Genomic DNA, 270,709 nt, shown 5'->3' with positions numbered 1-270,709 from the left:
ACTAAACTTATTAGACACTAGATATGAGCATGTGTTCTCATGCCCACCCTCCAAATAATAACAGCAGCTGTTATCCTAATTCTCAGGGGTTTTTTCTCACCAGCTGTGTGTCTCAGCAAAATGTACAAGTCAAATTAATTTCATGAAATTTCTGTTAAACATTCTTTAATATTTTCTGATTTACAGTCCTTAGGATATACAGCTATACAGTATTATTTTTAAAATCATATACAAAGGTTATAATATTGAATAAATAACTGCATTAAAGAGGAGAAATGTATCCAGGAATCATACATGTGGACAGGATTGGGCTTTGCTGCAATGCTCTCCATGGAATATAGCCTGTCAGCTCTCAATCAAAGCTCGCATGTACTTTGTCCAAGTGGTGATTACTCATGAGAGAGATCAGTGAATCTGTAACCCAGCAAGGAGTCGTTGCTTTCAGAGGAGGGGAGAAAATTGGTGGGAAACAATATGAAACAAAATCACAGCATTGTAATCGCACCTTAACATTAATTTTTTTTGTTGGAATGAACTTTTATTTTATTTGTTGCGGGGTATGGGCATTGCTCGCAAGGCCAGCATTTATTGCCCATCCCTAATTGCCCTTCAGAAGGTGGTGGTGAGCTGCCGCCTTGAACTGTTGCAGTCCTTGTGGTGAAGGTACTCCACAGTGCTGTGAAGGAGGGAGTTCCAGGATTTTGACCCAGCGACAATGAAGGAATGGCGATATATTTCCAAGTCCGGTTGATGTGTAACTTGGAGGGAAACTTGCAGGTGATGGTGTTCCATGCGCCTGCTGCCTTTTTGCTTCTAGGTGGTAGAGCTCGCGGGTTTGGGAGGTGCTGCTGAAGAAGCCTTGGCGAGTTGCTGCAGTGCATCTTGTAGATGGTACACAATGCAGCCACGGTGTGCCGGTGATGGAGGGAGTGAATGTTTAAGGTGGTGGAAGGGGTGCCAATCAAGCAGGCTGCTTTGTCCCTGGATGGTGTCGAGCTTCTTGAGTGTTGGAGCTGCGCTCATCCAGGCAAGTGGAGAATATTCCATCACACTCCTGACTTGTGCCTTATAGATGGTGGAAAGGCTTTGGGGGAGTCAAGAGGTGAGACACTCGCCGCAGAATCATAATCATAGGCAGTCCCTCAAAATCGAGGAAGACTTGCTTCCACTCTAAAACTGAGTTCTGAGGTGACTGTACAGTCCAATACAGGAATTACAGTCTCTGTCACAGGTGGGACAGACAGTCATTGAAGAAAAGGGTGGGTGGGGAGCCTGGTTTGCCGCACGCTCCTTCCACTGCCTGCGCTTGTTTTCTGCATGCTCCCAGTGACGAGATTCAAGGTGCCCTCCTGGATGCACTTTCTCCACTTAGGGCGGTCTTTGTCCACAGATTCCCAGGTGTCGGTGGGGATGTTGCACTTTATCAAGACTTTGAGGGTGTCATTGAAACGTGTCCTTGAAACGTTTCCTCTGCCCACCTGGGACTCACTTGCCATGTAGTAGTTCCGAGTAGACTGTTTGCTTTGGGAGTTTTGTGTCGGGCATGTGGACAACATGGCCCGACCAACGGAGCTGGTCGGGCATGGTTAGATGGTGGGGATGTTGGCCTCATCGCGAACACTGTCATTTGGGTGTCTATCCTCCCAAGGGATTTGCAGGATCTTGCCGGGACATCGTTAGTGGTATTTTTCCAGTGATTTGTGGTGTCTACTGTTTATGGTCCACATCCCTGAGCCATATTGGAGGGCGGGTATCACTACAGCCCTGTAGACCACAAGCTTGGTGCCAGATTTGAGGCCTGATCTTCGAACACTCTTCTTCAGGCGACCGAAGGCTGCGCTGGCGCACTGGAGGCTGTGTTGAACTTTGTCGTCGATGTCTGCCCTTGCTGATAGTAGGTTCCTAAGGTATGGAAAGTGGCCCACGCTATCCAAGGCCATGCCGTGGATTTTGATGAATTGGGTGGGGGGGGGGGCAGTGCTGTGTGGCGGGGTCAGGTTGGTGGAGGATTTTTGTCTTACGAATGTTTAGTGTAAGGCCCATGCTTTTGTACGCCTCGGTGAAGATGTTGATGATGGCTTGGAGTTCAGCCTCTGCGCAGACGCAAGCGTCGTCCGCATACTGTAGTTCGACGACAGAGGATGGGACGGTCTTGGATCTAGCCTGGAGGCGACGAAGGTTGAACAGGTTCACACTGGTTCTATAGTTTAGTTCCACTCCAGTGGGGAGCTTGTTGAGCGTGAGATGGAGCATTGCAGCAAGGAAGATTGAGAAGAGAGTTGGCGCGATGATGCAGCCCTGCTTGACCCCGGTCCGGAAGTTGATTGGGTCTGTGGTGGATCCGTTGGTCAGGATCATGACTTGCATGTCATCGTGGAGCAGGTGGAGGATGGCGACAAACCTTTGGGGGCAGCCGAAACAGAGGAGGACGCTCTATTGTCTCTTGTGGTTAACAGTGTCAAAGGCATTTGTGAGGTCAAAGAAGGCCATGTATAAGAGTTGGTGCTGTTCCCTGCATTTCTTCTGCAGTTGTCACGCCATGAAGATCTGTCCATTGTACCCCGTAGTGGATGGAATCTACGCTGTGACTCCGGGGAGGAGCTCCTCAACCACAGGGAGAAGACGGTTGAGGAGGATTCTAGCGATGACTTTCCCAGTGGCTGACAACAGGGAGATTCCTCTGTAGCCACAATCGGACTTGTCCCCTTTTTTAAAGATGGTCACGATTACGGCATCTGAGATCTCCAGGCATGAACTCCTCCTTCCAGATGAGAGAGAGATGTCATGCATTCGAGCCAATAGTGCCACTCTGCCATACTTTAGTGCCTCGGCGGGGATTCCATCTGCTCCCGATGCCTTGTTCTTGAGCTGACGGATGGCCTTTTCTACCTCGTGCAGGGTTGGGGTTTTGCTGAGATTGTGATGGATAGCATGCAGAATACCCAGCCTCTGACTCGCTCTTGTTGCCACTGTATTTGTGGCTGGTCCAGTTAGGTATCTGGTCAATGATGACCTCAGAATGTTGATGGGGAATTCTGCGATGGTAACGGCAAGTGGAGGTGGTTAGGCTCTTGCTTCTTGGAGATAGTCCATTGTCTGCCACTTGTGTGGCATGAAGGTTACTTGCCACTTTTCAGCCCAAACCTGAATGTCACCCAGGTCTTGCTGCATGCGGGCAGGAACTGCTTCATTTTCTGAGGAGTTGCGAATGGAACTGAACACTTTGCAATCATCAGTGAACATCCCCACTTCTGACCTTATGATGAAGCAGCTGAAGATGGTTGAGCCTAGAACACTGCCCTGAGGTACTCCTGCAATGATGTCCTGGGGCTAAGTTAATTGGCCTCCAACAACTGTAACTATCTTCCTTTGTGCTAAGTGCCAGTGGAGATTTTCCCCACTGATTCCCATTGACTTCAATTTTACTAGAGCTCCTTGATGCCACACTCCGTCAAATGCTACTTTGATGTTCAGGGCAGTCACTCTCCCCTCGCCTCTAGAATTCAGCTCTTGTCCACGTTTGGACCAAGGCTGTAATGAGGTCTGAAGCCAAGTGGTCCTAGCGGAATCCAAACTGAGCATCGGTGAGCAGGTTATTGGTGAGTAAGTGCTGCTTGATAGCACTGTCTGTAGCATCTTCCATCACTTTCCTGATTGTTGTTAGACTGAGGGGGCAGTAATTGGCCAGATTGGATTTGTCCTTTTTGTGAACAGGACTAACCTGGGCAGTTTTCCACATTGTCGGGTAGATGTCAGTGTTGTAGCTGTATTGGAACAGCTTGGCTAGAGGCACGGCTAGTTCTGGAGCACACATCTTCAGCACAACAGTCGGGATGTTGTCAAGCCCCATAGCCGTTGCTGTTTCCACTGCGCTCAGCCATTTCTTTATCATGTGGAGTGGATCGAATTGGCTGAAGACTGGCGTCTGTGATGGAGACCTCGGGAGGAGGCCAATGCGGATCAGCCAGTCTGCACTTCTGCGAGCCTCAGGTGGGCAGAGAAAACGTTACTAGGACACCCTTAAAGCCTCCTTGATAAAGTGCAACATCTCCACCGGCACCTGGGAATCCCTAGCCCAAGACTGCCCTAAGTGGAGGGAGGGTACTGAGCACCTCGAGTCTCGTCGCCCAAGAGCATGCAGAAATCAAGCGGAAGGAGCGTGTGGCAAACCAGGCTCCCACCCACCCTTTCCTTCAACCCCTGTCTGCCCCATCTGTGACAGAGACTGTAATTCCTGCATTGGACTGCATAGCCACCTGACAACTAAGTTTTAGAGTGGAAGCAAGTCTTCCTCGATTTTCGAGGGACTGCCGATGAGGCTCTTCTACACTCATTGAACTGTCTCATGAACAAGTAGTTTGCAATTTCTATGTCTGTGTTGGAAACATTACCCAGAAAACCCAAACAATTTTACCACTGATGCATTACATGCATACAACACAGTAATCGCTTTTATCGTGTTTTTAAATTCAGAATCCAGTGTGATTCTAGAAATCTGCTACCAATCTACAGAATTTAACATAAAATACCAAGAACTAGCTCATCTATGCTGGTCTCCCAGAACCTGAATTAAAAACACAAAGTGAAAACCCTGGAATCATTTAACAACCAATTAAGTACAGCAGTGGGGGGGAGGGGTTCTGGATGAATGACTTAAAATGATCATAGTTATCTTTTTAACAATATAAAAGAAGCTACTTGGTTTAATCTGATTTGCATCATCGGGTTGTGTGCGACTTGGTAAACAAATGAAACTGTTTTTCTCAAACATCTTTTCACAAATGTCCTTTAATTGGAACCAGGTGTTTTTCCTTAAAGGGACAATGTGGAGACACCCTAAGGCCAATTAATTTCTCCCATGTCAGTGATTACACTCTCCTGTGTTAATTGATGACCAAACAATTTTCAATAGAGTGGGCAGACAATAGACAGAGACAATGAGTTACCTGATGTATTTTATTCAGGCAAATAACGCAATCAGTATTCAAAAGAAATTAGGCATCTCTGAAACAAAAAAGGGTTGCAGCCAAAACGTTGGCCTGCCTGTTCTTTCCACAGATGCTAACTGATCTGCTGAGTGCTAATAGCATTTCTGTTTTTGAGTTCCAGCATTTGCAGTTTTTTTGCGCTTTTTATTAGCATCTTTGAACTGCATGTGCACTGGTAGCAATATCATCATCATCATAGGCAGTCCCTCGGAATCAAGGAAGACTTGCTTCCACTCTTAGCATGAGTTCTTAAGTGGCTGTACAGTCCAATACGAGAACCATAGTCTCTGTCACAGGTGGGCAGATAGTCGTTGAGGGAAGGGGTGAGTGGGACTGGTTTGCCGCACGCTGTTTCCGCTGCCTGTGCTTGATTTCTGCACGCTCTCGCCAACGAGACTCTAGGTGCTCAGATGCGCTTCCTCCACTTAAGGCGGTCTTTGGCCAGGGTATCCCAGGTGTCAGTGGGGATGTGGGCAGGCCACATAGTCCGCATGCCAGACACGAGACTCCCAAAGCAAGTGCTCAACTCTGAGCTCCTTCACGGCAAACGAGCCAAAGGTGGGCAGCGGAAACGCTACAAGGACACCCTCAAAGCCTCCCTGATAAAGTGCAACATCCCCACTGACACCTGGGAGTCCCTGGCCCAAGACCGCCCTAAGTGGAGGAAGCGCATTTGGGAGGGCGCTAAGCTCCTCGAGTCTCGTCGTCGAGAGCATGCAGAAATCAAGCACAGGCAGCAGAAAGAGCGTGCGGCAAACCATCCCACCTACCCCTTCCCTCAACGACTATCTGTCCCACCTGTGACAGAGTCTGTGGCTCTTGTATTGGACTGTTCAGCCACCAAAGAACTCACTTCAAGAGTGGAAGCAAGTCTTCCTCGATTCCGAGGGATTGCCTATGATGATGCACTTTATCAGGGAGGCTTCGAGGGTGTCCTTGTAACATTTCCGCTGCCCACCTTTGACTCGTTTGCCGTGAAGGAGTTCCGAGAAGAGCGCTTGCTTTGGGAGTTTCTTGTCTGGCTTGCGAACTATGTGGCCTGCTCAGCGGAGCTGATCAAGTGTGATCAGTGCTTCGATGCTGGGGATGTTGGCCTGGTCGAGGACACTAATGTTGGTGCGTCTGTCCTCTCGGGATTTGTAGGATCTTGTGGGGACATCGTTGGTGGTATTTCTGCAGCGACTTGAGGTGTCTACTGTACATGGACCATGTCTCTGAGCCATACAGGAGGGCGGGTATTACTACAGCCCTGCAGAGCATGAGCTTGGTGGCAGATTTGAGGACCTGGTCGTCAAACATCCTTTTCCTCAGGCGGCCGAAGGCTACTACATTGCCACCAGCGGCAACCACAGCTTCAGTCGTGGTGTCGTATTGTAAATCAGGCAGCACTAAATATGCAAAGACTTTTTTTTCCCCACACATTACCAGAACCACAGCTAGGGTTGCCAACCTTCCTGGAATGACCCCTGAATCTCCAGGGCACTGCTGCTCACAGCCCGAGAGAACTTTACTCTTTAAAGTTCTCACGCAGCAGACATTCCTGCGCTCCGTAACATCACTAGTTGTGGCTGCAGAGAGGTTTCCACCTCGGTGATGTCACTGCTGCTACAGAGAGCTGGCCCCCACATAAGGGGGACTGGAAATGGGGGGGGATGGTGAAGAATCTGGGAAGGGAGGGGAGGTGGGGAGAGAAAGAGAGTGGGTGACGAGACCGGTTCGGGTAGGGGAGACAGTGTGACAGTGGACTGGGGATTGGAAAGCGGCAGATGGGTCAGAAGATGGAAGCTCAAGAGGGGGAAAGAGAAGGAAACTGGGGCCCAGCATTTCCTGCAGAACCAGTGAGCAACAGCAACATGCTAACAGGGAGCAGCAGCAAGAGAGGAGCAGCAGCCAGTAAAGGGGTGAGTGAAACCTGGGGATTTTCTTGTGGGTAAATATTCAAAAATCGTTTTCACTGGTGGGGAGAAAAACTGAAAATTCTTACTGGAAGAACCAAGGAAGGTTTTATTCTTCTGAGAGTTATTAGACCATGGGATGCTTCACCACATCAGGTCAGTCTGGGCAGGCCAGTTTCGACGTGTGAAGTCCAAGTACTGATCAGCTCTGATTGAGGTTCCCAGTTCTGAGTTTTCACCTTTAAACTGAACCGGAGTTCAAACCAGAGTCCAAGGAGATAGCGATCAAGCCAGTTAAAAGTGGCTCGACTGGGGAGCCTGACCACAGTTTGTGCAGTGCAGGGTGATTTCTGGCTGTAGTTATAGGAGGAATATCAGCTGGTTAGAGGAATACTATTAGTTACAGGTAGGATATTGGGGAATTACATGCATTACTTCCAGTCAAATGTAGGCTATCAGTGAGTTATTGTATTTACTATTGGTTATGAGGGGAATCTGTGCAATTTCAGTGTATTACTATTACTGGTGAAATCAAAGTTTCTACCATCTCTAGTTTCCCCTCTGTGAATTGTTTCCCTATCGTCGGTTTCCCCTGCTCAAGGGTGGTCTATTCTCTCAACTTCTCGCACTACAGCTGCTGGTGCAAAACCACGAGCAAAGATACTCAAACTACCATCAAATACCAACCTTTATAAGGTAAATTCAGATGTCACAAGCTCAAGCCTCAAGGAATTACCTCGAACCAGAGTTAGCAATCCTAACCACAGCACCACCAATATAACTGCCTTTGCTGGGTTAGCCATTCTGCTTTATGTTGCGAGCTGCTAGCACACAACAACTTGCGTTTATATAACACTATAACAGAAAAATATCTCGAGGCACTTTAGAGTTGTCATCAGATTAAAAATGAACAGCAAGTTATTGAAGGGTGCGTTTGAAGAGATGACCCAACAGCTTAGCCGAGTTGAATTTTAAGATCGTGAAGGAGGCGCAAGGATTCAACATTGAAGTCCCCCACCCAGAGCACATTCTATGCCCTTACTATCCTCAGTGCTGCTTCCAAGTGGTGTTCAACATGGACGAGTACTGATTCATCAGCTGAGGGAGGATAGTAGTAAGTAGTCATCAGCAGAAGATTTCCTTGCCCATGCTTGACCTGATACCTGGTGGGACAGGACATACCCAGGGGTGGTGATGGAGGAGCCTGGGACATTGGTTGAAAGGTTATGACTATTGCTTGACTAGTCTGTGGGACAGCTCTCCCAATTTTGTCACGTCCCCAGATATTAGTGAGGGGGACATTGCAGGATCGACTGCGCTGGGGGTGTGCCTTTGTCATGTCTTTTGCCTAGGTCGCTGCTGGGTGGTCCGTCTGGATTTATTCTTAGTATACTTCTTTGTAACGATTCGGTACAACTGAGTGGCTTGCTAGGCCATTTCAGAGGGCAGTTAAGAGTCAACCACAATGCTGTGGGTCTGGGGTCACACATAGGCCAGACCAGGTAAGGATGGCAGATTTCCTTCCCTAAAGAACATTAGTGAACCAGATGTATTTTTATGACAATCCAGTAGTTTTATGGTTACTATTACTGACACTAGCTTTTTAGTCAGATTTATTTAATTAACTTGAATTTAAATTCCCCAGCTGTTCCAATTCCGAAAGGGGATGGGATCCCGTTACCTGGATACTGATTGACAGGTACTTTTACACACGAGAGATGCATGGAACTCACTCACATGGCTTTCATCGATATTTAGCCCAGGAGCGAGCTATGAATGTTATTTCTCACCCATGAGATCGACTGTATTCCACTGTTTGCTGACTCTTTTTTAAATTCCAAACGCAGAAAGTTATATACGCAGCTTTGATACAAATTATTCCAGCCTTTATTAAAAAAAAAACAATGGATTAGCAATAAACAGCCTAGTTCCTAAAATCAATTAGAGATTGAAAACAGAAGTCCAAAAACAGCACATACATTTGGACGGCTGCAGAATAATCAAAAAAGGCAGGATTTTGCTTTGTGATGAATATATAGGGCGGGTAGTGGCTTTATCCAAAATTGTGAAATGTTGTTCAGCATATGATCTAGCCCAGCTGATGAAACAAAACTATTGGGCGTATGTGATTAAATCTTGACTTTTATTGCAAGTTTGAACTGCCAGCCTACTTTCTTCGTCAATAATATGTTAGATGACATTGCAAGGCATGGTTTTGGAATGTGTTGCATTTCTGAAAGACTCAGCACTCCTTTTCACAGCTATTTTGTTAACTAATTTTCCTGCAAATCTACTGTGCACAACTCACTCAACTTGAACAATGAGCTAACCAGTGCGAAAGGATGATGATTGGCCCCAAGTGCAGTTTATGGATTTTCACGGTGCAACAAGGGATCTTGAAAGTTTGGAACAAAAGTTAGAAAGGACGCCTCTACAAATTTAGTTTGCAGGTAATCAGGAAGGCGAATGGAATGTTGGCCTTCATTGCAAGAGGGATGGAGTACAAAAGCAGGGAGGTCCTGCTGCAACTGTACAGGGTATTGGTGAGGCCGCACCTGGAGTACTGCGTGCAGTTTTGGTCACCTTACTTAAGGAAGGATATACTAGTTTTGGAGGGGGTACAGAGACGATTCACTAGGCTGATTCCGGAGATGAGGGAGTTACCTTATGATGATAGATTGAGTGGACTGGGTCTTTACTCGGAGTTCAGAAGGATGAGGGGTGATCTTATAGAAACATTTAAAATAATGAAAGGGATAGACAAGATAAAGGCAGAGAGGTTGTTTCCACTAGTCGGGGAGACTAGAACTAGGGGGCACAGCCTCAAAATACGGGGGAGCCAATTTAAAACCGAGTTGAGAAGGAATTTCTTCTCCCAGAGGGTTGTGAATCTGTGAAATTCTCTGCCCAGGGAAGTAGTTGAGGCTAGCTCATTGAATGTATTCAAATCACAGATAGATAAATTTTTAACCAATAAGGTAATTAAGGGGTATGAGGAGCGGGCAGGTAAGTGGAGCTGAGTCCACGGCCAGATCAGCCATGATCTTTTTGAATGGCGGAGCAGGCTCGAGGGGCTAGATGGCCTACTCCTGTTCCTAATTCTTATGTTCTTAAATTGTTTATTAAGGTCAGCATTTATGGGACTGGGTGGTTACCAATTTTAGCTCAGATATTCAGGACTACACTGAAAAGGGGGCAAGAGGAGTTTTGATCTTTCTCACGTGATAGCAAATTTTCAATGCGGGTTATGTATGTGGCATGTAAGATGGGTGTCAAAACAGTTCTTTATGGTTCAAAACTATGAGGTGTGCAACAGAAGGCTTCCTTTAATCCATGTGTGAAATCCAGAAACTAAGCTGTGAGGGGAGTTGTAGTAAAAGGGGGAAACCGTTTATGAAGATAGGTATAGGAAATATGAACACTAAATTCTCCACAAAGGCAACAGTATAAAATAAATAGTGTATTAAAATTCTAAAGTGGGATCTATCATGTTCAGATATTAATTTTCTTAAATTGCCTTCACTTTATTTTGGCTAAAATTGCACATAGCATATTGAGCTGTTTTTTCAAGGTTGGGGGAGAGAAGCAAGAGGTGGAGGGGTTTAGACATGGAGTTCCAGAGAAAGAGACGAGGCAGCTAAAGGTTCTGCCACCAATGGTGAGGTGGAGACACTGGGTACACACAAAAGCCCAGAGTCAAAAGGCTAAAGAATGGGATGAAGTTGTGAAGGGATTTGAAGGTACCGACAAAGTTTCTAAATTTTAAAAAGTGTTGGGGGTCACACAGCCAAAGTTAGGTTGTGAAAATGGGTGAACAGAACTGAGTGCAGGAAAGAATAAGAGTGGCTAAGTTTTGGACAAGTCAGAAACTATGGAGGTTGGAGAGTCCGAGTCAGAAAGAGGGCATTGAAGAAGAATATTTTGATGGTGATCAAAGCATGGATAAAGGGTTTTAGCAGTGTAGGAGTTGAGGTAGGAGTAGAAACAGGCAGTGTTGCAGAGATGGAAACATGAAATTGTGGTGATGGATAGCATGTGGTGTTTGGATTTCAGGCTGGATCAAACCGAGGTCAAGGTCTGAGTGTCCGATTCAGCCTGAATGACTGGCAGTGACCAGGAGCAGAGTTTATGGTGGTGGCCAAAAACAACGATAAAATGTACACAGCAAGTATAATAGCGTAGGTTTTGGTTTTGGTTCATAAAAGAGTTGATTTTAACATCAGGCATCAAACAGGCAGGCAGTGGGTGAAATGCTTGCTATTATGGCAGGGGATGGGAACCTATGCAGGGAGGCAGAGGGAAGTAAAAAGGGGGCAGAAGCAAAAGGTAGGAAGGAGAAAAACAAGAGTGGAGGGCAGAGAAATCAAGGGCAAAAATCAACAAGGGCCACAATACAACATAATTCTAAAAGGACAAAGAGTGTTAAAAAAACAAGCCTGAAGGCTCTGTGTCTCAATGTGAGGAGCATTCGTAATATGATGGACGAATTAACTGCGCAGATAGCTGTTAACGGATATGATGTAATTGGCATTACGGAGACATGGCTCCAGGGTAACCAAGGCTGGGAACTCAACACCCAGGGGTATTCAATATTCAGGAAGGATAGACAAGAAGGAAAAGAAGGTGGGGTAGCGTTAATGGTTAAAGAGGAGGTTAAGGCAATAGTAAGGAAGGACATTAGCATGGATGATGTGGAATCTATATGGGTAGAGTTGCATAATACCAAAGGGCAGAAAACGTTAGTGGGAGTTGTGTACAGACCACCAAACAGTAGTAGGGAGGATGGGGAGGGTATAAAACAGGAAATTAGGGATGCGTGCAATAAGGGTACAGCAGTTATCATGGGTGACTGTAACCTACATATTGATTGGGCTAACCAAACTGGTAGCAATACTGTGGAGGAGGATTTCCTGGAGTGTATAAGGGATGGTTTTCTATACCAATATGTCGAGGAACTAACTAGAGAGCAGGCTATCCTAGACTGGGTTTTGTGTAACATGAGAGGATTAATTAGCAATCTGGTCATGCGTGGCCCCTTGAGGAAGAGTGACCATAATATGGTAGGATTCTTTAAGATGGAGAGCGACACAGTTAATTCAGAGACTAGGGTCCTGAACTTAAAGGAAACTCGATGGCATGAGACGTGATTTGGCTAGGATAGACTAGCGAATGATACTTAAAGGGTTGACGGTGAATAGGCAATGGCAGACATTTAAAGATCACATGGATGAATTGCAACTATTGTACATTCCTGTCTGGCGTAAAAATAAAACAGGAAAGGTGGCTCAACCATGGCTAACAAGGGAAATTAGGGATAATCCAAGGAAGAGGCATATAAATTGGCCAGAAAAAGCAGCAAACCTAAGGACTGGGAGAAATTTAGAATTCAGCAGAGGAGGACTAAGGGTTTAATTAGGAGGGGAAAATAGAGTATGAGAGTAAGCTTGCAGGTATCATAAAAACGGACTGCAAAAGCTTCTATAGATATGTGAAGAGAAAAAGATTAGTGAAAACTAATGTAGGTCCCTTGCAGTCAGAATCAGGTGAATTCATAATGGGGAACAAGGAAATGGCAGACCAATTGAACAAATATTTTGGTTCTGACTTCACAAAGGAAGACACGAATAACCTTCCGAAAATACTAGGGGTCCGAGGGTCTAGCGGGAAGGAGGAATGGAGGGAAATCCTTTATTAGTCAGGAAATGGTGTTAGGGAAACTGATGGGACTGAAGGCCGATAAATCCCCAGGGCCTGATAGTCTGCATTCCAGAGCACTTAAGGAAGTGGCCCTAGAAATAGTGGATGCATTGGTGGTCATTTTCCAACATTCTATAGACTCAGGATCAGTACCGATGGATTGGAGGGTAGCTAATGTAACCCCACTTTTTAAAAAAGGAGAGAGAAAACGGAATTACAAACCGGTTAGCCTGACATCAGTGGTGGGGAAAATGCTGGAATCAATTATTAAAGATGTAATAGCAGCGCATTTGGAAAGCAGTGACGGGATCGGTCCAAGTCAGCATGGATTTATGAAAGGGAAATCATGCTTGACAAATCTAGAGTTTTTTGAGAATGTAACTAGTAGAGTGGATAAGGGAGAACTAGAGGATGTGGTGTATTTGGACTTTCAAAAGGCTTTTGACAAGGTCCCACAAGAGATTAGTGTAAAAATTAAGGCACATGGTATTGGGGGTAATGTAGTGACGTGGATAGAGAACTGGTTGGCAGACAAGAAGCAAAGATTGGGAATAAACGGGTCCTTTTCAGAATGGCAGGCAGTGACTAGGAGGGTGCCGCAAGGTTCTGTGCTGGGGCCCCAGCTATTTACAATATACATTAATGATTTAAACAAAGGAATTGAATGTAATATCGCCAAGTTTGCAGATGACAATAAGCTGGGTGGCAGTGTGAGCTGTGAGGAGGATGCTAAGAGGCTGCAGGGTGACTTGGACAGGTTAGGTGAATGGGCAAATGCATGGCAGATGCAGTATAATGTGGATATATGTGAGATTATCCACTTTGGTGGCAAAAACAGGAAGGCAGATTATTATCTGAATGGTGACAGATTAGTAAAAGGGGAGGAGCAACGAGACCTGGGTGTCATGGTACATCAGTCATTGAAGGTAGGCATGCAGGTACAACAGGCAGTAAAGAAAGCAAATGGCATGCTGGCCTTCATTGCGAGAGGATTTGAGTATAGGAGCAGGGAGGTCTTACTGCAGTTGTACAGTGCCTTGGTGAGATCACACCTTGAGTATTGTGTGCAGTTTTGGTCTCCTAATCTGAGGAAGGATGTGCTTGCTATTGAGGAAGTGCAACGAAGGTTCACCAGACTAATTCCTGGGATGGCAGGACTGACATATGAAGAAAGACTGGATCGGCTAGGCTTATACTCACTGGAATTTAGAAGAATGAGAGGGGATCGCATAGAAATATATAAAATTTTGACGGGACTGGACAGGTTAGATGCAGGAAGAATGTTCTCAATGTTGGGGAAGTCCATAACCAGGGGTCACAATCTAAGGATAAGGGGTAAGCCATATAGGACTGAGATGAGGAGAAACTTTTTCACCCAGAGAGTGGTGAACCTTTGGAATTCTCTACCACAGAAAATTGTTGAGTCCAGTTCGTTGGATATATTGAAGAGAGAGTTAGATGTGGCCCTTATGGCTAAGGGGGATGGAGAGAAGGCGGGAGTGGGGTACTGAAGTTGCATGATCAGCCATGATCATATTGAATGGTGGTGCAGGCTCGAAGGGCTGAATAGCCTGCTCCTGCACCTATTTTCTATGTTTCCTGCTGGCAGCTGGCCCAAGCCATAAATATATGTGCTTAATTGTATAATTAATTCATATTAGCCATTGTAACCTTAAACTGAGATGCATGGTGATAATGGGTAGGATTTTTTTTAAAGTATTTTGTAAAGCATTTTCAGATGCAGTAATATAGTTTTTGTCAAGAGCTATGACCTGTTAAAGATTAAATAAAGCCACTAATGAGGTTTATAAATTGTGAATTTATGTTTGGGAAAAAAATAGTAACTCCTCATTTCTTACTGAATCTCATGATTTTTAAGAGTTTGTCTCATGATTTGAAACGGTAGGGTTGGCATTACTGTTAGTCACTGATTTAAAATGTAATTGTCAATTTCAATGATTAACACGGCAGGTCTGAAAGAATGTGGATGATAAAGGGTTAGCTTGGTGTAGGCGGATCCTGTGTGTGTGATGGCTGAATGAACACCCTGCATTGTTCCTCTATGTTTCCTGCAGCCAATTGGATCCATGGAAGAACTTATGTTTATAATAGTGTCTTATCACATCCTCGAAATATCTCAACATTTCAAACAATGAATTACTTTTGAAATGCAGTTACTGTACTGTTGTTATCTTCTTCTTAGGCCGTCCCTCGGATCAAGGATGACTTGTTTCCATGCCAAAAAGGAATGAGTTCAATGAGTTCACAGGTGTTTCAATGAAGGACCTAATATTCCAGTTCCTGAACTGCATATTGAAGATGCCTGTGCGTGGATTTGTTTTAACATGTGTTGGCCATTGCACACCAGCCACTAAACAGGCTTGACAGAGCTTGGTCTTGGTCCAGTGGCTAGGGTTAACCAAGACGACAAGACTAGCTCTGCTGCAAGGACCTAGTGCGCACACACATTGAAGTGTGGGCTGGTCTGTGCTGCTCTTGGGCCCTCGCCTCTCCTGGGCCCCGATCACAATGCTCTGCAATCTCTTGCCGCTCCTTCGCCCCGACCTCGCTGCTCCTGCTGTACTTGCCCACGCTCCAATCAGCGACCTGGGTTATGGGTTCAATGACTGATCTGCAGACACAGGAAAGTCTCTGCTGCTGACAGAACAAGGTAAATCAGACAATTTACTTTGGGGGTCGTGGTTGATTTAAATGTTCCTGTTAAACTGCACGGCTGCACAGCGGTCTGGAGGACCCGCTCGGGCTGCTCGCCGCCTTTGCAATGTAAATAACCATGCATGCGTGAAAAATTGAATGGAATACACAGCCAGTTAATTGGCCCACGCACCCAAAAGAATTTACAGGGAACATTGGATGATTAAGACTTGCATGTCAGCAGTTATGGTGCCACAGTAATATAGAATGATACAGCACAGAAAGACTTTAATTTATATGGCACCTTTCACAACCACCAGACGTCCCAAAGCACTTTACAGCTAATGAAGTATTTTTTGAAGTGTAGTCACTGTTGTAATTTAGGCAGCCATTCGGGCCATCATGCCTTTGTTAGAGCTATCCAATTTGTCACATACCCCTGCAATTTCCCTGTAGCCCTGTAATTTTATTCCCTTTTCCCTTTTGAAAGTTACTATTGAATCTGTTTCCACCACCCTCTCCAGCAGTGCATGCCAGAGGATAACAATTTGCTGCATAATTCCTTTCCTCATATTATCTCTGATTCTTTTGCTAATCACCTTAAATCTGTGTCCTCTGGTTCATCATCATGGGCAGTCCCTCGAAATCGAGGAAAACTTGCTTCCACTCTAAAACTGAGTTCTCAGGTGACTGAACAGTCCAATACAGTAATTACAGTCTCTGTCACGAGTGGGACAGACAGTCGTTGGAGGAAAGGGTGAGTGGGGAGTCTGGTTTGCCGCACGCTCCTTCCGCTGCCTGCGCTTGTTTTCTACAAGCTCTTGGCGACGAGACTCGAGGTGCTCAGCGCCCTCCTGGATGCTTTTCCTCCACTTAAGGTGGTCTTTGTCCACAGACTCCCAGATGTCGGTGGGGATGTTGCACTTTATCAAGTAGGCTTTGAGGGTTCCCATGAAATGTTTCCTCTGCCCACCTGGGGCTCGCTTGCCATGTAGGAGTTCTGAGTAGAGCACTTGCTTTGGGAGTCTTGTGTCAGGCATGCGAACATTGTGGCCCACCCTACAGAGCTGGTCGAGTGTGGTCAGTGCTGCGAAGCTGGGGATGTTGGCCTGATCAAGAACACGGATGTTGGTGCATCTGTCCTCCCAGGGGATTTGCAGGATCTTGCGGGGACATTGTTGGTGGTATTTCTCCAGTGATTTGAGATGTCTACTGTATATGGTCCATGTCTCTGAGCCATACAGGAGGGCGGGTATCACTACAGACCTGTAGACCATAAGCTTGGTGCCAGATTTGAGGGCCCGATCTTCGAACACTCTCTTCCTCAAGCGACCGAAGACTGCGCTGGCGCACTGGAGGCGGTGTTGAACCTTGTCAATGTCTGTCCTTGCTGATAATAGGCTCCCGAGGTATGAAAAGTGATCCACGTAGTCCAAGGCCACGCCCTGGATCTTGATGACTGGCGGGCAGTGCTGTGTGCTGGGGTCAGGTTGGTGGAGGACCTTTGTCTTATGGGTGTTTAGTGTAAGGCCCATGCTTTTGTACGCCTCGGTGAAGATGCTTGGAGTTCAGCCTCTCTGCGCAGACGCAAGCGTCGTCCGCGTACTGTAGTTCGACAACAGAGGATGGGACGGTCTTGGATCTAGCCTGGAGGCGACGAAGGTTGAACAGGTTCCCACTGTTTCTATAGTTTAGTTCCACTCCAGTGGGGAGCTTGTTGAGTGTGAGGTGGAACATTGCAGCGAGGAAGATTAAGAAGAGGGTTGGTGCGATGACGCAGCCCTGCTTGACCCCGGTCCGGACGTGGATTGGGTCTGTGGTGGATCCGTTGGTTAGGATCACGGCTTGCATGTCGTCGTGGAACAGGCGGAGGATAGCGACAAACTTTTGGGGGCAGCCGAAACGGAGGAGGACGCTCCATAGTTCCTCGCTGTTAACCATGTCAAAGACCTTTAAGGTCAAAGAAACCCATGTACAAGGGTTGGTGTTGTGTTGGTGTCCTCTGGTTACCGATCCTTCTGCCAGTGAAAACAGTTTCTCATTATTTACTCTATCAAAAGCATTCATGATTTTGAACACCTATATCAAATCTCCTTTCGACCTTCTCTGCTACAACCCCAGCTTCAGTCTCTCCACATAACTAAAGTCCTTCATCCCTGGTACCATTCTAGTAAATCTCTTCTGCACCCTCTAAGATAACCTACAGGGCTACGGACCAAGAGCTGGAAAGTAGGATTAGGCTGGATAGCTCTTGGTCGGCAGGTGTGGACACGATGGGCCCAAATGGCCTCCTTCCGTGCTGTAAATTTCTAAGATTCTATGGCCTTGACATCCTTGCTAAAATGTGGTGTCCCGAATTGAACACAATACTCCAGCTGCGACCTAAACAGTGCTTTATAAAGGTTTAGCATAACTTCCTTGCTTTTGTACTCTCTTCCTCTATTAATAAAGCCAAGAATCCCATGTGCTTTTTAGCTACCTTAACTTGTCCTGCCACCTTCACAGATTTGTGTACATACACCCCCAGGTCTCTCTGTTCCTGTACACATTTTAAAATTGCACCATTTAGTTTATAAGTAATGAAAATAGCACAAAGGGAAAACAGAAACAAAGTCTAATGAACAAACTAAACCCTAGCTCTTGAGCCTTGTATTCAGATCCTGACGACAACAGTCATGTTGTCAGGGTCAGTATTTTTTCTCTGGAGAAATGCCACTAACGAGATCCTACAAATCCCCTGGGACGACAGACGCACCAACATTAGCGTCTTCGACCAGGCCAACAACCCCAGCATTGAAGCACTGACCACACTTGATCAGCTCCACTGGGCAGGCCATGTTGTCCGCATGTCAGACATGAGACTCCCAAAGCAAGTGCTCTACTTGGAACTCCTTCATGGCAAACGAGCCAAAAGTGGGCAGAGGAAACGTTACAAGGACACCCTCAAAACCTCCCTGATAAAGTGCAACATCCCCACTGACACCTGGGAGTCCCTGGCCGAAGACCGCCTAAGTGGAGGAAGTGCATCAGAGAGGGCGCTGAGCACCTCGAGTCTCATCGCTGAGAGCATGCAGAAATCAAGCGCAGGCAGCGGAAAGAGCGTGCGGCAAATCTGTCCCACCCTCCTTTACCTTCAATGACTATCTGTCCCACCTGTGACAGAGACTGTGGTTCTTGTATTGGTTCAGTCACCTCAGGACTCCTTTTAAGAGTGGAAACAAGTCTTCCTCGATTCCGAGGGACTGCCTATGATGATGATTTGTTACTGTATATGACTAACAACTTGATTTGTGAAGCTGGGGAGTGGGGAGGGTGAAGCAATTCTTGAATCCTAATCTTTTCATGTACTAATTACATTGCAATCAGCATTTAAATCTGCTTCTTTGAACTGAAAATTCCCAGAGTCCAAGAGAAAACACTCAATTGGGAAAAACAACCCATTTCCTGGGTATGAAACCTTGAACTGAGGCCACATTGCTGTAAAAATGGAAGTGCAGTAAACTCAATTAAAATCTCCATCCCTATTTCACTTCAGCAGAAAGGGGGAAGCTGATTTCTGTGTAGTATCCAAGCCTGCACTCAAATCGTCTCACAATCTAGAATTCTCTATCTCTGCCCTGTTTCTTTTTTTTAAAAAACAGCTTGCATTTATATACCTTCCTCTTCAACAATATTTCAGCTATCTACACAAAATCCCCTCCAACTCCTGCTCGATTCCAACTCTAAATTGTGAAGCAAATTGAGACATTTTATTATATTAAAGGCAACATATGTGTGTTGTTCCTTCTCAATCTATCATCATCATCATCATAGGCAGTCCCTTGGAATCGAGGAAGACTTGCTTCCATTCTAAAAATGAGTCCTTAGGTGACTGAACCAATACAAGAACCACAGTCCCTGTCACAGGTGGGAGAGATAGTCGTCGAGGGTAAAGGGGCAGATTTGCCGTACGCTCTTTCCGCTGCCTATGCTTCATTTTTGCATGCTCTCACAGAAACATAGAAACATAGAAAATAGGTGCAGGAGTAGGCCATTCGGCCCTTCTAGCCTGCACCGCCATTCAATGAGTTCATGGCTGAACATGCAACTTCAGTACCCGCTTCCTGCTTTCTCGCCATACCCCTTGATCCCCCTAGTAGTAAGGACTTCATCTAACTCCTTTTTGAATATATTTAGTGAATTGGCCTCAACAACTTTCTGTGGTAGAGAATTCCACAGGTTCACCACTCTCTGGGTGAAGAAGTTTCTCCTCATCTCGGTCCTTAATGGCTTACCCCTTATCCTTAGACTGTGACCCCTGGTTCTGGACTTCCCCAATATTGGGAACATTCTTCCTGCATCTAACCTGCCTAAACCCATCAGAATTTTAAACGTTTCTATGAGGTCCCCTCTCATTCTTCTGAACTCCAGTGAATACAAGCCCAGATGATCCAGTCTTTCTTGATAGGTCAGTCCCACCATCCCGGGAATCAGTCTGGTGAACCTTTGCTGCACTCCCTCAATAGCAAGAATGTCCTTCCTCAGGTTAGGAGACCAAAACTGTACACAATACTCCAGGTGTGGCCTCACCAAGGCCCTGTACAACTGTAGCAACACCTCCCTGCCCCTGTACTCAAATCCCCTCGCTATGAAGGCCAACATGCCATTTGCTTTCTTAACCGCCTGCTGTACCTGCATGCCAACCTTCAATGGCTGATGTACCATGACACCCAGGTCTCGTTGCACCTCCCCTTTTCCTAATCTGTCACCATTCAGATAATAGTCTGTCTCTCTGTTTTTACCACCAAAGTGGATAACCTCACATTTATCCATAGAAACATAAAACATAGAAAATAGGTGCAGGAGTAGGCCATTCGGCCCTTCTAGCCTGCACCGCCATTCAATGAGTTCATGGCTGAACATTCAACTTCAGTACCCCATTCCTGCTTTCTCGCCATACCCCTTGATCCCCCTAGCAGTAAGGACCTCATCTAACTCCTTTTTGAATATATTTAGTGAATTGGCCTCAACAACTTTCTGTGGTAGAGAATTCCACAGGTTCACCACTCTCTGGGTGAAGAAGTTCCTCCGCATCTCGGTCCTAAATGGCTTACCCCTTATCCTTAGACTGTGACCCCTGGTTCTGGACTTCCCCAACATTGGGAACATTCTTCCTGCATCTAACCTGTCTAACCCCGTCAGAATTTTATATGTTTCTATGAGGTCCCCTCTCATTCTTCTGAACTCCAGTGAATACAAGCCCAGTTGATCCAGTCTTTCTTGATAGGTCAGTCCCACCATCCCGGGAATCAGTCTGGTGAACCTTCGCTGCACTCCCTCAATAGCAAGAATGTCCTTCCTCAGGTTAGGAGACCAAAACTGTACACAATACTCCAGGTGTGGCCTCACCAATGCCCTGTACAACTGTAGCAACACCTCCCTGCCCCTGTACTCAAATCCCCTTGCTATGAAGGCCAACATGCCATTTGCTTTCTTAACCGCCTGCTGCACCTGCATGCCAACCTTCAATGACTGATGTACCATGACACCCAGGTCTCTTTGCACCTCCCCTTTTCCTAATCTGTCACCATTCAGATAATAGTCTGTCTCTCTGTTTTTACCACTAAAGTGGATAACCTCACATTTATCCACATTATACTTCATCTGCCATGCATTTGCCCACTCACCTAACCTATCCAAGTCGCTCTGCAGCCTCATAGAATCCTCTTCGCAGCTCACACTGCCACCCAACTTAGTGTCATCCGCAAATTTGGAGATACTACATTTAATCCCCTCGTCTAAATCATTAATGTACAGTGTAAACAGCTGAGGCCCCAGCACAGAACCTTGCGGTACCCCACTAGTCACTGCCTGCCATTCTGAAAAGTACCCATTTACTCCTACTCTTTGCTTCCTGTCTGACAACCAGTTCTCAATCCATGTCAGCACACTATCCCCAATCCCATGTGCTTTAACTTTGCACATTAATCTCTTGTGTGGGACCTTGTCGAAAGCCTTCTGAAAGTCCAAATATACCACATCAACTGGTTCTCCCTTGTCCACTCTACTGGAAACATCCTCACAAAATTCCAGAAGATTTGTCAAGCATGATTACCCTTTCACAAATCCATGCTGACTTGGTCCTATCATGTCACCTCTTTCCAAATGCGCTGCTGTGACATCCTTAATAATTGATTCCATCATTTTACCCACTACCGATGTCAGGCTGACTGGTCTACAATTCCCTGTTTTCTCTCTCCCTTTTTTAAAAAGTGGGGTTACATTGGCTACCCTCCACTCGATAGGAACTGATCCAGAGTCAATGAAATGTTGGAAAATGACTGTCAATGCATCCGCTATTTCCAAGGCCACCTCCTTAAGTACTCTGGGATGCAGTCCATCAGGCCCTGGGGATTTATCGGCCTTCAATCCCATCAATTTCCCCAACACAATTTCCTGACTAATAAGGATTTCCCTCAGTTCCTCCTCCTTACTAGACCCTCTGACCCCTTTTATATCTCGGCAATGAGACTCGAGGTGCCCAGCGCCCTCCCGGATGCACTTCCTCCAATTAGGGCGGACTTTGACCAGGGACCCCCAGGTGTCAGTGGGGATGTTGCACTTTATCAGGGAGGCTTTGAGGGTGTACTTGCAACATTTCCTCTGCCAACCTTTTGATTTGTTTGCTCACGCTCCACCTACAATAAGATGTGGCACTATATAGCAAACTCTCTCACATTGATGCACAGGACTTTGACCAGATGATTGGAAGATGAGGTTAGAGGAGGTGACCTTGTTGAACAAGTTTGTTTTAAGGAGGCTGGACCTTAAAAGGGTTAAATTTAAAAAAAACACTAAAGCAAATGAAGTAGAGGAGGATGTTCAGCAGTATGCAATGGAACCAACCAGAGGGCAGGCTATCTTAGATCTGGTCCTGTGTAATGAGACAGGATTAATAAACAATCTCCTAGTAAAGGATCCCCTCGGAGTGAGTGATCATAGCATGGTTGAATTTCAAATTCAGATGGAGGGTGAGAAAGTTGGATCTCTAACCAGCGTACTAAGCTTAAATAAAGGAGACTGTGAAGGTATGAGGGTAGAGTTGGGTAAAGTGGACTGGGAAAATAGATTAAAGGGTAGGATGGTTGATGAACAGTGGTGTACATTTAAGGAGATATTTCACAACTCTCAGGAAAAATATATTCCAGTGAGGAGGAAAGGGTGTAAGAGAAAAGATAGCCATCCATGGCTAACTAAAGAAATAAAGGAAGGTATCCAATTAAAAACAAGGTCATACAAAGTGGCCAAAACTAGTGGGAGGACAGAAGACTGGGAAGCTTTTAACAGCCAGCAAAGAACGACTTTAAAAAAAAATGATTAAGAAAGGGAAGATAGACTATAAAAGTAAACTAGCACAAAATATAAAAACAAATATCAAGAGTTGCTATAGGTATATAAAAAGGAAAAGGGTGGATAAAGTAAATGTTGGTCCCTTAGAGGACGAGACTGGGGAATCAGTAATGGGGGAACATGGAGATGGCAGAAACTCTGAACAAATATTTTGTCTCAGTCTTTATGATAGAGGACACTAACAATAATCTGACAGTGGATAGTCGAGAGGGCTATGGGGGGGGGGGGGGGGAGGAACTTAACACAATCACAATCACAATCACAAAGGAGGTGGTATTCAGTAAGATGATGGGACTAAAGGCAGATAAATCCCCTGGACTTGATGGCTTGCATCCTAGGGTCTTAAGAGAAGTAGCGGCAGGGATTGTGGATGCATTGGTTGTAATTTACCAAAATTCCCTGGATTCTGGGGAGGTCCCAGCAGATTGGAAAACTGCAAATGTAACGCCCCTATTTAAAAAAGAAGGCAGACAAAAAGCAGGAAACTATAGACCAGTTAGCCTAACATTTGTGGTTGGGAAAATGTTGGAGTCCATTATTAAAGAAGCAGTAACAGGACATTTGAAAAACAAAATTCGGTCAGGCAGAGTCAGCATGGATTTATGAAGGGGAAGTCATGTTTGACAAATTTGCTGGAGTTCTTTGAGGATGTAACGAACAGGGTGGATAAAGGGGAACCAATGGATGTGGTGTATTTTGACTTCCAGAAGGCATTTGACGAGGTGCCACATAAAAGGTTACTGCACAAGATAAAAGTTCACGGGGTTGGGGGTAATATATTAGTATGGATAGAAGATTGGCTAACAGAGAACAGAGCGTCGGGATAAATGGTTCATTCTCTGGTTGGCAACCAGTAACTAGTGGGGTGCCCTAGGGATTAGTGCTGGGACCCCAACTACTTACAATCTATATTAATGACTTGGAAGAAGGGACTGTGTGTAACATAGTCAAGTTTGCTGACGATACAAAGATGGGAGGAAAAGCAATGAGTAAGGACACAAACATCTGCAAAAGGACATAGACAAGCTAAGTGAGTGGGCAAAAATTTGGCAGATGGAGTATAATTTTGGAAAGTATGAGGTCATGCACTTTGGCAGAAAAAAATCAAACAGCAAGTTATTATTTAAATGGAGAACGATTGCAAAGTGCCGCAGTACAGGGCCTGGGGGTACTTGTGCAAGAAACACAAAAGGATAGTATGCAGGTACAGCAAGTGATCAGGAAGGCCAATGGTATCTTGGCCTTTATTGTAAAGGGGATGGAGTATAAAAGCAGGGAAGTCTTACTACAACGATATAAGGTATTGGTGAGGCCACACCTGGACTACTGTGTGCAGTTTTTGAATAAGAAGTCTGAGTACATACTGTGAGCTCAAAGTAAAGTGTGACCTTAGTCTTTTATTGCAGGTCTCCAGAATGCCTCTCCAGCCTGTGAGGCCTCCTTAAGTACAGGTACTCCTAAGGGATTGTGGGATCCCTTGGAACTCCGGGGGATGAGCCCTCTTGTGGCTACACAACATAGAAACATAGAAAATAGGTGCAGGAGTAGGCCATTCGGCCCTTCTAGCCTACACCGCCATTCAATGAGTTCATGGCTGAACATGCAACTTCAGTACCCACTTCCTGCTTTCTTGCCATACCCCTTGATCTCCCTAGTAGTAAGGACTTCATCTAACTCCCTTTTGAATATATTTAGTGAATTGGCCTCAACAACTTTCTGTGGTAGAGAATTCCACAGGTTCACCACTCTCTGGGTGAAGAAGTTTCTCCTCATCTCGGTCCTAAATGGCTTACCCCTTATCCTTAGACTGTGACCCCTGGTTCTGGACTTCCCCAACATTGGGAACATTCTTCCTGCATCTAACCTGTCTAAACCCGTCAGAATTTTAAATGTTTCTATGAGGTCCCCTCTCATTCTTCTGAACTCCAGTGAATACAAGCCCAGATGATCCAGTCTTTCTTGATAGGTCAGTCCCACCATCCCGGGAATCAGTCTGGTGAACCTTTGCTGCACTCCCTCAATAGCAAGAATGTCCTTCCTCAGGTTAGGAGACCAAAACTGTACACAATACTCCAGGTGTGGCCTCACCAAGGCCCTGTACAACTGTAGCAATACCTCCCTGCCCCTGTACTCAAATCCCCTCGCTATGAAGGCCAACATGCCATTTGCTTTCTTAACCGCCTGCTGTACCTGCATGCCAACCTTCAATGACTGATGTACCATGACACCCAGGTCTCGTTGCACCTCCCCTTTTCCTAATCTGTCACCATTCAGATAATAGTCTGTCTCTCTGTTTTTACCACCAAAGTGGATAACCTCACATTTATCCACATTATACTTCATCTGCCATGCATTTGCCCACTCACCTAACCTATCCAAGTCGCTCTGCAGCCTCATAGCATCCTCTTCGCAGCTCACACTGCCACCCAACTTAGTGTCATCCGCAAATTTGGAGATACTACATTTAATCCCCTCGTCTAAATCATTAATGTACAGTGTAAACAGCTGGGGCCCCAGCACGGAACCTTGCGGTACCCCACTAGTCACTGCCTGCCATTCTGAAAAGTACCCATTTACTCCTACTCTTTGCTTCCTGTCTGACAACCAGTTCTCAATCCATGTCAGCACACTACCCCCAATCCCATGTGCTTTAACTTTGCACATTAATCTCTTGTGTGGGACCTTGTTGAAAGCCTTCTGAAAGTCCAAATATACCACATCAACTGGTTCTCCCTTGTCCACTCTACTGGAAACATCCTCAAACAATTCCAGAAGACTTGTCAAGCATGATTTCCCTTTCACAACTCCATGCTGACTTGGACCTATCATGTCACCTCTTTCCAAATGCGCTGCAATGACATCCTTAATAATTGATTCCATCATTTTACCCACTGCTGAGGTCTATAATTCCCTGTTTTCTCTCTCCCTCCTTTTTTAAAAAAGGTATATACAGGTTTATATATATAACAGTTTCGGTTTCCATACTTATGAAAGGATATACTTGCTTTGGAGGCAGTTCAGAGAAGATTCACTAGGTTGATTCCGGGGTTGAGGGGGTTGACTTATGAGCAAAGGTTGAGTAGGTTGGGCCTCTACTCATTGGAATTCAGAAGAGTGAGAGGTGATCTTATCGAGACGTATAAGATTGTGAGGGGGCTTGACAGGGTGGATGCAGAGAGGATGTTTCCACTGACGGGGGAGACTAGAACTAGAGATCTTAGAATAAGGGGCCGTCCATTTAAAACAGAGATGAGGAGAAATTTCTTCTCAGAGGGTTGTGAATCTGTGGAATACGCTGCCTCAGAGAGCTGTGGAAGCTGGGACATTGAATAAATTTAAGACAGAAATTGACTATTTCTTAATCAATAAGTGGTTATGTGGAGCGGGCAGGGAAGTGGAGCTGAGTCCATGATCACATCAGCCATGATCTTATTGAATGGCGGAGTAGGCTCGAGGGGTCGTATGGCCTCCTATTCCTATTTCTTATGTTCTTTCAGTAAACAACAACAACTTGCCTTTATATAGCAACTTTAACTTAGTAAAAGATCCCAAGGCGCTTCACAGGAGCATTATCAAACAACAAACACAGAGCCACAGCAGGAGATATTAGGACAGGGTCAAAGAGGCAGGTTTTGAGGAGCCTCTTAAAGGAGGAGAGCCCGGTAGAGAGGCTTCAAGGGGGAAGTTCAGAGTTTAGGGCCCAAGCTATCGGGCGGAGCGATTAAAATCGGGGATGCATAAGAGGCCAGAATTGGAGGAGCACAGAGATCTGAGGGCTGTAGGACTGGTGAAGATTAGAGATAGGGAGGGGCAAGACCATGGAGGGATTTGAAAATGAGGATGAGAATTTTAAGAGAGAAGACAAATGACAAGCCTTTAATGGATCACCTTTAAAGCAATGGTGAGCACATAGAATTAAGTGTATATAAAATCAGCAGGCTCAGAATAAAGAAGCATGACCCTAAATAGATTAATACTCCTGTGATATTTATGGATTGATGTGTACTTTCAAAAGGTGTTTGATAAAATACCACATATTAGACTGTTAGCAAAATTAAAGCCCATGGGATAAAAGTGGCAGTAGCAGCATGGATGCAATATTGGCTAAAAGATAGAAAAGAGAGTTGTGGTGAGTGGCTCTTTTTCGGACTGGAGGGAGGTATACAGTGGTGTTCCCCAAGGTTCAGGACTAGGACCACTGCTGCTTTGATCTACATTAATGACTTGGACTTGGGGGTACAGGGCACAATTTCAAAATTTGCAGATGACATGAAACTTGGAAGTGTAGTAAACAGTGAGGAAGATAGTAATCGACTTCAACAGGATGTAGACAGGCTGGTGGAATGGGTGGACACATGGCAGACTAAATCCAACGTAGAAAAGTGTGAGGTGACACGTTTTGGTAAGAAGACTGAGGAGAGACAATGCATGCTAACTGGTATAATTTTAAATGTAGTCCCTGGCCAAAGACCGCCCTCAGTGGAGGAAGTGCATCGGGGAGGGCGCCGAGCAACTCGAGTCTCATCGCCAAGAGCATGCAGAAATCAAGCACAGCTGCAGAAAGAGCATGCGGCAAACTAGCCCCACCCCCCTTTCTCTCAATGACTATCTGTCCCACCTGTGACAGGGACTGTGGTTCTCATATTGGACTTTCAGCCACCTAAGGACTCATTTTTTTCAAGAGTGGAAGCAAGTCTCCCTTCATTCTGAGGGACTGCCTCCCTCCATTCTGTGGATGCTTGTACACAAATCTTTGAAAGTGGCAGGCCAGGTTAAAAAAGCCAGGAAGTTATGATCAACCTACATAAAAACACTAATTCAGCCCCAGCTGGGATACTGTGTCCAATTCTGGGCATCACACTTTAGGAAGTACATGAAGACTTTGGAGAGGGTACAGAAGAGATTTACTAGAATGGTTCCAGGGAGGAGGGATTATAGTTATGTGGATAGACTGGAGAAGCTGGGGTGGTTCTCCTTCGAGCAGAGAAGGCTAAGAGGAGATTTGATAGAGGTGTTCAAAATCATGAAGAGTTTAGATAGAGTAAGTAAAGAGAAATTTCTAATGCTGAAGACTGGAAAACGAGAGGGCACAGATTTAAGGTGATGGCAAAAGAACCTGAGGCGACATGAGGAAAAACTTTTTAAACGAGTGGTTAGGATTTGGAATGCACTGCCTGATAGGGTGGTGGATACACATTCTCAACAATAGCCTTCAAAAGGAAACTGGATAAATTGCAAGGATATGGGGAAAGATCGGGGGAGTGGGACTAATTGGATTGCTCTTCGAAAGAGCTGGTGCAGACCAAAGTTCCCTGTAAGCTGTGCTTTGTTCTGCACAATCTGTTTCTTTTAAGGAACTAACTATTTGTACAGCACTTTTTTTTTTTGACAGACGGGTGTCTGTCCAGTAGCCCACCCTCCCCACCCATACTGCACTGTTTTGACCAACCACCCTCCCGGCTGGCCTGGGGGGGGGGGGGGGGGAAGGATGCATGCATACCTACATACATACATACATGCATTGGTGGGGGGGAAGAAGAGAGAAAGAGAGGCTTGGGGGGGGGGGGGGGGAGAGAGAAAGAGAGGCTGTGGGGGGGGGGGAGAGAAAGAGAGGCTGGGGGGGGGGAGAGAGAAAGAGAGGCTGGGGGGGGAGGGGGAAGAGAGAAAGAGAGGCTCGGGGGGGGGGTGGGGAGGGAGAGAGAAAGAGAGGCTCGGGGGGGGGGGAGAGAAAGAGAGGCTCGGGGGGGAGGGGAGAGAAAGAGAGGCTTGGGGGGGTGGGCGGGGGGGGAGAGAAAGAGAGGCTCGGGGGGGCGGGGGGGGAGAGAAAGAGAGGGCTCGGGCGGGGGGGGGGAGAGAAAGAGAGGCTCAGGGGGGTGAGGGGGGAGAGAAAGAGAGGCTCGGGGGGTGGGGGGCGAGAGGCTCGGGGGGGTAGAGAAAGAGAGGCTCAGGGGCGGGGGGGTAGATAAAGAGAGGCTCTGGGGGGGTGGGGGAGAGAAAGAGAGGCTCTGGGGGGGGTGGGGGAGAGAAAGAGAGGCTCGGGCGGGGGGGGGGGGGGAGAGAAAGAGAGGCTCGGGCGGGGGGGGAGGGGGAGAGAAAGAGAGGCTCGGGCGGGGGGGGGAGAGAAAGAGAAGCTCGGGCGGGGGAGAGAGAAAGAGAGGCTCGGGGGGATGGGTGGGGGGGGAGAGAAAGAGAGGCTCGGGGGGATGGGTGGGGGGGGAGAGAAAGAGAGGCTCGGGGGGATGGGTGGGGGGGGAGAGAAAGAGAGGCTCGGGGGGATGGGTGGGGGGGGAGAGAAAGAGAGGCTCGGGCGGGGGGGGGAGAGAAAGAGAAGCTCGGGCGGGGGAGAGAGAAAGAGAGGCTCGGGGGGATGGGTGGGGGGGAGAGAAAGAGAGGCTCGGGGGGTGGGGTGGGGGGGAGAGAAAGAGAGGCTCGGGGAGTGGGGGGGGGGGAGAGAAAGAGAGGCTCGGGGAGTGGGGGGGGGGGAGAGAAAGAGAGGCTCGGGGAGTGGGGGGGGGGGGAGAGAAAGAGAGGCTCGGGGAGTGGGGGGAGAGAGAAAGTGAGGCTCGGGGAGTGGGGGGGGGGGGAGAGAAAGAGAGGCTCGGGGAGTGGGGGGAGAGAGAAAGTGAGGCTCGGGGGGTGGGGGGGGAAGAGAGAAAGAGAGGCTCGGGGGATTGGGGGGGAGAGAGAAAGAGAGGCTCGGGGGGTTGGGGGGGGAGAGAGAAAGAGAGGCTCGGGGGGTGGGAGAGAAAGAGAGGCTCGGGGTGGGGGGGGGAGAGAAAGAGAGGCTCGGGGGGGAGGGGAGAGAAAGAGAGGCTCGGGCGGGGGGGGGGAGAGAAAGAGAGGCTCGGGCGGGGGGGGAGAGAAAGAGAGGCTCGGGCGGGGGAGAGAGAAAGAGAGGCTCGGGGGGATGGGTGGGGGGGGAGAGAAAGAGAGGCTCGGGGGGTGGGGTGGGGGGGAGAGAAAGAGAGGCTCGGGGAGTGGGGGGGGGGGAAGAGAAAGAGAGGCTCGGGGAGTGGGGGGAGAGAGAAAGTGAGGCTCGGGGGGTGGGGGGGGAAGAGAGAAAGAGAGGCTCGGGGGGTTGGGGGGGGAGAGAGAAAGAGAGGCTCGGGGGGTTGGGAGGGGAGAGAGAAAGAGAGGCTCGGGGGGTGGGAGAGAAAGAGAGGCTCGGGGGGTGGGAGAGAAAGCGAGGCTCGGGGGGGGGGGGGGGAAGAAAGATAGGCTCGGGGGGTTGGGGGGGGAGAGAGAAAGAGAGGCTCGGGGGGGTGGGGGAGAGAAAGAGAGGCTCGGGGGGGTGGGGGAGAGAAAGAGAGGCTCGGGGGGGGGGGAGAGAGAAAGAGAGGCTCGGTGGGGGGGGGGGGAGAGAAAGAGAGGCTCGGGGGGGGAGAGAAAGAGAGGCTCGGGGGAGGGGGGGAGAGAAAGAGAGGCTCGGGGGGTGGAGAGAAAGAGAGGCTCGGGGTGGGGGGGGGGAAAAAGAGAGAGAAGAGAGGCTGGGGGTAGAGTGAGAGGCTGGGAGGAGGAGAGGCTGTGGGTAGAGGGGGGGAGGAGGAGGAGAGGCTAGGGGTAGAGCGAGGGGGTGGGGGGGGGGAACTCGGAGAAGATGGATCATGTTCTTCCAATCCCCTACAAGGGTCATCGTTGGTGGATGATATCCAGAAGTCACGACACTGTCACTATTCACTTCATACCCAATAAACCTGTTAACAATCCGTACACATTGCACCATCTATGGTGGGGGGGATGCACTGGGTGAAGGCACTTCGGCTGGGGGAGGGATGCACTTTGGCTGATGGGTGGGTGGAGTGGGATGATGTACTTGGACTGAGGTAAGACACTTTTGATTGACCGTTGCTGTCTTCTGGGGAGCTCTGTCCTCTCGCTTCAGGAAGTCAAAGTGGATCGAGTTACAATTTGCAAAGTCAGTGAGACCGTGGGATGGGTGGTTCCAGTGACACATTACTGTGAAACTTCAGGGTGTGGCTTATCTTCCAAGGGGACCAATCAGAAACAAAGGATGGGGCATGTTGGCCATTTGGCAGTACAAATAAACGCGTCCTTTTAATGTGCGGTCCCTTTAAATTTCTGCATATGCGCAGTATTCACGATGTAAAAGCCAATGTGTGGCCTGCGCGGGACCTTTCAGATTACTGCGCGGCTGCGTGAGCACACACGTTAGCAGGAACATTGGTGTGGCCTCAATAGACCGAATGGACTCCTTGTGTGCTGTAATATTCTAGGATTCTATAAAATTAAAAGTGAAATAAAAAGGGAAAACTACTTGTATAAATCTTGCAGAAAAAAGTGGGTAAGGTTTACTGGTTTGAATATAGAAACCTGCAGTAACATGCCAAAAGGGATATCAAAGGTGCAAAGAGAGGCCTAGAAAAAAAACACAGCTGCAAAACATAACTGTAAAAAATTTCAGTACTACAGTAACAAAAGGGCTATCCGAGAAGATGTGAAACATTAAAAGATGCAAACAGGCTTGAAACTGAGGTTGAGCATGAAATAGTAAATATTCTGGATGATTACTTCTACCAAGCATTCACAAGGGCAGACACAAACCTGCCCTTATTTTAAAAAAAAAACACCACTCCAAAATTCACAGCTTTGTTATACTGTAAATGAAATAAAAGTTCTAGTTAAGCTAAACGAGCTTAAAACAAATCTCAGTAGGGGAAGGGAGCCAGGAAACACTGATCAGTGAAGGAAAACTGTCACAGCTATTTTTAATCCCTAGTCTCCACTGTGGTACTGGGGTAGTTACAATTGGCCTCAGTGCCTGAAGAAAAACAAACAGCCAGCTTCCTACTTCACTGCTTTCCAGTGTCCCCTGCTGCAAGAAGTGCATGTGTGGACAAGCTGAAGAAAGCAATAGGTAATGGTGTGATGCTTCCCTATTGTGAACAGCTTGTCAATAATCACAAGAAGAGTGGCCATTTGAGCAAGGTACTAGAGAGATGCGCCAGTACCAGTGGAGGTGCACCCCAACACAAATCATTGCCTTTGGAAGAGAATGGACTGCTTTGCTCTGATAGTTTTTTCTCTAGTTCCCTTAAATTCCACACTTCCCCTCTGTTCAGTGCTGTAACAGATTCTCTGACTGAGATAAAGAACTTGCCCATGAGATGAATTTTAGGCATGTAAATCAGCATAACGTGAAATTCAAATTTATCTCCCTATATCTGTTGCACAGTGCATTAATGCACTAAGAAACAACAAAAGCTTTGTTCTTTTTGAAGCTTCCATTTGTTCAGGAAAAGTGGAAAGCTGATTTCTACATGCATATATAATTAACATAACAAGATCCCACAATGTCTCAATAAGTGACCAGGTAGATCCAAGGTTCAATCTATGGTTTGTACTGAATAAGTTAGACTTGGCCGAGGTGCCATTAGGAGCAATAGAATTGGTCTATGTGTTTTTGGCCTGGAAAGGGGGGGGAATCAGCCAAAGTTCTCACAACTGACTGCTATCTGGTGAGCCCTGCAGGGAGGTACACAATCAGGCACCAGGTGAAAATAGGATCAGTTTTGGCTGTGATGCTCTCCACAGTTGAATAGTTTGCGAGCTGCCTGGGCACACATGAATGCTAGCCAGGTGAGGTATTGGGAGTGCTGTTGGAACCAGTGAAAGTGTGGAACCCCAGCAAGATACAGGACAGGAACTGGGAAAACTGGGTGTGGGTGAAGGAAGTAAATAAAATATAACTGAAACAAGTGAGATTGAAACATTGGAAGTTTAAATAAATCATATTTTGAATACCATAAGATAACATTTGTAACAATGGACTTTCAGTTCATGGGTAACTTTTTCTGCTACGGAAAATGAGTTATCTACTTTTGTATCATTAAAATATTTTGGAACCAAATAGCTACCAAATTCATAGATAAGTTCTTTCTTCACTGGGATCACAGATTAAATCAATTTCTATCCATCAGTTTAAGAAAAAAATATTGTGTAATGTTAGCAAGTTGCAGCATGTCCAAAAGTCACTGTATAAATTGAGAAGTACATGAACGGTCATTCTTGGCAGCATTTGCAGCAATTTACTGCTGGCTGCATTATAAAGAAGCATGTCACAGATCAGCTGCACTGCCAACTCACATGGAGATTATAGATTACACCAGAGCTGAGTAATTAAAAAGCCTTTCCTTATCCTTGTTTAAGTTTCAATTTCCCTGTTTTAGCTACATCAGATACAAGTTAAATAATGCAATGTTACATCATTTTCATACATTTTTTTACCCTATTATTTGAACATCGCAATGCTGTTTTTTCACGAACAGTTGACACTCTCCATAATTTTGGTAGAAGAACCACAGAAACCCTGGAAAAACTGCATCAGAGCTTCCATTGAACTTACGGAGGGAGAACAGGAGAACCTATGGGGAAATTCACCCCTGAAATGGAAATCGTTCACATCAACATATAGATGAAAACAAGCACAACTCACTTTATTTTTATCTAAACTAAACTATAAATGAAATTATATACATAATAAATGTCTAACTTAACATCTACAAAATATGTCTTGATATTACTCAGTCTTTTAATATACTGTTATTTTGTAGTAATCAGTTACAGATTATTATTTGATAAACTTGTACAAGCTATGTTAGTTGCTCCATACCAATTTCATCTGACCAGACAGCCTCAGATTTTAACTTTGGACTGTTTCTCCATCATCATCATCATCATCATCATCATAGGCAGTCCCTCGGAATCGAGGAAGACTTGCTTCCACTCCTGAAGTGCGTTCTTTGGTGGCTGAACAGTCCAATACGAGAGCCACAGGTGGGACAGATAGTTGCTGAGGGAAGGGGTGGGTGGGACTGGTTTGCCGCACGCTCTTTCCGCTGTCTGCGCTTGATTTCTGCATGCTCTTGGCGTTGAGACTTGAGATGCTCAGCGCCCTCTCTGATGCACTTCCTCCACTTAGGGCAGTCTTGGGCCAGGGATTCCCAGGTGTCAGTAGGGATGTTGCACCTTATCAGGGAGGCTTTGAGGGTGTCCTTGAAGCGTTTCCGCTGCCCACCTTTGGCTCGTTTGCCATGAAGGAGCTCCGAGTAGAGCAGTTGTTTTGGGAATCTCATGTTTGGCATGCGGACAATGTGGCCTGCCCAGCAGAGCTGATCAAGTGTGGTCAGTGCTTCAATGATGGGGATGTTGGTCTGCTTGAGGATGCTAATGTTGGTGCGTCTGTCCTCCCAGGGGTTTTGCGGAGACTTCGTTGGTGGTGTTTCTCCAGCGACTTGAGGTGTTTACTGCACATGGTCCATGTCTCTGAGCCATACAGGAGGGCGGGTATTACTACAGCCCTGTAGACCATGAGCTCGGTGGTAGATTTGAGGGCCTGGTCTTTGAATACTCTTTTCCTTCGGCGGCCGAAGGCTGCACTGGTGGTGTTGAGTCTCGTCATCAATGTCTGCTCTTGTTGATAAGAGGCTCCCAAGGTATGGGAAATGGTCCATGTTGTCCAGGGCCACGCCGTGGATCTTGATGACTGGGGGGGACATTGCTGTGGGGTGAGGACCTAGGCTAGTGGAGGACCTTTGTCTTACGGATGTTTAGTGTTAGGCCCATGCTTTCATACGCCTCAGTAAATACATCGATTAAGTCCTGGAGTTCAGCCTCTGTATGTGTGCAGATGCAGGTTTCGTCTATGTACTGCAGCTCGACGACAGAGGTTGGGGTGGTCTTGGACCTGGCCTGGTGATGGCGATGGTTGAACAGCTTCCCACTGGTTCTGTAGTTTAGTTCCATTCCAGCGGGAACTTGTTGACTGTGAGGTGGAGCATGGCAGCGAGGAAGATTAAGAAGAGGGTTGGGACGATGACGCAGCCCTGTTTGGCCCCAGTCCAGACATGGATTGGGTCTGCAATGGATCCGTTGATAAGGATCACGGCCTGCATGTTGTCGTGGAGCAGGTGGAGGATGTTGATGAACTTTTGGGGGCATCCGAAATGGAGGAGGACACTCCAAAGATCTCCGTGGTTAACAGTGTCAAAGGCCTTTGTAAGGTTGAAGAAGGCCATGTTTCAGGGTTGGTGCTGCTCCCTGCATTTTTCCTGCAATTGTCGCGCTGCAAAAATCATGTCCGTTGTGCCACGTAGGGGACGAAATCTGCACTGTGACTCCGGGAGGAGCTCCTCGTCCACATGGAGAAGACGGTTGAGGAGGACTCTAGCGACAACTTTCCCAGTGGCTGATAGCAGGGAGATTCCTCTATAGTTGCCGCAGTTAGACTTGTCCCCTTTTTTAAAGATGGTCATGATCACTGCATCTCTGAGATCTCCCAGCATGCTCTTCTCCCTCCAGAAAAGAGAGATGAGGTCATGTATTCGCGTCAACAGTGCCTCTCTGCCATACTTCAGTGCCTCAGCAGGGATTCCATCCGCTCCCTTAGCCTTTTTGTTCTTAAGCTGTCTTATGGCTTTTTCTACCTCGTGCAGTATTGGGGTTTTACTGAGGTGGTGGCGGGTAGCATGCTGCGGGATGGAGTCGAGAACACTCCAGGCCTCTTCTCCTCCAGTGGCGACAGCTGTGCCTCTCCTCCACGATGGCGTTTGGGCTTCCTCCTCTTCCACAATGGTAGCTGGCCTTTCTCCCTCCTTCAAAGACGACTGGGCCTCTACTTTCCCACTGGTGACCTGACCTCTTCTGACTGGTGAGCATCATGACTGTGATCTCCCACTCGGAACTCCAGTGGGCCACTGACCCTCCCAATGCCTGCCCCCAACCATACCTTATATAATTCCCACATTACAGCAGTCACTACACTCCAAAAGTACTTCATTGGCTGTAAAGCGCTTTGAGAGGTCCGGTGGTCGTGAAAGGCACTATATAAATTTACGTCTTTCTTTTCTTTTTATAGCATCATCCCTCAGATGCCTCCTTTCCAGGCTGAAAAGCCCTGATTTCTCTAATCTTTCCTCATTACTCAGAACCCTGACACAAGGGATAAGCCTCATGGCTGCACTGCCTCCAGCACTTGAACATCTTTCTTGTTTATTAGTGAACAGAACTAAACACAGTATTCAAGGTGTTATCTGACCAAAGCATTATAATGTTTGGTCATTACCTCCTTCGACTTATATCTGTTTGGCTACATGGTTTATTGGCTTTGTTGACTGCTGCTGTACATTGGATGGACATGATGTTCTACCAGAAATATCGGGGCTCTTTCAACCACATGCTTAGCTATTTCAACACCATTCATAGAGAATGAGTGCTTCTCACCTCTATGTGCAATACTTTATACTTTTCTGCATTAAATGTCATCTCCCCATCCTCTTTATGATTCACAATATATCTCGACCTAATTTCTGTCATGCACATGTAACCTGAATTCCATGTGTCCATTTGCAATTGTTGAACCCGAGCTCATTACTTCTAGCTCCCATTTTTTTTCCTCTCAGGCCTTTTCTCCTCTCCATCCTGTCATTCGGCCATGCCACTTTCGCTCCTTAAAGGCCAAGGGGAACAGACTTAAGCCTATTTAACCATGCATTGTCAGATCTGGTTGGGCCACATCAAGCACTATCAGGACTCCTTCTCCTCTGTCAAAATTGCTCACTACTCCATGGTAATCCCGGAGGTAAAAGATATCACCTGGCTTCTTTCTCCACTTTCTTGCCACCAACTATAGCCGTGAGGGTGCGCAGGTGACCCACTCCCATCCCTCCATTAGCTACAGCCAAAAGAGCAGGCAGGTCACCCCACCCGTCTCTCCATCACTGAATGATACGTTAAACCAAGGCTCCCTCTGACCCCTGAGGTGCATGTAAAAGATCCCATGGTACATAGAAACATAGAAACATAGAAAATAGGTGCAGGGGTAGGCCATTTGGCCCTTCTAGCCTGCACCGCCATTCAATGAGTTCATGGCTGAACATTCAACTTCAGTACCCCAATCCTGCTTTCTCGCCATACCCCTTGATCCCCCTAGTAGTAAGGACCTCATCTAACTCCTTTTTGAATATATTTAGTGAATTGGCCTCAACAACTTTCTGTGGTAGAGAATTCCACAGGTTCACCACTCTCTGGGTGAAGAAGTTCCTCCGCATCTCGGTCCTAAATGGCTTACCCCTTATCCTTAGACTGTGACCTCTGGTTCTGGACTTCCCCAACATTGGGAACATTCTTCCTGCATCTAACCTGTCTAACCCCGTCAGAATTTTAAATGTTTCTATGAGGTCCCCTCTCATTCTTCTGAACTCCAGTGAATACAAGCCCAGTTGATCCAGTCTTTCTTGATAGGTCAGTCCCGCCATCCCGGGAATCAGTCTGGTGAACCTTTGCTGCACTCCCTCAATAGCAAGAATGTCCTTCCTCAGGTTAGGAGACCAAAATTGTACACAATACTCCAGGTGTGGCCTCACCAATGCCCTGTACAACTGTAGCAACACCTCCCTGCCCCTGTACTCAAATCCCCTTGCTATGAAGGCCAACATGCCATTTGCTTTCTTAACCGCCTACTGCACCTGCATGCCAACCTTCAATGACTGATGTACCACGACACCCAGGTCTCTTTGCACCTCCCCTTTTCCTAATCTGTCACCATTCAGATAATAGTCTGTCTCTCTGTTTTTACCACCAAAGTGGATAACCTCACATTTATCCACATTATACTTCATCTGCCATGCATTTGCCCACTCACCTAACCTATCCAAGTCGCTCTGCAGCCTCACAGCATCCTCCTCGCAGCTCACACTGCCACCCAACTTAGTGTCATCCGCAAATTTGGAGATACTACATTTAATCCCCTCATCTAAATCATTAATGTACAGTGTAAACAGCTGGGGCCCCAGCACAGAACCTTGCGGTACCCCACTAGTCACTGCCTGCCATTCTGAAAAGTACCCATTTACTCCTACTCTTTGCTTCCTGTCTGACAACCAGTTCTCAATCCATGTCAGCACACTACCCGCAATCCCATGTGCTCTAACTTTGCACATCAATCTCTTGTGTGGGACCTTGTCGAACGCCTTCTGAAAGTCCAAATATACCACATCAACTGGTTCTTCCTTGTCCACTCTACTGGAAACATCCTCAAAAAATTCCAGAAGATTTGTCAAGCATGATTTCCCTTTCACAAATCCATGCTGACTTGGACCTATCATGTCACCTCTTTCCAAATGCACTGCTATGACATCCTTAATAATTGATTCCATCATTTTACCCACTACCGATGTCAGGCTAACCGGTCTATAATTCCCTGTTTTCTCTCTCCCTCCTTTTTTAAAAAGTGGGGTTACATTGGCTACCCTCCACTCCATAGGAACTGATCCAGAGTCAATGGAATGTTGGAAAATGACTGTCAATGCATCCACTATTTCCAAGGCCATCTCCTTAAGTACTCTGGGATGCAGTCCATCAGGCCCTGGGGATATATCGGCCTTCAATCCCATCAATTTCCCCAACACAATTTCCCGGCTAACAATTCAAAGATGAGCATGGCATTATCCTGGCCAATATTTAGCCCTCAACAAACATCAGAAATAAATATCCAGCCCTGCTCTGCAATTCCCTGAAAGCCTGCAATGGAAGGATTTGAAAACAAGGATGAAAATTCATTAAATCAAGGCGTTGCCAGACCGAGAGTTAATGTGAGTCAGCGAGCACAGGAGTGATGGGTGAATGGGATTTAATATGAGTTGGATCGTCAGCAGAGTTTTGGGTGCCAGGTGGAAGGATGGCAGGAGAGCTTTGGAAAGGTCTAGTCTAGAGGGTGTAATTTCACTTAACTTGTATCAACTTAAACTTTAACTGGCACCAAGGTGATGCCCACCATTGATGTCTGAGCTGCACACACACAGCAGTGTGTCAGCTTTGTCAATAACAGCAATGTTCTTTCAGGCAAATCGCTCATTTATGAGCTGTTGGCGTAAGAGTCTTGCAGCTATGTAGCCACCATGGGCCCTTTCCTGCGGTCTGGAGGAATGCGTGGACATGGCTGCATAGTCAGCCTGATTGCCTGGCCCAAGGTCAGCGTCCAGCCCCTCGTCCTCCTCTTCCTCTCTCTCCTGAGGTGGACCATCAGTCCCTTCTGGCAATTCTTGTCCCCTCCTGATAGCCAGGTTGTGCAGCATGGAATACACAACCACGAATTGAGTTACCTGATTTTGGTTGTATTGTAGCTCCCTGCCTGAGTGCTCCAGGCATCTAAAGCGCTGCTTAAGCACACTAATTGTTTTCTGGACCACATTGCGTGTGGCTCTGTGGCTCTCGTATCGCTTCTTGGCCTCGGTGTGGGTGTCACGCAGGGGGGTCATCAGCCAGGTGGCTAGGCCATTTCGTTTGTCACCAAGCATCCAGCATTGACCTTGTGGCTGACTGGTAAACATGTCAGAGACAGTGCTCTCACGCAGGATGTGAGCCTCATCGAAGCTGCCCGGATATTTGGCATTCACTGCCATAATTATCTGGTTGTGGTCGACAACCTAGTTGGACCTTCAGGGAGTGAAATCCTTTTCTGTTGCGAAAAACCTCTGGGTGCTGAGAAGGCGCCCGCATGCCGATGTGCATACAGTGTATTGCTCCCTGCATCTTGGGAACTTAGCAATGCGGTCGAATGCTCCAGCCCTGTCAGTCTGAGCCTCCGTGGTCATAGGGAAGCTGATAAAGTCCATACTATGCGCGTCCAGGGCCTCCGTGACCTGTCTAATGCAGCAATGTATGGCATGATGAGACAGAGGGGAAATGTCTACCACGGAGGCCTGAAAGGAACCGGACACGTAGAACGACAGTGCCGCGATGATCTTGGCCTCGATGGACACTGATGTGCTGAAGGTTCTGGCAGGCTGCAGATCTGTCCTGATGAGCTGGCATATTTCACTGATAACCACTTTGTGGAAGCGCAGTCTCTGAAGGCAGGTGGTCTCGGATAAGTCAAGGTAAGACCACTTCTCCTGCAAGTGTGGGGTTGTGTATCATCTGGACCTCCTCCTCAGTCTGTCACTTCTTAGATTGGGCACATACTGCTGTGGATTAGACGTTGTGCCATTTGCACTCTGCAGCATCTTCATTGTAATCGATGCAGGTTGAGAAATGGCTGGCCCCATTCCAATAAAAATATAATGCCGATTGTTCATAAGCAATAAATTTCCACACTAAATGACACCTACAGTAAAACCCAATCGTCCACAGTATGAAAAGATGTCTGTTGAGATGGTCACATCACCTGAGAAGAACTCCAGATTCAATCCAAACTCCCCCGAAGTTGAAGCTGCCTTTTCAATGAAGCAACCTGCGATTTACAAAATGGCGTCCACACCACTGTGATTAGTTCAGAACAGTTCAACTTTTTCAGAACGGTGTTTTCAGTGAGCGATATTGTGGGCGAGATGTGTGCAAGGTGCTGAAAGTGATGCTGGGCGATATACTGGGCGCTAGTTTCGGCTTTTGTGATCTTTACGACAAAAAAAAGTGGGCGGTCGGTGTTATTGAATCTCGGCGTTAATTACGTGTCAAAAGCAATGCTGATCGATATTATGGACGTTGGGTTCGTCCATTCTTATGATTCCGCCTCAAAAAAGTGGGAGGAAAGTATTATTTTTTTCCCGGCGTTACTTGCATGGTGAAAGTAACGCTTGGTGATAAGTGTCCGAAAAATGGGCATCAGTTTCCATTTTGTGGCTAAATGGGCGATATCTGGGCGTTACACCTCATTTCAGCATTTAAGTGGGCGTTATGCATGCAAAAATAACGGAAAATCCAGCGCTATGTGTTAATGCAAGGACAGGAAGGTTTGGCTGTGATACCCCCATGCTTCAGTTTCCTACCAATATTTACTGTCTTGCGGCTCTGGTCTGAAATCATCATCATCGGTAGTCCCTCGGGATCGAGGAAGATTTGCTGCCACTCTTAGCATGAGTACTTAGGTGGCTGTACAGTCCAATACGCTTTTTCTGTCACAGGTGGGACAGATAGTCGTTGAGGGAAAGGGTGGGCAGGGAGCCTGGTTTGCCCCATTCTCCTTCCGCTGCCTGCACTTGATTTCTGCATGCTCTTGGCAGCGATACTCGAGGTGCTCAGCGCCCTCCCGAATGCATTTCCTCCACTTAGGGCGGTCTATGGCCAAGGACTCCCAGGTGTCAGTGGGGATGCCGCACTTATCAGGGAGGCTTAGAGGGTGTCCAGAATACCTTTGAAACCCTGTCCCTACCTTCACATGACAAATAAGCTGGAAAAACAGAACAAGTGCATAGTTTAAAACTTTTTGAGTTACTTATTAATTTAATTTACGTTTTACGCTTAATCAGCATGTACACTCATTCTCACAGTTTCCCCACTCCGGAACAATGTTGATACTGCTCCCACATATAAGGAGCGGCGGGATAGGATTGTCATGTGAATCGACAGCACACTCTGAGCACTGCATCTCGTGACTGGGTGTGGTCCGTGCCTGGATGGGCCAGCCAATCAGTGCTGAAAATGTATCAATGCGGGGATGACGCGATCCATAAAAGCAGGTGGCGCTCGCGAGTACGATAGATTGTAGCCCGGGAGCGGCAGAGAGAGAAGAAGAAAGGTACGAGTAAACAGCCTGGCTCCCGGCTTGAAACTGCAGTTGTGTTTACAATATTTTCTTGAAGGTGAGGCTGTCCTGATCTGCTTCCCCCTGCTGCAATGGTGCAATTTAGTCATGTACTAGATGCTTTCAAATCAGTAACATTCAAAGCGCTGAAATTGCGGAATTAGTGTGTTGTGATAAAACTGTTTACTTATAAATGCCTCTTGTCATTAGGCCTTTCTCCTCGGAACAGATTTAATCCATTGTTTTACAACCTCCTCCCCCGAAGCTCCGGTTCCGTGGGCATGATGACCATTTTTATGTCAGATGATTGACCGACTGCGTTGCGGGCAGATTTCCAGCAATCCTTGTGAAACGTTGGCTCTTCAGTTTCCAGTCATGAGCTTCCATTTGCCATGCTCCTGACTCATAGGCAATGTTCAGTCCTGTGATCCGGGATGAGGCAAACCCGGGCCGGGAATGGGTTTTCCTAGTCGTAATGAAAATTTAACCGATTGAATTCCTTGAATAAAATGTGGTAGCTTTCTATTACTGGATGTATAAATCTTTCAGTTTTTTTTTAATCGGTCCATTGAGCAATCTTAAATTGTGTGCATTTCTTTTTTTTTTAAGGAGTGTATGTAGGTTGTAAATCTTGCTGTCCGACATCCCACAGTGTTACGTGCTGCGTTTTTAAAGTTTTTAAAAAATAAATTAGAGTGAGCGTTGATTTTATTTTTGGGTGGCGGAGAGAATGCAACGCTGTGAATTAATCGCATCCGCCCAAGATTTCGATTGATGTAAATGTTGTCCCTCATTGGTTCCCTAGGATGAAGATCTACTGTGTACTTTCTTTGTGCCTGGTTGGAGTCTTTGCAGCCCCAAGATTAGATCCTGAATTGGATGAACCCTGGCTGCAGTGGAAGGGTTGGCATCACAAGAGCTATGAGCAGGTAATGTGGCTATGATAAATTCTTGACAAATTTTATACTTGTTGGATAAGTGTCCATTCGTAGATGAAATGCACAGATTTTTTTAATGGCTCTTCTTTCAGAAAGAGGAAGGTTGGAGGCGAATGGTATGGGAAAAGAATCTTAGAAAAATTGAACTTCACAACTTGGAACACTCTCTTGGAGAACATTCATTCAGATTGGGAATGAATCACTTTGGAGACATGGTAGGCAGTTAGATATGCTGTTAGAATTGTTCATAGTGATCTGATTCCAACTTGTGCATGTTGGAAGAAACCAGATAGTTGCTGTATAATAAAGCTAATCTCAAAACATTGTTAGAAAAATGCAACTATTCTGTATCAAACTTTTGACATTACTTTTTAAGTGAAATGTGCTCTTAAAATCTATGCACTTTAGAAACTAAACTTTAATAGTGCATATGATGCTTTCCCATTTAATACTGCAGAACAATTAATGTAATGAAATTTCTTAATTAATGACACTATTTGCACTTGCAGACAAATGAAGAATTTAGACAGCTTATGAATGGATACAAGCCGAAACAAACTGTGAAGAAGGCTCGAGGTTCTCTCTTCTTGGAGCCAAACTTCTTTGAGGTGCCCAAGAAGGTAGATTGGCGTGAACATGGATATGTCACTCCAGTTAAAGACCAGGTACATGTTTGTGAATAATACATTCTCATACAATTATTGTTGCAAACTGAAAGCAATATAACAATACATCACTTATTTTTACAGGGACAATGTGGCTCATGTTGGGCTTTTAGTACCACTGGTGCCCTTGAAGGTCAACACTTTAGAAAGACTGGCAAGCTTGTCTCTCTCAGTGAACAGAATCTTGTAGATTGCTCTAAACCGGAGGGAAATGAAGGATGTAACGGTGGACTGATGGACCAGGCATTCCAGTATGTGCAAGATAATGGTGGGATTGACTCTGAGGAATCATATCCTTATCTTGGAACGGTAATTTAAAACTAGCAATTCACTGACTTGTTTCCATATTTTCTTTCTATGTGTTCTTTAGTGTATTTACATCTTCCTTTGCCCTCCCCTGTTTTTACTCTCTTTGTACTGTGTGGCCAACAGACTCCACCACTTATTTCTGATTGGTCCCCTTGGAGGATAAGCCACACCCTGAAGTTTCACAGGAATGTCATTGGATCCACCCATCCCAAAGGTCACTGACTTTGCAAATTGTAACTCGATCCACTTTGACTTCCTGGTGACAACGGACAAAGCTCCCCAGAAGACAGCAAGGGCCAGCCAAAGTCCCATACCCCAGTCCAAGTGCATGCATCCCCCCCAGCCGAAGTGCTTTACCCCAGTCCAAGTACTTCCCTTCCCCAGCTGAAGTGCCGCCTTTTTTTTGGCTCTCATGTTCGCACTCTTTTACTCACGGTCTTCGCCCCCGCCCCCAGCCGTCTGTCAAAAAAAAGTGCAGTACAAGTAGTTAGTCCCTTTAAATAAATAACTTAATTTTTTTTTGTCTTTTAAAAACCGATTGATTTTGTGCAGTATTGCTAAATCCATAGTTATTTGTATGCATCACAAAGCCTGAGGATCAGCACCCAGTGAGATGGTTTTCACACTTTTTAAACAAAATCACTCACCACATTCATTCCCAAAAAGTACTTAAGCCCTTACATCTGTTGAGGTAAAAATGACAAACATCTGTGCTTAATATATTCAAACATTTGCAGATTATTTAAATGTTTTAATTTAAAAGAGAAAAGATTGGAAAAGGATTTGTGCATGGTGATTTTATTCCCTTACAATTAAACTTTGTATTTGTTTATCAGATTCATTTAGTGGGTTTGCCTATTGAGTATCAGTGAACATTATTATAGCGACCATCCTAGGAAACCCTTCTGGTTTAAATATTTTTTTTTTCACCTATAAGTGTGTCAGCCATGGCTTGGGTGATAGCACTCTTGTCTTCTGAGTCAGAAGGTTGTGAGTTTGAGTCCCACTCCAGGGACTTGAGCACAAAAATCTAGGCTTGCAGTGCTGAGGGAGTACTGCATTGTTGGAGGTGCTGTCTTTTTGAATGAGATGTTAAATGGGGACCCCATGTGCTCTGCTCTTTCAGGTGGATGTAAAAGATCCCATGGCACTATTTTGAAGAAGGATAGGGGAGTTATCCTGGTGCACTGGCCAATATTTATCCCTCGATCAACATCACTTATTTTTAAAAAGCAGATTACCTGGTCATTATCAGCTTGCTGTGTGCAAATTGGCTGCCGTGTTTCCTACATTACAACCGTGACTACATTTCAAAAGTACTTCATTGGCTATAAAGTGTTTTGGACAGAATCACAGAAGGAGGCCAATTGGCCCATCGAGCCATTGCCCGCTCTCCAAGAGCACTCGGCTAGCCCCACTCCCCTGCCCTTTCCCTGTACCCCTGCAAATGTTTTTAGTTGAGGTACTTATCCAACTCTCTTTTGAGTCTGCCTCCACCACCTTTTCAGGCAATGCATTCCAGATCCTAACCACTTGCTGTGTTTTAGTTTTAGTTCTTGTGTTGCCTTTGTTTCTTTTGCCAATCACCTTAAATCTGTGTCCTCTGGTTCTCGATCCTTCTGCCAATAGAAACAGTTTCTCTCTATCTACTCTGTCCAGAACCCTCTTGATTTTGAACACCTCTTTCAAATCTCTGCTCCAAGGAGAACCACTCCAGTGTATCCAGGTAACTGAAGTCCCTCATCCCTGGAATCATTCTTGCAAATCTTTACTGCACTCTCTCTAAGGCCTTCACATCCTTCCTGGTGCCCAGAATCGGACACAATACTCCAATTGAGGCCGAACCAGTGTTTTATACAGATTCATCATCATTTCCACGCTTTTGTACTCTTATTTATGAAGCCCAGGATTCCATAAGCTTTTTTTTAACTGCTTTTTCAACGTGCCCTGCCACCTTCAATGATTTGTGCACGTATACCCCTCGGTCACTCTGTTCATGCACCGACTTTAGGATTGTACCTGTTAGAAACATAGAAAATAGGTGCAGGAGTAGGCCCTTCGAGCCTAGTTCCTCTCATCGTTATTTCTACCAAAATGTACCTCATCATACTTTTCTGCATTAAATTTCATTTGCCACCTGTCTGCCCATTCCACCACGTCCTGAGGTCACGAAAGGCGCTTTATAAATGCAAGTCTGTCTTTCTATTAATGGAGTGATAAAGAATTGCATTTATATAGCGCTTTTCACGACTACTGCACGTCACAAATGCTTTACAGTCAACAAAATCCATTTGGCGTGTAGTCACTCTTGTAATTTGGTGTTGCTTCTTGTTGAAATTCTTGTGCACAGCATTTGTTTTAATGCACTCTTGAAACCTTGGGGGGAGGCGGAGGCGGAGAAACCACAATCATTCAGTAAGATAATGGGACTAAAGGTGGATAAATCCCCTGGACCTGATGGCTTGCATCCTAGGGTCTTGAGAGAAGTAACAGCAGGGATAGTGGATGCATTGGCTGTAATTTACCAAAATTCCCTGGATTCTGGGGAGGTCCCAGCAGATTGGAAAACTGCAAATGTAATGCCCCTATTTTTTTTAAAAAAAAGGAGGCAGACAAAAAGCAGAAAACTATAGACCAGTTAGCCTAACATCTGTGGTTGGGGAAAATGTTGGAGTCGATTTTATTAAAGAAGCAGTAGCAAGACATTTGGGAAAAGCATAATTCAGTCAGGTGGAGTCAGCATGGATTTATGAAGGGGAAGTCATGTTTACAAATTTGTTGGAGTTCTTTGAGGATGTAATGAACAGGGTGGATGAAGAGGAACCAGTGGATGTGGTGTATTTGGACTTCCAAAAGGCATTTGACATGGTGCCACATAAAAGGTTACTGCATAGGATAAAAGTTCATGGGGTTGGGGGTAAGATATTAGTTAGCCAATCCTCTATCCATACTAACGGAAAACAGAGTCGGGATAAATGGTTCATTGCCAACCCGAGAATCAGTAACTAGTGGGGGTGCTGCAGGGATCAGTGCTGGGACCCCAATTATTTACAATCTATATACGACTTGGAGGAAGGGACTGAGGGTAATGTAGCCAAGTTTGCTGATGATACAAAGATGGGAGAAAAAACGTGTGAGGAGGACACAAAAAACCTGCAAAAGGACATAGACAGGCTAAGTGAGTGGGCAAAAATTTGACAGTTGGAGGAAAATGTTGGAAAGTGTGAGGTTATGCACTTTGGCAGAAAAAAAATTGAAGAGCAAGTTATTATTTAAATGGAGAAAAATTGCAAAGTGCTGCAATACAGTGGGACCTGGGGGTCCTGGTACATGAAACACACAAGATTAGTATGCAGATACAGCAAGTGATCAGGAAGACCAATGGAATCTTGGCCTTTATTGCAAAAATGATGGAGTATAAAGCTGGGAAGTCTTGCTATAGTTAAACAGGGTATTGGTGAGGCCACACCTAGAATACTGCATACAGTATTAGTTTCCATATTTAAGAAAGGATATACTTGCTTTTGAGGCAGTTCAGAGAAGGTTCACTAGGTTGATTCCAGAGATGAGGGGGTTGACTTATGAGGAAAGGTTGAGTAGGTTGGGCCTTTACTCACTGGATTTCAGAAAAATGAGAGGTGATTTTATCGAAACGTATAAGATTTGTATAAGTACTAATTCAGGAACTTAAGGAAAGGTAACTTCGATGGTTTGAGGTGTGAGTTGGCTAGAATAGATAGTTAATTGATAGTTAACGTGTTGACGGTGGATAGGCAATGGCAAACATTTAAAGATCACATGGATGAACTTCAGCAATTGTACATTCCTGTCTGGAGTAAAAATAAAACTGGGAAGGTGGCTCAACCGTGGCTAACAAGAGGAATTAAGGATAGTGTTAAATCCAAGGAAGAGGCATATAAATTGGCCAGAAAAAGCAACAAACCTGAGGACTGGGAGAAATTTAGAATTCAGCAGAGGAGGACTAAGGGTTTAATTAAGAAGGGGAAAATAGAGTATGAGAAGAAGCTTGCCGGGAACATAAAAACTGACTGCAAAAGCTTCTATAGATAAGTGAAGAGAAAAAGATTAGTGAAGACAAGCGTAGGTCCCTTGCAGTCGGATTCAGGTGAATTTATAATGGGGAACAAAGAAATGGCAGACCAATTGAACAAATACTTTGGTTCTGTCTTTGCGAAGGAAGACATAAATAACCTTCCGGAAGGAGTAGGGGACCGAGGGTCTAGTGAGAAGGAGGCACTGAAGGATATCCTTATTCGGCAAGAAATTGTGTTAGCGAAATTGATGGGATTGAATCCCTGGGGCCTGATAGTCTGCATCCCAGAGTACTTAAGGAAGTGGCCTTAGAAATAGTGGATTCATTGGTGATCATTTTCCAACAGTCTATCGACTCGGGATCAGTTCCTATGGACTGGAGGGTAGCTAATGTAACACCACTTTTTAAAGAGGGAGAGTGAAAGCGGGTAATTATAGACCGGTTAGCCTGACATCAGTAGTGGGGAAAATGTTGGAATAATTATTAAGGATGAAATAGCAGCGCATTTGGAAAGCAGTGACCGGATCGTTCCAAGTCAGCATGGATTTATGAAAGGGAAATCATGCTTGACAAATCTTCTGGAATTTTTTGAGGATGTAACTAGTAGAGTGGACAAGGGAGAACCAGTGGATGTGGTGTATTTGTACTTTCAAAAGGCTTTTGACAAGGTCCCGCACAAGTGATTGGTGTACAAAATCAATGCACGTGGTATTGGGGGTAATATACAGACGTGGATAGAGAACTGGTTGGCAGATAGGAAGCAGAGAGTCGGGATAAACGGGTCCTTTTCAGAATGGCAGGCGGTGACTAGTGGAGTGCCGCAGGGCTCAGTGCTGGGACCCCAGCTCTTTACAATATATATAAATGATTTGGATGAAGACATTGAGTGTAATATCTCCAAGTTTGCAGATGACACTAAACTGGGTGGCGGTGTGAGGGGGACGCTAGGAGGCTGCAGGGTGACTTAGACAGGTTAGGTGAGTGGGCAAATGCATAGCAGATGCAGTATAATGCGGATAAATGTGAGATTATCCACTTTGGGGGCAAAAACACAAAGACAGAATATTATCTGAATGGCGGCAGATTAGGAAAAGGGGAGGTGCATCGAGACCTAGGTGTCATGGTACATCAGTCATTGAAGGTTGGCATACAGGTGCAGCAGGCGGTGAAGGAAGTAAATGGCATGTTGGCCTTCATAGCGAGAGAAGATTAGAGTATAGGAGCAGGGAGGTCTTACTACAGTTGTACAGGGCCTTGGAAAAGCCACACCTTGAATATTGTGTACAGTTTTGGTCTCCTAATCTGAGGAAGAACATTCTTGTTATCAAGGGAGTGCAGCGAAGGTTCACCAGACTGATTTCCGGGATGGCAGGACTGACATCGGAGGAGAGGCTGGATCAACTGGGCCTTTATACATTGGAGTTTAGAAGGATGAGAGGGGATCTCATAGAAACATATAAGATTCTGAATGGACGGGACAAGTTAGATGCGGGTAGAATGTTCCCGATGTTGGGCAAGTCCAGAACCAGGGGACACAGACTTAGGATAAGGGGTAGGCTATTTAGGACTTGAGATGAGGAGAAACTTCTTCACTCAGAGTTGTTAACCTGTGGCATTCCCTGCTGCAGAGAGTTGTTGATGCCAGTTCATTGGATATATTCAAGAGGGAGTTAGATATGGCCCTTACGGCTAAAGGGATCAAGGGGTATGGAGAGAAAGCAGGAAAAGGGTACTGAGGGAATGCTCAGCCATGATCTTATTGAATGGTGGTGCAGGCTCGAAGGGCTGAAGGGCTGAATGGCCTACTCCTGCACCTATTTTCTATGTTTCTAATGAGTGGGCTTGACAAGGTGGATGCAGAGACAATATTTCTACTGATAGGGGAAACTAGAACTAGGGAGGCATAATCTTGGAATAAGGGGCTGCTCATTTAAAACTGAGAAGTGGAGGAACTTCTTCTGAGGGTTATAAATCTGTGGAATTCGCTGCCTCAGAGAGCTGTGGAAGCTGGGTCGTTGAATAAATTTAAGATGGAGATAGACCGTTTCTTAACTGATATGGGGAGCGGGCAGGGAAATGGACCTGAGTCTGATTGATCGGATCAGCCACGATCGTGTTGAATGGCGGAGCAGGCTCGAGGGGGCCTTATGGCCTACTCCTGCTCCTATTTCTTATGTTCTTATAAGCAGTGGCTTTTTTTCTGTGATATGCAAATGAGTGATTACCAAAATCTGTAACCTTATCTTTTCCTTTCTCGCTCTGATTTTTTTTTCTCTCCCATTGTTACCATCACTTGAGAACCAATCCAGTTTTTTTTCAATGTGTGTTCTTGTGGCTCTAACAGGGTGCCTGCATAGCAGTCCAAAATGTTGCTACATTTTCTCTTTCACCTATGATTATTCCGTAGAAGTATACTCTTCGAAATACAGCTCCGCAAGCCTACTCCCTCAGGGCAGCTTGTGTTGCAATCACCCACACTTCTAGTTCATGTTCTGCATTTAGCCAGAGAGCTATAGTGAGCCCCTATAACCTTCTGTTGCCAACTTCATGTGATTTATTTTATATCTGTATGAAGAGCCATTATACATCTGTCTACTGGGAAAGTGCTGTAAATCAACAGGTGTAATACCTGTTTCCTTTCTATACCCATATGAGCTGGGAATAGTTTGATCTTCACTCCCTTCATTGGTTCAATTATGCCTTCCTGGGTCAACTTTCTTGGCAGAGTTGCTTGCTTTTTTTTTGGTTAAGTATTCCAAATGGATATGTTCACCACAGTAGCTTGGATTCTAAAATCTTTTCCTTCCAATTTGGTAGCTGCTCGACTACTGAGCCAATTGTTATCCATACATTTCCAGACAGTAATGGAATTGCTTGACTGTATTTCCTCCCCATCACCTCCTATCCCTATCCCCAATCTATAGCTGAGTTAGTTGAGGCCAGTTGTATGCTGGAGTGTTCCGCGCTGAAAGTGACTGGGGCCAGACTTGCAGCTTCTATAGTTCAGTTCTGACTCGGAAGTACGCAACAGCACGATGATCAATTAACCAAATCCTCTCTTTGGGAAGTGTGGAACTTTTACTGGTTTTGTTCTACTTAATGGCTGGGTTGTGAGTGTTGTGGTTTTTTTTGCATTGTAAGCCAGCATCATTTTGAAGCACTGAATTGTATCTGATTTGCCTAACTTTCTATTTCAGGATGATAGTCCTTGTGGCTATAATCCCATGTACAATGCTGCAAATGATACTGGGTTTGTGGATATTCCCAGTGGTAAAGAAAGAGCCATGATGAAAGCTGTTGCTGCTGTTGGACCAGTTTCTGTTGCTATTGATGCTGGTCATAGTTCATTCCAATTCTACCAATCTGGTAAGAAACTATTGAGTAATTGTCATTTGTAGATGATGTGACTGATAGAAAACATTACCTGAATCATATGCCCAGGGGTTGGTGCCTACCAAATAGTCGCTGCTGAAGCTTTGCACCTGGTTGACTGGTAGAATCACCATCCCATGGGGTATAGTATGTGACCTTGTCTGGATGATGATTGCTCATAGTTTTTGCATGTCCAGCACTTCTCCTGTGTTTTTTTTTGGGGGGGGGGGGGGTGCGGTGTTTGGGATTCTTTGACTTGGCTCCTGATGGCACTGCAAGTCAGTGCCCTAATGGGAAGAGTTGGTCTTGGATGGACACCCAATGAGGAAAGCTTACCAGTATTTTGTACTTAAGTGTGTGTGTGGTTTGAGCTGGTGAGACTCCAGCAATACCTTTGTGCAGAGTTGTCTCCATAAGCCTTGGCTCTGCCTATCTGTACCTTGTGCGCGCTACAGTGCCTGCCTATGGGGAGGGAGTGTGCCTACTCTAATAATAAAAATTATCCTGACTGGCTATCTTGGGTCCTTTGGTCTTTTATTGATGCGGAAAAGCTATCTACCGTAGGCTCATCCAATGACAATCTGATGCTCTGTATGCGTGGCTAGAAAATTGAATCTTCGGTTTCGGGTCAATTCCAGGGTGGTAGTTGTATGTAAACTTCTTCCCTCCATTAAGATACAGCTCAAGTGTCTCAACCTTTTGGTAATCTCCCAATTTGTCAGTGAATGGCCATTCTATGGGGCAGCTGATTGGTTCAGTATATTGCAGCCAAATCTGATGCTGGACATAGTCAGATTCAGGGAGAGAGGGAGAGACATGGTATCTGTCTTGTCAACCCAGGTGTTGCCGAAGCCAGTATCTGTACCCCCGACTGATGCACCAACAGTTTCTTACTAGGGCATTGGAAGAACTGGATTAACTTTAACACAACCAGGCTTTTACTTTAGGATTTCTGTTTTACATTAATGCAATAAAATTGCTCAATACCTGTTGTATTGGAGAATTTCAATTTCATGAGATCCGATCTCTTCAGTTGTGTTGACCAAACCACATTCCACCAAATAAATTAAAATGACCTTGCCTGGTAATGTGTTGATCAAATGATTTCTTGAAGAAACTGATATTCTTCCCTAGTGTCACAATGTACTAAATCCCCGGTTTGGACTCCAGAAACCTAGTCAGTAGTTTGTCCATTCACAAACATGAGACACTTTTTTTTTTAAGAAAAGACTTGTCAGTATTTTCCCTTGAGTAAAAGGGGGAGGAGGTGGTTGAAGAAGGAAAACAAGTAAATTGCTTTGATTGTAAACTACTACTAGAAATTAATATCAAACCACCAGAACTTGTTTAAAAACAGAAAATGCTGGAAATACTCAGCAGGTCAGGCAGTATCTGGAGTGAGAGACAGTTGATGAACTGTATGTCTTGTCTTCCTATGGTGAAGCAATCTGTTCAATATGTGTTAGTTTAAATCTAACTAGATGTTTGTTTCATTCTTAGGTATTTACTTTGAAACTGACTGTAGCTCCACAGACCTGGACCATGGTGTACTAGTAGTAGGGTATGGCTATGCAGAAGATGATGTAGATGGAAAGAAATATTGGATTGTAAAAAACAGGTATACTTATTTAACAAATTTCAAGTTTAACTTGTCTCCTGTGTGAACACTTTTTTTAATGTATTCATTTTTTTTTCAAGCTGGAGTGACCAGTGGGGTGACCAAGGATACGTATTGATGGCCAAAGACCGCCATAACAACTGTGGGATTGCCACTGCATCCAGCTACCCCCTGGTGTAAATATTAAACTGCCTTATTCAAACTATAACTTGAAATGTGCACCACGATCTGTGTACTGTGACCTACAGGTTTCAATAAGCAGACTGTCTCTGGATGTGGAGGAGTTTGTTTTTTCCACAACAGGACTTCCGACTTTTCCTTTTTACCAGAAACTGGTCTTACTAGTGGTTTTGTTGTCAAACTACCAAAATCACAATTCCAGCAAGACTTGCCTAAATGGCCAAGTAGTTTAATCTACATAAGCAACATCATAATATCATTATCACTAGTATTTTACAGTAATACATGTTACAATAGACTCTTAAAAGCTGTTTTATGAAGTACTTCATATAAAATTGATTTCTTCTGCAATAGTAAGAAATGGTTCAACTTACTGTGTCCATGACTGGTTTTAACTGTGTAATTGCTGTGCAATGCACAATATAAACATTGCTTTTATGTGCATTTTTGTAATGATCTCAAATAAATTCTTGCTCCTAAACCTGCATCTTTTGAGTAACTGTTGCGAATCAATGATGTGCTTTTCTTCGTTGTGGAATAATAACTATCATCATAGGCAGTCCCTCGAAACGAGGATGACTTGCTTCCACTCCAAAAAGGGATGAGTTCACAGGTGTTTCAACTAAGGACCTAATATTCCAAATCCCGAACTACATCTTGAAAGGTGGAAGATGCCTGTGCTTGGATTTTTTTTTAACGTGTGGTGGCCCTTGCACACGAGCCACCACACGGGCTTGACCGAGCTAGGTCTTGGTCCAGTGGCAAGGATTACCCAAGATGACTGGAGACTTGCCCTGCTGCACCGGCCAAGTGCGTGCACATCGCAGTGTGGGCTGGCCTGTGCTGCTCCTGGGCCCTCTCCTCTTCTGGCCCCGAACTCACGCCTCTCCTGGGTCCTGATCACATCCCTCTACATTCTCACTGCTCCTTCGCCCCTGGGCCCTCTCCTCTCTGGCCCCAAACTCTCACCTCTCCCTTCTCTCATCGCTACTTCACCACTTCTGCTGTACCTGCCCATGCTCCAATTACCGTCCTGGACCTTGATGACGTCCCTCTTCGCTGCCGTTGCCCTTCTGCACGAGCTCACCCTGTACCTTGAAGTGGTACACCGCCATGCTGTCTAGGGGCTGCCGCTCCTTTTTGTGGTCCCGACCTGACTGTCTCTTGCAGGTCGGGGCCGCTATGCTGTCCATCCACTCAAAGCAGAATGCTACTGCTTGGTTGATTGGGCAACAGAACAATTCTTATGCATGAATGAGTTGTCACTAGTCTTTCAAATATTTGTTCTCAAAACAACCATATTGATTTGGTAATATATAGTCCAGGTTTTCCATTCTTGCATCTCGTGTAAAGTGAGTTTCCAAACTGGTATAAAGATGGGCTCCTGAAAACTGGTGAATAATTTTGCTGGTAACTTTTGAGCCCTGTAAGTCAGGAAAGTCAAAAGTTTGATTTTGTACTTGTAAGGGTGTTCTAGTTGGCTTCTGACCCCCTGGATTGGGGAGGGGGAGAAATCAAACAAAGGGTCCAACTCTTGACAACATTGTATGCCATTTCAAGATTAGTGGGAGGCCAGATGATTGGGAATTTAAAAAAAAACAGCAAAGAACGACTTTAAAAAAAAAAGATGGAATATGAGAGTAAACTTGCTATCTGTTTTTATATTTCTTGCAAGAGCTTCTACAGGTATACAAAAAGGAAGAGAGTAGCTAAAGTAAATGTTGGTCCTTTGGAGGATGAGACTGGGGAATTAATGGGGAATAGGGAAATGACACACTTCTTGGAAAAAATATTTTCCATCGGTCTTCCCGGTAGAGGACGCTAAAAAACATCCCAATAATAGAAAATCAAAGGGCTATAGGGAGGGGGGAAACTTAGAACTACCACTAAAGAAAAAGTACTTGGTTAAAATAATGAGACTAAAGGTGGACAAGTCCCCTGGACCTGAAGGCCTGCATCCTAAGGTCTTAAAAGAAGTGGCTGCAGAGAGATTGGTTGCAATCTACCAAAATTCCCTGGATTCTGGAGCGATCCTAGCGGATTGAAAAACAGCAAATGTATTTTATAAAAAAGGGGGAGCCAGAAAGCAGCAAACTATAGACCAGTTAACCTAACATTGTCATTGGGAAAATGCTGAAGTCCATTATTAAGGAAACCGCAGCAGGACATTTGGAAAAGCAAAATACAGTCAGCATAGGTTTATGAAAGGGAAATCATGTTTGACCAATTTTCTGGAGTTCTTTGAGGATATAACGAGCAGACTGGATAAGGGGGAACCAGTGGATGTAGTGTACTTGGATTTGACAAGGTGCCACAAAAGGTTACTGCACAAGCTAAGAGCCCACGGGGGTGGGGGTAATAGCATGGATAGAGGATTGGCTAACTAACAAAACAAAGTCGGGATAAATGGGTCATTTTCCGATTGGGAAATGGAAAATAGTGGGGTGCCACCGGGATCGTTGCTGGGGCCTCAATTATTTACAATCTATGTTAATGACTTGGATGAAGGGACCAAGTAATGTAGCCAAGTTTGCTGATGATACAAAGATGAGTGGGAAAGCAAGTTGTGAGGAGGACACACAAAATCTGCAAAGGGATATAGACAGGCTAAGTAAGTGAGCAAACATTTGGAAGATGGAGTATAATGTGGGAAAGTGAGGCTATCTACTTTGGTAGGAAAAATAACAAATAAAATTATTATTTTAAATGGAGAGCGATTACAAAATGCTGCATTACAGAGGGACCTGGGGGTCTGTTGGGGTAAGAAGATTCTCTTCTTCAAGCTGGACTCAATGATACAAGGAATCGACACCTACCCGCCCTTCTAGCAACCACGAAACCTCGGTTCAACCAGTTTTTATTCAAGCATGCGGGGAGAGTTCCGATGAACTCTTTCAAGAACAGAGGTTTCTACATCGACAGTTATACAGTTTTTCGAGGTGTGCGACCCTCTTACAAAACCACCGATTGGCCTACTGCTATCAGCGAAGTTACATTGATTCGTTGACCCTTATCAGACTGGTTCTGAGTGGTTCCCCCAACCTTTTCATCTTCCATCTCCTGTTAGTCTTATGGAATGTGTTATTCAGTGGTGTCAACTTTGCCTCAGTTCTTCATGACGTTTTGATTAACTTTGTTTCCCAGGGTGGTGCCTCCTTATCCCTCTCCCAAGAACTTTAGTCAAAACTACCAGTCAATACTATCATTTATGTTCCCCCAAACGTTACTCTGCTGTCCTTGGCAAGTGTTGTTCTGTACTGAATCTTTTATCAGTCTGTACTAGGGTTCAACGCATTTACCAGCAAGCTTTAACTTTTTAGCTGTTCTCCATTTTAAAACCCATTTGTAAGTGAGTTTTATAAGCGAGCTTTACATGCGTATAAGCAAATGTCTACTTCCACTTTGGTGACCGTATTTTATCCCCTTACAATACTATACCCCTTTACAGGGTCCTTGTGTATGAAATACAAAGTGCAGGTACAGCAAGTAATCAGGAAGGCAAATGGAATATTGACCTTTATTGCAAGGGGGATGGAGTTTAAAAGCAGGGAAGGCCTGCTACAACTGTACAGGGCATTGGTGAGACCACATCTAGAGTACTGTGTACAGTTTTGGTCTTAACGAGGGATATACTTGCATTGGAGGCAGTTCAGAGAAGGTTCACGAGGTTGATTTCTGAGATGAAGGGATTGACTTCTGAAGAAAGGTTGGGCCTCTACTCATTGGGGTTTAGAAGAATGAGAGGTGATCTTATTGAAACATATAAGATACTGAGGGGGCTCGACAAGGTGGATGCAGAGAGGATGGGCTAGAATTTGCAGTGGCTCACTGTCCGGTTTCTTGGCGGTATTTGCCATTTTGGGCAATAACAGGGCCGGCGAGAAATTGCCCAGCTGAGTTATGCCGGCGGTTTCGAGGTATCGCTGGGGAGCGGACCGCCGGCATACACCATCCTCAGATCGCCATGGTGTGATACTTGGCTCAGCGATGACCATAGGCAAGTATAAAAAAAACGCCCACGAGAATTAGCGGAGCTGGGCGGTAGGTGAGTAGCTCTGCAAGAAAAAGGTAAGTAATTGTTTTTTTTACTCATTATTTTAAATTCTGTTGTGGTAATTTAAGTTAAAAAGGCCCTGAGAATATTTTTATGATTTTTATTTAATGTTAATCTTTTTTAAAAAATAAAAAAAAATTTGTTTTTCTCCTCAGCCCAACCTGCAGCCTTAGGGTAAATGTTTAGTGATTTTTTAAATTATCGCCCATTTTCTTTAAGAACTACCCAATTGACCCTAAATTCCACTTTTTTGCCGAGAATCTGGGTGCAACGCCCATTTTTTTAGCTGGGCGGATTTTTTGGGGGGGAAGTTTTCGCCGACAATCTTTGGAATCTTAACGGTCTTTTGGTTAGCAATCGGGCGCTGGCCTTATGTTAGGAAATTCTAGCTTGATGTTTCCACTCGGGAGGGAATACAGAACTAGGGGGCATAGTTTAAGAATAAGGCGTCGCCCATTTAGAACTGAGATGAGGAATTTCTTCTGGTAGGGTTGTAAATCTGGAATTCTCTGCCCCAGAGAGCTGTGGAGGCTGGGTCATTGTACATACTTAAGGTGGAGATACAGTTTTTTGAACGATAAGGGAGTAAAGGGTTATGGGGAGCGGGCAGGGAAGTAGAACTGAGCCGAAGATCAGATCAGCCATGATCTTATTAAATGGCGGAGCAGGCTCGAGGGGCCAAATGGCCTACTCCTGCTCCTATTTCTTATGTTCTTGATGGCTGTTTTGATTCCTGCATATAACATAGAATGATACAGCACAGAAGGCAGCTATTTGGCCCATTGTGCCTGTGCTAGCTCTTTGATAGAGTTAATCCTATTTTCGGATAGTCCTGTGTTTTTTTTCCTTTTAAATTCTGTTGGCTGTTACTATTGAATCTGCTTACACCACCCATTCAGGCAGTACATTCCATATCACAACTCACTGTGTTTACATTAATAAAATAAAAATTAACCCATGGATCCTCAAAAGATTTGTCTACATATACCCTCAGGTCGCTCTGTTCCTGCACAGCCTTTAAAATTGCACCATTTAGTTCATCCTGCCTCTCATTTTTCCTATGTATTTCTTCACTGTGCTCTGCATTAAACTCCATTGGCTATGTGTCTTCCCATTTCACTAGTCTGTCTGTATATGGGTGATGTTCTCCCACAATTAAATAATCCTTTCATTTAAGGAGAGTTGCTTGATGAAGTGCTAGTTGGCATGCTGGTAACATACGGAATGTATCTCCAGATAATCACCTTGGTCAATGTGAATGGTGTGTTCGTTTCCCTTTCAATCTCTTGTTAACCTTTTCCTGCTCAGTTATGAGATCGATAGAATTGTCTTCTGTTGCAAGGCTGCAGAGCAGCCATGACTTTTTCAGATGCTATCCAATTGGTTTTTAGGAACATAGAAACTTGCTCTTCTAATTACAATTTTGTACACTTTCTCTATATCCCTAAATATCCTTGCTTTCCAATATCCCTCCTTTTCAAACACTTCAATTGCCTCTAGCTATAGCACTGCATCAGCAGCATAACCATGTCACTTTTTGGAGAGAAGAAATATTTCTGGACTTACTTTTAATTTCATGTACATTCTCATTTGTTTTAAACACCAGTCTGATAGTCCAAGTTTATCCGATCTCCTAGCCAAATCCCGTCATCCTGGGTGTTAGCTTGGTGTCATCAGTTACTGAACTTTCTATAAAGCCAGTATATTCTTCCCAGGGTGGGGTACCCAAAATTGAATTCCATACTTTGACCACGACAACCACAGTTTGCGATGAAGCTCAGTAAACCATTAGCATTTTCTTTGTCGCAAGATTTTAATAACTCCTGTTTGGAATCCTTAAATTCCTCTTCTCCAATGTTTATTGCTTTGATATTTGTTTATTGCATCTCTCTCCAGTTTCTCTCTGATCTCCCCTCTTGACCTCTCCACACTGATCTTGTCCATGAGACACACTTCCTGCTCCCTTGACCCTATTCCCACTAAACTGCTGACCACCCAATTTCCTTTTCTGGCTCCCATGTTAGCTGACATTGTTAGCTGTTCTCTCTCCTCAGGTACTACCCCTCCCCTTCAATTCTGCCATCATCACCACTCTCCTCAAAAAAAACAACCCTTGACCCCACTGTGCTTGCAAGCTGCCGCCCCAGCTTCAACCTCCTTTTCCTCTCCTTCCTTGAATGTATTGTTGCCTCCCAAATCCATGCCCATCTTTTCTGGAACTCCATGTTTGAATCCCTTCAATCTGGTTTCTGCCCCTGCCACAGTACCAAAACAGCTCTTGTCAAAATCACAAATTCCATCTTTTGTGACCTATTGACCACTCCATCCTCATCCAATGCCTCTCCACCACCGTTCAGCTGGGTGGGAATGCACTCACCTGGTTCATTCTTATCTATCTAATTGTAGCCAGAAAATCACCTGCAATGGCTTCTCTTCCCACTCTCGCATCGTTACCTCTGGTGGCCCCCAAGGATCTATCTTATTTTTCAACTATATGCTGCCCCTCGGTGACACCATCCGAAAATATGGCGTCAGTTTCCACATGTACGCTGACGACATCCAGCTCTACCTCCTCATCACTTTTCTCGACCCCCCCCCTCCACGGTCTTTAAATTGTCAGACTGCTTGTCTGACATCCGGTACTAGATGAGCAGAAATTTTCTCCAATTAAATATTGGGAAGACTGAAGCCATTGTCTTTGGTTCCCGCCACAAACTGTGTTCTCTAGCCACTAACTCCATCCCTCTCCTGAGGATCTGTCTGACACTGAACCAGACCTTTTGCAACCTAGGTGTCATATTTGGCCACATATCTGCGGCATAGCATCGTAGAAAATAGGTGCAGGAGTAGACCATTGGGACCTTCGAGCCTGCACCACCATTCAATATGATCATGGCTGATCATGCATTTCAGTACCCCATTCCTGCTTTCTCTCCATACCCCTTGATCCCTTTAGCCATGAGGGCCACATCGAACTCCCTTTTGAATGTATCTAACGAACTGGCCCCAACAACTTTCTGTGGTTGAGAATTTCACATGCCCACAACTCTGAGTGAAGAAGTTTCTCCTCATCTCAGTCCTAAATGGCTTACCCCTTATCCTTAGACTGTGACCCCTGGTTCTGGACTTCCCCAACATCATGAACATTCTTCCTGCATCTAACCTGTCCAATCCCGTCAGAATTTTATATGTTTCTATGAGATCCCCTCTCATTCTTCTAAATTCCAGTGAGTAGAAGCCTAGTCGATCCAGTCCTTCTTCATATGTCAGTCCTGTCATCCCGGGAATCAATCTGGTGAACCTTCGCTGCACTCCCTTGATAGCAAGAATGTTCTTCCTCAGATTAGGAGACCAAAACTGTACACAATATTCAAGGTGTGGCTTTTCCAAGGCCCTGTACAACTGTAGTAAGACCTCCCTGCTCCTATACTCTAATCCTCTCTCGCTATGAAGGCCAACATGCCATTTACTTCCTTCACCGCCTGCTGCACCTGTATGCTAACCTTCAATGACTGATGTACCATGACACCTAGGTCTCGATGCACCTCCCCCTTTACTAATCTGTCACCATTCAGATAATAATCAGTCCTTCTGTTTTTACCACCAAAGTGGAGAACCTCACATTTATCCACAGTATACTGAATCTGCCATGTATTTGGCCACTCACCTAATCTGTCCAAGTCGCCCTGCAGCCTCTTAGCATCCCCTTCACAGCTCACACTGCCACCCAGCTTAGTGTCATCTGCAAACTTGGAGATGTTACATTCAATTCCTTCGTCTAAATCATTAATGTATATTTAAATAGCTGGGGTCCCAGCACTGAATCTTGCGGTACCCCACTAGTCACTGCCTGCCATTCTGAAAAGGACCCATTTATTCCTACTCTCTGCTTCCTGTCTGCCAACCAGTTCTCTATCCATGTCAGTACGTTACCTCCAATACCATGTGCTTTAATTTTGCACACTAATCTCTTGTGTGGGACCTTGTCAAAAGCCTTTTGAAAGTCTAAATACACCACATCCACTGGCTCCCCCTTGTCCACTCAACTAGTTACATCCTCAAAAAATTCTAGAAGATTTGTCAAGCATGATTTCCCTTTCATAACTCCATGGTGACTTGGACCAATCCTATCACTGCTTTCCAAATGTGCTGCTATTACATCTTTTAATAATTGATTCCAACATTTTCCCCATCACCGCTGTCCGGCTGATCGGTCTATAATTCCTTGTTTTCTCCTTTTTTAAAAAGTGGGGTTACATTAGCTACCCACCAGTCCATAGGAACTGATCCAGAGTCTATAGAATGTTGGAAAATGACTACCAATGCATTCACTCTTTCTAGGGCCACTTCCTTAAGTACTCTGGGATGCAGACTATCAGGCCCTGGGGATTTATCGGCTTTCAATCCCATCAATTTCCCTAACACAATTTGCTGACTGACAAGGATTTCCTTTAGTTCCTCCTTCTCGCTAGACCCTAGTTCCACTAGTATTTCCAGAAGGTTATTTGTGTCTTCCTTAGAGAAGACAGAACCAAAGTATTTGTTCAATTGGTCTGCCATTTCTTTGTTCCCCATTATGACTTCACCTGATTCTGACCGTAAGGGACCTACATTTGTCTTCAATAATCTTTTTCCCTTCACGTATCTGTAGAAGCTTTTGCAGTCAGTTTTTATGTTTCCTGCAAGCTTACTCTCATATTCCATTTTTCCCCTCCTAATTAAAACCTTTGTCCTCCTCTGCTAAATTCTAAATTTCTCCCAGTCCTCAGATTTGTTGCTATTTTTGGCCAATTAAATACCTCTTCCTTGGATTTAACACTATCCCTAATTTCCCTTGTAAGCCACGGTTGAGCCACCTTCCCCGTTTTATTTTTACGCCAGACAGGGATGTACAATTGTTGAAGTTCATCTATGTGATCTTTAAATGTCTGCCATTGCCTATCCACCGTCAACCCTTTAAGTATCATTCGCGATTCTATCCTAGCCAATTCACGTGTCATACCATCGAAGTTACCTTTCTTTAAGTTCAGGACTCTAGTCTCTAACTTAACTGTGTCACTCTCCATCTTAATGAAGAATTCTACCATATTATGGTCACTCTTCCCCAAGGGACCTCACACAACAAGATTGCTAATTAATCCTCTCTCATTACACAACACCCAGTCTAGGATGGCCAGCTCTCTAGTTGGTTCCTCGATATATTAGTCTAGAAAACCATCCCTTATACACTCCAGGAAATCCTCCTCCACTGTATTGCTACCAGTTTGGTTAGCCCAATCTATATGTAAATTAAAGTCACCCATGATAACTGCTGTACTTTTATTGCACATATCCCTCATTTCCTGTTTGATTCCATCCCCAACCTCACTATGACTGGTGGTCTGTACACAACTCCCACTAGCGTTTTCTGCCCTTGGGTGTTCTGCAGCTCTACCCATACAGATTCCACCTTACCCACGCTGATGTCCTTTCTTAATATTGCATTAATCTCCTCCTCTTTAACAGCAACGCTACCCCACCTCCTTTTCCTTTCTGTCTATCTTTCTTGAATATTGAATACCCTTGGATGTTGAGTTCCCAGCCTTGGTCACCCTGGAGCCATGTCTCCGTAATCCCAATTACATCATATCTGTTTACCGCTATCTCTGCTGTTAATTCATCCACCTTATTACAAATGCTTCTCACATTGAGACACAGAACCTTCAGGCTTGTTTTTTTAACCCTCTTTGTCCTTTTAGAATTATGTTGTAATGTGGCCCTTTTTGATCTTTGTCTTTGATTTTTCTGCCCTCCACCTTTTTTCCTTTCTACCTTTTGCTTCTGACCTCATTTTACTTCCCTCTGTCTCCCTGCATAGGTTCCCATCCCCCTGTCCTATTAATTTAAATCCTCCCCACCAGCACTAACAAATACTCCCCCTAGGACATCGGTTCCAGTCCTGCCCAGGTGCAGACCGTCCGGTTTGTACTGGTCCCACCTCCCCCAGAATCGGTTCCAATCTCCCAGGAATTTGAATTGCTCCCTCTTTCACCATTCCTCAAGTGATGTATTCATCTGAGCTATCCTGCTATTTCTACTCTGACTAGCACATGGCACTGGTAGCAATCCTGAGATTACTACCTTTGAGGTCCTACTTTTTAATTTAACTCCTAGTTCCCTAAATTCAGCTTGTGGGACCTCATCCCGCTTTTTACCTATATCGTTGGTACCTATATGTACCACGACAACTGGATGTTTGCCCTGCAGCCACTCCGAGACATCCTTGACCCTTGCACCAGGGAGGCAACATACCATCCTGGAGTCTCGATTGCGGCCGCAGAAACGCCTATCTATTCCCCTTACAATAGAGTCCCCTACCACTACAGCTCTCCCACTCTTTTTTTCCTGCCCTCTTGCGCAGCAGAGCCACCCATGGTGCCATGAACTTGGCTGCTGCTGCCTTCCCCTGATGAACCATCTCCCCCAACAGTATCCAAAGCGGTATATCTGTTTTGGAGGGAGATGACCGCAGGGAACTCCTGCACTACCTTCCTACAACTGCTCTGCCTGATGGTCACCCATTCCCTATCTGCCTTTGTACCTGTTGTGTATCTGTAAAGCATACACTCCCATGTTCCGCCACCAGGGCGCGCATCCCCTGAAGTCCCAAGGGATCCCAGCATCCCTTGGGAGCACTGAATATAAGCCGGCCCCTAAGGCCTGTTCCTCACTCTGGAGTGTCTTAATAAAGACTGAGGTCACTGTTACACTAATCTCCCTGTGTGCAGTCTCATCTGTGTTAGGAACACAACAGTATCCTTTGCCTGCAGTGTGACCAACTCTCTAAACGTGCTATCCACAACATCCTCAACATCGCGGATGCTCCAGAGTGAATCCATGCGTAGCTCCAATTCCGCAATGCTAAAGCCGCCTATTTCCACCTCCATAACATTGCCCGTATCTGCCCCTACCTCAGCTCATCTGCTGCTGAAACCCTCATCCATGCCTTTGTTACCTCTAGACTTGACTACTCCAATGAACTCCTGGCTGACTTGGATTTATATAGCGCCTTTCATGACCACCGGATGTCTCAAAGCACTTTAACCAATGAAGTTCTTTTGGAGTGTAGTCACTGTTGTAATGTGGGAAACGCGGCAGCCTATTTGCACACAGCCAGCTCCCACAAACAGCAATGAGATAATGGCCAGATAATTTTTTTTTGTTACATTGATTGAGAGATAAATATTGGCCAGGACACTGAGGATAACTACCCTGCTCTTCTTCGAAATCGTGCCATTGGATCTTTTACGTCCACTTGAGAGAGCAGATGGGGCCTCGGTTTAAAGTCTCATTCTGCCCTATGTAAACTTGAGATCATCCAAAACTTGGCAGCCCGTGTCCTAACATACCAAGTCCCGATCACCCATCATCCCTGTGCTCGCCGACCTACATTGATTTCCGGTAAAGCAACGCCTTGATTTCAAAATTCTCATCCTTGTCTACAAATCCCTCCATGGCCTTGCCCCTCCCTATCTCTAATCTCCTTCAGCCTCACAACCCCCCCGAGATGTCTGCGCTCCTCAAATCCTGCCCTCCTTGAGCATCCCTGATTATGACTGCTCAACCATTGGTGGCCGTGCATTTAGCTGCCTGGGCCCCAAGCTTTGGAACTCCCTCCCTAAACCTCTCCGTCTCTCTTTCCTCCTTTTCGGAAGCTCCTTAAAACCTATCTCTTTGACCAAGCTTTTGGTTATCTGCCGTAATTTCTTCTTATGTGGCTCGGTGTCAAATTTATTTGTTTTGTCTTAAAACACTCCTGTGAATCACCTTGAGACGTTTTACTACGTTAAAGGTGCTATATAAATATAAGTTGATAAATTCATTGGTGGGGATTATAGCCAAAACCAATTCTGCCAGTGACTGATGCCCGCATACCTGCACTTTCCAGAAGGGGCCACTGAATAACAATTGGAAGAACTTAGTTCTTTGTAGTAACGGAAAGGAGGGTAGTGCAGTTGATGTGTAAATGGATTTTGAAAAGGTGTTTGATAAAGTACAACGTAATAGATCTGTTACCAAAATTAAAACCCGTGGGATTAAAGGAAAAGTGGCAGCATAGCGACAAAATTATTAAGTGATAGAAAGCAGAGAGCAGTGGTGAATTGTTTTCAGCCTGGAGGGAAGTATAAGGTGGCATTCCCCAGAAGTCGGTATTAGGACCATTGCTACTTTTGATATAAATTATTGACCTGGACTTGGGTATACACGGCATAATTTTGAAGTTTGCAGAACTTCGAAGTTTCCCGGCTGTCATGCTGAAAACTTGTGCTCCAGAGCTAGCCGCGCTTCTAGCCAAGCTGCTCCAGTACAGCTACAACACTGGCAGCTACCCGACAATGTGGAAAACTGCCCAGGTATGTCCTGTCCATAAAAAGCAGGACAAATCCAATCTGGTCAATTACCGCCCCATCAGTCTACCCTCAATCATCAGCAAAGTGATGGAAGGTGTCGTCGACAGTGTACTTAACTCATCAATAACCTGCTCACCGATGCTCAGTTTGGGTTCCACTAGGACCACTCGGCTCCAGACCTCATTACAGCCTTAGTCCAAACATGGACAAAAGAGCTGAATTCCAGAGGTGATGTGAGTGACTGCCTTTGGCATCAAGGCGGCATTTGACTGTGTGGCATCAAGGAGCCCTAGTAAAATTCAAGTCAATCGGAATCAGGGGAAATACTCTCCACTGGCTGAAGTCATACCTAGCACAAAGGAAGATAGTTGTGGTTGTTGGAGGTCAATCATCATAGTCCCAGGACATCGCTGCAGCAGTTCCTCAAGACAATATCCTAGGCCCGACCATCTTCAGCTGCTTCATCAATGACCTTCCCTCCATAATAAGGTCAGAAATGGGGATGTTCGCTGATGACTGCACAGTGTTCAGTGCTATTCGCAATTCCTCAGATAATGGAGCAGTCCATGCCCTCATGCAGCAAGACCTGGGCGACATTCAGACTTGGGCTGATAAATGGCAAGTAACATTCATGCCACACAAGTGCCAGGCAATGACTATCTCCACCAAGAGAAAGTCTTAATCAACTCCCCTTGACCTTCAATGGCTTACCATCCCTAACAGCACCATGGGAGTACCTTCACCAAGGGACTGCAGCAGTTCAAGAAGGCAGCTCACCACCACCTTCTCAAGGGCAATTAGGGATGGGCAATAAATGCTGGGCTTGCCAGCCACACACACATCCCAGAAACAAATAAAAATAAACAAGGCGCAAGTCAGGAGTGTGATGGAATTCTCTCCAATTGCTTGGATGAGTGCCGCTCCAGCAACAATCCCTGACCACTCCCGATAACCCTTTACTCTTTTCGCTCAAAAATCTGTCCATCTCCGCCTTAAATATATTCAATATATTCAATGACCCAGCTCTCTGGGGCGGAGAATTACATAGATTTACAACCCTCTGAGGGAATAAATTTCTCCTCACCTCAGTTTTAAATGGGCGGCCCCTTATTCTAAGACTATGTCCCCTAGTTTTAGTTTCCCCTATGAGTGGAAATATCCTCTCTGCATCCACCTTGTCGAGCCCCCTCATTATCTTCTGTATTGCAATATCACGTCTCATCCTTCTGAACTCCAATGAGTATAGGCCCAACTTACTCAACCTATCTTCATAAGTCAACCCCCCCCTCATCTCCCGAATCAAGCTAGTGAACCTTCTCTGAACAGCCTCCAATGCAAGTATATTCTTCCTTAAATGTGGAGACCAAAACTGTACTCAGTACTCCAGGTGTGGCCTCACCAATACTCTGTACTGTTGTAGCAGGACTTCTCTGCTTTTATACTCTATCCCCCTGGTAATAAAGGCCAACATTCCATTTGCCTTCCTGATTACTTGCTGTACCTGCGTAATAACTTTTTGTGTTTCATGCACAAAGACCCCCAGGTACTGCAGCACTTTGCAAATTTTCTCCATTTAAATTAAAATTTGCTTTTCTATTACTTCTGCCAAAGTGGATAGCCTCACATTTTCCCACATTATACTCCATCTGCCAAATTTTTGCCCACTGACTTCGCCTGTCCATATCCCGTTGCAGATTTTTTGTGTCCTCTTCACAATTTGCTTTCCCGCCCATCTTTGTATCATCAGCAGACTTGGCTCCATTACACTCGGTCCCTTCTTCCAAGTCATTAATATAGATTGTAAATAGTTGAGGACCCAGCACCGATCCCTGCGGCATCCCACTAGTCACTGTTTTCCAACCGGAAAATGACCCATTTATCCCGACTATCTGTTTTCTGTTAGTTAACCAATCCTCTATCCATGCTAATATATTACCTCCAACCACGTGAGCTTTTATCTTGTGCAGTAACCTTTTATGTGGCACCTTATCAAATGCCTTCTGGAAACCCAAATACACCACATCCACTGGTTCCCCCTTATCCACCCTGCTCGTTACATCCTCAAAGAACTCCAGCAAATTTGACAAACATGAGTTCTCTTTCATAAAACCATGCTGACTCTGCTTGATTGAATCATGCTTTTCCAAATGTCCCACTACTGCTTCCTTAATAATGGACTCCAGCATTTTCTCAACGACAGACGTTAGGCTAACTAGTCTATAGTTTCTTGCTTTTTGTCTGCCTCCTGTATTAAATGCAGCTCAAGGACATTTAGGGATAGGCAATAAATGCAGCTCACATCCCATGAATGAATTTTTAAAAAAGTGGTGGTGAGGATATGGGTGTCAGCTGCGTACACTTGGAACCTGATGTTGTGTTTTCAGTTGGATGTCGCCGAGGGGCAGTTTGAAGATGGAGAAATAGGAGGGGACCACGGATAGAATCTTGGGGGATTCCAGAAGTAATGTTGTGGTAGTGGGAAGAAAAGCCATTGCGGTTGATTCTCTGGCTATGACTAGATAGATACACCAGGGTTTTACCTAATTGATTCTATATGTAACAGTTCTGGAACATAAAAAGAGCATAGAAAGCTTCAGCTAGATTGTTTTGAAACCCTTCAATATTTTGTATATTTGGAGGTTTTGATCGGGTGAGTGTGAGTGTTACATATTTATCAAAGCCTACTGCATCCTGCTTGGCACAGTAGTTTGTTTATTGTGCTAGGCTGGCACTGTGGGGTCTCACAGCTTATGGTTACTCTTGTAATAAGCTTCAGAGCTGAATGAGTATACAATAAAGTTTGATTTTGCTGCAGTGCTGTAAGCTTTAATATGAAGCAAGCTCCTGAATTGAGCAGCTGACAGTATCAGTAGCAAATGTTGTATGTCATCTAGATCATGGACCTTGGAGTGCAGGTCCACAGATCCCTGAAGATAGAAGGCCAGGTAAATAAGATGGTTAAGAAGGCATATGGAATATTTGCCTTTATTAGTCAAGGCATGGAATACAAGAGCAAGGAGGTTATGCTTGAACTGTATAAAACACTGGTTAGGTGACTGCTGGAGTACTGTGTGCAGCTCTGGTCACCACATTACAGGAAAGATGTGATTGCACTGGGGAGGGTACAGAGGAGATTTACAAGAATGTTGCCTGGACTGGAGAATTTTGGCTATGAGGAAAGATTGGAGATGTTGGGTCTGTTTTCTTTGGAACAGAGGAGGCTAAGGGGAGACCTGATTGAGGTGCATAAAATTATGAGGGGCCTGTATAGAGTGGATAGGAAGGACCTGTTTCCCTTGGCAGAGGGGTCAACAACCAGGGGACATAGATTTAAAACAATAGGAGGGAGGTTTAGAGGAGATGTGAGGGGAAAGTTCTTCACCCAAAGAGTGGTGGGGGCCTGGAACTCACTACCTGAAAGAGTTGTAGAGGCAGAAACCCTCGCCACATTTAAAAGTTACTTGGATGTGCAGTTAAAGTGCCGTAATCTACAGGGCCACAGACCAAGAGCTGGAAAGTGGGATTAGGCTGGATAGCTCTTGGTCAGTCGGCATGGACATGATGGGCCGAAATGGCCTCCTTCCATGCTGTAAATTTCGATGATTCTATTCTATAATCATCTTGCATTCGTCAGATTAATTTATTAGATACATTTTTGCAAAAAAAGTGAGTGTGGCACCCCCTTGGGCAATTCTGTGTGTAATATGGCATGCTGGTTGGAGAAAATAGCTGCATTATACATCAATGTTACAACCAGTTTGTGTCGATGTTTACTCCCCACAATAAATAGTCCTCATCACATTTACCCACCCTATTCCCAAATGCCTTTATCCACTTTTCCTTCATCCAATCCAATTTTGAATGTTGACATAGATTCTGCCTCAACCACTCACCCTTGAAGTTGATTCCACATCCTCACACTGTCCGTGTTTCTCTTGCTCCCCTGTTCTAAATCTCTTATATTTAATCTAGTATTTATAGTCCCCCACTCTAGACACCACACCTCAACCACTAGAAACAGCCTGCATCTATATTCTGGGTCCCATCCTTTCATAATTTTAAACACATATATCACGCCCTAATCTGCATTCTAACAAAAAAGCCCCAATTTTTCAAGTCCATGTTATAAATCAGTGGAATGTAATTCAGAATATGTCCTGCTGAAACTATACTTCCTCAGTCAGCATGCACCATGAGTAAAGGTAGAGCGTTCGGAAACCTCAGGACCGAGGCCGTTCCGAATGTTGGTATTTCCGGATTTCGGAACATCTTTCCAATGTCCCAAATCTGCAAATGCCTGAGCCGATTCCAAATGACTGCGCTGTGCGTGTCCTGTTTTCGGACGGCTGTTTTGTTGTGCCATTTGGGAAGAGCCGTTTGCGGAGAAGACTCTGGTGGTTTTAGGCGGACCGCCGGCGTGCAAGGCTGGGGGTGCCGTGGTTGCCGTGTTTTGGAATTTTTGCCGAGAGAAGATGCCCGGGGGGGGGGGGGGGGGGTCCTGTGTTGTCAACCCAGGAGCAGTGGAGCCTGTGGATGTGAAGACCTGCAAGAAGAGGTGGGTTGGAGGTTTTGTTTTTTGATTTTTGAGTGTTTTGTGAGTTTGTTTTTTGCTATTTCCTTGGGCCCGGATCGCGGCAGGCAGGTTGTCTGGATTTCGGAGCATTTTCCAGATTCCGCATTGGCCCGGTGTTGGATTCCGGAACATACCGAATTTCAGAGCTCTGGATTTCGGACGCTCAGCCTGTACTGTGTCCAGTGAGACACAAAAGAAAATTTCAGGCCCTGGAGAGAGCTCACAGATGCGACACAAGGCTGACTCCGAGAGCTAGAGGATTACATTATGAGAAAAGATTGGAGACACCTGGGCTCTTCAGCTTTGAAAGGGATCTTGCAGAGTAATTCATTGGCTGTGAGGCACTTTGGGACATTCTGAAGTCTTGAAAGGAACTATATAAATATAAATTCCTTCCTTCCTTCTGGCCTGCTTTCTTTCCATCCTTCCTTCCTCCCCTCCCCAAGAGCTCTGTTTCAAGATGTGCTCTCAAAGTAGAACAAAGGCCACAGGTTCAAACTGCTAAGAGACAAAGCAAATTTGGACGCCCCACTAGGTTGCAAAGGCCAAAAGTATGTAGTCATTTTAAGCTGCGTTTACTTTGCTGTGTGGTTTCAAGAGCATAGTGCTATACTGACCTCTATAAGTCACTTTCCCCTGTTCATTTTATTTCACCTGCCACTGCTCGCTGTAGACTCTCAGAACACTGGAAATATGAAGGTCTGATTCCTGCATGTGTGCACAGTGTACTGATGTAATTATGGGACACTGTTTGTTTTTACCTGGTTAGCTTTGATGTTGCTAGCATCCTGATGACAGATGCACTAAATCAGCTCTGCATGATTAGCTGGTGAATCTGGGTGCAGCTAATAAAATCCAAGAAAAGAAGGGCTCTGCTGTTATCAACAAACGGCTCATTTGTATTTACAAGTGCAGCTGATGGTGGGAGAACCAGGCTTTGCCCTTTGGATGCACTCTAGTGCATCTTTTCTGCAATGTGGTGACCAGAACTGTACACAGTACTCAAGCTGTGACCTAACTAGTAATTTATACAAAGTGGCTGACTCACATCAGTACTCTGAAGTGACAGGCTTGCCAATGATGCGTACACCAGAGACTGAATGAATGAAAACCATGGTTCCTGTGGAAATTGGATGAGTTGATAAAAAGTCTTCCCACAGGTCGGGCACTGAAATGACTTCTCCCCACGGGCGTTCTCTGATGCATCATCGGAGATGTATGCTGGGTGTACCTTCTTCCGCAGGTCAGGCACTGATGGGCTGCTACAACACTTCCCACAGGGACTGAAATAGCTTCTCCTCAGTTTCTGTGTGCTGCCACGTTGGCATGGGACTGGGTTCTAACAACAATCTGTCTGCTTTATGCTTTTTATTTTCAGATTTGTTTTAAACCAAAATGTGGGATTTGAATTCAAACTTATTAGTCTAGATTGCTGGATTACTAATCCAATACCATAGCCACTACACGATTGTACCCTTCTAGGATAGATTCTGTTTCATTCTGTGACCCGTGGGAAGTTTTAAGCAGCCCCTGCATACATAAACACGTGCACAGAGAGTAGAAGCCCTCCCAATGCCTTAAACTGTAGTAATGAGTGCGATAAATAATAAATATCTCATTTTTATACTTTATGGGATTTTGGTATCTGGCCATCTGATGACCACTTTAATTGAAGTTCTCCCCGCTGGAAACATGGTGTCTGTATTAGTATGTTGATGTCATTTCAAAAACAAATTACTTGCTTCTGCTAAGATGGACAATCCAACGAGTGTTGGGTATGATTGGAGTGTGGGTAGGTACAGCAGGAGCGGCGAGGTTGGAGCACAGGAGCGTCGAGTGATCGTGGAGCAATGTGATCGGAGCCCAGCAGGGGCGTGAGTTCGGGGGCCAGAAGAGGCAAGGGCCCAGGGGCAGCACGGGCCAGCCCACACTGCAATATGTGCGCGCACTAGGTGTGTGCAACAGAGCTGGCCTCCAGTCGTCTTGGTTAATCCTTGCCACTGGACCAAGGCCTAGCTCTGTCAAGCCCGTGTGGTGTCTGGTGTGCAACAGCCACCACACGTTAAAAAAATCCACGCACAGGCATCTTCCACCCTTCAACGTGTAGTTCGGGACCTGGAACATTAGGTCCTTCATTAAAACACCTGTGAATTCATCCCTTTTTGGCGTGGAAGCAAGTCATCCTCGATACAAGGGACCACCTATGATGATGATGATGATGATGAATGACATAAAGGTGCCTTAAAAGATGCTTGGGTATTGCGATGTGGAGACTAGTCTTACCAGATTGATGAGCTAAGATCTTGAAATCCATATATATCTTATTATCTTGTAGCCAGTTATTAACATTCTACTGATTTGACCCCATTGTAGTCATGAGGATGATTACTTGTGAATGGTTAGCCAGCCAAATATGGGGCCCCTGGCAAAACTCACAATTATGCAGAAAAACTGCATATAACTGCTGTATCAGTTAACTTTAAATGTAGCATATTGTGATATGATTTGTTTTATTATTAATGTAATATGTAAACATTCTACGGGCCAATTTCTTCATGCATTTTACTATACATTTGTGTTTTAATGGATTGTGCTGGTAGTCTATTAAACATTTGTTACAGTGAAAACTATATTAATGTAATTCTTGATTCATTTCACTAAAATACACAGATATAGAAATAATTTTCAAAGTAAACATCTGATAATTCTCATTTTCCATTTTTATATGATTTAGCCAGAAAACTAATTTCAGAAAACAGAAATTTAAGAAAGCAAAATGCAGAATCTAGTCACACATGAAATGAATATTTAGTAATACGCACTGACTTTTTTTTTTAAACGGGTTTTTAATGTTTTACAGTTTACACTCTTGTATCCAGCACAGTCCTCTTCCCTTAAATCCCATACACCTATCTCTTAATATTGTTTCCTGTGATCAGTTTTGCAAGTTGTATAACACGAAGAGGGTTTGAGAGTTCACGCACTGGCTTGGTGTTTCTTTACAAAGGATAGGAATTCCTCAACATCATCAGGCGATCCCATAATGAGCGGAACTCGTTGATGAATAGACTCTGGCTTCACATCAAGTATTGGCTGGGCTCCTGTAGTGGCTTTTCCACCAGCCTGTTCCATGATGAAGGCCATTGGGTTGCACTCATACATAAGACGAAGCTGTGGTAAAAAAAACAATACATTTAAAATAATGATTTAAAAGATTTACCAGCATACTGACTATCATTTGTGATACCCAACAGTGAACTGAGGTGCATCACTCAAGTTCACCTGTAGATAGTAAGAGGGGGACAGGTTACTCCTGATAAATGACAGATGCTACATGGGAACATATGAACAGCCCCTCGAGCCTGCTCCACCATTCAATTAGATTAAGGCTGATCTGTACCTTAACTCCATTTATTCACCTTTGTTCCATATCCCTTGATACCCTTACCTAACAAAAATCTATCTAGGTTTATATCACAGCACACAAAATCGACAAAACAGGAGTCTTGCCTTTGTCAGTAGCACGATAATATTATTGATTCACGTTCGTGTCTTCGGCAGCACAAAGTGCCACCTTGAGGTGTTTTTTTTGGTACTGCTGCCTCCATAGAAGCTTCAGGAAAACTACCTTCTTCTCTAGTTGTTCTTGGCTTCCACATTGACTGTGGGGCCACCTTATTTATATTACAGGGCTGTTGCAAAGTCAGAGCTAATATCAGTGGCCGTCGTTCTGTAATAACACCAGCGACCACTGACAACTAATTGCTGCAGTATTTCCTGCACCGCTGCTGCCAGAGATAATTCTCCATTGTTGGTGAAAGCAGCGGCACTAGTTTATAATGTGGACCTGCTACCAAAGTTAGGGCTACCATTGTCATCTGCAATAAGGGGTGTATTAAATTACTGCCATGAGAAGTATAACAACAAAAGTATAAGTAAAGCATTAGCTGGCTCAGTGGGCAAATACACCGCCTGATGTGGCAAGGATAGATTGCAGGTTCATGGTCTGCTGAGTTGGCTGATCTCAGATTGGCAGCAATAGGGATAGTATAATTGGCATCAGTGTCCTGGTTAGGGAGGGGACATCTGTTTCTGATGGCTTGCTTGAGAATGATGATGCTCTGGCTAAGATCAAGTAACACAACACAGACCAGAAATTGAAACTGATCTTCCTGATTCCTCGGCCTCAGTAACATCTCGCAGTGCATTTATCAGCTGAGCTAATAAAGCCTGGGTGGTCCTCCTTTACCACACAAACAAGCAATTTCTGAGAAGTGCAAAAACTATAGGACAGTAATAGTAGAGGATTTCAACTACCCTAATATTAACTAGGATAGAATTAGTGTGAAAGGTATAGAGAGTGCGGAATTCCTAAAATGCATTCAGGAGAACTTTTTTTAACCAGCATGTAGCAAGGCCAACAAGGGAGGGGGCGGTTCTGGTCTTAGTTTTAGAGAATGAAGCTGGACAGGTGGAAGGGGTATCGGTGGGAAAGCATTTTGGTGCTAGTGATCATAATTCAGTTAGATTTAGGGGTGTTATGGAAAAGGACAAGTATAAACCAGGAATAAAAGTTCTCAATTGGGGAAAAGCCAATTTTGCTCAGCTGAGATGGGATTTAGCCATAGTGGACTGGAAACAACTACTTGAAGGTAAATCACTGTCCAAGCAGTGGGAGGCCTTCAAGGGGGAAATCCTAAGGGTTCAGAGCAAGTATGTTCCCTTAAATAAAAAGAGTGGGACTAATAAATCTAGGGCCGCCTGGATGTCAAGGGACATACAGGGTAAGATAAAGAAAAAAAGGGAGGCTTATGACAGATACCGAGGGCGCGGTACTGTAGGAACTCTAGAGGAGTATAGAAAATGCAGGGGTGCAATTAAAAAGGAAATGAGGAAAGAGAGAGCATGAAAAAATGTTGGCAAGTAAAATCAAGGAAAACCCAAAGCTGTTTTATAAATACATTAAGAGCAAGAGGATAACTAAAGAAAGAGTAGGACCTATTAGAGACCATAAAGGTAGACTGTGTGCGGAGGCAGAAGACATGGGTGTGATTCTTATTGAATATTTGGCATCTGTTTTCACAAAAGAGAGGGTTGATGCAGACTTTGCAATCAGAGAGGAGGAGTGTTAAATATTAGATGAAATAAACATTGTGAGAGAGGAAGTATTAAGGGGTTTAGTTGCTTTGAAAGTGGATAAATCCGCAGGCCCAGATGAATGTATCCCAGGCTATTAAAAAAAGCAAAAGAGGAAATAGCAGTGGCTCTGACCATCATTTTCCAATCCGCTCTGGCTACAGGTGTGGTGCTGGAGGACTGCAAACATGGTACCTTTGTTCAAAAGGGAGAAAGGGATAGGCTGAGTAATTACAGGCCAGTCAGCCCAACTTCAGTGGTGGGAAAACTATGGGAAAAAATTCTGAGGGACAGGGTAAATCTTCATTTAGAAAGACACGGATTAATCAAGGACAGTCAGCATGGATTTGTTAAGGGAAGGTCATGTCTGACCAACTTGATTTAATTTTTTGAGTAGGTAACAAGGAGGGTCGATGAGGGAAGTGTGTTTGATGTAACCTATATGGATTTTAGCAAGGCTTTGGATAAGGTCCCATATGGAAGACTGGTCACAAAAATAAAAGCCCATGAGATCCAGGCAAAGTGGAAAATTGGATCCAAAATTGGCTCAGAGGCAGGAAGCAAAGGGTAATGGTTGATGAATGTATTTGTGACTGGAAGGCTGTTTCCAATGGCGTTTTGCAGAGCTCGGTACTAGGTCCTTTACTTTTTAGGATTATATATCAGTGATTTAGACTTGAATGTAGGGGGTATGATTAAGAAGTTTGCAGATGATACTAAAATCAGCTGTGTGATTGATAATGAAGAAGAAAGCTGTAGACTGCAGGAAGATATCAATGGGGCATGTGGGCAGAACAGTGACAATTGGAATTCAATCCGGAAAAGTGTGAGATAATGCATTTGGAGAGGGCTAACAATGCGAGGAAATACAGACTAAATGGCAGGACACTGAAAAGTGTAGAGGAACAAAGGGATCTAGGAGTGCATGTTCGCAGATCCCTGAAGGCCAGGTAGATAAGGTGGTTAAGAAGGCATATGGAATACTTGTCTTTATTAGCCAAGGCATAGAATACAAAAGCAGGAAGGTTATGCGTCAACTGTATAAAACACTAGTTAGGCCACAACTAGAGTACTGTATGTAGTTCTGGTCACCACATTACAGGAAAGATGTGATTGCACGAGAGAGCGCGTACAAGGAGATTTACGAGGATGTTGCCTGGACTGGAGAATTGTAGCTATGAGGAAAGATTAGATAGGCTGGGGTTATTTTCTTTGGAACAAAGGAGGCTGGGGAGAGACCTTATTGAGGTGTATAAAATTATGAGGGACCTAGATAGAGTGGATAAGAAGGACCTATTTTCCTTAGCCGAGGGATCAACAACCAGGAGGCATAGATTTAAAGTAATTGGTAGGAGGTTTGGTATCAAATTGAAAATAAGGGCATACAATGTGGCCAAGACTAGTGGGAGGCCAGAGGTTTGGGAAATTTTTAAAAGCCAGCAAAGAACGACTAAAAAAATGATTGAGAGGGAAGATAGATTATGAAAGTAAACTAGCACAAAATATAAAAAGTAAGAGTTTCTACAGGTACATAAAAAGAAAAAGAGTGGCTAAAGTAAATGTTGGTCCCTTAGAGGATGAGAATGGGGAATTAATAATGGAGAACAGGGAAACAGCAGAGACGTTGAACAAATATTTTGTATTGATCTTCACGGTAGAATGCACTAAAAACATCCCAATAGTGGATAATCAATGGGGTGATAGGGAGGGAAGAACTTAATACAATCACTATCACTAATGAAGTAGTACTCGGTAAAATAATGGGACTAAACTCCCCTGGAACTGATGGATTACATCCTAGGGTCTTAAAAGAAGTGGCTACAGAGATAGTGGATGCATTGGTTGTAATCTACCAAAATTCCCTGGATTCTGGAGCGGTCCCAGAGAATTGGAAAACTGCAAATGTAACTCCCCTATTTAAAAAAAGGAGGCAGACAAAAAGCAGGAAACTATAGACCAGTTCACCTAACATCTGTCGTTGGGAAATCACTGGCGTCCATTATTAAGGAAGCAGTCACGGGACATTTGTAAAAGTATAATTCAATCAAGCAGAGTCAGCATGGTTTTATGTAAGATAATCCTGTTTGACAAATTTGCTGGAGTTCTTTGAGGATGTAATGAACAGGGTGGATAAGGGAGAACCAGTGGATGTTGTGTATTTGGAGTTCCAGAAGATATTCGATAAGGTGCCACAAAAGAGGTTACTGCACAAGATTAAAGTTCACGGGATTGGAGGTAATATATTAGCATGGATAGAGAATTGGATTACTAACAGAAAACAGAGTGTCGGGATAAATGGGTCATTTTCCGGTTGGTAAACAGTGACTAATGGGGTGCCGCAGGGATCGGCGCTGGGTCCTCAACTATTTACAATCTATATTAATGATTTGGATGAAGGGACCAAGTGTAATGGAGCCAAGTTTGCTGATAATATAAAGATGGGCGGGAAAGCAATTTGTGAGGAGGACACAAAAAATCTGCAAAGTGATATGGACAGGCTAAGTCAGTGGGCAAAAATTTGGCAGATAGAGTATAATGTGGGAAATTGTGAGGTTATCCACTTTGGCAGAAATAATAGAAAAGCAAATTATAATTTAAATGGAGAAAAATTGCAAAGTGCTGCAGTACAGAGGAACCTGGGGGTCCTTGTGCATGAAACACAAAAAGTTATTATGTAGGTACAGCAAGTAATCAGGAAGGCAAATGGAATGTTGGCCTTTATTGCAAGGGGGATAGAGTATAAAAGCAGAGAAGTCCTGCTACAACTGTACAGGATATTGGTAAGGCCACACCTGGAGTACTGCGTACAGTTTTGGTCTCCGTATTTAAGGAAGGATATACTTGCATTGGAGGCTGTTCAGAGAAGATTCACTAGGTTGATTTCTGAGATGAGGAGGTTGACTTATGAGGATAGGTTGAGTAGGTTGGGCCTATACACATTGGAGTTCAGAAGAATGAGAGGTGATCTTATTGAAACATATAAGATAATGAGGGGGCTCGACAAGATGAATGCAGAGAGGATATTTCCACTCATAGGGGAAATTAAAACTAGAGGATATAGTCTCAATAAGGGGCCGCCCATTTAAAACTGAGATGAGGAAAAATTTCTTCTCTCAGAAGGTTGTAAATCTATGGAATTCTGTGTCCCAGAGAGCTGTGCAGGCTGGGTTATTGAATATATTTAAGGCGGCGATAGACAGATCTTTGAGTGATAAGGGAATAAAGGGTTATGGGGAGCGGGCAGGGAAGTGGAGCTGAGTCCATGATCAGATCAGCCATGATATTGAATGGCGGAGCAGGCTCGAGGGGCCGAATGGCCTACTCTTGCTCCTATTTCTTATGTTCTTATGTTAGAGGGGATTTGAGGAGAAATTTCTTCACCCAGAGGGTGGTGAGGGTCTGGAACTCTGCCTGAAAGGATGGTAGAGGCAGAAACCCTCATCACACTTAAAAGTACTTGGATGTGCACTTGAAGTGCCATAACCTACAGGGCTACGGACCAAGTGCTTGAATGTGGGATTAGGCTGGATAGCTGTTTGTTGGCCGGTGCAGACACAATGGCCCGAAATAGCATCCTTCCATGCTGTAAATTTCTATGATTCTGTGAAGCATGAAGAAGCAGATTTATGTTTCACCCTCCCAATCTCGGTAATCTCCTCCAGCCCCACAACCTTACCAAGATGTCTGTGCACCTCTAATTCTGCCCTCTTCAGCATCCATGATTATAACTGCTCAGCCATTGGTGGCCATGCCTTCTGTTGCCTAGGCTATAAGCCCTGGAATTTCTTGCCTTGACTCTCCGCCTCTCTACCTCTCTTTCCCCCTTCAAAATGCTCCTTAAAACCTAGCTCTTTGACTAAGCTTTTGGTCACATGACCTGATTTCCCCTTAGTGCCTCGGGGTCAAATTATTTATCTCATAATACTCCTGTGAAGCACCTTGGGATGTTTCACTACGTTAAAGGCGCTATATAAATACAAGTTGTTGTTGTTACTTGTGCTGCAATAGCAGTGCTAGTGCTGAAAATTGGCCCCTGTCCCTTTTGGGGCGGATAATTTGAATTAGATGAAAATTTAGCACCTGTACAGATGGGGCAGAGAATAGAGAGATATTGGTGACTTTGTTTTCTCGGAAGCCTCCCGGTGATCTTGGGCGCTGTAGGAGGCGGGAGTGGGACGGAAGAGAGGCGGGAGCAGGGCAGAAGGCAGGTGGTGTCATTTAGCATTGCGCTGAGCACATCAGCGCAGTGCTGACGGGTAGTAACGTCCTTACCCTTCAGTTAAAGGGGTGGGACTCCGCGTGGTTGAGTGAGGTCTCCGCGGCGCCCACTGGGTCATCGGGAGTGCCAGGCTGCCTGTTGGCAGCCGGGCCGAGCCTGCAGCCACTATTGTTGGCCAACTTCAGAGTCTGCCGGCAATTAAAAGGAAATGTGGCGGGGCGGCTGCACCACCCAGCCACTGGCAGCTTCCCGCCTCGCCAAGCCGTCGGGGGCACCGACCGGCAGTGGCCGTTTTTCCACGGGGCAATTTCCCACATGGGGCAGAAAAGGGGTCGCCACTGGGCAGTAAGGGGTTGGGGTGTGGCGGACAAGGGGTTGGAGCGCCGGGCGGGGCGGAAAGTCGCGGCGCGGCGGAAATGGGGCAATTGCGGAGGGGTCGTCTGGCCCCGGTCAGAATGGCCTTACCACCCCTTTATAAAGGGGGAAATTTCGGCCCCCTAGTGTTTACATCTAAATCAGGTACAGACCTGAGAGTGTGCAATTAAAACAGGTGAAAACCTACCTTTCCTTTTGGACTTTTCGTGTTGGCAGGATACATGAAGATTCCTCCATACTTCAACGTACGGTGAACATCTGCCACCATAGAGCCTACATATCTTGCACTGTAGGGAGCAGTGCCATCCTGCACAGAGGACAGAGATAATGTAAGTGAATGCAGCTATTCTGAAAAACAGTGCAATGCACTGTTAATTTCACTTAATTGAGTATCCATCCTGTAAATATATAGCTTTCTCTCCTAATTTTCACATGAAGGCAGTAACTTTCCAGGGTACAGTTTCATAGGTGCTGAACTCTCTCTGGTACTGTTGTGTATGGAGAAAGAGTCAGACTGAACACTGAGCTCAAAGTAAAGTGTGACCTTAGTCTTTTATTGCAGGTCTCCAGAGTGCCTCTCCAACCTGTGAAGCCTCCTTAAATACCTGTGCTCCCAAGGGATGATGGGATCCCTTGGGACTCCAGGGGATGAGCCCTCTGGTGGCTGTACAGAGTAAATACAAGTCCACATATACAGCAACACTCCCCCCCAAAGTCAATAGTGTAACTATTTACAATGTGAGTCGATCTGGGGCCCTTCTTGCCCTGGTTGATTGTCTCGGTGTGAAAGCTCGTGTTGTTGAATCATTTGTTGGGCCCTCGCTGGGCTGCTGTGCAGCTGGCCTTGCTGGGCTGCTTGGTGTGTTGGGCCCTGCAGGGCTGCTGTGAATGATGGGTTCTGCTTTGTGGTTAACCGTGGTGCCGGTTGCCACTGGTGTGTATGTTGGGGGATCAAAAAAGGTAGGGTCCAAGGTGGGTTGCTCAGGATAGTCCATGAATCTGAGTTTGATTTGGTCCAAGTGTTTCTGGTGAATGAGTCCATTTGAAAGTTTGACCCGAAACACCCTGATCCCTTCTTTTGCCATCTCAGTGCTGGGAAGCCACTTGGGACCTTGTCCATAATTTAATACAAATACAGGATCATTGATTTTAATCTCGCGTGACACATTTGCGCTATCATGGTATGCACTTTGTTGAAGCCGCCTGCTCTCTACCTGTTCATGTAGATCAGGGTGAACTAATGAGAGCCTTGTCTTAAGTGCTCTTTTCATGAGCAGTTCAGCAGATGGGATCCCAGTGAGTGAGTGGGGTCTCGTGCGGTAGCTAAGCAGGACTCGGGATAGGTGAGTCTGCAGTGAGCCTTCAGTTACCTTCTTCAAGCCTTGCACTGCTCTCTCTGCCTGACCATTGGACGCTGGTTTAAATGGAGCAGATGTGACATGTTAGATCCCGTTACGGGTCATGAATTCTTTGAACTCAGCACTGGTAAAACATGGCCAGTTGTCGCTCACCAGGACATCGGGTAGGCCGTGTGTGGCAAACATGGTCCACAGGGCTTCCAGTGGTGGCAGCGGACGTGCTAGCCGACATTATCTCACATTCAATCTACTTGGATTACGCGTCTACAACCACAAGGAACATTTTACCCAAGAACGGGCCTGCATAGTCAACGTGTACCCTAGACCATGGTTTGGAGGGCCAAAATCATAACCTCAGCGGCGCCACCCTGGGTACATTGCTTAACTGCGAGCATGTATTACATCTGTGAACGCAGGACTCTAAGTCCGCATTGATACCGGGCCACCACACGTGGGATCTGGCTATCGCTTTCATCATTACGATGCCTGGGTGGGTACTGTGGAGGTCATTGATGAAGGTGTCTCTGCCCTTCTTGGGGACCACTACTCGACAGAAGACAGTCTGACTGTATAGACATTTCATCTTTGCACCGCTGGAACGGTTTTATCTCTTCCTGCATTTCCACTGGGACACTGGACCAGCTCCCGTGAAGCACACAGCTTTTGACTAGAGATAATAAGGGGTCCTGGCTTGTCCAGGTTTTGATCTGCCGGGCAGTGACGGGTGATTGCTCACTCTCAAATGCTTCCATAACCATGGCTAGGTCTGCGAGCTGCGCCATTTCCACCCTTGTGGTGGGCAATGGCAGCCTACTGAGAGCATCGGCGCAGTTTTCTGTGCCTGGCCTGTGGCGGATGGCGTAGTTGTATGCAGACAACGTGAGTGCCCATCTCTGGATTGGGCCGATGCGTTGGTATTTATCCCTTTACTCGCGGAAAACAGTGGCTTATGGTCAGTTTCCGATTCGAATTTTAGTCCAAACAGGTATTGATGCATTTTCTTTACCCCATAGACACATGCTAACGCTTCTTTTTCAATCATGCTGTAGGCTCTCCCAGCCTTAGACAGACTCCTGGATGCATAAGCAACCGTTTGCAGTTTCCCGAAATCATTAGCTTGTTGCAATACACACCCGACGCCATATGACGACGCATCACATGCTCGCACCATATGCTTACATGGATCATACAACACAAGCAATTTGTTTGAGCATGACAATTTCCTTGCTTTTACAAAGGCATTTTCTTGGCTTTTGCCCCAAACCCATTTGCCTCCTTTTCGTAGCAAGACATGCAGTGGTTCTAGCAGTGTGCTGAGATCCAGTAAGAAGTCACCAAAGTAGTTCAAGAGTCCCATAAACGACCGCAGCTCCGTCACGTTCTGTGGCCTCGGTGTGTTCTCGATTGCCTCCGTCTTCGCGTTGGTGGGCCTGATGCCGTCTGCCGCAATCCTCCTTGCCAGCACCTACACTTCAGGCGCCAGGAAAACGCACTTCGAGCGTTTTAACCTGAGCCCCACGCGGTTGAGTCGACTAAGAACCTCCTCCAGGTTCTGCAGGTGCTCGACTGTGTTCGGCCTGTGACCAAGATGTCATCCTGGAAGACCACGGTGTGCGGGACTGACTTCAGTAAACTTATCAAGTTTCTCTGGAATATCGCCGCCGCTGATTGGATTCCAAATGGGCATCTGTTATAAACAAAAAGACCTTTGTGCGTGTTGATGCAGGTGAGGGCCTTCGATGATTCCTCCAGTTCCTGTGTCATGTAAGCTGAAGTCAGATCCAGCTTCATGAACATCTCTCCTCCCGTCAGCGTTGCAAAGAGGTTGTCGGCCTTTGGTATTGGCTATTGGTCCTGCAGTGAGAAACGACTGATAGTTGTAATCGCCACAGATTCTGACGGTGCCATCTCCCTTGAGGACTGGGACAATTGGACTGGCCCACTCGCTGAACTCGATCGGTGAAATGATGCCCTCTCTTTGCAGCCGGTCTAGCTCGATCTCTACCCTTTTTCTCATCATGTACGGTACTGCTCTCGCCTTGTGATGGATGGGTCGCGCCCCCGGAATTAGGTGGATCTGCACTTTTGCTCCTTGAAATTTCCCGATGCCTGGTTCGAACAGCGAAGGAAATTTGTTTAAGACCTGGGCACACGAAGTGTCATCAGCGGGCAATAGCGCTCGGACGTTGTCCCAGTTCCAGCGTATCTTTCCCAGCCAGCTCCTGCCGAGAAGCGTGGGACCATCGCCCGGTACCACCCAGAATGGTAGCTTGTGCACCGCTCCATCGTAGGAGACCTTTACGGTAGCACTGCCGATCAGTTCTTTAGTGTAAGCTCTTAGTTTTGGTGCAAACTGAAGTTAAGACTGGCCTTGAGGCCTTGTTGCACCACAACCTTTCGAAAGTCTTTTTGCCCATGATGGACTGGCTTGTGCCCGTGTCCAGCTCCATTGACACCGGGAGTCCGTTTAGTTCAGCATTCAGCTTTATCGGGGGACAATTCGTGGTGAATGTGTGCACCCCATGTACCTCTGCCTCCTCAGTCTGAGGCTCTGGTTCATCGTGACCCTCCGTGGATCTGTCCTCCTCTGCAACATGGTGGTTTGCAGGTTTAACAGACTTTGCAGCTTGCCTGCACACTCGTTGGAGGTGTCCCATTGTTCCACAGCCCTTGAAAACGTACCCTTTGAATCGGCATGAATGGAAACGATGATCACCCCCACAGCGCCTTGCATTCATCACCCTTGATGGTGGACTTTGAGACATCTGCGGACGTGTAGCTGCAGGTATGTGTGACCTGCCCTGTCCGTTACGATTCGAAAGCAGCATCACTTTGTTCACAGTACTTGTAGCAGCACTTGTGTGCTGAGAGATTTGCTTAGTATTGTCACTGGTGGCAATGAACGCCTGGGCTATCGCTATGGTCTTACTCAAGGTTGGGGTCTCTACAGTCAAAAGTTTGCAAAATATGGTTTCGTGGCCAACGCCAAGTATGAAAAAGTCTCTGAGCATGTTCTCCAAATGTCCTTCAAATTCGCAATGTCCTGCAAGGCGTCTTAGCTCGACGACATAATTCGCCACTTCCTGACCTTCAGACCTTTTGTAGGTGTAGAACCAGTACCTCACCATCCGAATGCTTTCCTTCGGGTTCAGATGCTCTCGGATCAGTATGCACAAATCATTGTACGATTTCTCCTTGGGTTTCGCTGGAGTGAGCAGATTCTTCATGAGGCCATTCATTGGTGCCCCACAGACGGTGAGGAGGATCGCCCTTTGTTTGGCAGTGCTCTCTTCCCCATCTAGCTTGTTGGCCATGAAGTATTGGTCGAGTCGCTCCACAAAAGTTTCCCAATCATTTCCCTCCGAGAATTTCTCCAGGATGCCCACTGTCCTCTGCATCTTTGGGTTCGCTATCTGTATCTCGTCGCCAGTTGTTATGTATGGTGAAAGAGTCAGACTGAATGTAAAGTGTGACCTTAGTCTTTTATTGCATGTCTCCAGAGTGCCTCTCCAACCTGTGAAGCCTCCTTAAATACCTGTGCTCCCAAGGGATGATGGAATCCTTTGGGACTCCAGGTGATGAGCCCTCTGATGGCTGTACAGAGTAAATACAAGTCCATATATATAACAGGTACCTCATCCAAATGACCATTCTTAATGTATGAGCTTAAACAGTGAGGCCTGAAATTTCCTCAATGTGATTTACATTGGACTTTAAAAAAAAGTGTAGCATCCGCCTGTGTGTATGGAAGGAGATACATCGAAGTTTCCTGGTATGTGGCTCAGGTATTAGGTAAGACTGGTGTAAAATCGGTGTAAGTAACTGAACCAGCAGGAACTTCTGTGCAGCCTCTTAAATTCAATGTTCAGTGTGTGCTCTTCAGTAGAACTCAAGGATCAAGCCAGTAAGATAGAAATAGTGCTTGGGTCTGGCATTTCTCTCTCAAGTTACTTCACTGCATGTCTTACCAATATTTTTATTACACTTAGACAGAATTATGAATCTTCATGTGTCATCTGTGCCCAGAGGGCATCATGGCGTGGCAAACAACCAAAGAAGAATGCACAACTTAACTCTTTTAGACCTCCAGCTCCTCGTGGAAGACTTTGAAGGAGGGACAAACAGAATCCTGGGTGTGGGTGCCACTAAGTCACCCAGAATTATCACTCACGCCACATGAAGGGAGCCAGCACTGACACTGACTCCCAGCTCCCTCACTCCCAAGACTGCAGAGCTGTGCTACAAAAAATTCCACATCCTCAGCAGGGCAGGCAACGTAACATACTTTCTTCCATGTTCACCTTGGGCACCCAGTACACTCTTCACCCATTTAAAGCAACGTTAACTCAACTAACTCTTCATAGTGCTTTTTGGTTAAGGGGGGCTCGAACTCATCATCTTGCACTTTGGCTACCCAGCTCCCCTCACAACAATTAGTTACATGCACAACCCTAAAAACCCTTCTTCCACTTTAATATCCTCACACCCCCATAATCTCTTAGTTCACCTCTTCAATACCACTTATCACACACTCCTCAACCGCTAGCCTTACCCTCAGTCACTCTACTTTCCTGCAGGACAAATTGGCATGCAATGACCACCACAAGCAAGACCCTAGGCTGGGGGGGGGGGTTCCTCAACCTGAAGTATCTGACCCCTTCGAGGTGAGGGGGTGCTCTGGCCACCTTCAATGTGACGTGGATGCCGTTGATGACACCCTGTAACTTGAGGAAAGCAGCAACCTTATAGAACATTGTGGCCCTTTATTTCTGCTGCGTGGCTGTGAAGTCAAATGTAATAAAGTGGTCTGCTCTGTTGTATAGTGTCAGTGACCTGATGTATGTATGACCTTATTATTCCCTGGCTTATCTTGCATAGATCCCTGGAGGGTGCCTGAAAAGAGTCTGAGTCATAAAATTAGAGGTCAGTGGTCAACTTCATAGCCACTGTCAGTGTCAGTGTCAGAATGTCAGTGTTCTCTCGCTCAGGCCAACATCCCCAGCATCGAAGCACTGACCACGCTCGACCAGCTCCATTGGGTGGGCCACATCATCCGCATGCCCGACACGAGACCCCCTAAGCAAGCGCTCTACTCGGAACTCCTACACGGCAAGCGAGCCCCAGGTGGGCAGAGGAAACGTTTCAAGGAAACGCTCAAAGCCTCCTTGATAAAGTGCATCATCCCCACTGGCACCTGGGAATCCCTGGCCCAAGACCACCCAAAATGGAGGAAGAGCATCCAGGAGGGTGCTGAGCACCTCGAGTCTCGTCGCCGAGAGCATGCAGAAATCAAGCGCAGACAGTGGAAGGAGCGTGCGGCAAACTATATACAGCACCCAACCTTTCCTTCAACCAATGTCTTCCCCACCTGTGACAGAGACTGTAATTCTTGCATTGGACTGTACAGCCACCTGAGAACTCACTTTTAAAGTGGAAGTAAGTCTTCCTCAATTTCGAGGGACTGCCTATGATGATGATGATGAGCCACTGAGCGAACAGAGCGGGCAGATGAAAGTCGCCTGTGATCTTCGTGCAGCAGGTCATAGAGATGCTCTATTGTAGCTTTTGAGAAGTGAACACTTCTGATTCAGAGCTCCTTAGAGACGTCCATATAGGATCAATGCTGCCTGTACATTTTTTCAGATCTGGTGGGCTTCAATCTTCTGGCATGCTCTCTGATGTCCTTCTGTCCAACCTGTGCAAATGTTGACTGGCTCCCCCAAAAGGGCATGGGATTCTTTGGGATTTTCATGGAAAAGTGGGCCGACGATAATACAGCACTATGGAACCATTCATGGGCGTACTCAGGAAACCTTGTGATTTCCCATTTGGCCAGTCCATCCCTGAACCGGTGCTACTCATCCTCCTCCTTCATAATAATGCCCCGGGGCAAAGTCACACATGACCCCGAGTTGCTCTGACCGTGGGGGTGGGAGGCTTGAGAAAAATAAAAACTTGTATTTATATAGTGCTTTTCACAATCTCAGGACATCCCAAAGTGCTTTACAGCCAATGAAGTACTTTTTGACGTGTAGTCACTGTTGTAATGTAGGAAATACGGCTGCCAATTTGTAGGGAAGTGATTTATAGAATCATGCAGCGTAGAAGGAGGACATTTGGCTCATCGTGCCAATGCTGGCTCTATGAATTAGTCCCACTCCCCTACTCTTTCCCCATAGCACTGCAGATTCTTCCTTTTCAAGAGCTCAATTTTCCCCAAAGCTTTTTTTTTGGCATACTTGAAGAGTTTGGGGGCCCAAGTACACCAAAAAAAATTTTCTAAATTTCCTGTTGGATTTCTTCATTTTGGCATGGCCTAACCTGTCCTTTAGTTTTGGGGGTGGAGTCTTGATCTGCACCAAAAAGATTGAGCTGCCATGGTAACCAGGGACACAATGCGAACTGAGGCTGCAAAGTGAAGCATACAGCCAGCTCCCAACACATTAAAAGAATTGAAAAACACATAACAGCAACTTACTTTGGGCGGGGTTGGAGGTAAGTTGCTGCTATGTGTTTTTTAATTCTTTTAGTGTGTGCCCGGGCACCTGCTTGCTTGCGCCAATTTATTTAATTCTCTGCAAGGGTTTTCTGGAGGGGCCACATACGCTGGCCTAAGCAGAACTGGAGTAACTCTCAGCTGGTCAAACTTCCATAAATTACCAGAATTGGCGCGGGTGGCTGGTTACGCCCCCTATGGCTGAAAAAATAATGACCTAAAAAAATCGTAACTAACTGAGTTACGCTGGTGCAAATTGATTGGGGAAACTCTGGTTTATCAACTTAGGCCAAAAAGAGCAACCTGCTCCAAAAAAAACAGCGCAACTCGCTGGGGAAAATTGAGCGCCAAGTATTTATCCAATTTCCTTTGAACGTTACTATTGAATCTGCTTCTACCAGCCTTTTAGGCAGTGCATTCCAAATCCTAACAACTCACTGCGTAAAAGAAATTCTCCTCATCTTCCTTCTGGTTCACAAGCGGAACAAGTCATTTAAACCCGAATTTCCTCACTAAAAATCATTCCTATGCTGTTGCAGCACTGCTAATGCACTGTAAAGAGCAAGGAAATTTGCCTTGAGTGTTGACAAGTTATTCAATCATGGGGGGTGTCACACTTGAGTCCAATTCTGTCCAAACCTAATTTCCACAGATATACTTTCCTACAGTGGTCACTGCATGGCAAATAGTAATGGAAACCCTTGCCAACTCTTTCCCTAGCTAGTCATGGATATTGAGGGCAATTGCAGCATCTCATCTAGCATATACATAGGAAATATACATAGATGACCTGGAAGAGGGGACAGAGTGTAGTGTAACAAAATTTGCAGATGACACAAAGATTAGTGGGAAAGCGGGTTGTGTAGAGAACACAGAGAGGCTGCAAAGAGATTTAGATAGGTTAAGCGAATGGGCTAAGATTTGGCAGATGGAATACAATGTCGGAAAATGTGAGGTCATCCACCTTGGGAAAAACAGTAAAAGGGAATATTATTTGAATGGGGAGAAATTACAACATGCTGCAGTGCAGAGGGACCTGGGGGTCCTTGTGCATGAAACTCTTTTTGGAGTTTATCTGCAAAACAAAACACATTAAACCGTGCCACCCGACCTGGGTGACACACCAGACATTTACAAGGCCCTTTTTTTTTTCCTTTTTTTGGTTTTTTTTTTGGTTTTTTTTTTCCTTTTTTTGGTTTTGTTTTGGGGCACTAAAATCACAATTTCTCCCCAGTGCCCCCTATAAAAGGGAAGGGGACACTAAAAACACCGGCAATTAAAACAAATTAAACTTTAAAACGTAAAATCAAATTAAAATTTGGTTGCCGGGCGTGATGATGCACTCCAGTCCCTCCGATGCCCACCTCTCGCGGAAGGCCGCGAGCGTACCGGTGGACACCGCGTGCTCCATCTCCAAGGACACCCTGGACCGGATGTAAGAGCGGAAGAGAGGCAGGCAGTCAGGTTGAACGGCCCCCTCGACCGCCCGCTGCCTGGACCGGCTGATGGCACCCTTGGCCGTGCCCAGGAGCAGTCCTACGAGGAGGCCTTCGGACCTACCCGCTCCCCTCCGCACAGGGTGCCCAAAGATCAGGAGAGTGGGACTGAAGTACAGCCAGAATTTCAGGAGCAGCCCCTTCAAATAATGGAACAGGGGCTGCAACCTTGTGCACTCAATAAAAACATGGAACACGGACTCCTCCAGACCGCAGAAATTGCAGGCGGCCTGGGAGTCCGTGAACCGGCTTAAAAATTTGTTGCACAGCACTGCTCCGTGCACCACCCTCCAGGCCAAGTCCCTGACGAATAGTGGGAGGACCCCTGTGTAGAGTGCCCTCCATCGGGGACCCCCGCCTCCTCCGGACGGCAAGATGGTACGCCATGGCGTGTCCGGACGGCAGGCGAGGATGGCAAAGTTGAGAGTGTGCAGGAGCAGCTATCAACTTTTGCTCCTGCCTGGAGAGCCCTGAGAACAGCCCAGGAAGAGAAGGAAGGAAGGGGCTTCACCACCAACTTTCACCCAGAGGAAGAGGAGGAAGAGAGAAAACTTACCAACTTTTAACATTTCTACAAAGAGTTGGAGAGAGGGGGAAAGACCAAAACAACATCCAGTGTGGAAGGAGGGAGACTCTACTATTTCTACAGGTGGGTGTGGGTGCATTTCCAAAAAGACTTTGTTGAATCGGTGGGGGGAGGAAAGAAGACCACTGAGGGCCGGAACATCGCGGGGGGTGTGTGTGTGTGGAAGTGTGTGTGGGGGCCTTGCTTACAACTAGGCCCCACACACAACTGAACCCCCCCCCCCCCCCAATTGCCTAGCCTGGGATAGCTGGAGCTACCAGGCTGAAGATTTCTTTAATCACCCACTGAACATCGTTAGGAGTGTGTGCCTGGTGGCTCTAGCTGCCCCAGGTGAAGACGTCTTCTCCCCCCACCTGAAGACCAATCCAAAGACTGTGTTTTTGTGTTTTGCCATCTGGGGAGTGCACCCACCCACAGCTGCGAGGGGAGACCTGCCCTCGCAGTTCCCCCCCCCTTCCCACCCCCCTCTCTCTTTCTCTGTTACTCTCTGTTTCTCCCCTCTCTCTCTGAGACCCCTTCCTCCTAATTTAAAAAAAAGATAAAACAATTAAGACAACTGAGCAGAGGGAGCAAGGCCCCTCCCCAATTGCCAACTAGGGGAGAGGTGTGCCTCGTTAAGAGCTCCTCTGCTCAGTCAAATCAAACGAGGCCAATCAAGACCATTAAGGCCTGTGACTTTGGGGTGGGTGTAGCCCTTAAAGGGACCCCGTGATGGCGACCCCATCCACGCCGGTGGCAGGGCCAGCAAAAACATATGCGCAGGTGGCAACCGCTTCCACGGCACCTCCTGCGCCACCTGCTGCCCTTCCACCCTTTCGACTTATTACTAAAAAACACGGGGTCAAGAGCTACACTCACCCCACAATGACCATCGAGGAGTGCGTGCGGGCGATGGCTGGGGTAGTCGGCCCCTCGGCCATTGTCGCAGCCTCCAAGATGTCTGGGAAGGCCGTGTTCTTCCTGGGGTCGGAGCGGGCGGTGTCCCTGGCCCTCGAAAAGGGGCTCACGGTGGGCGGGACGTTCCTGCCGGTGGACCCTCTCGAGGCCACCGCGCAGAGGGTCATCATATCGAACGTCCCGCCCTTTGTTCCCGCTGAGCTCCTCCTCCCTCACCTACACCAACTGGGGGAGGTAAGGTCGGGGATCAACTCCATACCGCTTGGACTCCGGGAGAACAGCCTGCACCACGTGTTCTCCTTCCGCCGCCAGCTCTTTGTCCGGCTAGCGCGGGAGGAGACGACGGAGGGTTATTTTAATGTGGTGCACGAGGGGACTGCCTACCGCGTCTTTTGGACGTCGGACGGCGTGCGGTGCCATGCCTGCAGGGAGGTGGGGCACGTTCGCAAGAACTGCCCCGCCTCCAAGGCCGCCAAACCACCGAAGGCGGCCAAGGCTGGCGCCGCCGCCACCCCTCCCCCTAGATGCGTCCGCGTGCCAGGAGCCGTAGGTGCGCGAGCATCGCCGGGGGCCGATGCTTTCACGGCCTCTGGCGGGGGGGAGGGATTGCGTCCGACCGGAAAGAAGGCGCGGAAGAAGGCAAAACATCCAGAGGCGGATCCCCTCAGTGCGCCAGAAAATATGACCACCGCGCTCAGCCCAACCCCGTCACCGGCGAGCGCGGGGTGCCCTGAGCCCGTGCCTGAGCCCTTGACCAATACCGCAGAGGGGCCCGGGCGCAGGCAAGAAAAGGAAAAGGGGGGGGGCGGAGCGGGAGGCCTCGGCAGACATGGAGGTCTCCCTGCCTTCGCGCACCCCCAGGAACAAAAAGAGGCACCGCCCCAATGAGGCGGAGGGGGAACAACATCCCTCCGCGGAGGAGGCGGTGCCCGCCGCGTGTCCCGCGTCCCCCACCAGCGCCCCCAAATTGCGCTGCAGGCGCGAGGAGTCTTTCCCCGGGGAGGGTGAGGCAGTCGAGGCTGCCCAGCCGCTGCCTCCTGGGGAGGGCGTGAAAGATCTGCCTGTCGTGGGGGGCGTGGGGCCGGCGGAAGAATGCGTAGCCGCCGGGTCGAGCATCCCGGGGACTGAGGTGGGCGGGGACGAAAAGGCCGAACCTGAGCCCGCCCAGCCAATACCCAACTTCCCCCGGGATTTGCTCGACTCGGCAGAAACTGAAAATTTTAACATACATCCACACGCTGGGCCGGGGGGTGGCGGCGGGGAGGGGGAAGAACAACAACCCTCGCCCCCTACTTTGGAGCTGAGGGACTTGGTGGATCTGGAGAATTTTCTAAACCAGGTCTCTCCGTGTTCCCCGGCTCCTGGGGCGGAGGAGGAACCCCTTCCGCTGTCGCTTCCCGACCCAGCACCAATTTTAAAAGAGCCCAGTGGGGACTCCTCTGCCGACGATCCTGGGGGTGGGATCGGGGCAGAGCCAGGGCCGGATGGAGCGGCCGGGCCGTTTGCCGTACCTCGTGCGGCCGACGGGCCGGCTGCTAGCGGCGACCTCCCGGAGGGGGACGGGGACTCGGTGGAGGACGCGGGTGAAGATCTCGAGTCCATCGCCAGTGAGGCGGTGGATCTGCTCGCGGCCGCCACTGAGACCCTCCTCATTCCCGCAGAGGAACTCCGGGACTTTTTGGTCCAGTGCCGGGGTCGCCGCGACCAAGCCCGTCTGGCCCTGGAAAGATGGTCCGAGCCGGGGCTGCTCGTCGCGTCCGTCCGCGCCGCCGCTAAAACCATGGCCACGGGCGGGCCCTTATCAAAGGCTCAAGGCCTTGAGCTGCGCCGGCTCAAAAAGTTCCTCGCTGGGCTGCTGAAGGAGTGGAGGTCAACAAACGACTCCATTCCCCCCCCACAATAGGTTAGGTAGAGGTTGCACTATGCTCTAGTCATGAAGATAACCATAGCCAGCCTCAACATCAACGGCGGCAGAGGGGCACGCCGTAGATTTGACAATTTTTCGCTCCTGCGGGAGGGGAAATATGCGGTGTGCTTCCTGCAAGAAACCCACACCGTTCCGGGAGACGAAGCCACGTGGCTCCTGGAATGGCAAGGAGAGGTCCGCATGAGCCACCTCACCGCCATTTCTAGTGGGGTGGCCATCTTGCTGGGCCCGCATTTTCAGCCGGAGATCTTGGGGGTCGAGGAGCCCGTGCCAGGCCGCTTGCTGCACGTAACGGTTCGCCTGGGGGACGTGCCGCTCCATCTCGTGAACGTGTACGCCCCTCAGCCCGGCCCGCAGCAAACGCGCTTCTTTGAAGAGGTGTCCGCTCTTCTTGGCTCCGTCGACGTCGGCGACTGCATTGTCCTCGGGGGGGATTTTAACTGCACCCTCGAGGCGAGGGACCGCTCCGGTGTCCTGCAGTGCATTACGGCGATGGAGAAGTTGAGGGACCTGGTCGGGTCCTTCGACTTGGTGGACGTCAGGCGAAATCTCCACCCCGACTCCAGCGCCTTTACTTGGGTGAGGCCTGGAGTTGGATGGTCTAGAGTCGACCGCCTTTACGTGTCTCGGGCGTACGTTTCCTGCGTCCCGGCGGCCTCCATGCGGCCGGTGCCGTGTTCGGACCACCACCTGGTGTGGGCGGAGCTCGCTTCGCTCCGCGCGAGGACGGGGTCCGCGTACTGGCACTTTAACAACCGGCTGCTGGAGGACGTGCGGTTCCAGGACTCGTTCCGTCGATTCTGGGCCGACTGGAAAAGGAAGCAGGGGGGCTTCCCCTCCTTGAGGCTATGGTGGGACGTGGGCAAGGCTCACGTCCGCGTCTTCTGTCAAGAGTACGCGAGCGGGTCGACGAAGAGGCGGGCGGCCAGGGTCGGGCGCCTAGAAAAAGAGGTGCTCGACCTGGAATCCCGTCTCGGTCAAGTCGTCCAGGACCCGGCCCTGCGGACGGTGTGCGAAGCGAAGAAGGCCGCGCTGAAGGACCTGCAGCTCGTCGGGTCCCGAGGCGCGTTCGTGAGGTCGCGGATCCGGTTCCTGCGGGATCTGGACCGCGGCTCCCCCTTCTTCTACTCGCTGGAAAAAAGGCAGAGTGTCCGTAAGCAGCTCTTGACGCTGCTGGCCGACGACGGCTCTCTCGTCTCGGATCCGGAGGGCGTCAACAACAGGGCCCGTGAATATTACGGGGCCCTGTTCTCTCCGGATCCGTCCAGCGAGGAAGCGCGTAGAGTTTTGTGGGAGGACCTGCCGAAGGTCAGCCCGGAGGGCGCCGAAAATCTGGAAGCTCCGCTAAGCCTGGCGGAGCTGACCGGTGCCCTCGACCGGCTCTCGAGGGGAAAATCCCCGGGGCTGGACGGCCTGACCGTGGAGTTCCACAGGGCGTTCTGGGACGTCCTGGGGGGCGACTACGTGCGGGTCCTGGGGGAAAGTCTGGCGATCGGGGAGATGCCCCTCTCTTGGCGCAGGGCAGTCATCGTCCTGCTGCCTAAGAAGAGCGATCTCCGCCTCCTTAAGAACTGGCGCCCGGTCTCCCTCCTCAGCACGGACTACAAAATTTTCGCCAGGGCGATGTCTGCTCGCCTTGGTGCCGTGCTGGACCACATGATCCACCCCGACCAGTCCTACACGGTCCCGGGCCGGACAATCCACGATAACATCCATCTGGTCCGGGACCTCATCCATTGTTCCCAGGAGGCTGGTCTGTCGGTCGCCTTCCTATCCCTCGACCAAGAGAAGGCGTTCGACAGGGTGGATCACGACTATCTGCTCGGAACTCTGCGCGCTTTCGGGTTCGGGACGCATTTCGTCGCCCGGATCCAACTTTTGTACGCCGCCGCGGAGTGTCTGATTAAGGTTAACGGGTCCTTGACGGCGCCCCTTCGCTTTAGGAGAGGGGTGCGCCAGGGTTGCCCCATGTCCGGCCAGTTATACGCCGTTTGCGTGGAGCCTTTCCTGCGCCTCTTGCGGACGAGGTTGACGGGACTGGCTCTGCAAGGGCCGGGCGTGGAGGTCGTCCTCTCGGCTTACGCCGATGACGTGCTCCTCGCGGTAGAGGATCCTGCTGACCTGCGGAGGATGCGTGAGTGCCAGGAGATTTACTCGGCCGCGTCCTCCGCCAGGATCAACTGGGAGAAATGTTCCGGACTCCTGGTGGGTCAGTGGCGGGTGGACTCCCTGCCGGAGGAGCTCAGGCCTTTTGCCTGGAGCACGACCCATCTCCTCTATCTGGGAGTCTACCTTAGCCCCAACGAGGGAGCCTGGCCGGCGAACTGGCAGGAGCTGGAGGCCAAGGTCGCCGCTCGCCTAGGGCGCTGGACAGGACTGCTCCGAGTGCTGTCCTACAGGGGTCGAGCGCTAGTCATAAACCAGCTGGTGGCCGCAATGTTGTGGTACCGGCTGGTCACTTTGACCCCTCCCCCTGCGTTTGTCGCCAAGATACAGAAGAAGCTGGTGGACTTCTTCTGGAACAACAGGAAGCACTGGGTCTCTGCTGCGGTCTTGAGTCTCCCGCTTGAGGAGGGCGGTCAGTCGTTGGTGTGCGTCAGCGCCCAGCTCGCGACTTTCCGTCTTCAGACCCTGCAGAGATACCTTTACGTCGAGCCCCCTCCTAGGTGGTGTGCTCTGGCGAGGTATTTCTTCCGCCAGCAGCGTGACCTCAATTATGACACGCAGCTCCTGTTTGTGAACTTGGGGGTGCTAGGACCGCCCTCCGGGAGCTGCCTGTCTTTTACAGGGAACTCATCAGGGTCTGGAACAAAGTCTCCACCAAGCGCAGCTCTCCGCCGGCTGGAGTGGCGGCCGTCCTGCAGGAGCCGCTGCTCAGGAATCCGTACCTCCACGACCGAGGTTTTATGTGGCGGTCGGAAGAGAGGGCTGTGGCTGGTGAGGTGACCAGGGTCAGGGACCTGCTCGATGGCGGAGGAGCGGGCTGGATGGCGCCAGACACACTGGCGCGGCGCCTAAATTCTGCCAACGTCCGCCACGCGGCCGATGCCATCGAGTCGCTAAAAACATCTCTGGGCCCTGACTCCGTTAGGTGCATTGAGGAGGCTCAAGCACGTGGGGAGATCCCGTCCGAACTGACCCCCGTCCGGACGGAATTCCTCATCGGCGCCAAACCCCGGAACCTCCCTCGGGGGCCGGCGCCTCACAACTTGAGCCGCCTCGGGGAAATCCCCTCCGTGCCTTTCAGTTCCGCGCAGAGGGGTTTCTTGTACGGGCTCCTTGTGCATGAATCCCAAAAGGTTAGTGTGCAGGTGCAGCAGGTAATCAGGAAGGCGAATGGAATGTTGGCCTTCATTGCGAGAGGGATGGAGTACAAAAGCAGGGAGGTCCTGCTGCAACTTTACAGGGTATTGGTGAGGCCGCACCTGGAGTACTGCATGCAGTTTTGGTCACCTTACTTAAGGAGGGATATACTAGCCTTGGAGGGGGTACAGAGCCGAGTCACTAGGCTGATTCCGGAGATGAAGGGGTTACCTTATGATGATAGATTGAGTAGACTGGGTCTTTACTCGTTGGAGTTCAGAAGGATGAGGGGTGATCTTATAGAAACATTTAAAATAATGAAAGGGATAGACAAAATAGAGCAGAGAGGTTGTTTCCACTGGTCGGGGAGACTAGAACTAGGGGGCACAGCCTCAAAATACGGGGGAGCCAATTTAAAACCGAGTTGAGAGGAATTTCTTCTCCCAGAGGGTTGTGAATCTGTGGAATTCTCTGCCCAAGGAAGCAGTTGAGGCTAGCTCATTGAATGTATTCAAATCACAGATAGATAGATTTTTAACCAATAAGGGAATTAAGGGTTACGGGGAGCGGGCGGGTAAGTGGAACTGAGTCCACGGCCAGATCAGCCATGATCTTGTTGAATGGCGGAGCAGGCTCGAGGGGCTAGACGGCCTACTCCTGTTCCTAATTCTTATGTTCTTATGTTCTTATTATTAATGAGACAAATGATTGCACCTGGGATCTTTATGATTGATATGGCTTGACACCATATAATGCAGTGCAACCAAGCCTTAAGAGGGGAATTCCCTGTTAACAATTTTAAAAGCCTGATGGAAACTAAATCAATTTTCTACATGTAATATGTTTGCTTTGGTTAGCCCAATACTTATAACTTAATAATCATCTGTTGTTGCCAGGATTAGATATCTGGACAATGGAATGCAAACAGCCTCATTCAGCTCTATATTCATTATGACTGGATGATAATGTACAGGATATGTGTCAGGCCACTGATTATCAACACTAGTAACCCAACCACATAAAACAACCACATTTTGTAATAGTTAGCAGAACAGGTATTAATTTGAAAATGTTTGGCAGTTTCTGTTTCCCCCTTTTATATGGAAGCTTGACATATCAAACCCCCTTTGTGCTCATCTGAACAGATTATGGATCACATGAATAGCTATAAGCTTTCACAGAGTTACTCATCTTCTACCGCAGATCAGATAGTAACAGCTTAGACTGTCATCGGCTATTACCATGCTGCATTTCCACCTAATCATCACAATCCGTACTCAATTAGGCTACCACCAGTCTAACAAAGCAAACTGAGCACTGATATGCAGGACTGGAACAAGGTTTGGGAGGCAGTTGAGAAGGTGAGGCAAGGACAAGACTCATATCATAACTATAGCCTTGATATTTCAGAAAGCAGAATTATTCCCTGAAGCAAACATTCCATTTCTCAGAGCTCCTGCAGAAACAGATGATAACATAAGAAATAGGAGCAGGAGTAGGCCATTTGGCCCTTCGAGCCCTCTCCACCATTCAATGAGATCATGGCTGATCTTCTACCTCAACTCCACTTGCCTGTACTATCCCCATATCCCTTGATTCCTTTAATATCCAAAATTCTATTGATCTCTTTCTTGAATATATTCAAAGACTGAGTTTCCACAGCACTCTGGGGTAGAGAATTCCAAAGATTCACCACTCTCTCAGTGAAGAAATTTCTCCTCATCTCATTCTAAATGGCCGACCCCTTATTCTGAGACTGTGATCCCTGGTTCTAGACTCCCCAGCCAGGGGAAACATTCTCCCTGCATCTACCCTGTCAAGCCCTGTAAGAATTTTATATGTTTCAATGAGATCACCTCTCATTCTTCTAAAGTCTAGAGACTACAAAAAGCATGAGAAAGAATTGTCCTGTATAGTGGGACTGCATAGGTAAGTTTAAAAGTTCAGCATAAAAACATAAGAAATAGGAGCAGGAGTAGGTCATTTGGTCATTTAATAAGATCATGGCTGATCTGATCAGGACAACTTTTCAAGTCTGAGCTACATGAGAATAATACAACAAAAGGCATTAATAACTGATAGAGCTAAGGGATTATATACCAATGGCAGTATATGAGCAGGCCAGCATTTATGGGTATATGAATCTGGGTTGAATAGGGGAGCCATTACCAATTTACATGCCAACCCACTGCTGCAGTACAGAAGGATCTGGGGGTTCTTGTACATGAAACACAAAACGTTAGCATGCAGGTACAGCAAATGCAATGTTAGCCTTTATTGCAAAGGGGATAGAGTATAAAAGTAGGGAAGTCCTCTTACAACTGTACAGGGCGTTGGTGGGACCACACCTGGAGTACTGTGTACCGTTTTGGTCTCTTTATTTAAGGAGGCAGTTCAGAGAAGGTTCACGAGGTTGATTCCTGAGATGAAGGGGTTGTCATATGAAGAAAGGTTGAGCAGGTTGGACCTATACTCAATTGAAGTTCAGAAGAATGAGAGGTGATCTTATTGAAAAGCATAAGATTCTGAGGAGGTTTGACAGGGTAGTTGCAGAGAGGATGTTTCCCCTTGTGGGGGAATCTAGAACTAGGGGGCATAGTTTCAGATTAAGGAGTCGCCCATTTAAAACAGAAATAAGGAGGAATTTCTTCTCAGAAGGACGTGAATGTTTGGAATTCTCTACCCTAGAGAGCTGTGGAGGCTGGGTCATTGAATATATTTAAGGTGGAGATATACAACATTTTTGAATTATAAGGGAGTAAAGGGTTATGGGGAGAGGACGGGGAAGTGGAGTTGAGGCCAAGATCAGATCAGCCATGATCTTATTGAATGGCGGAGCAGGCTCGAGGGGCCAGATGGCCTTCTCCTGCTCCTATTTCTTATAAGAACATAAGAACATAAGAATTAGGAACAGGAGTAGGCCATCTAGCCCCTCGAGCCTGCTCCGCCATTCAACAAGATCATGGCTGATCTGACCGTGGACTCAGCTCCACTTACCCTCCCGCTCCCCGTAACCCTTAATTCCCTTATTGGTTAAAAATCTATCTATCTGTGATTTGAATACATTCAATGAGCTAGCCTCAACTGCTTCCTTGGGCAGAGAATTCCACAGATTCACAACCCTCTGGGAGAAGAAATTCCTTCCCAACTCGGTTTTAAATTGGCTCCCCCGTATTTTGAGGCTGTGCCCCCTAGTTCTAGTCTCCCCAACCAGTGGAAACAACCTCTCTGCCTCTATCTTGTCTATCCCTTTCATTATTTTAAATGTTTCTATAAGATCACCCCTCATCCTTCTGAACTCCAATGAGTAAAGACCCAGTCTACTCAATCTATCATCATAAGGTAACCCCCTCATCTCCGGAATCAGCCTAGTGAATCGTCTCTTTACCCCCTCCAAAGCTAGTCTATCTTTCCTTAAGTAAGGTGACCAAAACTGCATGCAGTACTCCAGGTGCGGCCTCACCAATACCCTGTAAAGTTGCAGCAGGACCTCCCTGCTTTTGTACTCCATCCCTCTCGCAATGAAGGCCAACATTCCATTCGCCTTCCTGATTACCTGCTGCACCTGCAAATTAACTTTTTGGGATTCATGCACAAGGACCCCCAGGTCCCTCTGCGCCACAGCATGTTGTAATATCTCCCCATTCAAATAATATTCCTTTTTACTGTTTTTTCTTCCAAGGTGGATGACCTCACATTTTCCGACATTATATTCCATCTGCCAAACCTTAGCCCATTCGCTTAACCTATCTAAATCTCTTTGCAGCCTCTCTGTGTCCTCTACACAACCCGCTTTCCCACTAATCTTTGTGTCATCTGCAAATTTTGTTACACTACACTCTGTCCCCTCTTCCAGGTCATCTATGTATATTGTAAACAGTTGTGGTCCCAGCACCAATCCCTGTGGCACACCACTAACCACCGATTTCCAACCCGAAAAGGACTCATTTATCCCGACTCTCTGCTTTCTGTTAGCCAGCCAATTCTCTATCCATGCTAATACATTTCCTCTGACTCCGCGTACATTTATCTTCTGCAGTAACCTTTTGTGTGGCACCTTATCGAATGCCTTTTGGAAATCTAAATACACCACATCCATCGGTACACCTCTATCCATCATGCTCATTATATCCTCAAAGAATTCCAGTAAATTAGTTAAACATGATTTCCCCTTTAAAACTGAGATGAAGAGGAATTTCTTCTTTGAGGATTGTAAATCTATGGAATTCTCTGCCCCAGAGGGCTGTGGAGGCTGGGTCATTGAATATATTTAAGGTGGAGATAAACAGATTTTCGAGCGATAAGGGAATAAAGGGTTATGGGGAGCGGACAGGGAAGTGGAGCTGAGTCCATGATCGGATCAGCCATGATCTTATTGAATGGCGGAGCAGGCTCGAGGGGCCGTATGACCTACTCCTGCTCCAAATTCTTATGTTCTTATGATGGAATTCACCTCATCCCTCAGCTGTATTTTAAATAATGTTATATATTACAAGTTTCCCCAAGTAAGAGATCTTCTCCCAGCATGACCAGATTTGCCATCCTTGAACCTCTGTACTTCCCCGCCACCTCTTAACACACTCATCCCACCGCTCCCCCACACTGAGCACCTCTAACTTCTGTCACACTGCTGAGAAAACTCATATCACCTCATTTTATCAGCGACACCTCTCAATCCCCCTCCCAATGTTCCCACACCCTGTCACCACCTTCCCTATGCTAATTCTAATGCTGGCACACCCAACACTTCCTCCCAATGCTTCCATCCCTCAGGGTTCCTCCAGTTTCTCCATTATCTGACACCCTTCTCTCACTTCTACCATCTTATTGCTCCCACACCCTGCAATTCCCTTCTCAGTTCTCCCAGACTCTTGAGATGCCCCGATTTTACCACATCCTATGAGTACTCCCTTTCCCAAACTGCAGGGCTAGCCTTCTGACCTATACATCCCCAACTTGGTTTTTGTTCCCTGGAAAGAGCTCAAAATTCCTTATGTGCATTTTTGACACCTTTAAAATAATTAAAAAGTGCAAAAAACATATTTAAGAAATTTTGGGCCTGAGTTTGGTCAAACCTAAGTTCTACCCCGTACCGTCGAAAGGACCGCTAAGATCCTGACGGCACCTTGGGCGGATGTTTGGTGAAAAAGTGGGGGGGAAAAAATGCCCGACGGAAAAAATGGGCCTTACATGCCGATTCTGGGCAGCAGCGGGCGGTGGGTCAGATTCTGGGCGGCAAATGTGATCATCAGCAAAGTAACGCCGAGTATAGAGTCAGGCCCAGGGAGGGGAGCGGGGGTGTGGGAACGGGGAAAAAAAGATTATTTAAACTAATGGAAAAAAATCTATTACAATTCTTCAGAGGACCCTATCCACCAAAATCGCTGCAAAAGAAAAGAAAACAAGTGCACTAACCTTTTCTTGCAGGTCTTGATACTTATCGTTCAGGTAAGACCTGCCTCTACACAGCAGTCTTTTCTGCTGCTGGAGTGGAGGACCGCCTGGACCAATCTCGTTGGGGAGCGGGTGGGAGGATTTTTGTCAGCATTGCACGCCGATGGACACCAGTGGATGCTCCCCAGCAGTCTTCTCTCCCCGCCGGCGTGAGGGACTCACCAAACTCGCTCGGCAGGGAGAGCGCCCAGAAAACAGGGAGACCGTTGAGAAAACTCAGTGGCAGCCGCTGGTAAGTCCACCAAATACGGGCCCAAAGTATAAGACGGTTTCCAGCTACAGAAGATAACCTTTGAGACTGCCAGTTGTTCCAGACCAAATTCTCCCAGATCTTATGGACCCTGCTGCCAAACCTTCACAGCACTACCAGAGCCACAATACCCCCGAATTTCTACAGGGCCAGCGGTGCATACCTGATATAAGATGATCAGAAGAGCAGATTGGCTATTGGGAAATCTGCCTGAATGTGGATATCCAAATCGCATACCAGGAATTTCTGTTGAGCCTGTTTGGGACGGAATTTCCATTCATTCCAAACATGTTGGAGGGGACAGGATTGGGGTTGGTTGGGGGGGCGGGCGGGGTGAGGAGCGGGGGTCAGGGCATTCCCACACCTGTTATTTCCTCAATATCCTAGATGCCGGGATGAACCTGACATACAAGTCTGTTGGCCTAACTGGAATCCAGGCCTGTTTCCTGCCCCGGACCTCCAATAAAAATAGCGGGTCCATCATTAGTATCGCCCCCCTTGTAAATGGGACCAACTGAACTTAAATAAAAGAACTATTTATACCAATGTTGCCAGTTGCCAAAAGAATGGCTGACCAGAGTGACTTTTCCCACAACCCCCTTCCTTGGCATATGTCCAAGATGCTCCAAAATTAGACTTTGTAGATTTAAAGTGGCAACACTTAACCTTCTATAATGCTCCTGTCCTTATAAAACCGTCCTTAACCTTCTTTAATTCGCCTGTCCTCATAAAACTGTATATCCTCTGACTTATTGTGAGCAGCACCATGGGAGATTTTCCAGTATATATAAAATCTGCTCCGATAATTCAATAAATTTTGCGCTAAAATATTTGAATTGTCTAACAATTTGAATTAAGCAACTTTGAATTAAAAGGAGTAGATTGTAAATTTTGCATCATTGGTAAGTTGCACTTGTGTAAAATGTTATGACACTGATGATGGAATAATTAATTTTGTTGTTCATTTGGTTAATGGGACACTCCAATAAAACAGCTTCTCTTTTATTAATGTATGCAGGCTAAATATAACCAGGCTCAGTACTGTTGCCAGATTGACTTGCTCCGATCATAAGAGTCTAAATCTGGCTCTTTCATTTCTGCTGGTAGAATTACAGAACCATAGAAAAGTGGCATAAAAGCCATATTTTGCAGGGAGCCAAAGCAGACATCAATCTCTCACAATCCAATCGACACAAACATCAGTGCAAAAGTACCTATAGAGTGATCAACTATGGAATAGACTTGTAAGTGGGGTAGTGAAGACAGAATTCTGGAATCATTTAATAAAGAGCTGATGGGAACTGATAAGTCTTTCTGGATCAATAAGCTAAAATGGGCTGAATCGCTTTCTTAATCTATATCTATATTGTGATCTAGCGAAAGCAATCACAAAATTACTTAATTACAGTTTAAACTACTGAATTTCACTACAGGAGTATGAAAGGAGTAATGCTTTCATTAAAAGAGTCAGACATTTAACTTTTTTTCATGTCTTATGTCTTCATAATGCAGATGCAAAGGAGTAAATCATGTCAAAACTCACTGCTCGTCACTTGCACATGACATCACCACAATGAAAATAAATCACATCTTTTCTGGCACATTATCTCCCCCCACCGCAAACCCCCCAACTCCCGCTCAAACAAAGAAGAAAGGCTCACCAAACATTAAGTCTGATGACGGAGTTTATCCAGTGATTAGCTAAAAGACGCACAGATCAGGAAAGTCTCAAATTCAAATCCGAATACTGAATTCATCGATCTCAGCTGTGGTAATAGTCTGGATGCGAGAGAGGGAAAAATCAGACCAGGCTCCATCTTTTGATTGCTATATAATGATCTTGGCTAGAGGGGCACGTCAGGTAAGAACAGGATCCAAAAACAGGAAACCAATAAATAGATGAACTCAATCAATTTACTTCCAATAGTAAATACATTTGTTTTTTTTATTGAAAACAGTATTTCTTTAATAGCAATGCTAATATATTGGAAAGTAATATTCAAATTTGAATCTGTATCCCCAATGTCACCCTGGGAAATAGTGTTACCTTCTGAACTTGCATACTAATACTTTAGAAATCTGCAAATGAGTGACAACAATCTCTAATTACGAAATACCATCCATGGCTGCTGTCATGGTGTTGATAGATGTTATAGCTTTCTTGAACTGATGAACTAAACGACATAGTGTATCATAGCTGACACCTGTGAGCACCAATTCTGTCAACAACTTTTCCCTTCATTAGGGTCTCATTCCACCCATTCACAATAGGGTCACTGACTGTCTGTATTATGTCTCTGTTTCTCTCCTTTTCCCCTCCTAACCTCCATCCCACTCTTGCTGAGGTCAGCCATCTCAACACAGATTGAGAATTAAAACCGAAATCTCCAGCTCCCCTAGTGGCCTGGTGAGTATAGCACCATCATCATCATCATCATCATAGGCAGTCCCTCGGAATCGAGGAAGACTTGCTTCCACTCCTGAAGTGAATTCTTTGGTGGCTGAAAAGTCCAATATGAGAGCCACAGACTTTGTCACAGGTGAGACAGATAGTCGTTGAGGGAAGGGGTGGGTGGGACAGGTTTGCTGCATGCCCTTTCCGCTGCCTGCGCTTGATTTCTACGTGATCTCGGCATTGAGACACGAGGTGCTCAGCAGTCTTTGGCCAGGGACTCCCAGATGTCAGTGGGGATGTCGCACTTTATCAGGGAGGATTTGAGGGTGTCCTTGTAACGTTTCCTCTGCCCACCTTTGGCTCATTTGCCGTGAAGGAGCTCCGAGTAGAGCACTTGCTTTGAGAATCTCGTGTCTGGCATGCAAACTATGTGGCCTGCCCAGCGGAGCTGATCGAGTGTGGTCAGTGCTTCAATGCTGGGGATGTTAGCCTGGGCGAGGACGCTGATGTTGGTGTGTCTATCCTCCCAGGGGATTTGTAGGATCTTGCGGAGACATTGTTGGTGATATTTTTCTAGCGACTTGAATTGTCTACTGGTCCATGTTTCTGAGCCATACAGGAGGGTGGGTATTACTACAGCCCTGTAGACCATGAGCTTGCTGGCAGTTGGAGGGCCTGGTCTTCAAACACTCTTTTCCTCAGGCGGCCGAAGGCTACACTGGCGCACTGGAGGCGGTGTTGGATCTCGTCGTCAATGCCTGTTCTTGTTGATAGGAGGCTCCCGAGATATGGGAAATGGTCCACGTTGTCCAGGGCCGTGCCGTGGATCTTGATGACTGTGCGGCGAGGACAGGCTGGTGGAGGACTTTTGTCTTACGGATGTTTAGCGTAAGGCCCATGCTTTCGTACGCCTCAGTAAATATGTCGACTATGTCCTGGAGTTCAGCCTCTGTATGTGCGCAGACGCAGGCGTCATCCGCGTACTGTAGCTCGATGACAGAGGTTGGGGTGGTCTTGGACCTGGCCCGGAGTCAGCGCAGTTTGAACAGCTTCCCGCTGGTTCAGTAGTTTAGTTCCACTCCAGCGGGGAGTTTGTTGACTGTGAGGTGGAGCATGGCGGCGAGGAAGATTGAGAAGAGGGTTGGGGCAATGACGCAGCCCTGCTTGACCCTGGACCGGACATGGATTGGGTCTGTGATGGATCCATTGGTAAGGATCTCGGCCTGCATGTCGTCGTGGAGCAGGCGGAGGATGGTGCCGAACTTTTGTGGGCATCCGAAATGGAGGAGGACGCTCCATAGACCCTCGCGGTTGACAGAGTCAAAGCCCTTTGTAAGGTCAAAGAGGCCATGTATAAGGACTGCCGCTGTTCCCTGCATTTTTCCTGTAGCTGTCACACTGCAAAAATCATGTCCGTTCTGCTCCATAGGGGACGGAATCCGCACTGTGACTCTGGGAGGAGCTCCTTGGCCACTGGAAGAAGACGGTTGAGGAGGACTCTAGCGACGACTTTCCCTGTGGCTGATAGCAGGGAGATTCCTCTGTAGTTGCCGCAGTCGGACTTGTCCCCTTTTTTAAAGACTGTCACAATTACTGCATCTCTGAGATCCCCCGGCATGTTCTCCTCCCTCCAGATAAGAGAGATGAGATCATGTATTCGTGCCAGCAGTGCCTCTCCGCCATACTTCAATGCCTCAGCAGAGATTCCATCCACACCCGAAGCCTTGTTGTTTTTAAGCTGTCTTATGGCTTCTTCTATCCAGTGCAGTGTTGGGGTCTTACTGAAGTAGTGGCGGGTAGCATACTGCGGAATGGAGTCGAGAACACTCGAGTCGAAGACAGATTCTCTATTGGGGAGATCTTTGAAGTGCTCCTTCCAGCGGGCCCTGACTGCCTCAGTGTCCTTGATGAGTGTTTCCCCATCCTTGGCCAGCAGTGCGGTGGTGCCTTGGGTGTTTGGCCCATAGGTGGCCTTGACTGTGTTGAAGAATCTTCGCACATCATGGCTGTCGGCCAGGTGCTTTATCTCTTGTGCTTTCTCCATCCACCACCTGTTCTTTAGGTCCCGGGTTTTTTGTTGGACCTCAGACTTGAGCCATCTGTAATGCTACTTTGCTGCTCCCGAGTTGGGTTGTTGTTTAAGGCTCAGAAATGCCCTGCGCTTGTGATCTATTAGCTCTTGGATCTCCTAATCATTCTCATGAGCGACTTGGATAGGTTAGGTGAGTGGGCAAATGCATGGCAGATGAAGTATAATGTGGATAAATGTGAGGTTATCCACTTTGGTGGTAAAAACAGAGAGACAGACTATTATCTGAATGGTGACAGATTAGGAAAAGGGGAGGTGCAAAGAGACCTGGGTGTCATGGTACATCAGTCATTGAAGGTTGGCATGCAGGTGCAGCAGACGGTTAAGAAAGCAAATGGCATGTTGGCCTTCATAGCAAGGGGATTTGAGTACAGGGGCTGGGAGGTGTTGCTACAGTTGTACAGGGCATTGGTGAGGTCACACCTGGAGTATTGTGTACAGTTTTGGTCTCCTAACCTGAGGAAGGACATTCTTGCTATTGAGGGAGTGCAGCGAAGGTTCACCAGACTGATTCCCGGGATGGCGGGACTGACCTATCAAGAAAGACTGGATCAACTGGGCTTGTATTCACTGGAGTTCAGAAGAATGAGAGGGGACCTCATAGAAACATTTAAAATTCTGACGGGGTTAGACAGGTTAGATGCAGGAAGAATGTTCCCAATGTTGGGGAAGTCCAGAACCAGAGGTCACAGTCTAAGGATAAGGGGTAAGCCATTTAGGACCGAGATGCGGAGGAACTTCTTCACCCAGAGAGTGGTGAACCTGTGGAATTCTCTACCACAGAAAGTTGTTGAGGCCAATTCACTAAATATATTCAAAAAGGAGTTAGATGAGGTCCTTACTACTAGGGGGATCAAGGGGTATGGCGAGAAAGCAGGAATGGGGTACTGAAGTTGAATGTTCAGCCATGAACTCATTGAATGGCGGTGCAGGCTAGAAGGGCCGAATGGCCTACTCCTGCACCTATTTTCTATGTTTCTATGTTTCTATGTTTCATCAAACCAGTCCTGGTATTTCCTGGTTATGGAGGCCTGGAGGGCAGACTGTACGCAGTCTGCGTCTCGGGGTTATCAAGGCATGTCAGGTTAGCTGTGATAGCCGGTGTGCAACGACCACCCCACGTTAAAAGAACTCATGCACAGGTATCTTCCACTCCGTTAACATGTTGCATATACAACTGCTGGGCAGGCCGCTGGGCAAGCCACATAGTTCACATGCCAGACACGAGACTCCCAAATCAAGCGCTCTCCTTGGAACTCCTTCACGGCAAATGAGCCAAAGGTGGGCAGCGGAAACGTTACTAGGACACCCTCAAAGCCTCTCTTATAAAGTGCAACATCCCCACTGACACCTGGGAGTCCCTGGCCAAAGACCGCCCTAAGTGGAGGATGTGTGCCTTAAGTGGAGGATGGGAGGGCGCTGAGCACCTCGAGTCTCGTCACCGAGAGCATGCAGAAATCAAGCGCAGGCAGCGGAAAGAGCGTGCGGCAAACCTATCCCTTCCCTCCACGACTATCTGTCCCACCTGTGACAGAGACTGTGGTTCTCGTATTGGACTGTACAGCCACCTAAGAACTCATGTTAAAAGTAGAAGCGAGTCTTCCTCGATTCCGAAGGACTGCCTATGATGATGATACAACTGCACTTCAGAAGTAATTTATTGTGTGAAGCATTTTAATGGAATAAAATAGATAATTACAAATATGCTATTTTTAAAAATTTGGGTTTTAACCATTCTCCTCCAGATTAGAGCAGAAAACATGGAATTAGGTCATGTTAAAATAATCTCCAGATCAGCAGTCTTGTGATCATGTTCAACAAGTAAACATTGTGGTATTAGACTAAACTGCAGGAGAGTAGTAAGAAATCATTCTAGTACATGAAAAAAGATGCAAAGAATTATGGTTAGTTTTACTTTACTTGTACCTTTCTTGAAAGTTGTTATTTTTGACTATGAGGCAATTTGATAATGTGGCACTGAATGTTATTTGTGGATTTTGTGACATTAATGGAAAGAAGCCATAAACTAATACCATTATTTCTGGGAACACCCCTATTTTCAGATTGATAACAGCACTGAAATCTATTGTGACAAAATATTTTGTCTACAATTTCTTATTTTTTTCTTTTACTGCCCACAGTCGCCAAACGTTTTGGGCGGTCTCCCCTCAAGTGCCATTTTCCACTAGGCCTCCCGCCGGCGAGAGGGGAGACCACTGGGAACTGCAAGGCACTTAAGTGTCCTCCCGCCCGCCGAGCTGTCAGTTTGGTGCGGGCTGGAGTGGGTGGCAGCAGAGGAAGGACCGCTGCGTGAATGCAGGTCTAACCCCAACGGTAAATAAGAAGACATGTAAAAAAACGTTAGTGAACTTCTTTTATTTATTTTTTGTCCAGCGATTTAGGTGGATGGGGTCCCGTGAAGGTTTTCCACTGGATTTTTTTTTTGGGTAAATTTTTATTTTTATGTGCTCCCCCCCCACCCCCCCCGCCCCACTCCCTGGGCCCGACTCAATCCTCGGTAGCACTTTGGCGAGGGTCGTATTTGCCGCCGAAATTGAGAGCTCCCGCCTGCTGCTGCTCAGATTCACGCCGTAAGTCGTTTTGTTGCCGCCGGGCGATACTGGCAGATCTTTCAGAGGAATCTTCCTGGCAAAGTACCGCCAGGTCTCTCGGTGGCCCTTTGGGTGGCACTTGGGCGGGCCTTAGCATTGACCAAGTTCTGGCCCTATGTTTCTTCATTTAAACAGGCATTTAAAAAGGCAATACTGAAGATGGAGGCTATATATTCATTTAAAATAATCTCACCTAATTGGATTGTCAGCTGAACCCTTAGAGAAGCATAGAATGATACAGCACAGAAGGAGGCTATTTGATCCATCGTGTCTGTGCTAGCATCTATCCAATTAGTCCCATTCCCATGCTCTATTCCCATAGCACATGTAATTTTTGTCAAGTTCAAATATTTATCCAATTCCCTTTAAAAGTGATCTGCTTTTAGGCAGTGCATTCCAGATCATAACAACTCACTGCATAAATTTAATTTTCCTCATATTGCCATTATTTCTTTTGCCAATTACAGTAAATCTGTGTCCACTGGTTACTATCCCTTCTGCCACTGGAAATTGTTAAGTCCTGATTCTAATGTACTGACTTACACGAGACACATGCTGAAGTCAAGGTCACTCAGGACCTGCACCTTTAATTCACAGCTCTCCAGTGCTGCACTTGCCTGAGACCTCCCTTTACATACCTCAGTGGGACAAGTATGGAGTGTCTCCTGCAAGTGCACCCCTGGTGATAAGGTATGCTTATTGTTACAGGTCATATCCAGTTACAGTCATGTATAGCATGGTAAGATACAGTTATATACAGTAATGTGAGATACATGACATCACCCTCCCCCAAGGTCTTATTGCCTTTATAGATTCAGTCTCTCAGGTGGTCTGCGCTCTTGCGTGGAGCGTCTTAGTTGTGGTTCAGTTGTTTGCCTTGGTGCCTGTGTTTCGTTCGGTGCGATTGCTGGTATCTCACCTGGGCTGTCTGTTTCGTTTGGTGTGATTGCTGGTCTCTCGCCTGGGCTCTCTGTTGAGATTGCCCTTTCCTCAGGTTGTTCCACCTGTCTGTCCACCAGATGTAGTGTGAGTTCCACATTATAGTCTGCCTCTGGTTCTTCAGTGTTTTCAGTGAATCTACTTTTTACTTGGTCCATTTGTACAACCAGTAGCCTGTTTCCCTCTTTGTCCCTGCAAGCCATTTGGGACCCCGGCCATAGTTTCGCACAAACACTTTGTCCCCTATCTCATTCCACCTCCACCTCGAATTTCGGTCATGGTACTCAGTTAGCTTTTGACGCTTAGCCTCAACAATTTCATGCATGTCTGGGAGGATTAACGAGAGCCTGGTCTTTAAGGTTCATTTCATTAATAGTTGCACAGGGGGAACCCCAGTCAATGAATGTGGATGAGATCTGTATGCCAGCAGCATTCGCGACAGGCGGCTCTGCAGTGTGGGACCTTGGGTTCTGAGCATGCCTTGTTTAATGATCTGCACTGCTCGCTCCTCCTGGCCATTGGAGGCCGGCTTGAAAGGTGCTGTCTTAACGTGATTTATATCATGGTCAACTATAAAATCATGAAATTCTGTGCTGGTGAAGCACGGACCATTATCACTGACCAATATGTCAGGAATGCCGTGCATTGCAAACATGGTTCTAAGGCTCTCCACAGTGGTGGAGGTGGTGCTCAAGTTTAAAATGGTGCACCCGATCCATTTTGAAAATGCATCAACAACTACGAGGAACATTTTGCCCATGAATGAGCCCGCATAGTCTACATGCACCCGCGACCATGGTTTGGTGGGCCAGGGGCATTAGGGGGACCTCCCTGGGGGCATTACTGAGTTGGGCACAAATGGTGCACCGACGGACGCAGAGCTCCAAGTCCACGTCAATGCCAGGCCACCAGACATGAGATCTGGCTATGGCCTTCATAAGGACGATCCCCGGGTGCTCACGATGGAGCTCCCGGACAAACGCCTCCCTGCCTCATAAGGGCATAACTACTCGGCTACCCCACATCAGGCAATCTGCCTGTAGTGAGAGTTCATGCATGCGCCTATGAAAGGGTTTGACCTCCTCGGAGCCGGCATCACGAGCCTCTGCCCAGTCACCGGTTAAAACGCATCTTTTAACTAGAGATAACGTGGGGTCGCTGGTTGTCCAGGCTCTGATTTGGCGAGCCGTCATGGGCGAACCTGTGGACTCAAAGGCATTGATTGCCATGACCATCTCACAGTCCTGTTCGTCGGACCCTTCTGTGGTCGCCAGGGGTAGCCTGCTAAGCGCGTCGGCACAATTGTCTGTGCCTGGTCTGTGTCTTATTGTGTAGTCGTAAGCCGCCAGCATGAGTGCCCACTGCTGAATGCGCACCGAGGCGTTGGCGTTGATTGCCTTGCACTCGGATAGTAGGGATGTGAGGGGTTTGTGGTCAGTTTCTAACACAAACTTGGCCCCGAAAAGGTATTGGTGCATCTTTTTGACACCGTACACGCACGCAAGCACCTGCTTCTCAACCATACCATACCTGCGCTCCGCCCGCGAAAGTAACCTGGAGGCATAAGCAACGGGCAGCAATTTACCCGCATCATTGATGTGCTGTAAAACGCACCCAACCACGTACGCTGACACATCACACGTAAGGACTAACTTTTTACCTGGGTCAAAAAAGGCTAAAACACTCTTGGAACATAGAAGGTTGTGTGCCTTATTGAAGGAGCGTTCTTGGGCGTCCCCCCAAAACCAATCGCACCCCTTTCTGAGTAGCACGTGGAGAGGCTCCACCAGCGTGCTCAAGTTCTGCATAAAGTTCCCAAAGTAATTGAGTAGCCCGAGAAAGGCGCGCAGTTCCGAGACATTCTGGGGCCTGGGTGCCAGGCGAATTGCTTCTGTTTTGGATTCGGTTGGACGGATTCCATCAGCGGCAATCCTTCTGCCCAAAAATTCAACCTCAGGCGCGAGAAACAGACACTTGGGTTTCTTAACTCTTAGGCCTACCCGATCCAATCGACTTAGTACTTCCTCAAGATTGCGGAGATAAGAGTCGGTGTCCTTGCCCGTGATGAGTATGTCATCTTTGAAACACAACCGTCCCCGGGATGGACTTGAGCAGACTCTCCATGTTGCGCTGGAATATAGCAGCTGCCGACCTGATGCCGAATGGGCATCGATTGTACACAAAAAGGCCTCAATGTGTGTTGATTGTGGTGAGTAGCTTAGACTGTTCGGTCAGTTCTTGAGTCATATACGCAGATGTGAGGTCAAGTTTCGAGAAAAGTTTTCCTCCAGCCAATGTGGCAAATAAGTCCTCCGCTCTGGGCAGCGGGTATTGGTCCTGTAGGGAGACTTTGTTTATGGTAGACTTGTAATCCCCACAGATTCGCACGGATCCATCAGGCTTCATGACGGGGACGATGGGGCTTGCCCAGTCGCTGAATTCCATGGGAGAAATTATGCCTTCCCGCAGAAGCCGGTCCAGTTCGTTTTCAATCTTTTCCCTCATCACATAAGGCACAGCTCTAGCCTTGTGATGGATCGGTCTGTGTGATGTAGATTCTAACTTGAGCCCCTTTGAAGGTGCCCACACCTGGCTGAAAGAGATGTTCAAAACGGCTTAGAACTGTTGAGCAAGAGGTCTGTTCCTCTGACGACATGGCGTGAACATCATCCCATTTCCAGTTAAGTTCTGCTAGCCAGCTTCTCCCCAACAGGGCTGGGAGATCCCCGGGGACAATCCACAGGGAAAGTCGGTTCAACATCCCTTTGTGTGCGACCGAGAGCATGGCGCTGCCAAGGACTGGAACGATTTCTTTAATATAGGTCCTTAGTTTGGTGTCGATCTTTGTGAGTTTTGGTCTGTTGCTTTTGTGCAGCCACAGCTGTTCAAATTGTTGAACGCTCATGAGGGATTGACTTGCCCCCGTGTCCAGTTCCATGTTGACGGGTATCCCGTTGAGTAGAACCCTCATCATAATTGGAGGCGTCTTGGTGTAAGAATAGTGGACATTGATCGTGTTAACCCGCTGTACCTCGGCGTCCCGTGCACTGCTCCAACTGTCTTCTGGTCCGCTTTTCGACCTTTCTGATTTGTATACCAGCCGAGCTACTGTTTTTCTGCACATGCGAGCCAGATGCCTTGTATAGTTGCAGTTTCTGCAAACGGCATGTTGAAATCGACACACCCTGGTTGAGTGCCTTCCCCCACATCTCCGACACAGACCGTTTCCATTGTTTCCGAAGGATGAGCTGCGTCTGGCTGATCTCCCTTGAGCTTCTCTCAATCTGTTGTTGATTGCTCGTATTGTGGGTTGATGAGGTGTGATCGGCTGTTCATGTGGCCCTTGATTTTGATGGCTTCTGGCGCCACTGTCTGCTGTTGAAGGCCTGCTTTCCTGCCTTTGGCTGTGTGTGGGGGTAGTGGTTTGTTTCACAATGTGAACCCCTTGTTCCGATGCCTCGTTGGTTATCGTACCCGAAGTATAGATCAGCCTCGTTTCTTCTTCGCCTGCCAAGAACGTCTGTGCGACCAGTGCTGCTGCCTCTAGAGTCAAGTTCTTAGTCTCTATAAGCTTTCGGAATATGCCTGCGTGGCCTATTCCTTCAATAAAAAAGTCTCTCAGTACTTCTCTCCTTAGTTCATCGGGGAACTCACATGAACTAGCCAGCCTCCGAAGTTTCGCCACGAAGTCGGGTATGCTTTGGCCCACACAGCATCTGTAATTGTAGAACCTGTGTCTGGCCATGTGTAGGCTGCTCGCTGGCTTCAGGTGGTCTCTCACCAGTGTGCTCAACTCCTCAAATGACTTGCTTGCTGGTTTCTCGGGTGCCAGCAGGTCTTTCATTAAAGCGTATGTTTTCGAGCTACAGCTGGTCAAGAGATGGGCTCTTCTCTTGTCTGCCTTATCGTCGCCCAGCCAGTCTTTGGTCGCAAAGCTTTGCTGGAGCCTTTCTATAAAATCATCCCAATTGTCTCCAGCATTGTATTTCTCATCTGAGCTGTTGGTAGCCATTCTGTGGATTCTGTGATCCTGTAACTCATCGCCACTGTTAAGTCCTGACTCTAATGTACTGACTTACACGAGACACATGCTGAAGTCAAGGTCACTCAAGACCTGCACCTTTAATTCCAGCTCTCCAGTGCTGCACTTGCCTGAGACCTCCCTTTATATACCTCAGTGGGACAGGTATGGAGTGTCTCCTACAAGTGCACCCCTGGTGGTAAGGTATGCTTATTGTTACAGGTTATATCCAGTTACAGTCATGTATAACATGGTAAGATACAGTTATATACAGTAATGTGAGATACGTAACAGAAACAGTTGCTCCTTATCTACTCTATCAAAACTGCTCATGAATTTGAACACCTCTATCAAATCTCCCCCTAGCCTTCTCTGCTCTAAAGAGAACAACAACTTTTCTAGTCTCTCCAAAATTTCATCTGTACCCTTTCTAAGGCCTTGACATCCTTCCTAAAGTCTGGTGCCCAGAATTGGACACTACTTCAGCTGGGCCTAACCAGTGTTTATAAATGTTTTGACCAGGAATTTCCATGGAGCTATATCACCATATCTTCTCTAGAAGTGTGGTGGAAACTGCGTTTACACACATAAATGGGATTGCCTCCACACTTCTGGCAAAGAAGGAGCAGCTGAAAGGAAGTTTGTAATTTGATACCAGACTGCTGCTTTTGGGCTGATTACAATATCTTGTTCCTACTACTTGTTTATAGCAATAGCTCTGTTCATGGATAAACCTGTTTAGTTGTTTGACTTACTATAAAAGTGAAAAGGTGCTTAGCAGATTATCTGTCTTCTGAAGTGATCTGAGGCGGGTTGGAATTTTCATGTGTTACCTGACATTAATTACATAATTTTAATATATTTACAAGATATTGAACAGTGCGAAAGATAGTGATAGCTTTCAAGAAGATATAGACAGGAAGGTGGAATGGGTAGACACGTGGCAGATGAAATTGAATGCAGAAAAGTGCTAAGTGATATATTTTGGTAGGAAGAACGAGAAGAGGCAATATAAACTGAAGGGTACAATCCTAAAGGCGATGCAGGAACAGAGGGACTTGGGGGCATATGTGCACAAAACGTTGAAGGTGGCAGGGCAGGTTGAGAAAGCGGTTAAAAATAAAAAGGGAAAGGTGGCTCAACCGTGGCGAACAAGGGAAATTAAGGAAAGTATTAAATCCAAAGAACAGGCTTTTAAATTGGCCAGAAAAAGCAGCAAACCTGAGGCCCGGGAGAATTTTGTAATACAGCAGAGGAGGACAAAGGTTTTAATTAGGGTGGGGAAAATAGAGTAAAAGAGGAAGCTTGCTGGGAACATAAAAACTGACTGCAAAAGCTTCTATAGATATGTGAAGAGAAAAAGATTAGTGAAAACAAACGTAGGTCCCTTGCAGTCAGATTCAGGTGAATTTATAATAGGGAACAAAGAAATGGCAGCCCAGTTAAACAAATACTTTGGTTCTGTCTTCACGAAGGAAGACACAAATAACTAATACTAGGGGACCGAAGGTCTACTGAGAACGAGGAACTGAAGGAAATCCTTATTAGGCAGGAAATTCTGTTAGGGAAATTGATGGGATTGAAGGCCGATAAATCCCTGGGGCCTGATAGTCTGCATCATAGAGTACTTAAGGAAGTAGCCCTAGAAATAGTGGATGCATTGGTGATAATTTTCCAACAGTCTATCGACTCTGGATCGGTTCCTATGGACTGGAGGTTAGCTAATGTAACACCACTTTTTAAGAAAGGAGGGAGAAAGAAAACGATTAATTATAGACCGGTTAGTCTGACATCAGTAGTGGGGAAAATGTTGGAATCAACTATTAAAGATGAAATAGCAGCACATTTGGAAAGCAGTGATGGAATCGGTCCAAGTCAGCATGGATTTATGAAAGGGAAATCCTGCTTGACAAATCTTCTAGAATTTTTTGAGGATGTAACTAGTAGAGTGGACAAGGGAGAACAAGTGGATGTGGTGTATTTGGACTTTCAAAAAGCTTTTGACAAAGACCCACACAAGAAATTGGTGAGCAAAATTAAAGCACATGGTATTGGGGGTAATGTACTGACGTGGATAGAGAATTGGTTGGCGGACAGGAAGCAGAGAGTCGGAATAAATGGGTCCTTTTTAGAATGGCAGGCAGTGACTAGTGGGGTGCCGCAGGGCTCAATGCTGGGACCCTAGCTTTTTACAACATACATTAATGATTTGGATGAGGGAATTGAGTGTAATATCTCCAAGTTTGCAGATGACACTAAGCTGGGTGGCGGTGTGAGCTGTGAGGAGGACGCTAAAAGGCTGCAGGGTGACTTGGACAGGTTAGATGAGTGGACAAACACGTGGCAGATGCAATATAATGTGGATAAATGTGAGGTTATCCACTTTGGTGGCAAAAACACGAAGGCAGAATATTATCTGAATGGTGGCAGTTTAGGAAAAGACCTGGGTGTCATGGTACATCAGTCATTGAAAGTTGGCACGCAGGTACAGCAGGCGGTAAAGAAGGCAAATGGTATGTTGACCTTCATAGCTAGGGGATTTGAGTATAGGAGCAGGGAGGTCTTACTGGAGTTGTACAGGGCCTTATTGAGGCCTCACCTGGAATATTGTGTTCCCGATGTTGGGGAAGTCCAGAACCAGGGGACATAGTCTAAGGATAAGGGGTAAGCCATTTAAGACTGAGATAAGGAGAAACTTCTTCACTCAGAGAGTTGTTAACCTGTGGAATTCCCTAATGCAGAGAGTTGTTGAATCCTGTTCATTGGATATAGTCAAGAGGGAGTTAGATATGGCCCTTACTGCTAAAGGGATCAAGGGGTATGGAGAGAAAGCAGGAAAGGGGTACTGAGGTGAATGATCAGCCATGATCTTATTGAATGGTGGTGCAGGCTCGAAGGGCCGAATGGCCTACTCCTGCACCTATTTTCTATGTTTCTATATGGGATCCTGAGCTTCATAAAAAGAGGCATCGAGTGCAAAAGCAAGGAAGTTGATAATGATGAACCTTTATAAAACACTGGTTCAGCCTCAACTGGAGTAATGGCGTGAAAATTGCTGCCTTTCCGGGTGCTTAAGATGTGCACACGTTCTCGAAGAGGCCTCGCAAATGCTGGTTCTCGGCGCGCAATGTGCATGTACTGAGAACCGGCTTTTGCGATCTGTCAACATTTCTTTTTGCCCAGCGAATGTTCTTCAAACTCTTGCGCCTGGTAAAAGTAGGTGAGCATAAGTTTTAAAACATAGAAAAATTAAACATTACTGTTTATTTTTATATTTAAATCCCTGTCTATGAAGGTAAGTTTATTTTTAACACTATAGGTATTAAAACATTTTTTTTTACTTTCAAAAAAAATAATTTTTTTCTAAAACATTTAATTTAATACGATTTCTAATAATTAAATAAAAGTGTTTTTTAATTTATATTTGTGTTTTATTTGATTTTAGAGGAATTCTCATAGATATTAATGGGAGCTCGGAGCTGGTGGTCCAGGCCCACGTGATCCCAGGATATGCATATGATCCTGGAAGGCATAGGCCCGGATGCTGGACTGTAAAACTAGGCCTATGTTCCTCCAGGACCACCAGGTATTTTCAATAAAAATTTTTCGGTCAGAGGCGTTCGCCCGTGGGAAGCCTCCAACCGCAATTTTCCCTCCATTGTGTCCAATTCTGGGAAGGATGTGAAGGTCTTCGAGAGGGTGCAGAAAAGATTTACAAGAATGGTTCCAGGGATGAGGGACTTCAGTTGCCTAGATACACTGGAGAAGTTGGGGTTGTTCTCCTTGGAGCAGAGAATCATAGAGGAGATTTACTAGAATGGTACCAGGGATGAAAGACTTCAGTTACATGGAGAGACTAGAGAAGCTGTTGTTGTTCTCTTTAGAGCAGAGAAGATTGAGAGAACATTTGTTGGAGGTGTTCAAAATCATGAGGGGTCTAGGCAGAGTAGATAGAGAGAAACTGTTCCCATTGGCAGAAGGGCCGAGAACTAGAGGACACAGATTTAAGGTGATTGGCAGAAGAATCAACGACGACATGAGGAAAATCTTTTTTACGCAGCAAGTGGTTAGGATCTGGAATTCACTGCCGAAAAGGTGGTGGACGCAGATTCAATTGTGGCTTTTAAAAGGGAATTGGATAAGTACCTGAAGGAAAAAAATTTGCAGTACTGTAGGGAAAAGGCAGGGGAGTGGGACAAGCTGAAGTGCTCTTGCAGAGAGCGCACTGGCTCGACGGGTCGAATGGCCTCCTTCTGTGCTGTAACCATTCTATGATGCTATGATTAAAACCTTGTTATTTATTTACGTGAATCATCTTCTGCATTTTTCCATAAGCTCTAGAACCAAAATCTAAGACTTTCTCATCAAACAGACATTGCTCTTAAATGTTGAAGAAGTAACCTGTGTCACTGGTGCTTTCAGTCCCTCTCTACCTCCACATATAACACTCTCTATCTGCGCCATGCATTCCTCGGGCCAAGAAAGCCGGATGGTCCACACCACATGTAGGTGCTGTAAATGTTGCTGCATGGAGGGAGTATTTTCTCTGTGTGCCAAGTGTAGGAAAATCATAAATTTGTTCATATAAGCATGTTTATATTTCACCGTACATAGCACACTTCCTTCTTATTGAGCAACAGCAGGCATCATTTGCAGGATGAACCAATGCTTGTTGCTCCATCCTCTAGTTCATAGATGTCGGACTACTGTAAAACCGTCAATTTACCATGAAGTCCATCTAGTCGCCAGATCTCTGAGAATAAGCAAGTTGGAATTACCTCAAATTTGTGTCCTTGCAATGGAAGTTCAAAATATTTTTGCTGTACAGAATGTCCATTACTCAGATTAGACTCTATTATTGTTGTAAAATTGGGCCAAAAGATATAATTTTATTCAGATGGCCAGTAAGTGTGCTTGACAACAGGAGCAGCAGCTGCCTTGCTGGAGGCCTATGTAAAGGTTCGCTTTGGGACCTCTACCTTTTACTAAACAAGGATACTAAATACTACCAAATGAATCTGGTGTCAAACACGCACACATCGACTGTGAAAACGCAGGTTTGCAATAATGAATATAAAAATAGTTGACAAAATGGTCAGGGATCAGCTATTACCATTGCGTAGGTACATTTCACTAGATCCACTCGGGACCACGCGTGATTGCACAGGTTGCATAATCCTAAGGTCTTGACCTACCAAGCCAAGTTGTACCTTAGACTTCCTTCCAAGTGTCAACTGAATGAATTTTTTCCTTTGTTCAGAGATGAGTTTCTATTCAAAACATATTTGAGAGCTAAATAACATGGAAAAGGTGACCAGTAATGGAATTGTGCATACCCAGAATTCTGTTTGACCCTGAGCTGAATTTTTTAACCCCACATCTCAATTTTCCCCAAAGCATTTTTTTGGCGTACTTGAAGAGTTATGCCCTATTTTTTGGGGGCCTAAGTACGCCCCAAAAAAATATTCTAAGTTTCCCCGTTGGATTTCTTCATTTTGGTGTGGTGTAACCCGACCTTTAGTTTTGGGGGTGGAGCCTTGATCTGCACCAAAAAGATCTGGTTGCCATGGTAACCAGGGACACAATGCGAGCTGGGGCTGCAAAGTGAAGCATACAGCCAACTCCCAACACATTAAAAGAATTGAAAAACACATAGCAGCAACTTACCTCCAACCCCGCCCGAAGGGCTTGCCGGCCCGGTCCCATTCTCAGTCCCCATTCTCCTGGTGCGGTCCCCATTCTCCCGGTCCGGTCCCATTCTCTGTCCCCGGATTTTTCTCTCTTTGTCGTTCTCTCTCTCTCTCTCTCTCTCTCTCTCTCCATGTGTGTGTGTGAGTGAGTGAACTGGAGACCGAGAATGGGACTGGACAGCCTTCGGACGGGGTTGGAGGTAAGTTGCTGCTGTGTATTTTTCAATTCTTTTAGTATGTCTGGGCATCTGCTGTGCCGATTTCCTTAGCTGCGTCGATTTCCTTAACTCTCCGGAAGATATTTCTGGAGAGGCCACATACGCTGGCCTAAGCAGAACTGGAGTAACTCTCAGCTGGCCAAACTTCCCTAAATTACCAGAATTGGCGCAGGTGGCTTGTTATGCCCCCTTTGATTGAAAAAAAAAACTGACCTAAAAAAACCGTAACTAACTGAGTTACGCTGGTGCAAATTGATTGGAGGAAACTTTGTTTTTTTAACTTAAGCCGAAAAGAGCAGCCTGCTCAAAAAAAACAACGCAAATCACTGGGGAAAATTGAGTTTCTCACAAATACTACATTCTTCTACTTCTGACACATAATGTCCCCACTTCTTCCAGACTGTTATTGAAAATCTAATCCAGGCCTTTAATATTGATGGCCTTCCATCTCCACCCATCACAAACATCAGTTAATGCAGAACTCTGTGACCCAAATCCTCTACTATATGAATTTCTGTATACCCATTACCCCAGTCTTTGCAAAGCTCTCTGTGCCCCAGCAAATCAATTTCAAACACCTCTCCCTGTTTTCACATCTTCCACAGCTCCATTTCACCCTAACTGAGAATCTTCTCCAGCCCTACATTTCACCTAGTACAATGCATTCCTCAGACTGCAGATTGCTTTTTGTTCCCTGCTCCCTCTGTGGCAACACCAGGAGCTGATCTTTTAGCCATTACCCCTTTGCACTTTGAAATTTTCTCCCAAAGCCACTTTGCCTTGTTATCACACTCCCTTTCTTCAAAAAATCCATCTCCTCATTTGTGTGTTTGGCCTCTCCTCCTAATTTTCTTCCCTTTCTTGCTCAGTGTCCACCTCTTCCCTTATAAGGTGCTCCAAGATATTCTTTTACATGAGAAGTGATATCCAAGTGCAATCTGCTGACTCAGGCAGAGTGGCATAAAGGTCTATAATTGTTTGCAGCACCCCTGGGTTAGAGAAGGTAAAATTGGCCAGTATTACTTCATCACAAAACATTGACCCCCGACTGGAAGTGCTTATGTATGGATACTAAGTGAGTGGAGGATCAGGCTCAGCTGTGATGCCCACCAAAGGCAGGTAGCCTGCTGGCATCCATTGTCAAGGCTCACACATGACTAATTGCTACCTGAGTAAGGTACTGGAGGGTGACTAGCTCCTGAGGTGTCATAATTCACTGATGGATTCAAGGTCTTCCAAAGAGGAGAGAATTGGTGAGAGAGTAAAATACTTGTCGCATGACTGGCTTTGTTTGTGACTCAAAACACATGCTGAAAAACATACCAAACCCCCATCTAATCTGGCAAGTAACCAGCTAAACAACTAATGAATACTGCTGCGCAACATCAGTCAACAGCCCCAAACAAACTAGTTGCACATTCAAACTGATCAAAGGTCATGCCGTACTGCCAACCGAATACTCTGAAGGCGCTCTCCAGGTTAGTTTGTTCCCAAGTTGCCTTAAAGCAGAGGCAGTAAGGGTACACCGTTGCTCAGATTAAACAAGGAAAACATGTCAGCTTGGCTCAGTTGGGAGCACTCTTGTCCCTGGGTCAGAAGCAAGTTCGTACCAGGATTTGAACATATAATCGAGGCTGACACTCCTGTGCAATACTGAGGATATTGTCAGAGTTGTTATCTGCTTCATGAGACATTAAACGAGAGTCCAGACTGCCTGTTCAGGTGGATGGTCACGATTTCAGGGCATTCTTTGAGGAAGAGCAAGGCGTTCTCCTAATGTTAACATAGAAACATAGAAAATAGGTGCAGGAGTAGGCCATTCGGCCCTTCGAGCCTGCACCACCATTCAATAAGATCATGGCTGATCATTCCCTCAGTACCCCTTTCCTGCTTTCTCTCCATACCCCTTGATCACCTTAGCCGTAAGGGCCATATCTAAATCCCTCTTGAATACATCCAATGAACTGGCATCAACAACTCTCTGCGGCAGGGAATACCACAGATTAACAACTCTCTGAGTGAAGAAGTTTCTCCTCATCTCAGTCCTAAATGGCCTACCCCTTATCCGAAGACTGTGTCCCCTGGTTCTGGACTTCTCGAACATCGGGAACATTCTACCCGCATCTAACCTGTCCAGTCTTGTCAGAATCTTATCTGCTTCTATGAGATCCCCTCTCATCCTTCTAAACTCCAATGTATAAAGGCCCAGTTGATCCAGTCCCTCCTCATATGTCAGTCCTGCCATCCCGGGAATCAGTCTGGTGAACCTTCGCTGCACTCCCTCAATAGCAAGAACATCCCTCCTCAGATTAGGAGACCAAAACTAAACACAATATTCCAGGTGAGGCCTCACCAAAGCCCTGTACAACTGCAGTAAGACCTCCCTGCTCCGATACTCAAATCCCCTAGCTATGAAGGCCAACATACCATAAAAACATAGAAACAAAGAAAATAGGTGCAGGAGTAGGCCATTCGGCCCTTCGAGCCTGCACCGCCATTCGATAAGATCATGGCTGATCATTCCCTCAGTACCCCTTTCCTGCTTTCTCTCCATACCCCTTGATCACCTTAGCCATAAGGGCCATATCTAACTCCCTCTTGAATATATCCAATGAACTGGCATCAACAACTCTCTGCGGCAGGGAATTCCATAGGTTAACAACTCTCTGAGTGAAGAAGTTTCGCCTCAACTCAGTCCTAAATGGCTTACCCCTTATCCTAAGACTGTGTCCCCTGGTTCTGGACTTTCCCAACATCAGGAACAATCTACCCGCATCTAACCTGTCCCGTCCTGTCAGAATCTTGTATATTTCTATGAGATCTCCTCTCATTCTTTTAAACTCCAATGTATAAAGGCCCAGTTGATCCAGTCTCTCCTCATATGTCAGTCCAGCCATCCTGGGAATCAGTCTGGTGAACCTTCGCTGCACTCCCTCAATAGCAAGAACATCCTTCCTCAGATTAGGAGACCAAAACTGAACACAATATTCCAGGTGAGACCTTACCAAGGCCCTGTACAACTGCAGTAAGACCTCCCTGCTCCTATGCTCAAATCCCCTAGCCAACATACCATTTGCCTTCTTTACCGCCTGCTGTACCTGTATGCCAACTTTCAATGACTGATGAACCATGACACCCAGGTCTCATTGCGCCTCCCCTTTTCCTAATCTGCCACCATTCAGATAAATTCTGTCTTTGCGTTTTTGCCCCCAAAGTGGATAACCTCACATTTATCCACATTATACTGTATCTGCCATGCATTTGTCCACTCACCTAACCTGTCCAAGTCACCCTGCAGCCTCTTAGCGTCCCCCTCACAGCTCACACCGCCACCCAGTTTAGTGTCATCTGCAAACTTGGAGATATTACATTCAATTTCCTCATCCAAATCATTGATGTATATTGTAAAGAACTGGGGTTCCAGCACTGAGTCCTGCGGCACTCCACTAGTCACTGCCTGCCATTCTCAAAAGGACCCGTTTATCTCGACTCTCTGCTTCCTGTCTGCCAACCAGTTCTCTATCCACCAATACTACCCCCAATACCATGTGCTTTGATTTTGCACACCAATCTCTTATGTGGGACCTTGTCAAAAGCCTTTTGAAAGTCCAAATACACCACATCCACTGGTTCTCCCTTGTCCACCCTATTAGTTACATCCTCAAAAATTCCAGAAGATTTGGCAAGCATGATTTCCACTTCGTAAATCCATGCTGACTTGGACCAATCCTGTCACTGCTTTCCAAATGCACTGCTACTTCATCCTTAATAATTGATTCCAACATTTTCAGGCTAACTGGTCTATAATTACCTGCTTTCCCTCTCCCTCCCTTTTTAAAAAGTGATGTTACATTAGCTACCCTCCAGTCCATAGGAACTGATCCCGAGTCGATAGACTGTTGGAAAATGATCCACTATTTCGAGGGCCACTTACTTAAGTACTCTGGGATGCAGGCCACGGGGATTTATCAGCCTTCAATCCCATCAATTTCCTTAACATAATTTCCCACCTTATAAGGGTATCCTTCAGTTCTTCCTTCTCACTAGACCCTCGGTCCCCTAGTACTTCTGGAAGGTTATTTGTGTCTTCCTTCGTGAAGACAGAACCAAAGTATTTGTTCAATTGGTCTGCCATTTCTTTGTTCCCCATTATAAATTCATCTGAATCCGACTGCAAGGGACCTACATTTGTTTTCACTAATCTTTTTCTCTTCACCTATCTATAGAAGCTTTTGCAGAAAGTTTTTATGTTCCCGGCAAGCTTCTTCTCGGACTCTATTTTCCACCTCTTAATTAAATCTTTGTCCTCCTCTGCTGAATTCCAAATTTCTCCCAGTCCTCAGGTCTGCTGTTTTTTCTGGCCAATATATATGCCTCTTCCTTGGATTTAACACTGTCCTTAATTTCCCTTGTTAGCCTCGGTTGTGCCACCTTCCCCGTTTCATTTTTATTCCAGACAGGGATGTACAATTGTTGAAGTTCATCCATGTGATCTTTAAATGTTTGCCATTGCCTATCCACCATCAACCCTTTAAGTATCATTTGCCAGTCTATTCTAGCCAATTCACGCCTCAACCCATCGAAGTTAACTTTCCTTATATTCAGGACCCTAGTTTCTGAATTAACTGTGTCACTCTCCATCCTAATAAAGAATTCTACCATATTATGGTCACTCTTCCCCAAGGGGTCTCGCAAATCAAGATTGCTAATTCGTCCTTTCTCATTACACATCACCCAGTCTAGGATGGCCAGCTCCCTGGTTGGTTCCTCGACATATTGGTCTAGAAAACCATCCCTAATATACGCCAGGAAATCCTCCTCCACCGCATTGCTACAATTAGGAAAAGGGGAGGTGCAACGAGACCTGGGTGTCATGGTACATCAGTCATTGAAGGTTGGCGTGCAGGTACAGCAGGCGGTTAAGAAACCAAATGGCATGTTGGCCTTCATAGCGAGGGGATTTGAGTACAGGGGCAGAGAGCTGTTACTACAGTTGTACAGGGCCTTGGTGAGGCCACACCTGGAGTATTGTGTACAGTTTTGATCTCCTAACTTGAGGAAGGACATTTTTGCTTTTGAGGGAGTTCAGCGAAGGTTCACCAGACTGATTCCCGGGATGGCGGGACTGACATATCAAGAAAGAGTGGATTAACTGGGCTTGTATTCACTGGAGTTCAGAAGAATGAGAGGGGATCTCATAGAAACGTTTAAAATTCTGATGGGTTTAGACAGTTTAGATGCAGGAAGAATGTTCCCAATGTTGGGGAAGTCCAGAACCAGGGGTCACAGTCTAAGGATAAGGGGTAAGCCAGTTAGGACCGAGATGAGGAGAAACTTCTTCACCCAGAGAGTGGTGAACCTGTGGAATTCTCTACCACAGAAAATTGTTGAGGCCAATTTACTAAATATATTCAAAAAGGAGTTAGATGTAGTCCTTACTACTAGGGAGATCAAGGGGTATGGTGAGAAAGCAGGAATGGGGTACTGAAGTTGCATGTTCAGCCATGAACTCATTGAATGGCGGTGCAGACTCAAAGGGCCGAATGGCCTACTCCTGCATCTATTTTCTATGTCTATGTTTCTACCAGTTTGGTTAGTCCAATCAATATGTAGATTAAAGTCACCTATGATAACTGCTGTACCTTTATTGCATGCACCCTAATTTCTTGTTCAATGCTGTCCCCAACCTTACTACTAGTGTTTGGTGGTCTGTACACAACTCCCACGAGCGTTTTCTGCCCCTTGGTATTCCGCAACTCCACCCATACTGAAACCACATCATCCAAGCTAATGTCCTTTCTTACTATTGCATTAATTTCCTCCTTAACCAGCAATGCCACCCCGCCTCCTTTTCCATTCTGTCTATCCTTCCTAAATGTTGAATACCCCTGGATGTCGAGTTCCCAGCCTTGGTCACCCTGGAGCCATGTCTCCGTGATGCCAATTACATCATACCCATTAACTGTTATCTGCGCAGTTAATTCGTCCACCTTATTCCGAATACTCCTCGCATTGAGGCACAGAGCCTTCAGGCTTGTCTTTCTAACACACTTTGCCCCTTTTGAATTTTGCTGTAACGTGGCCCTTTTTGCTTTTTGCCTTGGGTTTCTCTGCCCTCCACTTTTACTTTTCTTCTTTCTATCTTTTGCTTCTGCCCCCATTCTACTTCACTCTGTCTCCCTGCATAGGTTCCCACCCCCTGCCATATTAGTTTAACCCCTCCCTGACAGCACTAGCAAACACGCCCCCTAGGACATTGGTTCTGATCCTGTCCAGGTCCAGACCATCCGGTTTGTTCTGGTCCCACCTCCCCCAGAACCGGTTCCAATATCCCAGGAATTTGAATCCCTCCCTGTTGCAACACTCCTCAAGCCACGTATTCATCTGAGATATCCTGTGATTCCTACTCTGACTAGCACGTGGCACTGGTAGCAATCCTGAGATTACTACTTTTGAGGTCCTACTTTTTAATTTAGCTCCTAGCTCCCTAAATTCGTCTCGCAGGACCTCATCCCGTTTTTTACCTATATCGTTGGTACTTATATGCACCACAACAACTGGCTGTTGACCCTCCCTTTTCAGAATTTCCTGCACCCGCTCCGAGACATCCTTGATCCTTGCACCAGGGAGGCAACATACCATCCTGGAGTCTTGGTTGCGACCGCAGAAACGTCTATCTATTCCCCTTACAATTGAATCCCCTATCACTGTAGCTCTTCCACTCTTTTTCCTGCCCTCCTATGCAGCAGAGCCACCCACGGTGCCATGAACTTGGCTGCTGCTGCCCTCCCCTGATGAGTCATCCCCCTCAACAGTACCAAAGCGGTGTATCTGTTTTGCAGGGCGATGACCGCAGGGGACCCCTGCACTACCTTCTTTGCACTGCTCTTCCTGTTGGTCATCCATTCCCTATCTGGCTGTGTACCCTTTTCCTGCAGTAAGACCAACTCGCTAAACGTGCTATTCACGTCATTCTCAGCATCGTGCATGCTCCAGAGTAAATCCACCCGCAGCTTCAACGTCGCAATGCAGTCCATCAGGAGCTGCAGCCGGACACACTACCCTCACACATAGTCGTAAGGGACACTGGAAGCATCCCTGACTTCCCACATAGTACAGGAGGAGCATAACATATGTCTGAGCTCTCCTGCCATGACTTAACCCCTAGATAAACTTAATTTGGCAACAACAATGCTAAAGGTTACTTACTGATAAAGAAAAAAAGAAAAATTACTTACCAATCACCAGCCAATCACTTACCCCCTTGGCTGTGACGTCACCTTTCGATTTATTTCTACTTCTTTTTTGCCTTCTCTCCCTGCAGCTGCACCAGTATGCCTTTATAGGCCTCTCCGACGCGTTGGGCCTTTATAGGCCTCTCCGACCTCACCGGACTCCCTGCTGCTCGCACACTCGTCTCTCCGACGCATTGGGCCTTTATAGGCCTCTCCGACGTCCCCGGACTCCCTGCTGCTCGCACTCTCGCCACTCAGACCATTTGCCTTCTTCACCACCTGCTGTACCTGCATGCCAACTTTCAATGACTGATGAACCATGACACCCAGGTCTCGTTGCACCTCCCCTTTTCCTAATCTGCCACCATTCAGATAATATTCTGTCTTTGCGTTTTTGCCCCCAAAGTGGATAACCTCACATTTATCCACATTATACTGCATCTGCCATGCATTTGCCCACTCACCTAACCTGTCCAAGTCACCCTGCAGCCTCCTAGCGTCTCCTCACAGCTCACACCGCCACCCAGTTTAGTGTCATCTGCAAACTTGGAGATATTACACTCAATTCCTTCATCCAAATCATTGATGTATATTGTAAAGAGCTGGGGTCCCAGCACTGAGCCCTGCGGCACTCCACTAGTCACTGCCTGCCATTCTATGTTTCTATCAAGGGGTATGGTGAGAAAGCAGGAATGGGGTACTGAAGTTGCATGTTCAGCCATGAACTCATTGAATGGCGGTGCAGGCTAGAAGGGCCGAATGGCCTACTCCTGCACCTATTTTCTATGTTTCTATGACCCGTTTATCCCAACTCTCTGCTTCCTGTCTGCCAACCAGCTCTCTATCCATGTCAGTATATCACCCCCAATTCCATGTGCTTTGATTTTGCACACCAATCTCTTGTATGGGACCTTGTCAAAAGTCTTTTGAAAGTCCAAATACACCACTAGTTACATCCTCAAAAAATTCCAGAAGATTTGTCAAGCATGATTTCTCCTTCATAAATCCATGCTGACTTGGACCGATCCTGTCACTGCTTTCCAAATGCGCTGCTATTTCATCCTTAATAATTGATTCGAACATTTTCCCCACTGCTGATGTCAGGCTAACCGGTCTATAATTACCCGCTTTCTCCCTTTTTAAAAAGTGGTGTTACATTAGCTACCCTCCAGTCCATAGGAACTGATCCCGAGTCGATAGACTGTTGGAAAATGATCACCAATGCAACCACTATTTCAAGGGCCACTTCCTTAAGTACTCTGGGATGCAGACTATCAGGCTCCGGGGATTTATCGGCCTTCAATCCCATCAATTTCCCTAACAGAATTTCCCGCCTAATAAGGGTATCCTTCAGTTCCTCCTTCTCACTAGACCCTCGGTCCCCTAGTATTCCTGGAAGATTATTTGTGTCTTCCTTCGTGAAGACAAAACCAAAGTATTTGTTCAATTGGTCTGCCATTTCTTGGTTCCCCATTATAAATTCACCTGAATCCGACTGCAAGGAACCTATGTTTGTCTTCACTAATCTTTTTCTCTTCACATATTTATAGAAGCTTTTGCAATCAGTTTTTATGTTCCCAGCAAGCTTCTTCTTGTACTCTATTTTCCCCCTCTTAATTAAACCCTTAGTCCTTCTCTGCTGAATTCTAAATTTCTCCCAGTTCTCAGGTGTGTTGCTTTTTCTGGCCAATTTATATGCCTCTTCCTTGGATTTAACACTATCCTTAATTTCGCTTGTTAGTCACGGTTGAGCCACCTTCCCCGTTTTATTTTTACTCCAGACAGGGACGTACAACTGCTGAAGTTCATCCATGTGATCTTTAAATGTTTGCCATTGCCTATCCACCATCAACCCTTTAAGTTTCATTTGCCAATCTATTCTAGCCAATTCACGCCTCAAACCCTCGAAGTTACCTTTCCTTAAGTTCAGGACCCTAGTTTCTGAATTAACTGTTTCACTCTCCATCTTAATAAAGAATTCTACCATGTTATGGTCACTCTTCTCCAAGGGGCCTCGCACAACAAGTTTGCTAATTGGTCCTTTCTCATTACACATCACCCAGTCTAGGATGGCCAGCTCTCTCATTGGTTCCTCGACATATTGGTCTAGAAAACCATCCCTAATACACTCCAGGAAATCCTCCTCCACTGCATTGCTCCCAGTTTGGTTAGCCCAATCAATATGTAGATTAAAGTCACCCATGATAACTGCTGTACCTTTATTGCATGCATCCCTAATTTCTTGGTTGATGCTGTCCCCAACCTCACTACTACTGTTTGGTGGACTATACACAACTCCCACTAGCATTTTCTGCCCCTTGGTATTCCACAGCACCATGCATACTGATTCCACATCATCCAAGCTAATGTCCTTCCTTACTATTGCATTAATTATCTCTTTAACCAGCAACGCCATCCCACCTCCTTTTCCTTTCTGTCTATCCTTCTTAAATGTTTAATACCCCTGGATGTTGAATTCCCAGCCTTGGTCACCCTGGAGCCATGTCTCCGTAATGCCAGTTGCATCATACCCGTTAACTGCTATCTGCGCAGTTAATTCGTCCACCTTATTCCGAATGCTCCTCGCATTGAGGCTCAGAGCCTTCAGGCTTGCCTTTCTGACACATTTTGCCACTGTAGAATTTTGCTGTAATGTGGCCCTTTTTGCTTTTTGCCTTAGGTTTCTCTGCCCTTTACTTTTACTTTTCTTCTTTCTATCTTTTGCTTCTGCTCCCTGTCTCCCTGCATAGGTTCCCATCCCCCTGCCATATTAGTTTGACTCCTCCCCAACAGCACTAGCAAACACTCCCCCTAGGACATTGGTTCCGGTCTTGCCCAGGTGCAAACCGTCCGGTTTGTACTGGTCCCACCTCCCCCAGAACCGGTTCCAATGTCTCAGGAATTTGATTCCCTCCCTTTTGTGGCCAATACCACAAAAATAAAACAATAACTGATCATTCATGTTATTCCATTTATATTATTCTTGTTTGTTGACATGGCTAGTACAGAATGGCTGCCATTTTTGCCTAGATAACAAAGAGTGATTGCATGTTAAAAGTTATTGATAGTACGAAGTTGACACAGAGTCCACTTCAGGAGGTGATTTTTCCCCAATCGTCCATCCCTCAACAAGTTGCTACTTGCACAGAACTTTTATTATATTTTTAGTCCATTTTTTAAAAATTCAGTTGTACAAGAATTGACATGCTTTCTCAGGTCAAAATACAAAGCATACTTTCATAGTTCTTACCATAGATATATTGAAGAAAACCTAATGCAATTCTGCAGATTTTGGTGAAATTACTAGTTAGTAGAGTAAGAGTCATTCCCTTTTGGGATTCTTTGGTCATTTGAACTTCTCTGACTTGGGAACAATGTTGCCAACCCCACCACAACTTCACCCCCAAGCAATGAATTATTTTAAGTTACATTTGATATGGCAAAAGCTGAAGTGAATGAGGAATAGTAAAATGTTTGCAATGACGATGGACACGCTGATTCCAACCCCTTTCTAGCTTTTCATTGCAGAGATCAATTGTAGTCCCCTGACCCACAGCAGCCTTGGCTGTGATCAGCTAACTCGGCACTGACTGCCAGATCAAAATCAAGATCTTCCTGGTCGGTAAGTACCACACCTGTGGTGCAGTTCAACTATTTTTGACTCATCTCTTAAATCAATATCTGGCTTATTGCAATCATATTTTTATTATTCCCAAAGGTTTTGTTATATATTTAGAAAAATGCTAATGATAGACATATGAGAGTCATTTGGCACAGCAGAAGTGTGCTGAGTTGAGGGGATTAAAACCATTCTCTACTAGCAACCAGGTTTTGAGCAATCCAGGCTGACGCTCCAGCACAGTACTGAAGGAGTGCTAGACTGCTGTCTTTTGGATGAGACATTAAACTGAGGCCCACGTCTACCCTCTCATGTGAATGTATAGGATCCCATGGCATTATTGGGAAAAGATCAGGGGAGTTCTCCCGGTGTCTTGGCTAACATTTGTTATTCATTCTGCAACAAAACAGATGATCTTGCAATTTATTTCATTGTTGTTTGTGGGACCTTGCTGTGCACAAATTGGCTGCCGTGTTACCTACATTACAGAAGTGATTACACCTCCAAAAGTTGGTTGTAAATGCTTTGGGATGTCCTGAGGTTGTAAAAGGCATTACATAAATGGAAGTTGTTTCTTTTTTGTAATGCGTCAGTAATTAAATCACTGAAATCTGCTCAGTTACAAGATCTTCACTCTTTCAACACATCACTTCAAATCATGTGCTATCTCATCACTCACTGAACATACCAGAATTTATTTTAAAATTTCGTCCCTCAACTTTTATGATTTTTATTTCTTGTCTTCCTTTTACTTCAGAACCATTTTAATAGACGCTGTTATCTTAGTCAGTATCTGCAGTATTATGCCTGTGTAATTTTGATTAGTGAGTGTCACAGCATTGCCAGTATCAGATCCAGTAGAAGCAATGGAGCAGAAATTCCGGCCTCCCGGGTCCGTGCCGAGGGTGTACACACCCCGGAAGGCATCACAAAAGCCGGTTTTCAGCGCACAATGCTCATGTGCTGAAAATCGGCTTTTCTGATCTGTCAAACTGGAGCTTGACAGATCTTCCATATCACGGGTGCGAGGACATTTGCAAGGGAAAGATTGCGGGATTCACCCATATCTTACCGGCAAATGTCCTCAAAACTCTTGCGCCTGATAAAAGCAGGTGCATAGCCTACTTTTACAAGTGCAAGAGTTTTAAAATACACAAAAACATTTTAAAATTAAATGATAAAAACACATTTTATTGTTAAAAACTCTTCCCACTATGATAAGTTTATTTTAAATCATAATTTAAAAAACTTTTTTAAAAATCGGAAAAATATATATATTTAAAATACATAAATAACTTTAATTTAAATTAATAAAAATATGTGCTGTATTTTTTCTATTTTTTATTATTGGTTTTGTGTGTTTTGCGGGCTGTTTCTCATTCATAATAATGGGAACTCCAACTTATGGAGTTCCCATTATTATGAATGAGAACATACTATACCTGATTAGCTGCCCAGAGCCATGAGACTCCAGCTCCAGGCCTGCGCACGTCCTGATGTGCACGCACTGCGATGCGCTGTCAGGGGAGTCCTCAGGACTGGGAACTTGCGTGGGTGCAGCAGGATAAGGTAAGTGCGCATTCTTTTTAAGTTAACCAACCGGGATTTCTGGGCCAGTAGCTTTTCTTGGGGGTGGGGAATCAGTGATACAGATTGGAGCAACTCCTCTGAAATGATTAGAATTGGGCAACTGAAAGGCATAGTGGAGTGGGTTAGACACTGGGGTTTTGCCTCTGCTACCTGGGTTCAAATTCAACTAAAAGAGTGTCCTCTCGAGTAGGTTGCCAGGGTCTCATCCCATGTGAAATGAGTTTTGGCAGTCTAGGCATGTTTTCAAATTTGTGAGACACATTCTTTGGCCACAGGAGTGACAGTTAATGGAAATCACTTGCCAGACTTGATTGATTTGAACCTATTAGATTTGAATTTTACTAAGATTACTGAAGGTTCCCTTTAATATATTAAAGTTCATACCTCAGGGAATTTTTTCTTCTGGATATATTCTGTGAGTGCAGGATCGAAGTATTTGGCATAACCCTCATTTAGACTGTATATACTTCCCTTCTTCTTGATTTTCACATCCTGTTCCACAAGAATAAATTCACCCATAGCCTAAATAAAGAAAGAGAATTATCACAGTTGTCAAGCAATATAAATTTTAGATGATTAGAGTTATCGCTCAGGAATTTGGTAGTATTTGCTACAATTAAGGTTAATGTTAATTTGGGTATAAACAACTGTAATTAATCTGAAGCACAGTTACTTTAAATTAATTTTATAATTTACAGATCTAAAAATTATCACGTGAAACTCAGCAAATTATCATTATTTGACTTAATTTTACATATTTTAATAACTTTATTATTTTTGGGATTCAGTTTGAAAGGACTATATCAGGAATAGCAGCTGATGATGGGTGTGTGGTGTCAGAATGTCTCTGGGTGTGTTCACTAAAGCTGGCAAAAGAAACCACAAATGTACAGAGAGCCACATGTAGAAGCAGCTGTGTACGTGTTTCTTAATATTTAGTTCTCTTTTTCTCACCAGTTTTCATCTTCCTCTCCTGAAGGTATTGATTTCTTGCTGTGGTGCTATTCTATGGCTACTTGGCATCTTCTGGTACCTGGTCATTATTCATGTTTGAGCTTTCACAGTGAGTTTTGGCAGATTATTTGCCCAATTTGGGTGGGGATGGGGAGTGGGAGGGACATGTACTCTATTTAAGTAAGACATCTGGTGTAAGTAGTTTTGAAATAATAACAAATGCATATACAGTAAGTTGTATGGGGTCATGCTATTAAACTTAAGAAACACAAAGAATATGGCAAGGAGGCATAGTGCATAAAGAGGGTGGCATAGTGCCAGTGCATTCCACAATGAGCACAGGTTTAATTCCCGCTCTAATGAGATCCCAGTTTTAGCCAACTCTGTGGGGAGGAGATAACTTATATGCCCACCTCGACCAACACACAGAAAATCAGTTGGAGGTTTATTTGGACTTATTTGTATGCCTCCTGGTGACTGGGAAAGAGCAAAGCAGGCCATCCTTTTGGCCGCAGGAAGCACATGAGGGGGTAGTGTGCTGACATGGATTGAGAACTGGTTGTCAGACAGGAAGCAAAGAGTAGGAGTAAATGGGTACTTTTCAGAATGGCAGGCAGTGACTAGTGGGGTACCACAAGGTTCTGTGCTGGGGCCCCAGCTGTTTACATTGTACATTAATGATTTAGACAAGGGGATTAAATGTAGTATCTCCAAATTTGTGGATGACACGAAGTTGGGTGGCAGTGTGAGCTGCGAGGAGGATGCTATGAGGCTGCAGAGTGACTTGGATAGGTTAGGTGAGTGGGCAAATGCATGGCAGATGAAGTATAATGTGGATAAATGTGAGGTTATCCACTTTGGTGGTAAAAACAGAGAGACAGACTATTATCTGAATGGTGACAGATTAGGAAAAGGGGAGGTGCGACGAGACCTGGGTGTCATGGTACATCAGTCATTGAAGGTTGGCATGCAGGTACAGCAGGCGGTTAAGAAAGCAAATGGCATGTTGGCCTTCATAGCGAGGGGATTTGAGTACAGGGGCAGGGAGGTGTTGCTACAGTTGTACAGGGTCTTGGTGAGGCCACACCTGGAGTATTGTGCACAGTTTTGGTCTCCTAACTTGAGGAAGGACATTCTTGCTAATTGAGGGAGTACAGCGAAGGTTCACCAGACTGATTCCCGGGATGGCGGGACTGACATATAAAGAAAGACTGGATCAACTGGGCTTGTATTCACTGGAGTTCAGAAGAATGAGAGGGGATCTCATAGAAACGTTTAAAATTCTGATGGGTTTAGACAGGTTAGATGCAGGAAGAATGTTCCCAATGTTTGGAAATCCAGAACCAGGGATCACAGTCTAAGGATAAGGGGTAAGCCATTTAGGACTGAGATGAGGAGAAACTTCTTCACCCAGAGAGTGGTGAACCTGTGGAATTCTCTACCACAGAAAGTTGTTGAGGCCAATTCGCTAAATATATTCAAAAAGGAGTTAGATGTAGTCCTTACTACTCGGGGGATCAAGGGGTATGGCGAGAAAGCAGGAATGGGGTACTGAAGTTGCATGTTCAGCCATGAACTCATTGAATGGTGGTGCAGGCTCGAAGGGCCGAATGGCCTACTCCTGCACCTATTTTCTATGTTTCTATGTTTCTATGATGTGAGAATCAGCAAGAGGGAGTAAATCAGAGTGCAATGAGAGTGAAGCAGAAAATCATGTCTGATTTAACCAAGAATGTCTTATTTTGTTGGTCTTTTCAGTTAATAATTTTATGGAGAATTTAAGGTCCAAGGGCTCAATTGTCCCCAAAGCTTTAATTTTGGCATACTTGAAGAGTTACGCCTGTTTTTTTTGGGCCCAAGTACGCCAAAACTGTTCCAAGTTTCCCGGTTGGATTTCTTCGTTTTGGCGTGCCCTAATCTGTCCTTTAGTTTTGGGGGTGGAGCCTTGAACTGCGCCAAAAAGATCGGGTTGCCATGGTAACCAGGCACACAATGCGACACCAGAGAAGTAGCGGCAGGGATAGTGGATGCATTGGTTGTAATTTACCAAAATTCCCTGGATTCTGGAGAGGTCCCAGCAGATTGGAAAACTGCAAATGTAATGTCCCTATTTAAAAAAGGAGGCAGACAAAAGCAGGAAACTATAGACCAGTTAGCCTAATGTCTGTGGTTGGGAAAATGTTGGAGTCCATTATTAAAGAAGCAGAAGTAGGACATTTGGAAAAGCAAAATTCGGTCAGGCAGAGTCAGCACGGATTTATGAAGGGGAAGTCATGTTTGATAAATTTGCTGGAGTTCTTTTAGGATATAACAAACAGGGTGGATAAAGGGGAACCAGTGGATGCGGTGTATTTGGACTTCCAGAAGGCATTTGACAAGGTACCACATAAAAGGTTACTGCACAAGATAAAGTTCACGGGGTTGGGGGTAATATATTAGCATGGATAGAGGATTGGCGAACTAACAGAAAACAGAGAGTCGGGATAAATGGTTCAGTCTCTGGTTGGCAACCAGTAACTAGTGGAGTGCCACAGGGATCATTGCTGGGACCCCAACTATTTACATCTATATTAACGACTTGGAAGAAGGGACCGAGTGTAACGTAGCCAATTTTGCTGATGATACAAAGATGAGAGGAAAAGCAATGTGTGAGGAGAACACAAAAAATCTGCAAAAGGACATAGACAGGCTAAGTGAGTGGGCAAAAATTTGGCAGATGGAGTATAATGTTGGAAAGTGTGAGGTTATGCACTTTGGCAGAAAAAAATCAAAGAGCAAGTTATTATTTAAATGGAGAAAGATTGCAAATTGCTGCAGTACAGCGGGACCTGGGGGAACTTGTGCATGAAACACAAAAAGATAGTATGCAGGTACAGCAAGTGATCAGGAAGGCCAATGGAATCTTGGCCTTTATTGCAAAGGGGATGCAGTATAAAAGCAGGGAAGTCTTGCTGAAGCTATATAGGGTATTGGCGAGGCCACACCTGGACTACTGCATGCAGTTTTGGTTTCCATATTTACAAAAGGACATAATTGATTTGCAGGCAGTTCAGAGAAGGTTTACTAGGTTGATTCCGAAGATGAGGGGTTTGACTTATGAGGAAAGATTGTGTAGGTTGGGCCTCTACTCATTGGAATTCAGAAGAATGAGAGATGATCTTATCGAAACATGTAAGATTATGAGGGGCTTGACAAGGTGGATGCAGAGAGGATGTTTCCACTGAGGGGGGAGACTAGAACTAGAGGGCATGATCGCAGCTCGCATTAAGAACATAAGAATATAAGAAATAGGAGCAGGAGTAGTCCATTTGGCCCCTCAAGCCTGCTCCGCCATTCAATAAGATCATGGCTGATCTGATCATGGATTCAGCTCCACTTCCTTGCCCGCTCCCCATAACTCTTTACTCCCTTATCGCTCAGTAATCTGTCTATCTCCGCTTTAAATATATTCAATGACTCAGCCTCCACAGCTCTCTGGGGCAGAGAATTCAATAGATTTACAACCCTCTTGAGAGCAGAAATTTCTCATCTCAGTTTTAAATGGGCGGCACCTTATTCTAAGACTATGTCCCCTAGTTTTAGTTTCCCCTATGAGTGGAAATATTCTCTCTGCATCCACCTTGTTGAGCCCCCTCATTATCTTATATGTTTCAATAAGATCACCTCTCATTCTTCTGAACTCCAATGTGTATAGGTTCAAACTACTCAACCTATCCTCATAAGTCAACCCCCTCATCTCCCAAATCAACCTGGCTCCAGGGTGACCAAGGCTAGGAACTCAACATCCGGGGGTATTCAACATTCAGGAAGGATAGACAGAAAGGAAAAAGAGGTGGGATGGCGTTGCTGGTTAAAGAGGAAATTAACGCAATAATAAGGAAGGACATTAGCTTGGATGATGTGGAATCGGTATGGGTGGAGCTACAGAATACCAAAGGGCAGAAAACGCTAGTGGGAGTTGTGTACAGACCTCCAAACAGTAGTAGTGAGGTTGGGGACAGCATCAAACAAGAAATTAGGGATGCGTGCAATAAAGGTACAGCAGTTATCATAGGCGACTTTAATCTACATATTGATTGGGATAACCAAACTGGTAGCAATGCGGTGGAGGAGGATTTCTTGGAGTGTATTAGGGATGGTTTTCTAGACCAATATGTCGAGGAACAAACTGGAGGGCTGACCATCCCAGACTGGGTGATGTGTAATGAGAAAGGACTAATTAGCAATCATGTTGTGCGAGGCCCCTTGGGGAAGAGTGACCATAATAAGGTAGAATTCTTTATTAACATGCAGAGTGACACAGTTAATTCAGAGACTAGGGTCCTGAACTTAAGGAAAGGTAACTTCAATGGTATGAGACGTGAATTGGCTAGAATAGACTGGCGAATGATACTTAAAGGGTTGATAGTGGATAGGCAATGGCAGACATTTAAAGATCACATGGATGAACTTCAACAATTGTACATCCCTGTCTGGAGTAAAAATAAAACGGGGAAGATGGCTCAACCGTGGCTAAAAAGGAAAATTAAGGATAGTGTTAAATCTAAGGAAGAAGTATATAAATTGGCCAGAAAAAGCAGAAAACCTGAGGACTGGGAGAAATTTAGAATTCAGCAGATGAGGACAAAGGATTTAATTAGGAGGGGGGAAATAGAGTATGAGAGGAAGCTTGCTGGGAACATAAAAACTGACTGCAAAAGCTTCTATTGATATGTGAAGAGAAAAAGATTAGTGAAGACAAACGTAGGTGCCTTGCAGTCAGATTCAGGTGAATTTATAATGGGGAACAAAGAACTGGCAGACCAGTTAAACAAATATTTTGGTTCTATCTTCACAAAGGAAGACACAAATAACCTTCCGGAAATACTAGGGGACCGAGGGTCTAGCGAGAAGGAGGAACTGAAGGAAATCCTTATTAGGCGGGAAATTGTGTTAGGGAAATTGATGGGATTGAAAGCCGATAAATCCCAGGGGCCTGATAGTCTGCATCCCAGAGTACTTAAGGAAGTGGCCCTAGAAATAATGGATGCATTGGTGATCATTTTCCAACAGTCTATCGACTCTGGATTAGTTCCTATGGACTGGAGGGTAGCTAATGTAACACCACTTTTTAAGAAAGGAGGGAGAGAGAAAATAATTATAGACCGGATAGCCTGATAACAGTAGTGGGGAAAATGTTGGGATCAATTATTAAATAGGAACACATTTAGAAAGCAGTGACAGGATCGGTTCAAGTCAGCATGGATTTATGAAAGGGAAATCATGCTTGACAAATCTTCTGGAATTTTTTGAGGATGTAACTAGTAGAGTGGACAAGGGAGAACCAGTGGATGTGGTGTATTTGGACTTTCAAAAGGCTTTTGACAAGGTCCCACACAAGAGGTTGCTGTGCAAAATTAAATCACATGGTACTGGGGGTAATGTACTGACGTGGATAGAGAACTGGTTGGCAGACAGGAAAGCAAAGAGTCGGGATAAGTGGGTCCTTTTCAGAATGGCAGGCAGTGACTAGTGGGGTGCTGCAGGGCTCAGTGCTGGGACTCCAGCAATTTACAATATACATTAATGATTTAGATGAAGGAATTGAGTGTAATATCTCCAAGTTTGCAGATGACGCTAAGCTGGGTGGTGGTGTCAGCTGTGAGGAGAATGCTAAGAGGCTGCAGGGTGACTTGGACAGGTTAGGTAAGTGGGCAAACGCATGGCAGATGCAGTATAATGTGGATAAATGTGAGGTTATCCACTTCGGTGGCAAAAACACGAAGGCAGAATATTATCTGAATGGCGGCAGATTAGGAAAAGAGGAGGTGCAACGAGACCTGGATGTCATGGTACATCAGTTATTGAAAGTTGGCATGCAGGTACAGCAGGCAGTGAAGAAGTGCTGGCTTTCATAGCCAGGGGATTTGAGTATAGGAACAGGGAGGTCTTACTGTAGTTGTACAGGGTCTTGGTGAGGCCTCATCTGGAATATTGTGTTCAGTTTTGGTCTCCTAATCTGAGGAAGGACATTCTTGCTATTGAAGGAGTGCAGCAAAGGTTCACCAGAATGATTCCCGGGATGGCAGGACTGACATATGAGGAGAGACTGGATCGACTGGGCCTGTATTCACTGGAGTTTAGAAGGATGAGAGGGGATCTCATAGAAACATATTAAATTCTGACGGGATTGGAGAGACTAGATGCAGGAAGAATGTTCCCGATGTTGGGGAAGTCCAGAACCAGGGGACACAGTCTAAGGATAAGGGGTAAGTCATTTAGGACTGAGATGAGGAGAAACTTCTTCACTCAGAGAGTTGTTAACCTGTGGAATTCCCAACCGCAGAGAGTTGTTGATGCCAGTTCATTGGATATTTTCAACAGAGAGTTAGCTATGGCCCTTACGGCTAAAGGGATCAAGGAGTAAAAGCAGGAAAGGGGTACTGAGGTGAACGATCAGCCATTATCTTATTGAATGGTGGTGCAGGCTCGAAGGGCCGAATGGCCTACTCCTGCACCTATTTTTCTATGTTTCTATGTTTCTAACCTAGTGAACCTTCTATGAACCTCCAATGCAAGTATATCCTTCCTTAAATACGGAGACAAAAACTGTATGCAGTACTCCAGGTGTGGCCTCACCAATACCCTGTACTGTTGTAGCAGGACTTCTCTGCTTTTCTACTCTACCCCCTTTGCAATAAAGGCCAACATTCCATTTGCCTTCCTGATTATTTGCTGTACCTGCATACTAACTTTTTGTGTTTCATGCACAAGGTCCCCCAGGTCCCTCTGTACTGCAGCACTTTGCAATTTTTCTCCATTTAAATTAGAATTTGCTTTTCTATTATTTCTGCCAAAGTGGATAACCTCACATTTTCCCACATTATACTCCATTGACCAAATTTTTGCCCACTCACTTAGCCTGTCCATATCACTTTGCAGATTTTTTGTGTCCTCCTCACAAATTGCTTTCCCACCCATGTTTGTATCATCAGCAGGCTTGGCTACATTACACTCAATTTCTTCATCCAAGTCATTAATATAGATTATAAATAGTTGAGGACCCAGAACCGATCCCTGCGGCACACCACTAGTCACTGTTTGCCAACCGGAAAATGACCCATTTATCCCGACTCTCTGTTTTCTGTTAGTTAGGCAATCCTCTATCCATGCTAATATATTACCCCCAACCCCTTGAACTTTTATCTTGTACAGTAACCTCTCATGAGGCACCTTATCGAATGTCTTCTGGAAATCCAAATGCACCACATCCACTGGTTCTCCCTAATCCATCCTGCTCATTACATCCTCAAAGAACTCGAGCAAATTTGTCAAACATGGTTTCCCTTACATAAAACCATGCTGACTCTGCTTGATTGAATCATGCTTTTCCAAATGTCCCACTACTGCTTCCTTAATAATAGACTCCAGCATTAGGCTAACGGGTCTATAATTTCTTGCTTTTTGTCTGCCTCCTTTTTTAAATCATCATCATCATAGGCAGTCCCTCGAAGTGAGGATGACATGCTTCCATGCCAAAAAGGGATGAGTTCACAGGTGTTTCAATGAAGGACCTAATATTCCAGATCCCAAACTACATCCTGAAGGGTGGAAGATGCCTGTGCTTGGATTTTTTTAATGTGTGGTGGCCGTTGCACACCAACCACTACACGGGCTTGACAGAGCTAGGTCTTGGTCCCATGGCAATGGTTGTCCAAGACGACTGGAGACCTGCTCTGCTGCACGGATTCAGTGCGCACACATATTGCAGTGTGGGCTGGTTCGTGCTGCCCCTGGGCCCTCGTCTCTCCTGGGCCCCGAACTCGCGCCTCTCCTGGGTCCCGGTCACTTCCCTCTACAAACTCTTGCCACTCCTTCGCCCCTCCTGCTGTGCCTGCCCGCACTGCAATCAGCGACCTGGGTTCGTAGCCGTCGCCCTCCTGCAGCGGCACGTGCTGTGCCCTGCAGTGGTACGCTGCACACTGCTCCCTCCAATGGCCCCGGCCTGCTGATGGTCTTGGGTATTACATTTGCGATTTTCCAATCCACCAGGACCACCCCAGAATCCAGGGAATTTTGGTAGATTACAACCAATGCATTCACTATCTCTGCAGTCACTTCTCTTAAGACCTTAGGATGTAAGGCATCAGGTCCAGGGGATCTGTCCACCTTTAGTCCCATTATTTTACCGAGTACTACTTCAGAGGTCGTAGGGCAAGCATCACGAGGGGTGACTGGGTGCGGCGCTTCAAAAGGCGGCAGCGGGATCAGAAGGAGCTATCTTCATCAGCGACAGGAATAAGGGACAAAAAGTAAAAAGAATCAAAATCGAAATGTGACGTCACAGCCAAGCAGGTAAGTGATTGGCTGGTGGATTGGTGAGTATTTTTCTTTTCTTTGAAAAACCTTGGACATTGGTGTAAGTTAGGAACTGCAATCAAATAGATAAGTGATCTTTATTATCTAAGGAGAACTAATTAATTAAATCAGCTGTTTGCTGAGTAGCGGCTGGGTGTGTTTTAGTTCTACTTGATAGTTCGGAGTCTAACTAGAGGGACAACAGGGCAGCTCAGTCCTGTGGATTGCACATCTTGTAGCATGTGGGAAGTACCGGATGCTTTGCACAGCCGGGCGACCACTTGTGCAGGAGGTGTCTCCAGCTGCACCAACTCAAGCTCTGTGTTTTGGAGCTTGAGCGGCAGCTGGAGTCACTGCGGTGCCTTCATGAAATTGAGAGCTACGTGGATAGCACGTTTCTAGAGGCGGTCACCCCACAGCTTAAGAGTGTGCTGGCAGATAGGGATTGGGTGATCGTCGGACAGAAGAGGATGACTAGGCAGGTAGTGCAGGAGTCCCCCGAGTCTATCTCGCTCTCCAACCGCTACTCTGTTCTGAGTACCGGTGAGGGCGACGGTGGCTCTGGGGAGTGCAGCCAGAGCCAAGACCACGGCACCACGGGTGGCTCAGCTGCACAGGGGGGAGGAAGAAGAATGGGCTATAGTGGTAGGGAATTCGCTAGGCAGGGGAGCAGACAGGCATTTCTGCGGCCGCAGACTTGACTCCAGGATGATATGTTGCCTCCCTGCTGCCAGGGTCAAGGATGTCACTGAGTGGCTGCAGGGCATTCTGGGGGGACAGGGCGAACAACCAGAGATCGTGGTTCATATCAGGACCAATGACATAGGTAGAAAGAGGGATGAGGTCCTGCAGGCAGAATTTAGGGAGCAAGGAGAGAGATTAAAAAACAGGATCTCAAAGCTAGTAATCTCCAGATTACTCCCGGTGCCACGAGCTAGTGAGTACAGAAATAGGAGGATAGAGCAGATGAATATGTGGCTGGAGAGATGGTGCAGGCGGCAGGGCTTTAGTTTCCTGAGGCACTGGGACCGCTTCCGGAGGAGGTGGGACCAGTACAAGCCGGACGGGTTACACCTCAACAGAGCCGGGACCAATATCCTCGTTGGTGGGGGGTGGGGGGTTGCTAGTGCTGTTGGGGAGGGTTGAAACTAGCTTGGCAGGGGGACGGGAACCTCAAAATAGATTCAGTAAGGAGGAGAATAAAGCTGGAATTAGAAAGCAAAAATAAAGAAAGTGAGTTTGAAGGAGAGAGGAAACAAGCAGGAAAAAAGGGTAAAAAAACAAATTTAAAGGCACTTTGTCTAAATGCACGTAGCATTCATAACAAAATAAAATAGTTGTGTACTGAGCGGACCTCGGGTTGTTGCCCCGTTATTTTGGGGCCCCTGTGAATCTAATCGAAGCGTTTGGGTGTTTTTTCTAGACAGCACAAATAGATACAAATGGGTATGATCTGATAGCCATTGCAGAGACGTGGTTGCAAGGTGACCAGGACTGGGAATTAAATATTCAGGGGTATTTGACAATCCGGAAGGACAGACAGAAAGGAAAAGGAGGTGGGGTAGCTCTATTGATAAAGGATGGAATCACTGCAATAGTGACTCAAATGGCTCAAATTATCAGGATGTTGAAACAGTTTGGAGATAAGGAATAATAAGGGGAAAAAGTCACTGGTAATCTATAGGCCCCCTAACAGTAGAAACTCTGTTGGTCGGAGTATAAACCAGGAAATAGTGGGGCTTGGAAAAAGGAACAGCATTAATCATGGGTGATTTTAATCTCCATATTGATTGGACAAATCAAATTGGCCAGGGGAGCCTTGAGGAAAAGTTCATAGAGTGCAGAAGGGATGGGTTCCTTGAGCAGTATGTAACTGAACCAATCAGGGGGCAAGCTATCTTAGATCTGGTCTTGTGTAATGAGACACGATTAATAAACAATCTCCTAGTAAAGGATTCCCTTGGAATGAGTGATCATAGCATGATTGAATTTCAAATTCAGATGGAGGGTGAGAAAGTTGGATCTCAAACCAGCGTACTAAGCTTAAATAAAGGAGACTATGAAGGTATGAGGGCAGAGTTGGCGAAAGTGGACTGGGAAAACAGATTAAAGTGTAGAATGGTTGATGAACAGTGGTGTACATTTAAGGAGATATTTCTCAACTCGAAAGAAAAATATATTCCAGTGAGGAGGAAAGGGTGCAAGAGAAAAGATAGTCACCCGTGGCTAACTAAAGAGAGTTGTTAACCTGTGGAATTCCCTGCCGCAGAGAGTTGTTGATGTCAGTTCATTAGATATATTCAAGAGGGAGTTAGATATGGCCCTTACGACTAAAGGGAGAGAAAGCAGGAAAGGGGTACTGAGGGAATGATCAGCCATGATCTTATTGAATGGTGGTGCAGGCTCGAAGGGCCGAATGGCCTACTCCTGCACCTATTTTCTATGTTTCTATGTTTCTATTTAAAGGACGGTATCCAATTAAAAACAAGGGCATACAATGTGACCAAAACTAGTGGGAGGACAGAAAATTGGGAAGCTTTTAAAAGCCAGCAAAGAATGACGAAAAAAATGATTAAGAAAAGGAAGATAATTTATGAAAGTAAACCAAAACAAAATATAAAAACAGATAGCAAGAGTTCCTGTAGGTATATAAAAAGGAAAAGAGTCGCCAAAGTAAATGTTGGTCACAGAGAGGAAGAGACCGGGGAATTAGTAATGGGGAACATGGAGATGGCAGAAACTCTGAACAAATATTTTGTATCAGTCTTTAAGGTACAGGACACTAACAATATCCCAACAGTGGATAGTCAAGGGGCTATAGTGGGGGAGGAACTTAATACAATCACAATCACTACGGAGGTGGTACTCAGTAAGAAAATGGGACTAAAGGCAGATAAATCCCCTGGACCTGATGGCTTGCATCCTAGGGTCTTAAGAGAAGGAGCGGCAGGATTAGTGGATGCATTGGTTGTAATTTACCAAAATTCCCTGGATTCTGGGGAGGTCCCAGCAGATTGGAAAACTGCAAATGTAATGCCCCATTCAAAAAAGGAGGCAGACAAAAAGCGGGAAACTATAGACCAGTTAGCCTAACATCTGTGGGTGGGAAAATGTTGGAGTCCATTATTAAAGAAATACTAGCAGGACATTTGGAAAAGCAAAATTCAGTCACGCAGAGTCAGCATGGATTTATGAAGGGGAATCTTTGGGAGACTCCCAAAGCAAGCGCTCTACTCGGAACTCCTTCACGGCAAACGAGCCAAAGTTGGGCAGGGGAAACGTTACAAGGACACCCTCAAAGCCTCCCTGATAAAGTGCAACATCCCCACTGGCACCTGGGAGTCCCTGGCCAAAGACCGCCCTAAGTGGAGGAAGTGCATCCGGGAGGGTGCTGATCACCTCGAGTCTCATCGCTGAGAACATGCAGAAATCAAGCGCAATCAGTGGAAAGAGCATGTGGCAAACATGTCCCACCCTCCCTTACTCAACAACTATCTGTCCCACCTGTGGCAGGGACTGTGGTTCCCGTATTGGACTGTTCAGCCACCCAAGAACTCATTTTAAGAGTGGAAGCAAGTCTTCCTCGATTCTGAGGGATTGCCTATGATAATGATGATGATGAAGGGGAAGTCATATTTGACAAATTTGCTGGAATTCTTTGAGGATGTAACGAACAGGGTGGATAAAGAGGAACCAGTGGATGTGGTGTATTTGGACTTCCAGAAGGCATTTGAGAAGGTGCCACATAAAAGGTTACTGCACAAGATAAAAGTTCACGGGATTGGGGGTAATATATTAGCATGGATAAAGGATTGGCTAACTAACAGAAAACAGAGAGTCAGGATAAATGGTTCATTCTCGGGTTGGCAATCAGTAACTAGTGGGGTGCCGCAGGGATCAGTTCTGGGACCCCAACTATTTACAATCTATATTAACGACTTGGAAGAACGGACTGGGTGTAACGTAGCCAAGTTTGCTGACGCCACAAAGATAGGAGGAAAAGCAATGTGTGAGGAGGACACAAAAAATCTGCAAAAGGACATAGACAGGCTAAGTGAGTGGGCAAAAATTTGGCAGATGCAGTAAATTTTGGAAAGTGTGAGGTCATGCACTTTGGCAGAAAAAAATCAAAGTCCAAATTATTATTTAAATGGAGAAAAATTGCAAAGTGCTGCAGTACAGCGGGATCTGGGGGTCCTGGTGCATGAAACAGAAAAGGTTAGTATGCAGGTACAGCAAGTGATCAGGAAGGCCAATGGAATCTTGGCCTTTATTGCAAAGGGGATGGAGTATCGAGCAGAGAAGTCTTGCTACAGTTATAGAGAGTATTGGTGAGGCCACATCTGGAATAATGTGTGCAGTTTTGGTTTCCATATTTAAGAAAGGATATACTTGCTTTGGAGGCACTTCAGAGAAGGTTCACTAGGTTGATTCTGGAAATGAAAGGGTTGACTTATGAGGAATGGTTGAGTAGGTTGGGCCTCTACTCATTGGAATTCAAAAGACTGAGAGGTGATCGAATCGAAACATATAAGCTTATGAGGGGGCTTAACGAGCTGGATGCAGAGAGTATGTTTTCACTGATAGGGGAGACTAGAAATAGGGGGCATAATCTTAGAGTAAGGGGCCGCCCATTTAAAACAGAGATGAGGAGGAATTTCTTCTCTCAGAGGGTTGTAAATCTGTGGAATTCGCTGCCTCAGAGAGCTGTGGAAGCTGGGACATTGAATAAATTTAAGACAGAGATAGACAGCGTTATGTATGTAAACGTTACCAATGTAGAAGACTTGCCACCAGAGGGCGCACCTGTGGGAGAGCCAAGAATCACCTGCACATCCTAGGCAAGCAGATATAAAAGGCAGCCTATCATGCTGCCTCCTCACTCTGGAGTTAGAATAAAGAGACCAAGGTCACAACAGTTTGAGCTCAAGATGTACGGTCTTGTGGAGTTATTCTAAACGTAACAATTGGCGACGAGTAACAGATCACGAACTTTCACGCAGTTATGTCTGCTATTGGCATTCTTGAGAGATTTGTTGAGGGTGATGATTGGGAAGCCTTCGTTGAGTGCCTTGACCAGTACTTCGTGGCCAACGAGCTGAAAAAGAAGAAATCGCGATCAAGCGCAGGGCAATTCTCCTCACCATTTGCGGGTCGATATATAGCCTCATCAAAATTCTGCTAGCACGGACGAAACCAATGGAGAAGACATATGAAGAGCTGTGCACACTGGTTCGGGAACACCTCGAGCCAAAGGAGAGCATCTTGATGGCCAGGTATCGCTTTTATACGCACCACCGCTCCGAGGGTCAGGACATGGCAAGCTATGTCGCCAACTTAAGACGTCTTGCGGGACCGTGCATATTTGCTGCATTTTTGGGGGAAGTGTTGCAGGACTTTTTCGTGCTTTGAATCGGCCACGAGGTCATTCTTCGCAAACTGCTGTCTGCCGAATCCCTAGATCTGAGCAAGGCCATCACGATAGCCCAGGCTTTTATGTCCACGAACGATAACACCAAACAGATATCATTGCAGCATTGGAACTCACTGGCAAGTACTATGCATAAAATAATGCCTTCAATAGGCAGAACTGTACATGGCAGGGTCTACACTCCCGCAGAGGCCAGACCTAGGATGACTCAGAACCCGCTGTGGGGTGTGAATGCGAATCCATTAGCACCATGTTGGCGCTGCGGGTGTAATCATCGAGCCAATCAATGTCGATTCAAGCACTACGTGTGCAAGGGCTGTGGAACAATGGCACATCTCCAGCGAATGTGCAAACATGCTGCGACTCACTACATGACAGAGTCAGCAGAAGATGACCGATCCAGCGCGGATCACGCTGAACGAGTAAGAGAGGCACCTCAACCCAAGGCTGAAGCGGAAGTGTATCGGGTACACACCTTCACCACCAAAAGTCCTCCGATAATGTTAAAAGTCAAATTCCATGGAATTGGACATGGGGGAGAGTCAGTCAATTATGAGCCAGAAGGCTTTTGAGAAACTGTGGAGCAACAAGGCACAAAGGCCAAAACTAAGCCCGATCCACACCAAGCTGCGCACTTACACCAAAGAGCTCATACCAGTCATTGGCAGTGCGGCAGTGAAGGTATCGTACGATGGAGCTGTGCCTCATTTACCATTATGGATTGTACCAGGCGATGGCCCAACGCTGTTCAGCAGAAGCTGGCTAGGAAAGATCCGATGGAACTGGGACAACATCAAAGCACTGTCTTCGGTGGATGAAGCCCCGTGTGCCCAAGTGCTAAACAAATTCCCGTCATTATTTGAGCCAGGCATCGGCAGCTTCACAGGCGCCAAAGTGCAGATCCATCTAGTCCCTGATGCACGACCCGTTCATCACAAGGCCCGAGCGGTTCCATACATGATGCAAGAGAAAGTCAAGATCGAGCTGGATAGACTTCAACGAGAGAGGATCATATCGCCAGTCGATTTCAACGAGTGGGCCAGTCCAATCGTGCCGGTGTTGAAGAGCGATGGGACGGTCAGAATCTGCGGGGACTACAAGGTAACGATCAACCGAGTCTCATTACAGGACCAGTACCCACTAGCCAAAGCGGATGAACTCTTTGCAACATTAGCAGGGGGGAAGTCGTTCACCAAGCTGGATCTAACCTCTGCTTACAGGAGCTGGCTGAAACTTCAAAAAAATTGACGTGCATCAACACACACAGAGGACTGTTCATATACTACACATGCCCCTTTGGGATTCGCTCGGCTGCGGCCATCTTCCAGAGGAACATGGAGAGTCTGCTGAAATCGGTTCCGCGCATCTTGATCACTGGTTGCAACACCATCGAACACTTGCACAATCTGGAAGAGGTTCTCAAGTGACTGGACAGAGTGGGACTCAGGCTAAAATGCTCCAAATGTGTTTTCCTGGCACCAGAGGTTGAATTTCCAGGGAGAAAGATTGCGGCGGATGGCGTCAGACCCACGGACTCCAAGACGGAGGCCATCAAGAATGCACCCAGACCACAGAACGTGACCGAGCTGCGTTTGTTCTTGGGACTCCTCAACTATTTTGGTAACTTTGGCACTTTGCTGGAACCATTGCATTTATTGCTACGCAAGGGTGACAACTGGGTTTGGGATAAATCTCGAGACAGCCTTTAACAAGGCCAGAAACCTGCTATGTTCTAACAAGCTAATTGTACTGTATGACCCATGTAAACATTTAATACTAGCTTGTGATGCCTCTCCGTGCGGGGTCGGTTGTGTGTTACAGCAAGCCAATGGGTCAGGCAAACTGCAACCGGTTGCATATGCGTCCAGCAGCTTATCTAAGGCCGAAAGAGCCTACAGTATGGTTGAGAAAGAAGCATTAGCATGCGTGTACGGGGTTAAGAAAATGCATCAATACCTATTTGGACTCCGGTTCGAGCTCGAAACCGACCACAAGCCGCTCATTTCGTTGTTCTCAGAAAGCAAAGGTATTAACACCAATGCTTCGTCCCACATCCGAAGATGGGCACTAACGTTATCTGCGTATGACTATGTAATCCGCCATAGACCAGGTACTGAGATCTGTGCAGATGCCCTCAGTCGGCCACAATTGCCCACCACCGGGGTGGAAATGGTGCAACCCACAGACTTGCTCTTTGTAATGGATGCTTTTGTGAGTGAGGGGTCACCCATCAGGGTTCGCCAGATCAGGACCTGGACTAGCCAGGACCCTGTGCTATAACTAGTTAAAAGCTGTGTCCTCAATGGGAGCTGGTTGGCAATCCCAGGGGAAATGCAAGATGAAATTAAGCCGTTCCACCGACGTAAGGACGAGATGTCCATCCATACGGACTGCCTCCTATGGGGGAATCATGTAAATTTGCCCAAAAAAAGGCAGGGAAACGTTTACACACGACGTTCACAGTACCCACCCAGGCATAGTCATGATGAAGGCTATCGCCAGGTCTCACGTTTGGTGGCCCGGCATTGACTCGGAATTGGAGTCATGCGTACACCAATGCAACACTTGCTCACAGTTGAGCAATGCACCAAGAGAGGCCCCACTGAGTCTGTGGTCATGGCCCTCCAAACCGTGGTCAAGGGTCCACATGAATTTCGCTGGCCCCTTTCTAGGTAATATGTTCCCAGTAGCAGTGAACGCTTACTCGAAATGGATTGAATGTACAATAATGTCGTCATGTACGTCCACTGCAACCATTGAAAGCCTCCGGGCCATATTCGCCACCCATGGTTTGCCCGACGTCCTTGTTAGTGACAATGGACCATGCTTCACCAGCTCGGAATTCAACGAGTTCATGACCCGCAATGGCATCAATCATATCAGGTCTGCGCCGTTTAAGCCCGCATCCAATCATCAAGCGGAACGGGCAGTCCAAACCATCATGCAGAGCTTGAAATGCGTGACGGATGATTCCCTGCAGATCTAGTTATCTCAAATTCTGCTCAGTTGCCGCACTCGACCCCATTCACTTACCGGGGTTCCCCCTGCAGAATTGCTAATGAAGAGAGCACTCAAAACCAAGCTCTCCTTAGTCCACCCGGATTTCAATGATCATGTAGAAACTCGGCGTCACCGGCATAACGTATACCACGATCGCGCGGCTGTATCGCGTGACATTGAGGTTAATGACCCTGTGTTTGTTCTTAATTACAATCATGGTCCCAAATGGATTAGTGAACACAAATGTAGGTCCCTTGCAGTCAGAATCAGGTGAATTTATAATGGGGAACAAAGAAATGGGAGACCAATTGAACAAATACTTTAGTTCTGTCTTCACGAAGGAAGACACAAATAACCTTCCGGAAATACTAGCGGACCGATGGTCTAGCGAGAAGGAGGAATTGAAGGAAATCCTTATTAGTCAGGAAATTGTGTTAGGGAAATTGATGGGATTTTAGGCCGATAAATCCCCAGGGCCTGATAGTCTGCATCCCAGAATACTTAAGGAAGTGGCCCTAGAAATAGTGGATGCACTGGTGGTCATTTTCCAACATTCTACAGACTCTGGATCAGTTCCTATGGATTAGCTAATGTAACCCCACTTTTTAAAAAAGGAGGGAGAGAGAAAACAGGGACTTATAGACTGGTTAGCCTGACATCGGTGGTTGGGAAAATGTTGGAATCAATTATTAAAGATGTAATAGCAACATATTTGGAAAGCAGTGACAGGATCGGTCCAAGACAGCATGGATTTATGAAAGGGAAATCATGCTTGACAAATCTTCCAGAATTTTTTGAGGATGTAACTAGTAGAGTGGACAAGGGAGAACCAGTGGATGTGGTGTATTTGGACTTTCAAAAGGCTTTTGAGAAGGTCCCACACAAGAGATTGGTGTGCAAAATTAAAGCACATGGTATTGAGGGTAATGTACTGACATGGATGGAGAACTGGTTGGCAGACAGTTACAGTTTTGGTCTCCTAATCTGAGGAAGGACGTTTTTGCTATTGACGGAATGCAACGAAGGTTCACCAGACTGATTCCCAGGATGGCAGGACTGACATGTGAGGAAAGACTGGATTGACTAGGCTTATATTCACTGGACTTTAGAAGAATGAGAGGGGATCTCAGAGAAACATATAAAATTCTGACGGGATTGGACAGGTTAGATGCAAAAACAATGTTCCCAATGTTGGGGAAGTTCAGAACCAGGGGTCACAGTCTAAGGATAAGGGATAAGCCATTTAGGATCGAGATGAGGAGAAACTTCTTCACTCAGAGAATTGTGAACCTGTGGAATTCTCTACCACAGAAGGTTGTTGAGTCCAGTTCGTTAGATATATTCAAAAGGGAGTTAGATATGGCACTTACGGCTAAAGCGATCAAGGCTGTATGGACAGAAAGCAGGAATGGGGTACTGAAGTTGCACGATCGGCCATGATCATATTGAATGGTGGCGCAGGCTCGAAAGGCCAAATGGCCTACTCCTGCACCTATTTTCGATGTTTCTACGTTTCTATGGGTTGCTGGCACTGTGTTAGTCAAGAGAGGAATAGAGTGTTTGTTGTCAAACTTTTGAACGGACAAACGTGCAGAAAGCACTTGATCACACCAAGCTGTGGTTCACTGACAACCAAGAACAGTTTGAAGAGGACTTTACCATCAACGATCCACCCACACACACCCAACCAGCAATCGACCTCGCAGTCAACCACGAGGCTGAACCCACCTTGCTCGACAGTCCGATCAGACCAGCCACACTGCAGCACAGCAATGATCCAACCGACTCACCCATGCCAGGACTTCAACTCAGGGAGCGCAGAGCCCCGGATCGCCTCAACTTGTAAATAACGTACATAAGATTTGGGGGGGGGGGGGGGGGAATGATGTTATGTATGTAAACATTACCAATGTGTAAGACTTGCCACCAGGGGGCGTACCTGTGGGAGACCCAAGGGTCACCTGCACACCCTGGCAAGCAGGTATAAAAGGCAGTCTACCATACTGCCTCCTCACTCTGGAGTTACAATAAAGAGACCAAGGTCACAACAGTTTGAGCTTAAGATGTACGCTCTTGTGGAGGTATTCTAAACGTAATAGACAGTTTATTAACCAATAAGGGAATAAGAGGTTATGGGGAGCAGATAGGGAAGTGGACCTGAGTCCATGATCGGATCAGCCATGAATGGCGGAGCAGGCTCGAGGGGCTGCATGGCCGACTCCTGCTCCTATTTTTTATGTTCTTATGTTCTTATTAGTGATAGTGCTTGTATTAAGTTCCTCCCTACCTATCATCATCATAGGCAGTCCCTCGAAATCGAGGAAGACTTGCTTCCACTCTTAAAATGAGTCCTTATGTGGCTGAACAGTCCAATACGAGAACCACAGGTGGGACAGATTGAGGGAAAGGGTGGGTGGGACTGGTTTGCCGCATGCTCTTTCCGCTGCCTGCGCTTGATTTCTGCATGCTCTCGACGGTGAGACTCGAGGTGCTCAGCGCCCTCCCGGATGCACTTCCTCCACTTAGGGTGGTCTTTGGCCAGGGACTCCCAGGTATGAGTGGGAATGTTACATTTTATCAGGGAGGCTTTGAGGGTGTCCTTGTAACATTTCTGCTGCCCACCTTTGGCTCGTTTTCCATACAGGAGTTCCAAGTAGAGCGCTTGCTTTGGGAGTCTCGTGTCTGGCCTGCCCAGTGGAGCTGATCAAGTGTGGTCAGTGCTTCAATGCTGGGGATGTTGACCTGGTCAAGGACACTAATGTTGGTGCATCTGTCCTCCCAGGGGATTGGTAGGATGTTGCGGAGACATCATTGGTGGTATTTCTCCAGCGACTTGAGGTGTCTACTGTACATGGTCCATGTCTCTGAGCCATACAGGAGGGTGGGTATTACTACAGCCCTGTAGACCATGAGCTTGGTGGCAGATTTGAGGGCCTGGTCTTCGAACACTCTTTTCCTCAGGCGGCCGAAGGCTGCACTGGCGCACTGGAGGCGGTGTTGAATCTCGTCGTCAATGTCTGCTCTTGTTGACAAGAGGCTCCCGAGGTATGGGAGATGACCCACATTGTCCAGGGCCGCGCCATGGATCTTGATGACTGGGCGGCAGTGCTATGCGATGAGGACAGGCTGGTGGAGGACTTTTGTCTTACGGATGTTTAATGTAAGGCCCATGCTTTCGTACGCCTCAGTAAATATGTCGACTATGTCCTGGAGTTCAGCCTCTGTATGTGCGCAAATGCAGGCGTCATCCTATAGCCCCTTGATTATCCACTATTAGGATGTTTTTAGTGTCTTCTGCCGTGAAGACCGATACAAAATATTTGTTCAACATCTAAGTTACTGCTGGTGCAAATTGATTGGGGAAACTGTGATTTTTTTTAACTTAGGCCAAAAAAAAACAGCCTGCTCCAAAAAAGCGGCGCAATTCTCTATGGAAAATTGAGCCCAAAGTTTTATTTCATCAAGTGACAGCTAATGCCCCACAATTATAGTGAATAAGGCAGATGAGCTGAGAGCACAGGTAGAAACTTGGGAGTACGATATTATAGCTATTACAGAGACATGGCAAAAAGAAGGGCAGGTCTGGCAGCTCAACATTCCTCATTACAGGATTTTCAGATGGGATAGAGAGGGGTGTAACAAGGGAGGGGGGTGCGGTATTGATTAAAGAAACTATTACAGTTGTGAGGAGGGATGTTATGTTAGAGGGATCATCAAACGAGGCCATATGGGTCGAACTGAAAAACAAAAAAGGGGTGATCACACTGCTGGGCGTGTACTATAGACTCCCAAATAGTGAGAGGGAGTTAGAAGAGCAAAAATGTTGGCAGATTTCTGAGAAATGCAGAATAGGTCAGTAATAGTAGGGAATTTCAACTATCCTAATGACCATAATTCAGTTAGATTTATGTAAAAGGACAAGGTTAGACCAGGAAGAAAAGTTCTAAATTGGGGAAAAGCCAACTTTGCTAAGCTGAGAGGTGATTTAGCCATAGTGGACTGGAAACAGTGACTTGAAGGCAAATCAGTGTCAGAGCAGTGGGAGGCATCCAAGGAGGAGATCCAGAGGGTTCAGACCAAATATGTGTCCTCAAAGAAAAAGGGTGGGACTAACAAATCTAGAGCCCCTGGATGTCTAGGGACATACAGGGTAGGATAAAGAAAAAAAGGAGACTTATGACAGATACTGAGGGCTAAATACTTCAGAATCTCTGGAGGAGTATAGAAAGTGCAGGGGTGAAATTAAAAAGGATATTAGGAAAGCAAAGAGAGAGCATGAAAAATTCTTGGCAAGTAAAATCAAGGAAAACCTAAAGACGTTTTATAAATATATTAAGAGCAAGAGGATAACTAAAGAAAGGGTAGGGCCTATTAGGGACCATGTGGGTAATCTGTGTGTGGAGGTGGGAGATGTGGTTATGGTTCTTAATGAATACTTTGCGTCTGTTTTCACAAAGGAGAGAGGCGATGCAGACACTGCTATCGGGGAGAAGGAGTGTGAAATATTAGATGAAATAAACAAAGTGAGAGAGGAGGTATTAAGGGATTTAGCAACTTTGAAAGTGGATAAATCCTCAGGCCTGGATGAAATGTATCCCAAGCTGTTAAGCGAAGCAAAAGAGGAAATAGCAGAGGCTTTGACCATCATTTTCCAATCCTCTCTGGCTTCAGGTGTGGTGCCGGAGGACTGGAGGACTGCTAATGTGATACCTTTGTTTAAGAAGGGAGAAGGAGATAGACCGAGTAATTACATTCCAGTCAGCCTAACCTCGGTGGTGCGAAAATTATTGGAAAAAATTCTGAAGGACAGGATAAATCTTCATTTAGAAAGACACGGATTAATCAAGGATAATCAGCATGGATTTGTTAAGGGAAGGTCGTGTCTGACTAACTTGGTTGAATTTTTTGAGGAGGTAACAAGGAGGGTCGATGAGGGTAGTGCATTTGATGTAGTCTATATGGATCTTAGTAAGGATTTTGATAAGGTCCCACATGGCAGACTGGTCACAAAAGTAAAAGCCCATGGGATCCAGGGCAACGTGGCAAGTTGGATCCAAAATTGGCTCAAAAGCAAGAAGCAGAGGGTAATGATTAATGGATGTTTTTATGACTGGAAGGCTGTTTCCAGTGGGGTTCCGCAGGACTCAGAACTAGGTCCCTTGATTTTTGTGGTATACATCAATGATCTAGAATTGAATATAGGAGGTATGATTAAGAAGTTTGCAGATGACACTAAAATCGGCTGTGCGATTCATAATGAAGAAGAAAACTGCGAACTGCAGGAAGATATCAATCACTGTTTTGCTCAACTGGTCAGTTGGACAGAACAGTGCCAAATGGAATTTAATCTGGAGATGTTTAAGGTATTGCAGTTGGGGAGGGCTAACAAGGAAAGGGAATACACATTAAATGGTAGGACACTGAGAAGTGTAGAGGAACAAAGAGACCTTGGAGTGCATGTCCACAGATCCCTGAAGGTAGCAGTTATAATACACTGGCTAGGCCACAGCTAGAGTACTGCATGCAGTTCTAGTCACCGCATTACAGGAAGGACGTGATTGCACTGGAGAGGGTACAGAGGAAGTTTACGAGGATGTTGCCGGGATTGGAGAATCTTAGCTATGAGGACAGATTGGATAGGCTGGGTTTGTCTTCCTTGGAACAGAGGAGGCTGAGGGGAGACCTCATTGAGATGTATAAAATTATGAGGGGGCCAAGATATAGTGGATAGAAAGGGCCTATTTCCCTTAGTAGAGGGGTCAACCAGGCATAAATTTAAAGTAATTGGTAGAAGGTTTAGAGGGGACTTGAGGGGAAATTTCTTCACCCAGAGGGTTGTGCGGGTCTGAAACTCACTGCCTGAAAGGGTGGTAGAGGCAGAAACCCTCAACACACTTAAAAAGTACTTGGATGTGCACTTGAGGTGCTGTGACCTGCAGGGCTACGGACCTGGACCTGGAAAGTGGGATTAGGCTGTATAGCATCTTGTTGGCCGGCACAGACACAATGGGCTGAAATGGCCTCCTTCGGTGCTGTAAATTTCTGATTCTATGATTCTATGAATTATTTTTTGTTTGACTGAATTGTGAGAACTGTCAGGACCTGAAGTGAAGTTCTCTCAAGTAATTTGTATTCATATAAATCTCCCGCCCCCCCACCCCGCCCCTCTCAGCACAATGCAAAGACAACGATGGTGTAATGTTTCATTTTGGATTGTTCGACTGCCAAGAACAGTTGTAGGTCGTGTATCAGAATAGAAATGGTGATAATTCTACGAGTAATATCAACTACATACTGGGTCCAACATGAAGAAGTTGACTCCTTGTCCCGTGGAGAGCGCTATTAGGGTAGCACTGCCATAGAGAGCGTATCCAGCAGCCACCATGGTTCGCCCAGGTTGAAGAATATCTTTCTCAGTGGGCTGTTCTTCAGATTCCTGCGAAAGCAAAACAAATGGTCAGTTATTGAGGAATCTACTGAATCTACACTGCTCATTCTTCCAGGAACCCAAGTAAATAAGATGCAGTGACTGAGTAATTATGACTAATAATTCTTGCTCAACCATCACATGCCTTTCTGTGTCACATGTTAAGAGTATTTTTGTTGTTTTAAAGGTGATGCCATAATAAAATTGCCAAGCTGCTGTATTAATAAAGAGATTCAGAATTCTAACTTGAATTTCTGGCCCTAACTTTCGTCTGGTCCTGTTCCATTGCCATCAGGCGGGATACTCGGACACCCACAAGTTGGTCCTGGACCCTGTTGCACATCCAGGGGTCAGGGGCTCAGGGTCATTTAAATATTTCAGGGGGACGCCTGTGCCATTGATGGTGCAGCAGGGGCACCAATCTCGGCGGGGGGCGGTGGTGGGGGCGGGCAGGGTATAAAACTCACTGGTGCTTTCCCACAGCATATGTGGGTACATTGTTCATCCGCAGATTTTTCAAAAGTGTCTCGTTATTCAATAGACCAGGTGTTTCAGTCACTTTGCAATCAACTGCCATAACGAAAATTACCTTTTAAATTTTACTTACGCCCAAGGCCTTGAGCAACAGTAAAAACCATGGACAAATAAACATCCCTTGCACCTAGCGTTGTTGCAGAGGGTGAGGTATTTCCATCATTTGCATATTGTTATTGTTATATATGTGGACTTGTATTTACTCTGAAAAGCCACCAGAGGGCTCATTCCCTGGAGTCCCAAGGGATACCATAATCCCTTGGGAGCACAAATATTTAAGAAAGCTTCACAGGTTGGAGAGGCACTCTCGAGACCTGCAATAAAAGACTAAGGTCACACTTTACTTTGAGCTCACAGTGTTCAGTCTGACTCTTTCTCCATACACAACAACTGGCGACGAGATACAGATAGCGAACCCAAAGATGCAGAGAACATCCTGGAGAAATTTTCGGAGGGAGATGATTGGGAAACTTTTGTGGAGTGACTCGACCAATACTTCGTGGCCAACGAGCTAGATGGGGAAGAGAGCGCTGCCAAACGAAGGGCGATCCTCCTCACCGTCTGTGGGGCACCAACTTTTGGCCTCATGAAGAATTTGCTCACTCCAGTGAAACCCACGGAGAAATCGTTCGACGATTTGTGCACACTTGTCCGAGAGCATTTGAACCTGAAGGAAAGCATTCTGATGACGAGGTAATGGTTCTACACCTACAAAAGATCTGAAGGCCAGGAAGTAGCGAGTTATGTCGCCGAGCTGAGACGCCTTGCAGGACATTGCGAATTCGAAGGACATTTGGAGCACATGCTCAGAGACATTTTCGTACTTGGCATTGGCAAATAAACCATACTTCGCAAGCTTTTGATTGTAGTGACCCCAACCTTGAGTAAGGCCATAGCAATAGCCCAGGCGTTCATTGCTACCAGTTATAATACTAAGCAAATCTCTCAGCACACAAATGCTGCTACAAGTACTGTGAACAAAGTGATGTTGTTTTTGAATCGTAACGTACAGGGCAAGTCACACATACCTGCAGCTACATGTCCGCAGATATCTCAGAGTCCACCATCAAGGGTGATGAATGCTAGGCCATTACACCATGTTGGCACTGCAGGGGTGATCATCATTTCCATTCATGCCAATTCAAAGGATACGTTTGCGAGGGCTGTGGAACAATGGGATATCTCCAACAAGTGTGCAGGCGAGCTGCTAAGCCTGTTAACCCTGCAAACCACCACGTTGCAGAGGAGGACAGATCCACGGAGGATCACTACGAACCAGAGCCTCAGATAGAGCGGGCAAAAGTACATGGGGTGCACATTCACCATGAATTGTCCCCCGATAATGCTGAATGTTGAACTAAATGGACTCCCGGTGTCATTGGAGCTGGATACAGACGCGAGCCAGTCCATCATGGGCCAAAAGACTTTTGAAAGGTTGTGGTGCAACATTGCCTCAAGGCCAGTCTTAACTTCAGTTTGCACGAGACTAAGAACTTACACTAAAGAACTGAATCCTGTAATCGGCAGTGCTACTAAAGGTCTCCTATGATGGAGCGGTGCACAACATAGAAACATAGAAAATAGGTGCAGGAGTAGGCCGTTCGGCCCTTCGAGCCTGCACCACTATTCAATAAGATCATGGCTGATCATTTCCTCAGTACCCCTTTCCTGCTTTCTCTCCATACCCCTTGATCCCTTTAGCCATAAGGGCCATATCTAACTCCCTCTTGAATATATCGAATGAACTGGCATCAACAACTCTCTGCGGCAGGGAATTCCACAGGTTAACAACTCTCTCAGTGAAGAATTATCTCCTCATCTCAGTCCTAAATGGCCTACCTCTTATCCTAAGACTGTGTCCCCTGGTTCTGGACTTCCCCCAACATCGGGAACAATCTACCCGCATCTAACCTGTCGCGTCCCGTCAGAATCTTATACCTTTCTATCAGATCCCCTCTCATCCTTCTAAACTCCAGTGTATAAAGGCCCAGTTGATCCAGTCTTTCCTCATATGTCAGTCCAGCCATCCCTGGAATCAGTCTGGTGAATCTTCGCTGCACTCCCTCAATAGCAAGAACGTCCTTCCTCAGATTAGGGGACCAAAATTGAACACAATATTCCAGGCCCCGTACAACTGCAGTAAGACCTCCCTGATCCTATACTCAAATCCCCTAACTATGAAGGCCAACATACCATTTGTCTTCTTCACCGCCTGCTGTACCTGCATGCCAACCATGACACCCAGGTCTCGTTGCACCTCCCCTTTTCCTAATCTGCCGCCATCCAGATAATATTCTGCCTTCGTGTTTTTGCCCCCAAAGTGGATAACCTCACATTTATCCACATTATACTGCATCTGCCATGCATTTGCCCACTCACCTAACCTGTCCAAGTCACCCTGCAGCCTCTTAATGTCCTCCTCACAGCTCACACCCAGTTTAGTATCATCTGCAAACTTGGAGATATTACACTCAATTCCTTCATCTAAATCATTAATGTATATTGTAAATAGCTGGGGTCCCAGCACTGAGCCCTGCGGCACTCTACTAGTCATTGCCTGCCAGTCTGAAAATGACCCGTTTATCCCGACTCTCTGCTTCCTATCTGCCAACCAGTTCTCTATCCACGGATCAATACCCACTACCAAAAGCCAACGCCCTCTTTGCAACGTTGGCGGGAGGACAGACATTCAAGAAGCTGGATCTGACTTCAGCCTACATGACGCAATAACTGGAGGAATCATCGAAGGCCCTCACCTGCATCAACACACACAAAGGTCTTTTTGTTTATAACAGATGCCCATTTGGAATCCGCTCAGTGGCGGCGATATTCCAGAGAAACATGGAAAGTTTACTGAAGTCAGTTCCGTACACCGTGGTCTTCCAGGCGACATCTTGGTCACAGGTCGGAACACAGTCGAGCACTGGGGCTCAGGTTAAAACGCTCGAAGTGCGTTTTCCTGGCACCTGAAGTGGAGTTCCTCGGAAGGAGGATTGCAGCGAATGGCATCAGGCCCACCAATGCAAAGACGGAGGTAATCGAGAACGCATCGAGGCCACAGAACGTGATGGAGCTGCGGTCATTTCTGGTACTCTTGAACTACTTTGGTAACTTCTTATCGGGTCTCAGCACACTGCTAGAATATGTCTTACTACGAAAAGGGGGCTAATGGGTTTGGGGCAAAAGCCAAGAAAATGCCTTTGTAAAAGCTAGAAAATTGTTATGCTCAAACAAATTGCTTGTGTTGTATGATCCATGTAAGCGTTTGGTACTAGCATGTGATATGTCGTCATATGGCGTCAAGTGTGTATTGCAACAAGCTAATGATTTCGGGAAACTGCAACTGGTTGCTTATGCATCCAGGAGTCTGTCTAAGGCCAAGAGAGCCTACAGCATGATTGAAAAAGAAGCGTTAGCATGTGTCTATGGGGTAAAGAAAATGCATCAGTACCTGTTTGGGCTAAAATTCAAATTGGAAACTGATCATAAGCCACTTATATCCCTGCTTTCTGAGAGTAAAGGGATAAATACCAACACATCGGCCCACATCCAGAGATGGACGCTCATGTTGTCCGCATACAACTATGCCATCCGCCACAGACCAGGCACAGAAAACTGCGCCGATGCTCTCAGTAGGCTGCCATTGCCCACCATGTTATGGAAATGGCGCAGTCCGCAGATCTAGCCATGGTTATGGAAGCATTTAAGAGTGAGCAATCACCCGTCACTGCCTGGCAGATCAAAATCTGGACAAGCCAGGACCCCTTATTATCTCTAGTCAAAAGCTGTGTGCTTCACGGGAGCTGGTCCAGTGTCCCAGTGGAAATGCAGGAAGAGATAAAGCCGTTCCAGCGGCGCAAAGATGAAATGCCTATCTGTGGAGCAATCGAGTAGTGGTAGTGGTCCCCAAGAAGGGCAGAGACATCTTCATCAATGACCTCCACAGTACCCACCCAGGCATCGTAATGATGAAAGCGATAGCCAGATCCCACGTGTGGTGGCCCGGTATCGATGCGGACTTAGAGTCCTGCATTCACAGATGTAATACATGCTCGCAGTTAAGCAATGTACCCAGGGAGGCGCCGCTAAATTTATGGTCTTGGCCCTCCAAACCATGGTCTAAGGTACACATCGACGATGCAGGCCCGTTCTTGGGTAAAATGTTCCTTGTGGTTGTAGACGCGTACTCCAAGTGGATTGAATGTGAGATAATGTCGGCTAGCACGTCCGCTGCCACCACTGAAAGCCTGCGGGCCATGTTTGCCACACACAGCTTACCCGATGTCCTGGTGAGCGACAACGGGCCATGTTTTACCAGTGCTGAGTTCAAAGAATTCATGACCCGTAACAGGATCAAAGATATCACATCTGCCCCGTTTAAACCAGCGTCCAATGGTCAGGCAGAGAGAGCAGTGCAAACCATCAAGCAAGTCTTGGAGGGTAACTGAAGGCTCACTGCAGACGCGCCTATCCCGAGTCCTGCTTAACTACCGCACGAGACCCCACTCACTCACTGGGATCCCACCTGCTGAACTGCTCATGAAAAGAGCATTTAAGACAAGGCTCTCGTTAGTTCACTCTGATCTACATGAACAGGTAGAGATCAGGCGGCTTCAACAAAGTGCATACCATGATAGCGCAAATGTGTCATGCGAGATTGAAATCAATGATCCTGTATTTGTATTAAATTATGGACAAGGTCCCAAGTGGCTTCCCGGCACTGTCATGGCCAAAGAAGGGAGCAGGGTGTTTCGGGTCAAACTTTCAAATGGACTCAATCACCGGAAACACTTGGACTAAATCAAACTCAGGTTCGTGGACTACCCTGAGCAACCCACCTTGGCCCCTACCTTTTTTGATCCCCCAACACACACACCAGTGGCAACCGACACCACGGTTGACCACGAAGCAGAACCCATCAGGGCCCTGCAGGGGCCAACACACCAGGCAGCCCAGCAAGGCCAGCTGCACAGCAGCCCAGCGAGGGCCCAACAAATGATTCAACAACACCAGCTTTCACACCGAGACGATCAACCAGGGCAAGGAGGGCCCCAGATCGACTCAGATTGTAAATAGTTACACTATTGGCTTTGGGGGGGGGAATGTTTTTAGATATGTGGACTTGTATTTACTCTGTACAGCCACCAGAGGGCTCATTCCACAGAGTCCCAATGGATCCCATAATCCCTTGGGAGCACAGATATTTAAGAAGACTTCACAGGTTGGAGAGGCACTCTGGAGACCTGCAATAAAAGACTGTCACACTTTACTTTGAGCTCACAGTGTTCAGTCTGACTCTTTCTCCATACAGTTATCCTATGCCTGCCCAAATGTGGGGAGACATATTATGTGATCACCCCCATAATAAATAGGAATTTTGACAAGTGAAAAGGAGCAGGCACCCAGAATAATCGGGCTTGCTCCAACTTCCGTCCCTTTCCACCCAGTTTGTTGTCTTTTCATACTGATTTAACAGAGGAAATTTAGGGCTGTTCTCCAAACTTCCTCAAAGATGTTCTGAATTTTGTCATTTGTAGTCCCATGCACTGAAAGAGCTGAAAAGATCACAGGTTGAAGTTGATTCCCTCCTCATGTTTATGGATTTTAACGGGGAAAGTTACACAGGGCAAGGACTCAGGAAATCTCTATCTCATCCACTTTGGTGAACTAACTTTAAGGAACTAAGGAGCTGAGGTAAAACAATAGCTCGACAGACTTGAGCTCTGCACTGTAGAACTGTCCGGCTAGGTATATAGTGTGACTTCCTCTTATATTTATTGATGCACATGGATTACATTCAATAAATTGTAAGTTAATTTACTTTATCACTTTTTATTATTTTTAAATAACTATTGGAAATGAACTTTCGTTCACCTGCCTGTGATGTTTCTGAGATTGAATTCTTAGTCCCTGGTCTTTACTCAATCTTCCCTTTTTTGCTGATCTCTGCAGTCTTTCACAATCTCAGCATTGCTTAGTGAATGACATTGTCATGGGTAACAGTAACTCCACTATTCTCTCACAAAAGGTCACAGTTATATTTTCACCTCATTTCAGTTAGTTTCTAGAATACATTGGCTTATTTTTAGTTTATGGAAGCATTACTTGGTTTATTTCTCTGTGACATGTGGAAGTACGACAGCTGATGAGAAATGTGGGAATAAACGTGTTTTCCTTTTCGCTTCTAGATTATACTGTCTGGAAAATGTTCCTCAATCAGACAGAGCTGTTTGAATGTTGTGATCTCCCTTTACACCACTGTATGCCCCATCTTTTTCCGAGTGGACGTGTAGATCAGCTTGTGTGGCAAAACACAAAAGTTCTAAACATTTGAATTAAGTTGCAGTAAAATCCACATTGCCTGAAACTTGTTGCTGTAAAACAAGGCTTTGAATAAAAGGTAAATATATATTGTTCGCATGCCTGACATAAGACTCCCAAAGCAAGCGCTCTACTCAGAACTCCTACACTGCAAGCGAGCCCAAGGTGGGCAGAGGAAACGTTACAAGGATACCCTCAAAGCCTCCATGATAAAATGCAACATCCCCACCGATACCTGGGAGTCCCTGGCCAAAGACCGCCCTAAGTGCAGGAAGCGCATCCGGGAGGGCGCTGAGCACCTTGAGTCTCGTCACTGAGTGCATGCAGAAACCAAGCGCAGGCAGCAGAAGGAATGTGTGGCAAACCAGTCCCACACACCCTTTCCTTCAACGATTGTCTGTCCCACCTGTGACAGAGACTGTAATTCCCATATTGGACTGTTCAGTCACCTAAGAAATCATTTTTAGAGTGGAAGCAAGTCTTCCTCGATTTCGAGGGACTGCCCATGATGATGTTGATACATATGGCAGGGCAAAACTGTCAGGAGGTATAGGGCACTAAATTAAAATGGTCACAATGTCAAACACAAGCTAAGAATCACAGTGAGCTTCACAAACCCAGTCTCATTGATACATTTATATCCTGATTCGTTTATTAAATGGACTTTGGGTTCATGTATAAATTTAGGAACATCTAACGTTCTGTAAACTAAACAAAACCTGATGAGTTCACAAACTCACTCCGGAGATCAATAGGGACTACCTTCCACATGTGAGAATGAAACCGGTGTGATAGCTCAACACCCAAATCCCATGTGCTTATCAAAATGATTGCCATTACCAATCAATTCACGTACTTCCTTGCAGCAGTTTACTCCATACTTGCCTTTGTTAATGTGTAGGGGCTCACAGAAAAAAATCACAAGAAAAATATATGGATAGATATTCTGGACTTCAGCGCAGTACTTGGAAAGTTGGTCGTGTGCGATTAGATGAGGTCATGTCATTAACATAATTGACGTGCTCTGTTGTGTATCTGTAAAGCATGCACTCCTGTGTTCTGCCACCAGGGAGCTCATCCCCTGAAGTCCCAAGGGATCCCAGCATCCCTTGGGAGCACTGTATATAAGCTGGCCCCAAAGACCTGTTCCTCACTCTGGAGTGTCTTATTAAAGACTGAGGTCACTATTACTTGAACCTTCCTGTGTGCAGCCTCATCTGTGTTAGGAACACAATAGCTGGCGACGAGTATACGAATCCAACGCAAAGATGCAGCAACTGTGGGCATCCTGGAGAAGTTCTCAGAGAGTGAGGACTGGGAAGCCTATGTCGAACGGCTAGACCAGTACTTTGTAGCCAACGAGCTGGACGGAGAAGGAAGCGCTGCAAAAAGGAGAGCGATCCTCCTCACAGTCTGCGGGGCACCGACCTACAGCCTCATGAAGAATCTTTTGGCTCCTGTGAAACCCACAGATAAGTCATATGAGGAGCTGTGTACACTGGTTTGGGAGCACCTTAACCCGAAGGAGAGCGTGCTGATGGCGAGATATCGGTTCTACACGTGTCAGCGATCTGAAGGTCAGGAAGTGGTGAGCTACGTCGCCGAGCTAAGGCGACTTGCAGGACAATGTGAGTTTGATGGCTACCTGGAGCAAATGCTCAGAGACTTTTTTGTTCTGGGCATTAGCCACGAGACCATCCTACGAAATCTTTTGACTGTAGAGACACCGACCCTCAGTAAGGCCATTGTGATAGCACAGGCGTTTATGTCCACCAGTAATAACACCAAACAAATCTCTCAGCACACAAGTGCTAGCAATGTTCATAAATTAACTAGAACTGTGTTTGTGAGCAGAAATGTACAGGGCAGAACCCACGAGTCTGCCACTGCCAGCAGGCCTCAGGTGACCCAGATGACTCAGAGTCCCCAACAAAGGATGAATGCAAGGCAATTCACACCTTGTTGGCGTTGTGGAGGCTTCCATTCAGCCTATTCATGCCGCTTCAAAGGGTATGTTTGCAAGAGCTGTGGAACAATGGGGCACCCCCAACGAGCTTGCAAACAAGATGCAAGCTCTGCAAAACCTACTAACCACCATGTGGCAGAGGAAGATCGGTCCATGGTGGATCAAAGCAATTTTGAGCCTCAGAAAGAGGAGGGATGCTGAAGTACACGGGGTGCACACATTTTCGATGAAATGTCCACCTATAATGCTAAACGTAAAATTGAATGGCTTACCCGTAGCCATGGAATTGGACACTGGCGCTAGCCAATCCATCATGAGTAAAAAGATGTTTGCGAGACTATGGTGCAACAAGGCATTCAAACTAACCCTGAGCCCCATCCACACGAAACTGAGAATGTACACCAAAGAGCTTATCACTGTCCTGGGCAGCGCCATGGTCAAGGTCACCTACGAGGGCACGGTGCACGAACCGCTCTCTGGATTGTCCTGGGTGATGGTCCCATACTGCTTGGAAGGAGCTGGCTGGGCAAAATCCGCTGGAACTGGGATGACATCCGAGCGCCATCACATGTCGATGAGGCCTCATATTACCTAGGTTCTTAACAAATTTCCTTCCCTTTTTGAGCCAGGCATTGGAAACTTTTCCGGGGCGAAGGTGCGGATCCACTTGGTCCCAGAGGCATGACCCATTCACCACAAGGCACGAGCGGTACCTCACATGATGAGGGAGAGAGTGGAAATTGAGCTGGACAGGCTGCAACGCGAGGGCATCATCTCCCCAGTGGAATTCAGCGAGTGGGCCAGCCCGATTGTTCCAGTACTCAAAAGTGATGGCACGGTCAGGATTTGCGGTGATTGTAAAGTAACTATTAATCGTTTCTCGCTACAGGACCAATACCCACTACCTGAGGCAGGCGACCTATTTGCGACGCTGGCAGGAGGCAAGACGTTCACCAAGCTCAACCTGACTTCGGCCTACATGACGCAGGAGCTAGAGGAGTCTTCGAAGGGCCTCACCTGCATCAATACGCACAAGGGACTGTTCATCTACAACACATGCCCGTTTGGAATTCAGTCGGCTGCAGCAACCTTCCAGAGAAACATGGAGAGCCCACTCAAGTCGGTACCACACATGGTGGTCTTTCAGGACAACGTATTGGTCACGGGTCGGAACACCGCAGAGCACCTATAAAACCTGGAAGAGGTCCTCCAGCGACTGGATCGCGTAGGGCTGCGGCTGAAGAGGTCGAAATGCAACAGAAGTGGAGTTTTTGGGGAGAAGGATCGCGGCGGACGGCATTCGGCCCATAGACGCCAAGGCAGAGGCTATCAGGAACGCGCCCAGGCCACAGAACGTCAGGGAGCTGCGGTCGTTCCTGGGACTCCTCAACTATTTTGGTAACTTCCTACCAGGGTTAAGCACTCTTTTAAAGCCCCTACATGTGTTATTGCGCAAAGTTGAGAACTGGGTATGGGGGAAAAAACAAGTATTTGATTTTGAGAAAGCCAGAAACATTTTATGCTCCAACAAGCTGCTTGTATTGTATAACCCATGTAAAAGACTTGTGCTAGCATGTGACGCGTCGTCGTACGGAGTCGAGTGTGTATAACAACAAGCTAACGTTGCGGGGAAGTTGCAACCGACAGCATGATTGAGAAAGAGGCATTAGCTTGTGTGTTCGGGGTAAAGAAGATGCATCAGTACCTCTTTGGCCTCAAATTTGACTTGGAAACTGATCACAAGCCCTTCACATCCCTGTTCACTGAAAACAAGGGGATAAATACTAATGCCTCAGCCCGCATACAAAGGTGGGCACTCGCATTATCAGCGTATAACTATACCATCCGCCACAAGCCAGGCACCGAGAACTGTGCAGATGCTCTCAGTTGGCTACCATTGCCCACCACGGGGGTGGAAATGGCGCAGCCTGCAAACTTGTTGATGGTGGCGCAGCCCGCAGACTTGTTGATGGTCATGGAAGCGTTTGAAAATGATAAATCACCTGTCACGGCCCGCCAGATTAGGACTCGGACCAGCCAAGATCCTCTGCTGTCCCTAGTAAAAAACTGTGTACTGCATGGGAGCTGGGCCAGCATCCCCGTTAAAATGCAAGAGCCAATCAAGCTGTTCCAACGGCGAAAGGACGAGCTGTCCATTCAGGCAGACTGCCTGTTGTGAGGTAACCGTGTAGTGCTACTGTAAAGTCCTTACTCTACAGCATGAAACTACACAAGGCACATTCCAGGGACAAGGCCAATCTGTGACCTTAACTCTTTATTACAGGTCTCCAGAAGTGATGACCCTGCGTGGGACCTCCCTTTATATAATTGTGTGATCAGGTAAGGAGTGTCTCCCACAAGTTCACCCCCTGTGGTCAAGGTGTGCATCTCAGTTGAGTGTATACAATAATACAGTGGTGTTACATTGTAGTTACAAACATGACATCACCTCCCCCCCCCCCCCCCAAAGTCTTACTGGGATCATAGGTTCAGTCTTTCAGGTGGTCTACGCTCCCTCGTGGAGCGCCGCAGTTGGGGCTCTGGTTGTTGGACACTGACGGGAGTGTCTGTCACCTGTGGTGATTCCGGCCTGTCCGGGCTGACCACAGGGACTGTGCATTCTTCCGATTGCTCTTGTTGCACGTTCGCTGGCGGTAGTGTAAGCTCCATCTCATGGTCTTCTTCAGGTTCCTCCGTGTCCATGCTGAACCTTTTTTTTTACTTGGTCCAGATGCTAACGGCATATCTGGCCATTGTTGAGTTTTACCACGATGATCCTCTTTGCCAATTACAGTACCCTCAAGCCATTTGGGCCCCATTGCGTGATTGAGGACGAATACAGGATCATTTATTTCTATACATCTCCCCCTTGAATTACGGTCATGGTACTCGTTTTGTGACTTGCGCTTGCCCTCAACTATGTCGGTCAGGACTGGGTGGATGAGGGACAACGGAGTTTTGAGTGTCCGTTTCATGAGTAGCTCTGCGTGCGGGACCCCTGTGAGCGAGTGCGGGTGGGACCTATAGGCCAGCAGGAGGCGCGATAGGCGGCATTGTAGGGAGGGTCCTTGAATCCTGAGCATACCTTGCTTAATGATTTGGACTGCCCTGGCCACTGACGTGGTTGATGCCATTGCCCGACATAAACTCCCGGAATTCATAGCTCGTGAAACACGGGCCATTGTCACTAACCAGGATGTCCGGCAAGCCATGGGTTGCAAAGATCGCACGTAGGCTTTCCACAGTGGTGGATGACGTGCATGAATTCAGGATGATGCACTCGATCCATTTCGAGTACGCATCTACGACAATGAGGAACATCTTCCCCATGAACGGGCCTGTGTAGTCAATGTGAATGCGTGACCATGGCTTGGTGGGCCAGGGCTACGGGCTGAGCGGGGCCTCCCTGGGGGCATTACACAGCTGAGCACAGGTCGTGCACCTGCGAACACAGTGTTCCAGGTCTGAATCAATTCCACGCCACCAAACGTGTGACCGGGCAATGGCCTTCATCATCACAATGCCTGGGTGCTCGCTGTGGAGATCCCTGATGAATGCCTCCCTGCCCTTCTGGGGCATGACTACCCGGCTGCCCCATAGCAGGCAGTCGGCTTGGATGGAGAGCTCATCCATCAGCCTGTGGAATTGTCTGACCTCCTCAGGGCATGCTCTGTGTGCAGGCGCCAAATCCCCAGTCAGGACACATTTCTTAATCAAGGATAGGAGGGGATCTCTATTTGTCCAGATTTTGATCTGGCAGGATGTGATGGGGGATCCTGCACTGTCAAAGGCATCGACAGCCATGACCATCTCAAAGCTTTGCTCAGCTGCCCCCTCGGTGGTGGCCAGTGGAAGCCTGCTGAGCGCGTCAGCGCAGTTTTCAGTGCTGGGCCGGAGCCGGATGGAGTAGTCATAAGCAGCTAGCGTGAGGGCCCACCGCTGTATGCGAGCTGATGCGTTGGCATTGACAGCCTTGCTGTCTGACAACAGGGATGTGAGTGGCTTGTGGTCCGTCTCTAATTCAAACTTCCTACCGAAGAGGTACTGATGCATTTTTTTTACACCATAGACACATGCAAGCGCTTCCTTCTCGACCATCCCATATCCCCGTTCTGCTTGAGGGAGTGACCTGGAGGCATAAGCCACAGGTTGTAGCTGACCCTCAGCATTACCCTGCTGCAACACGCACCCAATCCCATAGGACGATGCATCACAAGTTCAGAACTAAACGTTTACCGGGGTTGTACAGGGTCAACAGTTTATTTGAACAAAGTAGGTTTCGCGCCCGATCAAAAGCCCGTTCCTGACAGTCCCCCCAAAACCAACTGCAACCCTTATGCAGGAGCACGTATAGCGGCTCCAACAACATGCTCTAGTTCGGCAGAAAGTTCCCGAAATAGTTCAACAGTCCCAGGAATGAACGCAGCTCCAATGTGTTGCAGGGCCTGGGTGCTCGTCGAATCGCCTCTGTTTTGGATTCGGTGGGCCGAATCCCATCTGCAGCAACCCTCCTGCCCAGAAACTCGACCTCGGGAGCCAAAAATACACACTTAGACTTCGAGTCGCAGGCCTACCTGGTCCAGTCGGTGTAGCACCTCCTCCAGGTTGTGGAGGTGTTCCTTGGTATCTCGACCCGTGATGAGGATGTCGTCCTGGAATATGATGGTTCCAGGAATGGATTTAAGCAGGCTTTCCATGTTACGTTGAAAAATCGCGGCCGCTGATCGAATGCCAAACGGGCACCTGTTATACGCAAACAGTCCCTTGTGCGTGGTGATGGTGGTCAGTAGTTTGGATTCGTCGGCCAGTTCCTGGGTCATATAGGCTGAAGTGAGGTCCAACTTGGTGAATAGCTTGCCACCTGCCAGCGTGGCGAAAAGATCCTCCGCTCTTGGGAGCGGGTATTGGTCTTGTAGGGACACCCGATTGATGGTGGCCTTGTAGTCACCACAGATCCTGACAGAGCCATCCGCTTTTAGAACGGGAACGATGGGGCTCGCCCAGTCGCTGAATTCAACAGGCGAGATGATGCCCTCTCGCAACAGCCGGTCCAATTCGCTCTCGATTTTTTCCCGCATCACATACGGCACCACTCTGGCTTTGTGGTGCACTGGCCTGGTGTCCGGGGTGATGTGTATCCTTACTTTAGTGCCTTCGAAAGTCCCGATGCCCGGTTGAAATAGTGACTCGAATTGTTGTAGGACTTGTGAGCACGAACTTCGCTCCATAGATGACATTGCGTGAACATCCCCCCATTTCTAGTTCATCTCGGCTAACCAGCTCCTCCCCAACAGAGTGGGACCATTGCCCGGGACAATCCAGAGTGGCAGCCGGTTCACTAACCCATTGTGTGTGACAGCCATCATTGCACTGCCTAGCAGCGCAATGATTTCCTTGGTGTAAGTCTGTAATTGTGTCTCAATACGTTCTAATTTGGGTCTACTGGCTTTGAGTGGCCATAGCTTCTCGAATTGCTGAATGCCCATGAGTGACTGGCTGGCCCCAGTGTCCAGCTCCATGTGTACTGGATACCGTTTAATAAAACCCTCATCATCATTGGTGGCGTTTTGGTGTATGAACTGTGAATATTCGCCACATGGACCCGCTGAACCTCGGCATCCATCGATTGGCCCCAAAAGTCATCCTGCCTCACAGAACCCTCTTCTGGTCCCTCTATCTCATATATTAGTCTGGTTGCAGGTTTTCGGCACATTTGAGCGAAATGGCCACTGAGATTGCAGTTTCTGCAGACAAAATGTTGGAATCTGCAAGATCTGGCTGAGTGTTTTCCCCCACACCTCCAGCATGAGTTAAAGTTTCCATTGTTGGGGACAAAGGGACTATGGCCAGGAATGCCGCGCTGATTGTCCCTTTGACTGCTCTTAAGTACCCTATTAGTGGGTGTCAACGGCCCCTCCCCGGGCCGCATTGTCCACTGTGATGGCGTGAACATCTGTTCAGCCTGCCATTGTCTCTGTTGAAGTCCTGCTCTGGGGTCTATTGCTGCCTGGTAAATGTCGGACTGCCTCTGCCTGCCTGCGGGGCTCTGAGTAGCATTTATGATATTGACTCCCTGATCCATCGCCGCGTTAGAGGCAGAATTGCGCGCGTAAATCATTTTGTCTCTTCCTCCCCCGCCATGAAAGTTTGAGCTAACAACGCTGCCGCTTCCAAGGTCAAGTCCTTGGTCTCAATTAACTTGTGAAAAATTCCCGCATGACCGATACCCTCGATGAAGAAGTCCCTTAGCATCTCCCCCCTGCAGGCGTCTGCGAACTTACAGAGGCTGGCCAAACGCCGGAGGTCCGCTACAAAGTCCGGTATGCTCTGTCCTTCACGACGTCGGTGGGTGTACAATCTGTGTCGAGCCATGTGTATGCTGCTCGCCGGTTTGAGGTGCTCCCCGATGAATTTGCTGAGCTCTTCAAAGGTTTTGTCCGATGGCTTTTCGGGTGCCAGTAAGTCCTTCATAAGCGCATAAGTCTTTGGCCCGCAGCTGGTCAGGAGATGAGCCCGTCGCTTGTCGGCCGCTGCATCCCCCAGCCAGTCTTTAGTCACGAAGCTTTGCTGAAGCCTCTCGACAAAATCGTCCCAGTCTTCCCCAACACAGTACATTCCTCTGTGCTACCGGTGGCCATTCTCGTGGGTCGTGAATTCCCGTTTCTCGTCGCCAATGTAAAGTCCCTACTCTACAGCATGAAACCACACGAGGCACGTTTCAGGGAAAAGGCCACTCTGTGACCTTAACTCTTTATTACAGGACTCCAGAAGTAATGACCCTGCGTGGGACCTCCTTTTATATACCTGTGTGATCAGGTAAGGAGTGTTTCCCACAAGTTCACCCCCTGTGGTCAAGATGTGCATCTCAGTTGAGTGTATACAGTAATACAGTGGTGTTACATTGTAATTACAAACATGACAGCTACTAAAAAAGGGCAGGGAGACGTTCATCTCGGATCTCCACAGCACACACCCGGGTATAGTAATGATGAAAGCGATAGCCAGATCACACCGGTGGCCCGGTATCGACTCTGACTTAGAGTCCTGTGTACGGCAATGCAGCATATGTGCTCAGTTGAGCAATGCGCCCAGAGAACCACTAAGTTTGTGGTCCTGGCCCTCCAGACCACGGTCGAGGATCCATGTCGACTATGCGGGCCCGTTTCTCAGTAAAATGTTCCCGGTGGTGGTGGATGCTTTTTCAAAATGGATTGAATGTGAAATAATGTCAGGAAGCACCACCACCGCCACCATTGAAAGCCTGGGGGCCATGTTTGCCACCCATGGCCTGCCTAACATACTGGTCAGTGACAACGGGCCATGTTTCAGCAGTGCCGAATTTAAAGAATTCATGACCTGCAATGAGATCAAACATGTCACCTCGGCCCCGTTTAAACCAGCCTCCAATGGGCAGGCAGAGCGGGCAGTACAAACCATCAAGCAGAGCCTTAAACAAGTCACGGAAGGCTCACTCCAAACCTGCCTGTCCCGAGTAGTGTTCAGCTACCGCATGAGACCCCACTTGCTCACAGGGGTGTCCCCGGCTGAGCTACTCATGAAAAGGACACTTAAAACCAGACTCTCGCTGGTTCACCCCAATCTGCATGATCAGGTAGAGAGCAGGTGGCAGCAACAAAATGTAAACGATGGTCGCGCCACTGTGTCACGGGAAATTGATCTGAATGATCCTGTGTATGTGCTAAACTATGGACATGGTCCCAAGTGGATCGCGGTGACAGCTAAAGAAGGGAATAGGGTGTTTGTATTCAAACTAGACAATGGACAAATTTGCAGAAAGCACCTGGGCCAAACGAGGCTGCGGTTCACAGACTGCCCTGAACAACCCACAGAAGACACCACCTTTTCCGAGCCCACAACACACACCCAACGGATCAACAACACAACCCCGGACCAGGAAATCGAACCCATCACGCCCAACAGCCCAGCAAGGCCAGGCTCACCCAGCAGCCCTGCAGGGCCAACAACACACCAGCCCAGCGAGGGCACAGCCAACACACCAGAACAGACATATGTACCGAGGCGGTCCACCAGGGAAAGAAAGGCTCCCGACCGCCTCACATTGTAAATAGTTTTCACTTTGACTTTGGTGGGGGTGTGATGTTGTGTATCTTTAAAAAAAAAGCACTCCCATGCTCTGCCACCAGGGAGCTCATCCCCTGAAGTCCCAAGGGATCCCAGCATCCCTTGGGAGCACTGTATATAAGCCGGCCCCTAAGGCCTGTTCCTCACTCTGGAGTGTCTTATTAAAAACTGAGGTCACTGTTACTTTAACCTCCCTGTGTGCAGCCTCCTCTGTGTTAGGAACACAATATGTTCCCTGTCATGTATTCAACTATCATTGTAACCCATGTTTCAGCTGACCTAATTTGGATATCTTGAGAACACTGACCACAGGGGGCGAACTTGTGGGAGACACTCCTATCCTGGACTTTCCGGTATAAAAGGGGAAGCTCCACCCGCGTGTGCTCTTGAGGTCTTGGTAATAAAGATAACTGGTCACAGAGTGATCTTTTCTCAAGTATGGGCCTCGTGTGCATTTATACTGTATAGTAAGGACAGATTACTCCCCATATGTTTGCCCCAGGTACAGAGAGTTCACTGATTGGGTGAGGGGAAAGTGGTCAGGAGATCCAGTGAAGCAGCAGCTCTTGCACGATGAGCTGCTCTCACTTAAAGTGGAGGTGCCCTGCGGAGCTGCAAATCAGAAATCCATCCGGTGAGCAACTCAGGGACAGAAGAGTTGCTGCTCCATTTGAAGATGCTGCAGGAGTAGCAGCAAAAGAGGTCAAAGCTGAGGGAACCCTTGTGTAAGGGGCAGCCTTAGAAATGTCTGGATAGCAATGGCAGAGGGAGTGAATGCAATCTCTTGTGCCCATATTCCTAGCAGCATCAGAGGAAAATTATCAGCCTTAGGAAGATTGCTAAAACAAGGCTGTTGAGAATTTGCCTGCTCATGCCACAGGATGCATGCCACATTGAGATTACTAGCAAACTGGATTTGCTGAGGCCAGCTTCTCGGAAGGTCTGGTTTAAAAAAAAGTTTATTTTTAGATTGCCAGCAACTACATGAGACCCATGGTTCTGGAAATTATGACACTAATATATATATATCTATATTAACGACTTGGAAGAAGGGACTGAGTGTAACGTAGCCAAGTTTGCTGACGATACAAAGATGGGAGGAAAAGCAATGTGTGAGGAGGACACAAAAAATCTGCAAAAGGACATAGACAGGCTAAGTGAGTGGGCAAAAGTTTGGCAGATGGAGTATAATGTTGGAAAGTGTGAGGTCATGCACTTTGGCAGAAAAAAATCAAAGAGCAAGTTATTATTTAAATGGAGAAAGATTGCAAAGTGCCGCAGTACAGCGGAACCTGGGGGTACTTGTGCAAGAAATGCAAAAGGATAGTATGCAGGTACATCAAGTGATCAGGAAGGCCATTGGTATCTTGGCCTTTATTGCAAAGGGGATGGAGTATAAAAGCAGGAAAGTCTTGCTACAGCTATATAAGGTATTGGTGAGACCACACCTGGAATACTGCGTGCAGTTTTGGTTTCCATATTTACAAAAGGATATACTTGCTTTGGAGGCAATTGAGAGAAGGTTCACTAGGTTGATTCTGGGGATGAGGGGGTTGACTTATGAGGAAAGGTTGAGTAGGTTGGGCCTCTACTCATTGGAATTCAGAAGAATGAGAGGTGATCATATCGAAACGTATAAGATTATGAGGGGGCTTGACAAGGTGGATGCAGAGAGGATGTTTCCACTGATAGGGGAGACTAGAACTAGAGGGCATGATCTTAGAATACGGGACCGCCCATTTAAAACAGAGATGAGGAGAAATTTCTTCGCTCACAGGGTTGTAAATCTGTGGAATTCACTGCCTCAGAAAGCTGTGGAAGCTGGGACATTGAATAAATTTAAGACAGAAATAAACAGTTTCTTAAACGATAAAGGGTTATGGGGAGCGGGCAGGGAAGTGGAGCTGAGTCCATGATCAGATCAGTCATGATATTGAATGGCCTATTCCTGTTCCTATTTCTTATGTTCTAATATAGCAGAATTAAAATAAATGAACTCAGCACAGACTGTGGGCGTTCCTGATCTATGCATATTAGTCGCACACTTGGTAGTGCATTTATAAACTGAGCAACTTGGGAGGGGGGAAGGAAGGCACGACATCTTCAAAACATCTTCTGATTAAACGGATTTTCTACATAAGAACATAAGAACATAAGAAATAGGAGCAGGAATAGGCCATACGGCCCCTCGAGCCTGCTCCGCCATTTAATACAATCATGGCTGATTAGATCATGGACTCAGGTCCACTTCCCTGCCCGCTCCCCATAACCCCTTATCCCCTTATCGGTTAAGAAACTGTCTATTTCTGTCTTAAATTTATTCAATGTCCCAGCTTCCACAGCTCTCTGAGGCAGTGAATTCCACAGATTTACAACCCTCTGAAAGAAGAAATTCCTCCTCTTCTCAGTTTTAAACGGGCAGCCCCTTATTTTAAGATTATGTCCCCTAGTTCTAGTCTCCCCTATCGGTGGAAAAATCCCCTCTGCATCCACCTTGTCAAGCCCCCTCATAATCTAATACTTTTCGATAATATCACCTCTCATTCTTCTGAATTCCAAAGAGTAGAGGCCCAACCTACTCAACCTTTCCTCATCAGTCAACTCCCTCATCTCTGGAATCAACCGAGTGAACCTTCTCTGAACTGCCTCCAAAGCAAGTATATCCTTTTGTAAATATGGAAACCAAAACTGTACTTGTATAAAAATGAGTGCTTTTCTTAAATCTAATTATAAAGAACAGGGCTGCTTTTTGTACATATAATGAGGGGCCCAAAGCACAAGAGGGCTTTATTTAATCAGACTAAGACAGACAAAAATATGTGAAAAATAAAACAATTGCGACAAATCTCTCAAGACCTTTAATAATGTTGCAGTTTGTCTTATTGTGCGTGAGTTTTAACCACATTATTTTTTTAGTAAATGTGTTTGAGGTAGGCAAGCAGATGGGGCACTGAACCCACTGCGGTTCTGGATAGACTGCTCAGAACAATCCCCGATGATCAAATTGTACCTCAAGTTTCCCCTGATGGGTTAGTGAATAAAATCATTCCCTAATATAATACCAGAAAATCTCAGGTCTGATCCCCAATGTGTCATGTGATCTCAGCTAGGCTCTCAGAAGTTGTGCAAGAGTTGGCCTCAGCGTCCCTGGGCTAAGTAGAGGAAAACCAGGTGGGAACTCCACTGTTCAGGTCTGATGAAAGGTCAACGAGCTGAAACATTAACTCTGTTTCTCGCTCCACAGCTGCTGCTTGACATATTTGAGTGTTTCCAACACTGGGGTCTAGAAATTCCGCTACTTACTGCCACCTGTTACTGTCAGATTTCTGAAAGAAAAAGGTGGCCGCCACTCTTCCGTCCGCCTCTGCTGCGCGACTCGGCAGCCGACATTTTGGTGAGGGCCATAGCGCTTCCGTTAGCAGTGTTGACCCTGGACATGCAAATCTGGAGAGCGTGACATCAATTGTCGTGCAAAGCCGACTTGATGCCATGCACTGCAAACTTGGACCTTTGCATTGACTTTAATGCTGGGTCCTAAGCTCACTCTGAAAAGCGAGCATGCAGTAGATCGACAGAGACACTCTCAGCACTTCTTAAAGGGACACACACATCTTTCATGTGATTTTGCATTTAACTTTTTGGATTGTATTTTTTAAATTTTATTGAACTAGTGGCTTGGTGCAATAGATATTAAAAGTTGTTAAAGAGTGCAGGGAGTGCTGCTGGATGCTTGCATGGCCTTGGATGGTAAAGAAAGTCCTCTGAGAAGACGGAAAATGCTGGAAATACTCAGCAGGTCCGGCAGCAACTGTGGCGAGAGAAACAAAGTTCACATCCCAGGTCGAGATGCTGCTTGACCTGCTGAGTATTTCCAGCATTTTCTGCTTTTATTTCAAATTTTCAGCATTCGATCACAGAGGGAAGAGGAAGACACAGAACAGGAGAAAGCAGAAGGAAGGATGCAACCCAGACAGCCCCTTTCTGGCTGGGATATCCGGGATGAACTCATCCGCCTGCAGTCCAAGTGAACACAATCCCAATTCCCCATTCAACTTTAGTCTCACACCTTAACTTGCCTTGTTAATGACCATCACAGTGTCCTCTTGACCATAATGCTAAAATAAAAGCCAGCACAAAGCAAACATTCCAATCCAACGTTACACATCCATCCATCCAATATGACATCAAGAAATCAACTAATCGCCCTTATGCATTCCCCTAGTGACTGTCTTGGGAGAAGTTATGTCTCACCATTCCCTGCAACTTACTAAGCCACTACCAAAGATGCCCAGAAATCTGTCCAAGAATGCAAAGTGTTGAAAATAAAGATTTCAATGTTTGACAGCACATTGACAGAAACTTCCCAAGTGCCTACCTTTGTGTGTTGTTAGTTGGTATGATTGGATAAGGATGAGGGTGTGTGTGAGGGATGACTCGAGAGATGGGAAAGTTATAATGTAGATAGAAAGGGATAGCTGGAGGTAAGCTGGTGTGAGTAAGGATGTGCAGGAGTAGGGTAAGAAAGGCAGAGTGATGGGGATGTGATGAGTGGCACAGCAGGATGAGGTTGAATATGGCTTTGCAGCTACATTTCATGATCTACTGAGATCATTGAAAGGTTTGAAGCATTGCAGCCTGGTCCCCTTGATGACATCCCTGCTTGTGTCCTCCTGTACAATGTTCAACCAAGCTGCTGGGGAGGTCAGAGAACCTCCTTGCGTGCTATAAGCATATGGAGGCAGTCATGGGAGAGTTTGGATGCACCTCTGTGCAGTGCTTTTCAGTGTTTGCTGGACCTCAATGCTATAGAACACTGACAGCACAACTGTCAAAATTAATTTGCACATGGTCCCTTTAAAGCGCCCGACTGATGACACTTCATCAAGTGATGTCATCAGACCCTCCTCCTTCAATTGGCCGGGAAACGCGCTGGGTTGGCTTAACAAATCCAATCAATGGAAAATCATTTCTACAGCAGGCTGGAGCCAACAGCGAGGTCGGGACCCGCTACCGACGCTGCCTGCACCAGACCTGCCGAGGTAGGGGAAATCGTGGCCAATGTGTGTGGATGTCAGGTGAGGACATGACTCGGCTCAGCTGTAATGATCTCACATCCCCACAGATGAAATGTTAAACCGAGGCCCCGTCTGCTCTCTCAGGTGGACATAAAAGATCCCATGGCACTATTTCGAAGAAGAGCAGGGGAGTTACCCCAGTGTCCTGGCCAAATTGTATCCATCAATCTACATCACTAAAAGCAGATTATCTGGTCATTATCACATCGCTGTTGGTGGGAGCTTGCTGTGCACAAATTGGTTGCCGTGTTTCCTACATTACAACAGTGACTAGACTTCAAAAAGTACTTTATTGGCTGTAAAATGCTTTGGGATGTCCTATGGTCATAAATGGTGATATATAAATACAAGTCTTTCTTTATTGCTGCCCTTAGGCTCTTGTGTAAAGATGTCTCATTTTGACATTCTCAGTCCTGGTTCAGTCACATTCAAATTTACAAAGTAGTGAGCTGCAGACAAGTATATTGAGTCACAGGAAGTCATATGTAGATACGCACATATCCTTTCAGTTATTACTGCATTTAGCATCACAGAGATCATAAAGCTCCAGAGCGTTGCTTAAAACTGCGCTGACTAAAGGAATTTTCCGTCATTGATTTAACTTTGAGTGCCATAAGAGTCACTTCTGTGCCTGTACTGACATGCACCAAAATCAAATCAGTTTCCAGATCTTATTCAAATTGCCACCATAGAGTTACAAATTTGTGTTTGAAATAGAATATTTTTTTTGCATATAGACAACACACAGATGATATGGCTAATTTTCACGCACAGGCATCTTCCACTCCGTTAATATGAAATTCTGGACCTGGAATGTCAGGACTCTCATGGATAACTCCAACAGCGACAGGCCGGAACACTGCACCACCATAGTTGCCGGGGAACTTAGACGCTTCGATGTCAACATCGCCGCCCTAAGCGAGACCCGGCGGGAAGGGAAAGGCCAGCTCAAGGAACAAGGTGGAAGTTACACCTTCTTCTGGAAAGGGAAACCAGAGGAAGAACGCTGCCTCCACGGAGTCGGTTTCGCTATCAAAAATGAGCTGGTCTACCACCTCAAAGATTCCTCCTGCGGGATTAACGAACGTCTCATGATTCTCCGACTCACCCTATCCCGGAATCAATGCACCACAGTCATCAGTGCGTACTCCCCAACACTCGATGCAACATATGAGACCAAAGAGAGTTTTTACTCCAGCCTCAAAAAATCCCTGTCCCGCGTCTCTACGGATGATAAACTGATCCTCCTCGGTGACTTCGACGCCAGGGTCGGCATGGACACAGCCCTCTGGGGAGGCGTGATCGGCAGAGAGAGGGTAGGGAAAACCAATTCCAGCAGTACCCTGCTCCTGACAAAATGTCTAGAGCACGACCTTGTCATCACCAACACCTTGTTTCACCAGAGGGACAAGTACAAGGCATCGTGGCAACACCCTCGCTCTAAACACTGGCACCTGCTCGACTATGTCATTGTACGAGCCAGGGATCGCAAGGATGTGCATATCACCCGCGCCATGACAGGAGCTGCCGACTGCTGGACGGACAACCTTCTAATCCGTTCCATCATCAACATCAACATAGCCCCAAAGCAGCGATGGCAGCAGAAGCAGTGCCACAAAAAATTCAATGCCGGGGCACTCAAAGACCCAGCTAAGAGAGCCCTATACAGCCAACGCCTCACTGCTAACCTGGCAACCCTTGATGACCCCGAGACGTAGAATGCCCACAGCGCTTGGTCTGCCCTACAGGCCTCTATAACCAGTGCCTGCGAAGAGACGCTCGGTCACTCAACCAGGAAACACCAGGACAGGTTTGCTGAGAATGACCAGGAGATCCAAGAGCTAATTGATCGCAAGCGCAGGGCATTTCTGAGCCTAAAACAACAACCCAATTTGGGAGCAGCAAAGCAACATTACAGACGGCTTAAGGCTGAGGTCCAACAAAAAACCCAGGACCTAAAGAACATGTGGTGGATGGAGAAAGCACAGGAGTTACAGCAGCTGGCCGGCAGCCATGATGTGCGAGGATTCTTCATCACAGTCAAGGCCACCTACAGCGTTTTCTGCCCCTTGATATTCCGCAGCTCCGCCCATACCGATTCCACATCATCCAAGCTAATGTCCTTTCTTACTATTGCATTAATTTCCTCCTTAACCAGCAATGCCACCACGCCTCCTTTTCCTTTCTGTCTATCCTTCCTAAATGTTGAATACCCCTGGATGTTGAGTTCTCAGCCTTGGTCACCCTGGAGCCATGTCTCCGTGATGCCAATTACATCATACCTGTTAAGTGCTATCTGCGCAGTTAATTCGTCCACCTTATTCCGAATATTCCTCGCATTGAGGCACAGAGTCTTCAGGCTTGTCTTTTTAACACAATTTGCCCCTTTAGAATTTTGCTCTAATGTGGCCCTTTTTGCTTTTTGCCTTGGGTTTCTCTGCCCTCCACTTTTACTTTTCTTCTTTCTATCTTTTGCTTCTGCCCCCATTCTACTTCACTCTGTCTCCCTGCATAGGTTCCCATCCCCCTACCATATTAGTTTAACCCCTCCCTGACAGCACTAGCAAACACTCCTCCTAGGACATTGATCCCGGTCCTGCCCAGGTGCAGACCGTCCGGTTTGTACTGGTCCCACCTCCCCCAGAACCGGTTCCAATTTCCCAGGCATTTGAATCCCTCCCTTCTGCACCATTCCTCAAGCCACGTATTCATCTGAGCTATTCTGCGATTCTTACTCTGACTAGCATGTGGCACTGGTTGCAATCCTGAGATTACTATTTTTGAGGTCTTACTTTTTAATTTAACTCCTAGCTCCCTAAATTCGTCTTGTAAGATCTCATCCCAGCTGAGACACTAAAATTTGGCGGAGAGGCACTATTGGCATGAATGCATGACCTCATCTCTCTCATCTGGAGGGAGGAGAGAATGCCAGGTGATCCCAGAGATGCAGTAAGCGTGACCATCTTTAAAAAAGGGGACAAGTCCGACTGTGGCAACTACAGAGGAATCTCCTTGTTATCAGCCACTGGGAAAGTCGTCACTTGAATTCTCCTCAACCGTCTTCTCTCTGTGACTGAGGAGCTCCTCCCGGAGTCACAGTGCGGATTTCTTCCCGTACGGGGTACAATGGATATTATTTTTATAGCGCGACAGCTGCAAGAAAAATGCAGGGAACAGCACCAACCCTTGAACATGGCCTTCTTTGAACTTGACACTGTCAACCGCGAGGGTCTATGAGCGTCCTCCTCCGTTTCGGCTGTCCCCAAAAGTTCGTCACCATCCTCCACCTGCTCCACGACGACATGCAGGCTGTGATCCTTACCAACAGATCCATCACAGACCCAATCCATGTCCGGACCGGGGTCAAACAGGGCTGCGTCATCGCGCTAACCCTCTTCTCAATCTTCCTCGCTGCCATGCTCCACCTCACACTCAACAAGCTCCCTGCTGGAGTGGAACTAAACTACAGAACCAGTGGGAACCTGTTCAACCTTCGTCGTCTCCAGGCCAGATCCAAGACCACCCCGACCTCTGTCGTCCAGCAACAGTACACGGACGACGCTTGTGTCTGCGCATATTCAGAGACTGAACTCCAAGTCATAGTCACATCTTCACTGAGGCGTACGAAAGCATGGGCCTTACACTAAACATCCCTAAGACAAAGGTCCTCCACCAGCCTGTCCCCACCACACAGCACTACCCCCCAGTCATCAAGATCCATGGCGGGGCCCTGGACAATGTGGACCACTTCCCATGCTCGGGAGCCTCTTATCAACAAGGGCAGACATTGACAACGAGATTCAACACTGCCTCCAGTGCGCCAATGCAGCCTTCGGCTGCCTGAGGAAAAGAGTGTTCCTCAAATCTGCCACCAAGCTCATGGTCTACAGGGCTGTAGTGATACCTGCCCTCCTGTATGGCTCAGAGACGTGGACCATATCCAGTGGACACCTCAAATCGCTGGAGAAATACCACCAACAATGTCTCCGCAAGATCCTGCAAATCCCCTGCGAGGATAGATGCACCAATGTTAGCGTCCTCAACCAGGCCAACATCACCAGCATTGAAGCACTGACCACACTCGACTAGCTCTGCTCGACGGGCCACATTGTTCGCATGCCTGACACAAGATTCCCAAAGCAAGCGCTCGACTCGAAACTCATTCACGGCAAACGAACCCAAGGTGGGCAGAGGAAATGTTTCAAGGACACCCTCAAAGCCTCCTTGATAAAATGCATCATCCCCACTGACACCTGGGAGTCCCTAGCCAAAGACCGCCCTAAGTGACGGAAGTGCATCCGGGAAGGCGCTGAGCACCTTGAGTCTCATCGCCGAGAGCATGCAGAAAACAAGCGCAGACAGTGGACGGAGCGTGCGGCAAACCAGTCCCACCCGCCCTTTCCTTCGGCAACTGTCTTTCCCACTTGTGACAGAGGCTGTAATTCCTGTATTGGACTGTTCGGTCCATAAGAACTCATTTTTAGAATGGAAGCAAGTCTTCCTTGATTCCAAGGGACTGCCTATGATGATGATGATGGATAATTTTATGATGGATGGAAAATTATAGGGTCTGTATATGCTCAAATTTCTGATGCGCGGTCCCAGCCAGGAGCAGTTTCAGAACATTATTCCTAATTTATCTGAAAAGCAATTGCTAAAGAGCACCATCTTGTGGTCATATATAAACGATGAAAGAAGCTGAGTATTTCCAACATTTTTTGTTTTTATTTCAGATTTCCGGCATCCGCAGTATTTTGATTTTGTACAAACGTGATCGAATAGTCAGCGCTTTCCAACAGGCATCAATGGATAGCACTAAGCAGCAGCAACTTTGACTGATTTTCCCTTTCCTAATCCAGGAGCAATGAGACCAAATTTAGCATCACCATCACTTGGGTTAAATTTAAATTAATAACAACATATTAATATAAATAATCCTAGGTAAAATAGTCAAAATTACCAAAACATGATAGAGTTGTGAGTGATTGTTAATTTATCTTAAAAAAAAATCTTTTAACAGAAAAATCTATACCAAACAGCTTTTGTGCTTCATCCTTTAAAAAATTATCTGCTTGGTTCTCTAAAGTGGGGGAAGCAGCCTCTCTATTTTACATGAACTGCATGAAGTCATTTCTACCCTGTCATCTCCTGGGATATTTTGTAGTGCAAAATTCCATTCCATATAAGTGAAAAAATATCAGTGACCCCACAACAATTAATATCTAGTGATATTTGTCTTCATGTGCTGATGGTTTTAAGGAACCATTGATATTCACTGGATGACGTGAAGCACAGCTTCGTAAAGCCTAATAAAATGGGTGCATTAGGCACAAAGTGAGGGAACTAACTCTTTGCTAAATAATGGGATGAGCTCTATGTCTGTGACTATGCAGTGAATTCAAAATGTCAACACCATATGTGTAAGTCTTTAATTCACAAAATAGATTGTACGGTGGAAGTATAAATATGTATTCAAATTGGAAAGTTGAAGTAACACAAACTATGAAACAAACAGCTGATAGAATATTCCCTTGTAAAAAATGTCTGCTTATTTCTGTACTGCAGCCCCATTCTGCACCTGCACTGCATGTGACTGTTCTCTGAATTTCAGTTAACTAGTCCTCTCAGAACTGCATTATTTTTTTAAAAAGATCCTTGTAACATGGGCACAAACTACAGTTATATTGACCTTGAAATTCCGATGTCCCGGGTCCGTACGAAGTTTCTACAGACCCAGGAAGGCATTGGAAAAGCCGGTTTTCAGCGCACAAAGCCGGTTTTCTGGCTTGACAGATCCTCTGTATCTCGGGAGCGAGGACACTTGCAGGGCAAGATTTCCGATACTTACGAATATCTTGCCCTGCAAATGTCCTTTAAAATCTTACGCCTGAAAAAACAGGCGTATAGCCTACTTTTGCAGGCACAAGTGTTTAAAAATACACAAAAACATTTTAAAATAAAGTTATAAAAACACATTTTATTTTAAAAACCCTTCCCACTATGGTAAGTTTATTTTAAGGCTTAATTAAAAAATGTTTTAAATTAGTCGGGAATATATATTTTTTTATAATAACTTTAATTTAAATGAATGTTAAATGTGTAGTTTATTTTCTATTTTTTATTGTGTTTTGGGTGTTTGTGGGGGGTTTCTCATTCATAGTAATAGGAGTTCCGGACCTATTACTATGAATGAGAATCTATAATACACCTGATTGGCTGCTGTCACCAGATCCCGGCCTGCGCACGTCCCCACGTATACGCGCTGCGACGCGCAGTCACGAGAGGCCTCAGGCTCAGAAGTTCCAGGTAAGTGCGCATTTTTTTTCTCTTTTTCTGTCGTTTGCCCACAGGAAGAGCTCGACCGGAATTTAAGGGCCAATATATTATACTGCACTACACATGACCTGGACTGAAGGTGAGAAAAAATAACCAGGAATAAAATCTGCGACCTTCTGGTTTGTCTTTCTCAGTTATAGACAACTTTTGAGCCAACAGAAAAGTTTGTGTAAAAGGCTCATCGACTGGTCAATGCGGTGTCAGCAGTATGTACGCGCATCTGGTGAGAATATTTCTTTATTTGTTCCTGTGATGTGGGTGTCATTGGCAAGGCCAGCATTTATTGCCCATCCTTAATTACCCTTGAGAAGATGGTGCTGAGCCAACTTCTTCAATCGCTGCAGTCCATGTGGTGAAGGTACTCCCACAGTGCTGTTAGGGAGGGCGTTCCAGGATTTTGACCCAGTGACGACGAAGGAACGCCGATATATTTCCAAGTCAGGATGATGTGTAACTTGGTGGGGAACTTGGAGGTGATGGTGTTCCCACGCGCCTGCTGCTCTTGTCCTTCTAGGTGGTAGGGGTCGCCAGTTTTGGAGATGCTGTCGAAGAAGCCTTGGTGAGTTGCTGCAGTGTATCTTGTAAATAGTTCACACTGCAGCCACGGTATGCCAGTGGTGGAGAGAATGAATGTTTAAGGTGGTGGAGGGGGTGCCAATCAAGCGGGCTGCTTCGTCCTGGATGGTGTCGAGCTTCTTGAGTGTTGTTGGAGCTGCACTCATCCAGGCAAGTGGAGAGTATTCCATCACACTGCTGACTTGTGCCTTGTGGATGGTGGAAAGGCTTTGGGGAGTCATGAGGTGAAACATTCATTGCAGAATACCTAGCCTCTGACCTGCTCTTGTAGCCACAGTATTTATGTGGCTGATCCAGTTCAGTTTCTGGTCAATGGTGACCCCCAGGGTGTTGATAGTGGGGGATTCGGCGATGATAATGCCGTTGAATGTCAAGGGGTGGTGGTTAGACTCTCGCTTGTTGGAGATAGTCATTGTCTAGCACTTGTGTGGCGCGACTGTTACTTGCCACTTATCAGCCCAAGCCTAAAAGTCATCCAGGTCTTGCTGCTTTCAGGCACAGACTGCTTCATTATCTGAGGAGTTGCGAAAGGCACTGAACACTGTGCAGTCATCAGCGAACATCCCCACTTCTGACCTTATGATGGAGGGAATTCACTGATAAAGCTGCTGACGATGGTTGGGCCTAGCACATTGCTCTGAGGAACTCCTGCAGTGATGTCCTGGGGCTGAGATGATTAACCCCCAACAACTACAACCACTTTCCTTTGTGCTAGGTATGACTCCAGCCAGTGGAGAGTTTTCCCCCTGATTCCCATTGACTTCAATTTTACTAGGGCTCCTTGATGCCACACTCAGTCAAATGCTGCTTTGATGTCAAGGGCAGTCATTCTCACCTCACCTCTGGAATTCAGCTCTTTTGTCCATGTTTGGACCAAGGCTGTAATGAGGTCTGGAGCCGAGTGGTCCTGGCAGAACACAAAACTGGGCATCGGTGAGCAGGTTATTGGTGAATAAGTGCTGCCTGATAGCACTGTTGACAACACCTGCCATCACTTTGCTGATGGTTTGAGAGTAGACTGATGGGGCGGTAATTGGCTTCATTGGATTTGTCCTACGTTTTGTGGACAGGACATACCTGGGCAGTTTTCCACATTGTTGGGTAGATGCCAGTGTTGCAGCTGTACTGGAATGGCTTGGCTAGAGGCGCAGCAGTCTTCAGCACCACAGCCGGGATGTTGTCAGGGCCCATAGCCTTTGCTGTATGCAGAGTGCTCAGCCGTTTCTTGATAGAACATGGAGTGAATCGAGTTGGCTTAAGACTACGATGGTGGGGACCTCCGGAGGAGACCAATATGGATCATCCACTTGGTACTTCTGGCTGAAGATAGTTGCAAACGCTTTAACCTTGATCTTTTGCACTCGTGTGCTGGGCTCCGTCATCATTGAGGATGGGGATATTCATGGTGTCTCCTCCTCCCGTTAGTTGTTTAATTGTCCACCACCATTCACGACTGGATGTGGCAGGACTACAGAGCTTTGATCTGATCCGTTGATTGTGGGATCGCTTAGCTCTGTCTATAGCATGCTGCTTCCACGGCTTACCATGCATGTAGTCCTGTGTTGCAGCTTTCCCAGGTTGGTACCTCATTATGCTTGGTGCTGATCCTGGCATGCTCTTCTCCACTCCTCGTTGAACCAGGGTTGGTCCCCTGGCTTGATGGTAATAGTAGAGTGAGGGATATGCCGGGCCATGAGGTTAAAGATTGTGGTGGAATATAATTCTGCTGCTGCTGATGGCCCACAGCATCTCATGTTTTGAGCTGCTAAATCTGTTCTGAATCTATCCCATTTAGCACTGAGGACACACAACACGATGGAGGGTGTCCTCAGTGTGAAGTGGGGACTTTGTCTCCACAATGACTGTGCAGTGGTCACTGCTACCAATGGTGTCGTAGACAAATGCATCTGCGACAGGTAGATTGGTGAGGACGAGGTCAAATAGGTTTTTCCTCGTGATGGTTCTCTCACCACCTGCCACGGTCCTAGTCTGGCAGTTATGTCCTTCAGGATTCGGCCAGCTCGGTCAGTAGTGGTGCTACCAAGCCACTCTTGGTGATGGAGATTGATGTCCCCCACCCAGACTACATTCTGTGCCCTTGCTACCCTCAGTGCTTCTTCCAAGTGGTGTTTAACATGGAGAAATACTGATTGATCAGCTGAGGGAGGGCGGTAGGTGGTAATCAGCAGGAGGTTTCCTTACTCATGCTTAACCTGCATCCATGAGATTTCATGGTTTCCGGAGTCAAGGTTGAGGACTCCCAGGGCCACTCCCTCCCTCCCGTATACCACTGTGCCGCCACCTCGGGTGGGTCAGGACATACTCAGGGATGGTGATGGAGGAGTTTGGGACTTTGGCTGAAAGATATGATTCTGTGAGTATGACTACGTCAGCCTGTTGCTTGACTAGTCTGTGGGACAGCTCTCCCAATTTTGGCACAATTTGTCAGATGTTGGTGAGGATGACTTTGCAGGGTCAACTGAGCTGGATGTGCCATTGTCGTGCACGAAGCCGGTAACGAGGAGTCCCTCCGCTTTTATTCTTGTTATTGTTTCTCGTAGATCGGAGGGGGAGATAAAGGAGCGAGAGCCGGGAGATTCAAACAGCGCGAGATCGGAGGGGGAGATAAAGGAGCTAACTGGGAGCAGCACAAACAGACCTGTGAGGGGAGGGAAGTAAAAAGAAATCAACGCCTGACATCACAGGAAAGCATCCATTACAGAGTCGTGGTTTCAAGGTGACCAAGTCGGAAGAGCCAGCTGGTGCAGGGGCAGAAGGTAAACAAAGGAATAAAAAGAAATCGAAGTGTGACATCACAGCCAAGAGGGTAAGTGATTGGCTGGTGGATTGGTGAGTATTTAATCTTTTTATTTTTATTTTTCTTTTCTGATCAGTAAGAAACCTTTGATGTTGTTATCAATTAGGTTAATTTAAGGGTTAAGTCATGGCAGGAGAATCCAGACCCACGTCATGCTCCTCCTGTGCTATGTGGGAAATCAGGGACGCTTCCAGTGTCCCTGACTACTATGTGTACAGAAAGTGTATCCAGCTGCAGCTCCCGCCAGACTGCATTGCAGCACTGGAGCTACGCATGGATTCACTCTGGAGCATCCACGATGCTGAGGATGTCATGAATAGCACGTTTAGTGAGTTGGTCACACCGCAGGTAAAGGTTACACAGACAGATAGGGAATGGGTGACCAGCAGGAAGAGCAGTGGAAGGAAGGTAGTGCAGGGGTCCCCTGCGGTCATCTCCCTCCAAAACAGATACACCACCTTGGGTACTGTTGGGGGAGATGACTCATCAGGGAAAGGCAGCAGCAGCCAAGTCCATGGCACCAGGGGTGGCTCTGCTGCACTGGAGGGCAGGAAAAAGAGTGGGAGAGCTATAGTGATAGGGGATTCTAGTGTAAGGGGAATAGATAGGTGTTTCTGCGGCCGCAAATAACACTCCAGGATAGATGTTGCCTCCCTGGTGCAAGGGTCAAGGATGTCTTGGAGCGGCTGTAGCGCATTCTGGAGGGGGAGGGTGAACAGCCAGCTGTCGTGGTACATATAGGTACCAACAATATAGGTAAAAAACAGGATAAGATCCTACAAGCTGAATTTATGAAGCTAGGAGTTAAATTAAAAAGTAGGACCTTAAAGGTAGTAATCTCAGGATTGCTACCAGTGCTATGTGCTAGACAGAGTAGGAATAGCAGGATAGCTCAGATGAATACGTCGCTTGAGGAATGGTGAAAGAGGGAAGGATTCAAATTCCTGGGACATTGGAACCGGTTCTGGGGGAGGTGGGACCAGTACAAACCGGACAGTCTGCACCTGAGCAGGACCGGAACCGATGTCCCAGGCAGAGTGTTTGCTAGTGCTGTTGGGGAGGGTTTAAACTAAAAAGGCAGGGGGATGGGAATCTATGCAGGGAGATAGAGGGAATTAAAAAGGGGGCAGAAGCAAAAGGTAGGAAGGAGAACAACAAGAGTGGAGGGCAGAAAAATCAAGGGCAAAAATCAAAAAGGGCCACATTACAACATAATTCTAAAAGGACAAAGAGTGTTAAAAAAACAAGCCTGAAGGCTCTGAGTCGCAATGTGAGGTGCATTCGTCATAAGGTGGATGAATTGACTGCACAGATATGACGTAACGGATATGACGTAACTGGGATTACGGAGACGTGGCTCCAAGGAAACCAAGGCTGGGAACTCAACATCCAGGGGTATTCAATGTTCAGGAAGGACAGACAAGAAGGAAAAGGAGGTGGGGTAGCATAACTGGTTAAAGAGATTAACACAATAGTAAGGAAGGACATTAGCGTGGAAGATGTGGAATCTATATGGGTGGAGCTGCGAAACACCAAAGGGCAGTAAACGTTAGTGGGAGTTGTGTACAGACCACCAAACAGTAGTAGGGAGATTGGGGAGGGCATCAAACAGGAAATTAGGGACGCGTGCAATAAGGGTACAGCAGTTATCATGGGTGACTTTAATCTGCATATTCATTGGGCTAACCAAACTGGTAGCAATACTATGGAGGAGGATTTCCTGGAGTGTATAAGGGATGGTTTTCTAGACCAATATGTCGAGGAACCAACTAGAGAGCAGGCCATTCTAGACTGGGTCTTGTGTAACGAGAGATGATTAATTAGCGAGGCCCCTTGGGGAAGAGTGACCATAATAAGGCAGAATTCTTCACTAAAATGGAGAGTGACACAGTTAATTCAGAGACTAGGGTTCTGAACTTAAAGAAAGGAAACTTCGACGGTATGAGATGTGAATTGGCTAGGATAGACTGGAGAATGATACTTAAAGGGTTGACGGTGGATAGGCAATGGCAGACATTTAAATATCACATGGATGAACTACAACAATTGTACATCCCTGTGTGGCGTAAGAATAAAAAAAGGAAGGTGGCTCAACCGTGGCGAACAAGGGAAATGAGGGAAAGTGTTAAATCCAAGGAAGAGACATATACATTGGCCAGAAAAAGCAGCAAACCTGAGGACTGAGAGAAATTTAGAATTCATCAGAAGAGGACTAAGGGTTTAATTAGGAGGGAGAAAATAGAGTATGAGAGTAAGCTTGCAGGGAACATAAAAGCTTCTATAGATATGTGAAGAGAAAAAAATTAGTGAAGGCTAATGTAGGTCCCTTGCCATCAGAATCAGGGGAATTTATAATGGGGAACAAGGAAATGGCAGACCAATTGAAAAAATACTTTGGTTCTGTCTTCACGAAGGAAGACACGAATAACCTCCCGAAAATACTAGGGGACCGAGGGTCTAGCGAGAAGGGCGAACTGAGTGAAATTCTTATTAGTCAGGAAATTGTGTTAGGGAAATTGAAGGGACTGAAGACCGATAAATCCCCAGGGCCTGATAGTCTGCATCCCAGAGTACTTAAGGAAGTGGCTCTAGAAATAGTGGATGCACTGATACTCATTTCCAACATTCTATAGACTCTGGTTCAGTTCCTATGGATTGGAGGGTAGCTAATTAACCCCACTTTTTAAAAAAGGAGGTAGAGAGAAAACATGGAATTATAGACCGGTTAGCCTGACATCGGTAGTGGGGAAAATGTTGGAATCAATTATTAAAGATGTAATAGCAGTGCATTTGGAAAGCAGTGACAGGATTGGTCCAAGTCAGTCTGGATTTATGAAAGGGAAATCATGCTTGACAAATCTTCTAGAGTTTTTTCAGGCTGTAACTAGTAGAGTGGATAAGGGAGAACCAGTGGATGTGGTGTATTTGGACATTCAAAAGGCTTTTGACAAGGTCCCACACAAGAGATTAGTGTGCAAAATTAAGGCATATGGTATTGGGGGTAATGTATTGATGAGGATAAAGAACTGGTTGGCAGACAGGAAGCAAAGAGTAGGAATAAACAGGTGCTTTTCTGAATGGCAGGCAGTGACTAGTGGGGTGCCGCAGGTTCAGTGCTGGGACCCCAGCTATTTACAGTATACATTCATGATTTAGACGAACTAATTGAATGTAATATCCCCAAGTTTGCAGATGACACTAAGCTGGGTGACAGTGCGAGCTGCGAGGAGGATGCTAGGAGGCTGCAGGAGGACTTGGACAGGCTAGATGAATGGGCAAATGCATGGCAGATGCAGTATAATGTGGATAATTGTGAGGTTATCCATTTTCGTTGCAAAAACAGGAAGGCAGATTATTATCTGAATAGAAACATAGAAAATAGGTGCGGGAGTATGCCATTCGGCCCTTCGAGCCTGCACCGCCATTCAATAAGATCATGGCTGATCATTCCCTCAGTAACCCTTTCCTGCTTTCTCTCCATACTCCTTGATCTCTTTAGCCGTAAGGGCCCTATATAACTCCCTCTTGAATATATACAATGAACTGGCATCAACAACTCTCTGCGGCAGGGAATTCCACAGGTTAACAACTCTCTGGGTGAAGAAGTTTCTCCTCATCTCAGTCCTAAATGGCCTACCCCTTATCCTAAGACTATGTCCCCTGGTTCTGGACTTCTCCAACATAGGGAACATTCTTCCCGCATCTAACCTGTCCAGTCCCGTCAGAATCTGATACGTTTCTATGAGATCCCCTCTCATCCTTCTGAACTCCAGTGAATACAGGCCTAGTTGATCCAATCTCTCCTCATATGTCAATCCAGCCATCCCTGGAATCAGTCTGGTGAACCTTCGCTGCACTCCCTCGTTAGCAAGAACGTCCTTCCTCAGATTAAGAGACCAAAACTGAACACAATATTCCAGGTGAGGCCTCACCAAGGCCCTGTACAACTGCAGTAAGACCTCCCTGCTCCTATACTCAAATCCCCTAGCTATGAAGGCCAACATACCATTTGCCTGCTTCACCGCCTGCTATACCTGCATGCCAACTTTCAATGACTGATCAACCATGACACCCAGGTCTCGTTGCACCTCCCCTTTTCCTAATCTGCCACCATTCAGATAATATTCTGCCTTCGAGTTTTTGCCCCCAAAATGGATAACCTCACATTTATCTACATTATACTGCATCTGCCATGCATTTGCCCACTCACCTAACCTGTCCAAGTCACCCTGCAGCCTCTTAGCGTCCTCCTCACAGCTCACACCGCCACCCAGTTTAGTGTCATCTGCAAACTTGGAGATATTACACTCAATTCCTTCATCCAAATCGTTAATATATATTGTAAAGAGCTGGGGTCCCAGCACTGAGCCCTGTGGCACTCCACTAGTCACTGCCTGCCATTCTGAAAAGGACCTGTTTATCCCGACTCTCTGCTTCCTATCTGCCAACCAGTTCTCTATCCACGTCAGTACATTACCCCCAATACCATGTGCTTTGATTTTGCACACCAATCTCTTGTGTGGGACCTTGTCAAAAGCCTTTTGAAATTCCAAATGCAGCACATCCACTGGTTCTCCCTTGTCCACTCTGCTAGTTACATCCTCAAAAAATTCCAGAAGATTCGTCAAGCATGATTTCCCTTTCATAAATCCATGCTGTCTTGGACCAATCCTGTCACTGCTTTTCAAATGCGCTGCTATTTCATCCTTAATGATTGATTCGAACATTTTCCCCTCTACTGATGTCAGGCTAACCAGTCTGTAATTACCCGCTTTCTCTCTCCCTCTTTAAAAAGTGGTGTTACATTAGCTACCCTCCAGTCCATAGGAACTGATCCAGAGTTGATAGACTGTTGGAATATGATCACTAATGCATCCACTGTTTCTAGGGCCACTTCCTTAAGTACTCTGGGATGCAGACTATCAGGCCCCGGGGATTTATCGGCCATCAATCCCATCAATTTCCCGAACACAATTTCCCGCTTTATAAGGATATCCTTCAGTTCCTCCTTCTCACTAGACCCACTGTCCCCTAGTACATTCGGAAGGTTATCTGTGTCTTCCTTTGTGAAGACAAAACCGAAGTATTTGTTCAATTGGTCTGCCTGATCCTTGTTCCCCAATATAAATTCGCCTGAATCCGACTGCAAGGGACCTAAGCTTGTCTTCACTAATCTTTTTCTCTTCACATATCTATAGAAGCTTTTGCAGTCAGTTTTTATGTTCCCTGCAAGCTTTCTCTCGTACTCTATTTTCCCCCTCTTAATTAAACCCTTAGTCCTCCTCTCCTGTTGAATTCTAAATTTCTCCCAGTCCTCAGGTTTGTTGCTTTTTCTAGCCAATTTATATGCCTCTTTCTTGGCTTTAACACTATCCTTAATTTCCCTTGTTAGCCACGATTGAGCCACCTTCCCCGTTTTATTTTTACTCCAGACAGGGATGTACAATTGCTGAAGTTCATCCATGTGATCTTTAAATGTTTGCCATTGCCTATCCACCGTCAATCCTTTAAGTATCCTTTGCAAGGCTATTCTAGCCAATTCACGCCTCATACCGTCGAAGTTACCTTTCCTTAAGTTCAGGACCCTAGTTTCCGAATTAACTGTGTCACTCTCCATCTTAATAAAGAATTCTACCATATTATGGTCACTCTTCCCCAAGGGGCCTCGCACAACAAGATTGCTAATTAGTCCCTTCTCATTACACATCGCCCAGTCTAGGATGGCCAGCTCTTTAGTTGGTTTCTCGACATATTGGTCTCGAAAACCATCCCTAATACACTCCAGGAAATCCTCCTCCACCACATTGCTACCAGTTTGGTTAGCCCAATCAATATGTAGATTAAAGTCGCCCATGATAACTGCTGTACCCTTATTGCCTGCATCCCTTATTTCTTGTTTGATGCTGTCCCCAACCTCACTGCTACTGTTTGGTGGTCTGTACACGACTCCCACTAGCGTTTTCTGCCCTTTGGTATTCCGCAGCTCCACCCATGCCGATTCCACATCATCCATGCTAATGACCCTCCTTACTATTGCATTAATTTCCTCTTTAACCAGCAGCACCGCTTCACCTCCTTTTCCTCTCTGTCTATCCTTCCTAAATGTTGAATACCCCTGGATGTTGAGTTCCCATCCTTGGTCACCTTGGAGCCATGTCTCTGTGAAGCCAATTACATCATATCCGTTAAATGCTATCTGCGCAGTTAATTTGTCCACCTTATTCCGAATTCGCTTCGCATTGAGGCACAGAGCCTTCAGGCTTGTCTTTTTAACACACATTGTCCCTTTAGAATTTTGGCTGTAATGTGGCCTAATATGTCCTCACTATACAATATGAATGCACACGAGGCTCATACTTGAGAGAAGGTCACTCTGTGACCAGTTACCTTTATGACCAAGACCTCAAGTGATGAAGGTGGGTGGATGTTCCCTTTTTATACCTGAAAGTCCAGGTTAGGGTGTCTCCCACAAGTTCACCCCCTTGTGGTCAATGTTCTCAAGGTGTACAACTTAGGTCAGTTTATACATGGATTACAATGACAGTTGAATACATGAGATCACCTCCCCCCAAAGTCTTATTGGGATCACAGGTTAAGTCTCTCTGGTGGTTTACGCTCCCTTGTAGAGCGCCTGAGTTGGGGCTCCGGTTGTTGGGCGCTGGCCTGAGTGTCCGCTGTTTGCGGTGTCTCAGGCCTGTCCGGACTGCCCACAGTGACTGGGCTCTTCTCCACTTGGTTCCGGTGTTCGGTCACCTGTGGTGGAGGAAACTCTACGTCGTGTTCTTCCCCTGCTTCTTCTATGGGGTTGCTGAACCTCCTTTTATTTTGATCCACGTGTTTGCGGCAGATTTGTCCATTGGTAAGTTTAACTACCAAAACCCTATTCCCACAGTGCCTGCAAGCCATTTGGGCCCTGCAGCGTAATTAAGGACAAAAACAGGGTCATTGACATCAATACATCGCGCCCTTGCATTCCTGTTATGGTAGTCACATTGTGACTGATGCCTGTTCTCAACAATTTCTTTCATAGTAGGGTGTATAAGGGATAACCTGGTATTGAGGGTCCTTTTCATTAGCAGTTCTGCGGGTGGAACTCCTGTGAGCAAGTGTGGTCGGGATCTATTGGCCAACAGGAGGCGTGATAAGCAGCTTTGTAGGGAATCCCCTTGGATTCTGAGCATCCCCTGTTTGATTATCTGCACTGCTCGTTCCGTCTGGCTGTTTGAGGCTGGCTTGAACGGTACCGTTCTGACATGGTTGATTCCATTGCCTGCCATGAAGTCCTGGAATTCAGTGCTTGTGAAGCACGGGCCATTGTCGCTGACCAAGACATCCGGTAGACCATGGGCGGCGAACATTGCCCGTAGACTTTCGACCGTGGCAGAGGATGCGCTTGAATTTAAAATGGCACACTCAATCCATTTGGAGTAGGCATCGACTACAACCAAAAACATTTTTCCCATGAAAGGACCAGCGTAGTCCACATGGATGCGTGACCTTGGCGGGCCAGGACCAGGGGCTAAGGGGGGCTTCCCTGGGTGCATTGCCCAGCTGAGCACACGTGTTGCACCTGCGAACACGAAGTTCCAGGTCTGCATCTATCCCTGGCCACCAAACGTGTGACCTGGCAATTGCCTTTATCATGGCAATGCCCGGGTGCTCATTGTGAAGTTCTCTGATAAACACCTCTCTGCCCATCTGGGGCATGACTACTCGGTTTCCCCACAGTAGGCAATCGGCCTGAATCGAGAGTTCATCCTTGCGCCTATGAAACGGTTTAAATTCCTCAGGGCATGCCCCGTACGTGGCTGCCCAGTCCCCATTCAGGACACATTTCTTAACGAAAGAAAGTAGCGGATCTTTATTTGTCCAGATTTTAATCTGACGGGCTGTCACAGGTGAGCCTTCACTTTCGAAAGCTTCAACAGCCATGACCATCTCAGCATCATGCTCAGTTGCCCCCTCAGTGGTGGCTAGTGGGAGCCTGCTGAGTGCATCAGTGCAGTTTTCAGTGCCCGGTCTGTGCCGAATTGTGTAGTCATAGGCGGCTAATGTAAGTGCCCACCTCTGTATGCGGGCCGATGCATTCGCATTTATGGCCTTGTTGTCAGCCAAAAGGGACGTTAGGGGTTTGGGATCTGTCTCCAGCTCAAATTTCCTGCCAAACAGGTATTGGTGCATTTTTTTTACTGCATATACACATGCTAGCGCTTCCTTTTCTACCATCCCGTAGCCCCTTTCTGCCTGGGACAGACTTCTGGAGGCATAAGCTACCGGCTGTAACTGACCATTGGCATTCACATGCTGCAACACATACTCGACCCCATAGGAGGATGCATCGCACGTTAAAACAAGTTTCTTACAAGGTCATATAACGTTAACAGTTTGTTGGAGCATAACAAATTGCGTGCTCTATCAAAAGCCCTTTCCTGGCTGTCCCCTCAGACCCAATCGCGACCTTTGCATAGGAGCACGTGTAGCGGCTCTAACAGCGTGCTCAATTTGGGAAGAAAGTTATCAAAATAGTTCAGGAGTCCCTGTTACAGGGTCTGGGTGCTCTCTGGATCGCTTCCGTTTTGGACGCAGTAGGCCTGATCCCGTCTGCTGCTACCCTCCTCCCCAGGAATTCTACCTCTGGAGCTAAGAAGACGTACTTCGTCTTTTTCAGTCACAGCCCTACCCGGTCCAGTCTGCGTAGCACCTCCTCCAGGTTGTGGAGATGTTCTTCAGTATCGCGACCCGTGATGAGGCTGTCGTCTTGAAAAACCACTGTCCTTGGAATTGACTTGAGGAGGCTTTCCATATTTCGCTGAAAGATCGCGGTGGCCAAACGAATCCCGAACGGACATCTGTTCTACTCAAACAACCCCTTGTGTGTTGTGATGGTGGTCAGCTTCTTCGACTCACTCGCCAGCTCCTGGGTCATGTAAGCTGAGGTCAGGTCCAATTTTGAAAAAAGTTTGTCACCGGATAGCGTCGCAAAGAGCTCCTCTGCTCTCAGTAGCGGGTACTGGTCTTGGAGTGACACCCGATTGATGGTGGCCTTGTAATTGTCACATATCCTGACTGACCCATCCGCCTTGAGCACCGGCACGATCGGGCTCGCCCAGTCACTGAATTCGACTGCCGAGATGATGCCTTCCCTCAGCAGGCGATCCAATTCGCATTCTATCTTTTCCCACATCACGTACAGCACCGCTCTGGCCTTGTGGTGTACTGGCCTGGCATCCGGGTTTATGTGAATCACTACCTTGGTCCCCATGAAACTGCCGATGCTGGATTGAAATAATGAGTCAAAATTGTCCAGGACCTGTGAGCATGACACTCGCTCCACAGAAGAAATTGCATTGACATCGCCCCATTTCCAGTTCATGACAGCAAGCCAACTCCTCCCCAGTAGTGCGGGACCGTCCCCCGGGACAATCCAGAGTGGCAACCTGTTCTCCGAATCTTTGTGGGTCACGACTACCGTGGCGCTGCCGAGCACCGGAATGATCTCCTTTGTATATGTCTGTAGCTATGCGCCAATCGGCAATAATTTTGGCCTCCTGGCCTTGGACACCCACAACCTTTCGAACTGTTTGATACTCATCAGGGACTGGCTGGACCCCATGTCTAGCTCCATTAATACTGGGATGCCATTGAGGAGCACTTTCATCATTATCGGTGGCGTCCTGGTGTATGAACTGTATATGTGCTCCACTTGAACTCACTGAACTTCAGCTTCCAGCGATTCATTTGGCCTTGTAGGGCTTACATCGGGCCCGTCCTCCTTGTACATCAACCTGGCTGCAGGCTTCCTGCACGTATGCGCCAAGTGACCGCTGACGTTGCAGTTTCTGCATGTATATTGCTGATACCTGCAAGCTCTGGCTGGGTGTTTGCCTCCACACCTCCAGCATGAGCTGGAAGCCCCGCTGTTTGAAACAAAAGGTCCATTACCAGTTGATCGTCTCTGACTGTCTCTGTAACTGTCCTTAAGCGCACCATTAACAGGTGTTGATGGCCGCATTGTCCATTGCGATGGTATGAATCATCATTCAGCTGGCCATTGTTTCTGTTGAATTCCCCCTGTGGGTTCAACTACATGCTGGGGCATATCCGATTGCCCTTGTTTGCCTAGAGAACTGTGTGCCGCGTTAACCATGTTGACTCCCTGGTTGTTTGCCGCATTTGAGCCAAGATTTTTGTCCTACATCATTCTGGTCTCTTCCTCCCCTGAGATAAATGTCTGGGCTATCAGAGCCGCCGCTTCCAAAGTCAAGCCTTTGGTCTCAATCAGTTTCCTGAAAACCCCAGAGTATCCGATGCCCTCAATAAAAAAGTCTCGCAGCATCTCTGCTGGGCATGTATCTGGGAACTTGCATAGGCTCACCAGTCGCCGGAGATCTGCCATGAAGTCTGGAACGCTTTGCCCTTCTCGCCGCCGGTGCGTGTAAAACCGGTGTCTCGCCATGTGCATGCTGCTCGCCGGTTTAAGGTGTTCCCTGATCAACTTACTGAGCTCTTCGAACGTCTTGTCCGCCGGCTTCTCTGGCGCTAGAAGGTCCTTCATCAGGGAGTACGTTCTGGATCTACAAACCGTCAGGAGATGAGCCCTGCGTTTGTCGGCCGAATCCTGTCCCAACCATTCCTTAGTGACAAAACTTTGCTGTAGTCTCTCAATGAAGTCGTCCCAATCATCACCAACACAGTACCTCTCTTCTGTGCTGCTAGTGGCCATGCTCGCCTGGTTTAAATCCCAGTTTCTCGTCGCCAATGATATGTCCTTACTGTACAGTATAAATGCATACGAGGCCCATACTTGAGAAAAGATCACTCTGTGGTCAGTCACCTTTATTACCAAGACCTCAAGTGATGTAGGTGGGTGGAGCTTTCCCTTTTATACTTGAAAGTCCAGGTTAGGAGTGTCTCCCACAAGTTCACCCCCTTGTGGTCAATGTTCTCAAGGTGTACAACTTAGGTCAGCTTATACATGGGTTACAATGATAGTTGAATACATGACACTGTGGAATTCTCTAACACAGAAAGTTGTTGAGGCCAGTTTGTTAGATATATTCAAAAGGGAGTTAGATGTGGCCCTGACGGCTAAAGGGATCAAGAGGTATGGAGAGAAAGCAGGAATGGGGTATTGAAGTTGCATGATCAGCCATGATCATATTGAATCTTGGAGCAGGCTCGAAGGGCCGAATGGCCTGCTCCTGCACCTACTTTCTATGTTTGTTACAACTGAGGGCAGTTAAAAGTCAACCACATTGGTGTGGGTCTGGAGTCACATATAGGCCAGACCAGATAAGAATGGCAGATTTCCTTCCCTAAAGGACATTAGTGAACCAGATGGGTTTTACGACAATCTGATAGTTCCATTACTGATGCTAGCTTTTTAAATTCCAGATGTATTAAATTAACTGAATTTAAATTCCCCAGCTGCCGTTATGGGATTTAAACTCACATTTCTGGATCATTAGACTAGGCCTCTGGATTACTAGTCCAGTAACATAACCATTCTGCGACTGTATCCCCTGCATGTTGTTGCATCTGTTGCCTGGCGTAGCTATGTTACCCACTTACACAGCATTAGGATTACTGCTTGCAAACAAAAGGTGCACATATATGTTAAACCACTGAACATTTTTTATCCTGCTATGATTTTGAGCATTCACAGATATTTCTCTTATGCACTGTAGCATGAACTACTGCCATAGGTGGGATTTAGACTCGCATCTTTGAATCATTTAGCTAGGCCACTGGATTATTACTATGCTACTGTTCCGGGTATCGGGTTGGGGGTCAGCTCCAATCCTCTTGTGTTGGCTCAGCCTCACATAGGAAGGTCACTGTGCTCATGGAATAGTACCCCATCTTTTAAGAAAGGATAGATAAGGAGAGAGAAATGGAGGGGGGAAATTCCTCTGGGGCGACACCATGAAGAGCACTGGGGCATTAACGTACTGGCGGGGGGGGGAATTGCGGTCGGAGGCTTCCTGCGAGCGATGCCTCCAACCGAAAATGTTTTAACGAAAATAGCTGGTGGTCCCAGAGGAACATAGGATTGCGTCGGAGGCCTAATTTCGCAGTCCAGAATATGGAAATATGTCTTCCAGGATCTATGCGTATCCTGGGATCATGTGGACCTGGACTACCAATCACAATGTAGTATTCTCATTCATAATAATGGGAGCTCCGAATTCCCATTACTATCAATGAGATCACTCCTAAAATCAAATAATGCACAAACATAAGTAAAAAAAAACACTTCACTTTTTTAAATTAATAGAAATTGCATTAAATAAATGTTTTAGAGAAAATGTTGTTTTGAAATTAACAAAAAAAGATTTAATAGTGTTAAAAATAAACTTACCTTCATAGAAAAGGTTTTTAATATAAAAATAAGTAATAATATTTTATTTTTCTATGTTTTAAAACTCTTACGCTGGTAAAAGTAGGTTATGCGGCTAGAGAAAGTAGAGAGATAGAGAAAGCCATACGGAATCAATTGTGACCACTCCTATGTGCCACTTGGCAGCCAGTTACAGAGTGGCATTGGTGGAAGCTGGGAGCATACTGTCACTAGAACACTAACCAAAGGGGTAAGAGAAGATATATGTCTTCTTTTTTTAATAAAGAAGAAAAACAATTATAATTAACTCACAACTTTGTTGTGTTCTAGCTGCATGTCACTGATGAATCTGATTTAATTTCCTATAACAAAGGGAAACATGTACCTTCTTGTAAATACCAAAAATGGTTCCGATAGATACCAAGCAATCGATGTTAGAAGAACCGTCCAATGGATCAAAGCAGACCAGATATTTACCCTGGAAAGAAATAATTATAAATTAAACTGACTGTAATATCTATGTATATATAATAGTGCTTTTAAAAACCTCTTCAAAATCCTTCTCTTCAACCATGCCTTTGGTTCCCCCCCTCCCCATTCCTTTCCATATTTCCTTTTTCCCTCCTGCTTGGCATTCATTGTTTTATTCTCCTAATGTTAATCGCTTTGTGAGGCATTTTTGCACATATAAAAATGTAAATTATTGCGGTATTGTAACGTTCTATGACATCTCAGACTTGTGATAGATAAAACTAATAATTAATTAACAATGATATACTAAATACTTTTGGGGAATTTTGCCATTTCTTAGCAATATCTTTAAAACTATGAAAATATAATATTATGCTGCTACAAGACCATTACTGTTCAGTTCACAATAATACAAGGAAATTCACTGGACTGTTGACGAACAGTCTCTCCAGAAAACTACTCATGAGGGAGCATGGCTATCCTGAACACATTAGAATTTTGGGATAAACTTCTCTGTTCATGTCGTTAAGCATTCATTACTGTAATTACATCTAAAGACCAACAAACATAAACATGTAGAATTTTGGAAACACTGTGGCCAAATACAGACCGCCCCCCCCACCCTCCCCAAAGCCCTGCATAAACAAGAGATCAAACCTGAGGCTCATGCCATACTGGGCAGTGCACATACCCACCGAGCCATTGTGGCCACTTTTCCATTCAATTTAAATCTTTATTTTAGAATCCACTTTGAGATATTTTTTGTGAAACTCTTTTCTTCACCAAAATGCCCACCTTCAACAGTGTCTCTGCATGTTTACTGTGACTTCAATCCTTTCTTATTTTGTTGTGGGTAGTTACAATGTGGATCTGTATTTTCAGAGAAGTACCTCAAAGATAGAGCTACACAGGAGAGAGCACTTAGAATTTATATTTTAATAAAAGATTATATCCCAAATAGTGACCTGCCATTTTGCTTTACAGTTGCTGATTTGTGTTTTTCCAGCACTTCATGCCCCTACACATTATAGGGTTAATTCTCCACCTTTGCATTATTAGCAAGGAGCCTCACCCGCTAGCATTCACCCCCTCAAAGCCTTCCTGATAAAGTGCAACATCCCCACTGGCCCTGGGAGTCCCTGGCCAAAGACCGCCCTAAGTGGAAGAAATGCATCTGGGAGGGCGCTGAGCTCCTTGAGTCTCGTCACCGAGAGCATGCAGAAATCAAGCACAAGCAGCGGAACGAGCGTGCAGCAATTCAGTCCCACCCACCCCTTCCCTCAACGACTATCTGTCCCACCTGTGACAGAGACTGTGGTTCTCGTATTGGACTGTACAGCCACCTAAGAACGCATGTTAAAAATAGAAGCAAGTCTTCCTCGATTCCGAGGGACTGCCTATGATGATGATAAATTCAAAATTCATGTTTATAAGGAATCATCACTGACCACCATCGTTATACACTCACCCTCCTATCAGGCTCAACAATTATAGCATCTTTATTCTCCTCCGACACTAGCACGCAAGTACTGTAGGATGATTTTAGCATATTAATGATGAGATCGTTAGACAGGACATCCAATTTCTTGACTTCATCTCCAGTCACATTCACAGTCCCTGCAATTCCACACCTGAAAAAAATAATACATGATGGATATTTGAGCATTTATCAAGCAACATCCACTTAAATATACAGTCTAACACTAGATGTTAACAGTTTGGTTAGAGGCTATTTTGTAGTCTGGCTACACAGACACAACCCTTTTAAATGGCAAAGATCTATGATTAAAAATCTCCTTCTCCAAAATGCTTGTTTACTGAGATAGCCCTTCATTCTCTCCTTTCTCCAGAGTTTTTATGTTGTTCACAGTGACTTGGAGAATATGCTGCTTTATGAAATGTAATATCAAAAATTGCATGATTACAAGACTTTTAATGGAATATGGATATAGAAAACTCTCTACAAGTTCACTAACCCCACTTGCTCAGTAATTGGCAAGAAGGTTGCAAGCTGGGAGCCTTCCACCAGGCTCCATGGTGACTCAATTCATTAATTGAAATAATGGCGCAGATTTGAATGTCCTCTGTAAAGTTAGTCTTCATCATTTAATGAGAATTTGGCTGATTGCTTTATTCATTTGTTTGTAAATTTTTTTTTTTTTTAATCCAATTTCGTTCCAGATCAATTTAACGCCAAAGATCACTTTGCGCCAATGTGTTTGATCTTAGGCCAAAAGGCCGAGAGGCGAAGTTGCACCGTTCCTGGAAATATTGCAATACCAGGTCGGTGCATGGAGTGGACGGGGCATGCCCCTGATCCAGCTCCCTGTCCAAAAATCAATTCAATATCATGTCCCCATAGGGGATATTAACTGATAAGAACAGATACTACACTTGATCTTAGCCAAAAGGCATTTGTTTGTAAATAACCTTTGTGAACAGTAACTAAAGATTTATAACAGAACTTTTACATTCACAGGTTAAATTTGTTGTACTAAATCAATATGGTTTTCGGTCATGGAGATTTCTTTGGTAAGTGGGAGATGGAGTAATGTGATATCTCTATGGTACTGAGAAAGTGGGAGTTAGTGAACTTGTAGAGTTTTCATTCTCTATATTACATTAAAAGTCGTAATCATGCAATTTGTGTGTTGTTGGATTGCATAACGCAGCATATCCTCCAAATCACTGTGAACAACACCACAGGAGAACTGCTAATAGTGTACAATCTATTTTATTCCTTTTTCTTTCTTGTCTTTGTTCTCTTATTTCTTTTATTTATGTGTCCCTATTTTCATTGCTTTATTTCTTTTCCGTCTTTATTCATCCTATATGTGGGTATCTAAGAACTGAAGAGTTTAGAACATCTGGAGACATAACATATATGAGGCTGGCTTAAAAATTAATATTCTGACATCCATTTGAAGGCTTGTTTCATTCTGCTGAATTGCCCTGAAATTAATATGTTATAGCTGGAATCTGTACACATACCAGTGCCTCTTCATTATCGCTTGGAGTGAGGCTCACTCATTTCTGTTTTAAAATGTGATCTGTTCTAAAGTATCACATTTTGGAAAATTTATACGATTTCACGTATTAAAAGTGTTGGCAGCTAGTTCTGTAAATATCACTTTGAACATTTTCTAATAATCAAAGTTTTGTCATTATATTGCTTTATGCTTTAAAACTGTTGGTTAGAGATCACCCAAGGACAGGGATTTTCTCCAGAACTCTCATATACTAAACTGAAAGTAACCTAGTGCTGCCCACTAAAACTCTTCAACTGGGTCTAGATTCACTTTAGTCCAAGATCTGTGACAGGGAAACTGATTTCCCCTCAATTGTATCCCCTTCTCTCCTGAAAGTAATGATTAATATTGACAAATGGCTGCATGGGCTCAAGCAACTATCTGATTACCTCACCCAAATGATCATTCTTCAAAAGTGAGTCTTGCACAGTGAGTGAGCTTTGATTAGCTACTTGACAATCGGACCTTACAGCCAAGTCCAGAGATCAATGGAGTTAACAACCGGGAGGAGGAATGGCGGTGAATGTTTCCCCTTCCTAGCCCAGATTGCTATGGCCAATTTACACCCTGGCTGAAATAACTAGCTCAACACAAACTATGGGTCAAACCTGGGACCTTTATGGTTTGTATGACTTGTATGACTTGTATGACTTAGTATCCTGGGGCTACATTTATCAGGAGGGAATCTTGAAGTGGAATATAAAGATGGAATCTGCATATGCTGAAGAACATTTTTATTTCAATGGAAAGAAAAATTGGGCTTGGTGCAAAACGGGCAGCTGATCTGGTACCGCCCTTTTTTTTGCCACTGCTAAAAGTGAAAATGTACTCTCTTGTCTCTCTGTACACAAATGCTGCCATTTTGTTTTGCAAAGGACCCAAAGTATCCGAATAGGGTATTTGGCAAATTAGATTTAACTGGTTTGGAAATTAAGTTGGTTAACTATTACAGAGCTAAAAAAAATAGGCTTTATTATTGAACAACCTCAATGCTGCAAAGAATAAGCTAACTTTCTTAGAGCAGTAGACCCTCAGATTTAGTACGATATTGAAGATATCCTTTAAGTATCCTCTGAATGACAAATATAATAGAAAAATGCATTGTTGTCAGCTATGTCAGCCTTACAGTAATTCACCCAAGTGACCATTCTTCATGTGTAAATATAGACAGTGAGTGTTAACCTGTTGTTGGGAAGCACCTGGTTATCCTACCATGGGAGGCATCATTGTCAAACTTGAGTCTGTCCTTACTCCACATCCACAAACGATGTTTCCTAACAGGGAGTCAGTTGATAGTCATCATGCTCAGAAACCCTAGCTGATTCCCAGGCCAGGTAACTGAAGCCAATTTTTGCAATCCTACTATGTACCGAGATCAACTAACTCAGTAGAAGGCAATGATTAAACCTGCAACCTTCCTAGTTTGTTTGGCACAGTGTCACATAAAGTCCATAAAGAAAACTTATTCCACTTTTTGCAGACTAGGTGATTTTGCCCTGTAATAAAACAGACTTCAAAAATCAGTGATTTCATTGTGTATGATGATGATGCTGCCATCTGCTGGATAGCTAAGCAACTTCTTGGAGTAGCACCTTTCCTGTTTCATATACAGTTTATGCTGTTTTTCATTTTGTTGTTTGTCACTTTTCAATCTCATTTCTGCTATCTATTTTATTTGGGTTTTGTCCTTTATCTTTATTATTTGTTTCTTAATGTTCTTATTACTGGCTGTCTCTGTGCATGCACCTTAGCATGCACATGACAGGGAGCTGAATCAGTGGAAATAGAACAAGTTGGGAAATGAGGGTGGGAAGGAAGGGGGCCTCACTGACAAAGAATGGGAAAAAGAAAGGAAACATCTCAGCAGTCGGATATTTTGATATGTAAAGTAATCTTTATTGAGCAGCAAGTACTAATTAGAGTTGTGTCTGGTTGCAATTTGCTTGGGATAATGGATCCAGTGCTTAAAGGGTCTAGAGGTTAAATAAAATTGGACTTTGTGATACCTGTTGCTTCAAATCACATCTGCATTTTGTACCATGTCCTAGGATAATTATATTTGGAGAGTTTTGTACTTGTTGTTCAAAAACAGATATGTTCACAAGGTCTAGGAATGAGTTCATTAATTTCCACCGTGGATCCCAATTCCTGACTTCAACCACCTGGCAAAAATCACTAGAAGTTTTGACAGTAAAAAAAAAAACCTTCCACAAACTTGATATACTTCAAACAAGGTTCAGAGGAGCTAAGTAAAGTCAAGCCATGATTTCAGCTGTGTTATTTTATCATTTCCAAAAACTTAATAAGTCTGACTAAACTTGGCAGAACTTTGGTAACAGTTCAGCTAAAGGTTTGTAAGACTGAATACTGTATAAATTACTAATCATAGAGCAAGGTATACATATTTCACTTTCTGCATTTAACATCTATCTGATACAAAACGACAAATTACACCGAGGGGACCTTAAAATGAAAATGTCACATTTGCTATATCACAGTACAATGGAAACTCACACTAAAAGCAAGGGTGAATTTGTCCTTTTTCTGCGAGTAGAACCAACTGTGAGATAGAGCTGCCAAAGTGAAAAGTGTTCAGTGCTTACAACAACTTACATTTCTATAGCATTCTTTGCAGAAAAATAAAACCTCAGAGGGCTGAATAAGGGAAAAGATAAACAATAGGCAGGAAAAAAGAATGTAAATGGGGAAAGGCCATGACACTGTCAAACAGAAGAATTTATAGGAAGCTAATGAAGACAGGGAGTGAGCGACAACGCTTAGTGACTTTGAGAGAATTCCAGAGGACATGGATATTGTGACTGCAGGATGAATCACTGATGATGGAGCAGATTGAATGGGGATGAGCAGTAATTTGGTTTCCATAGAGTGTATGGAGTGTAAGATGCAAGTGTGGAGATATTGCTGGATAGGGTCATTGAGGTACAGTAGAGCAAAGCCATGGGTGGCTTTGAAATAAGGGCAAAGATCTTGATTCAGCAAGGAAGTGTTGGAAATATGAAACTTTGCGGAGAAGACTTGAGCCATAAATGTTGGTGTTCAGAGAGATTTTGGTGTCCTTGTACAGGAAACACAGAATGTCAACATGCAGGTACAGCAAGCAATTAGAAAAGCAAATGGCAGGTTGGCCTTTATTGCAAGGGGGTTAGAGTACAAGAGCAAGGAAGTTTTACTACAATTGTACAGGGCCTTCGTGAGACTACACCTGGAGTACTGTGTTGGTCTCCTTAACTGAGGAAGGACATACTTACCTCAGAGGTGCAAGAAAGGTTCATTAGATGAGAGGTGATCTTATCAAGATGTATAAGATTATGAGGGGGCTTGACAAGGTGGATGCAGAGAGGATGTTTCCACTGATAGGGGAGACTAGAACTAGGGGCAACTAGAACTAGGAGGCATAATCTTAGAATAAGGGGCCGCCCATTTAAAACTGAGATGAGGAGGAATTTCTTCTCTCAGAGGGTTGTAAATCTGTGGAATTCACTGCTTCAGATAGCTGTGGAAGCTGGATCACTGAATAAAATTAAGCCAGAAATAGACAGTTTCTTAACTGATAAGGGAATAAGGGGTTATGGGGAGCGGGCAGGGAAGTGGACCTGTGTCCACGATCGGATTAGCCATGATCTTATTGAATGGTGGAGCAGGCTCGAGGGGTAGTATGGCCTACTCCTGCTCCTATTTCTTATGTTTTTATGTTCTTAGATTGATCCCTGGGAGGAGAGGTTTGTCTAATGAGGAGAGATTGAGTAGATTGGGCCCATACTCTCTGGTTTTTAGAAGAATGAGAGGTGATCTCATTGAAACATGCAAGATTCTGATTGAGATTGACAGGATAGATGCTGAGAGGTTGTTTCCCTAGATGGAGAGTCTAGAACAAGGGGGCATAGTCTCAGGATAAGGGGTCGGCCATTTAAGACTGAGATGAGGAAGAATTTCTTCACTCAGAGGATTGTGAATCTTTGAAACCCAAAGGGTTGTGGATACTAAGTTGTTGGTATATTCAAAGGTTAAATAGATAGACTTTTTGGTCTCTAGGGGAGTCAAGGGATATAAGGATCGGGCGGGAAAGTGGAGTTGAAATTGAAGATCAGCCACAATCTTATTGAATGGCGGAGCAGGCTCGAAGGGCCGCATGACCTACACCTGCTCCTATTTTTTATGTTCTTACGTTCTTATGTTCAGAATAAACTAGAATTTGTGAATGTGGAGATGATGGAGAGCATTGGCGAAGTTGGTCCTCAAGATGACGAAAGAGTTGATGAAAGCATAGATTAGGTTTTAGCAATGGGGAGGAAGAGATCGGGGTGTAGGCAGACTTTCAGTAGGGTGTGGAAGTGGAAACGAGATTGGACATCTTGGTGGGAGAAATTAGTGTGTGGTTAAATAGCAATGAGGCATTGCAAGATTTTAGAGAGGAGATTGGAAACAGAATGGTAGTCAGAGAGAGTGAAGGAGTTAAGGATAGAATTTTTGAGCAGGGGTTAATGGCAGAGGGTTTCAAGGGGTACAAATGCCAAACATAGAGACTGGTTGATGATGTTGGGAAGAAGTGAGGATGGGCATTCATGATTTGAGTTGGGAGGTGGTTGATGAGGAAGTAAACTTTGGTCTTCATAGAAACAAAGGGGAGAATTTTTCGGGGGGAGGGGTGGTGTGTCAGCGGGTTCAGTGGCGGGTCGGGTAGGAATTTTTTTTTGACAGTGGATTGGGACCTCGCTGTCAGCCCCACGCATCTTTCTCAAATGTCGGGTCTGTTAGCGCTGAGTAGACCTGACACACAGCGATGGGGGTGGGGGGTTGGATGGGGGGGGCAATTCAGGTCATTGTGACCCTGTTAACAGACCATTAAGAAGGATTTTGAGCTCACCTTTACATTTCACGAAGTTTCCCATAGGGTCTACACTGCTCGGGGATCACGTCAGGTAAGCAGATTGAGAGTTGTATGACCATGAAATCATCTCATTGCTTGACAGCTGTAAATGTTCTATAAAAGCTCCCATCTCACAGCTGTTCACTTTCCAAGCTCAGAAGCTGTTGCTTACTGCATTTGGAAGACAGATTTAGCTTAATGCAGGTTGCAACTGTTTGGAGTAAACACTCTATCCAGTTTCACCTCATTGGAACAACCTATCTTACCATTGACAGATCGCTTCTTTCATCGCAAGTTCACCTGCCATTGATTATATCAGCATCGGTGCCCTTGAAACTTTCTCACCTTGATCCTCCGAATCCCACCACGATCAGCTCTAACACCAGCAGCACCAGGCACACCGGCAGCACCAGCAACAACACCAACCTTCTCCGCAATCAACTGATGCGGCACAGGACACAGGGCATCAGCACCCAACCACATTGCTGCCCGGGGCACCAGGGATGGCCTTACCATGGTCAGATTTACTTCACTTGACATTGTACACCCTGGCTGCCACATGATACGCCATGCTGGTACCACCCCACATACCATAAAGCATCCCTACAATGCTCAAGCCATTCCTTTCATATTCATCACCATTGTGCAGGGTAGTGTTATGTCTCACCATTCACTGCAACTCACTGAGCCACTTCCAAAAGTGCACACAGCTCTGGCAAAGAACGCAAAGTGTTGAAAATAAAGATTTCAAAGTTTGACACCACATTAACAGAATCTTTATGTTATATATTTAACCCCTTGTAACCTGCATTACACCACCACCAGAAGGCCTACCTGTTGGAGTCCCAAGGGATCCCAGCATCCCTTGGGAGCACAGTATATAAGCAGGTCACCCACGAGGTACCTGCACTCTGGAGTCTTATTAATGAAGCTAAGGTCACACTTGCTCATTGTACACAGTACTCAGTTTCATCCTTTATTATAAACGTATCAATTGGCGACGAGGTAACGAACAACCACCGAACTAAGACACCTCGCAGGACATTGCGAATTTGAGGGATTCCGAGAACAAATGCTCAGAGACTTTTTTGTACTGGGCACTGGCCATGAGGTAATCCTTTGCAAACTGTTGACTGTTGAAACTCCGAATCTAAGTAAAGCCATAACGATAGCCCAGGCATTTATGTCCACCAGTAACAACACCAAGCAGATTTTGCAGAGTAAAGAAGTTTCGGCCAGTACTGTGCACAAAATAATGTTGTTTTCGAGCAGGAATATACATGGCAGAACATACACGCCGGCTGCTGCTGCCCGACCTCAGATGACCCAGAGTCCGCCATTAATCGTTAATGCGAGGCAGTTAACATCTTGTTGGCGCTGGAGAGGTGATCATCGGCCCCATCAATGCCGCTTCAAGCACTATGCGTGCAACGGTTGCAGAACAATGGGACACCTCCAGCGAATGTGCAGGCGAGCTGCAAACCCTGCAAACCCTGCAAACCACCATGTTGGAGAGGAAAATCGACCCACTGTGGATCAGGCTGAATTGGAGACTCGTACCGAGGAGGCAGAAATGTACGGGGTACACACATTCACCACGAAATGTCCACCAATAATGTTTGAAAGTTGAACTGAACGGAATTCCAGTATTTATGGAACTGGACACGGGTGCGAGTCAGTCCATAATGAGTAAAAAGGCCTTCGACAGTCTGTGGGGCAAAAAAGCACACAGGCCCAAGCTCAGCCCCATTCACACCAAACTAAGGACTTACACCAAGGAACTAATCCCTGTAATTGGCAGTGCAGAAGTCAAAGTCTCCTATGATGGAGCAGTACATGAACTCCCGCTGTGGATTGTGCCGGGGATGGCCCCACATTGTTTGGCAGAAGCTGGCTGGGAAAAATCCGCTGGAACTGGGATGACATCCGAGGACTTTCATCCGTCGACGACGTCTCATGTGCCCAGGTTCTGAGCAGGTTTTCATCGTTGTTCGAGCCAGGCATTGGAAGCTTCTTGGGGGCGAAAGTGCAGATCCATTTGGTTCCCGGTATGCGACCCATCCACCACAAGGCAAGGGCGGTACCATATTTGATGCATGAGAAAGTGGAAATTGAGCTGGACAGGCTGCAGCGAGAAGGCATCATCGTGCCGGTGGAATTCAACAAGTGGGCTAGTCCGATTGTCCCGGTACTTAAAGAGGACGGCACAGTCAGAATTTATGGGGACTATAAAGTAACGATTAACCATTTTTCACTGCAGGACCAGTACCCGCTACCCAAGGCAGATGACCTATTTGCGACCCTGGCTGGAGGGAAGACGTTCACCAAGCTGGACCTGACCTCGGCCTACATGACGCAGGAGCTGAAGGAGTCTTCGAAAGGCCTCACCTGCATCAACACGCACAAAGATCTGTTCATCTATAACAGATGCCCGTTCAGGATTTGGTCGGCCGCAGCAATCTTTCAACAGAACACGGAGAGCCTGCTAAAGTCGGTTCCTCGCACCGTGGTTTTCCAGGACGACATACTGGTTACAGGTCGGGACACCATTAAGCACTTGAAGAATCTGGAAGAGGTTCTTAGTCGATTGGATCACATGGGGCTCAGGTTGAAACGCCCGAAGTGTGTTTTCCTTGCGCAGGTGCTCGAGTTCTTGGGAAGAAGAATCACAGCATACAGCATCAGACCCACCGACGCCAAGATGGAGGCCATCAAGAACGCGCCGAGACCACAGAATGTGACGGAGCTGCGGTCGTTCCTGGGACTCCTTAACTATTTCGGTAATTTCCTACCTGGGTTAAGCACCCTGCTAGAACCCCTACATGCTCTACTGCGCAAGGGAGACGACTGGGTATGGGGGAATTCACAAGAGGCTGCCTTTAAGAAAGCCAGAAATCTGTTGTGTTCAAACAACTTGCTTGTCCTATATGACCCTTGTAAAAGATTAGTGCTAGATTGCGATGCGTCGTCATATGGGGTCGCGTGTGTGTTACAACAGGCTAATGAATTGAGGATTTTGCAACCGGTCGCTTATGCGTCCAGGAGTTTGTCCAAGGCCGAAAGGGCCTACAGCATGATTGAAAAAGAGGCTCTGGTGTGCGTTTACGGGGTAAAGAAAATGCATCAGTATTTATTTGGCCTCAAGTTTGAGCTTGAAACTGACCACAAGCCGTTCACATCGCTGTTCTCTGAGAGCAAAGGGATTAAGACCAATCCCTCTGCCCGATTCCAAAGATGGGCACTCACGCTGTCGGCATACAACTATGTAACCCGCCACAGACCGAGCACAGAGAACTGCGCAGATGCTCTCAGGAAATGGCACAGCCAGCGGACTTGCTCATGGTAATGGATGCATTCGAAAATGAAAAGTTCCCCATTACGGCGCCAGATCAGGACCTGGACCAGCCAGGATTCTTTACTGTCCTTGGTAAAAAAACTGTGTCCTCCATGGGAGCTGGTCCAGCATCCCAGCGGAGATGCAGGAGGTGATTAAGCAGTTCCACAGGTGCAAAGATGAAATGTCCCTGCAGGCGGACTGTCTGTTGTGGGGCAATCGCGTGGTCTTGCCCAAGAAAGGTAGAGTTACGTTCATTTGTGAACTACACAGCACCCACTCAGGCATTGTAATGATGAAAGCCATAGCCAGATCCCATGTATGGTAGTCCGGCATCAACTCAGATTTAGAGTCATGCGTGCGCCAGTGCAACACTTGCTCTCAGCTGAGCAATGCACCCAGAGAGGCACTGCGAAGTTTGTGGTCGTGGCCCTCCAAACCGTGGTCGAGGATCTACGTGGACTATGCGGGCCTATTTCTAGGCAAAATGTTTTTGGTTGTCGTGGACGCTTACTCAAAATGGATTGAATGTGCAATAATGTCTGTAAGCACTTACACAGCCACTATTGAAAGCCTACAAATCATGTTTGTCACGCACGGCCTGCCTGATGTCCTAGTCAGTGACAATGGGTCATGTTTCACCAGTGCTGAATTCAAGGAATTCATGACCCGCAATGGGATCAAGCACGTCACATCTTCCCTGTTCAAGCCAACATCCAATGGCCAGGCAGAACGGGCAGTTCAGACCATCAAGCAAAGCCTGAAACGCGTGTCGGAAGGCTCCCTGCAGACCCGACTATCCCGAGTGCTGCTCAGCTACCGCACCAGACCCCACTCATTCACCGGAGTTCCCCCAGCTGAGCTGCTCATGAAAAGGGCGCTCAAAACAAGGCTCTCTCTTGTCCACCCTGATCTCCATGATCACGTGGAGGGCAGGCGGCATCAACAAAGTGTGTACCATGACCGCGCAAATTTGTCACGTGATATTGAGATCAATGATCCTGTGTTTTATTCAATTATGGCCATGGTCCCAAATGGCTCGCTGGCATGGTCATAGCCAAAGAGGGGAGTAGGGTGTTTCAGGTCAAATTGGCCAATGGACTAACGTTCAGAAAACATTTGGACCAAATCAAATTGCAGTTCACCAACTGCTATGAACAACCCAAAGAAGACACCACCAACTTTGACCCTCCAACACACACACAAGTGGCAACTGACATCATAGTTGACCACAAAGCTGAACTCACCATCCCCAGCAGCCCGGCAAGGCCGGCTGCCCAGCAGCCCAGTGAAGAACCAACCAACTCACCCTCATCCGCATTTGTACCGAGACAATCGACAAGGGAGCGAAAAGCCCCAGATCGTCTCACCTTGTAAATAAGTGTACTGTTGACTTAACGGGGAGTGATGTTATGTATTTAACCCCTTGTAACCTGTATTACACTACCACCAGAGGGCCCACTTGTTGGAGTCCCAAGGTACCACCCACGAGGTACCTGCACTCTGGAGTCTTATTAAAGGAGCTAAGTTCACACTTGCTCATTGTACACAGTACTCAGTTTCATCCTTTATTATAAACATATCACTTTACATGAACATTGCATAAAACACCCAAGTGCTACCCTTGTGTGTTATTAGTTGGTATGATTGGACTAAGATGAGGGTGAGTGTGAGGGGTGGCTAGTGAGATGGGGAAGTGAATGTAGATAGAGAGGGATAGTGGAGGTACAAGGTAAGTTAGTGTGAGTAAGGATGTGCAGGAGTAGGATAGGGAAGGCAGATTGATGGGGATGTGATGTTTCATAATCTACTGAGATAATTGAAAAGTATGCGTCACTGCAGCCTGGTCCTCCTGCCAACATCTCTGCTTGTGTCCTCCTGCGAAATGTGCAACCAGGCAGCGTGGTCTCCTGGGGAGGGGAGAGAACAGTGGAAGGGGAGAGAACCTCCCTGCATGCTGTGACTCCCTCCATAAGCAAATGGAGGGACTCATGGGAGAGCCTGGGTGCAGTGCATGTCAGTGTTTGCAGCACTAAATGCTGTAGAACACTGACAGCAGAACGGTCAAACTAAACTTGCGCATGGTCCCTTTAAGGAAACCGGCTGATGACGCGTCATCAAAAGATGTCATCAGATCCGCTTCCTTCAATTGGCTGGCAAACGCGCTGTGTGGGCTTAAGAAGCCCAATCAGGGGAAAATCATTTTGGACATTGGACTGGATCCAGCAATGAAGCCGGGCCCCGCCACCAACCCGCCGAGGTAGGGGAACTCACGTCCAAAGAGTTTGTTGAAGGCTTGAGGGAAAAGCTGCAGAGCAGAGCAAAAGTAAAGTTGGGTGGAAGAGGTCAGATGAGGCAGATCCAGTCCAAAAGATGGCCTCAAATTTGGAAAGTAAAACGTGCAGGAGCTCCTTACATTTATTATTTAAGGAAAGAATGGAAGGTATGTGGGAGAACAGTCAGGACAGAACGTTTGCGATGGTGAAAAGAGATTAGCACATTTGTACAGCATATATGCAGCCAATAACACAATGTGATCATTGTTTGTAATTGCATAAACACATAGTACAACATTTAATACACATAAGTGAGATAATAATACAACCAGGGCTACTTTTAATTAATAACTTCTGTTCAGAAGTTGAAAGATCATCTAAATGTGGCTCTGCTGCACAACTAACACAAGTAACACACCCTCAAACCGCCTACTTGATAAAATGAAATAAAATGCATTGTCAATATGACCTAATTACTTACCAAAAGAATATTAGAAACTGTCTCTGTTTTTTTATTACAGTTCTAAATGTTTAAATATACAGCGTATTTATAAACATTCTGTCAAAGTGATAAAGTTTGCATATCAATTCTAATTGCAAGGTTCTTAAGAACCTAAAATTACACAATCTTTCCAACCTTCAGGTTTACAATTAATCCCTGTCTGAACAAAGACTAAAATTGCTGATGTGGCTCACTGTTACTTTGTAGTGTCGAGAAACAATTAAAAGACAAACATTAAAGTTCACTGTGCTGCAATATCAAGTTAATTGGCCTCAGCAAAACCTTAGGAAGGGAGGGGGCAAATCAGCCAAGGTGGCCACGTCTGATCTTATGTGTTGGGCGTCATCACGCCAACCCTTTTCTCGATCTTCCTCGCTGCAGTGCTCCATCTTACGCTCAACAAGCTCCCCGCTGAAATGGAATTAAACTATAGAACCAGTGGGAACCTATTCAAACTTCGTCGCCTCCAGGCTAGATCCAAGACCGTCCCATCCTCTGTCATTGAACTACAGTACGCCGACGACGCTTGCATCTGCACACATTCAGAGGCTGAGCTCCAAGCCATTGTCAACATCTTCACCGAGGTGTGCGAAAGCATGGGACTTACACTAAATATCCGTAAGACAAAGGTCCTCCGCCAACCTGACCCCGCCACACAGCACTGCCCCCCCAGTCATCAAAATCCACGGCGCAGCCTTGGACAATGTGGACCACTTTCCATACCTCAGGAGCCTACTATCAGCAAGGGCAGACATCGATGACGAGGTCCAACACTATCTCCAGTATGCCAGCGTAGCCTTTGGTCGCCTGAGGAAGAGAGTGTTCGAAGATCAGGCCCTCAAATCTGGCACCAAGCTTATGGTCTACAGGGCTGTAATGATACCCGCCCTCCTGTATGGCTCAGAGACGTGAACCATATACAGTAGACACCTCAAATCGCTGGAAAAATACTCCACAAGATCCTGCAAATCCCCTGGGAGGATAGACGCACCAACGTCAGTGTTCTTGACATCCCCGGCATCGAAGCACTGACCACACTCGATCTGCTCCGTTGGATGGGACACATTGTCCGCACCCCCAACACAGGACTCCCAAAGCAAGTGCTCTACTCGGAACTCCTACACGACAGGCGATCCCCAGGTGGGCAGAGGAAACATTTCAAGGACACCCTCAAAGCCTCCTTGATAAAATGCAACATCCCCACCGACACCTGGGAGTCCCTGGCCAAAGACCGCCCTAAGAGGAAGAAGAGCATCCGGGAGGGCGCTGAGCACCTCGAGTCTCGTCGCTGAGAGCATGCAGAAAACAAGCGCAGGCAGTGGAAGGAGCATGCGGCAAATCAGACTCTCCAGCCACCCTTTCCTTCAACCTGTCCCACCTGTGACAGAGACTGTAATTCCCATATTCAACTGTACAGTCACCTGAGAACTCACTTTGAGTGGAAGCAAGTCTTCCTCGATTTCGAGGGACTGCTTATGATATGATAATGATGTGTTGGGCTTTGTAAGGGTGGGTTGGACTTTATATATCCAATAAGCCCACATTCAAAGTTTCTATTTTATATAATAGGACCACAGCTTTCAGAAACATACATATTATCCATTAGAAATTCATAGTCAAGGAGTTTATTTAAAAATAACTTTAAAGAGATCTTCAAATAATCTCTAGTGTGGCGAATAATCGAGAAAATGCTAGAAAGCCGTTAAAATAATTATTTTCGATGTGTAAAGCAAAATCCACTCTCCAATCTTGCATAAAACAAATTGCATACAATTGCTTACTTTGCAACACACACTATTTGTGGAACACTAGCTAACCAAAGGCCATGGACTCACAAATGGGCAAGGCCCGCTTTTCTCACAGCACAGGAGATGGCCTTGATTGCAGTTAGCAGAGAATTCAGGAGCTGAGTGAATTCCCCCGTTCCTTTTGCTTTCCTTCCCTGTTCCATAACAAATCGGGTCATTGTTTCGACATCAGTATCGAAAGTTGACTGTTCCAACATTGTGGCTGAATTTCTCTCTTTCACGGTAGCAGAGTTAGTGAAGTTACAAGTGGATGTAGCCCGACCAGATGAGCTATTTAAAGTACAGGTTGGTGAGCCAAATAAATGGAACAGCTGCAAGGGCTATGCGACTAAGATTGAAATCTATGAGAGGTCAGAGCATGCATATCACTTAAGCAGACGTGACTCCCACAACATCCCTAGTGACTGATGAAAGAGCAAAGTTTTAGACATTTTGTCAAATTTGACTTTGATTCAGGATCTTTCATTGAAATTCATTAGCCACTGCCCAGTAGGTAGATTTTAAGCATGCAAGCTGTACATAACTCACATACTTATAATTCACCATGGCACAGTAGAGTTAATGTGAGCCTTACTATGGTATAGTACTTGTATTACATCAGATACTTCTAGTTATTAAGCACAAAGTGTCAATAGATATAATTGTTCCAGAGTTGGGACCATTAACAAACAACATAATGTGGTAATATTATGCTGTTTTGAAAGGTCATGGGTGCAATAGAAAACTCTAGCATATAAAAGGAAATCACTCTGACTGAAATTGCCAGAGTTCTTCTGTGACAGTCTGGAAAGCTTTTGATTGTAATTAAATCTGGGGATCGCATTTAGGTGAGTGATAAGCACCATGTGCGAAGAAACATTAGGAGTAACTAAGTGACATGCAATCTCATTTTTGTGGAAATAAAAATCTGAAATTATTTGATCTTGGATTTCCATTTCTAATACGGCAGTGGAGGAAATTTTCTCAGTGTCACTTAAACATGGCCCTTTATTTAAATGTGTTTCTCTACCCTGGGAATATACAATCATCAGAGCTGTCAACATTGAACAAATCCTAGGTGCAGATTTTCAGGCACCAGGCTTGAGCAAGTGCATTAGTGGTTAAAATACAATTGCTGTATCCATCACACACATGGGCTGCAGGGGATGTCCAACTGACATTAATGTCGTCATCCCACTCCTTTAATTATTTTATCTTTTATTTTCTTCTTTGTCTGTTCTTTATTTTTCTGTCCGCTCACAGCCTGGCAGTAGGATTTGTCAATGTTTGCTCGCATTATGGATGCTTCTAAAGAAAGGATATACTTGCATTGGAGGCAGTTCATTCCGGAGATGAGGGGGTTGACTTATGAAGATAGGTTGAGTAGGATATGCCTATACTCATTGGAGTTCAGAAGAATGAGAGGTGATCTTATCGAAACTGTTATGTATAGAAGAACTCCACGAGACTGAGTACTGTGAGCTAAACTTAGTGTGACCTTAGTCTTCTTTATTACATCTCCAGAGTGCCTAAACAACATGGCAGCCAACCTTTTATGCTGGCCCTGCACGTGTGTGCAGGTGACCATTAGGACTCCAACAGTCGCGCCCTCTGGTGGCAAGTATTACATAGTTCCATACATAACATCACTCTTCCCGCCCCCCCGCCCCCTCCCCAAAGTCTTCGGTACAAGTTATTTACAAGTTGAGGTGATCCGGAGCCCTTTGCTCTCTGGTTGATTGTCTAAGTTCAAACCCTGGTGTGTGTGAGTTGGCCGGACCATTGCTGCACTGCACCGCGGCTGGTCTGACCGGACTGACAGGAACGGTGGGTTCATCCTCGTGATTGACAGCGAGGTCGATTGCTGGTTAGGTGTGTGTTGGTGGACCGTCGATGGTGATGTCCTCTTCAAGTCATTCCTGGTTGTCAGTAAATCGCAATTTGGTCTGATCTAAATGCTTTCTGCACGTTTGGTCATTTAACAGTTTGATTATAAACAGCCTATTCCCTTCCTTGGCCAAAACAGTGCCAGCAACCCACTTGGGACCATGACCGTAATTTAGGACAAACACAGGGTCGTTAACATCAATGTCACGTGAAACAGCCGCGTGATCGTTGTACATGTTCTGTCGGTGTCACCGGGTTTCCACATGATCATTGGGTGGACTAGGGAGAGCCTGATTTTGAGGGTTCTCTTCATTAACAATTCTGCCGGGGGAACCCCAGTGAGCGAGTGGGGTTGCATCTGGTAACTGAGCAGAATGTGAGACAAGCGGGTCTGCAGGGAGCCGTCCGTCACGCGTTTCATGCTCTGCTTGATTGTTTGGACTGCCCCCTCCGCTTAACCATTAGACGCAGGCTTAAACAGAGCAGACCTGACATGCTTGATGCCATTGCGGGTCATCAACTCATTAAATTCCGAGCTGATGAAACACGGTCCATTGTCGCTGACAAGGATGCCAGGCAAGCCATGGGTGGCGATCATGGCCCGAAGGCTTTCAATGGTGGCTGTGGACATGCTGGATGACATCATTATGTATTCAATCCATTTGGAGTAAGTGTCTGTTATGTAATGATGTGTATATCGTCCTGGTACCTTAAATGTAATGTAAGCACAATGCCACACCACACCTGAGAGGCACGCTGGAGCTGAACAATAAAGGATGAAGGTCACAGCAGTTAGATTTACACCAGACCGTGTGGAGTCAGTGATTTGTGTGCTACATACACCACATTGGCAACGAGGAAGCGGACGAACTCCACGCAACCATGGCTACTCTGGGCTCGCTAAAGGATTTTACCGTGGGCAATGATTGGGAGGCCTTTACGGAAAGGCTCGAGTACTACTTCACAGCAAACGACCTGACGGAGGACACGAACGCAATGAGAGATAAGCGTAAGGCGATATTGCTCTTCAGTTGTGGAGACGAGGTTTACTGTCTCGTCAGGGATTTGCTGGCACCCAGGAGCGCCAGAGACAAGTCATACGAGGAGCTGACTGAACTCATTCGTAACCAGTTGAAACCGAAGGAGAGCATCCTCACGGCCAGATACAAATTTTACCATCACTGCAGACCCGAGGGCCAGGATATCACCAAATATGCTGCGGACCTCAGGAGACTCGCGGCGCCATGTGATTTTGGTGCACACCTTGACGAGGCGTTACGGGACGTTTTCGTTATGGGGATTGGCCACGAGGGTCTCCTTCACAAGCTGTTGGCACGGAACCCACAGTCACCCTGACAAAGGCCATCACTATCAGCCGGGCACATATGACCTCGACTGGCAGCACCAAACAAATGATCCACACAGTCTCGAACCCGGCAGGCACTGTCCACAGGATAGCGCCCACCATGGACAAAACTGCAGAACGTGGCTCTGCCCGGGGCAGAGAGCACGGACCTTGGGGTCCTGGAACTCAGAGTCCGCTGAGGGGGGGCCAATCAAGCAGCACCATGCTGGCGTTGTGGAGGAAGCCATGGGGCTCACCGGTGCAGGTTTGCGGAGTACATGTGCAATACCTGCCACGTTAAAGGCCACCTTCAGCGTATGTGTAAAATAAATCGGACTCACCATGTGGCTGAGGAGATGGGGGATGATCCACCATCCAGCGAGGAGCAGGCAGAAGATGAGGTGTTGGGACTGTATACGTGCACCGACGATTCACCCCCAGTGATAAGGGAAGTAAAAATCAAGGGAGTCCCAGTGAGTATGGAAGTGGACACGGGGTCGGGTCCGTCGTTGATGAGTCGGGGAACTTTTGATAAACTGTGGATTAACCCAGCTGCACGACCCAAGCTGGTCCCGGTCACGGCGAAGCTGCGTACCTACACCAGGGAACTAATACCTGTTCTTGGCAGAGCGATGGTGCAGGTATCCCACGGGGACGAGATGCACGGGTTACCTTTGTGGGTCGTTGCAGGCGATGGGCCGACACTCCTCGGCCGGAGGTGGATGGGGACGGTCCGTGGGAGCTGGGAAGACTTCACCACTCCACAGGCTGCTGCTCCCCGGGGTGCTGCCGTGCCCCGGGTCCCCAGAGAGCAGCGCCGACCGAGCTGGAGCTGCAGCCTCAATCCACCCACAGGCAAGACCCAGCCCCGGACCTCACACAGAGACCCTGCAGCCTTAGCCCCCACAGGCAAGCAGCCCTGCAGAGAGGGGCTTAGTGGGGGGGTGAGCCGGCGGGGTGTGAGGGATCCAGGATGGCCGGCGGATCGGAAGAGCCCCGCCGAGGAAGCTGCTGTCGGGCGGGCCCCGGCGAGGAAGTTGCCGTTGGGCGGCCCCCGACGAGGAGCTGTTCGCGTTGGGCGGCAGCAGCAGCTGGAGGTCGGCGGCCACGGCGGCCGCATGGGCGGCCACTACAGAGGCCGCGGGGGAGGCGGCAAGGCAGAGGGGAGCGGAGGCTGCGACGGCGGAGGGCATCCGGAGCGACGGAAAGCAGGATGGCGACGGCCTCGGTCCAGAGCATCAAAGATGGCGGCGCCCAAGGAGAAGCCTTCTGGAATCCTCCTGCATCAAAGATGGCGCCTTAAAAAGGAAATGCAACCAGGAGTCTTAAAAGGGCCTTACTAAGAGGTGATCCCCACAAAGGACTTCTGTAAGGCAGAGCGAGTCTAAAATGAGCTATGTTAATGTGAGATGGCAAATTTATAATAAGAATTAATTTTTTAATGCTGAATGGCCACTGTATTTGTGTAAAATAATGGATGAAGTACAATTAATGATAAGGGCTAACAAGGAAATCAAGGATCCGTTACCAGTCAATAACTAGTTAATGTACCAGATAATATGTACCATACTAACGCACTGTCCATGCCTATCTGCCTTCCGTTGGACAAGTGTGATGTTATGTAATGATGTGTGTATCGTTGTCCTGCGTCCTGGTGGGGGGGGGGGGAGGTGATGTTATGTAATGATGTGTGTATCGTCCTGGTATCTTAAATGTAATGTAAGCACTATGCCACACCACAGAGGGCGCTGTGGTGGGAAACCTGGAAGTACCTAGAACAGGCACTATAAAAGGCTGACCACCACACCTGAGAGGCACTTTGGAGCTGAACAATAAAGGACGAAGGTCACAGCAGTTAAGAGTTACACCAGACCGTGTGGAGTCAGTGATTTGAGTGCTACATACACCACAGTGTTAACTACTACTAAAAACATCTTTCCTAGAAAGGGGCCGGCAAAATCTACGTGGATCCTGGACCATGGTTTGGAGGGCCATGACCACCGACTCAGTGGAGCCTCCCTTGGTGCATTGCTCAGTTGCGAGCAAGTGTTGCACTGATGCATGCATGACTCCAAGTCTGAGTCAATGCCAGGCCACCAAACCAGCGACCTGGCAATTGCCTTCATCATGACAATGCCTGGGTGGGTACTGTGTAGGTCGCATATGAACGTTTCCCTGCCTTTTTTTGGCAAAACCACACGGTTACCCCATAAGAGACAATCCGACTGGATGGACATTTCATCTTTGCGACCAGTTCCCATTTAGGACACAACTCTTTACTAATGATAGCACAGGATCCTGGCTGGTCCAGGTCCTGATCTGGCGAGCCGTGATGGGTGACCCCTCACTCTCAAAAGCATCCATGACCAGTAGCAAGTCTGTGGGCTGCACCATTTCAACCCCGGTGGTGGGTAATTGTAGCCGGCTGAGAGCATTGGCACAGTTTTCAGTTCCTGGTCTGTGGCGGATATCATAGTCATAAGCGGATAATGTTAGTGCCCATCTTTGGATGCGGGACGAAGCATTGGTATTTATACCTTTGCTCTCAGAAAATAGCGAAATGAGAGGCTTGTGGTCAGTTTCAAGCTCAAACCGAAGTCCAAATAGGTATTGGTGCATTTTCTTAACCCCATATACACATGTTAACGCCTCTTTCTCGACCATACTATAGGCTCTCTCAGCCTTAGACAGACTTCTAGACGCGTATGCAACCGGTTGGAGGTTGCCCGATACATCGGTTTGCTGTAACACACAGCCGTGCGATGAGGCATCACCAGCTAGCACTAAACGTTTACATGGGTCATAGTGTACAAGTAATTTATTTGAACATAACAGGTTCCTGGCATTCCCAAAGGCTGTGTCTTGAGATTTGCCCCAAACCCAGTCATCACCCTTACGTAGCAACATGTGCAAAGGCTCTAACAACGTGCTCAATTGGGTAGAAAGTTACCAAAATAGTTGAGGAGTCCCAGGAACGAACGCAGCTCCGTCACATTCTGTGGTCTGGGTGCATTCTTGATGGCCTCTGTCTTTGAGTCCGTGGGCCCGATGCCGTCTGCTGCAATCTTTCTCCCCAAAAATTCAACTTCTGGTGCCAGGAAAACACACTTGGAGCATTTTAGCCTAAGTCCCACTCTGTCGAGGCAGCTTAGAACCTCTTCCAGGTTGTGTAGGTGTTCGGTGGTGTCACGACCAGTGATCAGGATGTTGTCTTGAAACACAACGGTGCGCGGAACAGATTTCAGCAAACTCTCCATGTTTCTCTGGAAAATAGCTGCAGATGAGCAAATCCTGAAAGGACACCTGTGATATATAAACAGTCCTTTGTGTGTGTTGATGCACATCAGTCTTCTCGAAGATTCAGCAAGCTCCTGTGTCATGTAGGCGGAGGGTAGGTCTAACTTGGTGAATGACTTCCCCCCCCACCCCGCTAACGTTGCGAACCGGTCACCCGCCTTGGGCAGTGGGTAATGGTCCCTGTAGTGAGACTCGGTTAATCGGTACCTTGTAGTCTCCGCAGATTCTGATGGTGCCATCGCTTCTCGACTGGCAATATGATTCCTTTGAGTTGGAGTCTGTCCAGTTCGATCTCGACTTTCTCCCTCATCACGTACGGAACCGCCCGAGCCTTGTGATGGATGGGTCGTGCATCGGGGCCTAGATGGATCTGTACCTTGGCGCCTGTGAAGTTGCAGATGCCTGGTTCGAATAGCGAGGGAAACTTGCTCAGCACTTGAGCACACAAGGTGTCATCCACTGAAGATAGTGCTTTGATGTCGTTCCAGTTCCATCTAATCTTTTCTAGCCAGCTTCTGCCGAACAGTGTTGGGTCATTGCCTGGAACAATCCACAATGATAGGTCATGCAGAGCTCCATCATACGATACCTTCACTGCCGCACTTCCAATGACTAATATGAGCTCTTTGGTGTAGGTACGCAGCTTTGCATTAATCGGGCTCAGTTTGGGCTTTTGTGCCTTATTGCCCCATAGTTTCTCAAAAGCTTTCTGGCTCATTATTGACTGACTCGCACCCATGTCCAACTCCATGGATACTGGAACTCCATTTAATTTGACTTTCAGCATTATAGCAGGGCTCTTGGTGGTGAAGGTATGTACCCAATACACTTCTTCTTTCGGGTTAAGTTGCCTGTGCTGCGTGATCTGCGCTGGATCGATCCTCTGCCACGTGGTGTGTCGCAGCACGTTTACACATTCGCTAGAGGTGCCCCATTGTTGCACAGCCTTTGCACACGTAATGCTTAAATCGACATTGATGGGCCCGATTACTCCCGCAGCGCCAACATGGTGCTAATGGATTCACATTCACCCCCGATGGCGGACTCTGAGTCATCACAGGTCTTGCAGCCGCAGACGTATAGGCTCTGCCATATGCAGTACGGCCTGCTTGTGACGTCATTTTATGCACAGTACTTGCCGGTGAGCTTCAATGTTGAGAAGATATCTGTTTGGTGTTATCGTCTGTGGCCATGTATGCCTGGGCGATCGCGATGGCCCTGCTCAGTTCTAGGGTTTCGGCAGCCAGCAGCTTTCGAAGAATGACCTCGTGGCTGATGCCAAGCATGAAAAAGCCCCGCAGCATTTGCCCCAACGCAGCTCCAAAATTACAAGGTCCCGTGAGGCGTCTCAGGTCGGTGACATAATCCACTATGTCCTGGCCCCCAGAGCGATGGTGTGTGTAAAAACGATACCTGGCCATGAGGATACTCTCCTTCGGCTTGAGGTGTTCCCGAACCAGCGTGCACAACTCTGTATATTCCTTCTCCGTTGGTGCGAGCAGATTCTTGATGAGGCCGTATATTTTAGGCCCACAGCCGGTGAGGAGAACTGCCCTGCGCGTGACCGTGTTAGTGACTCCTTCCAGCTCATTGGCCACGAAGTACTGGTCGAGACGCTCGACAAAGGCTTCCCAATCATCACCCTCTACGAATCTTTCATATTCCAACAGCAGCCATGGTTGCGTGAAGGTTTGTATTCTGTTACTCGTCGCCAATTGTTTGTATAGAAGAACTCCACGAGGCTGAGTACTGTGAGCTAAACTTAGTGTGACTCTAATCTTCTTTATTATAACTGCAGGGTGCCTAAACAACATGGCAACCAACCTTTTATACTGGCCCTGGTGGCAAGTAGTACATAGTTACATACATAACAGAAACATATAAGATAATGAGGGGGCTCAACAAGATCAATGCAGAGAGGACATTTCCACTCATAGGGGAATCTAGAACTAGGAGTCACCAATTCAAAACTGTATTGAGGAAGAATTTTTTATCTTGAGGGTTGTAAATCTATGGAATTCTCTGCCCCAGAGAGCTGTGGAGGCTGGGTCATTAAATATATTTAAGGCAGAGACAGACAGATTTTTGAGCGTTAAGGAAGTAAAGGGTCATGAGGATCAGGCAGGAAAGTGGAGCTGAGTCCATGATCAGATCAGCCATGATCTTCTTGAATGGCGGAGCAGGCTCGAGGGGCCAAATGGCCTACTCCTGGTCCTGTTTCTTATGTTCTTATAGCTATCTTAGCATCCACAGCTTAGTGAAAGACCTCTATTAAAACAGTAAATCCCCCTAGCTTTATTAGGGAAATTCTACTACTATGCAACTTGTGATAGCCTGCTGCTGAAGGGTTTTTTTGCTCTCTATGTTCCCATAAGAGACCAAGAAAAGTAAGAGAAGTGGTGGGAAATACTGGCACAGTTTATATATAAAAGCATGTGATCCTGAAGCAAAACACCAGATCATCATCTTGCATGCAAGTGGCCACCAAATGTAAGGGCTGGTAGATCGGTGCCCCTACATGGAATGCAACAAAACATTCCTAACGTAAACATTTCTTCTTTTGTTGTGCAGTATCTTCACGCATGTAAACAAGATTTTTTTTTTCTTTGCAAGCGAATTACCCCCCTCCTCTTCTCCCGAAGTAATTGATTCCTGCTGGGATATGACTGCGTGGACATGAGTTCTCTTTGGTATCTTTCCGAAGCGGCTATTCATCATGTGCGACACAAATTCGTGCAAGGCTGGGATCCTATGGCCACCCTCATCCTTCATCCAGGTGGCCATGCTTTTTTCTAAAAAAAATTAAATTCACCAAACTTTTTCACTATTGTCTGAGGCATTAACTAATATTGGGCTACAGTTACATGGGAATTGCTAACTCTCTTGTATCTTAACCAAGTGGACATTCTTCATGCATAGACCTAAAGTGAGTGTAGACAGGCTATTTGAGTACAGGAACATCATAACCAATCTTGATCCTGTCCTCCCCCCGCATCACTTTCCAGCCAAGATCATCGAATACCAATCAGGGCAGAAATATAACATTTCCCCTCCTTCCTTTCCTAGACCAGGACATCAAGGCCATTCATATCATTCCTATCATGTCCTGACAGAAATTAGAGAACCCAGCAAAGCAGGAACCTTCTGCACCACACCATGCATTGCATTTATTTACTAAGCCATTGGGAGTTCCGAGTGCGAGTGACAGGATATTCAACTGTGAAGCACATCACACACTTTTTTTTAATCATTCACAGGATGTGGGCATCGCTGGCACGATCAGAAGTTATTGCCCATCTCCAACTGCCCACAAGTAGGTGGTGGTGAGCCACCTTCTTGGATCGCTGCAGTCTGTGTGAGGGACTCCCATGTTAGGGAGTTCCAGGATTTTGACCCAACGATGAAGAAGAAACAGTGATATATTTCGAAGGCAGGATGGTGTGCGAGTCGGAGGGGAATGTGGAGGGGGGGTGTTTCCATGCGCTTGCTCCTTGTCCTTCTAGGTGGTAGAGGTCACGGGTTTGGGAGGTGCTGTCGCAGAACCCTTGGCGAGTTGCTGCAGTGCATCTTGTAGATGGCACTGCAGCCATGGTACACCGGTGGTGGAGGGAATGAATGTTTAATGTGGTGGATGGGGTGCCAATCAATTGAGCTGCTTTGTCCTGAATGGTGTTGAGCTTCGAGTACTTTTGGAGTGGCACTCATCCAGGAAAGTGGAGAGCGTTATGTCTATAGTATACTTATGAATGACTCCATAAGGCAATGTGTTGTACTTGAACTGCAGTGACCTTGGTCCGTTATTCCAAACTCCAGAGTGCTGTGCAAACATGGTGTGCAGCCTTTTATACAGGGCCCTGCCACCAGGGCAGGAAACCCCTGGTCTCCACCAGTTGCACCCTCTAGTGGTGCCAGCATGTATGTACATGGTGTGAACCTAATTGATAGTACATCAGATAAACAAGTCTCCATCTTATACAACCTCACAGTGACGACACATACAGTACATCCATAGTCAGCATATACAAGAGTATTCCACCACACTTCTGACTTGTGCCTTGTAGATGGTGGAAAGGCTTTGGGGAGTCAGATGGTGAGTTGCTCACTGCAGAGTACCAAGCTTCTGATCAGCTCTTGTAGCCACAGTATTTATGTGGCTGGTCCAGTTAAGTTTCTGGTCAATGACGATCCCTCTAGGATGTTTATGGTGGGGGATTCTGCGGTGGTAATGCTGATGAATGTCAAGGGGAGGTGGTTAGATACACTCTGCAAATCAATCAGCTGTTGGACGCCATTACGCAGAGAGCAGTTAGGACAGCACAGGCTCATATCCAGGGCTTGATGCCCGTCATAATTGGGTTACTGAGAGGTCAGCTACTGCTGCTGAAGTTCTGGTTTCCAAGCTTAGAATCACCCATGAGACACATTGTTCATGTTAGCAGAATGATGACACCACAACCCCTACAATCCCACATTTTATGCTGAGTTGTGTTGCTTGTAAGGGGTTCCAGGTATTTACTTACCACCTAGTTACGGTATACATGCACTTATTGGTACTAGGGACTACCCTCTTAGTGGGGAGGTTTGGCACGGTCTCTTCGCAGTCAAGGTTGTTCCAAGATGACACACATGGCAAGGAAGTTCAGAACAAAGTCAATTCTTGTTGATAAATCTGTAGTACTCCAGAGCACTGCTGATAATTGGCCTGCCAGCCTGACCCATTAATAAAAAGTGAAGAGGAAGACCTGTTACTGAGGGCTGCAATTTTTCCCCACCACTCAGTTAACCCTTCAAGCCAAACTCCCTAAGTTATGGAGGCCTTGGATGGACAAAGTAATCTGTTCTTGTAAACTGCACAGTTAAATTCAACAGCATTCCTGCAGACAGTTGGAAGGTTCCTAATCCTTGGCTCTGCTAATCTACACTGAAGCTCCCTGGACCTGGGTAATTTGGTATATCCCTACTTGGACATTCTGAAAAGGGAGGGAGAACAGCCAGTTGTCGTGGTGCACATTGGTACCAACGACATAGGTTAAAAAAGGGATGTGGTCCAAAGAGATGAATTTAAGAAGCTAGGAGCTAAATTAAAAAATAGGACCTCAAAAAGTAGTAATCTCAGGATTGCTACCCAGTGCCACGTGCTAGTCAGAGTAGGAATGGCAGGATAGCTCAGATGAATACGTGGCTTGAGCAGTGGTGTAGCAGGGAGGGATTCAAATTCCTGGAGCATTGGAACCAGTTCTGGGAGAGGTGGGACCAGTACAAACCAGACAGTCTGCACCACCTGGGCAGGACCGGAACCAATGTCCTCAGGGGAGTGTTTGCTAGTGCTGTTGGGGAGGAGTTAAACTAATATGGCAGGGGGATGGGAACCAATGCAGGGAGACAGAGGTAAACAAAATGGAGACAAAAGCAAAAGACAGAAAGGAGATGAGGAAAAGTGGAGGACAGAGAAACCCAAGGCAAAAAACAAAAAGGGCCAACATACAGCAAAATTCTAAAGGGTCAAAGTGTAATAAAAAGGCAAGCCTGAAAGCTTGGTGCCTCAATGCGAGGAGTATTCGGAACCCAGGAGAGGGCTCTCAGCTAGTTAGAGTGGGTGAGAGCGCAGATGAACAGGACCCCAAGAAAGAATGCAAAAGGCAGGTGGCAACAGAGCAGAGTAGCACTGGGGTAAGTGTAAACCACAAGGTGATAGGAAGGGACAATATGTATGAATATATAAAGGGGCTACAGGAGGGGTCAAAACTAAAAATCATGGTTTAAAAACTAGTTTTAAAACACACTACCTAAATGCACGCAGCATTCGAAATAAAGTAAATGAGTTGACGGCACAAATCATTACAAATGGGTATGATTTGGTGGCCATTAAAGAAACGTGGTTGCAGGGTGGCCAAGACTGGGAATTAAACATACAGGGGTATCTGACAATTTGGAAAGATAGACAAGAAGGGAAAGGAGGTGGGGTAGCTCTTAAGAATGATATCAGGGCAGTTGTGAGAGATGGTATTGGCTCTAATGAACAAAATGTTGAATCATTGAGGGTGGAGATTAGAGATAGTAAGGGGAAAAAGTCACTGGTGGGCGTAGTTTATAGGCCCCCAAATAATAACTTCACGGTGGGACGGACAATAATCAAGGGAATAATGGAGGCATGTGAAAAAGGAACGGCAGTAATCATGGGGGATTTTAACCTACATATCGATTGGTCAAATCAAATCGCACGGGGTAGCCTGGACGAGGAATTCATAGAATGCATACGGAATTATTTCTTAGAACAGTATGTTACAGAACCTACAAGGGAGCAAGCTATCTTAGATCTGGTCCTGTATAATGAGACAGGAATAATAAACGATCCCCTCGTAAAAGATCCTCTTGGAATGAGTGATCACAGTATGGTTGAATTGGTAATACAGATTGAGGGTGAGGAAGTAGTGTCTCAAACGAGCGTACTATGCTTAAACAAAGGGGACTACAGTGGGATGAGGGCAGAGTTGGCTAAAGTAGACTGGGAACACAGACTAAACGGTGGCACAATTGAGGAACAGTGGAGGACTTTTAAGAGCTCTTTCATAGTGCTCAACAAAAATATATTCCAGTGAAAAAGAAGGGTGGTAAGAGAAGGGATAACCAAGGAAATAAAGGAGAGGATCAAATTAAAAACCAATGCGTATAAGGTGGCCAAGATTAGCGGGACACTAGAAGATTGGGAAAATTTTAAACGACAGCAAAAAATTACTAAGAAAGCAATAAAGAAAGGAAAGATAGATTACAAAAGTAAACTTGCGCAAAACATAAAAACAGATAGTAAATGCTTTTACCAATATATAAAATGGAAGAGAGTGACTAAAGTAAATGTTGGTCCCTTAGAAGATGAGAAGGGGGATTTAATAATGGGAAATGTGGAAATGGCCGAGACCTTAAACAATTATTTTGCTTCGGTCTTCACAGTGGAAGACACAAAAACCATGTCAAAAATTGCTGGTCACGGGAATGTGGGAAGGGAGGACCTTGAGACAATCACTATCACAAGGGAGGTAGTGCTGGACAGGCTAATGGGACTCAAGATAGACAAGTCCCCTGGTCCTGATGAAATGCATCCCAGGATATTGAGAGAGATGGCGGTAGTTATAGCAGATGCATTCGTTATAATCTACCAAAATTCTCTGGACTCTGGGGAGGTACCAGCGGATTGGAAAGCAGCTAATGTAACGTCTCGGTTTTAAAAAAGGGGGCAGACAAAAGTCAGGTAACTATAGGCCGGTTAGTTTAACATCTGTAATGGGGAAAATGCTTGAAGCTATCATTAAGGAAGAAATAGCGGGACATCTAGATAGGAATAGTGCAATCAAGCAGACGCAACATGGATTCATGAAGGGGAAATCATGTTTAACTAATTTACTGGAATTCTTTGATATAACGAACATGGTGGATAGAGGTGTACCGATGTGGTGCATTTAGATTTCCAAAAGACATTCGATAAGGTGCCACACAAAAGGTTACTGCAGAAGATAAAAGGTACGCGGAGTCAGTGGAAATGTATTAGCATGGATAGAGAATTGGCTGGCGAACAGAAAGCAGAGAGTCGGGATAAATAGGTCCTTTTCGGGTTGGAAATCGGTGGTTAGCGGTTAGTTTGCAGGTGCAAAAGTTAGTTTGCAGGTACAGCAGGTAATCAGGGAAGGGAATGGAATGTTGGCCTTCATTGCGAGAGGGATGGAGTACAAAAGAAGGGAGGTCCTGCTGCAACTGTACAGGGTATTGGTGAGGCCGCACCTGGAGTACTGCGTGCAGTTTTGGTCACCTTACTGAAGGAAGGATATACTAGCTTTGGAGGGGGTACAGAGACGATTCACTAGGCTGATTCCGGAGATGAGGGGGTTACCTTATGATGATAGATTGAGTAGACTGGGTCTTTACTTGTTGGAGTTCAGAAGGATGAGGGGTGATCTTATAGAAACATTTAAAATAATGAAAGGGATAGACAAGATAGAGGCAGAGAGGTTGTTTCCACTGGTCGGGGAGACTAGAACTAGGGGGGCACAGCCTCAAAATACGGGGGAGCCAATTTAAAACCGAGTTGAGAAGGAATTTCTTCTCCCAGAGGGTTGTGAATCTGTGGATTTCTCTGCCCAAGGAAGCAGTTGAGGCTAGCTCATTGAATGTATTCAAATCACAGATAGATAGATTTTTACCCAATAAGGGAATTAAGGGTTACGGGGAACAGGCGGGTAAGTGGAGCTGAGTCCACAGCCAGATCAGCCATGATCTTTTTGAATGGCGGAGCAGGCTCGAGGGGCTAGATGGCCTACTCCTGTTCCTAATTCTTATGTTCTTATAACGTGCACTCCATATTGAACAAACTCTGCAGGTGGGTGTCGATTGCTCAGTAGTTTGAAGGGACTATTGGCACTGCACTTTCTTTGACAGACATGCATCCGTCCAGCCCCGCCACCTCCCCTCAGCCCGCCTGCCCATACTGCACTTTGACTAACAGGCGACAAGCCCCACCCACCGTCCCCTCCTGGGCCCGAATCATTCTGTCCACTTGGTGCCGAGAAGCAGGGCCCGAGACTCCGCTGATTCCCTTACCGACTCACTCCAGGACCCCCTCTCTCTCGCTCGTTCCCAACCACCCACCACGGACTCGCTAGGCCTACCCTGGACTCGCTGAGCCCTCCGACTCAGACGCCACCCACCCCAGGACACACTCTCCACCCCAGGACTCCCAGACTCCCTCGGCCGACCGGGCCACCCGCTGAGCTGCGAACCCGGAGCTTGCACTGGGGGAGGTATGCACTTAGACTGGGGCAAGACATTTCAGTTGAGGGAGGGAAGTACTTGGATTGGGGTAAGGCACTTTGCCTGGGGGAGGCATACACTTGGACTGGGGGTGGGTACAGGACTTTGGCTGGCCCTTGCTGTCTTCTGGGGAGCTCTAACCTCTGTCGTTTCAGGAAGTCAAAGAGGATAGAGTTACAATTTGCAAAGTCAGAGAGACCTTGGGACGGGCAGATCCAATGACACATTCCTGTGAAACTTCAGCATGTGGCTTAATCTCCAAGGGGACCAATCAGAAATAAGGGATGGAGCCTGTTGGCTATTTTTGCAGTACAAATAAGCGCATCCTATTTTGAACTGGAGACACAAACAGTGTGGTTTATTTCTGCAGGTCAGATATCCAATTGACAGAAAATGAAAACTTTGTTGCAAAGTCACTGGGTAGCGACCAAAAACTGGAAGCTGCCTGACTGTATTTCTCTAGTCGGAGAACTCAAGAGGCCAACTGTAGAACCCCCTACTACTGTTACAGCCAAGATCAGCTTATTCAGTAAAACCAGAGGTTTTCTTGGCCTCTCGGACTCAAACCAAATTCAAGATAATGCCTTTACCCACAGATTTAATGAAGGAATCTTAAAAGTTTGTATCTTTTGGAAGTTAACATGCATTTTACTACACAAGAACATTAAACAATACAGCTAAAATCCTTTGTTACCATCTGTTAATTATTGTATAATAAATAACTGCTTTCACTTTTTATAACCAAAAATATACAACTATGGAACAAATTCATAAAGTAAAAAGATGGACTGGAAGAGTAACTGATCCAAGTATTTAATTGGACTCCTTCACCATGTTATACAGATGTTGTGCACGGATAGTTACAGAAAGACACAAAACTACTGCTGATCCCAGACACACCTCAAGAGCTTTAATAATTAAGATTACATGACGATTGATATGATTTGGATCATCAAGTTGGAATGTTACTTTGCACTGAAAAAAAAAACAATCTTTGGTCCAGGTATTTGTTCACAGTTTGTTATTCACATTCCATCATTGTGTGGCTGTAATTACTTGCAAGAGAATTTATTTACAACGTCAATGTATTCTTGAACATCGTCTGTGGATCCCATTATAATTGGTGCCCGCTGATGAATGGATTCCGGTATAATGTCCAGCACTGCCTCGGTACCTGTTGTGGCTTTGCCTCCTGCTTGCTCTATAATGTATGCCATGGGATTGCATTCATACAAAAGTCGAAGCTACAAGAGAACACTCAGGTTAGTTTGACATGTAAAAGCGTCCTATATTTTTGCCCAGTTTACGCTCCTCACAGTCATCAGGAACCTCACCCAAGCTGTTATTTTTCCAATAGCGAGCACAGGAAGCATCAATGCTGGGCCTCCGATCCTATTCACATCCAATGAGCACGCACATTCATTTCCAATAAAGGCCACTGAAAGGTGATCCAAAATCTCCCGATTTATCCCCTCCCTCACCCAGTGTCTCAGCATTGCCAGATCGGAGATCAGTTAGCATAGCAGAGATCAGAGAGAACACTGAACTTCACTATATTAAATGGAATAAAAACACATGTTGCATTTTCTCACTGCACCATCAGGGAAGTGAACTCCTGTATTTTTATTAGGCAAGCGCCTCTAGCATTGGCATTCTAGGTTGGAAATATGACTACCCTCTTTTACATCAGTGTTGAAATTTAATTATTGCCCCTCTTCAACTTCTCTCTTTTTTTTCTGTTTCTCTCCCCTTAAACCTTTTTGTTCCTTTCTGTCCTCTTCTGTCAGTCTTTTTCATTATATTGAGTACGAGGTGGTGAGTGGTCTGGTATGATAGAGAAACAAGCCACAAGTAACTTTTTAGGCTGTATTTGGGGTGGGGACAGTGAGGAAAATGTTCCTATCATTTGTTACATTTGCCTTGCCAGTTTAATTTTCCATGAGACTGCACTGGAAGTAGCTGTTGGGGGGGGGGGGGGGGGGGATGGAAATGGGGCAGCGCCCTCTACAGGGCATCTGGGATCCTGGTGAACAGAGCAAACAACTGTGCATCTCCTTAACCAATCAGATTGAAGAATTTTGAAATAAACAGTGCAGAGTCTGACCAGTAAGAGTTAGTTAGAATAGTGAATTCAATGTCAAATCAGGTACAGAAAGCAAAATAAAAGAAAAATTGGACAAAAAAAAAAGTAAAATTAAAATTAAATATTATTTGAGAACAAAATTTTCAACAATTGTTGAATTCCACACTAATAAAAGTAAATTTTCAGTGCCAGAGAGGTAGTTTGGCAGTAATTAAGAATTATTACACTGTTAGAGTACTTAAACTGAATTGGACATGCCCCAACATTTTTTGGCGAGTTTACTTCATATCTACCATCCAAGCACAGGAACTTCACCCGTTCAATGGATATGAATGGTGAGGCAGACAGCGAGATGGAATTTTTGGGAAGCCAATGGCTGAGCAGCACATCTCAGACAGCAACTTCCAAATTTTCACATTTAAATCATGCATCTGCCTCACCATTATTGCAACAATAAATTCTGTCCCCATATAAATTTCATCAGAATGAAGATTTTGAAATTTGTCCTCTGGCTATTCTTCAAATAATTCTTGAATTTCTTTCACGCCGAAACTGTTAGAAGCTAAAGAAAAATAATCCCATCAGTAGAACTGACTGGTACTGATGCATTGTGGAATGAGTCAAAAAACACATGTTTAAACTAATCCAAATTCAGCTCAGTCACAACTCTGCACAAAAATAGTAATTCCAAGCTGAGGCTTTTGGGAGAGACTTAGGCCTTCAAATTAATGACTTAATTAAAAGATAATTGAATAAATAAATTAGTGAAATATTTAAATAGTTTTTTTTATTTTAGGCATAGAAATTTCAGTAACTAAGAATATAGAGTGATTTATGGACCAGATTCTGCAATTACAATGATATATCCTCAATATAGTAACAGCTATTGTATGTAATAGCTTGTGATGGGGAAGTAGGACACCATGATCTCTGAAAATTATTACAGCACCACCTAGAGGAGTAGCACATATGACAGAGCTCAACATGTTTTCCCCTGAATTCAAATGTGTGTGTAAACGGATCACAGTAACACTATTTTTATAATATGACTAAATATTAATGAAATAGTTCTGCATTAATGCTTAAGGCCTACATCCTAGGGTTCTAAAAGAGGTGACTGCAGAAATAGTGGATGCATTGGGTTTGATCCTTCAAAATTCCCTAGATTCTAGAACAGTCCCAGCGGATTAGAAGGTAGCAAATGTAACACAGCTATTCAAGAAAGGAGCGAGAAAGAAAACAGGGAACTGCAGGCCAGTTAGCTTGACATCAGTCATCAGGAAAATGCTGGAATCCATTAAGAAAGTGGTATCAGGGCACTTAGAAAATCATAACATAATTAGGCAGAGTTAACATGGTTTTATGAAAGGGAAATCGTGTTTGACAAATGTATTTTGAGCATGTAACTAGCAGGGTAGATAAAGAGGAACCAGCGGATGTAGTATATTTAGATTTCCAAAAAGCATTCGATAAGGTGCCACATAAAAGATTACACAAGATAAGAGTTTGGAGCTAATGTATTAGCATGGATTTTTTAGGTTGGCAGGCAGTAACTAGTGGGGTGCCACAACCTCCGCTACTCACAATCTATATTAATGACCTAGATGAAGGGACCGAGTGTAATGTTTCCAAATTTGCTGATGATAAAAAGCTAGGTGGGACAGTAAGCTGTGAGAACACAATGCATCTGCAAAGGAATATGGAGAGACTTAGTGAGTGGGCAGTTAGGTGGCAGATGGAGTGAAATGTGAGGTTATTCACTTTGGTAGGAAGAATAGAAAAACAGAATATCTTTTAAATGATGAGAAGCTTTTAAATGTTGGTGTTCAGAGAGATTTGGGTGTCCTTGTGCAAGAAACACAGAAAGCTAGCATGTAGGTACAGCAAGCAAAAAGGCAGGCAAATGGCATGTTGTCCTTTATTGCAAGGGGGTTGGAGTATAAGAGTAGGGAAGTCTTGTTACAATTGTATAGGGCCTTGGTGAGACCTGGAGTACTGTGCACAGTTTTGGTCTCATCAAAGGAAGGATATACTTGCCTTGGAGGCGGTGCAATGGAGGGTCACTAGATTGATTCCTGGGATGAGAGGGCTGTCTTATGATGAGAGATTGTGTAGAATGGGCCTATACTGTATGCAGTTTAGAAGAATGAGAGGTGATCTCATTTAAAAATACAAGATTCTGAAGGGGATTGACAGGGTAGATGCTGAGAGGTTGTTTCCCCTGGCTGGAATGTCTAGAACTAGGGGTCACAGTCTCAGGATAAGGGGAAGATCGCTTAAGACACTCAGTTATGAATCTTTGGAATTCTCTGCTGCAGAGAGCTGTGGATGCTGAATCTCTGAATATATTCAAGGCTGAAAGAGATAGATTTTTGGAGTCTAGGGGAAATCAAGGGATATGGAGATCGGCGGGAAAGTGGAGTTGAGGTCAATGATCAGCCATGATCTTATTGAATGGTGAAGCAGGCTCCTGCTCCTATTTCTTATGTCCTTATGCTTTCCCACTGTCAACATTGTCAATATCAATCACTGTAGGTAATCTACTGAGAAAATGCCTCAACAATTTTCTACAGATAATCCTTTAAAAAGGAGGTTGCTTCATTGAGCTGGTTAAGATTTATATCAGAAGTTTTTAAAAAAAAACATTTCTGTCTTGCTTGTATTGTAAATCTGCATTCACACTGTAAATAGTGTGAATGCAGCATGTGATAGGATTGTGACTGTAAAGTTCTAGATGTTGGCAATGCTGCCCATCAGTCAGTCAGTAAAACATTTGGCAAGACTGCTGGGACTCAGCAGTAAGCAAAAGGAGAGTCAACACCACAGAGGTGGTATCAGCAAAGCTGCTGAATGGCAGAAAAGCACAAGGAGTGTCGGCAAACCACTGGAGAAGCAAGATTGCACATGGGAGTATTGGTAAATTTACTGGGACTGTCCGAGACGAACTCGCCCTATCTGCACTTGGAACCAGCTGGTCCTGGATCAAAGAAAATTGTCCAGGCAGAATGTTTTTTTTTTTACATAATCAAGAAAATTAATGACTGGTATTACAAATAGCCAGCCAGTAACTGGCACACTGTACTGAACTGTAATGTTCCCTTTAAGCTGCATGCCTGCGCAGTGCTCTGCAGCTCCCACACATCCTGCTCACTGACTTCCAAGTAGGAAATCCACATAATGCGCAGTATTTTGAATGTGCCTTAAAGGGGTTGCACACCAAAAAGGAATTAAAGGGAACATTGCTGGGCTGTCCTAATTAATTTTAACTCCGAGTTCTACGAAAGCATTGTACTTTTGATTAATCGCTGTTAATCATAAATTACCTATGCTTCTGAACTTCCCATAGCTTCATCGTAACAAGGACAGACTAGACTACAAATCCAGACAAAGCTTTTACCCACAGTCTAGTAATAATTGTGGATAATATTTTATAGCTCAAGCTGATTCAAGTCTGACAGTTCAAACTCCAAGCTCAGATTCCTCTCCTATTTACTCTGAAGCATTCATATTTGTAATGCATGTAATTTCATTCAGTTTTTGCTCAGCAACGAGATTCAATGGAAGCTGCCAATCTTCATTCACATCATAGGGTACATGAAGCTATTTGTTGCACAAGATGTTTGACGATTGGTTTCTAAAGAAATAATCCTAAATTACCAGAAAATTCAATACCCAATGAGATTATAAAGCTTTATAGCACAGTCTTGAATGCCACTGATGGCAACTACTAATCCTACAGCTATTCCAGTTCTGTGTTAGAAAAATTACAAACCTACAATTTTGAAGAATATGTACACAATTCACATCGACATCGCGATCCCTTTAAAAAAAATGATTAATTGAAATATAGCCAACACAATGTAAACAATTAACTGCTCGGATAGCTAATGGACTTGTGTAGGTGGTGGTAATGATTCAGTGTCTGCAAATGGCCCTTAAGCACTACAGGATACTTTTGAAGAACTAGAGTTTGGAGGTTCCTTTCATACCTTTCCTTTAGGACTTTTTGTATTAGCTGGGTACAGAAAGATCCCTCCATACATCAGAGTCCGATGCACATCCGCAACCATGGACCCAATATATCTCGCACCGTAGGGAGAGCTACCATCCTGTGGGTTAAAGATAACTAAAGTGAATCTTCTAGAACAAAGAAGCTGTTCACTCTCTGTGTAAATGTGATGTTCTTTACCATACCTCAGGAAATTTCTTTTTCTTTATGTACTCTGTGACTATAGGATCAAAGTACTTTGCATAGCCTTCATTGATGCTGTAAATATTCCCCTTCTTCTTCATGGTCACATTCTTGTCCACCAAGATAAATTCCCCAATGGCCTAATGATACAAATTATTAAGATGTCAGTGTATGTTATAAACACACAATTTGAGGTTAAGGATGCATTGACGTCTGAAAACTCTGTTACACTTGATTACAAAGCATTTAACCTACACTAAAATTAGGTAGCACTTCCAAATTGACATTGGATGTAGGTAGGGTTTGAATTTGGACAATGACAGATGGCAAATGGCAAGCTTGAATTTATAAATGTTGTTAACAGGGTGCAGAGCAGTCACATCCTGTAATTTTCAAGGTAGACTAAACCCTCCATCATAAACGTGAAGGGATAATTAGCTTGCCTGCACATTAGAAAATGGCACATGCAGCAGTAGCGAAATCTACAGTCCATACCAGTGCTCCTGGAAGAACAAGCTGTGCAGTGATCGTCAGCTCCTATTGTGAATTTCTTGCAGGTAAACATTCAGGCCGTAATAAAAAATTGTACTTTTAAGATCGTGCATATGTAAATGAGAATCCCTGCATTTCCAGTCTCTGTACTTGCTTAGAACCCACTACATTCCAAACTTTTTCCAGTTCTGATGAAAGATCATCGATTTGAAACATTAACTCCATTTCTCTCTCTCTCTCTCTCTCTCTCTAGATGCTGCCTGACTTGATTATTTCCAGCATTTTCTGTTTTTATTTCAGGATTTCCACTATCCGCAGTATTTTGCTTTTATAATAGGAGTGAGGTGCTGCTAGTTCCTCCAGCAGAGAACCATGAGGCACACATGCTGCTGGAGACATAGTGCTACCGCCGGTAAACCTAAACGGCTGCCTCCAATAACATTAACTAACGTAGGCCGGCAATCTTCTGGATGATTACTGGCCTGCAGGAACATGCTGAGCCTGCAGTGACATTTATCAACTGTCCCCAGTCAACATCACAATCACAGTTTGTAGTCTGGAAACTTGTTAGTGCAGTATTGATTTATGATTCAGCAAAACCTCGCACATGAATAGCAATTACATACCAATCTTTCTTTGTCCGTGTCTGGAATATGAACATATAAATGTACTAAATGTGATTGAATGAATGAGAAGGGGAGAGTAGGATTGAGCATAGCGTTTACAAATCACAAGCAGATGTGACTGAATGGATTGTCACAATATGACAATTAAAATGCACTTTGACAAAAAAAAGTTACAAAATCTTACTGGATCCAGCATGAAGCAGTTCACTCCATTTCCTGAAGATAATACCAGCATTGTGGCACTGCCATATAAGGCATAACCAGCTGCTACAATGTTACGACCCGACTGTAAAGCATCCTTCTCAGTTGGTTGGCCAGGAGTAGTCTTAGAAAGGTAAACAAAAAAGCTACAAGTTATATTATGAAGGTGCATAGGTGAAAATGTTAATCTCGAATTATTCATGGAGCATTAATGATTTCCTTCCCCTCTTCTGTTAGTCCTAATGGCACAGACACTTGCTGTGAAAGAATTCCACTGCCTTTCATACCTTACTTAAATGGCCATTCTTCATACAAGTTTGAAGAGTCAGTGTCAGAAGCCTATTGGACAATGGCGGGTATAATAGCCGAACCTGATCCTGTCTACACATGAAATCCCCAAATGCTTTCCAAGATGGGTTAGTGGCTAGCAATCAAGAGCTGGCTTATTCCCTCCAATCCTAGTCCAGGATAAGTGTCAATCATAGCACAGGCACCCAAATTGCTGCCCTGGATGAGATTGTCAAACTCATCAGACTGGGAATTAAACCTGGTTCTATTCGGTCTATTTAATGTCAGTTAACTTCAATATCTGCAACACTCAGTCATCAATGGAACTAGCAATTTTTTTCCAGTATTTATTTCACTTCATTGTGAATGTTAGAGCTAGTCTTTTGAATAGGTGATGTTTAGCAAAAAATGAAACAGATTGAGAAGTAAAATCCTCAAGGGCTTAGGACATTACAGATTTCCACTGAGTGAGGGAATTTCAGAGCTTGGGGCCTTGGCAGCTGAAAGGCCATCCGTCAATGGTGGAATTATGCAAATCAGGGATGCACAAAAGGCCAGAATTGGAAGAGCAGAGATTTCGGTGGGTTGTTTCTTTGGAATTCTGTACCCCAAAAGGGTTGTGGCTCTTCAATCGTTGAGTATATTCAAGACAGAGATCGATAGATTTTTGGGTACTGAGGGATGCAAGGGTTATGGGGGTAATGCGGGAAGGTGGAGTTGAGGTAGAAGATCAACCATGATCTTATTGAATGGCGAAGCAGGCTCGAAGGGCCGAAAGGCCTACTCCTGTTCTTAGGTTTAAGCTTTCCAAAAAAAGTAAAACAATTACCAGTTAAACTTTTCTCACTTGATTTATTTTTAAAAAAAAGACACACTGGGAAAGACCTCAAGTCATGGTAATTAAAATTTTACCTTTCTATAAATGGCAAAAATAGTTCCTATGGAAACAAGACAGTCAATATTGGAAGAGCCATCCAGTGGATCAAAGCAGACGATATACTTCCCCTGAAAATTAATAATAGAATCATCAATACAACAGTCAGTTCCTTTCCCTCCAAAATCTTGCCTACGCTGTAAAAAAAATGGATTATTAAAAAAATTATGCAAGAGTTGAGATTTTCTTTGTTGCTAAACTAGGATTTTAAATTTTTGCCCCCTTTCCCTTTTGTTATCCATAACATGCAGGCACATGAGCACACATACACAATCACACACAGAATCATAGAAAAATAAAGCACAGAAGCCATTTGGCCAATCGTATCAGTGCTGCCAAAAAAGAGCTATCCAGCCTAATCCCACCTTCCAGTTCTTGATCCATAGCCTTGTTTGTTATTGCATTTCAAGTGTATATGCAAGTATTTTTAAATACAATGAGTTTTTGCCTCTACCACCCTTTCAGACAGTGAGTTCCAGACTCCCATTACCCTCAGGTGAAAAGATTTCTCAACTCCACTCTAATTCTTGTACCAATTACTTTAAATCTATGCCCCTTGGTTATTGACTTCTCTGCTAAGGAAAATAGGTCCTTCCTGTGATGTATGAACCACCTTGTAACCAGCATTCTACAGCCACCAGAGGGCGCATCTGTTGGAGTCCCAAGGGATCCCAGCATGTACATAAGCAGGCCCCCCATGCTGTGTCAGCACTCGAGTCAGAAAGAAGAGACTAAGGTCACACTTACTCAAGTCTACAGTACTCAGTCACATTGCTTTATTTGAGACATAACTGCCAACAAGGATGGGATCCCTTGGGACTTCAACGGATGTGCCCTCTGGTGGCAGTAGAATGCTGGTTACAAGGTGTTGCATACATGACACTTCCCATCCACTATCTAGGCCCCTCAATTTTACACACCTCAATTAAATCTACCCTCAGCCTCCTCTGTTCCAAAGAAAACAACCCCAGCCTACCCAAGCTTTCATCATAACTAAAATTCTCCAGTCCTGACAACATTCTCTCTAGTGCAATCACATATTTGCTGTAATGTGATGACCAGAATTGTACGCAGTCCTCTAGCTATGGCCTAACTGTTTTATAGAGTTATGGCATAACCTCCCTGCTCTTGTATTCCAAGTCTCTGCTATTAAGGAATGTATCCTGATTAAAAACAGAAAATGCTGGAAATCTCAATGGTCAGGCAGCATCTGTGGAGAGAAAAACAGAATTAACATTTCAGGTCGATGACCCTTTGTCAGAGCTGGCAAATGTTCAAAATAAACAGATTCTTAAGGAGCACTGAAAGGAAAGGTCTGTGATAGGGTGGAAGACAGGAGATTTGAGACACAAAAGGGATGATGGGCTGATTTGAGATGGTAATGGCTGGGGGGGGGGGGGGGGGGGAGCAGGGTTTAAAAAAAAAAAGAGGAAAGGGAGCAAAATATGGGCAGAGGTTATGGTCTGAAATTGTTGAACTCAATATTGAGTCTAGAAGGCTGCAAAATGCCTAAACGTTGGAACAGTGTAGGAAGCAGAGGACAGATATGTCGGGAGTGGGAATAGAATGGAGAATTAAAGTGACAGGCAACCGGAAGCTCAGGGTCATGCTTACGGACTGAACGGAGGTGTTCCACAAAGCGGTCACCCAATCTACGTTTGGTCTCCCCAATGTAGAGACCACCACATCGTGAACAGCGAATACAGTATACTAAATTGAAAGTAGTACAAGTAAATCACTGTTTCACCTGGAAGGAGTATTTGGGGCACTGGATAGTGGGAAGGGAGGAGGTAAAAGGGCAGATGTTGCATCTCCTGTGCTTGCACGAGAAGGTGCCGTGGGAAGGGAAGGAGGTGCTGGGGGTGACTGCGGAAATGGACCAGGGTGTCGCTGAGGGAGCAGTCCCTTCGGAATGCTGAGGGGAGGGGAGGGGAAGATGTGGTTGATGGTCGGATCACGCTGGAGGTGGCGGAAATGGTGGAGGATGATCTATTGAACATGAAGGCTGGTGGGGTGAAAGGCAAGGACAAGGCGAACCCTGTCATGGTTCTGAGGGGGAAGGGGTGAGAGCAGAGGTGTGGGAAATAGAACGGACACGGTCGAGGGCCATGTTAACAACGGTAGAGGGAATCCTCAGTTGAGGAAAAAGACATGTCAGAGGCATTAGTGTGGAAGGTGGTGTCGTCAGAGCAGAAGCGATGGAGACAGAGAAACTGGGCGCTGCCAGAAGTATCCTGAATACCTTCTTAACCACCTTACCTAGCTGTCCTGCTACTTTCAGGGATCTGTGGACATGCACTCCAAGGGCCCTCTACACTTCAATATCCTACCATTTATTGTGTGTTCCCTTACCTTGTTAGCCCTTCCCAAATGCATTACCTCACACGTCTCCGGATTGAATTCCATTTGCCACTTTTCTGCCCAGTCCATTGATATCTTCTTACAGTCTACATTCATTATCAACCACACTGCCAATTTTTGTATCATCTGCAAATATCTTAATCATGCTCCCTAAATTGAAGTCTAAATCATCTATATATACACATCACAAGAAGCAAGGGACTTAGTACAGAGTGCTGCAGAACCCCACTGGAAAGAGCCTTCATCACAAAAACACCCATCGACCAATACCCCTTGCTTCCTATTTCAAGAGGTTATTGTGGTGAATGTCCCCCCCTTCTGATCTATAAGAACATAAGAATTAGGAACAGGAGTAGGCCATCTAGCCCCTCAAGCCTGCTCCGCCATTCAAAAAGATCATGGCTGATCTGGCCGTGGACTCAGCACCACTTACCCGCCCGCTCCCCATAACCCTTAATTCCCTTATTGGTTAAAAATCTATCTGTGATTTGAATACATTCAATGAGCTAGCCTCAACTGCTTCCTTGGGCAGAGAATTCCACAGATTCACAACCCTCTGGGAGAAGAAATTCCTTCTCAACTCAGTTTTAAATTGGCTCCCCCGTATTTTGAGGCTGTGCCCCCTAGTTCTAGTCTCCCCAACCAGTGAAAACAACCTCTCTGCCTCTATCTTGTCTACCCCTTTCATTATTTTAAATGTTTCTATAAGATCACCCCTCATCCTTCTGAACGCCAACGAGTAAAGACCCAGTCTACTTAATCTATCATAAGGTAACCCCCTCATCTCCAGAATCAGCCTAGTGAATCGACTCTGTACCCCCTCCAAAGCTAGCATATCCTTCCTTAAATAAGGTGACCAAACTGCACGCAGTACTCCAGGTGCGGCCTCACCAATACCCTCTACAGTTGCAGCAGGACCTCCCTGCTTTTGTACTCCATCCCTCTCGCAATGAAGGCCAACATTCCATTCGCCTTCCTGATTACCTGCTGCACCTACAAACTAACTTTTTGGGATTCATGCACAAGGACCCCCAGGTCCCTCTGCACCGCAGCATGTTGTAATTTCTCCCCATTCAAATAATATTCCCTTTTACTGTTTCTCTCCCCCCCCCCCCCACCCCCAAGGTGGATGACCTCACATTTTCCGACATTGTATTCCATCTGCCAAACCTTAGCCCATTCGCTTAACCTATCCAAATCTCTCTGCAGCCTCTGTGTCCTCTACACAACCTGCTTTCCCACTAATCTTTGTGTCATCTGCAAATTTTGTTGCACTACACTCGGTCCCCTCTTCCAGGTCATCTAGGTATATTGTGAACAGTTGTGGTCCCAGCATCAATCCCTGTGGCACACCACTCACCACCGATTTCCAACCCGAAAAAGGACCCATTTATCCCGACTCTCTGCTTTCTGTTAGCCAGCCAATGATCGATCCATGCCAATACATTTCCTCTAACTCTACGTACCTTTATCTTTTGCAGTAACCTTTTGTGTGGCACTTTATTGAATGCCTTTTGGAAATCTAAATACACCACATCCACCATGCTCGTTATATCCTCAAAGAATTCCAGTAAATTAGTTAAACATGATTTCCCCTTCATGAATCCATGTTGCGTCTGCTTGATTGCACTATTCCTATCCAGATGTCCCGCTATTTCTTCCTTAATGATAGCTTCAAGCATTTTCCCCACTACAGATGTTGAACTAACCGGCCTATAGTTACCTGCCTTTTGTCTGCCCCCTTTTTTAAACAGAGGCATTACATTAGCTGCTTTCCAATCCGCTGGTACCTCCCCAGAGTCCAGAGAATTTTGGTAGATTATAACGAATGCATCTACTATAACTTCCGCCATCTCTTTTAATACACTGGGATGCATTTCATCAGGACTAGGGGACTTGTCTATCTTGAGTCCCATTAGCCCCCTAGTGATAGTCTCAAGATCCTCCCTTCCCACATTCCCGTGACCAGCAATTTTTGGCATGGTTTCACTGTGAAGACCGAAGCAAAATAATTGTTTAAGGTCTCAGCCATTTCCACATTTCCCATTATTAAATCCCGCTTCTCATCTTCTAAGGGACCAACATTTACTTTAGTCACTCTCTTCCATTTTATATATCGGTAAAAGCTTTTACTATCTGTTTTTATGTTCTGCGCAAGTTTACTTTTGTAATCCATCTTTCCTTTCTTTATTGCTTTCTTAGTCATTCTTTGCTGTCGTTTAAAATTTTCCCAATCTTCTATTTTCCCACTAACCTTGGCCACCTTATACGCATTGGTTTTTAATTTGATCCTCTCCTTTATTTCCTTGGTTATCCACGGCTGGTTATCCCTTCTCTTACCACCCTTCTTTTTCACTGGAATATATTTTTGTTGAGCACTATGAAAGAGCTCCTTAAAAGTCCTCCAGTTCCTCAATTGTGCCACCGTTTAGTCTGTGTTCCCAGTCTACTTTAGCCAACTCTGTCCTCATCCCACTGTAGTCCCCTTTGTTTAAGCATAGTATGCTCGTTTGAGACACTACTTCCTCACCCTCAATCGGTATTACAAATTCAACCATACTGTGATCACTCATTCCGAGAGGATCTTTTACTAGGAGATCGTTTATTATTCCTGACTCATTGTTTTTCCCCCAAGTTATTAAACTCCTGTCTTTTCAAGGTCTGTGACTTCATGTCTTTTTACAGTGCTGCATTCAGCTATAGTCTCCTCTAGTTTTTCCCATCCGTCTTTTCGCCAAGTTGGTTGATTGCTTTATGAGCTAATTATGATTACATGTGTGTGTTTATATAAAGTATGAACAAATTAGTAACTGCATGCATGTGTGTGTAAAGAAAATGTTAATAGACAAATTACTAAGTAAATTGACTATAATCTTAAACTGACCTGCTGAGTATTTGCAGCATTTTCTGTTTTTATTTTTATTTCAAATTTCCAGCAAAAGCAAAATACTGTGGATGTTTGAAGGTCGTGCCTGACTCTTACCAAATCCATGTTGTCCTTCATTAATCTGTGCCTTTCTAAAATGAAGATTTATACTATTCCTCCCTCAGAATTTTTTCCAATAATTTACCTACCACAGAAGTTAGGCTGACTAGCTGTAATTACTCAGTCTATCCCCTTTCTCAGTTTTAAACAACGATACAACTTTCGCAGTCTGCCAACACCACACATAGCAGGGCTCTTTTGAAAGCATGAGGTACAGCTGGGCATGGGGACCAACTGCTGCACTTGTACAACTTACCTTGGCTGAGATGAACTTAGCCTGGAGAGAAAAAGGGATTGATCCTGAATTCCCCCGATTTATATGGCTCACTACCACACATTTTGTAATACTCAAAGCTTTCATGGAGCTATATGCAATAGTCTTAACAACTTTAGTTTATACAAGCATTGCTAAAATAAGATCCAGATTATACTGAACTGGTAATGGTAGAGTTGGCATTGGATATTATACTCCTTTGAAGCAAATCAGTTTTAAAAAAAAACTAACACCTAATGCTGCTGGCAATAAATAACATGCTACAGTACTAGTCAACTCAATGTTAGCATCATTGTACTTGTGAGCAGATTGAAATCTACCGGTAAATAGCAAATCCACATCTGAAATTACAGGTTACAATTTGCAAAACATTTTAAAATAGATGCTGCGTAATATACTTAATCATATACAACAACATATTTTGTTTATATAGCATCTTTAACATAGTAAAACATCCTAAGGTGCTGCACAACCTTATCACATGATTAAAAATGAATTTGACACTGAGCCACATAAGAAATTACAGATGACGACCAACAGCTTGGTCAAAGTAGGTGGTTTTAAGGAGTGTCTTAAAAGGAGGAGAGGTGGAGGGGTTTAGGGAGGGAGTTCCAGAGCTTAGGGCCTAGGCAACTGAAGGCACAGCGACCAATGGTTGAGCAGTTATAATCAGGGATGCTCAAAAGGGCAGAATTTGAGGAGCGCAGACATCTCGTGGGGTTGTGAGGCTGAAAAAGATGAGAGACAGGGAGAGGCGAGGCCATGGAGGGATTTGTAAACAAGGATGATAATTTTGAAATCGAGACATTGCTTAACCAGGAGCCAATGTATGTCAGCAAGCACGTGGTGATGGGTGATCAGGACTTGGTGCGAGTTAGGACACTGGCTGCCGAGTTTTGGATGACCTCAAGCTTATGCAGGGTAGAATGTGGGAGGCCAGCCAGGAGTGCATTGGAGTAGTCAAGTCTAGAGGTAACACAGGCATGGATGAGGGTTTCAGCAGTGAATGAACTGAGGCGGGGCAATGTTATGGAGGAGGAAATAGGCGGTTTTAGTTATGCCACGGATATATGGCTGGAAGCTCATTTCAGGGTCAAATAGGTTGAGACAGTCTGGTTTAGCCTCAGATAGAAGTTAGGGAGAGGGATGGAGTCAGTGGCTAGGAAACGCAGTTTGTGGCGAAGACCAAAGACCATGGCTTCAGTCTTCGCAACATTTAATTGGAGAGAATTTCTGCTCATCAAGTACCGGATGTTGGGACAAGCAGTCTGACAATTGAGAGACCATGGAAGGGCTGCGAGAAGTGGTGGAGAGGTAGAACCGGGTGTCGTCAGTGTACATGTGGAAACTGACTCCGTGTTTTCGGATGATATCGCCAAGGTGCAACATATAGGTGAGAAATAGGAGGGGGCAAAGGATAGATCCTTGGGGGACACCAGAGGTAACGATGCAGGAGTGGGAAGAGAAGTCTTTGCAGGCAATTTTCTGGCTACGATTAGATAGATAAGAATGGAACCAGGCGAGTGCAGTCCCACCCAGCTGGACGATGAGGGATAGTTTGCCTTTGTCACAGTCACACAGGATGTCATTTTTGACTTGAGGGCACCGTTTCGGTACTGTGGCTGTTAAGTATGAAAAAACTCAAAACTGAGTACTGAGAGCTAAAACTGATGTGACCTTAGTCTCTTTAATACAACTCCATAGTGCCTAAGCAGTATGGCAGACTCTCTTGCACGAGGTGTGCAAGTGACCCTTGGGCCTCCAACAGTTGCACCCTCTGGTGGCAAGTCTTACACAGTTACAATGTTTACATACATAACATCTCTCCCCACCAACCCCAAAAAAAGTCTTTGATACAAATTATTTACAAATTGAGACGATCCGGGGCCCTACGCTTCCTGGTTGATCGTCTGAGTTCAAACTCTGGCATGGGTGAGTTGGTCAGACCATTGCTGCACTGCGGCACGGCTGGTCTGACAGGACTGTTGAGGATGGTGGGTTCATCCTCTTGATTGACAGCAAGGTCGATTGCCAGTTGGGTGTGTGTTGGTGGATCGATAATGGTGATGTCCTCTTCACGTTGTTCCTGGTTGTCCATGAACCACAGTTTGGTCTGATCCACGTTTTCTGCACGTTCGTCCATTCAATAGTTTGACTATAAACACTGTACCCTTCCTTGGCCAAGACAGTGCCAGCGACCCATTTAGGACCAAGACCGTAATTCAAGACAAACACAGTGTCGTTAGCAATGTCACACGATACAGCCACGTGCTCGTGGTACATGTTTTGCCGGTGACACCGGGCTTCCACATGATCATTTAGATCCGGGTGGACTAGGGAGAGCCTGGTTTTGAGTGCTCTCTTCATTAACAATTCTGCAGGGGAAACCCAATGAGCGAGTGGGGTCACGTCTGGTAGCTGAGCAGAACCAGAGATAAGCATGTCTGCAGGGAGCCATCCGTCAGGCGTTTCAAGCTCTGCTTGATAGTTTGGACTGCCCGTTCCGCTTGACTGTTGGATGTGGGCTTAAATGGGGCAGACCTAACGTGCTTGATGCCATTGCGGGTCATAAACTTGTTCAATTCCGAGCTGGTGAAACACGGTCCATCGTCACTGACAAGGATGTTGGGCAAGCCATGGGTGGCGAACATAGCCTGGAGGCTTTCAATGGTAGCAGTGGATGTGCTGGATGACATGATTACACATTCAATCCATTTAGAGTAAGCATCCACTACAACTAAAAGCATCTTTCCGAGAAAGAGGCCAGCAAAATCTACGTGGATCCTGGACCACGGTTTGGAGGGCCATGACGACAGACTCAGTGGGGCCTCTCTTGGTGCATTGTTGAGTTGTGAGCACGTGTTGCACTGGTGTACACATGACTGAGTCCAAGTCAATGCCGGGCCACCAAACATGTGACCTGGCTATAGCCTTCATCAGGACTATGCCTGGGTGGGTATTGTGTAGGTCACATATAAATGCTTCCCTGCCTTTTTTGGCAAAACCACGCAATTACTCCATAAGAGACAAACCGACTGGATGGACATTTCATCTTTGCATCGGTGAAATGGCTTAATGTCATCTTGCATTTTCCCAGAAACAGCCGACCAGCTCCCATTGAGGATGCAACTTTTTACAAGTGATAGCACAGGATCCTGGCTGGTCCAGGTCCTGATCTGGCAAGCAGTGACCACTCGCTCTCAAAAGCATCCATGCCCAGAAGCAAGTCTGCAGGCTGTGCCATTTCCATCCTGGTAGGGGGCAATGGCAGCTGACTGAGGGCATCAGTACAGTTCTCCGTGCCTGGTCTGTGGCGGATAACAGTCATAGGCAGACAATGTTAGTGCCTTCTTTGGATGCAGGATGAAGCATTGGTGTTTATACCTTTGCTTTCTGAAAACAGCGAAATGAGCTGTTTGTGGTCGGTTTCAAGCTCAAAGTCCAAATAGGTATTGGTGCATTTTCTTAACCCCATATACACATGCCAATGCCTCTTTCTCGACCATACTGTAGGCTCTTTCAGCCTTAGACAGACTTCTAGACACGTATGCAACCAGTCGAAGTTTGCCCGATACATTGGTTTGCTGTAACGCACAGCCGACCCCGTACGAAGATGCATCACAAGCTAGCACTAATAGTTTACACGGGTCACACAGTACAAGTAACTTATTGGAACAAAGTAGGTTTCTGGCCTTGTTAAAGGCTGCCTCGAGATTTACCCCAAACCCAATCGTCACCCTTACTTAGCAACATGTGCAACGACAAAGTGCTTAAGCTGGGTAGAAAGTTATCAAAATAATTGGAATCGTCCCAGGAACAAATGTAGCTCCATCACATTCTGTGGTCTGGGTGCATTCTTGATGGCCTCTGTCTTTGAGTCAGTGTGTCTGATGCCATCTGCTGCAATCTTTCTCCCCCAAAATTCGACCTCTGGCGCCAGGAAAACACGAAGCGTTTCAGCCCGAGTCCCACTCTGTCTAGTCGACTTAAAACCTCTTCCAGGTTGTGCAGGTGGTGTCACGACCGGTGATCAGGATGTCATCTTGAAACACAACGGTGCGCGGAACCGATTTCAGCAGACTCTCCATGTTCCTCTGGAAGGTGGCAACAGCCGAGTGAATCCCAAAAGGGCATTTGTGGTATATAAACAGTCCTTTGTTTGTGTTGATGCACATCAATCTTTTCGAAGATTCAGCCAGCTCCTGTGTCATGTAGGCAGAGGTTAGGTCCAACTTGAACGGCTTCACCCCCACTAATGTTGCGAACAGGTCATCCGCCTTCGGTAGCGGGTACTGGTCTTGTAACGAGACTCGGTTGATCGTTGCCTTGTAGTCTCCGCAGATTCTGACGGTGTCATCGCTTTTCAGCACCGGAACAATCGGACTGGCCCACTCGTTGAACTCGACTGGCAATATGATTCCCTCTCGTTGAAGTCTGTCCAGTTTAATCTAGACTTTCTCCCTCATCATATATGGAACTGCTAGAGCCTGGTGATGAACGGGCCTTGCATCGGGGACTAGATGGATCTGCACCTTGGCACCTGTGAAGTTGCCGATGCCTGGTTCAAACAGTGATGGAAACTTGCTCAGCACCTGGACGCACGAGGCATCATCCACTGAAGAGAGTGCTTTGATATCGTCCCAGTTCCATTGAATCTTTCTCAGCCAGCTGCTGCTGAATAGCATTGGGTCATCGCCTGATACAATCCATTGATAAATCATGCACAGCTCCATCGTACGATACCTTAACTGCCAATGACTGCTATGGGCTCTTTGGTGTAGGTGCACAGCTTTGTCTGAATTGGGCTCAGTTTGGGCCTTTGTGCCTTGTTGCCCCACAGTTTCTCAAAAGTCTTCTGGCTCATAATTGACTGACTTGCCCATGTCCAACTCCATTGATGCTGGAATACCGTTCAATTTGACTTTCATCGTGATAGGAAGACTCTTAGTGGTGAAGGTGTGTACCCCATACACTTCTTCCTCGGGTTGAGTTGCCTCGTTTGTTCTGCGTGATCCGCGCCAGATCGATCATCCTCTGCCGACTCTGCCACGGTGAGTCGCAGCACTCTTGCACATTCGCTGGAGGTGCCCCATTGTTCCGCAGCCTTTGCACGTAGTGCTTGGATCGACATTGACGGGCTCGATGATTACCCCCGCAGCGCCAACATGGTGCTAATGGATTTGCATTCACGTCCGATGGCGGACTCAGTCATCCTAGGTCTTGCAGCTGCAGACGTGTAGGCCCTGCCATATGCAGTTCTGCCTGCTAACGACATTATTTTTATGCACAGTACTCGTCGGTGAGCTTCAATGCTAGGAAGATATCTGTCGGGTATTATCGCTCGTGGAGATAGAAAACATAGAAACATAGAAATTTACAGCGCAGAAGGAGGCCATTTCAGCCCATCGTGTCTGCGCCGGCCGACAAAGAGCTGCACAGCCCTTCGTCAGCAGCTCTAAAGGTTACATACAAACCCATGAACAATGACAGAAAGGCAAAGAGTACCCAGCCCAACGAGTCCGCCCCACACCACTGCAACACCCCTTATACTAAAAACATTTACACTCCATCCCAACAGGATCTCCTGGGAGGGGCAAAAAACAGATAAAAACCCAGGCCAATGTCGGGAGAAAAAAAATCTCGGGAAATTCCTCTCCGACCCATCTAGGCGATCACCCTGGCCGCATTCTATTCCCTGCAATACTTACCATTATATCTGCGCCAACCAACAAAAGGTCATCTAGTCCAATCCCAATTACCAGCTCTTGGTCCGCAACCTTGCAAGTTGCTGCACTTTAAGTGCCCATCCAACCATCTCTTAAAAGTGGTGAGGGTTTCTGCATCCACCACTCTTCCAGGCAGCGAGTGCCAGATCCCCACAACCCTCTGCGTAAAGCAGCTCCCCCCACCCCCCTCAAACCTTCCAACCACCTTCAAATGATGCCCCCTTGTAATAGATCCCTTCACCAATGGAAATAGGCTCTTACTATCGACTATGTCCAGGCCCCTCAATATTTTGTACACCTCAATGAGGTCTCCTCTCAACCTCCTCTGTTCCAATAAGAACTAAGCCAGCCTATCCAATCTGTCCTCATAACTAAGATTCTCCATTTCAGGCAACATCCTAGTAAATCTCCTCTGCACCTTCTCTAGTGCAATCACGTCCTTCCTATAATACGGCGACCAGAACTGCACGCAGTACTCCAGCTGTGGCCTAACCACAGGAGGCCATTTCGGCCCATCGTGTCCACGCTGGCCGACCAAGAGCTGTCCAGCCTAATCCCACTTTCCAGCTCTTGGTCCGTAGCCCTATAGATTACAGCACTTTAAGTGCACATCCAAGTATCTTTTAAATGTGGTGAGGGTTTCTGCCTCTAGCACCCTTTCAGGTAATGAGCTCAAGACCTCCACTACCCTCTGGGTGAAGAAATTTCCCCTCATATCTCCTCTAAACCTCCCAATTACTTTAAATTTATGTCTGCTGGTTGTTGACCCCTCTGCCAAGTGAAACAGGTCCTTCTTATCCACTCTATCCAGGCTCCTCAATTTTATATACCCCTCGGCCTCCTCGGTTCCAAAGAAAACAGACCCAGCATCTCCAATCTTTCCTCCTAGCCAAAATTCTCCATTCCGGACAACATTCTTGTAAATCTCCTCTGCACCCTTTCCAGTGCAATCACATCTTTCCTTTAATGTGGTGACCAGAACTGCACACAGTACTCCAGCTGCGGCCTAACCAGTGTTTTATATAGTTCAAGCATAACATCCTGGTATTCCATGCCTTGAATAATAAAAGGCAAATGTTCCATATGCCTTCTTAACCACCTTATCTACCTGGCCTGCTACCTTCAGGGATCTGTGGACATGCACTCCAAGATCCCTTTGTTCCTCTACACTTCAGTGTCGTACCATTTAATGTGTATTCCCTTGCCTTGTTAGCCCTCCCCAAATGCATTACCTCACACTTATCCAGATTGAATTCCATTTGCCACTGTTCCGCCCACCTGACCAGTAGATTGATATCTTCCTACAATCCGCAACTTTCTTCATTATCAACCACACAGCATATTTTAGTGTCATCTGCAAACTTCTTAATCATACCCCCAACATTCAAGTCCAAGTCACTGAAATATACCACAATAAGCACAGGACCCAGCACTGAGCCCTGTGGAACCCGACTGGATACAGCCTTCCAGTCACAAAAACAACCATTACCCTTTGCTTCCCGCCTCTGCGTTCCGGGAAAGATGGACACAGATTTGGGAGACGACAACATGTTCGAGGACTTGAGAGAAGAGTTTGGAGATGCGACGACAGCTAGCACGCACAGTGGGGTCAAGGGTTGGTTTCTTGAGGAGAGGGGTGATGACCAGATGTAAAGGAGAGGGAGACAGTGCCTGAGGAGAGAGAACTGTTAACAATGTCAGCTAACATGGGAGCCAAAAAAAAGTTATGGGGTCAGGTTTAGTGGGAATAGGGTGAAGGGAGCAGGAAGTGTATCTCATGATAAGTTGAGCATGGAGAGGTCAAGAGGGGAGAACAGAGAGAAACTAGAGAACGATGCGAGTTTAGGGCAAGGGCAGGGGGAAACCTCAAAAGGAAGTTTGGCCCGGTGGGCTAGGGAAAGGAAAAGAAGTGGCAGAGGCAGCTGATCGGATGGTCTCAATCTTTAGACAAAGTCCATCAGCTCCTGGTTATGTATGTAACCTTGGAAATACCTTGTACAGCCACAAGAGGGCTCATCCCCTGGAGTCCCAAGGGATCCCACAACCCTTGGGAGTACCTGTACTTAAGGAGGCCTCACAGGCTGGAGGCGCACTCTGGAGACCTGCAATAAAAGACTACGGTCACACTTTACTTTGAGCTCACAGTATCCAGACTATTCATATACAACACTCCTCACACTTGTTGTTGGAGGAGAGTGTGGTGGAGATAAGGAAGAGGGATCTAAGAAGACGGTTAGCAGTAGAGAATAGTAGCCAGGTGTTCTCTTTGCATCCAGAATGATCCTGGAAACTGTGAGCAATTTTTGCAGACAAGAGTTGGACCCAATAATGCTTTATGTGGTCGAGCCAGATCTGGCGGTGAATGGCTAAACCAGTTGTCCGCCACATCCGTTCAAGTCTGCGCACCTTGGACTTGAGGGAGCGAAGAGGAGGGCTGTGCCAGGGGGATGGACAGGGTGAAAGCGAGTAATGGTTTTAATAGGGACTAGGGCATCAAGGGTGATGGTGAGGGTGTGGTTGAGCAGAAATATCATGGTGAAAGGAGAGCCAAAGGCTGGACAGTTTGGAGTTGATAAGTGCAGTTGTAAGAGAGTTGGAAGAGTTTTTTCCAGGGGCGGTTGCAGAAGGAAGTCGGGTTGGGTGGGGGAAGGGGGTTGTGGGTGGAGAGCAATACAAGGAAATGGTCAGAGGTGGCCTTTTCTGTAATTAGCACGGTTGGAATAGCGACGCCATGAGAGATGGCAAGGTCAAGGGGGTGGTCGTGAAAAAGGGTTGAGGAATTCACATGGAGGGAGAGATTAAGGGACAGGAGGATAGTGAACTCAGGAGAGCGCATGATGAATTGAGATGGAGGTTGAAATCAGAGAATGAGAAATCCTTCGGTGCAGAGGCTGAGGGAGGAAAGCAGTGTAGATATCTCCGTGATAAAATCATACTTGGATGTGAGATATTTAAAATTCTTGTTCTCTAAGGAGGTGAGAGGGATGGAATAATGCGAGATGTTCAAAGGATGAGAAAGTGCCGGAGGAGTAGTGGGACAGACCAAGGTATAATTTGGTGATGAGTGCCACACCACCACCATGGCAGTCTGAGCGGGGCAAGAGTTGGAAGGTATAGCCAGGCAGGGAGGCTTCGTTTAAAAAGGCAAGTTGTCACCACCCTCAGCCAAGTTTCCATCAGGGGCATGATGTCAATGCAATCATCCACGATAAGCTTATGGATGACAAGGACCTTGTTCACAAGCGAATGGACATTCTGCAAGGAGATCCGGAGAGGATCAGTGACGGCTGATCCACAGGGTCAGCACTGGGAGGGATGAGTTTAACAGGGAGATTATTAGCAAGGATAGCCCCCTGGGCAAGCTGGGCAGCTAGGTCAGTGAGAGAGTAGGATGGGACAGTTGGAGTTGCTGCTCATGAGGAGATAGTGACTAATGCCACGATGGGCCCTTCGAAGGATGCCAAGAGAGGCACAGAGGGAAGCTGCAGGCTTATCTCAAAGAGAGTCGAGCTTGGGATGGCGGCAGGAGAGTAGGAAGGTCGAAAAGTAACGAAGGATTGGGTCGGGATTTGAGGACGACAGAGTATCCGAGAGGAGAGCTGAAAGGCAGCATGATGACAGGAGAGAACGGTCAGGGAAATAGAAGTGAATGGCTCGGGTTCGAAGTGGCAGCCAAAATGTGCACGTTTGTAGACATGGGAAAAAACTCAATTTACATAGTGAATAGGGATTCTACAATAGTAGAATCAGTATAAATCAAGATCAATTATATTCAAACAAAATTGATTGACAAGGTGGATGCAGAGAGGATGTTTTCACTGATGGGGGAGACTAGAACTAGAGGGCATGATCTTAGAATAAAGGACGCCCATTTAAAACAGAGGAGGAGCAATTTCTTGTCTGAGGGTTGTAAATCTGTGAATTCACTGCCTCAGAGAGCTGTGGAAGCTGGGACATTGTCTAAGACAGATAGACAGTTTCTTAACCGATAAGGGAATAAGGGGTTATGGGGAGCAGGCGGGGAAGTGGAGCCGAGTCCATGATCAGATCAGCCATGATCTTATTGAATGGTGGAGCACACTCGAGGGGTCGTATGGCCTACTCCTGTTCTTATTTCTTATGTTCATGTTCTTGTGATAAAGAAAAGACTTGCATTTTTATAGTGCCTTTCACAACCACCGGATGTCCGCAAGTGCTTTACAGCCAATGAAGTACTTTTGGAGTGTAGTCACCGTTGTAATGTGGGAAACGCGGCAGCCAATTTGCACACAGCAAACTCCCACAAACAGCAATGTGATAATGACCAATCTGTTTTTGTTATGTTGGAGGGATAAATATTGACCAGGACACCGGGGATAACTCCACTGTTCTTCGAAATAGTGCCATGGGATATTTTACGTCCACTTGAGGGGGCAGATAGGGCCTCGGTTTAACATCTCATCCGAAAGACGGCAGCTCTGACAATGCAGCACTCCCTCAGCACTGCACTGACCTTGGAGTGGGACTTGAACCCACAACCTTCTGACTCCGAGGCGAGACTGCTGCCCACTGAGCCACAGCTGGAACAAATTAAATATAAGTAAATTTAAAATCAGAACTTGAGTTCTAACTGTCTCATTAAATCATTCTCAGGTAGATCAAAAGGAACAATGAGAAGTAATCATTCCAAAGGCCATTGATCCACTCTCTGTCCTGCAATTGTTTGAACTGGCGCTCGCCACTCTGTCCCGCGATTGTTTGAACTGGCATTAAATCTCTATTGTAAACATAAAAAAAAACACATTTTTGGGGCTTCAATTTGAAGGCAAAATGCTGCCTTTACAATACATAAGGAATCCCTATTGACTGACCTGTTGGTCTGGATCCACAATGATGGCATCTTTTTCTTCTTCAGAGACAAGGACGCATGTACTGAAGGAGGATTTTAACATGTTTACTACCATGTCATTGGAAAGTACATCGAGCTTCTTCACTTCATCCCCCGTCACATTGATTTTGCTTCCAGAAAGCCCATAACTAGAGAAGGAGTTGGAGGTTAGCACCATTGTTCATATGCTGCACGAATCAAGTAAAATACATTGGTTTGCACCAAGTTTACAGAAATTAAATGTTATTCTCTATTATGCTGAAGCTCAGCAACTACCAATATGAATATGTGCCCTCATAGAAAAATTACGACATAGAAAGAGGCCATTCGGCCCATGCCAGCCTAATCCCACCTTCCAGCACTTGGTCCGTAGCCCTGTAGATTACGGATCTTTAAGTGCACATCCAAGTAATTTTAAAAATGTGATTAGGGTTTCTGCCTCTACCACCCTCTCGGAGAGTTCCAGACCCACACCACCCTCGGTGAAGAAATATTTTCTCACATCCCCTCTAATCCTTCTGCCAACTACTTTAAATCTATGCCCACTGGTTATTGACCCCTCTGCTAAGTGAAATAGAGTGGATTGGAAGGATCTATCTAGGCTCCTCATAATTCTATATACCTCAATTAAATCTCCCCTCAGCCTCCTCTGTTCTCCCCTCAGTCTCCTCTGTTCCAAGGAAAACAACCCTAGCCTATCCAATCTTTCCTCATAGCGAAAGTTTTCCAGTCCGAGCAACATCCTTGTAAATCTCCTCTGCACCCTTTCTAGTGCAATCACATCCTTCCTGTAATGTGGTGACCAGAACGACATGCAGTACTCAAGCTGTGGCCTAACTAGTGTTGTATGCCGTTCTGCACAACTTTCCTGCTCTTCTATTCTATGCCTCGACTAATAAAAAGGAAAGCATTCTGTATGCCTTTTTAACTACCTTATCGACCTGTCCCGCTACCTTTAAGGATCTGTGGACATATACTCCAAGGACCCTCTGTTCCTCCACAGCTCTCTCTATCCTCCCATTTATAGTGTATTCCCTTACCTTGTTGCCCCTCCCCAAATGCATTACCTCACACTTTTCCACATTAACACAAGAACATAAGAACTAGGAGCAGGAGTAGGCAATTCGGCCCCTCGAGCCTACTCTGCCATTCACTGAGATCATGGCTGACCTTCTACCTCAACATTTTCCTGCACTATCCTCAAAAACCTTGATTCCATTAATATCCAAAAATCTAGCAATCTCTGTCTTGAATATACTTAATGACTGAGGAGCCAAAATTGCCCCTTTTTTTTTAATTAAAAAAAAAGAGCCGTGGCCACCTCGAGGCGGCCACGTGTTGGTAAGGACTCACCGCCTAGTTGCCATGGAATCACTGACATTTATGAAGTTGCCCTCCATTTGTTTTCCACTGCTGAGATTGTCACCGCTCTGCCCATGTTGCCACCCCAGCGGGCATGCGTCGACCTCCCACCAACTGGCGGCGACCCCTTTCCGCCCCACGTGGGAATTTGCACCACAGGAGCCAATCGGCCGTCGCTTGGTGACCCAGACAGTTATCCCCGGCGGAAGCTGCTTGTTGCTGGGCGGCATGTCCGCCCTTAAAGGGGAGGGCACCTGCCGCAATCGCCATTTTATTTTAATTGTCTGCTGACTCAGAGTTCGGCCTGACAATGGCGCCCACGGGTTCAGCCAGGCCTCCAACAGGTAGTCCGGCACCCCCTCTTGGTTACCGGGCCACTGCCCGGCCGAAACCCTCCCCGATGGCCCAGTGGGCCAAACTGAACTAACTGTAGAGTTTGCAGCGGCCCTCCCATTCGCTCCAAGAGTACTTCTGGCTCGCAACCACCCCAAACACCGCCCAGGCATGAAAATGTGCACAAAGTGCCTCCACAGCACTCTGGGGTAGAGAATTTCAAGGATTCACCATCCTCCGAGTGAAGAAGTTTCTCCTCACCTCAGTCCTAAACGGCCGACCCCTGGTTCTAGACTCCTCAGCCAGAGGAAACATCCTACCTGCATCTACCCTGTCAACCCTTGTGAGAATTTTGTATGTTTCAATGAGATGAGATTGAATTCCATTTGCCACTTTTCTGCTCAACTGGCCAGTTCAATGATATCTTCCTGCAGTCTAGAGCTTTCCTCCTCATTGTCACCCACACGGACAGTTTTTGTTCAATCTTCAAATTTATCATGCCACCTACATTTAAGTCTAAATCATTAATATCTACACTACAAAAAGTAAGGGACACAGAGTACAGAGTCCTGTGGAACCCCGCTGGAAACAGCCATCCAGTTGCAAAATCTCCCCTCAACCATTACCTTTAGCTTCCTGCCACTGAGCCAATTTTAGATCCAATTTGCTAGTCTCCCTTGGATCCCATGGGCTTTTACTTTTTTGAGCAGCCTGCCATGTGGGGCCTTGTCAAAAGCCTTGCTAAAATCCATATAAACTACATCAAATGCGTTGCCCTCATTGAGTTCTTTGAGGCAACAAGGTGGGTCAGACGCAACCTTCCCTTAACAAATCCATGCTGACTGTCTTCGATTAATTTGCCTTTCTAAATGAAGGTTTATATTGTCCCTCAGAATTGATTCCAGTAATTTGCCCACCACCGAAGTTAAACTAACGGGCCTGTAATTGCTCCAGTTTATCCCTTCCTCCCTTTTTAAACAATGGTACAACTTTGGCAGTTCTCCAATCCTCTGGCACAACTCCCTTGCTTCTGTTAATAGTCTTGGATATATTTCATCCAGTCCTGGTGATTTATCTACTTTCAAGGATGCTAAACCCCTTAATATTTCCTCTCATGTTTATCCTGTCCAATATTTCACTTTTTCCTGAACTTCAAAATCAGCATCATCCCACTCTTGAAGACAGCCGCAAATTATTCATTGGGGGCTAAACTTTTACCTCCATTTTCAGCAAGTTTTCGGCGATTTTCTCAGTGGTACAGCTGTTTTTGTTAGAGAAACTACTCGGCGAAAGTTTTCCCCTTGTTTTTTTTCCCACTGGTACTGCCCAAATCTCAAAAAGGCCCGCCGGGACCAAACCACCGAGAAAATCGCCAGGGCGGAAGTTTGGCCTCAACGGAAGCCCATTCAGAGCCCCTGTGAAAGCTGCTTAAACAGGGCGGTAGGAGAGTGCTCTACAAAGAAAGGCAAGTTAAAGGTTCATTTTTTTTTTAAATTGTAAAATGGCGATTAGGTTTAAAAGTGTCTTGGGAATTTTTTTTTTTTTATAAACTTTTTTTTTTTTAAAAAGTGAAATTTTCTTTGTTTCCCCCCCTCCCAAGGCCCAACCACAGCCTCAGACTAAATTTTAAAAAATTATTAGGAACGGCCCGTTTTACTTCATTTCCCCTTTAACCACCGAGAATAATGATGCAATATCCATTTTCTCGCCAGGAGATTATTTTTAAATTCATGGAAATTTTCACCAGCGTTACTTACAAAACGTTAGCAGTTTTTCTGGGCGGGCAATTGGGTGTTGAGAGGCTCTCAGGAAAGACTAACCCAAAGTACCTTACCCACATCATCCGTCTCCACACGTAGGTCTGCAAGTTGGTCTCTAATCGGCCCTACAATTTCCTTAGTTATCCTCTTGCTCTTTATGTAATTGTAAAACATCTTTGGGTTTTCTTTGATTCTACTTGCCAGTATTTTTTCATGCCCTCTGTTTGCTTTTCTAATTTCCTTAATTTTACCCCTGCACTTTCTATACTCTTCTAGGCTTTTAGCAGTATTGACTTCACAATATTTGATATAGGCTTCCCTTTTTTGCATTATTTTATCCTGTATGCAACTGGTCCTCCAGGGGGGCTCTAAATTTGCCAGTTCTACCCTTTTTCTTTGTGGGAACATGTTTACCCTGAACTCGATGTACCCCTCTCTTGAATGCCTCCCACTGCTCTGGCACGGGATTACCTTCAGGTAACCGTTTCCAGTCCACATTTAAATGCAGTAGGCGAGCTGTGAGCAGCAAATGGGCACCCCGCTGCAGCTCGCTGGTTGAGGAGGGGATCCCGAAGCAGCCTCGAAGGCACCGCCAGTGGGTTGGAGGTTATTTTGTGGGCCCATGAGAAGCACTCCTGCTGCTCCTGGATCCAAAGCAATAAAAACTGAAAAATGTCATGGCCTTTTTTGAGCTGCCTCCAGCAGTCCCTGCAAGGACTGTTGGTTCGGCCACATGACCAGCTATGATTAGGTGGCACATACGCAGCACAAGCTCCATCCATTTGTACTGAAATTCCGTATTTCAGGTCCTACAACTTGTGTAGGATCCCAATTTTATATTTAAGGTACCCAATGCTTGTTTCAGGCAGTGCCCTGGATGACTTACAGTCACCCGGGTTACTATGGCGGCAGCACACTTCTGGTCCAGATTAGGTGTGACATGAAATTTGAAGGTCTAACATTCATTTTATGCACTGAACAGCTAAGTTGAATCTCTCCTCCATATAAGCAATTGTCACATGAAACACTGCTGCCTTGGGAGGTAACTTGTAGGCTCCTGTCACATAATATAGCATAAGAATTAACACTAACCACTCCCCAAATTGAAAGGGTCATAGCCAAAGATGGTACCAGATCTTCTTGTGGAGTTACGTTGGAAATAGGGGACACTCCAGCAGATAAGGGTAGAAACATTGGCCTGAGTGCGGCTGTCATCCGTCAAGTGACACAAGGCATTCAATATGTTTACTGAAATATAGGCAGGCATATTAAATCACAAGCATACGATAGCCAACATATATCCTGCCATTTGCCTCATAGCAACACTGGATCCTATGGTGGCTGAATGGGATTTAACATTTATATCCTCCAATGGAATGCAACCGAAAAAAAAATGAACTTTTAGACTACTACAGAGGCAGTTTACTAGTCTATGGTTCTGCAGCAGCAATTTTCCTTCGTCCTTCGAGGTGGGCATCTGGCTGGAAGCCCATTAAAAATAATTAAATAAGCCTGCCCCGTGGCAATCAGCAAGGCTCTGGGGCCCAGGCCGGGCAGAAATTCTACACTACCCAAGTTACATTAGTGTAGGGCCCAGATCGAAAATCAGCCCCAATTGTAGAAGTTTAAGGAATGATTGCAAGTTACAGTATGGTATCAGCATAACTAGATAATTAAAAGTAGACTATTAAACTGCAAATTGTGTAACACACAGCAACATAAACTATAACCATATACCAGAGGCTAACAGAAATGTGCAGATCATTATTGAGTCACTTAATAGAAATTAATCTGAAGAAGCTCATATAAAGAAACATATAAACCCAATAAATGTTTTAAATCTACTGACTTTCTGCTGCTAGCAGCAAAAATAAATTGTTCTTTCAACTCTGGCATATTTGGTAATTTAGAAGATAATCCTGTATGGCAGCGAAGAGAACATTCTTTAGACTTAACAGCCGTGAGTTGATTTTCTGGTTCCTGTTCTGGTTTGTTTTGTGTTGCATCACCCCCAGGAAATTAGACATTTGTCAGGTCTGTGTCAGTTTATTACACATTTCACAAGCAGCTTTCTTCCGCCACCATAGGGACTTTACGGTACTAGAAGAAAGTATTATACCAATAGGGAACATGACGCACTAATGACGCGTCCCGCTGTACATGATTTTATTTCAGACAAAACTGACATTTTGAAGAGGAGCCGGATTTTCAGCTTTCAGGTTTTTTTCGGTGAAAACGGCAGTGATACGTGAAATTTATTTTCGCTGCGCTACTGTTTTTAGGCTGAATTTTCGGTAAGGGGGGGGGACGTTGCATGAGGATCTGCGGTGCAAAAACGCCAGTATCGCCAAATTTAGTCCAGGGCCGGGAGCTCTGCGAGAAGCGCTTTGGGAGGAGCAAGTTTTTTTTTCTTTTACATTTACAAGACACTTATCTATCGAATCGTTGATTTAAAAAACCTACAAACTTTAACTTACTTTTTTGCACATTTTTATACTTGCCGCTGCTGGCAGGGCAGCACCGACAGGTTTGACCAGTCGGTATTCTGGGCGTTGCGTACGGGTCGGGAGTGCGCCAAAGGTCCGACTGCAACACAATCTGCGGTGTTGCACGTCGACGCACCTCTCGCCAGAGGTACGTCCCAGCGCCATCGCAAACAACGAACCAAGGATCCTGCCAGGCTTTGCGACCAGGTTTTTGCCGCGGAGGGTCAAATCACGGCAAAAACTCGGTCGCAAACTTCTCAAAAATCTGACCCTTGAATTTTTATCTATTACATAGAAACATAGAAAATAAGTGCAGGAGTAGGCCATTCAGCCCTTCGAGCCCGCACCGCCATTCAATAAGATCATGGCTGATCATTCCCTCAGTACCCCTTTCCTGCTTTCTCTCCATACCCCTTGATCCCCTTAGCCATCAGGGCCATATCTAACTCCCTCTTGAATATATCCAATGAACTGGCATCAACAACTCTCTGTGGCAGGGAATGCCACAGGTTAGCAACTCTCTGAAGGAAGAAGTTTCTCCTCATCTCAGTCCTAAATGGCTTATTGCAAGACTGTGTCCCCTGGTTCTGGACTTCCCCAACATTGGGAACATTCTTCCCGCATCTAACCTGTCCAGTCCCGTCAGAATCTTACACGTTTCTATGAGATCCCCTCATCCTTCTAAACTCGTGAATGAAGGCCCAGTTGATCCAGTCTCATCTCTCATGACAGTCCAGCCATCCCTGGAATTAGTCTGGTGAACCTTCGCTGCACTCCCTCAATAGCAAGAACGTCCTTCCTCAGATTAGGAGACCAAAAGTAAACACCATATTGTCTGCATCATTTGATGGAAGATGTTATGAACTTTGAATTGCCTCGTTTTTTGGGAGAAAAATTATTTGCGAATCAGTAACTGGACATAAATCGAAGACCGCCATCAAAAGAGTAAAGGGAAATGTTACAATGTAAATTTATATATTTATTCTTACACAAGGGGTTGTTACGACAAATGAATATCCTACCAGAAACAGTGACAAACAGAATCCATAATAGCTTTTACTAGAAGTGGATACATTTTTGAAAAATATTTTAAAAAGGGTAAGAATACAGAACCATAAGACCATTCAGCCATTGCTTCTGTGCTGTCTGAACAAGATATCCATGGATGGTGCGAACCAATCTCCTACTCTTGAGCTGAGAGCACAGGTAGACACTTGGGAGTATGACATTATAGCCATTACAGAGACATGGTTAAATGAGGGGCAGATTTGGCAGCTCAATATTCCTGGTTACAGGATATTTAGACAGGAGAGAGAGGGGGATTAAAAAAAAGAGACGGGGGGGGGGGGTCACGGCATTGATTAAAGAATGAGGAGGGATGTTGTGTTAGAGGGATCAGCAAAATGATGCCACATGGATCAAAATGAAAAATATAAAAAGGGGCGCTCACACTGTTGGGCGTGTATTATAGACCCCCAAACACTGGGAGGGAAATGGAAGAGCAAATATGTAGGCAAATTTCTGTGAAGTCCAACAACCATAGGGCAGTAATAGTGGGGGATTTTAACTATCCTAATATTGATGGGGCAAATTTAGTGTGAAGGATATAGAGGGTGCAGAATTCTTAAAACACATTCAAGAGAACTTTTTTTAAAGTCAGTATGCAACAAGCCCAACATGGGGGCGGTTCTGGATTAAGTTTTGGGGAATGAAACAGGGCAGGTGGAAGGGGTATGAGTGGGAGAACACTTGGGTGCCAGTGACCATAATTCAGTCAGATTCAAGGTAGTTATGGATAAGGACAAGGATAGACCAGGAATAAAAGCCCCAAATTGGGGAAAAGCTAACTTGGCTAAGTTGAGGAGTGATTTGGTCACAGTGGGCTGGAAACAGCTACTTGAAGGTAAATCAGTGTCGGAACAGTGAGAGGCATTCAAGGAGGAGATCCGGAGGGCTCAGGCCAAATATGGACCCTTAAAGAAAAAGGGTGGGAATAACAAATCTAGAGCTCCCTGGATGTCTAGGCACTTACAGGGGAGGATATTAAAAAAAAAAGGGAAGCTTATGTCATATAGCAACGGCTAAATACTGTAGAATCTCTGGAGGAATATAGAAAGTTCAGAGGTAAAATTAAAAAGGATATTAGGAATGCTAAGAGAGAGCATGGAAAATTCTTGGCAAGTAAAGTCAAGGAAAACCCAAATATGTTCTATAAATATATTAAAGAGCAAGAGGGTAACTAAAGGGTAGGGCCTATTAGAGACCACGAGGGTAATGTGTGTGTGGAGGTGGAAGATGTTGGTACGGTTCTTAATGAATACTTTGTGCCGGTTTTCACAAAGGAAAGGGGCAATGTAGATACTGCTATCGAGGAAGTGAGAGAAATTCTGGATGAAAGGAGGTATTAGCGGCTTTGAAAGTGGATAAGTCTCCAGGTTCGGATGAAATGCATCCCAGGCTGTTGAGCAAAGCAAGAGAGGAAATAGCAGAGGCCTTGACCATCATTTTCCAATCCTCTTTGGATTCATGCATGGTGCCAGAGGACTAGAGGACTGCTAATGTGGTACTCTCGCTTAAGAAGGGAGAAAGGGATAGGCCAAGTAATTACAGGCCGGTCAACCTAACCTCAGTGGTGGAAAAATTATTGGAAAAAATCCTGAAGGACAGAATAATCTATAGTTAGAAAGGCAAGGATTAATTAGGGACAGTCAGATTTGTTAAGGGAAGATCATGTTTGTCTAACCCGATTTAATTTTTCGAGGAGGTAACCAGGAGGGTCGATGAGGGCAGTATGATGTAGTGTCTATGGACTTCAGCAAAGCTTTTGATAAGGTCCCACATGGCAAACTGGTCACAAAAGTAAAAGCCCATGTGATCCAGGGCAAAGTGGCAAGTTGGATCCAAAATTGGCTTAGAGGTAGGAAGCAAAGGGCAATGGTTGATGGATGTTTTTGTGACTGGAAGGATGTTTCCAGTGGGGTTCCGCAGGGCTCAGTACTAGTTCCCTTGCTTTTCGTGGTATATATCAATGATCTGGATTTGAATATAGCAAATATGATTAAGAAGTTTGCAGATGACACTAAAATTGGCTGTGTGGTTGATAGTGAAGAGCAAAGTCATGGACAGTAGGAAGATATCAATTTACTGGTCAGGTGGGCAGAACAGTGGCAAATGGAATTTAATGCACTTGGGGAGGGCTAATAAGGAAAAGGTATATACATTAAAACAGTAGGTCACTTAGAAGTGCAGATGAACAAAGGGACCTTGGAGTGCTTGTCCACAGATTCCTGAAAGTAGCTGGCTAGGTGGATAAGGTGGTTAAGAAGGCATATAGAATGCTTGCCTTTACTGGCCAACGCATAGAATACAAGAGCAAGGAGGTTATGCTTAAATTGTATAATACACTGGTTAGGCCACAGCTGGAATACTGCGTGCAGTTCTGGTCGCTGTATTTATAGGAAGGACGTGATTGCACTGGAGAGAGTGCAGAGGAGATTTGCGAGGATGCTGCCTGGAATGGAGAATCTTGGCTATGAGGACAGATTGGATTTGTTCTCCTTGGAGCGGAGGAGGCCGAAAGGAGACCACCTTGAGGTGTATAAAATTGAGGGGCCTGGATATAGTGGATAGCAGAGGCCTATTTCCCTTGGTGGAGGGGTCAATTACGAGGGGGTATAGGTTTAAAGTGGTTGGTGGAAGGTTTTAGGGGGGATTTGAGGGAAACGTCTTCACGCAGAGGGTTATGGAGGTCTGGAACTCACTGCCTGGAAGGGTGGTAGAGGCAGAAACCCTCACCACATTTAAAAGGTGCTTGGATGGACACTTGAAGTGCCATTACCTGCAGGGTTACAGACCTAGAGCTGGTAAGTGGGATTAGACTGGATAACCTCTTGTTGGCTGGCGCAGATGGTACAATGGTAAGTACTTCAGGGCATCTAATACGGCCAGAGTGATCTCCTGTATAGGCTGGAGAGGACATTTCCCAGATTCTCCCCCCCCCCCCCCCCCAAATTTGCCTGGGTTTTTAAATCTTTTTTTTGCCTCTCCCTGGAGATCGCATGGCTCCGGGTGGGGTGGAGTGTAAAATGTTGCAATACATGTGGTATCACAGTTGTGGGGGGCAGACTGGTTGGGCCGGATGCTCTCTACCTGTCCGCCATTGTTCATAGGTTTACATGTAACCTTCAGGGCTGCTGATCGAGGGCCGTGTTGCTCTTTGTCGGCCGGCGCGGACACGATGGGCAGAAATGGCCTCCTTCTACACTGTAAATTTCTAAGTTTCCTCGAAACATTGGTGAAACCCTCTACTGTGGACTTCAGCCCTTCACCTAGGTTCTTAATTATTTTATAATCAATGCAACTATTGAATACACCAGTGGATAGATAATTTCATTCCATCAGCCAGTTTGCGTAAAGCCACGAATGTTTCCCAAGACAAATGTAACCCAAACGGTGCTACACGCCTTGCAGAAGTAGGAAAGATGAGGGAGAAAAGAAATAAAAGATACATGTACAATCCCTTCACTTTGTACTGTTAATTATAGCAAACAAATGAATATTTTATTCAGAAAATGAAATTCTTGCAAATGTCCAAAATTTGTAACCAAGAATTTTTGTTCAACTTACATAAAACAAAAAATGTTTTGTTCAAGTTTTACAAAAGCTGTAGTTTTCAGAGGCTTAATCTGTTGGGACTTTGAAACAAGCTAATAATTAAATACTGTGCAAATATTTTCTATCATTGCAACAGTTTAAAAGTCCTGCTGATAAGAGTTCAGTGTACTGAGTAAGTTCAGTGAAAAATACTCCAAAATAAAGAACATGCTGCAAAAACATGATCTAAATCAAGAACAATTGAGTGTTGCAACTTTGCAAATAATTAGGATGTCACTGCATCAGCATACATACTGCATGCTGGCACAGACCAGGTCTAATTAGTTATCCAAGACAGGGCAACACACATAACTAAACTGAAATACTGTACATAGCAGCAGCAGACATGGATAAATTAGTTGTAGGGACATCTCAGTAACCAGTACAAGGAGATTCACTACCGTATGGATCTCAAGCGACTCCATCCTTGCCTCAGCCCATCGGTTACTGAAACCATCATCCATGCCTTTGTTACCTCCAGTCTCAACTACCGCAATGCTCTCCATGCCAGCCTCCCACTTAACACCCACCCCTGTGCTGTCTAACCTACATTGGCTCCAGTCCATCTTGATTTTAAAATTATCAACCTTGTTCAAATCCCACTATAGCCTCGTCCCTCCCAATCTCTGTAACCTCCTCCAGCCTTACAACCCTCAGATCTCTGCGCTCCTCCAATTCTAACCTTTGAGACCTTGGCAAAGCAGTTCTGTAAGGCATTCTGATCCGTAAAAAAATCTGAACCTTTTCTCCAAGATGCCAGCAGCAAGCTCTTGATTGATCTTGGTAGCTGCATCTAGGCTCTGCCTCTGTCCATCACTCCAGCAAGGGTGTCATTTACCAGGGCTGAAGAGGATGGGCGTAATCATCCTTCTAGGCTCCCATCATTTTCAAAGCAGCTGGTATAGATGATTGCCTCAAGATGAAAGTATTGACTGCTGCCTGAGTTATGGGCATTAACCTGCATAATATGTTGTTAATAGTCACTGAACATGTTGAAGAAGTCCATTCTATTCATGTAGGCCATTGTATTGTGCATAGAAGCTCTGGCCATATGACCCCCTAATACCTCGGGAATCCGGCAAAGCGGTCATGCTGCTGTCAGTCAATACATGTACAAGCAGCTAATAAAAATACTGCAAATGTTTCCTGTGAAGGAACCAGAGGCATAAATATTGAGGCCATGGCCACCTTGACTGCTACTGGTAGTGCCTTTCTGGTGGTGGAGGTTTGACTTTAGATCTCCTTGAAGCAGATGACAACACTGTAACTACCTCCCTGCCTAACCCGAGCCTGCAGCTTCTGGATACACAATGGCAGATGCAGCCAGTGCACCTCTAGTGTCATCTGATATCCCTGGCATCCAATCGTTGTTCTTTTTCATAAAGGACAGGACCTCAGGGTGTCCCAAAGTACTTTACAGCCAATGAAGTACTTTTGAAGTCTAGTCATTGTTGTAATGCGTAGGACATAGAATCTAATGAGGACATAGAAATCCCTCAGCATGAAAGCAATAAAAAAAAAACATTTTAAGGATCCCTTTGATAGACAAAAACCTGACTGACCTTCAATCCACCATTTGGGGGATGGGGGAGGTTAGTGCATTGTATGTGCAGTGCAACCATTTAGAAAAAGCTTACCCATTAACACATGGTTTGCAATAGATTAGAATGTAAAATGAAGATCTTGCACGTAATGTGTGTGAAAGCACATCGTCAGTAGGCAACCAGGTCAGGGTGCAAAGCACAGGAGCAGCAGAAAGGGAATTAGATTTTTTTGGACATCATTCACACAATTCCCAATGGAATTTTATCTTTTGAGTGACCCAGTGAATGATAATAGAAAATAATCACGGTCAGAGTATTGTTCAGCAGTTGAAGAATTACATTTTTAAAAAAGGTTTAGTGGGGATAATTCTGTTTTGGAAGTTAAGATTCTGGTAAACATTCAAAAAAAGTTTCAATGAAACTTGATCATATTAAAAAAGGACCACACCTTTTTAAACTCATGATGGAGTTGTCAACATGAAGTAAATGCTACGATCAAGAGTGGCACTGGGATTGCAAGCTCACAAAGGGAGCAGTGTTTATTATATATATACACTAACAAAAAGTTAATATTTTTTTTAATTTAAAATTGAGTGACACTTGCCAGAGTTGAAATTACAAAATTTGCAGAGATCTTTAAACTAGTAAGAAGGCAATATTAAACAGAGGGCGGGTGGGTATTTATTGGAGATGACTAAATAATAGAACAATTAAGGGATCTTGTGTAACAAGCCAGTGTCAGCATGAAACAGCAATTCTTGTTTTGCAAGCTGCGCTCTCCGATTGGAAGATCCGCAAAGCACGCCTCCCTACTGTTAAACAGTCAAGGGACTGAATCCAACACCGAAACAAATCAGTTTTTTTTTTAAATCACTTGCATTGAAGCAAAATTATTAAAATGGAGTATGAAAGTGTTTGCGCCTAGTACAACAAAACTATACCATACAGTATTGAACTACAAGCAATCATGGGTCCACATTTGGCGTTTGGAGATTGGATGCAATTCATTCAATATTCAAACTACGTTTTAGGAAACTCTAAAAATGTCATTACTGATTTAATTCCTAAAGGGGGTAGCTACTCCAAAGCTATGCATATCCTTACCTGAAGCTAGGATAAAATTAATCTGCAATCGATAAAAACTGAAGGTACATTCAGAACATATTCTAATTTGTCCAAAAAACAAAGTGAAAACACGCTACAAGTTTTGCAAAACTGTGCAACACTCCAAGTACAATGAACGTTGCTTAACGCAACCAGAGCAATAACTTGAGCAGAAACATTACACGTGGCAGCCCTTAGACAGAGAATACCTACAGGTTGGCGATCCCAGCCTTCCTGACGGCCGAGGAGATGGCCTTGACGGCAGTGCAGAGCGCGCTCAGCAGCTGATTTAACTCGCCAGTGCCTTTCGCCTTTCTGCCCTCCTCCAGCACGAAGCGGGTCACCGTGACAAGATTAGTATCGAAAGGAGCTTGGTCTGCCATGCTGCTTCTCGGGCTAGTCCCTCAAACCTGCAAAAAGGAAGATGCACAATAAGGGAGGGAGGTAAACACCGAGCTAGTGAATGAAGCAATTTAAAAAGCCACAGGAAAAACTTGAGAAGGGAGGCACCTTTCCAGGCCAGCACTTTGAACCAATCCCACGAAGAACCAGCTCAGGAAAGAGGAGGGGCAGCTTCACAGAGCAGTCAAATTAAACTCCGGGGAAACAGAACACTTGTTCTGGCTAACGTCCATGTAGAAATGACAATAAACAAGTAGAATTACAACTGATATATTCACGTTGATTTTTGAAAAATACTTTTGTATCTTTAAAACACACCTATCCATCATCGAATGGATGATTGCAAGGATGTATTATGAATACATAGTTACTATTGTACTGTATCCTTTTGTGACAAGGAATAAATACTATCTGTGTGATTACATTTAAATTATAAAAATACCGAATGTGATGGAGCCTGGAACTGTCGTCCGTTTATTTTTAACCTCAGGGAGTGGCCTGACACGAGCCCAGTCCAACTGGGAGATGATCTTCTCAGGCGGTGAGACCTGCTGCACGTACCGTCCTTCAGAAATGAACTGCAATTCCCACTTATTTTCATTCCCTCCTTCCAAGAGCAAGGTGACGTTTAAAGGCCTCGCCTTGAAATGAAATGCAAAACTTTTTTTTATGGAATCTGAGAAGTGTAGAGCGGTAAATTTGTATGGCAGTTATATTTTACATGTTATGATGCATTTTGCTTGAGGAGAGATATTCCTGAATCATACAAAATGTGTTAAAGGTGTGTTATTTTTTCCAACTGATTTTGTACAAACTTGTAGGATTTACTATTTTGAGCACTGATTTATTTGAGATCACATGCATTAGTGCACAGGTGCAACTAATGAGCCAATCACAGTGAAGGTTGTCAATAACCATAACCCTAAACTCGAACACGAAACCTTAATGCTAAACCTTAACCACCCTATTAACTTTGCCATTG

General features: G+C 45.8%; 3 protein-coding genes and 1 pseudogene across 5 annotated transcripts; 1 reads left to right on the top strand and 3 right to left on the bottom strand.

Annotated features, from left to right (window-relative positions):
• Positions 1-41,110: 41,110 nt before the first annotated feature.
• Positions 41,111-52,783, top strand: ctsla (cathepsin La). The gene is made up of 8 exons (XM_070882042.1): positions 41,111-41,220; positions 41,968-42,091; positions 42,193-42,315; positions 42,610-42,765; positions 42,850-43,074; positions 50,326-50,494; positions 52,001-52,118; positions 52,199-52,783. Exons 2-8 carry the CDS (start codon positions 41,969-41,971, stop codon positions 52,296-52,298), a joined length of 1,014 nt encoding a protein of 337 aa, XP_070738143.1. The 5' UTR covers positions 41,111-41,220; position 41,968; the 3' UTR covers positions 52,299-52,783.
• A 19,242-nt stretch (positions 52,784-72,025) lies between these two features.
• Positions 72,026-216,032, bottom strand: LOC139265176 (fructose-1,6-bisphosphatase isozyme 2-like). 2 transcript variants are annotated; one of them, XM_070882112.1, is made up of 7 exons: positions 215,774-216,032; positions 201,378-201,540; positions 199,824-199,916; positions 155,238-155,378; positions 131,605-131,742; positions 79,233-79,352; positions 72,030-72,486 (listed from the first exon to the last, which is right to left on the bottom strand). In XM_070882112.1, exons 1-7 carry the CDS (start codon positions 215,941-215,943, stop codon positions 72,292-72,294), a joined length of 1,020 nt encoding a protein of 339 aa, XP_070738213.1. In that variant the 5' UTR covers positions 215,944-216,032; the 3' UTR covers positions 72,030-72,291. The 2 variants fall into 2 exon arrangements, with proteins under 2 accessions (XP_070738204.1, XP_070738213.1); XM_070882103.1 differs by lacking the exon at positions 79,233-79,352 and having other exon boundaries at positions 72,026-72,486; positions 215,774-216,029.
• LOC139278783 (U2 spliceosomal RNA) lies at positions 202,156-202,330 on the bottom strand (annotated as a pseudogene).
• Positions 216,033-231,849: 15,817 nt separating the features above from the next.
• Positions 231,850-270,300, bottom strand: LOC139229269 (fructose-1,6-bisphosphatase 1-like). 2 transcript variants are annotated; one of them, XM_070861045.1, is made up of 9 exons: positions 270,170-270,300; positions 269,836-269,949; positions 269,539-269,735; positions 256,067-256,232; positions 239,848-239,940; positions 238,631-238,771; positions 237,331-237,468; positions 237,126-237,245; positions 231,850-232,297 (listed from the first exon to the last, which is right to left on the bottom strand). In XM_070861045.1, exons 3-9 carry the CDS (start codon positions 269,706-269,708, stop codon positions 232,106-232,108), a joined length of 1,020 nt encoding a protein of 339 aa, XP_070717146.1. In that variant the 5' UTR covers positions 269,709-269,735; positions 269,836-269,949; positions 270,170-270,300; the 3' UTR covers positions 231,850-232,105. The 2 variants fall into 2 exon arrangements, with proteins under 2 accessions (XP_070717146.1, XP_070717071.1); XM_070860970.1 differs by lacking the exon at positions 269,836-269,949.
• Positions 270,301-270,709: the final 409 nt, after the last annotated feature.

This window comes from Pristiophorus japonicus, chromosome 1, assembly GCF_044704955.1.
Source record: "Pristiophorus japonicus isolate sPriJap1 chromosome 1, sPriJap1.hap1, whole genome shotgun sequence".
In the NCBI taxonomy this organism is placed as follows: Eukaryota; Metazoa; Chordata; class Chondrichthyes; family Pristiophoridae; genus Pristiophorus; species Pristiophorus japonicus.
The sequence above is the reverse complement of the archived record's forward strand: the minus strand, read 5'-3'. Positions and strand labels throughout refer to the sequence as shown.

What these genes read in the sequence shown, in the direction of transcription:
- ctsla (XM_070882042.1), top strand. Translation starts at nt 41,969, where the DNA reads ATGAAGATCTACTGTGTACTTTCTTTGTGCCTGGTTGGAGTCTTTGCA. An exon ending in ATCACAAGAGCTATGAGCAG is followed by an intron (nt 42,092 to 42,192) that starts GTAATGTGGCTA and finishes CTCTTCTTTCAG; the next exon opens with AAAGAGGAAGGTTGGAGGCG. An exon ending in TCACTCCAGTTAAAGACCAG is followed by an intron (nt 42,766 to 42,849) that starts GTACATGTTTGT and finishes TTATTTTTACAG; the next exon opens with GGACAATGTGGCTCATGTTG.
- LOC139265176 (XM_070882112.1), bottom strand. Translation starts at nt 215,943, where the DNA reads ATGTTGGAACAGTCAACTTTCGATACTGATGTCGAAACAATGACCCGA. An exon ending in TTGTTGAGCCTGATAGGAGG is followed by an intron (nt 199,917 to 201,377) that starts GTGAGTGTATAA and finishes ATTTCTTTCCAG; the next exon opens with GGTAAATATCTGGTCTGCTT. An exon ending in TTTTTGGTATTTACAAGAAG is followed by an intron (nt 155,379 to 199,823) that starts GTACATGTTTCC and finishes TTGCTTTCGCAG; the next exon opens with GAATCTGAAGAACAGCCCAC.
- LOC139229269 (XM_070861045.1), bottom strand. Translation starts at nt 269,708, where the DNA reads ATGGCAGACCAAGCTCCTTTCGATACTAATCTTGTCACGGTGACCCGC. An exon ending in TTGTGGATCCAGACCAACAG is followed by an intron (nt 239,941 to 256,066) that starts GTCAGTCAATAG and finishes ATTAATTTTCAG; the next exon opens with GGGAAGTATATCGTCTGCTT. An exon ending in AGAAAAAGAAATTTCCTGAG is followed by an intron (nt 237,246 to 237,330) that starts GTATGGTAAAGA and finishes TTTAACCCACAG; the next exon opens with GATGGTAGCTCTCCCTACGG.